Here is a 238,120-nt window from a genome sequence, read left to right on the forward strand (position 1 = left end):
ATGGCCCGACTGTCTTATGGCCCGACTGTCTTATGGCCCGACTGTCTCATGGCCCGACTGTCTTATGGCCCGACTATCTTATAGCCCGACACTCTCATGGCTCAACTGTCTTAAGGCCCGACTGTCTCATGGCCCGACTGTCCTATAGCTCAACTATCTTATAGCCCGACACTCTCATGGCTCAACTGTTTTAAGGCCCGAATGTCCTATAGCTCAACTATCTTACAGCCCGACACTCTCATGGCCCAACTGTCTTAAGGCCCGACTGTCCTATAGCTCAACTATCTTATAGCCCGACACTCTCATGGCCCAACTGTCTTAAGGCCCGAATGTCCTATAGCTCAACTATCTTATAGCCCGACACTCTCATGGCTCAACTGTCTTAAGGCCCGAATGTCCTATAGCTCAACTATCTTATAGCCCGACACTCTCATGGCTCAACTGTCTTAAGGCCCGACTGTCCTATAGCTCAACTATCTTATAGCCCGACATTCTCATGGCCCAACTGTCTTAAGGCCCGAATGTCCTATAGCTCAACTATCTTATAGCCCGACATTCTCATGGCTCAACTGTCTTATGGCCCAACTGTCTTATGGCCCGACTGTCTCATGGCCCGACTGTCTCATGGCCCGACTGTCTTATGGCCCGACTGTCTTCATGGCCCGAATGTCTCATGGCTCAACTGTCTTATGGCCCGAATGTCTCATAGCCCGACTGTCTCATGGCCCGACTGCCTCATGGCCCGACTGCCTTATGGCCCGACTGTCTTATGGCCCGACTGCATTGACTTTTGCCCGTCACCAGTTAGTTTCCTCACACAAAAGTTGATATCTGTAGAGAATATTTTAATTCTAAATGATATTTATTTCCTTTCCGTTAAGAACAAAGACGACCTAAATTGCAACCTTTTAATAATTGTGTCACCCGGCCGTCTAAAATAGAATGAATGATGTGTATAGGGCTAAACGCACTCAGAAGTATATATCTTGTGTCGATAAAGGTAGATATGTGTGTGTACATTGTTGATAAGTTATCTATTATATTTATATATGTATACATTTTCTCATACTTTATGATAACCGAAATGTGGAGGTAATCAGGGATGATTGATACCAGTTTATTTTAAGTCAAATTCTTATCATTTAATCTGTACAAGTATAAGTAGCGGTGGAGATGAAATATCTCAATTTCATTTGAAATCATGGTTAATTAAAACAAATATTAGCTTGTCAAAAAGCTAAGAGTGCTACCGACAGCATTATTAAGTAACCAATATAGTAAAGTTTGAGTTAGATACCACATAATATAGGCCTATCACTCTACGTTTGTGGATAAGAACAAGACCGTATGGTCTCAAGATCAGGTCCCGATACCTTACTGCTGTAAGATTACCGTCGATAACCACGAGAGGTGTTTTCACGCCGTGATATCCCTGCCCATACCATAACAGATCCTCCCCCAAATCAGTAGTCTGTGTGCCCATCCCTGGCATGAGTCGCTGTTTTTACTCTCCTTAACATTGACCCCATCAAGGTGTTTATTGACCTTTGAGGGATATTATTCCACTCCTGAATAATGATCTGCGTGAGTTGAGTGACGTTATACGAGACGTAGACGCGCTTTCTAGCCCTCCTGTCTAGCTAGTCCCACAAATGGTTGATTTGTGACATATCTGGACGGTATGGTGGCCAATCACTGGAATGTTGTTTTGAGCCAGAAAGTCATTGCCAACCTTAGCAACATAGGGCCTCGCGTTGTCCTGCTGCAACGTAATGTTAATGTATAATGGATAAGAGGAAGAACGCGTTGTCTCAAGACCTGATCCCGATATCTTACTGCTGTAATATTACCATTGATAACCACGAGAGGTGTTTTCACGCCGTGATGTCGATCCCTGCCCATACCATAACAGACCCTCCCCCGAATATGGAACACTAAAGCTGCCATATGATAAATGATCATTATATGATTTGATTTTACTATTATATGATATGATATCATCATTATTGCCATTATATGATAAATATAAATAGAACATGACGCTCAGCTGTTGTCTTGGAGGTGAACACATGGCCATCCTCACAAACATTGCATTTCAGAGCTGGCCCCAACAACAGATGAACGAATTACTAATAGAGGCTATTTGACGTAATCTTTCAGCTTAGTAGGAACTTTTATTAACCTAACAGGCACACTTGTCGCAGGACCTTATGGGATAGAGAAACTTGTGGTATCACCCTCTGTGAAGCTCTGCTCACGTTCAGATAGATTACTCGTTGTACTCTCGACATCAGAACTGTCAGACTCATCATACTTATAGCTCAGTTCATCATCTTCATCAGAGCATTGATCCGGAACTGTGTCAGAAATGGGACCATCAGGACACCGAGTACTTTGAACCTGGGCTTCCAGAGATCTTTCCAAGATGTCTGTTTTCAAGTAAAACGTTTCATTTAATGAAAGATCTGTTTTGTCACAAACATCCTATGATGTTTTGTTTTCGCCTACATAATGGTTTAAGCGATTGTAAAGTACTACTTTAGGCTTCGAACGTGGTGACTACTCAGAGAACTCCCTTTTTAGATCATAGTTCCTTTCATGGCTTAATCAGCTAAAATCAGTCTTCCTCCAGCAAAATTATCAACTTCTTCCATTCTTTCCGCATGGCTATATGCGTAATCGCTAAAAGGCTTGATCTTCCGGCTTCCAAACATGAGGTCTACTGACAATGTGATTTCCCTACCAAGCATCATGTTACATGGTGAAATCCCTGTGGAACTGTGAACTGCCATTCATCAGCAACGGAATGTGCAAGTCCCAGTCCCTCTGTGGAGTGTACATGAACTGAGATAACATTGCCTCCGGTCTGGTTAAACCTTTGCTTTGGGAAAAGCAGGAACTTTTGTATAATTATGATTGTGAAATTATATAGGAATTGGATCTGTTGTCCCAATCTATTGATTTTATTTATTGTAATAATCATATTTTCGAGTCCGGTATAGAGGATCAAATGGTCCTGCACTGTTAATAAAATTTATCTGTAAATTTTAGAGTGTGGGAGTAGTATGCAGCATACAAACTGCCGATCCTACTTCTAACTTCCTCGGTGTTGCTGGTAAGAGGATTAACTTTAGGGTACCTACTTTTTACAGTGGAGTAAGGGATTAGGAAAAGATGGTGGAAGTTGACGGATATACCTAGCTACTTCTGACTTCCTAGGTTTTTTTTGGTTTTTTTGTTTGTTTGTTTGTTGTTGTTTTTTTGCCTTAAGAGGATTAACTTTTCGGGTGCCTACTTTTGACGTTGAGGGTAGGTAAAGGATATATACCCGATTAATAAGATTTTCTTACAACTTAGAAGATGTTCTAAGCTCGATTGGACTTTCGGATGGTTAGTACGGTTTATATTTTTCAGGGTTAATTATTTCCCACAGAAGTATATAATCTATTATGTTATACAACATGTTCATCAACCACATTATGATTTTTATACAGGTTTAACGTTTCAGTGATACATTCTTTAAAAGACTCAACATATTTCGGCTCAGACAGTGTTATTGAATTTCCAGGTACCTGAGCCTCGTACTTGATGTGAAAACGTTAAATGAATAGATATTTGAGAACGATATATGAAAGATATTGTTGACACCCACAGAGTTTGGCAAAAGGGCCGATAAATAGCTGGGGGTAAAATTATGTTTCATTTTATATAAAACACTCAATTTTCGCCTTTTTCTTCTTTCTGATAGAGTTTCTAATCCCGTTTCAAAATATAATGAATCATTACATGCATACAAAGGTAGTCCAGTTATAACTCGAGCCGCCTCTCTTTGTCCTTTTTCTAATTACAGTGGCGTAGGAAGTCGTCAAAAAGTGGGGGGGCACAATTTTTTTTAACCTTAAATTTTACGCACTAAACAAATCGTATGCCATCTCCACAAAATTAGCCAATAATTATCATTTCAACATCCCATGATAATTTTGATAATTTATGTAATACAAAATAAGTTATTTACGCAAATCAGAATATATACATAAATATAGCAAAACATGAATCACCAGGCCCGGCCAGGATTTTCGAAAGGGCGGAGGGTTGGGGGGGGGGGGGGGGGGGGGGGGGTCAGTAATTTAGAGTGGGGGTACGTAATTTCGCACACTTTCGGTATGTATTTAAATACATTTCCATCAAATCAATTTCAAATCAAGAAAGAATACCTCACATTGTTAGATGTACAAATGCTTCGTAACATACAAGTGTGCAACCTGATACGCGCACACGTATCACTGCGCATGGGAGCTGTTGTTAACTTGTGTTTACTGCTGCGTTTGAAGACGATCGGGAACGTAATTTCGCACACCCATCTAACTTATTTAATTTTGTTGGTAAAAATAGTTTCCAGTCATCTTGTAGACAAACAACATCCTAAACTAAGATTAAGCCCAATGCCATGATTAAAAAAATCTTTAAAAACAAAATAAGGTGAAATTAGAAAGTATTAATTTACCGCCATTTTAGCTTTAAATAATGACCGCTCCCTACGGAGGTATTGTAAACAAGGCGGTGAAAATGACGGGGTGTCTACAGGTCAGCGCTGTTATAAGTTATACTTAAGTGGATTTGTATTCAGTTTTGTTTATAATCTGATCAAATAATATTTTCCCTAAATATTTGCAAATTCACATGCCAATCAACAACTGGGATTATTTTAAATAAAATATTTAATCATCCGGTATCAATTTTATCGGAAGAGAGTCGTATCAATTAAAATTTGTTTTCAAAACGAACTTCATCTGAAAAGATGTACTTAAAATGGCAAATGTTCCACTAAAGGTTGGCATTAGTCAACATATAAACAAAAAAGCACAGTCCTCGACCACTTGGAGGAAAAACGCAAAAAAATGTCAGGTGTGCGAATTTACGTACTGTGCGAAATTACGTACCCTTGCTCTAGTAATAATGCTCGCGCCGTAGGCGCGAGCCGATTTTTTTTGTGGGGTCCGAGGGGCCGCCCAGCGGGTCTAGGGCAGCGCCCTGATATGGGGTTCAAGGGGGTCTAAGCCTCCGCGGAAAATGAATATAGCACATTTCCAATAATTCGGGATCAGGCGCGGATCCAGGAGTTTTCGAAAGGGGGGTCCATTAATTAAGTGATCAAGCGAGCGCCTTAGGCGCGAGACGATTTTTTTTCCTTTTTGCGAGAGGTCTGGGGGCCGCCCAGCGGGTCCCAGGGTGGCGAAGCCCCCCTGTAGATCTGCAATCGAAAGGGGGGGGGGGGCAGTAATTTAGTGATAAAGCGAGCGGCGTAGGCGCGAGCCGATTTTTTTTTTGTATTTTCTCGTACCTGTCGGTAATTAGTATCACTCTATTCACGTTAAAACCGCGCATTCTTCTTCATGTTGTGTTTCTGTATTTTTCTCATTATGAACTCAATTAACTTCACAAATTATCATCAACTTATTGAATCTATGTGATGAAGTTAAGCAAAATTGCGTATTAAGATATAAATATTGACTTACCAGGCTATTGCAGACGACCGACACACAGGTCTGAGGATTGATATACTAGTATAAAAGTCGGAATGTTCCGGATGTACAAGATAAAGTTTTTATCGTTGCCTTCAAGAAAACATTATCGGTTCGGAAATATACAGATATTTATCGAAATGAATATATAAATTCGCGTTTTATCCCCTTTTTTAGATTTTGGATGTCAAAAAGTGGGGGGGCAAAAAGATATGTTTGCCCCCCCACTGAAAAAAGTGGGGGGGGGGGGGGGGGGGGGGGCAATTGCCCCCCCTGCCCCCCCGCTTCCTACGCCACTGAATTACCCAGATTCGTAAGCAGTGCAACCATCCCACAATTCACATGCATACTCAAAAACTGGTAAAATGAACGATTTATATATCTTTAAAAGTGTCTCTCTTTTCAACATGTATTTAAGTTTACGTAAGCCATTTATCTTTTTTCATAACTGAAATATACACTGTCTCAACATGACTTCCCCATTTTCCACATGAATTAAAGACAACTCCTAAATGCCTATGCATGTTTGTAAAATTTAAGTCTTTCCCATCAAATATCAAGTCCAAATCTTCATCAATACCGATAGAATTATAAATTAAGAGAACATCAGTTTTTTTTAGGATTAAAAGAAACAAACCAACGTTTAGCCAACTTATTTAAAGAGTCTAGGTCCTTGTTGAGAACAGTTTCTATTTCGTGGCATGAAAAAGCAGAAAAAAGTAAAGATGCATCATCTGCAAATAATCTAGAGGCGGAATCAAGTACATCAGTAACATCATTAAATATATCAAGAAGAGAAGCGGTCCGAGTATAGAACCTTGTGGTACACCAGCATCAATAATACCTAGTTCCGAATAAGAATTCCCAATGAAAACTTTTTGTTTACGCTGATGTAGATAATCATTAAACCAATTTAGTAATTCCCCTGAAATTCCATATGCTTCTAATTTTGCTATTAGACCCCTGTGCCAAATACAGTGTACGATCAAAAGCTTTAGATATATCACAAAAAATAATGCAAGAATGTTTTCTTTCTTCTAAGGCAATACATATTTTATGGTAAATTTCAATAAGTTGATAAACAGGAGAATGAGATGACATAAAACCTGACTGATACCGATAAAAGAAGCAATTTTCCAAAAAAATATTATATACGTGTTTATATATTACACGTTCGAACACTTTACCAACAGTAGATAGCAAGGATATAGGTCTGTAATTATGTAAAGCGACATTACAGTAGCAAGTTTCCACTTGACTGGATATATACATGAAGAGAGTGACATATTGGAAAGTATTTCCAGTGGTTTACAGATCGAATTAGCAGTATGCTTCAGCACATGACGACTGATCCCCTCCCCTCCTGGTGCTTTCCCAAGCCTTAAAACCTGTAAATTATCTTTAATTTCTGAATGATTTAACCGCAGAGATACCAAACATTTATCAGTTTTAGATTCAATTAACGGAACTGGTATATTAACATCATTAACACGGGTTATACTACAGAAATAATCATTGAATAAGCGGGTTTTATCGCCATCGATGTAATAAGTACTGTTAGTCGAAGGGTCCGTCATTGAAGGAATGTTATGGTAGTGTCCACCTGATTGCATAAGTCGTTTTAGAAGTTTCCAATAAGATTTAGGGTCAGAAGTAGCATATTCGTCTAAAAGTTCATGAGCGTTCTCGTAAAAAAGGAGTCGGGCATTTTTCTTCATATTGTTTACTTTATTTCGTCGAGATTTAAATCTGTTAATGTCTGAAGGTTGGAGTGTGGTCCTGGCAATTTTATGCAGTTTATCTCGGATTCTCAAATGTTTTCTAATGTCAGATGTCACCCAGGGCTTGTCGTTAGGTCGAACTGTAACTAATTTAGAAGGTATGCATCTATTAATGAATTCTAAAAGAATGTCCGTAAAACTGGCACACGCTGTATCAATCCAGTCATTTAGTATTTCAAAGTCGGCTCATTTATAAACCCACATCTTATGTCTGCAAATGGGTTTGGTGAAACAGGTAAATTCAATAACTACAATACGACCTTGATGATCGCTCATTACTCTATCAATAGGTAAAACTGAAGATTCGTTATAAGACAATGAGTCAGATATCAAAATTGGGTCAAGTAAACTGGATCTCACAGAAATTATTCTTGTAGGTTCATTTATAACGTTTTTCAAGGAAAATATATTAATAATATCAATAATAAGTCAACGTTCAAATCACCAACAATTACTACATTTTGAGATATTTCAAATGCCTTGTCGATAGAAGCTTTCAAATTATGCCAGAAAAGATTAATAGAGTACTCAGGCCTATAAACGGTACCAATTGTTAAATTTGAACTGGGCAGAGTAATCTGTATCCAAATAACTTCACCACCAGGGTGTTCTAAAGCTTGTAAGCGATATACTTTCAGAATATTATTGACATAGACTAATAAACCACCCCCAGCAGAGTTCCGGTCAGGTCTAAAGGGTTCGTGAAAACGGGCTATAAGTAGTTCGTCATTATCTATTTTATCGTCTCATGTCATACTCATTAGCTATATCCTCTATATAATCTAACTTATTTTGAAAACTTCTAATATTTACATGAAAAATCGAAAGTTCCCCAAGATTTGGACCCTGATTTGATTCAACATCCATGTGCTGAAGCAAAAGTAATAATAAAATAAGCATAAAATCATAGTTCCGAAAATTAAATGAAATAACGTAAGTTAATATTGCGAGCAATTTTAAGAAATAGCCATACAATAGGATCAAAAGACGAAAGATAGAGTTTATATGCAACGTATAATAAATAAAAGATTTCACAAAACATTTCCCATAGACCTTGGAATAAAATATACCCATTATTGAGAAACGAGTACACGTACATCGAGGTCACAGAATGGCGACAAAATTTAAATTCATCGTGCAATCCAGCAACACCTGGAGTTTATGAAAGGATTATATACAATAGATACAATACACAAACAACAAAGTAATAAACACATTGGATACATTTGAAAAAAGAGAACTAAAACTGAAAAAAATAACAGTGGATTCGAGTTTTAAATTATAATTTGGATGCAATATTTAACTTTCGGTGATAGTAAACACAAAAAAAGGATAATTAATTTGATAGCAGAACAGAGCAAAATTTCGAAAAGAAAATGAAAGAAAAAAAATCATGCAAATCACAAAATGCAAAAAGTATGTTAAATTAATAAGATGATGTCAAAAAGGTGACCGACTGTACCTGTTGATTAGAGCACAACCCATCATGACTGGAAATATTAGCTTTTTTAAAAGGATTTCTTTCAATAGAGTTGACATAGCATAATGCTAATGATTCAACTATAACTCCGACTATCGTAACACTTCGATATTTTGAGGTGAATTAGTACTATTGTAAGATATATCAAAACTTTTATATATACTTGGTAGGATAAGCATTTTCAAGTGTCGATGGGCAAATATCACTAATTGATAATATTACCATGTTTGATAACGGTATCATTTCATAATTTTGGAACACCACAACAAATTGATATTACGTAGTGCATAAAAATTTGACAAGTACAAAAGTACGGTACTACGCCACGGACATACACTTCTAAATCTAGAGAGTATACATAAACGTAATATACAGTATTTAGAGTTCTTAAATATGCAATGCTGAAATTCATAAAATAAATGTTGATGATAACGGCCACAAATTATATAACGTCAATATTTGGTAAGTGTATCAATACTTTGTGACGACATCAACAGTATACGATTAATATTTTTGACCAAAATTACACACATATCATTTGAAGTGTATCCGTAATTTACAGCAGTATCTTAATAAAGATTATGATTTATCATGATTAGAAATAGTTCATTTCATGTTTCTTTGAGATTGAATGGATAGAGCTGACATTTACTATACTACGATATAATGACTAAGAAAAAGAAAAGAAACCAACAAATAAACAAAACAACGATGATACTTGTAACATTGCAATATTTTTGCATATACATGTAATGTGTATAATAGTAACAATATGTTTGCATATACATGTAATGTGTATACTCGTAAATAACACTAACATATCACATGACCACATTATATATATGTTTTGTTGTATCATGATAGTGTAGATACTTACTTGTATATATGTCAAGTAGTTTTGACATTTCATAATTGTATGACGACATAATGAAAAAAACATTTAAATTGCTATATACACCAGAAAACTCACAAATCATAAATTAAGGAGTGTATCAGAACTTTACGACGTTGGAATGATTCCGTATTTATCTATCATACGGAGACGAGACAAAATATTCAAAAGACATATCAAACATTTTGTAGGTTACATATCATTGGTAATAAAACCGATATTTCGCATTACGTCAATATTTGAACATTGACTCAGTTATTAGCGACATCATGATAGAACTGGCTTCATAGCTTAGACAATTACACAAACATATCATGATTTGAGTCTTAGTATATTAGTGTTTTACCAGGCTAGAAACATTCAGATTTATTATTTGAAAACGAAACAAGGATATATAGACTGATGACATCACATAATTTTGCAGACATTTAGAAATGTTAAGATTTCTAGATATACATGTAGTTGTCAATACAGACGACCAAACGTATTATGTCACATATTCAGTAGATATTATCACAATACACTGTATTGGATAGTGGAAAACTATAAAGAGTTCATATCCTCCGAGACTATAGAAAACTACAGAAAAGACAGCGTTCATTCCTGGTTTATAATGTCCTTGTAGCCGGGAATGAGGCTTTCAATGTCAGAGGAGTTTTTTTTATAAGGATTCTTGAAGAGTCTGGTTTCAGCTGGATGAAAATACGGCCGTCACGTGTCCAGAAAGATCTAATGTGACGCTTATGTCTAAGTTTGTTCAGGTCATTTACCAGAAACTGGCGAAATTTAGTGAGAGCTTCAACGATCATCGTTCCATCCTTGTTACCCTTCAAAAGTTTTTTGCCTAACAGGACTGTTTGTCTATCAAAATAGCTGACAAAACGAATGATCAAGGTGGTTTTACTATGTTTGACTGGACCGAGCGGATGGCAGCGAGATATGTCCTTAGACGACAGCTGAACATTAAGTTTAGAGAGTCAAAGCTCAAGGACTGTTTCGAGAGGATCAAATTTCTCGGTGACAGGAACATTAACAAGAAATATCTTTAAAAAAAAAGATAAACGGCATAGTTTTAATGCTGGTGGTTATAACGTAAAAATACTGGTGAAATAAATTAACGAACTAATGCGTTTCAGCACGGATAACAAAATTATATCAGTTTGAATCATTTTTGGTGATAAGACTGCATTTGAATCGTGAATATAATTTTATTAATGTGTCATTTGAAGAGATACATTTGTACATCCACTTATTCAGCTTGCATTCAATCTTAACTTTGTTTCGTTTTTAACTGCATATCTGCATTTTGCATTTACCGCTACATTGACCAATCACATACTTCATCTTGACCAGTAACGCCACCTGTCGCGTCATATCCGGGGCCAAAAGAATATTATACGGCTATGCCGAAAAACTTTAGACAAGTCCGTCGCGAATATTGAGCGGCTTCCTCGAGCTCGGCTTCATGGTCATGCTGTACTCTGTCTAAACGTGCAATGGTCTCTTGCAGGGAAGCAATATGTCGCTCAAGTTTACTCACTGACGAGGCCACAGATTTCATATTTTCATTTGCTAAGTTATCAACACATTCGTTTACATATTTTCTTATTTCTACATTTTCTTCTATAAAATGCTTTATTTTGGAGTCTAATTGAGAGTTAATTTCATTTGAGACAGATTTGGAAATAACTGTAGAAAGAGCATCAGAGACCGGTTTGACCAGTAATTGGACCATGTGATTTACAAAGACGGTTTGGACATAGCTTCATAAATTGCGTCAGATAGCTCACAAAAACGTTCAGGGTCCTGATATAGTTGATGTTTGGACTGGTCATCAAGAGGGGAATCATAATGCAGTAATCGTTTGGGGTCCATTTGGACCGAGTTATCAGGCGATATTAAATCAAGTGTCCGTTTACCTGACACCACAGGTGTAGTGTATACAGTAGCCTGGTTGTGCGTGATTAACTCACCCGACACATATGTATTAACCTGGCCAGATGTCTCGCTTGACTGACCGCTCATAGTCTTTTATACAGGTATCGTTATCAAAGGCAAATGTCGAAAAACGGCTTAAATACAGAGAAAAGCACAACCAAGCTTGGATGATAGATCCTCAGAAAGTGTCCCCTCACACCGGTCTTGGAAATATTGAAAGTCATTGCATCAGAGAGCTGTACATGTCGTATAGACTCTACGTTTTATAACATCTGAAGAAGGTTTTATTCTCCATCCGACATTCTTCATTTCACAATAAAGGAGAAAAAATATAAAAATTATTGAAATAGTAAATACATCAAGAACAACGGCATATATGACTTGTTTGATAGTGTGATCTTTCCTTTTGAAAAAAAAACGTGTATAATCCCTCCCCCAACACAACTGTACTTCCAGCTGTTCTACAAATTCAAAGTTACAATGGCTAAAATATAGAATAAATCAGACCTCGAATTACAAAATCATTTTTATTCAAAATTGTAAAATCAAATAATAACTTCTTCTTCAAAAACCGCCCTGAAACAACAACACACATTTTATGGGACTGTGATAACGTATTTAATCTGATAGAAAACCTTAGAATAAATGTTATATAAAAAAAAACTTAGTTTAAGATTTGATAAACAAGAATTCTTATTTGGTAAACACATACATAAATACATGAAATTTAACATAGATAAATTGATATTACTGATTATTAAGCAATACATTTACAGAAATAAATGTTAAAGATTAGAACTAAATCTTTATAGTCTGAAAAATCGTATTGAATTTGAATCAAAAGCACATAAAATCATTAATTTAAAAGATGAAGACAAAAATAAAGTATACATAAACAGCTGCCTATATACAAGCCTTTTGTTTTCTTTTTATTTACACGTGCACCTTTTGTTTTCTTTTTATTTACACGTGCACCTTTTGTTTTCTTTTTATTTACACGTGCACTTTTTGTTTTCTTTTTATTTACACGTGTACCTGATGCTTTCTCATATCTTCCAAGTATTTTAAATAATTCAGGTAAAGATTTTTCTTCATCTAGAAACAGTTGAGAATCATCTTCAAACATGCTTATTTTTGTTTGAATTTTTAAATCATTTACTTCTGGAAGATCTATACCTAATATTTCTTTGTCTTTCCTCATGGAGCAAACTAGTGCCTCTGTCTGAATTATGTATACAATTGGTGCCAATGGGCACCCTTGTTTTACTGAACGTGATACATTGAAGAAGTTTGACATATGACCATTTGTTAGAATGCAACCTTTTGCATATCTATACGTCATGTTGATATACTCTATGAATGTTTTACCGAAGTTAAATTACTTTAAGCTACTCTCTAACCAACCCCATTCTACTCTATCAAACGCTTTCTGTTGGTCTAAGAATACTATTATTCCTCCATTATTTTCAATATCTGTATATTCAATTATGTCAGACAGTAATCTTATGGACTTAATATTCCTCCCCATAATGAAGCCCCTTTGGTCGCTATGAATGATATTAGGTAAAATAGGTTTTATTCTTTCTGCTATTACCTTTGCTATGCTTTTATAGTCTGTATTCAAAAGAGTAATTGGTCTCCAGTTGGCAATATCTTCCCTTTCCCCTTGCTTGTACATTAGCCTTACGACACCTGTATACTGAGATGATGATACAAATGTAGTTCCCTATCACTAAATATTTCTTTAATTACCTGTGTAAATTCCTTTTTTTTTACATGCCAATACATTTGATAAAACTCTGAAATAATACCATCACATCCAGGGGATTTATTATTTTTCAGAGTTTTGATGACTTTTTGGATCTCCTTTTCAGTTGGAATTTTATCACAATTATCATTTTCTAAGTCTGTTAATCTGGTTTCTATGTTTGATAAAAGGCCTTCAGCCTCTTGTTCATCCCAACCCTCTGATGTAAATAGATTTTGATAAGATTTTAATTGTTCTTTTAAAATGGTGTCTATATCTGAACTGTACTGTCCATTTTCATATTTTATTGAGGTTCATTGTTTGTTTTTTGCTCTTGATTTTTCTAGATTAAAAAAAATAACGAGAAGATTTCTCGCCTTCCTCATTCCATTGGACCCTTTATCTTACTCTTGCCGCTTCTGAAATATTGTTATAGTAGGTTTGTATTTCTGTTGTAATCTGTAAATATTCGGTTTCGCTATATACTAGACCCATATCCTTTTTTTGTTTCAGTTATTTTAATTTTGTTTCTATTGTTTTTATGTGTTCTCTTGATTTAATGATTACCTTACTGCATGTTATACATATCTGTTGTATCTTTATTTTTGTTAGTTCCCACCAGTTATTTATACCATACTCTTTAATTGATTTTGTCCAATTGTTCCATAACATTTGAAACATGTTTAAAACATTCTGATTTGATTGTTTCTAAAATCATTTTCCAGTAACCTTTTCCCTTTTCACTTTCACCTAAATTCAGAATAATAACAGGTGACCCATAGTGATCATTGCTTGTAAAGGGACACAACTCTATGCTAGAATTAGTTACCATATAATCAATAGATTTGCTTGTTAAAAATAATCTATCCTAGATTGTTTCCTCCCCCTTTTGAATGTAAAAGATTTTAAACAAGGGTGTCTGCGTCGCCAAATATCTTCAAATGACAGATCAGTTATTAGTTGTTTTGGTAGAAATTTAATATCCTGGATCAAAACTTTTTTATAATAATATCACCAATAACAGTCACATTTTAGATTTTTTTTTTAATTTAGAGAGAGGAGATCGCCAAGGCGACACTCTCTCGCCTTATATATCTATTCTTGTAGTAGAACTTTTAAGCGGGCTTTAAAAAATGAAGATGATGTTGTTGATATAAAGATAAAAGAGGAATATTTGATAAGTCAGTAGGCAGACGCCACTAGTTTAACTCTTACTCATGAACCTAAATCTTTAAAACACTGCTTTGGATATTTTAGATAAATTTGGAGATTGTTCTGGATTGGTAGCAAATTAAGACAAAACACAGGCTAATTAGCTAGGGGCAAAACGAGGTTGTGGTGAAGTACGAACTTTGGAATATATAATCAATACACAATTAACATGGAAGAAAACGAATTCCTACAAGTTAGTCCATTATCATATCATTTAATAAATCTTCCTTCTTACCGGCTCTAATTAAATTAGTATATACACGAAGAAATAACGATTTGGTCGTTCATACAACTGTATATTCTTTCTTGTCAGCGTTTTGTCGGTAATTTTAACTTCTTGTTGGTTCCCGTTCCCGTTAAAAACTAAGATAAAGAAACAATTTTATCAATCATTTTCTCTCTTGTCGGTAATGCAAACCTTGCCAACATATACATATATATTAAAACATGTAATTAAATTAGTGCAAATCAAGAAATAAAAAAAAAACATTGTATTGTTCATTTTCTTGTCGGTAATTCAAAGATCGTGTTGGGAACATTACAACCGACCACAAACAATCGAAATATAACAAATTAAACATTGTATTAAGGAATAAAAATGATTTTATTGTTCATTTTCTCTCTTGCCTGTAATTCAAACCTTGTCGACATATACATATAGAGTCTATTAATTAATACATATAATTAACTTAGTATACAGCCAATTCCAGAAAATAATCCAAAATTTAAAAAAATAATAATAATAAAACATCATATTTAGTTATATAAACGATTTTGTTGTTCATTTTCTTTCTTGTCGGCTTCGTGTCGGTATTTCTAACTTCTTGTCTGCTCTTGACGGTAAATCTAGTTTCTTTTCGGTTTTTGTTGGCTCTTGTCGGTAATTAGTGAGACCGAAGATGAAGAAGCCTCGTTGTAAAGCGAAAGTAAACAATATGCTATATGAAGAACATGCTTGGCGCGTTATGTGGACCTATTTTAAAACAAGCGCTAAACTGCGGTAAGAGTATTAGACCGCTTACACAAGTTCACGTGGGAAAACTGTGGAAGATGTCATATTCAGCTGAACACCCCGGTGAATTTACGTACATTGCGTTTCCTGACAAACCAGCTTACTTGTCGAAACTAAATCGAAACGGCACGAGACTCGATGAACTAGTGCCAAGCAATGCCAGTGAAATCGCAAGTGGTGTTCATGGGAATTACACACTACTTGTCATTCAACCCCAAGTTCCGAAAGAAAACAAGCTGACAAAATACATTCAGACTGGAACTATATCCCAAAGAATAATTCGAGATCTTCCCGATTTCCCTGGCGGTTTTTCTCTGTGTTATTCAACTGTATCCGGTGTTGTTGAACGAGGGGTATGTGTGTATTTCAAGGACGAGGACCGGAACGACACCATTCCAAAAATAAAACGTATTCTGAATGAGCATAACATCAGCAGCTACTTTAAATTGATTAATAACGGAAACGGAAAATTCATAAGAACTAAACATGATGTTACAAATGGAGATATTGTTGATGAAGCAGAGTATTGTCTGACTGAAAGCATAACTCAATCAGCCATCTTTACTGTACCGGATTTCACACCTGTCTTCCATGATTATGCAAGAACCAGATTGATTTTACAAAAGGTACAAACATGAACCGTACAGTATATATTATTGATAGAGTCCATCATACATGTATGTACAATGTAGGCAAAGGGAAATTCTACCCGAGGGTGCAGAATTTGTGACCTCATATTCTATACACCCTCGGGTTGAATTTCCTATCCCACATACCTAACATATGGTGGACTATTTTTCTCACACCTTTTCCGTGAGATGCATGGGTAAATTGATCCAACATGGCAAAAGTATGGTGGCTCGTTAGGGCCAAGTATAAAATCTCGCATTCTCGACCTTAGGTTGAAAACGCGACGATGAGGGAGCGAAAATGCAAGAATGCGAAAGAGTGAAAAATGCAAGAATGCGAAAACTTGACAGCGAGAATGTGAAAACGCGACGGCGAAAACGCGAGATTAATCTCGCACTCTCGCCATCGCGATTTCACATTCTCGCCGTCAAGTTTTTCGCATTCTCACGTTTTCTACCTAAGGTCGATAATGCGAGATTAGGCTTTAACGACTGCCCTCGCACTCTCGCTCCCTCGCATAACAATGTTTGCTTATTTTCTGGAGGAACATAATAAGGATATACATTACGTTGGATATATATATATGTGAGGAAGCAAGAGTGCGAGGACAGCCGTTAAGGCCTAATCTCGCATTCTCGCTCTCTCGACCTTAGGTCGCAAATGTGAGAATGCGGAAACTCGATGGCGAGAATGCAAAATCGCAATGGTGAGAGTTCGAGATTAATCTTGCCTTTTTGCATTCTGGCCGTCAAGTTTTCGCATTCTTGCGATTTCGTTCTTTTGCATTCTCGTGTTTTCGCTCCCTCGTTGTCGCGATTTCGCATTCTCGTGTTTTCCACCTTAGGTCGGGAATGCGAGATTTGATATTTGGCCCTAACGAGCCACCATACAAAACCATACAGCAACTTTGTGACCAACAATAAAACCGTTAAGATATTTGGAAAGATGAGAAAAAAGGATGTCATAGGATCTTATTTGCGTCAGAAAAAGTCTAATTTTCAGAAAAGGACCAGTTTCTGTCATTGGTATACCCATTATTCAAGTTCTGTTCAAGTTATATTTTTAACTTAGACTTTTTAGCTCACCTGGTCCGAAGGACCAAGGTGAGCTTATGCCATACCGTGGCGTCCGTCGTCCGTCCGTCCGTCCGTCCGTCTGTCCGTCAACAATTGACTTACTTGACTTCTTCTTCATAACCCCTGATCGGAATTTGAACAAATTTGATCAGAAGCATCCTTATGGGTAGGGGACTCAAAATTGTACAAATGGTGTGGCTGCCCCCCTGGGGGCCTCTGGGGCGGGGCCAAAAGGGATCAATTTGGCGCTATTGATATAAACGACTTCTTCTCTGAAACCAAGCAATGGCTATCGCTCATATTTGCCTGGTAGCATCACTATGGGGTGGGGATTCAAAATTGTACAAATGATGGGGCTGACCCCCCAGGGGCCAGAGGGGTGGGGCCAAATGTGGTCAATCTGGCTATATTGATATAAACGACTTCTTCTCTGAAACCGAACAATGGCTGTCGCTCATATTTGCCTGGTAGCATCACTATGGGGTGGGGATTCAAAAGTGTACAAATGATGGGGCTGCCCCCCTGGGGGCCTCTGGGGCGGGGCCAAAAGGGGTCAATTTGGCGCTATTGATATAAACGACTTCTTCTCTGAAACCAAGCAATGGCTATCGCTCATATTTGCCTGGTAGCATCACTATGGGGTGGGGATTCAAAATTGTACAAATGATGGGGCTGAGGGGCGGGGCTGAATGTGGTCAATCCGGCTATATTCATATAAACGACTTCTCTGAAACCAAGCAATGGCTATCGCTCATATTTGCCTAGTAGTATCACTATTGGGTGGGGATTCAAAATTGTACAAATAATGGGGCTAACCCCCCAGGGGCCTGAGGGGCGGGGCCGAATGTGGTCAATCCGGCTATATTCATATAAACGACTTCTCCTCTGAAACCAAGCAATGGCTATCGCTCATATTTGCCTGGTAGCATCATTATGGGGTGGGGATTCAAAATTGTACAAATGATGGGGCTGACCCCCCAGGGGCCTGAGGGGTGGGGCCGAATGTGGTCAATCTGGCTATATTGATATAAACGTCTTCTTCTCTGAAACCGAACAATGGCTGTCGCTCATATTTGCCTGGTAGCATCACTATGGGGTGGGGATTCAAAAGTGTACAAATGATGGGGCTGCCCCCCTAGGGGCCTCTGGGGCGGGGCCAAAAGGGGTCAATTTGGCGCTATTGATATAAACGTCTTCTTCTCTGAAACCATGCAATGGCTGTCTCTCATATTTGCCTGGTAGCATCACTGTGGGATGGGGATTCAAAATTGTACAAATGATGGGGCTGACCCCCCAGGGGCCTGAGGGGCGGGGCCAAATGTGGTCAATCGGGCTATATTCATATAATTGACTTCTTCTCCTGAACCAAGCAATGGATATCTCTCATATTTTACTGGTAGCATCACCTTGGGGTAGGTATTTGAAATTGTACAGATGTCGGGGCCGACCCCCCTGGGGCCAAAAAGGGTCAGTTTGCAGAATTGATATAAACGACTTCTGCTCTGAAACTAAGCAATGGATATTACTCGCATTTGTATGGTAGCATGGTTATGGGGTGGGGATTCAAAATTGTAAAAATGTTGGGGTTGATTCGGGCCACCAGGGGGCTAAGGGGTGGGACCAAAAAGGGTTCAATTTTCGCTAAATTGATTTAAACAACTTATTCTCTGAAACTTAGCAATGGTTTGACTGGTAGCATCCTATTGGGGTAGGGATTCAAAATTGCATAAAGGAAGGAGCTGACCCCCCAGGGGGCAGGGTCAAAAGGGGTCAATTGGTCTAAACAAGTTCTTCTCTGAAACTAAGCAATGGATATCACTCACATTTGTGTGGTAGCATCCCTATGGGGTCGTGCCAAAAGTCAATTTCATTTCATGGATTAATGCACTTTTTGACATTTTTAGTATTAAAATAAAACCAATGTACATGTACCCATATAAAATGCTTATGATATATATTGACATAGCAATACCAGCAACAAATATACTTAAGCATCATTCTTGTTTCATATCTCATGAAACCAGGTGAGCGATACAGGCCCTCTGGGCGTCTTGTTCACTTAGAGTAAAAGCAGTTCTCAGCATGCACTACTGGGTTTTTCATTTAGGGTAAAAACAGTTCTCAGCATGTATGCACTGTAGGGTTTTTCGCTTCGGGTAGAAGCAGTTCTCATTATACACTCCAGCATAATTTTGATCTCAGTTCTGCCTACATTGTAGTGCCAACTGGCAAAAGAACAATACTAATTACGCCTATCTAACACAATGTATAAACCACACTGATACACTGCTTTTACAATTGCAATATTTGTTTACATTCATTTTTAGAATAGAATAGAAATTAGATGTACATTCTTCATCAAATTTGTCTGTGTTAACTATCATTTACTAATGAAAAACACAATCTCCACCTTTATAACTGATGATACAATCATGAATGTATTAAAAACAAGTTTATTTTGAATGATTTATTTTGTAGACATTAGCTGTGCCAGAGGTGGCGGAGCTCCTGAATATTGCTGACTGTTTGTTACTACAAGACTTAAATGTCCAGCAGCTAGAGGAAAACATGAAATATCCATTTGTTGTGGTTGAAGGCATGGATGCCACAGGTACATGTATGGTGGTATTTATTTGCCTATACAACTTGGTGTTCTAAACAATCCAATTCCCAATGTGTTTCAGCCTTATTTTTTCCCCCAAAATGAACTTTAAAATTCCCAGTTGATCATGAGATGATTGTTTGAAATCCTGAAAAATCAAGAAATTATTTAAACATTTTATTCAAATTTTTATATTGGCCTGGCATTTATCAAGTTTCACCAGACTTATATAGAAAAATTAGTAAAATGTAAAAAAAAATCCAGAATTTGTTTTGGAATCCTAAAAAATCTAGAAATACGTAATATTTTTGGAGTTTTTTTTAAACGTTAAGATAAACCATAAAGAACAGAAAATAGAACATGAAAAGGATGAAAATTAAGGAGAGTCAAGGAACATAATCTGTGCATTCCACCATGTATTATGTAGAGCTTGAATTTACATTTTCACAATAAAACGGGATAAAATGCCACTCTTAGAAACAATGATTTTCCAAAATACCTAAGAAAAACACTGAGGTACATTGAAACAATGATTAACTACAGCCTTGGTTAGGACCAGAAATAAAAATGTGTGTATTAAACTATTCTCTTTATCTACCTATTTGGACAAATATTATTCTGACATATTAGCAGTCTGGTATTGATCAAATGATAATTGATTTTTTATCTGTCAGGGAAGACAACTCTCACAAAGATTCTGAAAGACAGACTTACAGCTGTGCGATTTTACACGCCTCCACCACCAATTGAACATCTGCGTAAAGTCTTCGACCGTTTACCAGAGCTAGTCCGTAGAGCTTACTACAGTATTGGTAACTACATCGTTGCTATGGAAATCTCCAAGGAGTGTAAGGAACGAGCAGTTGTTATGGACAGGTAACAGAATTGTTATGGACCAGTGAGCTTATGCCATGGTGCAGCGTCTGTCGTCCGTCTGTCGTCCGGCTTTCGTCCGGCTTTCGTCAACATTTCCTTTAAATACTTATTAGTCCTGAACGCCTGAATGGATTTTGATGAAATTTGGTCTGAAGCATTATTGGGCAAAGGGGATCAAACGTTGTATAAACAGAGGATGTGGCTCCCCTGGGGCCGGAGGAGCGGAGCCCAATAGAGGAAATTGAGTTAAGTTCTTTAAATCCCTACTAGTGCTGAATGCTTGAATGGATTTTGATGAAATTTATTCTGGAGCATTATTGGGCAAAGGGGATCAAACGTTGTATAAACAGAGGATGTGGCTCCCCTGGGGCCGGAGGAGCGGAGCCCAATAGAGGAAATTGAGTTAAGTTCTTTAAATCCCTACTAGTGCTGAATGCTTGAATGGATTTTGATGAAATTTATTCTGGAGCATTATTGGGCAAAGGGGATCAAACGTTGTATAAACAGAGGATGTGGCTCCCCTGGGGCCGGATGGGTTGGGCCCAGTAGGGAAAATTGAGATTAATCCTTTAAATCCCTACTAGTCCTGAACACTTGAATGGATTTTGATGAAAATTTGTCTGGAGCATTATTGGGCAAAGGGGATCAAACGTTGTATAAACAGAGGATGTGGCTCCCCTGGGGCCGGATGGGTTGGGCCCAGTAGGGAAAATTGAGATTAATCCTTTAAATCCCTACTAGTCCTGAACGCTTGAATGGATTTTGATGAAAATTTGTCTGGAGCATTATTGGGCAAAGGGGATCAAACGTATAAAGGAGGATGTGGCTCCCCTGGGGCCGGAGGGGCGGGGCCCAATAGGGGAAATTGAGTTAAGTCCTTTAAATCCCTACTTGTCCTGAACGCTTTAATGGATTTTGATGAAATTTAGTCTGGAGCATTATTGGGCAAAGGGGATCAAACATTGTATAAACAGAGGATGTTGCTTCCCTGGAGCCGGAGGGGCAGGTCTGAGTAGGGGAAATTTAGGTTAGTCCTTTAAATCCCTACTTGTGCTGAACGCTTGAATGGATTTTGATGATATTTAGTCTGGAGCATAATTGGGGAAAGGGAATCAAACATTATATTAATGGAGGATGTGGCTCCACTTGGGCCGGAGGGGTGGGGCCCAGTAGGGGAAATTGAGGTAAATCCTTTAAATTGCTACTAGTTTAAACCCTTGAGATCCCCACCCCATAACCATTTATAGCATTGCTGGATATCAAGAGATAAACACAATCCTGTTATAGATATAGGTCCTAGGGTCTTTCCTCACCCCTAGGGACTTAGTTTCTTTGATATATCTTTGAAATCATTGGGATCCCCACCCTATAACCATGTATAGCACTGTTGGTCATAAAGAGATAAACACAATCATGATAAAAACATAGGCCCTGGGATCTTTTCCCACTCCTAGGGACTTAGTTTCTTTGATATATCTTTGAAACCATTGAGATCCCCACTCTATAACCATATACATGTATAGCATTGTTGGGCATAAAGCAGATAAACACAATCATGATGTAAAAATAGGCCTTAGGGTATTTCCCCACCCCATAACCGTTTATAGCATTGTTTGACATCAACAAATATAGGTACAGTGTATTAACAAATAGAGCATGAACATTATTTTGATGTTTGGTCAAATCCACCTTATCACTATATTTGGATTATCACTATACAGTATTTGGATTATCGCTATATTAGAATTATCACCATATTAGAGTTATCACCATATTTGGATTATCACTATATTAGGATTATCACCATATTAGAATTATCACCATATTTGGATTATCACCATATTAGAATTATCACCATATTAGGATTATCACTATATTAGGATTATCACTAAATTAGGATTATCACTATATTTGGATTATCACTATATTAGGATTATCACTATATTTGGATTATCACTATTAGGATTATCACTATATATACAGTATTTGGATTATCACTATATTTGGATTATCTTTATATTTAACTTAGACTGAACATAGTACATACAATTGTATACACAAATGTATATATTTCATGGCTACGTAGCAGATAACTACTCACTGCAGATTCTTTTGTCTGGATATGTATCAATCTAATTCTGTTTGAATTATAAAAAGTATGCTTGACTATAATTTTCCCTTTAACAAAGAAAAATTCTTGCCCTTGGGATGGTTGTAGGCCAAGCAGTTATGGTTTTTTTTTCACGCCAAGTGCAATTTTAAACCTGAACAACGTTTTAGAAGGATCTCAAGAGCTTTGTAACCTTACATATGAATTGATACATCTTATGTAAGGTGTCAAGTAAAACTTTCTATATGTACTTTGTGTATAGGTACTGGCACAGTACAGCAGCCTACGGGATCGCTAACGAGAGTAGTGCAGGTGACCTACCTGGGAGAGGTCACTCGGTGTACCAGTGGCCGACGGATTTACTACGACCAACTGCTGTGCTGTTCCTGACAGTTGGAGAAGAGATACGGAAACAGAGGCTCCAAGGGCGTGGGATAGAGAAAACATTTGAGGAACGAAGCCTGGACAAGGACCAGCTGTTCAGGCAAAGGTAAAACTTCAGTTTGAGGTGAAATAAAACGCGTACATGTATGACAAGCGCCCCAAGGTGGGATATTAACTTCTGACTTAATGATAGAGATTTACCCTAGCTGTCTTTTTCTTCTGATCAACAAATCACCTCCTCATCACAGCTGGCATATTTGGGGTGCTAATTGAAAATCCTATCATGGTATAACAGGAAGGATTAATGAAAAAAACAGAGCTTCAACTGGTGACCTCAATGTATCTCTAGATTAAAGGAAAATTCCCAGGGGCCCGAGCTATAAGTATAACCTGTCATCCACTTTTATAATGATACTGTTTCCATTGTATTCAAAACACTTCATCTTCAGGATGTTATCAGGTTATTTCCGCACAAATTGAATTTATTGGAAAATAATAAGGTAGTCTGCCATGTGGTATTTTTGGGCGTCATTTTCAGTGTATGAAAGTATATATGAAAATTCAAATCCCATAGCCCAAGTCATATTTCGATAGACCAATTTTTTAAAACATTGTTGAAAGTAGCATAACTGTCACGCAAATGCTTGCATCATCCAGTAATAACACAGTGATGGGTAAAATAAACTCTATTGTAAGCTCTGATTTCATATGATCATTTGTCAGAAAATAATTGAATGTTGTTTTCATGAATTGTAATGTATGTCAGGGCTCAAACTTTCCTTAGCCAATGGGGCCAACACTTCGAAATTTTACATAGACCGACCAGGTTTTCTATAGCCTCGGACCATCGGTTCACCTTTACTTTCGAACACTGCATTTTCAAGATCAAATTCATGTATGTAAGTCAAATATCAAGTGTGTGTTCCTTTAAAGGGTTTTGACCGGTTTATTCTGTATTACCTGTGCTCGTACCGTATTCCAGTTCGTCTAATAGTGTGCCAGTTACGACATCCGCTGACAACTACCTTCGTATATTCGCACTTGGGGGGCATGACTAGTTTTGAAGTTACATTAGATAAGTTTGTGGTTTTTTAGCTCACCATCATCAGATTTGAAGGCTATTCAAATCGCCTTGCGTCCATGGTCTGTCCGTCCCTCAGCCCGTCCGTCCCTCCATCCGTAAACATTTCTTGATATCGCTATTTCTCAGAGAGTTTTGAAGGGATCTTTCTCAAATTTCATATGCATGTTCCCTTTGGTCTGTAGTTATGCAAATCATATTTTGGGACCAATCGGAAAACAATATGGCCGACAGGTACCCATCTTGAATTTTGACAACTGAAGTTTGTTATCGCTATTTCTCAGAAAGTACTGAAGGGATCTTTCTCAAATTTCATATATGCAGGTTCCCCTTGGTCTGTAGTTATGCATATATCATTTTAGTCCAATCAGAAAACAACATGGCCGACAGGCAGCCATCTTGAATTTTGACAATTGAAGTTTGATATCGCTATTTCTCAGAAAGAACTGATGGGATCTCTCTGAAATTTCATATGTTCCCCTTGGTCCGTAGTTATGCTTATTGCATCTTGGGACCAATATTTTTGCTGATATCGAAGCCTTTTGGTCCTTTGTGACCTGGGCCTCGATCGGTACATTTATGTGAAAAATTTCAATGCATGCATTTTGTATTATTTTGTTTAAATTATGTCATATGTTTTAAATATGCCTATTTACAATCAAAATACAAACATAACTAACATTTTAAGGGCCCAATCCTGTAGTAATCTTTTGTACCTGCACTAACTGCATTTAATTTGAATGTGAATTAAAAAAAAAATAAACACAAAAAAAAACTTGAATGATTCATATCATTTTGTTGAACTTAAAAATATGACCATTTACAATCAAAATAAATACATAACTGGGGCGTATTTGAAAGGCCTGATCCTGCCCATAAGATGCGCGATTTGGCCTGATCCTATCCTGCAAATCATTTTATGGTCCCCCACAACTCATGCGAAAATGTCAACACGTTTTATTATTATGTTAAAATTATGTGATGTTTTAAATACGCCCATTTATATTCAAAATGGATACATAAGCATTGCCAAACAGGTCAGTTTCTATTCTGATCCTTCCCGATTCTACCCAATCATGCCAATCGTCTCGGCCTTTCACTACATGTAAATTTGAATCATCCTCTGTATTGTTTAAATATGAATGAATAAATAAATACATACACTGCATTTCTGCCAATTTTTTTATTTAGTTAATATGTATGTCACTTAATTGAGACAAAGCCAGGGTCAGATTCATTGAAATTTCAAAAATCTTCTTCTCAAGACCCAAAGATATCAGAATCAAACACTCTTTATAGATGGAATTAAGGGTCTTCAGGTGCTTTACCAAAATTGTCAATTTCATGACCCTGGGGTCACAATGTTTGCCCCTGGGGAGGGAGTAAACTTTACTACAGTTTATATAAGGAAATCCTGTTTTTGAATATCATTTGATTATTATTGGAATTCAGTCTAACTTGATTCAACTAAGGAGTTTTGTCGACGACAGTTTGATGTTGGCGCTGCCTGACCTCAAGAGGTTGATGGGTGGGGCTAAAAATGGTCAAACTAACTGAAATATTTCCAAACTCATGTGACCATTAAGGCCCATGGGTCTCTTGTTTTAAAGTCGCTTACTATAATTAAGGAGACAAAAGTAATACATTCTTTTTGTTAATTTATTCAGATTGTGCGATTCCTATCGACAAATGGAGAACCCAAGCCTTGTAGAAGTTGATGCCAGTGGGACAGTGGAGGAGGTAGTCAAGAGTGCCATTGACAAACTGGCCAACTGTGGGGTTCATATCCCTAATGATACAATTGAGTAATGCAAGGAACTATGGGGTTCAACCATAAATTATTCCTCTAAACAGTATTTGTACAAACAACAATCACTAAAATATCAACAATAACAATTACCGACTAGAAATTGTCATGGGCAATTTGACGGGCTTTTCACACCTTTGACACCTTTAAGGGAGCATTTACCTTGAATGTAGGTCAAATCATTTTTTTAAACAAACTTGTTGAGCCGTCATTAAACATGCTACAAACCAAATATCAAGTCTCTGGGCCTCTTGGCTGTTCAGAAGTAATTCAAGATTTTAGCCTGTTTTACCCCTGTGGCCATGAATTTAGGTCAAGGTCATTTATTAGAACAAACTTGATAGCTCTCTATCCAAGCATGCTACAGGCCCAATATCAAGTCTCTAGGCCTCTTTGAGAAGATGTCGTTTAAAGAGTTATCAGTGATTGTGCAATCATGAATTTTTTTTAAATGGCGTACCACCTGAACAGGAAGTGCTATTGAAAGGTACTTAAATCATCAGAACGACATACATCATCGATCGTTCACTTGGTTGATTTAATCAATAGCTTTATTTGTTGATGTCTAACAATGCTTATGGGGTGGGGATCTCCATTTCTTCAAAGATATAACCCAGAAACGAAGTCCAGACTCAGCATGATTTTGGCCTATTTTTTGGGCCTTAGAGGAGTGGTCCAATACGGGAAATTGAGGTGATGAAATTTGGTCAAGAGCATTATTTGGCATGTTGTATGTTGTATAAGTGAAGGATGTGGCACTCTTTTGGTGGGAGAAATGAGGCCCAATAGGGGAAATATTCCAAAAAAAGATTTTTTAAATACTTTCAAGAATGACAGGATTTACTCCACCTGTAGTTTGAACCTTTGTTGGGAGAGGCAGTTCAAAAGTAGGAAAATATTTGAAATATAACTTAAATTACAGTATTTTGCCATAATTCTTAAATAACCAGGTGAGCGATGTAGACCCTCTAGGCCTCTTGTTTAAAAATGATGCACTATAAGATTACACTCGAGGAATTATTCCTTCAAAATATTCTCTCAATTTAACTAAATTTACCAATATGATAAATTAAATAGAACCATATGGACTATTGATAGACTATAAAAGCATTAGTATAAAAGACACAGAAAAAATTACAAAATATGAACGTCGGTTATATACTTGTCATCCCTAGGATGAACGTCAGTTGATATATTTGTCATCCCTAGGATGAACGTCAGTTGATATATTTGTCAACCATAAGGAATGGACGGCAGTTTATACACTTGTCAACCATGAGGAATGGACGACAGCTTATATACTTGTCAACCATAAGGAATGGACGGCAGTTTATATACTTGTCAACCATAAGGAATGGACGACAGTTTATATACTTGTCAACCATGAGGAATGGACGACAGTTTATATACTTGTCAACCATAAGGAATGGACGATAGTTTATACACTTGTCAACCATGAGGAATGGACGACAGTTTATATACTTGTCAACCATAAGGAATGGACGACAGTTTATATACTTGTCAACCATGAGGAATGGACGACAGTTTATATACTTGTCAACCATGAGGAACAGACGGCAGTTGATATACTTATCATAGTTTGTTCGGCTTATGCTTTAAACAGAATTGTTCATCTATATGCTTCTAGAAATTTTGCTATATTTAATCTTCCATTGTCAATAATTTGTCTTAATGAATATAATATCAATATTCCACAAAATATAAAAATATATGTAATAAAATGTACTAGTCCTGCAATTCTGAAAAAGATTGTAGACAAATTGAATAATGTGTACCAGTGAAAATGAATATTTGTCCATCGTCAGGTTTATTTTCTATGTCCATGTTTGTTTAACTTGTATAACTAGATTATCAGTTTTTGTGTTGCCTTAAAAAGGTGACATATAGGTATTACTATGTCGGCGGCGTTGTCGTCCGCAAAAGGGTTTCGGTCCAATAATTTGAGATCCCTTCGGCCAATCAAATTCAAACTTCATACAGTGCTTCCTTACCAAAAGTGCTTGCTTGGGATTGCTTTTCAAGTTCAAAGGTCAAAGGTCAAGGTCACTGTTTCTATTAATAGAAAATTAATTTCCATGCAATAACTAAAGTTACCTTCGGCCAATCAAACTCAAACTTCACACAGTCCTTCCTTACCAAAAGTGCTTACTTTGGATTGCTTTTCAGGTTCAAAGTTCAAAGGTCAAGGTCACTTATTGTTAATAGAAAATTGGTTTCCATGCAATAAATCAAGTTCCCTTCAGCCAATCAAACTCAAACTTCACACAGTCCTTCCTTACCAAAAGTGCTTGCTTGGGTTGCTTTTCAGGTTCAAAGGTCAAGGTCACTTAGTATTAATAGAAAATTGGTTTCCATGCAATAACTCGTTTTTAAAATTCAAATCCTAGATTGCTTTGCAGGTGACACATCCACGTCCATGGAATTCTTGTATTTTTGGATGTCCATGTTTGTAAACCTATATCATCAGTTTTATTTTTGGATGTTCATATTTGTATAACTAGGTCATCAGTTTTATTTTTGGATGTCCATATTTGTATAACTAGGTCATCAGTTTTATTTTTGGATGTCCATATTTGTATAACTAGGTCATCAGTTTTATTTTTGGATGTCCATATTTGTATAACTAGGTCATCAGTTTTATTTTTGGATGTCCATATTTGTATAACTAGATCATCAGTTTTATTTTTGGATGTCCATATTTGTATAACTAGGTCATCAGTTTTATTTTTGTATGTCCATGTTTTTATAACTAGGTCATCAGTTTTATTTTTGGATGTCCATATTTGTATAACTAGACAATCAGTTTTATTTTTGTATGTCCATATTTGTATAACTAGATTATAAGCTTTATTTTTGGATGTCCATATTTGTATAACTAGGTCATCAGTTTTATTTTTGTATGTCCATGTTTTTATAACTAGGTCATCAGTTTTATTTTTGTATGTCCATATTTGTATAACTAGATTATAAGCTTTATTTTTGGATGTCCATATTTGTATAACTAGATCATCAGTTTTATTTTTTGTTTTTTTTTATTGTATGTTTTTATGATTGTAGATAATCAGTTTTATTAAATATTTCAACACCAAATTCCTGCTTCGTGTGGTTGTTTTGTTGGTATACTTCATGGATCTTTTTATATTGGTTTATCTAAGAATCGTTAACCTTGCTGAAACAGAAATGTAACCCTGGTAAATATTAGCAGCTGTACAGTCTGAGAAACTAAATTCTCTTTAGGGCTTTACATTGGTGTCAATGTAACGGAGAGCATGATGGATATAATTTATTTCACTGCTTCCACAAGGAATCTAATCCAGGTGCTTCCACAAGGATTCCAATCAGGGTGCTTCCAAAAGGAATCTAATCAGGGTGCTTCCACAAGGAATCTAATCCGGGTGCTTCCACAAGGATTCCAATCGGGGTGCTTCCAAAAGGAATCTAATCAGGGTGCTTCCACAAGGAATCTAATCAGGGTGCTTCCACAAGGAATCTAATCAGGGAGCTTCCACAAGGAATCTAATCCGGGTGCTTCCACAAGGAATCTAATCCGGGTGCTTCCACAGGGAATCTAATCAGGGAGCTTCCACAAGGAATCTGATCCGGGTGCTTCCACAAGGAATCTAATCAGGGAGCTTCCACAAGGAATCTAATCAGGGAGCTTCCACAAGGAATCTAATCCGGGTGCTTCCACAAGGAATCTAATCAGGGTGCTTCCACAAGGAATCTAATCCGGGTCCCCTAGATTGCTTAGTTATATTCTCAAACAAACAAGCCAAAGAGAACTTCTCTCTAGCCAAGCAGAATATTGCGGCCAGTAAATGTATTACAATGGTTATAACAAAAAGGTGATTTATATTAACAGGTGTTTGGTAAAGACAAAACAATATATGATGCATTGTAGTACAGTTATGGATGTAGACTAGAGATATATTAATACAATCGCACAATTCAAGAGATTGATAGTCTATAGATAGGTGACTTTGATAGAGAGGTAGTCCGGACTTCTCTACAGGTGGAAACAAGAATAACAGGGAGTCGGGGAAACAATAATAACATCAGAGTCGGGGAAACAATAATAACATCAGAGTCGGGGAAACAATAATAACATCAGAGTCGGGGGAACAATAATAACATCAGAGTCAGGGAAACAATAATAACATCAGTCGGGGAAACAATAATAACATCAGAGTCAGGGAAACAATAATAACATCAGAGTCAGGGAAACAATAATAACATCAGAGTCAGGGAAACAATAATAACATCAGAGTCAGGGAAACAATAATAACATCAGAGTCAGGGAAACAATAATAACATCAGAGTCGGGGAAACAATAACATCAGAGTCGGGGAAACAATAATAACATCAGAGTCGGGGAAACAATAACATCAGAGTCGGGGAAACAATAATAACATCAGAGTCAGGGAAACAATAATAACATCAGTCGGGGAAACAATAATAACATCAGAGTCGGGGAAACAATAATAACATCAGAGTCAGGGAAACAATAATAACATCAGAGTCGGGAAACAATAATAACATCAGAGTCGGGGAAACAATAATAACATCAGAGTCGGGGAAACAATAATAACATCAGAGTCGGGGAAACAATAATAACATCAGAGTCGGGGGAACAATAATAACATCAGAGTCTATAGAGGCCTTTGTACTATATCTTAGTTAACATTTACGATCAATGTTCCTTCTGGTCAGATGACCTAAAAATAAAACGGCTCTTCATTGTTTTTAAAGACATTTATTTAATACACTTTGACATTTCAAACTGAAATTTTTTCACTGATTATAATTCAGTCTCCATAAAATCTTGATGACACTATTGGAGACTTTGTCTCCCTTTCAAGATGTTTACCAATAGGTATACTGTTTACTAACGGCTGTTTACCAATAGGTATACTGTTACCAATAGGTATACTGTTACCAATAGGTTTACTGTTTACTAACGGCTGTTTTATAGCTATCTGAGCAGGCGGGCTGGGAGGCATTTTTCAGAGACCACATCACCCATATAATATAAAACATCTTAATTAGGGAAATGGAGTTTTCCCCCATCCACCCATCAAACTTTGATAGAAGTGCCTTCCACCCCTACCACACAAATAATTATGGAATAGCTCAAAGAAAATATTGCTAATAGTAAGTGTTGAACATATTTTTCTTAGTTTGTAATGCTCAAATTTATACCATAAAATGTCATGAATGTCTAACAGAAATGATTCAGATGGCTGGCATTTCCTCACTGAAGTTTCTTGCACAATTCTAACTTATGTGAGAAATATGGTCTCGTCTTTACGTTTTTTCTGTACAACTGTGCCCGGTTTATGCTGGGCTTCGGAATGATTAGCTAGTTCTGGGGGACATGTTGAGATAGGACTAGCTAAGATAGTTTGTTTGAGGTCATAGAATACTGGCGAATCATCCTGAGTTAAGAAGGTCACAGCTATACCATTCTTGCCGGCACGTCCAGTTCTACCAATACGATGAGTGTAGTCTGGAAAACAAAACAAAACTCAATGTATCATACAGTGTAATGCAAAAGTGTGTATTCTTGTGGTCCAGATTCTTTCTATACTGCTAAATAATTTGTATGCTTAAGATCTTGAAGGAAATGCTCGTCTACAGGAAGGCCAAAAGGCTGTTATAGCTAAATGAATTAGTAATCATTGAAGGAACTTTGTTAAAATGTCTTCAATAACATACATTGTTTTACAGGAATAAGCCCAGGGGACCAGACTGACAATTTGCAAAATTAAGCGACTGGTCTTACTCTTAAATTAGATCTTGCCTCGAAATGTAAAAACAGTGCCATTTAGGTATTAGGTGGTTTTAATTAAAGTTAATTATTACACAGATCTTCATTTGAAATTTTACGTTATGGCACACGACAAACAAATATGTTTGATAACAGTTAGCAAAAAGCATGAAGTAAGTTATTTTAGACTAATAGAATCTATCATGGGTCTGTTCCGTGGACAGGGATATCTCAACCCGAGTGTAAGAGTTTGGCCAGTCAGCACGAGGCTTGCTGAGTGTTGGCCAGCCTAACTCTTACACGAGGGTTGATATATCCTTGTTCGCAGAAAAGACCCGTGATTGATTATTTTTCTCACATATTTGCAACCAAACGCAAGTTTTTAAGAAAAATTTTCATCGCACCATCTTCAATGCTCCTTGGAATGTGAGTCAAAATTTATGATGTCATCATTTATGACTTGGTTACTCAACGTAAAATGATGATGTTACGTTATTGTGAGCAGCATCATTTAGCACGTGCCGGCTGTCTTTACCCACCCTGTGTAAGATCGATTTATCTTTTCCCTAGCAACCGCCGGATAACCCTGTGAAGTATGGGAGAAAATGTACTCCCTTACGTTCTATACTCTCCCTTACCTTCTATACTCTTACAGACAATGTACTCCCTTACCTTCTATACTCGTGTAGACAATGTACTCCCTTACCTTCTATACTCGTGTAGACAATGTACTCCCTTACCTTCTATACTCGTGTAGACAATGTACTCCCTTACCTTCTATACTCTTACAGACAATGTACTCCCTTACCTTCTATACTCTCCCTTACCTTCTATACTCTTACAGACAATGTACTCCCTTACCTTCTATACTCTCCCTTACCTTCTATACTCGTGTAGACAATGTACTCCCTTACCTTCTATACTCGTGTAGACAATGTACTCCCTTACCTTCTATACTCGTGTAGACAATGTACTCCCTTACCTTCTATACTCGTGTAGACAATGTACTCCCTTACCTTCTATACTCTTACAGACAATGTACTCCCTTACGTTCTATACTCTCCCTTACCTTCTATACTCTTACAGACAATGTACTCCCTTACCTTCTATACTCGTGTAGACAATGTACTCCCTTACCTTCTATACTCTCCCTTACCTTCTATACTCGTGTAGACAATGTACTCCCTTACCTTCTATACTCTTACAGACAATGTACTCCCTTACCTTCTATACTCTCCCTTACCTTCTATACTCTCCCTTACCTTCTATACTCTTATAGACAATGTACTTCCCTACCTTCTACACTCGTGTAGACAATGTACTCCCTTACCTTCTATACTCTTACAGACAATGTACTCCCTTACCTTCTATACTCTTACAGACAATGTACTCCCTTACCTTCTATACTCTTACAGACAATGTACTCCCTTACCTTCTATACTCTTACAGACAATGTACTCCCTTACCTTCTATACTCTCCCTTACCTACAATGTACTCCCTTACCTTCTATACTCTTAGACAATGTACTCCCTTACCTTCTATACTCGTGTAGACAATGTACTCCCTTACCTTCTATACTCGTGTAGACAATGTACTCCCTTACCTTCTATACTCGTTTAGACAATGTACTCCCTTACCTTCTATACTCGTTTAGACAATGTACTCCCTTACCTTCTATACTCTTTTAGACAATGTACTCCCTTACCTTCTATACTCATGTAGACAATGTACTCCCTTACCTTCTATACTCGTTTAGACAATGTACTCCCTTACCTTCTATACTCGTTTAGACAATGTACTCCCTTACCTTCTATACTCGTGTAGACAATGTACTCCCTTACCTTCTATACTCGTGTAGACAATGTACTCCCTTACCTTCTATACTCGTTTAGACAATGTACTCCCTTACCTTCTATACTCGTTTAGACAATGTACTCCCTTACCTTCTATACTCGTTTAGACAATGTACTCCCTTACCTTCTATACTCGTTTAGACAATGTACTCCCTTACCTTCTATACTCTTACAGACAATGTACTCCCTTACCTTCTATACTCTCCCTTACCTTCTATACTCTCCCTTACCTTCTATACTCTTACAGACAATGTACTCCCTTACCTTCTATACTCTTATAGACAATGTACTCCCTTACCTTCTATACTCTCCCTTACCTTCTATACTCTTACAGACAATGTACTCCCTTACCTTCTATACTCTCCCTTACCTTCTATACTCTTACAGACAATGTACTCCCTTACCTTCTATACTCTTACAGACAATGTACTCCCTTACCTTCTATACTCTTTGTCATGTCATAGTTGATCACCATGGAGACATCCTTGATGTCGATACCACGTCCTGCCACATTTGTTGCGACCAGGATATCCTTTGTGCCGTTTTTCAAACTAGACAGAGCGAACTCTCTCTGCTCCTGTCCCTTCCCTCCGTGGAGTGTGATTGCACTGTACTGTTAAGTAGAAGAAATCATGTGGTGTTATTACACAAACACAAAAACTGTCAATTGGTCACAAGTTGTAGGTATTTTATAAACTTAACTCCTTCACTTTATTCACTCTGCTTTGTGCCGGCCTACAATTCATATTTATTTACTCCAAGATTTATAGTAAAAGACAATTTTATGTGATATCTCCATGGCAACCTGTCAGCAATATTTTCATGAGAACATGTCAACACATATCCATGCATATGGGAAACCTGTGAAATTCATCTACATGAGAATATTTCAATATAATTTCCATTAATAGAAAACCTGTGAAAATCATCTACATGGGAATATTTCAATATTATCTCCATAGAAAACCTGTCAACATCTCCATGGAATTACATCAACATACCATCCACAGAAACGTTACGTTGACATGTTCACAGAAAAATATGTCGTCAACATCTTCAGGTGTGTGCATGTCAACATCCATGGCAACATGACTCGAGTCAAATTTTCAATGGAAACATTTCAGTCACATGAAACAATAATGCAAGAAATAAATATCTTACTCCCATCTTCTCGAGTGACTTTGCCAGTACATCTGCACCCTTCTTCTGGTTGACAAAAATGATGATGGGTGGATCGATTCCCTGTTCCAGGATAGTGAGAAGCTTCTTTCTCTTCATGTTACTTGTGACAATGTGTACGATTTGTTCCGTCCTCTCCGTAGGACGACCAGCGGAACCAATATATACAACAGCTGGCCTCCGAAGGTAGGTACGTGCCAGACGCTCAACAGGGGGCGGCATGGTGGCGGTAAACATGACGGTCTGCAAAACCACAAAAGAAAGTAACTATATAAGTTATGTTACAAATATTTTCCTACTTTTTGATCTGGCCTCTCCCAACAATGGTTCAAACCCATATGTGGACAAAATTAAATCTTAAACAAGAAGCCGCAAACCTTGGCATTATTCCCCGCGCCCCGCAGTTGGTATGAAAACCCAAATACATGTATATATCAAGCTCAAAGTAACAGTTATTAAGGAAACAGTAATTTGGTATTTTTGATTAAGTTTCCATGGTGACAGAAAAAATACCGAAAATGGAAGGTCCTCAATAGCAAAAGGCACAACTAGGGCACTAGTCTGATATATACAGAAAGTTTCAAGGAGCTGGGTCGAACGGTTTTTGAGTTATAGCCCGGAAACAAAAGGAAACAGTAATTTGGTATTTTTGACTAAGTTTCCATGGTGACAGAAAAAATACCGAAAATGGAAGGTCTGCAACAGCAAAAGGCACAACTAGGGCACTAGTCTGATATATACAGAAAGTTTCAAGGAGCTGCGTTGAATGGTTATGGAGTTATAGGCCGGAAACAAAAGGAACAGTAATTTGGTATTTTTGATTAACTTTCCATGGTGACAGAAAAAATACCGAAAATGGAAGGTCCAAAATAGCAAAAGGCACAACTAGGACACTGGTCTGATATATACAGAAAGTTTCAAGGAGCTGAGTTGAACGGTTATGGAGTTATAGCCCGGAAACAAAAGGAAACAGTAATTTGGTATTTTTCATTGATTCCATGGTGACAGAAAAAATACCGAAAATGGAAGGTCACCAATAGCAAAAGGCACAACTAGGGCACTAGTCTGATATATACAGAAAGTTTCAAGGAGCTGAGTTGAACGGTTATGGAGTTATAGCCCGGAAACAAAAGGAAACAGTAATTTGGTATTTTGACTAAGTTTCCATGGTGACAGAAAAAATACCGAAAATGGAAGGTCCAAAATAGCAAAAGGCACAACTAGGGCACTAGTCTGATATATACAGAAAGTTTCAAGGAGCTGCGTTGAACGGTTTTGGAGTTATAGCCCGGAAAAGAATCTCGGACGGACACACGGAGCCCAATTTAATATCCCCCGCAAACGCGTTTCGCGGGATAAAAAGAAGGATTTAAAGTGTTTTGCTACAGTTCCCTTATTTGGCCCTGCCCACTGGCTTTACCCAAGGGTTCTTCAGCTTCAAATTTGCTCAGCATTTTATGACTGGTATGGATCTATATGAAAAGTTGAAGGATGACGGACGCGGCTCCATGATATACCCTGGGGGTAATAAGCTCTCATTGGTCCTACAAATATCTCTATACAGATTGACTGCCCAGAAAATGTCCATCATAAAATGGTATAAACTATATACCAGTAATTGACACCTTTTCTTGATCATTAAACCATAACAATTGATCTTTTACTATGTTGTTCGACATACCCCATAACCCATATGTATCAATTTTCCCCTTCATCGGATAATATTTAAATTTCAACCAATCAGTGGCTTCCAGTACGTTACCACGGCAACCAATATTTCTGAAAATGTTACCATGTTGTTCGGCATATCTCATAACCCATTTGTATGAATTTTCATCTTAATCTGACAATATCTAAATTTTGACCCCTATATACCCAATTGTTTTTACCAAAATTGGAAACAAAAATCCAAAAAATGGAAATTGGCTCTGGTGGCCATCTTTGATTTCCGATCACAAAAATGAAATCATGCGTGCACACCCCCTGCCTAAAATGAGTGGTGGAAGGTCAAGGGAGCACTGTATCTGTAGAAATGACCTAGATCAACTTCAGAGTTGCTGTAGAATCAGTTGAGCAATAAAGGCCCATTTGACCTCTTGTTTAAAATCATATTGTGTATCTCATAAAATAGAGCTTGAGACCCTTGAAAATAATATTAACAGCAGTGGTTATATATACAAGAGGATTGTTAATTCAGGCTAAATGTAAAAATAAATGAGGTACATTATACCCATTATACTGAGGTTATACTGTACACTAAGTTACATTATACTGAGGTTATACTGTACACTAAGTTACATTATACTGAGGTTATACTGTACACTAAGTTACATGATACCCATTATACTGAGGTTATACTGTACACTAAGTTACATTATACCCATTATACTGAGGTTATACTGTACACTAAGTTACATTATACCCATTATACTGAGGTTATACTGTACACTAAGTTACATTATACTGAGGTTATACTGTACACTAAGTTACATTATACCCATTATACTGAGGTTATACTGTACACTACGTTACATGATACCCATTATACTGAGGTTATACTGTACACTAAGTTACATTATACCCATTATACTGAGGTTATACTGTACACTAAGTTACATTATACCCATTATACTGAGGTTATACTGTACACTAAGTTACATTATACTGAGGTTATACTGTACACTAAGTTACATTATACTGAGGTTATACTGTACACTAAGTTACATTATACTGAGGTTATACTGTACACTAAGTTACATTATACTGAGGTTATACTGTACACTAAGTTACATGATACCCATTATACTGAGGTTATACTGTACACTAAGTTACATTATACTGAGGTTATACTGTACACTAAGTTACATTATACCCATTATACTGAGGTTATACTGTACACTAAGTTACATTATACTGAGGTTATACTGTACACTAAGTTACATTATACCCATTATACTGAGGTTATACTGTACACTACGTTACATTATACCCATTATACTGAGGTTATACTGTACACTAAGTTACATTATACCCATTATACTGAGGTTATACTGTACACTAAGTTACATTATACTGAGGTTATACTGTACACTAAGTTACATTATACCCATTATACTGAGGTTATACTGTACACTACGTTACATTATACCCATTATACTGAGGTTATACTGTACACTAAGTTACATTATACCCATTATACTGAGGTTATACTGTACACTAAGTTACATTATACCCATTATACTGAGGTTATACTGTACACTAAGTTACATTATACTGAGGTTATACTGTACACTAAGTTACATTATACTGAGGTTATACTGTACACTAAGTTACATTATACTGAGGTTATACTGTACACTAAGTTACATGATACCCATTATACTGAGGTTATACTGTACACTAAGTTACATTATACTGAGGTTATACTGTACACTAAGTTACATTATACCCATTATACTGAGGTTATACTGTACACTAAGTTACATTATACCCATTATACTGAGGTTATACTGTACACTAAGTTACATTATACCCATTATACTGAGGTTATACTGTACACTAAGTTACATTATACTGAGGTTATACTGTACACTAAGTTACATTATACCCATTATACTGAGGTTATACTGTACACTAAGTTACATTATACCCATTATACTGAGGTTATACTGTACACTACGTTACATTATACTCATTATACTGAGGTTATACTGTACACTAAGTTACATGATACCCATTATACTGAGGTTATACTGTACACTAAGTTACATTATACCCATTATACTGAGGTTATACTGTACACTAAGTTACATTATACTGAGGTTATACTGTACAGTATAATACAGGTATCTGTACACCGTACCTGTCTGTATTTTTTTGTAGTGTTAAAGTTTTCCAGCATCTTTTCATCATCTTCTGCGTCTTCCGTGTCAGGTTTCATGTTGGTAACAGGCAGGTACTCAAGGATATGCTGTACATCAGGCTCGAAACCCATGTCAATCATACGATCTGCCTCGTCCATAACCACATATGTACACTGATTCAGAACAAGGTAACGGTTCTCTAATACATCAATAAGACGTCCAGGGGTAGCAATCACAATCTACAAACATATATATGATATAAATCATGACAAGCAATCATGACCTAAAAACATACAAGTACAGTATGACACTCAGGGCTACAATTATGCTTTCAAAACATACAAGTATGATTTGACATTCTGGGCCAGCAATCACAACCTTATAACATACAAGTATGATTTGACACTAAGGGCCAGCAATCACAACCTTATAACATACAAGTATGATTTGACACTAAGGGCTAGCAATCACAACCTTATAACATACAAGTATGATCTGATGCTAAGGGCTAGCAATCACAACCTTATAACATACAAGTATGATCTGATGCTAAGGGCCAGCAATCACAACCTTATAACATACAAGTATGATCTGATGCTAAGGGCTAGCAATCACAACCTTATAACATACAAGTATGATCTGATGCTAAGGGCTAGCAATCACAACCTTATAACATACAAGTATGATATGATGCTCAGGGCTAGCAATCACAACCTTATAACATACAAGTATGATTTGACGCTAAGGGCTAGCAATCATAACCATTGGAGGTGGTAAGGATACAAGTTGGTGCTCCCATGTTGTTGTATGACATTGTGTTGTTGACCCACGATTGGAGGCGGTAAGGGTACAAGATGCTATTTAACACTGCCAGTGTCCACCATATTTCTTTACCTCACATCCTTGTCGTAGTTTGAATCCCTGTTCCTCCCTTGAGATACCACCTATTATGGCTACAGTACGAAAACCTAAGTTCACACTGAACTTCATGGTCTCGGCCTCGATCTGCTGGGCCAGTTCACGAGTCGGAGCTAAAATGATAGCGTAGGGTCCCTGATCGGCCTCCTCCATCCTACAAAAACATTGTGTGGAACAAGATAAGAGAGCTCAGCTGGTACATGTTTCAGCTTAAAAAAAAGTGTGGAGTAAATGCTTTGGTTGTTTGCAAAAAAATAAAGTAATCACCAAAGACAGTGGAAGCGGTGACCTGCTAGTACACATGCAATCACAAAATCTTTACCAGCCCCTGGACCGCAATGTTAAGTGGATCATGAAGTTTGCTAAGCATTATCTTAGTTGAGATTAAATTTATTAATAAGTCAATATGTGTTCACTATTATGGCAACATTCACAGTAATTTATTGGAACTCTTCAGTGTGGGACACCATGTTGTTACATGTAAACAAAACCATAAGAGATGGAGTGTGCATCTTGTATATAACTAATATTCCAATCTGGGTTTGATTTTTTTAGTTGTACAGCAGCATGACAAAACTGTCTTAGCCTTTCCTAACTATATTTTACCTGGCTTCAATTTACCAGACCATAATTTACCTGACTATCTTAGGAAGAGACTGAATCCACTTGAGTAGAGGGATGAGGAAAGCAGCCGTTTTACCACTGCCAGTTTCGGCGATGCCGATTATGTCACGATTCTGTAGACCAATGGGAATGGCTTGTCTCTGGATAGGGGTTGGTTCCTGTGCAAGAAAAATTTAAATATTGAAATAAGGAAAGTGATTGTACTGCTATACTAGCTAGTACATGGTATGTACAATTTATAGTCTTACATTCATGGGATTTACTTTACACACACATATATATAGAGTTGTACAAATACCTTCAGGTTGGTTGTTACATATTACATTCTTAATCATAATTTGGGTTTGATAAGGTGATGAATATGTAACTGAGCTGAGAAATAAGTAATGATTTAAATATATTAATTCTACCAATTGGAGTTAATCTACATCTTTTCCACATAGTTAGAAGTGACTTTAATTTTAAAATTATTTTATCAAAATTCAATCTTGGTATCTCACTTAAATTGATAGAGTAATCAATTCCCCAAAAAATTAAACTTATCCCTATTCCATAAAAGATTAGGTTCTGGAAGGAAAGTTTCCTCACTATAGTTCTTACTAACTATCCATACAACCTGTGTTTTACTGGTATTGACTGAATGTATATCTTGGAAAAACCATGAAGTTTATTAACCGACTCCCTTAAAGATCTTTCTGACCCATCTAGTATCAAACCTTTGCCTTCAGCATATTGTTAATATAATATATCTACATATTCAATCTGTATCCCTTTGATTTCATTATTGGCCCTTATTCTAGCAGCTAACACTTCAACACAAAGGATAAAAATATACGGGGAGACCGGATCCCCCTGACGACAACCACGTTGAATAATAACAGGTGTAGAGAGATTTCAACCCTGATTAACTAAAGAAGATACATTAGTGTGTAATGTCTTGACCCATTTTCTGATACCAACTCCAAAATTGAAATAATTTAAAATCTTATCAATAAACATCCACGAAACAGAATCGAAAGCTTTTTCCAAGTCTATCATGAGTATCATTCCTGGAATATTCAAATCTTATGCATAGCACATTACATCATATAGAGTCCGAATATTTTCCCCAATATATCATCCTACTGATCGATCTAATCCTATGAAAAATGACCCCAGAAGCAATTCTGTATACAATGTTTAAAAGAGTAATTGGTCTCCCGTTTTTTCAAAGCTTATCTCCCTTTGGTTACAAGCAAGTACATGTAATTATACCTTGTCTTTGAGTTACAGAAAGCTGGCCTATTGAGAAACTATTATAATTTGTTGATCACACGACAAAATCACCTAAATACTTTCACAAATTTTCTAAAAATTCTGCTTTGAAGAAATCAAAACCTGTTGCTCTTATTATTTTTTCATATTTTTTAGTGTCTTGCTTAAACCTTCTAAGTTTTCTGATTCTAGATTCATAATGGACAATTAACAAGGTAATTTGTTTTGATTTGTTTTTATTTAACGTCCTACTAACAGCCAGGGTCATTTAAGGACGTGCCAGGTTTTGAAGGTGAAGGAAAGCCGGAGTACCCGGAGAAAAGCCACCGGCCTACAGTCAGTACCTGGCAACTGCCCCACGTAGGTTTCGAACTCGTAACCCAGAGGTGGAGGGCTAGTGATAAAGTGTCGGGACACCTTAACCACTCGGCCACCGCGGCCCCATAATTAACAAGGTAACCTTCCGAAAGTGTACAGTAGAAGAGAAGAAAGAGAGAAAGAAGGCAGACATAAAACATATAACAGGTCAAACAAAAGAATCACTACTACCCAACACTCACATGATTCATAGTTCCACTACTACACATGGTCACTTACATGGACAGTCTACGATTTGTTGGACGTACAGTAGGACATACATGGTCATCGGAACATGAACGTCTAGCTCAAAATCGAGACATGTGATATCAACTGGAAATAATCACTAGAAGTTGCTTTGGTCAACTAAACTCTGGTACAAGGCTGGTAGAAATAGTATGACTATCCGGAATGAGTGGTCTGTTTTATCAACAGGGTTTTACGATGTTGCAAATGATCTTAAGACCGATTATTACATACACAGTATGTCTCTCAATTATCCTGTTCGTACCTTATAACCAATCTTATCGATAACATCAAGGAGCTCTGATGGGAGAGTCGATTCCTTCCAGTTCCTGATTGGGTTCGGGATGCGACCCCCCTTACAGGAAATGTTATAATCCTCTTTAAATATTCGCCAATCCCTCTCGGCCATTTCTGTTAATGACTTCTCCATCCAGTGTCTGTCGTCCCATTTCTGTTTCGCCTCTTTTTTGGCTACATTCTTTATTCTCTTCCTGAAATTAGATTTAAACAAATTAGCTCTATACATACATGTATTTAAAAGGTAACCAATTATTATCATACATCAACAGCCTATTGTCATAGTAAGGTCCTTAGGGCCTGTAGATGTTGGGTTAATTTTAGGTCACCTTTTGTTCGCCGTAGTGCGTCGTCTGTAAACATTTTACATTTTCAACTTCTTCTCCAAAACTGCTTAACCAAATTCAATGAAATTTTGCAAGATGCTTGCATGCGTGATGTAGTAGTGTAGTAAGTAAAATTAATTAATATACCCTTGTGTTTACCTGGCCAAAATGTATTGATTTACTTGTGTAAATACCAACCCTAAATAATATTGGATATTTCAGAGCATTTCATTTATCTATAACTCATAACAACAATGGCCCAATGGGCCCGAATCGCTCACCTTCTATCCATTGATCCGTTTAATGTACATAAACATAAGTACAAGTGTATTAGAGACCAGATATAAGATCTCAGGGCCTCACAGTTATTGGAAAATATGTCTTTTAAATATTTTGGCCAGTTTAACTCTTTCAAACTTAAATCATGGTCAAGATCATTCATTTGAACAAACTTTTTACAACCAAACGTATTGATAAATGGTCAAATGTACTCAATATTGTCATTATTGATGTGGTAGATTTAAAAATATTACAAAATGTGATTTTTTACACAACAAAAGATGTGACTCTTAGGTGGTTTGAGTATAGAATTACACATGGGATACTGGGCATGGCAACCAATACCTTTTTAACAAAAATCAATATTATAGATAATTGCCTCTGTATTTTGTGTAAACAGACAAAGGAAACTATCATACACATTTTTTGTGAATGTGAACATGTGGAAGGATTGTGAAACCTTATTGAGAACTGGATATTTTTGCAAACAGGTGTGCTTATTAATTTTATAAAACGAGATTATATTTGGTAAATATGGTGGTAAACAATATCAAATATAACATACAAAACCTAAATATGTTGATTGTAAAACATTACATTTATAAACAGCATGTGAAAGGTGGTATGTTATACATATAAAGGGTCAAGAAGATATTAGAAATTAATATAATCCTGATAAATACATAATTTTCATCATCTGCATATAATGACAAAACAGTAGCTTTTCATCAAAGATGGAGATTACCAGCATTTAATGACAGATATCAAGATTAGAAATCAATATACTTTATATAATTTATCAACATGCTAATATTTTTTAATACACCTGCATATTTATAATGTAAGTTTGTGAGGATCTGTGAGTGAGAGTTGTGTTATGGTACAATGAGTTTTGTGTATTGTGTATTATATACTTTGTGTTGAAAAAGCAAATAAAAAAAAAATCAAAGGAAAACAACTTTAGTCTTCAACCAGGCATGCTACATGACTAATATAAGGTCTCTGGACCATTGAAAAGAAGTCATGGAATGTTTTTAATTTTTTTTTACCCTGTGACCTTGAGTAAAGATCAAGGTCATTCACTTGAATAAATTTGGTAGGTCTTCACCCCAGCATGCTACAGACCCAATATCTAAAAGAAGTCATTTTTAAAGAGCAATGGTCATTCATCTGAACTAACATAAGTAGCACTTCAACCCAGCATGCTGCAGACCCAATATCAATTCCCTGGGCCTCTTGGTTAATGAGGAAAAGTTGTTAAAAGAATTAGCATATTAAAATATTGATCCCATTGACCTTGAATGTAGGTCAACTTCATTTATTTGAACAGACTTGGTAGCCCTTCATCTAAGCATGCTACAGCCCTAATATTAGGTCTCTGATAAGCCTCTTATTTTTTGAGAAGTGGTTTAAATGGAAAAGTTGACCCGGGACGGACGGACAAAGTGCCACGGCATAAGCTCACTTGCATTTTGGGCAGGGGTGCTAAAGCCAATTTGAATTTGCTATTTTGATAACCGAGAGTTTAAGTTAAAGTATATAATAACTGCGAAATGTCTGCTGTGATTTGACATTATCTGTGGAGTAATAATATAACCTACTTCTCTTGTTCTTTTTCAGCATCAGTTCTTCTTTTCTCTAACAAGTCTCCATAGAATTTGGACTGGTCTACTTTTTGTTGCTGTAATGAAAAAAAAATGTCTTGATTACAAGAGGATTTGTCGGAGTGTAAAGATTTCTGCTATAATATCAGCAAACAACTACAACAGTATTTCTCACATACTTCATAGGGTAATCCGACGTTTGCTAGGGAAATGATTAATAGAATCATTCACCCCCTTGGGGGTGAGACAGGGGAATCTCAACCCGAGGGGAAGATTCTTAAGTTGCGTAACACGAGGCTTGCCGAGTCTCACTGCCATGGGGTGAATGATTATTTTTCTCTTACCCTGTTTACCCTCTTATGTATCTAATATTAACGTTACATCAATGCAAGGAAATGTTGACGTGACATGATTGATTTGTCAACGGACGTCATTGTACTGTTGCCGTGACGTCATGGTATTGTTGACTTGACTAAATGCAATTGTTGAGAACGTGCAAAGAGCATGTGTAGCTTGTCTTTTCCCTAGGGTGAGATAAGAAAATCTCACCCCAGTAAAAACAGTGGATATCCCTGTCCAGGGTAAGAGAAAAATTGATCTCACACACGGGGGTAAAGACAGCTGGCACGTGCTATATGACGTTGCTCACAATAACGTAACGTAATCATTTTACGATGAATAACCATATCTTAAATGATGACGTCATTAATTTTGACACACATTCCAAAGAGTATTGCAGATGGCACGATGAAATACTTTCATAAAAACTTACGTCCGGTTGCAAGTATGTGAGAAAAATAATCAATCATTGGTCTGTTTGGCGAACAAGGATATCTCAACCCTCGGTAAGCCTCGTGCTGACGTGCAAACTCTAACACTCGGGTTGAGATGTTCCTGTCCACAGAACAGACCCATGTTAGATTCAATTAGTCTCACATTAAAGATTCCATCTGATGATGGTGAGCTAAAAATGATGAGGCCCTATCATAACATACCTTCATATCAATACCTCCCACCTGTCCACGACCAAAGAACTGTATAGAATGTTTCTCCTTGTAGATAGGGTTATAATCCTGGGATGTATCGTCTCCAGCATCCCAGTCAAACACAAACTTCCGGTCATTCAGACGACGTACACGACGCTTTTTCTTGATGATTCCCAAATAGCGTTCCTATTAGGAGGTAAAACAAATTCAGTCACCTACACTGACATCAGACAACAAGTGTCTGAAATTACAAACACTGGAAATGAAGTTTTAGCTTTAACAGACTAATTCTGTAAAGATTGATGCATAAAGGACGCATCTGTCACATATATCCTAAAACAGATTATACTTGCCCTATTGATTGTATTTTGATATTACTATTGTTTTGCTCTATATCAGAAAACAAACATTAGAAGCCCTTGATATTAACTTTTATACCTATTCAACCAGAAAAAATGTCCTGGGTTTCCGGAAATGGTAATAAGATATGTAAAGGCAAATCCAAGCGAGATGAACATTTGATCTTTCCTCTACTGCAATCCTCTGACAACATAAAAGACTTCCTGTTTTACTGTGAAATCCTGAATTGACACCTGTTTTACTGTGAAATCCTGAATTGACACCTGTTTTACTGTGAAATCCTGAATTGACACCTGTTTTACTGTGAAATCCTGAATTGACACCTGTTTTACTGTGAAATCCTGAATTGACACCGGTTTCACTGTGAAATCCTGAATTGACACCTGTTTTACTGTGAAATCCTGAATTGATACCTGTTTTACTGTGAAATCCTGAATTGACACCTGTTTTACTGTGAAATCCTGAATTGATACCTGTTTTACTGTGAAATCCTGAATTGATACCTGTTTTACTGTGAAATCCTGAATTGACAACTGTTTTACTGTGAAATCCTACCATGACACCTGCTTCCATGCTGTACCTACCTTTATCGCCTCGGACTCCTTCTCTTTATCCTTGCCCTCTAAGACTTTAACTCTGTCTCCTGTGTCCTCGCCTCGTCCTGATTCACCACGACGCTCACGTTCCCGCTCCTGTCTCTCCCTCTCACGCTGCCTTTCCCTTCTTTCACGTTCTCTTTCTCTCTCTCGATCATAACGGTCACCTAAAAGAAGAAAACCAGAATAAAACTGAAGCCAAGTCAATAATCAATCTGAGACACCAACAGACTAGCTCACTGCATTAACAAAACACCATCAAAATCCAATTAAAAAAACATTTATCTCACTAACACTCTCAAAACCATTAAACACACCATTAATTCTGGTAGGTTTGTAATGGCCATTACAAAGTTGCCATTAATTTCCAAAAAGCATTATCCCATAAAAAGGGCATGAAATGTCTCTAATGGGTATTAAATACCTTAGGAAAGTAAGTAATGGCTGTTATTTCTCATTTTAATGAAAATAGGAATTAAACTATCTATTACCTAAGAAAAGATACCATTATTGTTTAATGATATGGCATTGTAATGGTCATTATTTCTGTATCTGCGGGCCATCTACATGTATAGTGCACACAAAACAAAACTTGTGGACATAATCGTCACTAAATCTGAAAATGATGATGTTTACTTGTGATTAAATGAGCACGAGTGAGTAGAAAAGTTTCACATTTATGGCCATTTTTTACGAACTAATAAGTATTTTAATGGCCATTAAAAAATGGCTTGTGTTGTACATGTACATACACATATGGATGAATATTCATCAAAATCAATATATCTCTCATGATCATGAACTCTTAATGAACTTTTCTGAATAATTTACAAATTCATTAAAACATTTATGATTGTTCATGAGTCCTGTGATATGAATTTAAACTTTCAAACATATAGCTGATATTCATTAAAATCCATCGAAATGAATGAAATAATTTAGTACAGATGATAATCAATTTTGATGAATGAGATATCCTATAAAGAAAGCATGAATACCTGTATTGATATAGTGCACGTATCATCCATTTTCATGAAGGGACCTTTTATGGTCAATCTAAGACGATTTTACTTAAAAATTTGAACATTGATTTTAAGAAAATCCTCTTGTGTGAAGAAGAACAATTTTGTATAAATGGGTCTGACCTAGCTCCCAGGGCCAAGTAGGGGAAATATAGGAAATTCTTCAAAATCCTACTTGTGTTTGTTTCCCTTAGGCATATTTAGTGCCATTAGTCTAGTCAATCTACGGTTCGACCCTCAACTAATTGCAACAGAAACAATTCTTGCTGAAACACAATCAGAATATATGTAGTTAAAACATACTAAAAGTCTAGAAAAATCTAATTAGGGGAACATAGTGATTTTTGCAATTAAAATGTGCAAAAATGTGTCGATAACGTACGGCGCTTATGGGTAGCCGTACATGCAAAGGGAGATAAATCCTGGCGGCGAACGTGTTGTTTATATCTGCGATATCATTTAATTTAGGATGATCAAAACAGAAACTGATATCAATATGGTAAGTGGTGATACATACGATGATATATTGATCATTTAAAAATGTATATGACATATAATATTAATCAACAATGTGATTTTGTGTATTTTTTTCTTGATACGTTAGGCCTAGCGTTGTCTGCTCCGAGTAATGACACCGGCAAGTTTCTAACTACGTGTAGGCTATATAATATTGAATGAAAATAGGTGGGGTTCATATTAAATGCTAACGAATTGTTCAAGAAATAAATATAATAAACAGATAAGAGAAGTTGTTATTTTTATAAACACTATCAGTCTAGGTTTGAATCGCTTCATCGTTGTAGATATGTTGTTGGGGGAAAATCTATGGAAACCACTAAATGCCGTAAACACGTTATTTATGACATATATATGCCGACGGTAATTTAAATCAAATGAACATGTTTCTACAGCGGTACTTGATATGTAAATGGGAATCATATGTTGAATTCGCGAATCAAGCGGGGATTCAGACATCTGGAAAAGAGAAATATGGAAAAGGGCATTTGCTATGTGAACGGGGTGGGGGCAATTTCGGTTACAAGGTAACATATTTTTGGGTTTTCAATACATGTACACTATCCTGGTTTTAAAAGTTACTTGATTGGAGATATGCAGTATACTTCACATGATTAATAATTTGGATTAATATGGAAGATATTTTTGGGAAAGCAAAAATTTGGAACTAGTGCGCCTGCATCTCACAGAAACACATCATTCAATACATAGCGGATAACGTTGATCATAATTTGAGAACGTTAGATGGCCATAACACATTCCATGGAATGGAGATTATTGCCGGTGTCACACCAGCTGTGTTGCGCCAGCGACCAGTTCATAGGTTGTCTGTCACATTTGACGAGATAACTGCCTTGGCACGGATCAACATCGACTTTTTTAAACTACACACCAATCCACTTGAAACACTGATGTTTGAAAAGATACCTTCTTTTCCGAAACACGATCCTACCTGACTTGCTTTCCAAAATAGCATGGAATCTACGACCACATAATGGCTGGTCTGCTATGATGCAAACGGTTCAGGATGGCGAATTCCCCGGAAAATCATCAGTTGTCTTTCTACCAATGATCGACATGGATCCCAGTGACTTGTCATGCATTTACTCAACTCTGAAATTCGTAAGCAAGGAAGCTAGATCGCACAATGCATATCCCATCTTGACCTTTGACCAGGTTCTCTATTAGAAGGCCCTGATGATAATCACAAGCGAACCCCTTCCAGTATATTACGGTCAGTTGTTCTACGTCTCGGTGGTTTCCACATGGAGATGAGCTTTCTTGGGTGTGTTGGCCATCTGATGAGCGGTTCTGGTTTACAGGAACTGCTGGAAACTGTCTATGTACCAAACGCTGTGAGTCATATGTTGCGTGGTAAAGCTGTCGCTAGAGCCTTCAGGGGACATTTTCTAATCGATACTGCGTTGAATGCAATCATATTGTCCAATGTTTTCCAGTGTTGATATGGATTTAGATCCTAATGATTCGATTGATCCAACTTTAGACAATGAAAATGTTGAACATAATGATCTCACTGAGGCAGCAAGACTGTATGATATGCTTCTAAATGGAGAGATATCGGCAAGAGCGGTATGTGAAGAGGATGTACTTGACCGTATCAAAACACTACTGGACAGTCACAAATCATCAATGAAAAATCTTTGCACAGCTTCTTTGTGGATGCAGTACATGGAAATGATCGACATTCTACGACAATTCATCAAGGCAGAACGTACAGGGGATTGGGATCTTCACTTACAGACGGTCCAAGAAATGATGCCATTCTTTGCTGCATCTGGTCACAATCTATATACGAAGTCCGCACAGATGTACCTCCAAACCATGCATGTTCTTGAGCGTGAACACCCTCAGATTCACAAGGCATTTAAAGCAGGACACCACGTTATAAGCAGAAGTGACAGATATTGGGCTGGACTTTCCACCGATTTGGTGATTGAGCAAGTGTTGATGTGGAGTGTTAAGACCACTGGCGGCTTAACAAAGGGTCGTGGGATGAACGAGAGTCAACGAGCACAATGGTTACTTTCCATGCCATCATGTGCGGACATGAATAGTGCCGTGCAGGAGTTCACTAATGTTAATTACTACACCAGCGCGCAACACAAGGTGACCGGACGAACACGACAGGAAAGAGAAACAAAAGATATGTTGATATTTCTCAACTTCCTTGTTCACCGAAATCCGTTTCGAGATGATGCTCATTTGCGCAATGTTGAGACAGGGGAAGCTGCCAACGGAAAAGTGAACGCAGACAAGGCTCTTAACATCGGGAAAAAGATCCTACAATCTATGGAAGGTTGGAGTGTAGCCGGCCATGTATTCAAAAGAAGTGAGCAGGCAGTTACTCTAAGTAACAAATCCATAATCAAGGTAGACGGTGAGGCCATCCATGTTGACCCGCAGGTGCTCTTCCAAAGACTAATTGCTGCAGCATACGGACTTTGGGAGGATGCTGCCCATGTATTTGGATATGAACTGAGTAGTTACCCGTCATCTCTTTTTGATTCATCCGGTCTTCCAGCACTCGCCGATGCTATATGGGGATTGGGTGATTGTCATTCCATCCAACCACCCAGTAATCAAGTACATTTCGTACTCGATGGTCGATCGCTACTTCATCGTATTCCTTGGGCAAGAGGGTCACTATTCTCCCGGATTTGTCAGCAGTATGTTGAATACATAATCAGGAATTACAATCACCCCACAGTTGTGTTCGATGGGTACACAGCTGGTCCGTCTAAAAAGGACATAACTCACATGAGACAAACAAGAGGCGCCATTGGTGCAAAGGTTACCTTTACAGAGAACATGCCGTTCAGGTCAAAAAGGTTCTTTTCCTTGCCAATTCTGAAAACAAGCAAAATTTCTTGAATATGTTAAGCGAAAAGCTGGAGGAGAATGGATGCCGAACCGTTCATGCGATAGGAGATGCATATACATTAATTGTGCACACAGCTGTGGAAAGCGCCTGTGACAACGTTACAGTTTTGATAGGCGAGGACACGGATCTCCTTGTTCTGTTGCTGTTCCGTGTAGATCTGGAAGCCAATAATATCTTTTTCCAATCCATGCAATCAGGAACAAAGAAGATAAAGGTATGGGACATCATCAAAACGAAGAAAATCCTTGGACCTAGCATATGCTATCTCCTACCATTCGTGCATGCCATTACAGGATGTGACACCACATCACGAATGTTTGGTATCGGAAAAGGAGCTCCACTGAAGAAGGTGAAAAATGATGCTTATTTTCGAGAACTGGCTATTATAGTGTTTTGTAGAAAGGCTTCAAAAGGGGAGGTTGTAGCAGCAGGAGAAAGAGCTATTGTAGCGCTATACAACGACAAGAAATCCAAGGGCCTGGACACACTTCGATATAAGAAATGTTCTAGCAAAGTTATGTTGAGTACAACTTATATGCAGGTACACACATTGCCACCGACAGCTGCTGCTACTGCTTATGCATCAGTGGATGAGACCAGACGAGTATTTACCACCGAGTGAATGGGGATGGTATGTCGATAATGATAGTTTCCTGTGATAACCCACCTACCACCGGCACCAGAACCTCCCTTAAAAGTGATCCGATGTAACTGCAAAGTTAACTGTGATTCCAGACGATGCAGCTGTAGAAAACATGGCTTGGAATGTACTCCATGCTGTGGTGAATGCAGGGGCGTTAGTTGTTCTAATGGCCAAGGGCTTATTGTCGAAACTGACATAACCGACACTAACATAACTGATGGACAGTAGAAGCATTTCAAACAGAACGTTGTGCACTAAGAACATGTAGTTGTATAATTGTTACAAACATAACAATGCATTATGAATGCAGATCCTTATATTTGGAGAGAACAACTAAGCGTGTATAGTCTTTGATTTTGATTTTTTGAGGACGAGGGTTGAGAGTGGGGGAGGAGGGGGGCAGATGGGTTCAGGGGTATATGTTGGTATTTCAAAAATAATAAGCTATAGTATCAGGTGTACAATGTGATATATGTTTTCCATCAATGCTATATGGCAATGCTATATGTTTAAAAATATCAGACAAACAGAAAAAAACAAGTAAACAAAAAGTAAAACAAAAAAAAGCATGAAAATCTCGGCTTTGAGTTAGAATAAACTTTCTTATTCAGACATTTCTTAAATCAGATTGTCAATGGCTTTTGCTATATTGATACCTATATTTATCTCATGGTTTTGTAGCAGAAAATGCTTGTGTACAATATACCTTTGATAAAATCTCCAAAACAGAAATATTTTTTTCTCTTTTTGGGATATTTTTAAGGGGTAGGGGTAGTTTTTGTTGTTTTAGTATTATTCATCTTAAATAATACATGTTTAACATACATCCAAAATAACAGTCGGTGTCTAAGCTTTCCAACGATACTACATAACCATGTATTAACTATTTAAAATTAACTCCCACATCGTAAAATGCGTATGAACATGAACTATATTAAATGATAAGAAAAATGCGGCATGGTGTTAAAAAATCCTGATTTTGAAGACTTTGCCCATTTTAGATTTTTCTAGACTTTTGATATGTGACCTTCTGTATATGTACGTACAAGACAAATACAAAATAAATTCTGTTGCAATTAGTTGGAGGTTAGGCCTATTTTTGTCGTAGATTGACTAGTCTACATATCCAGGTGAATGATACAGGCCCTCTGGACCTCTTGTTTTGATATTTTATTACAAGTCCAGACGCTTAATATTCTACATCAGCATTACACAGATTCAAAATACAAACCTTGGACATTTCAAATACAATCAGTAGTCATTCATGAAATCTGCTTTAATATTGATTTAACCAATTTATGTTGACATTTTATAAATTTCAAAAACTTTGATATATCATCCGGCAGCTGATAATACACAAACTTCAAACAAAGGGCCGCGGTGGCCGAGTGGTTACGGTGTCCCGACACTTTATCACTAGCCCTCCACCTCTAGGTTGCAAATTCGAAACCTACGTGGGGCAGTTGCCAGGTACTGACTGTAGGCCGGTGGTTTTTCTCCGGGTACTCCGGCTTTCCTCCACCTCCAAAACCTGGCACGTCCTTAAATGACCCTGGCTGTTAATAGGACATTAAACATAAAAAAACAAACAAAACAAATTCAAACTTTATGCTGACTTTAAAGTAAGAGAAAATCAGGTAACAACAAAGGTTAGAATATAATTACCATAAGAATCTTTGCCCGCTAATAAAAACTCCTTCTGTTTTTGTCTTTCTTCGTCCAGTTTTTTCCTCTGTAGTTCCACTTGTTCTTGTCTTCTCTTCAGTGCTTCAGCAGCTCGCTCTTCCTTTGTTAAAAACTTTGGCTGAATTTTAAAATAAATATTCAAAGTTACTTGTAAATAAATCTCTGTAAAATGTAGTTAAAAGTTAAATTTTCTATTAATTAAAGAAGCCTGATGTAAAAACCTTCAGGGATTTGCTTTTTAATTGTTAAACACAAATATAGCCGTTGGGTTTCTTGGTTGGAAGAAGATACCTAAACTTTAAAACAGCTTTCTTACTACCATTCAAGTTTTCCTGCCAACTAGAGGCAATTGCCCATATACTGTTAAACATCAGCAAGAAAACCACGGGAATCACAGGGATATTTCCGTTATTTCCAAAGAGCACTTTTCCCATTTTGGGATCTCTCTCTCAGTACCATTTATTTTTATCAACTTTAACTAAATTTAGCGTTCAGTTCCCACCAACGACAACGACATAAATGACAACACAGACGAGAAAATATCTCGAAGATTTACTCTGCTAACATAAGATTAAATGAATATTTATTAAATACAATATGAAATGAATATCTATTACCTTGCTAAGTGCTTCCTCCTCTGCTTTCTTCTTGGCGAGAAGTTCTTCCAACGATAAAGGCACTACTTTCTTGGTTTCTTTATCTTTCTCTTTTTTCACAGAATCTCTACAATTATAAAAGAACTTTACATAAAAAAAGAAAGAGACTAAATGGGAAGTCAGCAAAGAGAATGTGATAATTAATTGTTATTTTTTCACAAAGATGCAACATCAATGAGTTTCTGATCCACTGAACTCAGCTGGAAATGTACACTGACAGTACTCAGATGATTAATAATGCAGGGAATTTAATTAAATACATATAATTATATTTTTAAAGAAATTCAATTATTCCTCAGTTTTGGTAATTTTAATTGAAAACAATAAAGTTTGCCTGGTATACATCACTCCCTTCTACATGCCATATTGAATGATTATTTTTTACATCCCCTCCAATATTTCTACTTGTTGCTTACTAAAGCTTTTAACAAACAGTCACACATATATATGGGCAGGGCTCAAAGTGTATATTTTACCAGGTGGCCTATTTGACTACCAAGTCATAAAATCTAGGCACAACAATTGAAAAAGTTAGACGCCTGGCTTAGTTGTCTTAAATCTAAAAAATTTTTTTTTAGATCAGTATAACATCTCTGTAACTTTTTTGATTGTGAATGTCATTCAAGCATTGACTGCAACTTTTGAAAGATTAACCAAATTGCAAATTTACAGTTTTTTTAGCTGCCATGCAGGCGCGTTATAGGTCAATAACTGGTCGCTGATGGTGAATTTAAGGAGCCATGGCCACTAAAATAGGTGACACTTTGAGCCCTGATGGGCAAGTGTTTTATTAAAAGATAAATTATAGAAAATGTAAAATTGTACTGAATGACACTCCGGTAATGTGAGAATACAGGCTAGCACTAGGATAATGTGAGAATACTGGCTAACACTCCAGTAATGTGAGAATACTGGCTAACACTAGGATTATGTGAGAATACTGGCTAACACTAGGATAATGTGAGAATACTGGCTAACACTAGGATAATGTGAGAATACTGGCTAACACTAGGATAATGTGAGAATACTGGCTAACACTAGGATAATGTGAGAATACTGGCTTACACTAGGATAATGTGAGAATACTGGCTAACAATAGGATAATGTGAGAATACTGGCTAACACTCCAGTAATGTGAGAATACTGGCTAACACTAGGATAATGTGAGAATACTGGCTAACACTAGGATAATGTGATAATACTGGCTTACACTAGGATAATGTGAGAATACTGGCTAACAATAGGATAATGTGAGAATACTGGCTAACACTAGGATAATGTGAGAATACTGGCTAACAATAGGATAATGTGAGAATACTGGCTAACACTAGGATAATGTGAGAATACTGGCTAACACTAGGATAATGTAAGAATACTGGCTAACAATAGGATAATGTGAGAATACTGGCTAACACTAGGATAATGTGAGAATACTGGCTAACACTAGGATAATGTGATAATACTGGCTTACACTAGGATAATGTGAGAATACTGGCTAACAATAGGATAATGTGAGAATACTGGCTAACACTAGGATAATGTGAGAATACTGGCTAACACTAGGATAATGTGAGAATACTGGCTAACACTAGGATAATGTGAGAATACTGGCTAACACTAGGATAATGTGAGAATACTGGCTAACACTAGGATAATGTGAGAATACTGGCTAACACTAGGATAATGTGAGAATACTGGCTAACACTAGGATAATGTGAGAATACTGGCTAACACTAGGATAATGTGAGAATACTGGCTAACACTAGGATAATGTGAGAATACTGGCTAACACTAGGATAATGTGAGAATACTGGCTAACACTAGGATAATGTGAGAATACTGGCTAACACTAGGATAATGTGAGAATACTGGCTAACACTAGGATAATGTGAGAATACTGGCTAACACTAGGATAATGTGAGAATACTGGCTAACACTAGGATAATGTGAGAATACTGGCTAACACTAGGATAATGTGAGAATACTGGCTAACACTAGGATAATGTGAGAATACTGGCTAACACTAGGATAATGTGAGAATACTGGCTAACACTAGGATAATGTGAGAATACTGGCTAACACTAGGATAATGTGAGAATACTGGCTAACACTAGGATAATGTGAGAATACTGGCTAACACTAGGATAATGTGAGAATACTGGCTAACACTAGGATAATGTGAGAATACTGGCTAACACTAGGATAATGTGAGAATACTGGCTAACACTAGGATAATGTGAGAATACTGGCTAACACTAGGATAATGTGAGAATACTGGCTAACACTAGGATAATGTGAGAATACTGGCTAACACTAGGATAATGTGAGAATACTGGCTAACACTAGGATAATGTGAGAATACTGGCTAACACTAGGATAATGTGAGAATACTGGCTAACACTAGGATAATGTGAGAATACTGGCTAACACTAGGATAATGTGAGAATACTGGCTAACACTAGGATAATGTGAGAATACTGGCTAACACTAGGATAATGTGAGAATACTGGCTAACACTAGGATAATGTGAGAATACTGGCTAACACTAGGATAATGTGAGAATACTGGCTAACACTAGGATAATGTGAGAATACTGGCTAAAACTCAAGTAATGTGAGAATACTGGCTAACACTAGGATAATGTGAGAATACTGGCTAACACTAGGATAATGTGAGAATACTGGCTAACACTAGGATAATGTGAGAATACTGGCTAACACTAGGATAATGTGAGAATACTGGCTAACACTAGGATAATGTGAGAATACTGGCTAACACTAGGATAATGTGAGAATACTGGCTAACACTAGGATAATGTGAGAATACTGGCTAACACTAGGATAATGTGAGAATACTGGCTAACACTAGGATAATGTGAGAATACTGGCTAACACTAGGATAATGTGAGAATACTGGCTAACACTAGGATAATGTGAGAATACTGGCTAACACTAGGATAATGTGAGAATACTGGCTAACACTAGGATAATGTGAGAATACTGGCTAACACTAGGATAATGTGAGAATACTGGCTAACACTAGGATAATGTGAGAATACTGGCTAACACTAGGATAATGTGAGAATACTGGCTAAAACTCAAGTAATGTGAGAATACTGGCTAACAGGAGGATAATGTGAGAATACTGGCTAACAGGAGGATAATGTGAGAATACTGGCTAACACTAGGATAATGTGAGAATACTGGCTAACACTAGGATAATGTGAGAATACTGGCTAACACTAGGATAATGTGAGAATACTGGCTAACACTAGGATAATGTGAGAATACTGGCTAACACTAGGATAATGTGAGAATACTGGCTAACACTAGGATAACGTGAGAATACTGGCTAACACTAGGATAACGTGAGAATACTGGCTAACACTAGGATAACGTGAGAATACTGGCTAACACTAGGATAATGTGAGAATACTGGCTAACACTAGGATAATGTGAGAATACTGGCTAACACTAGGATAATGTGAGAATACTGGCTAACACTAGGATAATGTGATAATACTGGCTTACACTAGGATAATGTGAGAATACTGGCTAACACTAGGATAATGTGAGAATACTGGCTTACACTCAGGTAAGGTGAGAATACAGAGTACATAGTAACACTAAGTTAATGTGAGAATACTGGCTAACACTCCAGTTATGTGAGAATACAGAGTAATAAAATCCTACTTTGAGTCTTTCTTGCTGTCTTTACTTTCCTTGCTGTCTTTGTGTTTGCGCCTATTGCGGTCACGACTCCTGCTTCTTCGTTCTCTGCTTCTGCTTCTGTTTCTTCCCCTTTCACGACTTCGAGATCGCTTTCTACAAAACCAAAATTCTTGAATTCAAAAGTATAAGATTCAAGTCTCATGTCATATGTATGTTATAATATGAATTCATTCTTCCCTCCAATTTTTGGCTACTGCAAATCTTTTCTTAGATTTGATTTAGAGAAATCGGTCAAAGTAAAGCATTGTCATGGCAGGATAAATGATAGAAATTTAAATACATTGTACAATAGCAATATCATTTATTTTTAGCATATAGATTTCAAGCGGGGGAATTCGAATTTCCATTAAGCTCAGTCGGTAGAGCGACGGACCAGTAAGCATAGGGTCGCAGGTTCAACCCCTTGTGGAGGCACTAAATTCGCTTTCCTGTTAGGCCAAATTAAATAATATGTGTGTTTCCTATTCCCTCGCAATTTGAATCCTGGTAGGTAGGTAGGAAAAACATTTTATTTCATCAAAACATTTTTATATCGCCTTTTCGAAACAGTAGAATCTACAACAGGGATATCAATGCCAATCATGTGATAAATGTATAATTAATATATAATTACTTTTAAAATTGGTTTGTTCGTATGTTTTTTACTGCTCATCGACAGCCAAGATCACTTTTGAGCCAAACAGATCTAGATTGTCGTAGTGATGACTTACTTGACCTGCTTGAAGCTTTATAATATGCTAGACATGTCTGTCTTCAAACTGTCCTTATTATTTATGAATTATAATACTAAAAATAGAAAATTGTCATTGTTTGTTGTTCTTCAATAATTTAACAAAAGATACACATGAAAATATTGATAACTTTGCTTTGGGGGGCCCAGGAAAAGCACTCGTCCGCTCGTCCTGACGAGTAGATTTTGCCGACGGACGAGTGCTTTTGATCGTCAACTAGTCCATCGGATGAGTAGAAATTGTCTGTTATTTGTAAGTGTTTATATTCATGCTAAAACCCCAATAAACGTGTGCCGAGTTGCTTGTTTTTAGATGCAAGATGGAGGTATTTGATGTCTTGATTACTGTGTTGCTAACCTGAACACGCAAACGTAATCATGTACAAAGGTGTAGTAATAATCAGCGGGATTTCCGAGTAAGCAGCGTAAATCATTTTGATTATTTGTACATCTTTCGGAATATATTGAAACGAAGCGAAGTGAAGCCAGTATCTCATGGTGGCGATCAACATTGCAACAATTTTATTTTATTTTAATTGCCATTCACTTTTTATGATAAGTAGACACTGTCAGAACATTATCTTTAATCAGCAAAAGAAAGAGTCGATAGCTTTTTAGCACTATTTTATTTCCGTGAGTTTCAAATCTTCCGAGTTTGTAAAATGTACTTATCAGGTACGATGAAATGTGTTTACAAATGGCACGAAGACGACTGTCAAATCGTAATAAAATAAGGAAGATCTACGATGCTCAGTTTATTAGGCATACTGTATGTAAAACAGATTAAGCCTATACAGTATACATTTAAGTGTGATGTATCTTTTAACTATTAAAGAAATCGGACGAATACCGGAAAATAGCGAAAAAATGTTTCAGGTCGGGCACATTTTTCCATGTAGGTCGGGGAACCGGAAACACACATATTATTTTATTTGGCCTTATATATATCATGAAAATATTGTTGTATCGTCTGCCCTTTTACGTTGTTAGTAGCATATGAAATATAGCAGTAGAATACTGATGCCATTATTCAGTACACATGTCATCATGGATATGATATGTACGATCATTTGGAATCCGACAATGCAAATTAAAGACAATGAAAGTCACAACAGAACAAACAATAAGAATTTCAGCTGATATATGTATAGATGTTTAGATGTACATGTAATACATAGTTTATGTTACAATGTGTCAATGTGTTTACATGTTTAGATATAGATTTTTTTTTAATGGGGTGGGGGGTATAATCACCTATTATACCTATTATTTTTTAGCCTAGTTTGTAGCATATTGTGTGTGTCATTCTTTTAAATTAACAAACCCCCCTAAAAATCTGAAAATGTGGTAGTAGACACAATGCGATATGTCCAAATATACATGTACATGTGTAGCGGAACTTGACCGGGTCGATAATCGACGACCAGGTAGCTCAATCAGTAGAGTATTCGGCTAGTGTTCGGAGGTCCCGCGTTCGAACCCCGGTCTGGCCGTGCATTTTTCCACTCCTATTACATTTGGTGCCGTGACCAAACCGTGTTTCAAGTGAGGTGAATACTTGACAAGGGATACCCAAACCTGGGTTGTGAGGGTGCAGAAGTCTTCGGGGTCGAAGACTTAAAAAAGGGAGGGAAGAGTGTAGCGGAACTGGACTGGTTCGATTATCGGCGACCAGGTAGCTCAATCGGTAGAGCATCCGGCTAGTGTTCGGAGGTCCCGCGTTCGAACCCCGGTCTGGCCGTGCATTTTTCCACTCCTATTACATTTGGTGCCTGTGACCAAACCTTGTTTCAAGTGAGGTGAATACTTGACAAGGGGATACCCGAACCTGAGTTGTGAAGTCTTCGGGGTCGAAGACTTAAAAAAAAGGGAGGGAAGAGTGTAGCGGAACTGGACCGGGTCGATCATCGGCGACCAGGTAGCTCAATCGGTAGAGCATCCGGCTAGTGTTCGGAGGTCCCGGGTTCGAGGTCCCGGGTTCGAACCCCCGTCTGGCTGTGCATTTTTCCACTCCTATTACACATGTTCATAAACTGTAATGATTAACGGTGAATGATTACTGTCATAGCTGCGCTCTTCTGAGGCTTTGCCTTCAATCATATTCATTTTAAGACACTGACCATATATTATCTATGTACATGCAGGGACATACCATACCTAGCAATAACAGGCTATTTTTTTTAAATTATAGGGAACATTTCATGTTATACATTGTTGGAAAGGTCTTTACAAATAGAGTTAAATGGTGAAAAAATGAAGACTCTACCTTCAAAATTGACAGAGTTATGGCACTTTGAAATGTAGGAAAAACAACTTGATTCTGCCATCAAAGGATACTTTCCTATTTCTTCAAAAAATAAGGCAACTATCTTCAGGAAGATGTGTTTATTGTTATATTTCAAGTCAATATAATTGTAACGAGAAATATCTTTAAACAAGAGGCCCAAAGGGCCTTAACGGTCACCTGAGATTTGAAATATTTCGGCCAACTAAATTGACCCTTTTTGGCCCCACCCATCAGTCCTAATGGGGTCAGTCTATGAAGAGTATTTGATTCTAACATATAGTAGATAAGAAGATTTTTGAAATTTCAGTCAATTTGACCCTTTTTGGCCCCGCCCACCAGCCCCTGAGGGTCAACTAGGGCCAACATGTACATAACATCAAACTGTAATCCCATGATGATAATTTGAACAAAGTTAGAATGAATTCCAATACAAATCCAACAAATAATAGTCAAAAATGTGATTTCCCTATATAAACTATAGTAAAGTTTACCCCCTCCCCAGGGGCAAACGTGAGACCCCAGGGTCATGAAATTCACAATTTTGGTAAAGCACCTTAAGACCCTTCCATCTATGAAGAGTATTTGATTCTACCATATCTGAGAGTAGAGAAGAAGATTTTTGAAGTTTTAGTCAATTTGACCCTTTTTGGCCCCACCCCTCAGGCCCCTGGGGGCTGGGGACCATATAATTCACAATTTTGGTTGACCTTCAGCCATAGAAACTTTCTGCCAAATTTCATTGAATTTTGTTAAGTGGTTTTCTGCCAAATTTCATTGAATTTTGTTAAGTGGTTTTGGAGAAGAAGTCGAAAATGTAAAAAGTTTACGGACGCACGACGGACGACGACGGACAAAAGGCGATTAGAATAGGTCACTTGAGACTTCGTCTCAGGTGACCTAAAAAGATAAACGACATAGTTTTAATGCTGGTGGTTATCATGTAAAACTGATGGTGAAATAAATTTACGAACTAAGTGTTTTAGCACGAATAACTAAATCATATCAGTTTGAATAATTTTTGGTAATAATAAGACTGCATTTGAATAAGGAATATAATTTATAATATCTATAATTTATAATTATGAAAATGGAAATATATTTGATTATTGAATTGATTTCTTTGTGAAAAAAATGAGTCAAGTGCAATCTGAATCTACATTTAATTTAAAGAACATACTTTTATATTATTACCATCCATTTAAACTAGAGATCACCACTCAAATTGACGACTTTTTCGTGTTAAAACGCTTGATTAATAGGCCTACTGTACGTTTTTATATTCCATAAGTAGTAAACTACGACTACTAGATTAGAGTTATCCCCTTCGAAAATCATGGCGCATTACATTTCAGTGTGGAATACTCATCTTCTTTGACCCTGCGCACGTTTGCGCTTCATTCTAAAGTTTTGACAGTTATGTTTTCTGAAAGAAAAGTGCCCTAGGTTTCATAATATCACTGTCAAGGGGGTGTCACAAAGGGTAAGTAAGGAAATATTAACGATTTTATCGGTACCTCGTCTCTCCGCTCCAGTTTCTGTTGCCAAACTATTTTCTGTTCTGGTTTACAACATGTTTAGATATTGCTTTGCATTCCTATTAGTCAAAACACACAATTGATTTCGATTCACACGTGTCTTTATATATATATTAGGCGTCGTTAGCTGTCACATCGCTACCAAAATGGCAGCGATGACGCCATTTTTACGCTGAGGGAGGGTATGAATAAAGGCGTTTTTGCTGAAGAAAACATCGATAAACGTAATAATCATATGAAAGACAAGTAGAACATACTTTATTGTGATTACTGTGTAGTGGAAATAGAAAGACCAGACAATTATAGCTGGTAAACATGGAATTCAACATTGACCTATTTAACACGGGGCAGAATGGGAAAGTGCCGTAACTTGCGTATGCCTGTCATTGCTACCATACCCCTACATTTGAGGAACCACGGACACGGCTTGAAAACGGTACCTGTCTCTGCTTCGGGATCTTGGGCGCTTAGATTTCCTCTCTCTGGATCTGGACCTTTCGCGTTTCCTGTCACGTCTGTCGTCCCCTACTTCCATTTTAAGTAACTGTAATTTACGATATCCAAGGAACCTAGACTGTCTCGGACAGTAATTTAAGTATCTACTTTTCAGTAACGCAACAAAACGTTTACATGGGGGCCGCCATATTGGGTTTTGTAAGTCTCGAAGCAACGTGGAAAGTTAAAATTAGAAAAATAGTATAAATTTACACAATTATATGGTTTTTATTTACATCTATTTAATCGAAGAAAATTGAGCACAATATTAACTTATTTTAGTTTTCAAAAATATAGTGAAAATTGGTCATAAGGACGCTTAAAACGTTCGGAAAGGTTAAAGCGTCTAAATGAGCCGTGCCCTTAGAAATTCTAAAGCATCAAGATGGAAGACTTGTGGGAAGACAGAGATGTCAGATTCGATGTGAACCCGTCGTATGTAACCGTTAATGCAGTTGTTTTTCATTTTCCCAATTTCGCAGAACAAGTGCTACATTTTCATTCTAAATATTATGTCAGTGCTTCATTAACGTAACCTAAAGGATTATATAGTCGTAGAATTTAAGAAATAGCTCTACAGAGATATGAAATAATGATAAGTTTTGGCAAATCATATACAGCTACTTCAGTATTTCAAGAATCTTGGTACTTTCACCCAAAGATAGATACAGGTCCATGGCCGTACCTGTATTAATATATATACGTCATAGCTTCTCAGATGGGCTATAATATGATGGAGATAAAATTGTGTTTTAATTTTAAAGGCAAATGAAGATGCGACCTGGGGAAAAGATGATTGACAGGTTAGATGCTGTGGAAGATACCAAAGGCAATAATGGAGATCGAGGTATATTATGATCATTGTACATTGGATATGTGTTTTAATTATGATAATGTGTCCTCTTATACTTCAAAGCATGATCCCATGGTTGCTATGAATGGGATTAATAGAGTCTTTCACCTTGGGGGGTTACTCCTATAACATAAGAGGCCGCTGGTCGGCTCTTTTTCTATCGGATATTATTTTGCTGACTGCGACCTCTTATTTCCGAAGCACTAATTCTTTGATGCAGTTTCCGCCCGAAATCCGGGCGCAACGAAATATGCTTGAAAAAAACACTTAAAAGGTTGACAGGTCATTACAACGATGTCTACGTATCATGTATGCAATATATGTCCCATATGTATGTCACAGACACAAATATATGTATAATACGGTGTAGAACACACAAAATACATGCCCATGTCGTTGTAGCACTTTTCTAGTCGTTTTTAAAAATGGCTGCCTAAAGGTTGATACAAAATAGTTGTGGTTATTTCAAACGGAACGAAATGATACAGACTTTGTTGTATTGCGCTTGTAGGACATAGGTTGTAATCTATTTTTGTATTAACTGGCAAATCACGTGGTATTTCTACTATCACTACCGGCAGTATTGTCTGCTTGAGCTCTGCTCCGCTTCGGAAGAAGAAAACTTCATAATTTGTGTTTGTTACGAAATTATTCTCATTTAATCATTGGATTATGGCAAGAAATATATATTGGACCCCGTTGATCATTTAAATGGAAGTTGACACGCTATATTTTTTCAATATACGAACTTTGAAAATGTCATCGTCAGCATCGGGAAAATCAGCTATGGGCAGTTAGAGGTTACACGGCGCCTGTCAAAAGTATCTCGCCGTGTAAAACCTCTAACATTGTTGGAGTACTTGGGGGTGAGACAGGGTAATCTCAACTCAAGGGGGAAAGCACGAGGCTTGCAGAGTGATTCATTCAATGGTGGGTGACAAGATCCCACTGGAAACTCTTGCTGGAGTATGAAGAAACTTAACTAAGCAAGGGCCTGTTCTGTGGACAGGAATAGTTCGACTCTCATATAGAGTATGGCAAGCGGTGTGCTAAACAGCCAAACTCTTACACTCTAGTTGAAAGTTTTCCTGTCCACCGGCAGTTCCATTTACCGTATTTGACCTAATAAGGGCGCAGGGCACGGGTAATTGACAGTGGGGGCGCCCTTATTAAGATTAGTTATTCTGAAGTTTTATGAAACAGACTATACCTTATAGCAGAATACCAAAGGCTGTGGAAACGGTAAAATATTCAGCCATAAAAATATTTCAGATGAAGATATCTATTCATTATCATATATTAAGCTTAAACATCACTTGAATATTCCTGTAAACTTGTAAACCATGCCAGCTGATCTTTAGACCAGAGAACGTGTGTTCTATTTTATGTTCAAATGGAACTCTTTTGTGTTCTATTTATAGACACAGGTGATTTCCCAAATCAAATCAGACATCGTTTTCTTTGACCTAATAATTGATTTACAATGTCTTTTACTAGCTTTTTGTTCTGAACAAAAGTTATTTATCAACAAGAATGAAGTCTTTTACTTTATCTTCAAATAAAGATGGTAATTTATAATTTGTATGTGTGTTTAGTTTCGGGTGCTCTCTGCACTGACATGTCATCTGTAGGAATAGACAAAATGTGGCGAAAACTTGTGTTCCAGTTACTGAATTTGCTGAAGAAAATTGAACAAACATTTCACATTAATTATTACTTTTGAACACCATTTTGACACTCAGTCAAAGATTTATTTTCTTGTAAAAAGGTAGGGGCGCCCTTTAGGGCAGGCGCCCTTATTAGGTCAAATACGGTAATCTATTATTCAGCTTTCCAGCTTTTGTATTAAAATGTATTGGCTTGGAAATAATAAAGGCCATGTAATCTCAATATTAGCTCATAATGAGTCATTTGATCAAAAAACAAACCTAATTCAAAAACTAATTCAAAAATCTTGTTTCTATAATTGTCGCTAAGTACTTGAATTTGAAAAAGATGTAATGGTAATAATTATAAATAGTTTTATTACCAAGTTCAATGATTAGGAGCAATATTAGTGTGGACATCCTGGGGGAAAACAAGATAAGACACTTTGTAAACACCTTAATAAACAGGATACATGTATGCTATACCTAATATTATACAGTGGACCCGCGATAATCCGGACGCCGATAGTCCGGAAAACTCGCAGTCCGGACGGAATAGCACGGGAACGGATTTCCGTAACGTTATTTGTACTCACCAGTCCGGAAATTCGGTTTCCGATTCCGGAAGCCCATTTTGGGAACGGAAAGTACTTTTCATTAGTAAATTTCCCCCGATAATCCGGACGATTTTTTCACCACGAGGAGAGAAAAATGTCTGGCAAGTCACCCGGGCAAGTCACCCGTGTCGACAGCTGTACAGACTATCGCTTGACACTGTGCGTAGTCATAGCGACCGCTGCCAGGTCATAGCCCCGGGTGTTTACCTGTGTTACAATGTAGCTCTGTTTTTATAACGGTACATTGCTTTTCTTTACGATCGACCTAAATGCTTCAGTATTAAAGGGTTTTATAGTGTAGACTGGTCTTGCTTTTATCAACTTGACGTACAATATCTATTATAGTTATTTTACATAGTGCTATTTCGTAGTTAGCAATAATTAATTCACTAACATACAGTATGTGATACGATACTTAATCAATCACAAATGCATGTAATAAATTTATTATCGGTAATTAACATCACTAACAATTGTATTGGGTAAACAAGGATATCGGCTTGTAACACCGTTACGTGTAATGACGACTCATTGAAAGATGCAGGTTATTAATTACACACATGGTACATTTACCGGGTCTTTCATTTCAGGTTCATAATTTACGTAAAAAAACGTACATTGTACATAGTGGGTCTTTCATTTCAGGTATTTAACGTATGTAATTTCTACTCGTTTGTGAACCTCTGGGACGTAACCCATGTGTGTTGTTTCTAGGTCACATATGTCCGCTATAAATAAAACAACTTTCACTTCACATGTTCTTTTAACAACATTGTTTATTTTTTAGTTTCTACAAAATAAAAGAAAACAAGAATCATATCAAGAACATAAGTATATTTATTTTTTAAAAAGACTGACAATTAGACGTGTTTATGAAACGTCATTAAAACGTCCCGTATTGTATAGAGTCAAGGGAGATAACTCTTACACAACAATTTTTTTTTGACCTGGTAGACGAAATTCGGTAGTCCGGAAAACTCGTAATCCGGACGGTTTGGGCTGGGAACGAAGGTGTTCGGATTATCGAGGGTCCACTGTATATAGTCTGTCCATGTAATTTTCTTATGTCTTATTTTCAGGCCGTATAATTGTCACAAATCTAAGGATCATTTGGCACTCGCTCAACATGCCTCGAGTCAATTTATGTAAGTATTGGTTTCAATATTCAGTCAGTTACTCTATCCAAATTTTTCTGAGGTCAGAGGGGACATCTGTTGCTAGGTTTTAGCTTGATTTGGATAATTTTGTGATATGCATCAGTATCTGTTATCATCCTTTTCAAATATTAGGATCCTAAACCTATTTATCATTTATCAATCAATGGTAACCTGTTTTGTTTACATGTAATTGTGATCTTTTTACATTAGTTAATGATGGAAATTTATATTTCATTTCTCAAAAGATTTTTTTAGCAAGTATTTTATACAGAATAATTAATACAGAGTACATGACTGTACATGTATACAATGAGTAACTGTATAACCATTATGCAAATACATGCATGTACATGCACTGTATGAATTGCCAATAATGATTAACTTTTTAAAAAAATTCATTGTCATCAGTCATCAAAACTGTTTATAGTTGATGCACAGGGCATGTCTAGTCTTATATTTCTTATATTTATATATATATATATATCTTTCTGTATCCCACTGTGTAAAAAACACCCACCAAAAATCAAAATCAGTGACATTTGTTTTTTTGCAGCTATTGGATTTAACTGTGTGATAAATATTTCAACAAAGACAGCCCAGTCAGTAAGTAATTAATCTGTTGGACATAAGACAATTATGGTATTCATCATGAAATCATTTTAGCCATCATTATCATACAGTTATATTATAAAGAGGTACATGTACTCTTCATGTACACTTGTTAGCTCACCTTTCCTTTAAACAACTTCTTCTCAATAACCAGGAGGCCCAAGGACTTGATATTAGGCCTGTAGCATACTGGGGTAAATGGGCTACCAAATTTGTTCAAATGAATGACCTTGACCTTCATTAAACATCACATGGGTCTAATAGGCTAAGATCTTCAAATGACTTTTTCTCAATAACCAAGAGGCCCATGGACTTGATATTAGGCCTGTAACATACTTGGGTGAATGGGTACCAAATTTGTTCAAATGAATAACCTTGACCTTCATTCAAGGTCACTTGGGTCAAATATAGGCTAAAATCTTTAAACAACTTCTACTCAATAACCAAGAGGCCCAGGGATTTGATATTGGGCCTGTAGCATGCTGGGGTGAAGGACTACCACGTTTGTTCAAATGAATGACCTTGATCTACATTCAAGGTCACTTAGGCCAAATGGGCTAAATTCTTCAAACAATGATTTCTGGATAGCAAAGAGACCTGATATTAGGCCAATTGTGTACTGGAATGAAGAACTAGAAAATTTATTAACATGAATCAACCTAGCCTCACTGATATTTGAATAAAGTGGTTATCAGCAGAGTACCTGCAGAAATAACCTAAATCAACTTCAAAGTTGAGTGATCCATTGGGCCTCTTGTTAAGAGTGAACATTCTTTAAATAAAGTAATTCGTATTTATAAGGAATTAAATCACCAGATCCATTTGTGAGATCAACCTCTAAGTTTTGTAATACTTGACAGATTTCTAATTTGTGTGTAGAGGTGAATTAACTGCCATTGCTGTATAAATTAATTGTACTGTCCTCTCTGTGCAGTTTAAATACTGTGTTAGCAATACATTTATTGAAACTTAAAACAGTTGTAACTTAGGACACATTTTGCTTAAACTGATTGTCTGTATGAAATTAATTGTTACATATTTTTATGAGAAATGTAAGAGAAGTTTTTGGATGTTCTGCTCTCCTGTAAAGAAATACATTTTGAAAATAAATGCTTTTAGAAAAGTTTAAATGTCCTGTGATTTTGATTCAATGATTTTGAGTTTGAAATAATTTCATAATTTCAATCTACCTTATTTTATATCTTGAATATTTTTGTTTTGTACAGAAATTAAGGGGTACTACTGAAGCTTTGTATGTTTTGACAAAGTGCAATACCACCAGATTTGAATTTATCTTCACAAATTTAGTAAGTATAGATGAACAGCAGCAAATGAAATGTGAGGGTTTGACTCTTAAACTTTGACCTTTAATTGTCTCTTTCTTGATACTCTAGCTTTTAAGTGATGCACATGGGAGAATATCTGAAGTCAGGTAACTGTGGTATTCTAAATATGTCGTAATGTTCTGTTTTGAACTGGCCGGGAGCTAAATTCTTCGAAACACTCAAAACATTGTTCAAACAACCATTATAATTTCCAAGCATATTAGATTTTTCCTCTGATATACAAGATACATTGTTTATATATATATACAGTTTAACCTTGTCATCTCGTTCGTAAGCAAACTTTGAGATATCTCAAAGATTCAAGGTAACTGAGTATACTCTGAGAACAGATTTTTTTCGCTCAAATAAATCAGGGCCTGTAATTATTAGATATTGACTGTATATGTATCAGAGGGTGATGTTGTATTCTCTGGCACATCTGGATACAAGGATGTTACTCTTATGAATGCTGACTTTGATATACATGTATGGATCTCTGAATCTAGTCGGGTCTTATCCCATATGGTTAAGGACATCTTAAAATATTTTTCTGATAAATCAACTACATTTCATATACAGTAAGGAAAAAATATCTCGAAACCTGATATATCAAAGAAAACTGTACTTACACATTCATCAACATATGTTGCAATTGATACATTTCATGTGCACTAACCAAATTGACTTAATTAATGCTGATGAACAAGGCATCAATATAAATTAGGTTTGCTATTAAAATATGTGCTGATTACATTATGTTCTATCTACAGATCCCAGGGTCACCTCGTCTGTTCACCACAGTCATAGCAGTACACAGGTATGTGTGTGTGATGTTTTACACTCTTTCTTGAAGTGTCAGAAAGATTTTACAAGTCAACCTGTCATGTGACCTTCCGAGGAGCCAATAAAAGGCTATTAAGGTCACATATGACAGGTGCATGGTCTCTTTATCATGCAGGTTCAAGGAAAATGATCCAAAAAAAAAGTTCTTAATTATTCACATTGTCACATAATTATCATATATAAAATTTATAGATAATTGAATATGAGAACTCAAACTCGACAGGACCGCAAGAAAAAATCAAGTTACCTGAGTGTTTGAATTTAGCGAGTTGTCATTTTTGGTGCAGAGTTTGGTCAATATTTGTCAACTTTACATCATCATTATAACGCCACTCTGTCACTTATATAAGTTTAGTGTAAAGACTGGTCAATACATGTACATTTGCAATATTTCGTTTTGTCACTCGTACTTTAATTTTAGTGTAGCTTTGCCAATATACAATCATGATAGAGTTTCTTTCACTTTGTCATTTCAATAACAATATGATGTGCATGTCATGTTTGCAAAAGGAATAATGATTAAACGGACAATCTATTAACGTTCAGGGACGTAACGTCATGTGTATTATACGAAGGAATAACGGGGAAACCATACAAGGTCAAACAAGGAGTGCATTGCCTGTTAGACGTGGTTTTTGATTTTTCACGAAAATGGCGCTTAAATTATAATCCCGCCAAGAGCTCACTTATGATGTTTTCTAATAGTATATAATGTAATATGATAAATGCAAAGCGCATACTGCTGATTGAATGTAGACTGGTAAAACAGCCTATACATTGGGTCACCTCCAAGGAATACACAGGAATTACACTTATGTAAAATCTGCACTGTGACGAAAACATCAAAACGTTGTGTACAGAAGGAAGGCAAACATTGAATTCATTAATGAGTGTTGGTATTCACAGTGGAGGAAGTAATCCACGAACCAGTTGAACACTGATAGAAAATATAGTGCCGTCATGCATACTCTATGGATCAGAACTTTAAGCTAACCAAACACAACATTCATGCCAAGATCTCGGATTTGTTCAAAGATGTGCCGCACAGAGGTGCCAAGGTTTCCAAAAGACATCCCCGACACTTGTTACAACACGGGCGATTGGATTATTGGATAGATACAGTAATGTTGACATAAGGAAACACGTATTTTGAAACAAGCTCTGCTAGGCAAGTAATAAGTATGTGTTGAAAACGCTTTTTATAATTTGGTTGTGCTCTTTCGTATTCAGTATCATATTCCTTAAAGCAGAAAGTTTCAATCATGACATATTTACAACTGCAGCAAAACTAGAGATTTCAAGCATGTTACTGGACTATGTATTTGACGGCTTCTGCCCTTCATGTACCTCATGAAGAAACTTCTGTAAGAGGACTATAGAATTCTACGAAAAAAGGTGGCAAGACAATATATAGTGTGTTCAAAAACATTACAAACATATTGCTCTATCCATACTTCGCATGGTCCTATTCCACTGTGGTTGATTAGTCTGGATTTCCCTAAATATATGTGGAAACTTACACAATTGTCCTACCGTGCTACACCGGTACGAAAGAGATACTGTGATATGTCAGAAACAATCTGATGATATTACTTTACATTTCCTTATCCAGTTTCCATTGCTGTTCAAAAGTGATGATAAGTTGTTAGACTTTTTAATTTCTTAGATGTATTAGATTATGTTCAATTTGATAACCTTCCAGACGATCGACGGTGTCAATTATACTCGGTAATTCAAACGATATTCAACTAAATCGAGACCAGTGATCCATATTGATGGTAAACATTGCCGACCTGATACCTGTAATGATCTCAGAGATGATTATGTATATTGCATATATTTTTCATTTGATGTAAACATATGTTAAGACTTTCATAATCTCTCAAACAAAGAGGATATAAAAAAAGTCAGTCAGCCAGTTACTAAAAATAGAAAATCTGTTTCCCTGCGATAACTCAAGTTCCCGTCAGCCAATCAATCTCAGACTTCATGCAATTTTTTCTTACCACAAGGGTTATATTTTTACTGGTCCAAACGTCAAAGGTCAAGAGTCTGTTACTATAAATAGAAAATATTTGTTCATGTAATAACTCTTGTAATCACCAAACTTTCTGCGCAGGTCAACAGTCAATACTGTCATCCACTTCAATGGAATTCTTGTTTCAGAAATAAAGTAGTTCTGTTCGTTCTTGGGTGTCATCATAGCGATCTGGGGTGTCATCATAGTGTTGTGCAAGATGACTGAATATATATATAATATACAACAATATATAATATGCCGACAATGGCAGGTGTAGTCTACAATCACGCGACTGAGGTACGTAAATATGTCCGTGTACAAGCTTGACCAATTGTTCAATCGGCCTGAGGATTGAGAACACAAGGATTGAGTGTGTTGAACGCGTCAACATCCAATCCACCTCATGCATAAGGGCGGCATAAAGCAGCGTGTTGACAGCTACTAAATGGACCTCCACACAGAAGGAACTTGCCCCCATTGCCTCTTCACAACATAAAGTCCCATCAAGAGTCCTGTCACCACAGGAATACCTCTCAATGGCCTCCTTGCAACTTAAACCTAAATCAAGGGCTTTCTTAGAACAGGAACCCCTACTCATGGCCTCCTCACAACAGGAACCCCCATCCAGGACCTCTTCACAACTGGTCCTCAAAGCCAGAGCCTCTGTAGCACCGACAACCATATCCTGAGTTACTTCCCCACATAAAACCCTAACCTAGGCCTCTGACCACGAGTCCTCCGAGTCATCATCACTTGCGAAGCCCGTCTCCGATGCCACTACAACAAAAGTCCCCTTCTCAGGCCTTTTTCAAACAGGGACTCCCTTCGGGGGCTTCATTTCGACAGGTAATCCTCTCCGGTGACTCTATACAACAGAAACTCCTTAAAACATTGAGCTCCTTCGGAGCCTTTTTCATGACGGGACTCTGCCACTGCGCTATCCCAATCTAAATTACAGGGCATTTGTTTCGGTGAGGTCAGAGAGCCGTCTGAATTAGGGGAGATGTCCGAAGAGGATTTCTGGTGCTTAATCAACACAATAAGGGCGTCAATCTCGGCTATGATGTTCTCAATTTCATCACCCGTGCGGGGAGCTATAAGAACAATTTTGGCATTCATTTTCATCCAATATGAACACAATGTACGAGCCCACGTTCAAAACAACACTTATGAACACAGCTAACCGTGTACTGACCTTGGACTATCACACAAACGTGCAGCTATATATAGCTATCACTAAGTGAATTGCTGTAAAGGCACTGCTTATACAATGAAAACTACTATTTTACTCTGACACCCGTAAATGTTGTGCAAGATAAGGTCGCATAAATACCTTCGCTTAGAGAAGTCAGCTCGTCACGTACATTCGCAACAATAGCGATGTACTAGGAAGGGAAGACATTTTTAGAGACTGAATCAGAAATTTCATGCAGTTCTGATGTATCTTTAAATCTTTAAAAGCAGCCCAGTAACATTGCTTCATGCAATTTCTTCTTGATTATGACTTCTGCTTTCATTTTAAATCTGAGGTCCCTGGTATAACATTGAGCGGAAACAATATGTCGCTTACAAGGGAGGGGGGGTCACTTAATACAGGTGGTAGTTAAGGCAGGTTTGAATGCATGTATTTCTTTTTCAGGTACCAGGTACCTTGTTCAATATCACTTCTTATTTGAAGAATATGTGATATTCAGAGAGATATCAAATTTAACAGTTCATTAAGAATTAAAATGCTGAAGTAAAATTTCAGAAACGCTAAGTGTTTGAATCCAATAGAACTGTTGCCTTTTGATATAAATATTTGTCTGAAACAGGGCTTACGATACATCCAAGTTATACCGTGATCTGAAGCTACGTGGTGCACTGGTTCATAACAAACAGCTGCGACTTCTGCCACAGGAACAGATCTACGACAACGTGAATGGAGTATGGAATTTATCTAGTGATCAGGTAAGCTGTTTATAGGGCAACTTGTGTAAACCCTGAAGACCTTTTCAAACCCAGACTTTCACTTGGCCCCACTTTACATAGATACATAATGATAGAACCGGTGTTATCTGGATACCTTTATAAACTAGATGTTCTGTTAGTTACCTTTTCCATAACTGTGTAAAATTTACTTGAATTTTCTGCATGTTTGCCCTGCAAGATGAGTTTTTGAAGGTATAGCTGTAAAGGATATTTTTTCATATTAACAAGATGAAATAAAATTGTGTAAAATAGATCTTGAAAATAAAACAAAAAATGAGTAAATTATTAATAGTTTCATAAATGGCTCCATAGAAAATACCTTCCTTTGGTAGCTTGATAATTTGTATTGCATTTTTGCCAGTGAAATATAGAAATTTATCAAACTACTAAAACTTTTATTTTAACTGCAGTGATAAGCAGTGAAAATATAAGATTTTGCAGTAAAAATATAAGTTTAACATTTTTGACCAATCAGAGCGAACCTTTGTATTCACCTCATTTCCAATCGAAGCAAAGATAGATATATTATATTGGCTATTTTGCTGTATTTCTGAAATATTACGACTAGTTTTTGACAAAATACTCACTTAACATCAGTTCTTTATGCACAAATTCTTCGATAACAGCAGAAAACGCTTAAATTACGTTGATCAGTCCTTTCAAAATGGCATCGTCAAGTTGTTACGGATTCCCGCACTTTTTGACACTGTTAATTTTTTCGATATTTTTAATTTTGTTTTTTAAATATATATTATTAAGTTTTTAAATATATGCAATATAAAGAAAATTGAATGGTTTCCTGTTTAATATAACATATATTTCACTTGTTCTTCGCACTCATGAAAATATTGATATTCTGTCATACTCGTGAAATATATACACTTCTGTATGTTATATTAAAGGGGAAACCATTCAATATCCTCTAAATATTAAACTGTTCATATATTTGTTGTCAGTGAGCGGTGATGAATATAAGGTTTAAGGATGATGATGATGATGATGATGATGGACAAGATAATGGTTGAAAGTGACTCATAAAAATGATTTATGATTATAAATGATGAAGTTAATGTAGATTGTGTTAATCAATGATGATGAAAAGATGATGAGGATGAATGATGAGGATAACGATAAATAATGATGAAGTACATTTACCGTACTGTATACAGCTTTTCATGTTTTAGCAAATATAACTCCCCTGAAATACATATGGTGTATGTAAATGTGAACGTACATGAGAGGCAGATTGAGGTCAGTCATTGTCCTGTCGGTCTGTAAGGCCAGAACTGCTCAACAAAAAATCATTATGTGATCAAAACTTGAGGGTTGTGTTTTGAATTTGCTTGCCTTTTTATTACAGGGTAATCTTGGGACATTCTTCATCACAAATGTACGTTTGGTGTGGCATGCAAACATCAACGAGTCTTTCAACGTCAGCATCCCATACCTACAGATGGTGTGTATTTCTGTATTACATTTGTATTAACATTTAATTATTAAATATGTTATGAAATATCAGAAAATCTGCAAAATAATAAAACCCATCATTAAACTGATCCCTATCCTAATAAGTCTGACCCCTATTATCATAACTAATCTGACCCCTAGTATCATAACTAATCTGACCCCTAGTATCATAACTAATCTGACCCCTAGTATCATAATTAATCTGACCCCTAGTATCATAATTAATCTGACCCCTATTATCATAATTCATTTGACCCCTATTATCATCACTAATCTGACCCCTAGTATCATAACTAATCTGACCCCTAGTATCATAATTCATTTGACCCCTAGTATCATAATTAATCTGACCCCTAGTATCATAACTAATCTGACCCCTAGTATAATAATTAATCTGAACCCTAGTATCATAACTAATCTGACCCCTAGTATCATAACTAATCTGACCCCTATTAATTCAATAATTAATCTGACCCCTAGTATCATAACTAACCTGCCCCCTAGCTAGTATCCTAATTAATCTGTCCCCTAGTATCATAATTCATTTGACCCCTATTATCATAATTCATTTGACCCCTATTATCATCATTAATCTGACCCCTAGTATCATAATTCATCTTGCCCCTTGCATCATACTTAATCTGAACCCTATTATAATTGATCTGAACCCTATCATTATAACTAGAAATTGTTGGCTTAAATTATTTTAAAGGCATCCATTCAAATTCTGATTTTGTTTGAAATCTGAAATTAAGCCAGCATTAGAGATATTATGAGTCAAAAAGTGTTTTTGATGGGTGATGACATTAGACAAAGGAAGGGAGCCCTTCAATATACAGTCCATCAAGTCAATATTTATTTGACACAAATCAGGCAGAGCGAGTGTAGGTTGTATTATGTGCAGAAAATAGTTTGGAATGCTCAGGGATAAAACAGTTTATTGTCTATTATTTTAATGTTTATTTTCCTCAGTTGATCTTTCTTAAATTTGTCTCTTGAACCATACAATAGTTAACGTCCATAGAATCTTTGACCCCTGTGACTACTTGTTCATGTAACGTAGTGAGAATGACCCATCTATATTTTAATTAGATTGACAACTTAAAATATCCCCAAAGCTTGATTTGATACTTGAAACTAATTTAGAATTTGTAGTTTGCCTTTAAACTATATTATTCTACACTAGTTTTTATGTTTGAAATCATAAAAAAGGAGAAAAATTTGTGACTGTCGTGGCTATCATAGCAGTATGAATGTTGGAAATTTTGAAATTATGCTAAAATTTGGAAGAAGTATAAAACATTCTTGCTAAAACACAACAATACTTTGACTTTTTTATTTATCTATTTTCAGAGATCTGTGAAAATCAGAGATTCCAAATTTGGATTAGCCCTTGTTGTGGAAAGCTCTCAACAGGTAAAATTAAATTTGTTTAAGTGGAGAAACTTTAATCTACCATGATAAAAAAGGAAAAGTATAATTTCTTGTTGATCGACACTTACATTCAAGTGAACAATTTATAGAAAAGATTATAGTTTAATCAGACTAGTGTTTGTTGTACATTTTCGGACTACTATTAGATATTACTCGATAGAAACTTCAATAGCTGGCTTTTGGTGAACTAATAAAGTAAGATTTATGCCAACCTATACAAACATACTTTTAAACAGATGTAAAAAGGTACGTCAGATTTATTTACCCGGTGCTACACGTCACTTTTAAGCATGGGATATTTTTTCACCCATACCTTCACAAAATGGAGGTTTTTAGGTCATCTTCACAAAAGGTCAGTATGACGTATAGGCATCATGTTTGTCTGTTATTTTGTACCGTGCTGACTTTTACTTTTAGATTGTTACTCTTCCTTTAGTGGATTTCAACCAAAATTTGGTCTGCAATATTATTTGGGGAGGGCAATACTTATTGATATAAATGAGGCTGGTCTGACCGTTTTGAACAGAGGGGCTGGATCCCAGATTGGGAAAATTTTGCATTTAAAATGCTACAGTACTCCTCCTTTGTAAATTGCGAAACAAGTTATGTAACTTATATCAAGGATGCTTGTTGGCCTGGGTGGAAGCGCGCAAGGGGTCTTGATGTGGGAGGAAACTGGAGAACCGCGGGAAAACCTACATGCATGGTCAGGCAGGTGACCTTATGTCTTTTCACATCCGATCGGGGCTCCTTGGTGTGTTACCACTATGCCACCCAACCACACCTGGCTACAGACGAATGGGGCACAAAAAGGGGAACTAAGCTGAAATTTGGCATTAAATTGCTACTCATCCTTTTTACCTTAATGGATTACAACCAAATTCGGTCTGAAACATTAAGGTACAAAGGATAAGTAGCAGTCATAAGTAGGTGATCTGACCTAAAGGGTCAGGATGACATATATAGCAGTCGTGCGTCTTCCTTCGTCATCTGCCATGTGCCGTTTGCTGTCCACAATCCAAAAACTTTTCACATTTCAAACTTCTCAAGTTCCACCGATTGGTTCTGACTGAAATCCAAGATAGCCGCCATCTTGAAAAACACATTTTTAGCTCGTCTCTTCGAAGAAGAGTGAGAGCTTATGTTGTCACTCCGGCGTCGGCGTTGGTTTTTCAAATGTTAAGTTTTTGGTGCAAGTGTTGAAAGGCATAGTAATTTATGGTAATATTGTCCTTGTGGGGGTTGAACTATCCCCTGCCGGAGTTAAACTAAAAGATTTTTTGGGAAAAAACCAGATTTTTGAAAATTTTTGGACTTAGAAAATGTTTGCGTTAAGAGGTATTAATACATCACTTTATAATTGTACTCGGGTGCTGATAGTTGGTAATAGACTCCCTCTGGAGTTAAACTATCCCCTGCCGGAGTTAAACTTCCAAGATTTTTTTGAAAAGAAACCCAGATTTTTCAATTTTTTGAACTTGGAATATTTCTGCGTTAAGTTTTTGGTGCAAGTGTACAAGAGGTTTTAATACATCACTTTATAATTGTACTAGGGTGCTGATATTTGGCAATAGAGTCCCTATGGAGTAAGACAATCCCTTCCTGGAATAAAACTTTAGAAAAATTGGATTTTTTCTTTTTACATCTGTGTTTTTTTTTTGTTTTTAGGTCACCTGAGACGAAGTCTCAAGTGACCTATTCTAATCGCCTTTTGTCCGTCGTCGTCCGTCGTCCGTCCGTAAACTTTTTACATTTTCGACTTCTTCTCCAAAACCACTTAACAAAATTCAATGAAATTTGGCAGAAAGTTTCTATGGCTGAAGGTCAACCAAAATTGTGAATTATATGGTCCCCACCCTCCAGGGGCCTGAGGGGTGGGGCCAAAAAGGGTCAAATTGACTGAAATTTCAAAAATCTTCTTATCTACTCTCAGATATGGTAGAATCAAATACTCTTCATAGATGGAAGGCTCTTCAGGTGCTTTACCAAAATTGTGAATTTCATGACCCTGGGGTCTCACGTTTGCCCCTGGGGAGGGGGTAAACTTTACTATAGTTTATATAGGGAAATCACATTTTTGACTATTATTTGTTGGATTTGTATTGGAATTCATTCTAACTTGGTTCAAATTATCAGCATGGGATGACAGTTTGATGGTATGTACATGTTGGCCCTGGTTGACCCCCAGGGGCTGGTGGGCGGGGCCAAAAAGGGTCAAATTGACTGAAATTTCAAAAATCTTCTTCTCTACTCTCAGATATGGTAGAATCAAATACTCTTCATAGATGGAAGGGTCTTCAGGTGCTTTACCAAAATTGTGAATTTCATGACCCTGGGGTCTCACATTTGCCCCTGGGGAGGGGGTAAACTTTACTATAGTTCATATAGGGAAATCACATTTTTGACTATTATTTGTTGGATTTGTATTGGAATTCATTCTAACTTGGTTCAAATTATCAGCATGGGATGACAGTTTGATGGTATGTACATGTTGGCCCTGGTTGACCCCCAGGGGCTGATGGGCGGGGCCAAAAAGGGTCAAATTGACTGAAATTTCAAAAATCTTCTTCTCTACTCTCAGATATGGTAGAATCAAATACTCTTCATAGATGGAAGGGTCTTAAGGTGCTTTACCAAAATTGAGAATTTCATGACCCTTGGGTCTCACGTTTGCCCCTGGGGAGGGGGTAAACTTTACTATAGTTTATATAGGGAAATCACATTTTTGACTATTATTTGTTGGATTTGTATTGGAATTCATTCTAACTTGGTTCAAATTATCAGCATGGGATGACAGTTTGATGGTATGTACATGTTGGCCCTGGTTGACCCCCAGGGGCTGATGGGCGGGGCCAAAAAGGGTCAAATTGACTGAAATTTCAAAAATCTTCTTCTCTACTCTCAGATATGGTAGAATCAAATACTCTTCATAGATGGAAGGGTCTTAAGGTGCTTTACCAAAATTGAGAATTTCATGACCCTGGGGTCTCACATTTGCCCCTGGGTAGGGAGTAAACTTTACTATAGTTTATATAGGGAAATCACATTTTTGACTATTATTTGTTGGATTTGTATTGGAATTCATTCTAACTTGGTTCAAATTATCAGCATTGGATTACAGTTTGATGGTATGTACATGTTGGCCCTGGTTGACCCCCAGGGGCTGGTGGGCGGGGCCAAAAAGGGTCAAATTGACTGAAATTTCAAAAATCTTCTTCTCTACTCTCAGATATGTTAGAATCAAATACTCTTCATAGATGGAACGCTCTTCAGGTGCTTTACCAAAATTGTGAATTTCATGACCCTGGGGTCTCACGTTTGCCCCTGGGGAGGGGGTAAACTTTACTATAGTTTATATAGGGAAATCACATTTTTGACTATTATTTGTTGGATTTGTATTGGAATTCATTCTAACTTGTATCAAATTATCAGCATGGGATGACAGTTTGATGGTATGTACATGTTGGCCCTAGTTGACCCCCAGGGGCTGGTGGGCGGGGCCAAAAAGGGTCAAATTGACTGAAATTTCAAAAATCTTCTTATCTACTATATGTTAGAATCAAATACTCTTCATAGACTGACCCCATTAGGACTGATGGGTGGGGCCAAAAAGGGTCAATTTAGTTGGCCGAAATATTTCAAATCTCAGGTGACCGTTAAGGCCCTTTGGGCCTCTTGGGTTTTTTTTAAAATCTTTGGACTTTGTGTTAAGTTTATGTTTTGAGTGTTGAAAGGCATAGTAATACATGGTATTAGGTTCCCTGTGGGGGTTAAACTATCCCTTGATTTTTGTGCAAATGTTGAAAGCTATTAACACATCACTTTATGATAGTACTTGGGTGCTGATACTTGTATTTGGTAAAAGAGTCCCTATGGAGTTACACTATCCCTTCTTGGAGTGAAACTGAAAAGAAAACAATGTGAAAATGCTCACATTAGACAATTTATACCGGTCCACATTTTTCAAGGGAGAGAACTCTCATTAGGATAATATTTTATCAAAAAATTGAAGAAATATGTCCAAAAGCAATTACCTTTGTATTTAACATATTCATTTAATCAACAGCATAGCTTGTCTCCCGAATGTTTGTCAATAAATAATTTATATATACATGTATATAAATTGGTATGGTTTTAAAAATTGCATGAATTCACAATTAAACACAATCTGATCAAGTAAACAATATAAATATTATTAATGCAATTTGCGAAACCATTCCATTTAATATATTTAATTATTTATTGACAAACATTTGCGAGACGAGCTATGCTGTTCTCCAACAGCTCTTGTAATTATCCTCTAGTTCCACTGGTGTCATATAATGCTGGAAATTGGTGGGGCTTGTAAGGTGCTGAGTAAACTTTATAATAGTTTATCATCCAGGGAAATCACATTAGCAAATTTGCTTTGAAGATTTAAAAAAAAATGCATTAGATCAATATTATCCCCGGATCCTGACTTGTAAATATGGTCCACTTTTCCAATCTGAACCCTCTCTAAACTGGCCAAATATCAATGTACTGTGTATGATCAGTAGAGAGAAGTTCCACTGTATGATTTTTATTTATTTATAATTTCTTTCCTATCATTGACAGAGTGGAGGCTTTGTGTTAGGGTTCAGAATCGACCCTGCCGAGAAACTACAGCAGGTTGTAAAGGAGATACAGAGCTTACATCGTGTCTACAGTGCTTGTCCTCTCTTTGGTGTTGAGTTCGAAACTGAAGAAAAGGTATGTCAAAATGAGTTGTTATCCTAGTGTGGCGGGATGGTTTCCTTGCGATCCAGTTAAATGGAAGCAACTCTATATATATATAGCTAATTGTTAAAACACGTCAGATTGATGACATTATTTTTTCTTGGAAAAAAAAAATACAGTCAAACCTGCTCTAACGGCCACCTTGAATAAGCGACCACCTCCGTTAAGCGGCCAGTCTGTGGTCCGCCCGATGGAAAACACTATATAATGAACCTGAAATTAGCGGTCACCTGTCTAACGTGGCCAACAGCCACAAAAATCTGCCCCGAGTCATTGTATCGTCCTGTATTAAGCGGCCATTTTGTCCGGAAGTAGCCATCCGCGATGATCACATGGCCAGGTATTTTATCAAATTCATCAAAACTTTGATCTTTGTTGGTTTTCATTTCAAAATACACTGTACACGGTATATTGTTATCAATATCAATAAGTGTATTATAATATGATAAATTCAATAAACTGTTGAAAAAAGAATTGGACAACAGGCCGTTTCTGGCCAACCTGGTTTAAGCAGTCACCTGTCTTAAGCAGCCAATATCTGTCGGTCCCTTGGGTGGCCGCTTAATACAGGTTTGACTGTACATCAATCATATTTTTTATTCCAGTGATATCAAACACACTAAATGAATGGTATCTTTAGGAAGTATTTTTGTGTTGCTCTGTAAGATGAAGTCAATGTTCTGAAAATGAATTGTAATCAGTGTCAATTTTGCATTTGAAAAGGCTGCCTGAGTGCTAGCATTTGGGAAGTTCTAATTTGTTAAACAAGATGGGTTTGACAGTGTTTGGTTTCTTCAAAACGAAATAGTTTAATTATTATGCAAGATTGTTGCTGAAAGTTTGGACTTTCAGACAAGTGGTTTTCAAAAGTTCTTGTCCGATAGGACAAGTGAGAAAAAAAGTTATTGTAGAGCCCTGCATACAGACCAATACTTCCACCAATCACTCAGACCAACCTTTCTACCAATCACTCAGACCAACCTTTCTACCATTCACTCAGACCCACCCCTCTACCAATCACTCAGACCCACCCCTCTACCAATCACTCAGACCCACCCCTCTACCAATCACTCAGACCACCCCCTCTACCAATCACTCAGACCACCCCCTCTACCAATCACTCAGACCCACCCCTCTACCAATCACTCAGACCCACCCCTCTACCAATCACTCAGACCACCCCCTCTACCAATCACTCAGACCCACCCCTCTACCAATCACTCAGACCCACCCCTCTACCAGTCACTCAGACCAACCCCTCTACCAATCACTCAGACCAACCTTTCTACCAATCACTCGGACCCACCCCTCTACCAATCACTCAGACCACCCCCTCTACCATTCACTCAGACCCACCCCTCTACCAATCACTCAGACCCACCCCTCTACCAGTCACTCGGACCCACCCCTCTACCAATCACTCAGACCACCCCCTCTACCAATCACTCAGACCCACCCCTCTACCAATCACTCAGACCCACCCCTCTACCAATCACTCAGACCAACCTTTCTACCAATCACTCAGACCAACACTTTCTCCAATCATTCAGACCAACCTTTCTACCAATCACTCAGACCAACACTTTCTCCAATCATTCAGACCAGCCCTTTCACCCATCACTCAGACCAACCCTTTCACCAATCACTCAGACCAACCCTTTCACCATTCACTCTTAACCCTCCCACCTACCACTCAGTTCAGTGATCTGGTCTGTTTGTATGATTTAAGAACTACTACATCTGTACATAGTCATATGCCATGTTTGTATATTTAACATTCTCTACTCTACCTGTTTATCTATGGCTCTATTGCTGATATTTTACCCCCTTGTCTCTATGTAAATCTATCTTTGTTTATATTTTTCCCATGTTTTATGTTTTACAATTAATATTTCTTTTACATTCCCTTATTTTCATATTTCTTGATGGTCAGTCTCCCTAATTATATTTTCCAGCTGGACGACAGTCAGGACCTGTCCGTGGAGCGTGTACAGGATGACGTGGAGATAGAAAATGAAGGATCATCTGATGCCTTTGCTGTGAGTTGTTACAAATGGGTGCCATACATTACAGAATGATTTATTTTACTTCCAGATTTTTATACCTCAGTCAAACTTCGATTGGAGTATAATGGCACAGTGTTGTCCACAATCAGAGGGTAGGCTATTCAAATCTCCCTGTGTCTGTCGTCCGTACATAAACAATCCTGAACTGAAGGGATATTTTTCAAACTTCATGTGTGGGTTTCCCTTGGTCCCTAGTTGTGCCAATTGAATTTAGATTTTTGATAAGAAAAACAATATGGCCGACAGGTAGCCATCTTTGATATCGAGAATTGAAGTTGGTTGTCACTCTTTCTCGAATAAAAACTGGAGGGATATTCCTCAAGCTTCATGTGTAGGTTCACCTTGGTCCCTAGATGTTCCATTTTAATTTAGATGATTGATCAGAAAAACAAAATTGCTGACAGGTGGCCATCTTGGATTTTTAGAATTGAAATTTATTGTCACTATTTCTTGGAAAAGTACTTGATGGATGTTTCTCAATTTCACATGCAGGTTCCATTTGTTCATGTTATCAGATGTATAAGCAAGAGGCAAAAAAGAAAGAAGGAAAATAATTAAACCGTAAATAATTTACACTTTCGACTTCTCAAAAATGCCAAACCAAATTCAATGAAATTTGGCAGAAAGCTTGCATGGCCAAAAGTCAACCAAAATTGTGAATTATATAATTATCATTCTAACTTGGTTATCATTATCAGCATGGGATGACAGCTTGATTGTATGCACATGTTGGCCCTGACTGACCCAAAGGGGCTGGTGGGCAGGTTTGCGAAGGAGCGGTCGGCTCTTTTTACCTAAATGTGACAATGATAATACACATAACACTTAGAAAAACAATTTGTGACAAGTAAATGTTGACCTCGTGTAATATAGTACATGGCAGGAACCCCCAAATTTGTGTACCCAGTTGCAGTAGATATTGGGGTTGAGAGACGATAAATACCACTCTAATGGGGTAATAAACCCGAAGGGGAGCCATGCAAATGATAAGTGCCACAGGCGTGAAGAATTAATTGCTTCACGGCTTAATGATCCCACCTGTCCCTCATCTAATTACCAACAGTCAACAGACATTAAAAATACATACGCTATTAAAATACATACAGTAATAATTGTTTAATAGAATAAAGAAGAATACTACAGTTATTGTCCTTTGCCTATTTAAGCATTACGACAGGCGTACATTGTATATCATCCTGTCTGGCAATACTTTTTCTGTGGATCACTTTTCACTGTTTTGATGCCTCCACAGGTCCTTGGGACCTTTGCAAACTACTCTGATACTTGGTGTTGTATTTCAGATAACAAGTAAATTCTGATTTTTAAAGCAAACATTTTTTCGTTATTTATTCAGGCCTACTTTGCGGATGGTAGTAAGGACAAGGATCGCGACCCTGTGTACTCGGAGGAGCTTGGGCTGGCAATAGAAAAATTACGAGATGGATTCACACTCCATGGTCTGTGGGATGTGCTTGGATAAGTCTTTAAACATGCTTGAATCAGAGAGATATCTACTTGGTTGACATCCTGGATGTTTGTAATGGTATGACACCTGGGAAGTGCTTGAATTACATCCAGAATGTGTTTAAATGACATCTGGGACATACATGTACTTTGATGCATGTAACTTGTAAGATCTAGTCACATTTTTTTGTGACATTTGTGATTGAATCTGTTGTCAAGGGTAGATTTGAATTAATTATATTTATTACTGAAAAATTGTCGAAATTTCCATTGCATTTGATTAAATGTATCTTTTGAGAATCATACATGAATACAAGAAATTAATGATTACGTAAATGTGTATTTTGTTTTGATTTGAAATGTCAGATTATATAAATTACAGTTATTATCCCCTTGCGACGAAAGTCGGGGAGGGGATATAGCGTTCCGTTCGTACGTACGTACGTACGTACGTATGTTCACTTTTTGTCAGCGCTCTTGCGACTTCATTTTTGAACGGATTCTGACCAAACTTCATATATATGGGTCCAGCATGGGAATACCTCGAACGAGTTCGTGTTTCAGGGTGCCAAGGTCAAGGTCAAGGTCACCGTTACTATTTATAGAAAATCTTTGTCAGCACTCTTGCAACTTCATTTCTGAACGGATCCTGACCAAACTTCATATATGGGTCCAGCATGGGAATACCTCAAACAAGTCCGTGTTTTAGGGCGCCAAGGTCAAGGCCAATGTCACCGTTACTATTTATAGAAAATCTTTGTCAGCGCTGTAATGCGACTTCATTTTTGAACAGGATCCTGACCAAACTTCATATATGGGTCCAGCATGGCAATACCTCAAACAAGTTCGTGTTTCAGGGCGCCAAGGTTAAGGTCAAGGTCACCGTTACTATTTATAGAAAATCTTTGTCAGCGTTGTTGCGACTTCATTTTTGAATGGATCCTGACCAGCGTAACCAGATACTGTTGAATGCATAACAGTATATACCATATTTATCTGGCAATGAGCCCATACCTGATAATAAGCCCATCCATGTCTATTGCAGTTCAGTGCAAATGACAACTGATGTTATTTCAATGTCCTGCAATAACCCCACCCCCCATTTTGCGTCAGAGTTCATGTGTTAGCACGCGAGGGGATTTGTATCGTTTGCGATGCCTTGTTTATATTCTCTATCATTTTGGATTAAAACATGAAAATTACTTTCAATTTTGAAAAGCAGCAAAGTAATCATATATACACTGTACTATCACTGTAAAAGTGTATCTATACATATCAACCTTTATTTTCAGCCTTTAAGCCCTAGAAAGAATGACTGAGTGAGTTTGAAAGAGTGCAGGTAGAATTTTTATACAAAGGAGTTTATTAAGTTTTAAAACGGTAGAAGAGCGAATTTATTATAATGCACTTACGGAATAAGTGTTGTATAAATGTAGTATAAGGGCATACGGGGACTATATTACAGTAACAAGTACCAACACTTGGTAAAATTAAGAAATCATTTTATGTATACCAAATTTATTTATTCTGTAGAACAATGGTATGTTATAAAGTTTCATATTGATCATCTTTTTTGTTGTTATGTTGTTATTTTTTCTGTTAGTCTTTTGTTTTGTTGCTTATATACCTGGACCCAGTTGTTCAAAAGGTAATTAGCTTAATCATTTAATTAGTGAAAATCTTATTTTTCCTTTACTTGTGTTTCCTTAAGAAATGCAGGAAGGAAGAATCTGACGAGTGTTATACAGTGTAACACTGGGACCAGAAAATTTGGCCGGTTTTCACAGGTAGAGGTTTAGGCACATTCTCGGTACTCCAGGGATTGTGATCAGTCAGGACATCGACAATGTTTTAGCCATCTTATGTCAATGAATAATCTTTCTTAACTGTGATTTGTTCCTCTCTTACTCTATGTGTTTTGTCATCTTTATTGAATATATTCGATGGTCAGTGTTCTACAATTTTACAATAATACATAATGACAGAAAATTGGCTTAATCTAATTTGGTAATATTTCTTAATGATCTGGTAATTTGTTCTGCTTCATTTTAAAGATCCACTCTCTTCTTGATTATGTATCTATTACAATTTAAGAATTACTAATACAATGTATATGAAAATATAATCAAATTGAAAAGTGTATGATACCGTAAAACATTTGTGCGTGAAGGTAAAATTAAAAATATCTAGATTACTGAAATGTCAGAGAGCCCCGCAATGTGTCTGTTTCAAAACCTGAGCTTAACCCTATGGGTTACGTTGTTACTGAATTACTTCTTATACCTAGTATAGTCCAAATGTTGCAACATATACATTTTATTGGACTTTTTTTTTTTTTCAAAATCGACAAGAGTGACCTTTTACCATTGATCAACCAAATTTTATTTTATTATTATTTTCTTTTTTTTATGATTTTTTTTTAAAGACATTTTAAATGCATAAATGCATAAGAACCACACACACAAACACACATCAATTCCAATATGAATGGTTTACAATTATTATCATCATCATAATATCATCTTCACCATCATCATCATGACCTAGATCTTTCATCATCATCATACTCATCATCATCATCATTAATATCATCATTATCATCATCAATTAAACAGAACGAGAAGTACATATAAAACCATAAATACTCAATAAATGCATGTGTAAATATTCCGATAAACATACATACACCCTCACACACACATACATATTCAGTTTCCTGGTAGCCTGATCAATCCTGTCGAGGGCTCAGTTTCTGTGTTGGTCATATCAACTCTTGCCACGTCAACTGAGCCATCGGCACGTTGATCAACCAAATTTAATAAAATTATCTTTACCTTTAATTAGGCAGTTTTAAAACTCCCATTGTACATCTGCATATCAAATTACAATCAGCATGTAAAGGCCTTACAATAAAGGATGCATTTTTGACAATTTACTCCTGATTCTATTTTTAATGAAAACAGTAGGAAAAACATTTAAGTGAAAAGTCTGGATGGGGGTCAAACTGGCAGATTACTGGAAAACCTGGAGTAAACTCTGACATTAACGCCAACAAAACACGGAATAAAAAATACATTTTTGACAGTAGAATGTGGTGCTAATACCCGTGAACTCTTGATTTCTACCTGAAGTAAATATGACCTTGACCTTTAACCTTCAAAGCTGAAAAGCAATCGCAAGCAAGCAAGCACTTTAAGAAAGAAGCATTGTATGAAGTAGTTTGATTGGCAAAAAAAATTCAAGTTATTGCATTGAAACTTATTTTCTATATTTATCAATAGTGACCTTGACCTTTGACTTTTAACACAGAAAAGCAATCCCAAGCATGTACAAGCTGAACATGCACAGAATAACCATTATGTTCAGGGCCCAGTTGTTCAAAAGGTGATTAGCTTAATCACTTGATTAGTGAAAATTTCATTTCTCATTTGTTAAAAAAACCTGTGAGTATATCGTCTTGAAATTATGGCAGTTGGAAGAGAACTATGAATTACAGAGTTTCATAAAGTTTTGTCAAGTAATTAAGTTCTACCAGAAATAATCATATTAGGATTTGAAAAATGTTGTTAAAATGTTATTAGCCTAATCACCTTTTGAACAACTGGGCCCAGATCTGTAACTGAGGCGAGAACATTTGCCAGAAGCTTAATGTTAAAATGAAAATGTGTTTTGTTGCTGCCTTTGAAATGGGATAATTGTAATGTACTATATCTGTTGATATATTAATGAAGAAATCACTTATAAAAATATGGAAAAAAAACATAATTTTGTAGAAAATATTAAAAAAAAATAACAAAACAAAAACAAAAAAGACAAAAAAAACACATGCACCTGTCAACATAGCAATAAATTCATCAAGACAACAATTATTCAGGTTAACGGGATTAAACAAAATACTGCAATAACCTATCTGTATTCATGACGTTGTTGGTCTGTATGTTCATGACGTTGTTCGTCTGTATGCACATGTTGTTGTTCGTCTGTATGTTCATGACGTTGTTCGTCTGTATGTTCATGTCGTTGTTCGTCTGTATGTTCATGTCGTTGTTCGTCTGTAAGTTCATATCGTTGTTCGTCTGAATGTTCATGTCGTTGTTCATCTGTATGTTCATGTTGTTCGTCTGTATGTTTATGACATTGTTCGTCTATATGTTCATGCTGTTGTTCATCTGTAAGTTCCTGATGTTGTTGGTCTGTATGTTCATGTCGTTGTTGGTCTGTATGTTCATGTCGTTGTTCGTCTGTAAGTTCATATCGTTGTTCGTCTGTATGTTCATGTCGTTGTTCATCTGTATGTTCATGTTGTTCGTCTGTATGTTTATGACATTGTTCGTCTATATATTCATGCTGTTGTTCATCTGTAAGTTCCTGATGTTGTTGGTCTGTATGTTCATGTTGTTGGTCTGTATGTTCATGTCGTTGTTGGTCTGTATGTTCATGTCGTTGTTGGTCTGTATGTTCATGTCGTTGTTGGTCTGTATGTTCATGTTGTTGTTCATCTGTATGTTCATGTTGTTCGTCTGTATGTTTATGACATTGTTCGTCTATATATTCATGCTGTTGTTCATCTAAGTTCCTGATGTTGTTGGTCTGTATGTTCATGTCGTTGTTGGTCTGTATGTTCATGTTGTTGTTCATCTGTAAGTTCATGTTGTTGTTCGTCTGTATGTTCATGTCGTTGTTCGTCTGTATGTTCATGTCGTTGTTGGTCTGTATGTTCATGTTGTTGTTCATCTGTAAGTTCATGTTGTTCATCTGTAAGTTCATGTTGTTGTTCGTCTGTATGTTCATGTCGTTGTTGGTCTGTATGTTCATGTTGTTCGTCTGTATGTTCATGTTGTTCGTCTGTATGTTCATGTCGTTGTTCGTCTGTAAGTTCATGTTGTTCATCTGTGTTCATGTTGTTGGTCGTCTGTATGTTCATGTCGTTGTTCGTCTGTATGTTCATGTTGTTCATCTGTAAGTTCATGTTGTTCGTCTGAATGTTCATGTCGTTGTTCGTCTATATGTTCATGTCGTTGGTCTGTATGTTCATGTTGTTGTTCGTCTGTTAGTTCATGTTGTTGTTCGTCTGTATGTTCATGTTGTTGTTCGTCTGTATGCTCGTATCGTTGTTCGTCTGTATGTTCATGTTGTTGTTCGTCTGTTAGTTCATGTTGTCGTTCGTCTGTATGTTCATGTTGTTGTTCGTCTGTATGTTCTTGTCGTTGTTTGTCTGTATGTTCATGACGTTGTTCGTCTGTATGTTCATGTTGTTCGTCTGTATGTTCATGTTGTTGTTCGTCTGTATGTTCATGACGTTGTTCGTCTGTATGTTCATGTTGTTGTTCGTCTGTTAGTTCATGTTGTTGTTCGTCTGTATGTTCATCAGTATGTTCTTGTCGTTGTTTGTCTGTATGTTCATGACGTTCGTCTATATGTTCATGTCGTTGTTCGTCTGTAAGTTCATATCGTTGTTCGTCTGTATGTTCATGACGTTGTTCGTCTGTAAGTTCATGACGTTGTTCGTCTGTATGTTCATGACGTTGTTCGTCTGTAAGTTCATGACGTTGTTGGTCTGTATGTTCATGTCGTTGTTGGTCTGTATGTTCATGACGTTGTTCGTCTGTATGTTCATGACGTTGTTCGTCTGTATGTTCATGACGTTGTTCGTCTGTATGTTCATGACGTTGTTCGTCTGTAAGTTCATGACGTTGTTCGTCTGTATGTTTATGACATTGTTCGTCTATATGTTCATGCTGTTGTTCATCTGTAAGTTCCTGATGTTGTTGGTCTGTATGTTCATGTCGTTGTTGGTCTATATGTTCATGTCGTTGTTCGTCTGTAAGTTCATATCGTTGTTCGTCTGTATGTTCATGTCGTTGTTCATCTGTATGTTCATGTTGTTCGTCTGTATGTTTATGACATTGTTCGTCTATATATTCATGCTGTTGTTCATCTGTAAGTTCCTGATGTTGTTGGTCTGTATGTTCATGTCGTTGTTGGTCTGTATGTTCATGTCGTTGTTGGTCTGTATGTTCATGTTGTTGTTCATCTGTAAGTTCATGTTGTTGTTCGTCTGTATGTTCATGTCGTTGTTCGTCTGTATGTTCATGTCGTTGTTGGTCTGTATGTTCATGTTGTTGTTCGTCTGTATGTTCATGTCGTTGTTGGTCTGTATGTTCATGTTGTTCGTCTGTATGTTCATGTTGTTCGTCTGTATGTTCATGTCGTTGTTCGTCTGTAAGTTCATGTTGTTCATCTGTGTTCATGTTGTTGGTCGTCTGTATGTTCATGTCGTTGTTCGTCTGTATGTTCATGTTGTTCATCTGTAAGTTCATGTTGTTCGTCTGAATGTTCATGTCGTTGTTCGTCTGTATGTTCATGTTGTTCATCTGTAAGTTCATGTTGTTCGTCTGAATGTTCATGTCGTTGTTCGTCTATATGTTCATGTCGTTGGTCTGTATGTTCATGTTGTTGTTCGTCTGTTAGTTCATGTCGTTGGTCTGTATGTTCATGTTGTTGTTCGTCTATATGTTCATGTTGTTGTTCGTCTGTATGTTCATGTTGTTGTTCGTCTGTATGTTCATGTTGTTGTTCGTCTGTTAGTTCATGTTGTTGTTCGTCTGTATGTTCATGTTGTTGTTCGTCTGTATGTTCATGTTGTTGTTCGTCTGTATGTTCATGTTGTTGTTCGTCTGTTAGTTCATGTTGTTGTTCGTCTGTATGTTCATGTTGTTGTTCGTCTGTATGTTCATGTTGTTCGTCTGTATGTTCTTGTCGTTGTTTGTCTGTATGTTCATGACGTTGTTCGTCTGTATGTTCATGTTGTTCGTCTGTATGTTCATGTTGTTGTTCGTCTGTATGTTCATGTCGTTGTTGGTCTGTATGTTCATGACGTTGTTCGTCTGTATGTTCATGACGTTGTTCGTCTGTATGTTCATGTTGTTGTTCGTCTGTTAGTTCATGTTGTTGTTCGTCTGTATGTTCATGTTGTTCGTCAGTATGTTCTTGTCGTTGTTTGTCTGTATGTTCATGACGTTCGTCTATATGTTCATGTCGTTGTTCGTCTGTAAGTTCATATCGTTGTTCGTCTGTATGTTCATGACATTGTTCGTCTGTAAGTTCATAACGTTGTTCGTCTGTATGTTCATGACGTTGTTCGTCTGTAAGTTCATGACGTTGTTGGTCTGTATGTTCATGTCGTTGTTGGTCTGTATGTTTATGACGTTGTTCGTCTGTTCGTTCATGACGTACGTCTGTATGTTCTTGACGTACGTCTGTAAGTTCATGACGTTGTTCGTCTGTATGTTCATGTCGCATTTCTTGTTGTTGTGCTCGCTCTCCTTCAATGTCATCATCTTGAAACACTCTTACGTAATGTGCCATACTTAATGTATAACATTCTGGCGGTGATATAAATCGGACAAGACGGCCGTCTGTAGTGTTATTGTAGAACCACCAGCGACCTTGTGGTATACCTTCAGCAGAAAACTCTCCATTTGGCAGAAATACACGAGAAGTGAGATGCTGAAGCTCGGTCGAGTTGGTCGGGACAATGTAGGTAACACTGGCAAGGTAATACCTATATGATAGACAAGAGGCCAATGAGCCTTAACAGTCACCCGAGTTTTAATATATTTTAGCATAGTTGACCCCTGAGACCTTGAATGAAGGTTAAGGTCATTCATTTGAACAATCATTATAGCCCTTTACCCATGAATGCTTAAAATCCAATATCAGGTCTCTGGGCCCCTTGGTTATCAAGAATGGGTTTTTTTTTTAAAGATTTTAGCATATTTGACCCATGTGACCTTGAATGAAGGTCAAGGACATCCGTTTGAACAAACTTGGTAGCTCTCATACCAGCATGCTACAGACCAAAGATTGTGTCTGGGCCTTTTGGTTATTAAGAAGAAGTCGTTTAAAGATTTTAGCATATTTGATCCCTGTGACCTTGAATAGAGATCAAGGTCATCCATTTGGCCCTTCATCCCAGCATGCTACAGACCAACTATTGAGTCTCTGGGCCATTTGGTTATTAAGAAGAAATAGTTGAAAATTTTAGCATATTTGATCCCTGTGACCTTGAATAGAGATCAATATCATCCATTTGAACAAACTTGGTAGCCCTTCATCACAGCATGCTACAGACCTAATATTTGGTATCTTGGCCTTTTGGTTATGAAGAAGAAGTCAGTTTGAAGATTTTAGCATATTTGACCCCTGTGACCTTGAATTAAGGCCAAGGTCCTCCATTTGAACAAACTTGGTAGCCCTTCATCCCAGAATGCTACAGACGCAATACTGAGAAGAATGTAAATTGTTTACGACGCAAGACGGACGACGCCGGACAAAAAGGCGATCGCAATAGGTCAACTGAGACTTCGTCTCGGGTGACCTAATAAATCGTAATATCAATCATTAAACCATGTTTTAATCCATATGAATAGTTGCACGGTTCAGAATATATACACTTTTTAACGTCCTTTAAAAACCTATTACGAGGGCTGCACCTCTCCAAATCCATATTTTGACATTTCTTTGACTGACTTTGTGTTACCTCCGTCGCCTCTTAGTTATCAGAACTTTGACCCTTAGCATCACTGACATGTCCTAGAAGGATGAAACAGCTGTTGGTATAGTTCAATCAATTCTGTGTTGTATATTTCGCCAGACAATGTATTTAATTAGATATCAGTTGGTTGTAATTATACTCTTTTTTACATAGTCAATACGCAATGTGCTGGCAAACATTTAACTTACCATACACCCGCATATTGAATCGTTGCGCTGATACGATCCGTATCCTCCCTAAAGCTATCAGAATCAGGCAACGGTAGTGAAAGGAAGACTGGTGGTCTATCGGTATTCATCAACTGCCTAGATCTAAAAATGGATGATATTCGTATACGTAACATCAACTACCTATACCTAGGTCACAGAAATGGATGATAGACGTAACATCAACTGCCAAGGTCACAGAAATGGATGATAGACGTAACATCAACTGCCAAGGTCACAGAAATGGATGATAGACGTAACATCAACTACCTATACCTAGGTCACAGAAATGGATGATAGACGTAACACCAACTACCTATACCTAGGTCACAGAAATGGATGACAGACGTAACATCAACTGCCAAGGTCACAGAAATGGATGATAGACGTAACAAAAGAATTCGATAAAGACACACATAGTAGTTGACGTTTTTATCATGATATATGTGCAAAATGAACGTAGAAGTGTTTCTTCTTACTATATCACTGTATAAATCTGTTTTGATCAGAGAAATCCTCTCGCGAAACTCCATTGATTATTACGATATACACGCTTGCTTTACTACAGTGGTTTTGTCTTCTCCAGGGATCTGATCCTTTAATACCTATCTCCAGGGATCTGATCCTTTAATACCTATCTCCAGGGATCTGATCCTTTAATACCTATCTCTCTCAATTTGCTATTCTATTTAAGTATTTTAGGCTTCTATTATATTTCATAGTAATGACTTTAATGTTGGTGATTTTTTCTAATCTATTGACTTTGTCTGGAAGTAAATAAACTCACCCTGTTGGCCGTCCGTATGCCGCCACTGGTTCCGCTATATCTTCCCATTGGCTGTGAGCAAAACATTTTGTTTGGTAGACAACATGTTTAGATAGTAAATAAAAGTATCAGCATATCCAGGCGACAATCTTTTTGACCACAGGACACGTCGCTAATCATTAGTTGGTGTGGAGTACTTTGTACATTATCCCGTGTGTAATCTATCACTAGATTGTGTTTATTATAAAGTTACCATTTAACAAATCATTTGTTATACTATTAAGTTTCCATATACCATATCATTTGTGATACATATTAAAAAGTTACCATTTCCCAAATAATGTGAAAAAATATTGTGCAAGATTTTTTTTCGACATTGTTTGTTCTTAGAACGTACGGTAGACCATTTTCCATATAAGTCTGGTAGAAAGATTGACCAACTTAGACAAGTAGATGGAATCTATGTTTTAGAACTCATTAAGAACATCAGCGTAGTCCAGTCATATTATCTTAATAGATACTCGTTATGTATACAAAATATTCAATAGTGGTTGTTTTGCAATGACAAACTCATGATAATAAGTTATTTTGTACAACCGATTGGTACACGAGTGTTAATGACAACTATGGGTTTTACTGCTATAAAGATTTGGTTTGCGTTGGTACCTTCCGTTTTCCCTTGCCCTGTTCAGGATAACCTGATCGAGAGTTTCACATTCTCCGTTCTCAGAGACGAACGTATGACGCAATTGAGTTTCCAGGATCCCCAAAATCCGAAAAGCTTCACTGCTACGCATGTCACGGTTTCTACATAGCCTCATCTTGGCTGCCGTGATTTTGCCGCTCTGCCTTAACAGATATGCCTTATAGAGATCCTGCAAAAATAGAATAGATATAAAGGGTGTTGCTAAATTGTCGTTAACAATTCCATCACAATCCGCATCAAATATGGTTCAGATAAGGATCTCTACCCCATATTGAATACATAATACTATCAATGTTAATTCCAAACCATGTGTGTCCGTGGGACCTGTTCTAGAAAGCAAAGTTGCAATGGATCTGTGCTCGTGTCATTCGACCGAGATTCCCATTGGTTTCGAGTGGCACTCGAGGGACGAATGTCTGTACGTGCGTCAATGATTACTTTATGTACCTTCAACTGCATCAAGAAGTACATAAAGGTCGTTCACTTGCTGCACATATGAATTAATCATTGCATCCATGTCAACCCATCTTTTTTATCTCGGTACTTTCATATTTAGATTCAGGTTATAGATTTCGCCTCGTGTGTTCGTATCGTGCATTTAAAATATATTATAATAATAATCTTTATTTAAGCTCGATTACGTATTGATACATTTGTATATTTTGTGAAATGAATCTTTGATTTTACAACTGTACCTTACCCGAGTTTTCTCTGGCCCTGTCACCATGTCGGGCCTAAACCAGACTTGGTGACAGGGCCAGAGAAACCTCGGGCTAAACTGTACCCTGAACGCTGTCGTACCAAATTGTATGTGTGTTGGGCCTTTCCTACGTCAAATGATGATATACTGAATAACGATAATAGGACAAGACAGACATATCTAACCAAACAATTCGTGTATGCAAATAGAAAAAAATAGTGTCAAGGCTGTACCTGAAATGGCTGAATACCATCATCAGCAAGACGTTTCACCTCGCGGAGTAATCGTGAGTTCTTATCTAGTTGTATACAAAACATACAAAACCAGTTGTCAAGTCCACATGTATTTATCAAGCCGTCACCTCCTGGACATATACCTGAAAAAAAATAGCGTTAACAATGATAAGCTACACTAAAACTTTGCTAAAAAGAGAGAGAGAGAGAGAGAGAGAGAGAGAGAGAGAGAGAGTGTACTGACATAAAGAGGGAAAATTCGAATACGAATACCATGAGGTCTGAGTGAATATTTCAGTAAGATATCAGTATTTTCTCCCATCACAGTATAATGGGGGACCTAGGAACCTCTTTTACAACGCCTTTAACGAGCCCGATGTCAGCATATTGTAACGTTAAATTATCTCCTATATTCTGCAATTTACGATGAGGAAATTACCGTTAATTCATAAAGGTGAGATTTTTGCTTTGTTTATTGGTACTGATTTTGCTGTTATTTTATTATTATCATAATCAATGTTTTCTCTCCAAACTAATTTTCATAAATCTTATTGATTGTTCAAAATGGAAGACATGTACATGAAAATCCCCATCATTGAATTTCATCCTTGAAAAGCAGGAATATGTCTTATTGAACTCTTTTCAGTATGGCCTTACCTTGGATGCTTTCTTCGTGCTCATCCATTCCACCAGTTGCTGCTTCGTTCTCTCGATTAGCATCAGCTGCTGGCCCCATTATACGATACCCGCCATCAATCATTGTTACCCGTATTCTGTGTGGTGTCTCTTCGGAAGAGGATGAACAAATCTGGCTCTCATTGCTTCTGTCTGGAACGTATTGAAACTCTTGATCACGTGTGCAAATGGCGAGAAAATCCTGGTCAGACTGATATTGTGTGTCTTCGCTTGCGTTCACATACCTTTGATTAGGTCGACCTATACTCGGCAGATCTCTCTCCTTTAACGGCAGAGTGTTGTTAGATGTGGCATTAATGTAAAGGACTAGAAAAAGTGTGCATAGTGCAAATACATGAATATTCATGGCGAGGACATAAACGTTAGTAACTAAAGTGTTTTGACGCTGTGTGTCATCTGTTTCATGTTGTGTGTCATCTGTTTCATGTTGTGTGTCCTCTGTTTCATGTTGTGTGTCACCTGTTTCATGTTGTGTGTCACCTGTTTCATGTTGTGTGTCATCCACTTCATGTTGTGTGTCCTCTGTTTCATGTTGTGTGCCATCTGTTACGTGCTGTGTGCCATTTTCAACTCGGAATTCTTCACCTTCTACTAGTAAAACAGTAGATTTCTCTTCTTTTCGTAGTACACTGACTTTTAAGAATCCGTCCATGCTATCGTCTGATGTGTCATCCGACCCGTCGTCGGCATTCGCTTGGACATCCGACCCGTCGTCGGCATTCACTTGGATACATTTCATGTCGTTTGATGTGTCATCCGACCCGCCGTCGGCATTCACTTGATTACATTTCTTGTCGTCTGAAATTGATTCAACCGCTGATGGTCCATTGCGGTTGCCTCCTTCAGCCATGGTATAATTCTAGAAAAGATGAAAGTACACTTTATAGAATCAGTTAGTACTGATCAAGTTCCCGGGTATTTGATGCATATTATTTAGAAATCATTCCTATTCAACCAAAATATAAAACTTCTCATGAGATATTCCTAGAAATCACAGGAACAGCCAGGCGCGTAGCTGGAAAGGTTTCAATGCTTAAGCACGGCGAGCACTGCAGGCGCGATCGCCCTTTCGAAGAAAACAATGAAATATGGACTTCAAATTGTGACATTTGGTCGTATTTGAATAAACCGTGTGATCTATCATTATACAAATAGTTAACGTCAAAATGGACCATTCTTATATGTTTTAATGCTTTGATGAAATATCCATACCTTTCGTTTAGTTTGAAACAGTATTTTATTTAATCCATAGCCATAGCACGCAAAACAAAATACAAAAATGTCATTTCTTAATTTGCAAAAGGATCTGGAACCAAGCTTAAAGCTTTTACAGTCCATCTCCCTCAGAAGTTCAACATAATGTTATCTAGAATATTGGTCAAATTACAACACTGCTTAATTATTTACAATTTATGTAGGTAGTGTATTAAAACATAAGATGTACATTCAAGGAATGAAATGTCAGTTAAAGAACATTGGTGAAACATATATAACGAAAATTAGTAGCGAGTTGTTTGAATATTATACATTGATATCTAATTATCACGTACATAGTGCATTGTCTTGATAGGAAATCTGAAAGTACCCTCAATTCGAACTGCAGTTTCTCCCTCGGTCTGTGTATGACGTGCTACCAACATCAGCAAATCTCCATAATTGGGACCTTGTAGAAACACCAGACTGCCCCCAGTGTGGACAGAGAGGAACCCTACAACACATACTTACCTCTTTTCGCGTGGCCTTACCACAGGGGAGATGCACATGGCGCCACAATCAAGTCAAAATGGAGCTGGCAGACATTATGGAATAAGAACGAAAGAGCAAGGTCAACCAACCAAGGTCCAAACATACACAATTCAGTTTCGTGAAGGAAGGTGCAACATCAACACAAAGCTCAGAGAAATATTCCGGAATCCTCATTCAGGCAATAGACAGAGACTAACTTTTCCGGACATCGTACGAATCAACCTCAGACCGGATATGGTTCTTTGGTCACCAACAACAAAGAAGATCATTGTCATAGAGCTAACAGTGCCATGGGAGGAAAGGTACAGTGAAGCCCGCGAAAGGAAGCGAGCAAAGTAAGAAGCATTGCTGGTGGGGTGCAGGGAGAGAGGGTGGCAGACGTGGAGCTACCCAGTGGAGGTTGGATGTGGAGGCTTCCCCGTACAGTCTGTGTGGAGAATGTTATCTGCATTGGTAGTACCTGGCAGGACTAAAAGATCAGCAGTGTAGAGGATGGCCAAGGCAGCAGAAAGATCTTCATGCTGGGTGTGGATGAAGAAGGACACTAGTAGCTGGACACTCACCATGCACCGACGCGCCCCCACCTTGAGAATGTACCGAGCTAGGGGTCGAAACACACGATGAGGAATGGCCTCGGCTGAGGACGTCGGCGGTTCAGCAGCATTGACATCATAGCTGTATATAGGTAAAAAATTTAGATTGGTTACTGGGGTTAACTATGCTATCTATTAAGATTGCTTTTAGCCAAACCTTTTAGAATACAGAATAAAATTCTGCACTGCAGCAATAATTATAATTTCTTCGTCAGATATGTCTTGGTGTCCTGCTAACAGTATATCGGTGCTCAAGTCCATATCCAGGGTGAAAATGAACTTTTCTCTTTGACTTTGATATTTTCCACACATGAAGAGGAAATCAAAGTTGTCTCCAATAAATCCACACGTACAAAACGGGCTCTCACATAAGTTTCTATTGAACAAATGTTCTTTTAATTTGCTGCAATGTAAGCGAAGGCTCGTGTGGAGAATTTGTTATTTATGTTTTCCAAAGTTTCTGCATGAAGGAGGGCGTGTATCTTTCATTTAATGGAATGCAGTACGTAGTTAGTAATCATAGGTATGGTTTGCTAACTTTCTGTGAATATCAGAATTTTGAAGATTTTTCAACAGTACAGAATACATTTACAACTCAATTTATCCATACATCATACATACAATCCTTCCATTCTTCATAATTAGTTAAAATTCAACAGTATATTGAAGATGATTTTTTTTTAAATTGTATGTACTGTAATTATGAAAGAAAGAACGAGGGATAGAAGAAATTAAAGAAAAGAAAAAAGAAAGTCAGTGTGGAGAAAGAATTGTTGAATAAGAGGGAGAAGGGTACATGAGGATTTGACAATGGGCTTGATGTATTAAATATGAAATAAGTGAATCTGATCATCATATTGCCAGCGACTTTGATAAGATAAGTCAACTATAGAAATACCAAAGGGCAATAACTCTTACTGAATATCAGAATATGGTATAAGGTATACATATAAGGTATTTTACCCGAGTTACAATTGAGAAAAGTCCTTGGACGGCAACAGCAGAGACTTCTATACAAAACGAGATCCACAACTATCCAGCAAAATTAGTAATTCAGGTAATTCCAATTACTTGGTTATGATTTTCAAAATTGACATTGTGATGATTTCAGTAATATGATATTTTTATATCTGGCACACCACAGGTAAACTACCGGCTAATTAGGTCAGTAAAAGAGGCCGTAACAGCATTAATATAAAGTCTCTAATTAAAGTCAATATCCAAAATTGGTCCTTTTTTGTTATCGGTAACGAACATGTACATTATACAATTATTGCCCTTGTTCCGGGTTGACATGAATATTTGACCACCCGAGAGGTGTCATGTCACCCGAGGGCGTAGCCCGAGGGTGACATGACACCTCAAGGGTGGGCAAATATTCATGTCAACCCGGAACAAGGGCAGTAATTGTTTTATTATACCGAAAAAACATAAGTGAATGAATTTTGGTATCAATAAGTTTAATATGTATTTCATCAAACCATATTTTAGACTGTTCAACGAAGATCGTTTAAGAGGTGCCCCATCGTCTTTCTGAACCCCGGCATAAAATTCTCCCAGTCGAAGGTTCAATGTATGGACGTCGAAGTTTTCAAAATCCTTTGGTCTACCTGTTGTAGATAGGAAATGTCTAAAGGAATCCACGGCCCCATTGATGACCCTTTTGGTGTTTTTAGAATCCTTTTCTTGCAATAATTTCGCCATTTCCTCCTCTGTTGGTAGAAGATAGCGTCCGCCGGCAGCCATTGTTGTTGTCAAGCAGAATACTCGGAACTCCTCTGATTCGACTACTTTTGAAGAAGTTACGGAAGAGAGTTCCGAGTTGGGGCTCACGAGAGGGTGACATTATGATATTCAGAGGGTGACATGATGTTTCGAAAGCGACAGCAAGTAAATAATGAATTATTTGGAAATTTGTGGTTGACATAACGAATGTTTTTAATCACGTGACATGGTTTTCACTAATCTTACTTTTTAAGAATTAAGAACAAACGTCGAATGTCAAAATTTCTCGACTGGCATTCTGTTTGTATTTTGATTTTATTGTAATATGTAAATATTTTTTTTATCAAACTTAAACAATGTCTGGGTTGTCACACGATAACAAACTTTAAAAAATGCCTGGGTTGGCATATGAACAAAGCTCCCTAGTATTTAAGCTTCTGAACTCTGACCCCTATATATCTGAGTATAATTATAATCGTTATAATGCCAATTTTTAACTCTAGAACACATGTCGTACTATATAATGACCACTAGTTGAAAGCATCATTTATATTAAATTCAATTCAACTTTACTGGAACTTTTATAACTACAACTGTACTTTGATGTCTAAATATATAAATATATTATCTACACATGTCGTCATGAAAACATCGTCCCTTGTCGCGATGATCATCCCTAAACGTCATGTCACGGTAACGCGACTTAAACACGGGGTTCTTTTTAACAGCCCTTCCCACATGATTGGTTTGTCCAATGGACCATGGTAATGTGCATATGATTATTGAACACATTGACATTATGTTCAAGTGTTCCAAGCGTGCAAAATAAGGTAAAGTCAACACAAATTATCATTCTAAATGCTGTACAAGGCTCGTCGTTTAAAACAGGTCAACTTAACTACCCGGACATCGTTAAATGACGGACTTAAATTGTCCAAACACTTAACTGTATCTCATAATACGGTACTCATCCACCCCTCATTGCATTTATCTGACGATCAAATATATCTTGGCATATTTTGAATTAATATTCCAGATATATATATTTCAGTGCCTGTAGTGCTGATGACCCATATATTGACAGTTGGGTATAAATTAGCATGTATATAATTAGATGTTTTTATGGTCTGTTACTTTATCATAAGATGTGGAAATGTATACTGTAAAAGTGATATGTGACCTTTATATGTAATCACGCATATACCCTAGGGTGGCAGGACCTGTTTTATAACCATAAATATGGTGGCTCGTTAGGGCCAAGTATCAAATCTCGCATTCTCGCAATCTCGACCTTAGGTCGAAAACGCGGGAATGCGAAAACGCGAGAATGCGAAAGAGCGAAAACGCGAGAATGCGAAAACACGACGGCGAGAATGCGAAATCGCTACGGCGAGAGTGCGAGATTAATGTCGCGTTTTCGCCGTCGCGTTTTCGCATTCTCGCATTTTCGATCTAAGGTCGATCGAGAGTGCAAGAATGCGAGATTTGATACTTGGCCCTAACGAGCCACCATACTAAACGCCTCTTTTTCTCTTTGTTATCGCATACACAAAGAAAGAATACAAAATTTCCAGATCCTAATTTTTAAACGGGCATTATTTACGGCATCCATAAATTTAACATGCATTCTACTTTCACTTTAGTTTTGTCATTCTTTATTTTTACTATTACAATCTTCTACTTAGAATCTAGTCTAAAAATATTATTTCTGGGTTTCTTCTAAATGAAATGGTCTCAAACAATCTGCATATATTTTATAGACTGGAGCAGTGATATATCAATGCAGTTTTTGTTTACTCGACCGTGTCTATTAAAAAAAACAAAGGATAAATATACAAGCTATTACAGCTTATAGACGTCCTTTCCTAAAACTATTTCATGTAGGCGTAGTTCTGACTGACTTGTAAATTGAATGCCGACGTGGATTGTTGCCGTTTATTTATAGCACAAGGAAATTCCATATCCGAGATCTGAATAATCATGAACCACAAAGTTGGACTGTGTGATACGTACTGTAAAAATTAAGATGAAGAATATATATATGGGCCGCGGATTATAGGAATTTTCCTTGAAGTCTCTTTGCGCTCCCAATTAAATGTAAAATTTGAGTATTAAGCTTAGTCATTATATCCTATACAAAAGGATTTAATTACTATATTATATTATTTATATATATATACTATATTTAATTACTATATTATATTATTTATATATATATACTATATCTAATTACTATATTATATTATTTATATATATATACTATATTTAATTACTATATGTGAGTGTATTTCATGAAGAGCAGAGTAACTTGTATACCCTGACCTAAGCCACGTACAGCGATAGTCTGTGCTAAAAATACAGGTAAAATATCACGTGACCCCAGTAATTCCCACTGTACCAAAATAGATCGCCATGGTCCATTGGCGCCGTTCTAAACGGATTATGTAGCCAATTAATACCATATGAAATAAAGTAAAATTGACATGTTAAATAGGAATTTTACACTACCCATCCATGTATATCTGTTGTCGACGTTGCAGTTCAATTACATTTTACTTTGAATGATACGGGGTAAATCGGTTATGATTTCACTTTTTTTTTCTTCATGTGAGAATTTTCTATCTAAACATTTTTATCTTTATACTAAATACTACTAAATACCCTATCGAAAAATGCGAATAGCCTGATGATGCAACTTTATACGGTCATTTAATGAAATATCCATTGCAATGAACACACACATTTTTCGCAAATAAAAATATTTATATGTTATAGATTTCAGGTTTGTATTCAAAAACTCAGTTTTTAACATTTATTTTTTTTATTTTGAAAACGGTCACCGTTAGGTCGAAACAGGCCAATATGCGCCATAATCATAAAACAAAATAGTACTCAGCTTATTGCTATTTTTACATATTTTTATAGAAGATTAACTGAGTAAAATTAACTCGCCAGATTGTTCCAGTCCCATATATTTGGAATTAGTTCTTTAATTTATTCCAATGCTGTGAAAAGTCTTACGATCATTTAGCATTTCAAAGCCGCTTGCAGTTATAACATCTTTTTCATAATTGCTACTAAATAATGTTTGCTAAGTCAAGATTTTTAACGACTAATAGTGATATAATTAACATACCTTTGTGACGGAATGAGAGCATTCACTATTGCAGTCTACTGTATGTCTGAATTAGTTTCACTTTTCATTTACTGATATGGAAAATATATTACTGCGACGTTCGTTGTGGGAAAAACATATGCTTAAAATAAAATTAATAAATTCCTGTTTATTTTAGTCAATCATACCTAAGAATAGACCTCACAAAGAGGACATAAAAACTCGCCCCATTTTATGCAACATATCGCATAGTATGATAAACTCGTCCCATCGTCGATCAAGCAGAAGCGGAAAGTGTAGTTGCGCACGCATAGCTTGTGTGTAAACTGAAGAACAAAAAGGAAAATGCAGTCTCAGAGATTCCCGGGCCAGGGCCCTCCGATGAGACCGTATCAACAGCAAGGATACCCACCTGTATGTATCGTAAATCTAGGTTTCAGGCCATCCTACATTATAGCTTATATTTTCGTTCAGTCCCTCATGTTTTACACCGACAGGGGCAGGCCGACCCTGTTGGTTCGTGATGGGGGTACCAAGTAAACAGCTCGGTAGAAGTCCTGATTTCACTATTATAGTATTACACTTTAATAGCTATATATAGTTATAAAAACAGTAGCAAATCGAAGCATTTCCGCCAGAAAAGATATATGTGACAAAAAGTGTTGACGATACAAGATTTTCATGATATAGGCCTATAAGCAGGAAAGTGAATATAAATTATAATTTGCCTCCACAGGGGATCGAACCATTAATCCAACAGAGTCTGTTTTCTCCTGGAAATTTTTGGTATACTTAATATCCTCACTGTATGCTTAGACAATGAGAACTATAATGTGGATGTTTGTAATAGTGTAGCGGAACTGGACTGGGTCCATCATCGGCATCCAGGTAGCTCAGTTGGTAGAGCATCCAGCTAGTGTTCGGAGGTCCCAGGTTCGAACCACGGTCTGGCAGTGCATATTTCCACTCCTACTACATTTGGTGCCATGACCAAACCTTGTTTCAAGTGAGGTGAATACTTGACAAGGTGATACCCGAACCTGGGTTGTGAGTTGTGAAGTCTTCGGGGACAAAGACGTAAAAAAAGGGAGGGAAGAGTGTAGCGGAACTGGACTGGGTCGATCATCGACGACCAGGTAGCTCAGTTGGTAGAGCATCCGGCTAGTGTTCGGAGGTCCCGAGTTCGATACCCGGTTTGGTCGTGCATTTTTTCACTCCTACTTCAATAGAACATCTCATAAATTTTGGAAAGTTAGACTGATACAAACAGAATGCCATGGGATCTCCTCATTCACATAAATGTTTTGATACACATTGCACAATGATAACTTAAACTATCTTTTTCATGGTGCCTTGTTAATCATAATATCCAGTAATTTAAGGTCAGGTTGAAAAGAGTCAACACAGTTAGATTTTTTAATTTAATATATGAAATTTTATTAATATAATACAATACAAGTTTTAATAAAATTGCAGCAACTATTACTGTTAAATTGTACACATATTTCGCAGACAAAAATTAGAACATATATATATATATTCAAGTACTTTTTTCATGTACTCCAAATTTATCTTTCATACACTGTAATAGAATGTTTAAATGCTACCTTTAAGCTCTCAAATTGTATAGATATTGATATATATATTACTAGTACTACTGGGTATTTTCAGGGTCCTAGACCAGGTGGATATCCAGGCCAGCAGATGGGACCTGGAGGGCCACAAAGAATGGGGGTTCCCCCACATGCGGGCATGCCACCACATCCATATGCAGGTAGCTATAGGTTTATATAATTTGAGAAACAAGCCGATTTCTACAGCACTCCAAATGTATACATATTTTTTAAATCACATTCAATCTGAAGACAATGTCTAAAATGTGTCTTAGATATATGCAAATGATATTTAGTAAACATCATTGTTTTATTGTTTGTTAAATTCAGGAGCAAAACAATTGATCAAAACTTCAGGTTGCTGCTTTTATTTGAGATAGAAATAACAAAGATGACTAAATACTAACCAGACAGATCAATTAATATTTAACTCGTGGAAATCACAACTACATAATAACTTCACTTCAAATTCAACTGTTGCGGTTATTGACAGGTATAATCATTTTTCTATGTTTATTATGAATCATCTTTATTTCAACCACGTGTAGTGCAAACGCATTGACATTTGTCTATTCCTTATATCTTTATTCCCATACGTTTTCTTACATAAACACCACACCTGTTGACCACCAAATTCCTTGTTTGAAAGATCATCTTAAAAAAATATTTAAAATTACATTTTAACATCAACATAAACACCAGACCTTTGCAATCTGATACAATGTTGATTGAACAAATAAACTTGTCTGCCATTTTGTATAACGCGTATGGGAAAGTCAGACACTTTAGTGCTACTACAACCAGTCAACCAAGCGCCTGCAGGACCCTGATGACTAATGAAGAAAACAATATCGGAGATGAATTTGGAAAACAGGAAACCACTACGGAAAATTCACTAATCAATTTTTGGATTTTATAATCAATGAAATGTTTCAAATCGATAAATTTTTTAATACTATCGATGATCGGCCCATCACTAATGTAACCTTTCCATGTTATATGTCTATATGTGATTGTTTGTAATTTACTGATGTCTTGATAACATCTTCTTATGAAAAAAAATTGTCATTATAAGTCTTTTTTTTTGTTGCTTTTTTTTGAGTGTTTTATAGATATTTTATAAGTATTCTTGTGTTATATAATTGTTATTTTTCCAATACATTTTACGGTAGATTTTTTTTCCAGGAAAATATAATTATTGCGTTTTTGGTTGTTGATTATTTTTTAGAAAAAAACTGTTAAGATATAAAGTCTCAGGTTTGTTTGCATATGTAATATATGTATGTGATGTTGACCTGTGCTTTCATCCCTCGTCTGAAACAGGACAAGCAGTGCCCCCTACCAGCAAAGCCAGTAAGTATATGCTTGCCTGATCGTGAGCAGCCTGTGCAGCTGATTTAGTCGAAAATTTGATTGAACATTCAGTAGAGCATATAGCCTTAATTGTTACAGCTTGTAATGGAAGATGCCATGCATTATATTTGGCTATTTGCAGTTGTTTGTAAACAAATTCATAAGAAAAAAAAGTTTGTTTTTTGTTTCTGATAACCTCACCATTTTATAGTTGTTACCCTTGGACATTATTCTGTCATAATTTAACTTTTTATTTCTGCTATTTACTCTTTAATGTAAAGATATAACTGTAATTCTTTTGTAATTATTGAATGATAATGTGAAGCTCCAGTGCTGATTTGGTAATAGGCCATTTCTATGTCGTCTTAATCGAAATTTTCACAAAAATAGTATGAATAAAAAAGTAAAGCCTTGACTAATTCCTTTGGGAGATTAAAACAAAAATTCCAGAAAAAAAAGTATATTGAAATTGAAGAATCTCTTGATTGAAGGAGCATTGTAAGAGATTGTTTGGGATACAGCTTTCAAACCTCTCTTTGGATGCTTCATTATTGGTGGGGTCATTCATGTCAGTCCGACACATCTATTTTATTCTAAATTAAACTAAGTTTTAAATGATGATTTTTTTTTTATCAAAATAGACCAGATATGATTCCTATCTAACTGAAATGCAAGCACTATTACTGAAATTGTAATCATGATCATTGATTGTGAAAAGATCATTTGGATTATTCAAAATTATTTTTTTTAAATCCATTCCACATTTCTATACAATGCATTTATTTCCGCTCACTGTAAATTTTAGGGAGCAAGGATGTACAATTTCATATTATTTCAAGTACTTGCCTGCAGACTAATTAAGTAATACTCTACTTATTATGATACGTGTATACAATTTATTTTCTCAGCAAATAGTAAAACAAAAAATATGTACCAATATAAAATATCTGCCAGACCTTGCGTATCAGACTTGTGGAATTGTACACCCCATAGTTCATTGCATGCTGATGTCGTTTGATATTAGCATTAGCGCCTAATCAAAGGCTGTTAGCTTACAAGCTAAATGCATGGCTAACATATAGTGATACTCTATAATTATATTGTTAATACTCAGCAAGTTACCAAATTTTGTATTGTAATGAATCAACATGCCGGCAACATTTTAGATTTTTACAGGTACAGAATTTGTACTTAGTCATTATTAAAATTTAGCTTAATAAGTGTGAAAATATTATTTCTGTTTATAGACGATGGTAAATTAAGATAGTGACATGTGAAAAAAATGTTGATTTACCATGGCCAGAAACATGTCCAGTAAATTGTTGATCTACCATGGCCAGAGACATGTCCAGTAAATTGTTGATCTACCATGGCCAGAGACATGTCCAGTAAATTGTTGATTTACCAGAGACATGTCCAGTAAATTGTTGATTTACCAGAGATGTGTCCAGTAAATTGTTGATTTACCAGAGACATGTCCAGTAAATTGTTGATTTACCAGAGACATGTCCAGTACATTGTGGATTTACCAGAGATATGTCCAGTAAATTGTTGATTTACCAGAGACATGTCCAGTAAATTGTTGATCTACCATGGCCAGAGACATGTCCAGTAAATTGTTGATTTACCAGAGACATGTCCAGTAAATTGTTGATTTACCAGAGATATGTCCAGTAAATTGTTGATTTACCAGAGACATGTCCAGTAAATTGTTGATTTACCAGACATGTCCAGTAAATTGTGGATTTACCAGAGACATGTCCAGTAAATTGTTGATTTACCAGAGACATGTCCAGTAAATTGTTGATTTACCAGACATGTCCAGTAAATTGTTGATTTACCAGAGACATGTCCAGTAAATTGTTGATTTACCAGAGACATGTCCAGTAAATTGTGGATTTACCAGAGACATGTCCAGTAAATTGTTGATTTACCAGAGACATGTCCAGTAAATTGTTGATTTACCAGAGACATGTCCAGTAAATTGTTGATTTACCAGAGACATGTCCAGTAAATTGTTGATTTACCAGAGACATGTCCAGTAAATTGTGGATTTACCAGAGACATGTCCAGTAAATTGTTGATTTACCAGACATGTCCAGTAAATTGTGGATTTACCAGAGACATGTCCAGTAAATTGTTGATTTACCAGAGACATGTCCAGTAAATTGTTGATTTACCAGAGACATGTCCAGTAAATTGTGGATTTACCAGAGACATGTCCAGTAAATTGTTGATTTACCAGAGACATGTCCAGTAAATTGTTGATTTACCAGAGATGTGTGTCCAGTAAATTGTTGATTTACCAGAGACATGTCCAGTAAATTGTTGATTTACCAGAGATGTGTGTCCAGTAAATTGTTGATTTACCAGAGACATGTCCAGTAAATTGTTTATTTACCAGAGATATGTCCAGTAAATTGTGGATTTACCAGAGATATGTCCAGTAAATTGTTGATTTACCAGAGACATGTCCAGTAAATTGTTGATTTACCAGAGATGTGTGTCCAGTAAATTGTTGATTTACCAGAGACATGTCCAGTAAATTGTTGATTTACCAGAGATGTGTGTCCAGTAAATTGTTGATTTACCAGAGACATGTCCAGTAAATTGTTGATTTACCAGAGATGTGTGTCCAGTAAATTGTTGATTTACCAGAGACATGTCCAGTAAATTGTTGATTTACCAGAGACATGTCCAGTACATTGTTGATTTACCAGAGATATGTCCAGTAAATTGTTGATTTACCAGAGATGTGTGTCCAGTAAATTGTTGATTTACCAGAGACATGTCCAGTAAATTGTGGATTTACCAGAGACATGTCCAGTAAATTGTTGATTTACCATGGCCAGAGACATGTCCAGTAAATTGTTGATTTACCAGAGACATGTCCAGTAAATTGTTGATTTACCAGAGATATGTCCAGTAAATTGTTGATTTACCAGAGACATGTCCAGTAAATTGTGGATTTACCAGACATGTCCAGTAAATTGTTGATTTACCAGAGACATGTCCAGTAAATTGTGGATTTACCAGAGACATGTCCAGTAAATTGTTGATTTACCAGAGATGTGTGTCCAGTAAATTGTTGATTTACCAGAGACATGTCCAGTAAATTGTTGATTTACCAGAGACATGTCCAGTAAATTGTTGATTTACCAGAGACATGTCCAGTAAATTGTGGATTTACCAGAGACATGTCCAGTAAATTGTTGATTTACCAGAGATATGTCCAGTAAATTGTTGATTTACCAGAGACATGTCCAGTAAATTGTTGATTTACCAGAGATGTGTGTCCAGTAAATTGTGGATTTACCAGACATGTCCAGTAAATTGTTGATTTACCAGAGACATGTCCAGTAAATTGTTGATTTACCAGAGACATGTCCAGTAAATTGTTGATTTACCAGAGACATGTCCAGTAAATTGTTGATTTACCAGAGACATGTCCAGTAAATTGTTGATTTACCAGAGATATGTCCAGTAAATTGTTGATTTACCAGAGACATGTCCAGTAAATTGTTGATTTACCAGAGATGTGTGTCCAGTAAATTGTGGATTTACCAGACATGTCCAGTAAATTGTTGATTTACCAGAGACATGTCCAGTAAATTGTTGATTTACCAGAGACATGTCCAGTAAATTGTTGATTTACCAGAGACATGTCCAGTAAATTGTTGATTTACCAGAGACATGTCCAGTAAATTGTTGATTTACCAGAGACATGTCCAGTAAATTGTTGATTTACCAGAGATATGTCCAGTAAATTGTTGATTTACCAGAGACATGTCCAGTAAATTGTGGATTTACCAGAGACATGTCCAGTAAATTGTTGATTTACCAGAGACATGTCCAGTAAATTGTTGATTTACCAGAGACATGTCCAGTAAATTGTTGATTTACCAGAGATATGTCCAGTAAATTGTTGATTTACCAGAGATATGTCCAGTAAATTGTTGATTTACCAGAGACATGTCCAGTAAATTGTTGATTTACCAGAGACATGTCCAGTAAATTGTGGATTTACCAGAGATGTGTGTCCAGTAAATTGTTGATTTACCAGAGACATGTCCAGTAAATTGTTGATTTACCAGAGATATGTCCAGTAAATTGTTGATTTACCAGAGACATGTCCAGTAAATTGTTGATTTACCAGAGATGTGTGTCCAGTAAATTGTGGATTTACCAGACATGTCCAGTACATTGTGGATTTACCAGAGATATGTCCAGTAAATTGTTGATTTACCAGAGATATGTCCAGTAAATTGTTGATTTACCAGAGATGTGTGTCCAGTAAATTGTGGATTTACCAGAGACATGTCCAGTAAATTGTTGATTTACCAGAGACATGTCCAGTAAATTGTTGATTTACCAGAGACATGTCCAGTAAATTGTTGATTTACCAGACATGTCCAGTAAATTGTTGATTTACCAGAGATGTGTGTCCAGTAAATTGTGGATTTACCAGACATGTCCAGTACATTGTGGATTTACCAGAGATATGTCCAGTAAATTGTTGATTTACCAGAGACATGTCCAGTAAATTGTTGATTTACCAGTGGGTGAAATGTGTTTTATTTCATCTTTTGCAGAATTACTAGTACATTGTACACTGTATATTCTTCTTGTTAAGTTTATAACTTTTGTAATAATAGTATTTTTGGGGTCTTTTTATACACTTTTCTTATAAGTGTTATTACTTCAAATTATTATATATTTTTTTTTCAAAATGTGTATTTGTATTTTGAATAAACTTTTCCAAAATGTAAAAAAAAAATGTATTTGAAACATTCAATATTTTGCTTACTGTGGTACATTGTACATGTGTATTAACAAAGTTTGCTAAATATTTTGTCATACAGCATATTATCTGTTAGTAAACATTGTCATATGACACATTGTGGTTTTTTAAACCTACAATTCCACTTTATAGACTGGTATATATATACAAGTATTTCTCTCGGTACAACTACGACAGGAAATTCAAATCTATATCTTCGGATCACCAACACATAGTGTATATGATACATTGTGCTAATAAATAGATATATAACTTAGCAACACAAATGACGAAGGAAGACAACTTTTTGAATTGTGCCCTGACCGGGCCTCGAACTCACGATCTACGGCACCCAATCGCCTAGCCAGAAATACCCGCAGCCTATACCGCTGCGCCACATCGGCGTTCTTAAAAAAAAACAACGTTTCAATGGCGCAGTGATGGTTGGCCCGATACCCTGACATGATCATTGTGGAAGTCGTCTATAAGATGATATGAATACCTGGATCGCAATGTATTTACATACATGGATACGTATTGTACATATATTATATATATTTCTCTCGGTACAACTACGACAGGAAATTCAAATCTATATCTTCGGATCACCAACACATAGTGTATATGTCTTATAATGATACATTGTGCTAATAAATAGATACATGAGATCCCCATCCACCTTATAATCGTACATATAGCATAGTTAGACATCAACAAATAAAGTTATTAACCAGTGGAACATGAACATATGTTGATGTTTGCTATAAACCAGGTGAGCGATACTGGTACTCTGGGCCTCTTTTGTTACAAATGGCTATGTATGCAATTTGAATATGCGTTTCATGCAGATGTTTGAACAATGAATTGTTAACTTTTTTTTTAATTTGAATTTGATTTATTGAAAATCTGATTTTTCAACAATGATATAAGTATCAGATTACTTACCACATGAAGTACATGCAGTCTAACAGTATTTCAGAAATGCTTGATTCTGACGAGCAGTTTTGATTATTAATGGTAAATCTTGGTCTTGGCCTTGTAATTTTACAGCCAGTGGAAAGGTGAAGGGTGACTCACAATGTGAGTATGGACAGTGATGATGATGATGCTGCCCGCTTCATTGGCTACATGTAGTTGTCCTCAATATAAATGCTGCATGTACATACCCAGTGATTATTTCATTTGTATAAGACTCTAAAGTTCAACCTTCATTATAACAGGTTCTTGTTAAAAATTACTCCAAATATGAAAAAGAAATCAGTTTAACAAGCTTACGATTTTATTTATTTTGCAACAGAGGGATCTTCCCACATTATTTAATTAGATAAAGTGTAAAAGATTTCAAAGTCTGTAATAGTATTTTTCAAATTCAAGGTACAGTGACATTTGATTTATCAAAATGTCCCAGCATTGATGTGCATGTGATCCCTATGATTTGTAGAACCGGCTGGATGTCAGATATATCGTATAGCTGTCTTCTGATCGCAATGTGTATGTACATAATTATGTACAATGTGAGTTTTGACATGGAACAGATTTGTGGCAGAGATGCGAGGATTTTAATACAACTTTTTTTAGAAAGCATGTTGTTAAAGCTGATTAATTATCTTTTTTTTTCTTTTTCTTTTTTACTTTTGCTTTAAAATCAATATTTTTTTTATTTTTTTTTTCAGATTTTGTTTTGTTTCAATAATTAGTTTGAATGACTGGCATTGCATTTGTATGAAAGATGTGTGATTTTCCATTAAAGATGTGTGTTTCTCCACTAAAGATATGTAACTCTCCATTAAAGATATGTGATTCTCCATTAAAAATATCTCAGACTTTGTCAACATTACATTATATAGCCATTGGACATCGTGCTAGCTAAGTACGTTTTGTTTAAGATACCACAAAACTGAAAATTGTATTGATGAAATTAAAAGAATCAACTTCTAAACATGCATTGCTTTTGGTTCATTTCCTTATAATATTTCTAAATTTTACTATGATATTGAAATTCAAATGAAATGTTTTATTTTATTGTGTGTGTTTCTGTGAGAAAACAACATGACAACCTTCATATGCATGTTGTATATTGATACGATCCTTATTATCCTGATTATGTTACAGGCATACTTTACACCTGGCTGACTTCATTTGCTTTTAATGCTGGCCTTAGATTTGTTGTTTCATCTGGCCTTAGATTTGTTGTTTCATCTGGCCTTAGATTTGTTGTTTCATCTGGCCTTAGATTTGTTGTTTCATCTGGCCTGAGATTTGTTGTTTCATCTGGCCTTAGATTTGTTGTTTCATTGATAACATGCATCTAGTTCTAGATAGACAGCTAGTCCTAATATGATTACTGCTGTTACAAATAAAATACCTATTGAATCCTTAATTATAGCAAAACATGACATATACCGTTACTGCATTTCATTAAGATTCATAATACATCTAAATGTAGTCCTAATATTTTACTGATGTTACAAATAAATCCCCAGTAGAATAACTTGTTAAATAGAATCAGTGGATTATATATATGTCCAGCCAGGATTTACTATTGCACTATAAGTGATGGGACTAGTATTTGAAAAGATAAACATAATTTAAAGATTGAAATGAAACCTGTTAAGTTGTTTTCAAATTGCAAAATTAAAAAAAAAAATGGTAGTATTTACAAATGGCATGGCAGGTTTGAGCAAACACATGTTTTATTATTTGCTAAAGCTACCAGTTGGTGAAACTCTTCTAAACTTTCATTAACTATGATATAATATATTTGTATAATAGTAGTGCTGCAGTAATTTTGTAGGATTTTTTTCAGACAAGTCCAGAGAACACCTTTTCCAAAACTTTGACGAATCACTGAATTGGTGTAAAATACATGAGGAACAGTAGAAAATTGACTGTATATTGGAGTTATTTGTTTTGCAGGTCACCTATTTATATGGCACTATGCATAATATATTGTTAATGTATAATTAACATCCCAGACAACTATCACTTACAGATATATCTAGGTATACAAGACTTTACAGCCATACTTACTGTTTTGTATAGGTATGCGACCAGGTATGTCTCCAGGTATGCCCCCACCCCCAGGACCACCAGGTATGCAGGGACCTATGGATAGGAAGCGACCCCCAGACCCTCGGGCGGCCCAGCATATGAAGACGTAAGAAACTTGTCAATGTGGCAGAGGGGTCCTCGATATAGAAATCCAGGACTCAACAGCTACGCTTTACTGTTGCGTTTTTGTTCTTGACGTGAAAAAGTACTCACTAATTAAATATTCAAAGATATTGATGCTGTCTGTAAAAAGAAGATCAGTGAAACATAGAACCAATAAAGATTATTCAATGTTGGGTACCAAGATCCACCTAGGATCTCTTTTTATTCCACATGTATGATCCTGGGATCACGCAGTGCACAAAACAACTTGATCAGATTGTAGTGAGTTTGAACCTCGATCAGATTGTAGTGAGTTTGAACCTCTTCATACAGAAGGGGGGGAAATCTGTATTTTATAACTCTGGTTAAGACAGGTTACTATAGTAGCATGAAGAAATCTAAAACATAATATCAAAATTACATCTGTACAAAAAGTATAAACTATCAAACAATGCTTTTGTCTCTTTGAACATAGGAAGAAAAAAAAGAAGGTTGCTGACAAGATCCTCCCTCAAAGAGTAAGTTATTAGCAATGACAATGCTCTCTGTATATCTGGATGTACCATCTACTCAAACTAGTCTATATATTAACGATAAATTAAACGGGGAGCTATATCAGTCAATGGCTGACAAATGTATCTCCCTTTGTTCTGTCAGTACAGACAGTGAAATAAATGGAAGTAAATATAAGATATTAGCATCATAGGGTGTGGCTACTCGAATTTCCTCACTTCATTCCTTCTGCACTTTATTCAAAGCATTTTCAGAAATTCTCACTAAATATCACCATCAGTTTGTCCTTTGCTATAAGGGTATATACCTGGTAATGACTTTTGGGCATTTACACAGTACAATTGATACATTAACCCATTCCATTCTAGATAAACCATAATATAAACTACTCTGGAATCTGACATTTGACTATTTTTTTTTAATGATCTAGGTAAGAGACTTGGTGCCCGAGTCTCAAGCCTATATGGATCTGCTGGCCTTTGAGAGAAAACTTGATACAACTATTATGAGAAAGAGACTGGACATTCAGGAAGCTCTCAAACGACCGATGAAGGTAAGTTTTCCTCAGATAAGACCGAAAGTTAATTACATATCATACCACAAATACAGAGGTGAATTCCAATATAGAGAATTTCTTTGGGATGCTGCTCGTATGAAGAAATTCAACATAATCACAATTTTTGTTTTTATGAGAACTCCACTTAATTGAACTATGCATCGAAGGTTTTATGCTGATGCAGTAATTGCTTTATGAAGTGGTAGTAGTTATTTTTTCCATAACAATTATATATGTATTTTTTCAGCAAAAAAGGAAGCTTCGCATTTTCATTTCCAACACATTTTACCCAGTCAAACCAGAAGGAGAGGTAAGTATTATGTAGATCTTTTACATGTTCGTCTTTAAGCAACAGTCTTATGGTCCATTAAAAGCTAGATAACACTGGCTCCCTTTGAATTCAGCAGCAAGTTTCTGCTGCTGTATATACAGGTGATAGGTAATTTTATAGTTTTTCTGCAACTTAATGTTGTCAAGTAATTAGAAGCTAATCACCTTTTGAACAACTGGGCCATGTTTTCTAATGGTCTGTTAATTGTACTTCTTCCATTGTGGCCAAATGTAAGGAGTGTGATTGTTGGTGAAATGACGTCCCATATATCATAGTCACTAGTACAATCAGAATCCTTAAACTGGAATGATTGTTGGTGAAATGACGTCCCATGTATCATAGTCGCGACCACAATCGGAATCCTTAAAATGGAATGATTGTTGGTAAAATGACGTCCCATGTATCATAGTCGCGACCACAATCGGAATCCTTAAACTGGAATGATTGTTGGTAAAATGACGTCCCATGTATCATAGTCACGATCACAATCAGAATCCTTAAACTGGAATGATTGTTGGTGAAATGACGTCCCATGTATCATAGTCACGATCACAATCAGAATCCTTAAACTGGAATGATTGTTGGTGAAATGACGTCCCATGTATCATAGTCACGATCACAATCAGAATCCTTAAACTGGAATGATTGTTGGTGAAATGACGTCCCATGTATCATAGTCACGATCACAATCAGAATCCTTAAACTGGAATGATTGTTGGTGAAATGACGTCCCGTGTATCATAGTCACGATCACAATCAGAATCCTTAAACTGGAATGATTCCCACACTAACAGAACAACAGTTTCTTCAGTATTTTCCATCAGTGTTATCTAATCAGTCAGAGATATTTGATAGATAACATCCTTTGTGTAGAATTAGAGAAGGTTGTGATTTTATTTATGGATGATAGAGCTTGATTGATTCTCACTGTATCTTTTCTCTATAGGATGGAGACGAATCCGTTGCCTCCTGGGAGCTAAGGGTGGAAGGGCGACTTCTTGAAGACGTAAGTCACAGTTGATCATCTCGTTTCATCTAATCGATTTAGATAATATGTAAATACTGCAGCTTCTAAAACCCTATTATACTTTAATACCAACTATGCTGTTATATAAAGCCAAAATTTTCTCTGATTATCTCTGATTGAGGTTGAAAATGTTATACCTACGAGAGGAAATACCTTATTTCTTATCTTTATTCTGTTAGTCCATGAGTGCAAAGCTTGGAAGTGACCCTGCTAAGGTGAAACGGAAGTTTTCTTCCTTCTTCAAAAGTCTTGTGATTGAGCTGGACAAGGATTTATATGGACCAGACAACCATCTGGTGGAGGTAATTAGGAAGACAATGTGATCTACAGGATTGTTTAGATTTCTTTATATACTTAAGGGGGCTCGTGCACTTAAAATGGGTTGAAGTGGGAGTGAGCGTATTTCAGGATAAGACTATATGCAAGAGCGAAAATGTTCGCTACCATGTTGGTTTATAAGATGGAAGAGGATAGTCCGATCTACATCAATAATCTATGACTGAAATTTATTTTGAAAATAAAGCAATACATCATTTATTCCATTCGGATCTTGTCAACAAATCGCAGATGACAGGTAGAATTGTAAATTACAAGGTTCGGAAAATGTGTTGCATTTTGTGAAGACAAAAAGAGATACATGAGCCATTTTCTCATTGTTTTATTTTCACACAAGTACACGATATATCCCATGAAATATTGCTCCAATATTTTCTTATAATTTCATCCTTGAAAATTTCAATATTTAGAATTCACCTTTGAATCATGTGAAGTAATTATGGTATATTATTAGTGGCACAGGACACCAACTACACAGGAAACAGACGGATTCCAGGTGAAACGCCCAGGTGACCAGAACGTGAAATGTACTGTTCTCTTAATGCTGGACTACCAGGTTAGACATTTAACATATAATGGGAAACAATTTGATAAAAATAGTGGTAAACTAAGTTTGTGTACTGTATATTTGTGTATGTTTCATGTAAATTGTTTTCATATTGGTTTGCAAGAAAAGTACAAAATGTATACAAAAATTTAAACATATGTTCAGAGCTACTAAGTGAAATTTCCTCTTAACAGAAGGAGTCTGGGTTTGTCAAACAGGAACCACCAAAAACAGTGAGAACAGTACCATAGAATTAGACTCATTCTCTCCGGCACCTACTAATATTATTTCTTTTTCTGGATCTTCCTAGAACAGCCCTCCGATAAATTGCTATAGAAATTAATGAGGTGAGGATATGCATATCAAAGTCAGATTTTGAATATGATCTTTGGATGGGCAGCTAGTTTTGATTGAATATGTATTGTATATTGTAGCCATCACAGTTTAAGTTGGACCAGCGACTGGCCAGGTTACTGGGTGTCCACACACAGACTCGACCGGTCATCATCAATGCTCTCTGGCAGTACATCAAAACACACAAGCTTCAGGATCCTCATGAACGAGAGTTCATCAACTGTGACAAATACCTTGAACAAGTTAGTTACTCTACATCCTTAACATGAAAGTGGCTGTGGTAGTTCAGTCAGTAGAACATTGAACTAACTCTGGTTAAGATATGTCAAATCCAGCCACCCATGCAATTAAATTTGTCACTTAAATCCAACCCCAAAAAATTTAATTTCCTAGTTTAATTTAGTTTCAAAATTAGAATTATTCGTCCAAATAAATAATGTTATTCAGCTATTTCATCCACACGTATTTTCACTGGGCGAGTTGTCTTGCTTAAAATTGTCCGACTGTGACGAGTTTATAAATAACTGGCTACACCTGTACCATCTGCTTGTTTGTAATGCTGACCATGTGTAAGGAATTGACATTTGTACTTTCTTCAGAGTATTTTTGACAAAAATTGTCAAGAAATAAAAACAATGATGTCCCTCAAATGAACTTTGCTTGTCGCCGATAAAACAAAACAAATTTTTATTAGTTTCATTGGACCAAGTACCCAAAAATGGAATTTACTTTTAAACCCCACCACCCTCCAAAAAAAAAAAAACACTGCCCTGCGTCCATGGTCCATTGTCTGACTGTTGTCTGTCTGTATGTCTGTCCATAAATAATCTTTCTTATCCTTATTTCTTGAAAAGTACTGGAAGGATATTCCTCAAACTTCATGTGTTGGACCCCGATGGTCCCTAGCTAGGTGTGCCTTTTGAATTCAGATTTTTGATCAGAAAAACAAAATGGCCGACAGGCATCCATCTTGGATTTTGATGATTGAAATTTGTTATCACTAATTTTTGAAATGTACTGAGGGATGTTTGTCAAACTTCACGTTTAGGTTTGACTTGTTCCTGTTATCAGTAAAAGTAAACAAAGAAAGGAGAGACACGTAGAGAGATCAGTAATAGACATACAGTTGTGTGATCGCACAACATTCCACGATGTGTGCACGCACGATGTGCGATACGGATCGTGCAGGAAAATGTGCACACGATGGGCGATTGGAACGGTACATGTGCGATATGTATCGTGGTCGATATAAAATGAGGAACGCGTCATCTAATTATTTAAACGTGTGGAATGATTGTAAAAGATATACAACGATTAACATTTTACGAGGCAGCTAATTACCATATTTTTGGTGAAATATATGCAATAATTATTAGGAATGAAACTAAAGTAAATACCGATGTATAGTTAAATAAGTTATCTAAATGATTATTAAAGGACTTTATATAATTTGCTCTGACGTCGTTGAGGACACCACTAGGCCTTGGCGAGTCGAAGGAATGTGTATTTAGCGAGATTTTTTCAGGCTATTTAATACATGTAGAACTAAACAACAGATAAAACGACTTGTTTTGAATAGAAACATTTCTGTTGTGTTTAAAAATACATAATAAATGTAATTTATGTATTAAGTAAGATAAATAATCGTAGTGATGTCCGTCTACCATTCTGGTACATGTATATGTAGATGTATCACCAGGCCGTCAAAAACATCACGAATACTTGCGAAACAAATTGACGGTACTTAAATGGCAAAAATGATCAGGTCATACATGTTCCATGCATGAAAACAATTGTTATGCAGCACGTATATATAAAAGCGACCATCTTATATCATAATTTTATTTTTTTCTTATATCTTTTCGTATAACTAGTTATTCCGTAATATTTATAACCCTATCTTTAGCTGTGCGGTTTACATCTCACAGTTGTGCGGTTTGTATCGCACATTTGTGCGCACAATGTTTTTGGAACGTTGTGCGATCACGCAACTGTAGAAACCAATACAGATCATTCAATTGTGGGTGCCAAGATCCTTCTGGGATCTCTTGTATGTTGTCTGCTAGGCATTGTTCAGGCGATGTGAATGGCTGGTGGCCAAGACCACCTTTTGGTTTGTTTTTGTTTAACGTCCTATTAACAGCCAGGGTCATTTAAGGACGTGCCAGGTTTTGGAGGTGGAGGAAAGCCGGAGTACCCGGAGAAAAACCACCGGCCTACGGTCAGTACCTGGCAACTGCCCCACGTAGGTTTCGAACTCACAACCCAGAGGTGGAGGGCTAGTGTTAAAGTGTCGGGACACCTTAACCACTCGGCCACCGTGGCCCCTGCCCAAGACCACCTGTGCCTTATCCCCCTCTGGTGAATTTTGTCTTGCCTTAGAACCTCCACAGAGCTGAACAGCTCCCTGGGACAGACATTGGTGCGGTGAGGAGGTCATTCTCCTGTACTGTGACAAACACCATATGTCAATACCATTTTCATAAATCTCCCAATTTCACAAATACTAATTGGAATTTAAAAATACAATATGTTGACTCCAATATAGAGCTGAAACGAATAGCAGATTTTGGCATTCGAATATTCGTTTGGTATAATAGTATTCGAATATTCTGTAGTGTACAGTCGATGCTTAAGACAATGTAATTATTTCTGATTTACTAAGCTTAATAGACGACTGAAAAGCTTTAAATAAGTAACAGTTATATATACAACTGAAGAATGGCCAGAACTAAGTCGGAATCTCACTTTAATAATCGTAAAAAAATCACCAAGTTCGCGAAAGTAAACATGGCTGGCCTACCTGATTGACGTGCTTGTGTCTGTCATATTGTCAATGTCAAGAGAAGGAATATTTGCATTATAAGACCAACAAATAATTAAAAAAATCAACGTTGGGTCCGTATGTAAAATTACATGAAATAAAAACGACCGCGAACTTTCCACATGGTAAATTTTCCTCTGTCGGATGAGCGCTTGTAACCGGGAATGTTGCTATTGTTTCAAAGCGTTTTATTGACACTGACGTAATGCATATGGCGCACCACATGGTTGACAGTACTGTACACAGTACGGATATGAAAGATAGCAGCACTGTACCTTATTTACGATGTCATGTCAGAAAAATGTTTATATCTTTTCATTCACGCGTTTTGGAACCTATTAATGTCAAAATAGTTGTATATACATATATTTTTATGTTAAACTGAATGCTGGATTGGAACGAAAATCTGACATTTGAACACGTTTTCAATGAGTTTGGCCAGGAGATGTTTTGCTATGTTGGATGTATAGTACCTTTGTACGTTAAAACCCCTAAACATAGCTTACATTCTGCTTAAGAATTATTGGAATTTAGCTGGAAATGCTCCCAAACTCAAATAGAACGTTTGTACATGTTTCAGATCAAAGGACGAAGGGAAGTAAATATTGTACCGAATATTCAAATACGATTCCACTATTCGAATATTCGGGGAATTGGTATTCATTCGCGAACGTTCGAACATTCGTTTCAGCTCTAATGTTATTACAATCAAATATTAATGTTAAATTAAAGTTATCTAGTTTAGAGATCTGTCTCATGTTTAGCCTGGACAATAACTGATGTTTATATATTTTAGATATTTGAGAGTCCTAGGATGAAGTTTGCAGAGATTCCAGGGAAGCTGCACAGCCTTCTGATGCCACCTGATCCTATTGTCATTAACCATGTCATTGTGTAAGTCACATCAGACCTAATCTTTACAACTTATAATTAAAATAATGGATAATAGTTCTTATCATTCAATGGTGGGCGCCAACACTGGTACCCAGAAAAGTACTAATTTCCTCGTGGAATGCCTAATAATTAGGCATTCCCGATTATATAAGGCATTCCACGAGGAGATTAGGTACAAAATGAGGAAATTAGAACTTCCACGAGGATTTTAGGCCTAACTGAGGAATTTAGGCATTTCGTGAGGAGATTAGGTATAAACCATGAGGAAATTAGGCATAACATTTTTAAACGTACCGGTGTGATCATGTCACGCACCAACGCCCACACAGCGTGGGGTAGCCTTAGGCGAGTGCCGATCAGCCAGTGTTTACCTGTGTTCTGGTCTGACATGGTCACTCTGTCAGTAGGCCTATTATACGTGTAGCTTGATGTTTAGTGTAAAGTCATCACATTTATGTCATCACATTTATGTAACAGTGTCTTATTTTATGTTTCAGGTATCAACAGCAGTCGGAAAGAAATTCAAGTGTATTATTAAACATTAAAATTCAATCTAAAAAACGAACGTGTTCAATTTTTTTCTAGTTTGTTTGCATGTTTCATCACCCGGCGGTCATTACGTAAAATTAAAGATTATAGCTTAAGTGGCTTCAACACGGCCCTGTATTTAATTGATTTTGTCATTGAAATATATCATAGCACTCGAAAATGATTCACCTTTGAAGCGATCATTTTGGCCATACGATACTGCGGTCGTAGATTTATGTTGTTTTAATGTTTACCGAAGGCCGCCCTAGAAAAAAAATGAGAATAATCATAGACATCAACTCCTTCCACATTGATTACTCCGTAAATAAGGTGTTGTTTAATCGTTTTGTTTCAATATTGCAGCGTTATGATACCGTATAGATTCCGAAGTAAATTGTTTGTTTACACGCATCAACTTCACGTTCCGAGTCTCAGAGAGCCATGCGGTAATCGATAGATCCCGATAGATGGCGCTTAACAAGAAAAGGTAACTCTAAAGTCATACTTCACGGAACATATGTTTTACTGTACTGTACATACTTCAGGAATTAGAATAAAAACAGAAAATTCAAATACAAATCGTTTGACTTTTTGTTATTGTGTCCGACCGGACATGTCAACGATCGCATCAAGCCTATACAGGTAAGTTATTGTGTATGTGATTGTATTATATTTGCTTTTCAGAAATTGGACGTATGTGGTACTGCACATACAGACATTCAGAAATTAGTGTCGTTTTATGACCGACACACTTCGATACATGTCCGGGTTATGTCATTGTGCTTGTGTATATGTTTATCACCGGATCGACAGATGGCGCTTAACAAGGAAAGTTAACTCTAATTTCATACTTCATACTTCAGGAATTAGATTTTCTAGAATAAAAACAAAATTCAAATGAATTTACTTGTTGTTATTTTGTCCGACCGGACATGTCAACGATCGCATCAAGCCTATAGAGGTAAGTTTTTGTGTATGCATGAATTATTGTATGCAGCATAGAGTTACATTTGCTTTTCAGAAAGGGAGATAGTTAACTAGTACCAATTCAAAGTCGTAACGTTACCCACAAACCCGTACCCAAATTTTGGCGAAGACGTACCCGCAAAAACTGGCGAACCCGTACCCTTCTTTTTCAATTAAAATAATAAAGAATATTAAAGTTAGTTTGATAGTAAAAATGTTTTTATCTATTCCAGCATGTATCTCGTTATTTTAGGTACATACAATCTATGTAGAAACATACACTACACGTATGTACATGAAACCAGCCAGCTATGATTTCAATCTGACAAAATGAACAACGACCAATTTTTTGTTTGTTTTTGTTGTTGTCCTTTTTAATAGAAACCGGCAAATAAAATGATGTGTGTGTAATGAAAACACGTGTCGTACATGCTATTGCAGTGTAAACTAAAACCGCGCACTAGCAAAACCATTTTCCGTAAAATGAACACGGATAACACTTATGTACGGCTATTTTTTTTTTCTTTGATGTACGGTACGGTAAAAAAAAACCATTTATGTAGCGTAAAAAAATGTACAGGGGAGTCCGCACGTTAAAAATGACGACTTCACAACTAATTCAATATATTATTTATTTCATAGACCCTTTTATGTCGAATACAAATATAGCCTGTCAAATTGTATTGCAGTATTTCAAAGTTAGAGCCTGTAAACAAATTGTGAATCATGACACGAGATCCGTATTAAATAATAAAAAAGGTCGATTAATATTTACTGAAATAAATGATGATATTTCGTGCCATTTGTACACGCAGGGACATACCATACTCCTACATTTGTGTAACCACGGACAGAGCAATTAAAAATCTTAAGTTCCTAATATCTAACATAAAAATGCCGCTGATTTTATTTTGTATCCGACCTTATTGGGCTGATACCAGTGTGATTAGAACCATCTTCTTGGGATCTAGATAAAATTTACCCTACCGCATTTTCCCGACAGTAAACGACCAGTACCTCTGAAAACGGCCCTTTTCAGGGCCGACCTCTCTTCACGAAATGTGAAAAAAATTGAAAATGCACAACCTAATATTTCAAAACGCCAATCGTACGTATTACGTAGTTTCACTCGGGCAACAAACGGTCATTTTTGTACACGTGTTGTTGCAGCAGTACAAGATGGAGAATATTACATTCGGTATTAAACTAACGTTATTTTTTATGTTTCTGGTATCAACAGGATATTCTTTTTATATTAGAAAAGACATAAGCAAACTGATGATGTGGGACAAACAGCACGACACCTAATTTGCTAGTTACGTGACTCCGCCTATTGACAGATTTCGTCACCTGTCACCGTCTTCCAATGAACACAAGTAGGCGGAGACGCGGGTTAGTTGACAGCTAGACAGGCGCCAAAGTTATATAAACTAATCCAATTAGACTACACCGCAGGTGGGCGGAGTCACGGATAGATGATCTGTCGTGTCAGATGATCACTTGTCTCAATGATTGTTATATTTAATATTAATGCATTTATTGATCACTTGGAAACTGTATGTATGTATTCATGGTCATGATGAAATAATAAGATTTTGTAAGTATTGTATTTCAGGTTTCAGATTTGAAATTCTGTAATTAACATATCCCACGGACAGTGAAGTGATCACCGAAGGCTTGATTCACAAAATACATCGATATACATTCGTCCGATTGCAATGAAATGTCGCACGATGTTAGATATAAGTACAATTTGTATGTTACAGAAAAAGAATACTCTAAACATATTAATTAACGAATTCCTGGGCGTGCAAAAGTCACTGGACACCGATATATGTATTTAATTCTATACAATTTTTCATTAAAAGGACGTCATTTTCATTTAAATTAATTTTGTAAGATGGGTACGACTTCGCCAATTTCCCTGGGTACGAGCCCGCCAATTTTAAGTACGATTCCGCCAACGTTGGGTGCGATTCCGCCAATTTTGGGTACGAGTTTGTTTGGGTACGGGTTGGAAAGGGTACGAGTTAGCCATAATTCGGTACTGAATTCGTACTCAGTAGGCATTGAGAAATTAGCGGTCCACCTAATGTCCTATGAGGTTTTTTGCACGCCCTGCAATTCGGTAAGTGATATTTTAAGATTATATTTTCTGTATCATGCAGATGAACATAGAACCTATAACATGCAAAATTTGATTTTGATTGTACAGGCGAAGTTAAATGCAAGGTGAGTGTCCCGCGAGGTGTTCGCACGCCACATGATTTTGAAATGTGCCGATCAATTACAGTATGTACCAGTACCACCTAGTGAGTGTCCTGTGGCGCCGTACCTTGACGTATCGGTTACTGTCACTGATTTGGTCACTGATGATTTAACTGCCAAAATTTAAAAACTACATGTTTGTCCGTTATATAAGAATTATAAATAATATTCACATTTCCCTCCACAAGTTCGTTTATAAGAATTATAAAAGAAATAACTTCAAACGTATTTCTCTCCTATATCCGTTTATAAGAATTATAAAAGAAATAACTTTATCACACTCAACATTAATATCGGGGCTGTATTGAAACCCCATACTTAACTGCTATACCCCGCCACACTTCCTACATATATGTGTCGAACAGACTTAGTCATATAGTAAATCCGATGTCCTTTCAATGGAACAGATATTATTTTGGAATTTGATGGTATTTTCTGAACTAGATTTTTTTTTTTTTATAATTATATTCTATATATCATGCATGTATTGTCACAGTAAAACTTATAGAGTTCGCACCATAGTGGAGCTCATGCTTGAATTTCTCTTCTGTGTCAATTGCACAATGTGTTTTTATATACATGTATATAAAATATAGATAAAATATTGTTTAAATATCCAACTGCATATACAAATAGATAAAATATTGTTTAAATATCCAACTGATTGTTCAATTTATCGTGATCTTTAGCCTGTAATTATATAAATATCATGGAAGCATCCAACTTATACCTGCAATTAATGCGAATTAGACAAAAAAAATCATGCAAGTGCTGATTAATTTTTTAGTTATATTTGCGAGTAATATATATATAAGTTAATAACAAGTGCTACCGAAACCAGAGACATAATTTTCTATTATAACGGGCCGTATATAACATTAACATCTTTCTAATTTTCTATTATAACGGTTCATATATAACATGTAAAATTTGAATAATTTCCCGTTTTAACGGGTTGTTTATAACTTGTAAAACATTTGAATAATGTTCTATTATAACGGGCCGTTTATAACATGTAATGACTTACATAATATCCTTCGGATGGTATATATAAAAATACATTGTTCAATTGACACAGAAGAGAAATTCAGAATGGCCATTTATGGTTCGAACTTTAGAAGTTTTACTGTGACAATACATTCATAATAGAAGTTTGAAATTAATTTCAAACATGATGTGAAAAAAATGTTGAAGAACTTAAATTCTTTCTTGCCAAAACAGCGAGAGTAATTTTTCAACATATCTACTTGACCTCCCTTCTAAGCTAGCCTATTCCTATTGTAAATTTCGAATTTGTAACATTTAATTACCAATCGAATACATAAGATGGAATAACATCCTAAGAGAAAATAGAATCTGTAGTCTTCGTAACCTGAATGAAATAGGAGACGAATTCCATTACCTATTAAATTGTATCATCAAATAGCATTAAACAGAAAAAAAATATGTATTTAGATACTATTATGAAAGACCTTGTCATTAAAATTTAATACACTTTTTAATTTTGTAGTAGACGATGAATTGAAATCGCTTGTGAAATCAATTAAAGAAATAAGTATACGACTCAACAATATTTAACATAATCTCTTGCTTAACAAATGTATCGATGTATTATATCATATGTCCTGTACAAATTTTGTATGTATATACAAATGTAATTCTCTAAACTTTATATGTTTATGAGAATAAAATATTGTCATTTCTCAGTTTTGGGTATATGAAGGAGCCAATTAAGGTTAATTATTCAATAGGCAAATCTTCGAAACTCACTTAATTAAAAAATATATATCTGTTTGATTTGAACAAAATATGCATTTCCGTCAAGCTCCGTGTACGTACTAACAAGCAATTATTAGCACGTGCCGATTAAACCGCCAAAAATCACGGACACCTGTGGTGCAGTGACAGGTGTGTGACGAGTTTGTGAGCCGTAATTTCACACCTGGTATTTACGTAATTCTCCGAACATGTTTGTATATCATTTTAGTCCTGTTTTAAGAGAAGACATCACTTACGACACATCAATGAAACGTAAAATCTCACGGATCCCAATCACTTCACGATATGTATACAATTAAAAAAAAAACACAAACACAAAAAAACATACACTTTAATTGTTGCGAGTTTAATAAGTTTTAGTTTTAATCTTAATTAGTCACGGTCAACTTAATTGTAGGCCTATACTTTTTCATCATAAAAACAACCAAGTTAAAACTATGGTTTTAATAAGGGACTTATGTACATACAGAATACATGGTCAGTGTCTTAAAATATAAGCTGTATTTTGGCGAGGGTAAATAAAGACCACTTTTGTCTTTCTGTCCCGAGCCAAAAATACAGCTGATATTTTAAGACACTGACCATGTATTCTATTTATCCTACAGCAGTCATCAAAATAATCATCAAAAGTCATCATTTTGAAGTGAAACGGTGTCAAAAATGATTGAAATATGTTCGCCTTTTAAACGTAGTTTCACTTTCAAGTAGCTCAGTCGAACTTACGCACGTGCTAAGATTCCAAAATACAACTGTTTCCGTCACTGCCGTATACAGCGAAAATATATATGGTGGGTGTATTCCGACATTGCGGTGGCATTTGCACGATAAACATCTATATATGTCTCTGTTTTAATAAGTAACTATGATATGTACCTGTACGCAAACTATCAATAATGTTATAATGTTTGGAAATCACCTTTACATGAATCTTTCTCAGACATTTAATCGTCGGCAATCCATGAGACCATGACATGTTAAAAACGGGATGAAAATATGTTTCTGTAGAAGTACATTGTAAGTTCCAACACCGATTTTTCATTCTGGAGATATTTAGTCTGTTGTACATCATAATTAATCTACAATATATTTTTTACCTTTTGAATGAATTAAGTGTCCTTCATGACTAAAAGCAGATAATGCGTTAGTTTACTGTACGTGTGTATCGTCTTTACTCGCAAACCAGAGTATCCAGACCTGATTCATTGTTGGTATGTTTATTTGAATACCAATTTGCGAATAAAATCGCAAATAATTTTAGAAAAAAAATGATGCCGCGTTCCTTTTTATAGTAATGATTTATAATAAGAAATGGTAAACACATAACTAATATACATTAATTGGTGATTGACAAAATATTGAATCGTGTATTACATATGTATGTCCTTTGAATAACACACACTTACCTGCGATAACGTAGCTCTGGACGACGGACGGACAATTTCTGACAGATGGTCGTCGTCAGCCTGCCGGAGAACAGTGATCATGAATTCTCTTACCTGTATACCTGACATGCCCAGTCGCTCATAATAACAATTTTTTTTTAAATTTCAAATTCATTTTATTCTCTTTTCACATATTGACATGATATATAGAGATAAACATATTTACAATATAATATATACAATTAAAGTAGTGTTCGTAGTTGATACATGGCACAGTTTCACTACAAAATATTTTCATTCTTATTTATCAAGGAGGACGAATCATGTTGTTAATTAATCTGATAAAAATACACATTTTCATTAGTTTTTTAACATCAGTCATATTCATTAATTTGTTAATTCAATAATATTTGGTCTCGACCAATAGTATTTGTCTATATATAAAACAACAAAAACAACGCACATTTTATTATTGTTTTTAAGCAATTAAATATAGATAAACATATACACAAGCACAATGACATAACCCGGACATGTATCGAAGTGTGTCGGTCATAAAACGACACTAATTTCTGAATGTCTGTATGTGCAGTACCGCATACGTCCAATTTCTGAAAAGCAAATATAATACAATCACATACACAATAACTTACCTGTATAGGCTTGATGCGATCGTTGACATGTCCGGTCGGACACAATAACAAAAAGTCAAACGATTTGTATTTGAATTTTCTGTTTTTATTCTAATTCCTGAAGTATGTACAGTACAGTAAAACATATGTTCCGTGAAGTATGACTTTAGAGTTACCTTTTCTTGTTAAGCGCCATCTATCGGGATCTATCGATTACCGCATGGCTCTCTGAGACTCGGAACGTGAAGTTGATGCGTGTAAACAAACAATTTACTTCGGAATCTATACGGTATCATAACGCTGCAATATTGAAACAAAACGATTAAACAACACCTTATTTACGGAGTAATCAATGTGGAAGGAGTTGATGTCTATGATTATTCTCATTTTTTTTCTTGGGCGGCCTTCGGTAAACATTAAAACAACATAAATCTACGACCGCAGCATCGTATGGCCAAAATGATCGCTTCAAAGGTGAATCATTTTCGAGTGCTATGATATATTTCAATGACAAAATCAATTAAATACAGGGTCGTGTTGAAGCCACTTAAGCTATAATCTTTAATTTTACGTAATGACCGCCGGGTGATGAAACATGCAAACAAACTAGAAAAAAATCGAACACGTTCGTTTTTTAGATTGAATTTTAATGTTTAATAATACACTTGAATTTCTTTCCGACTGCTGTTGATACCTGAAACATAAAATAAGACACTGTTACATAAATGTGATGACATAAATGTGATGACTTTACACTAAACATCAAGCTACACGTATAATAGGCCTACTGACAGAGTGACCATGTCAGACCAGAACACAGGTAAACACTGGCTGATCGGCACTCGCCTAAGGCTACCCCACGCTGTGTGGGCGTTGGTGCGTGACATGATCACACCGGTACGTTTAAAAATGTTATGCCTAATTTCCTCATGGTTTATACCTAATCTCCTCACGAAATGCCTAAATTCCTCAGTTAGGCCTAAAATCCTCGTGGAAGTTCTAATTTCCTCATTTTGTACCTAATCTCCTCGTGGAATGCCTAATATAATCGGGAATGCCTAATTATTAGGCATTCCACGAGGAAATTAGTACTTTTCTGGGTACCAGTGCAAGATCCCACTGGGATCTCTTGTTAATTTTGTCATGAATTTATACACCTGTGATATTACAGTCAAACCTGCTCTAACGACCGCCTGTCTATAACGACTGATTTTCAGATTCCCTCTGAGATTAATCTATATAACGGCCCTATGTATAGTGAACACCTGTCTAATGTGATTAACAACTGATGATTTTGGAACAGCGGTTGCTAGTTTATTTTTTATAAAGACCAATTTCTCAGCTCTCAGTAGTTATCCTCATAAATTCCTGGACATGCACTTTGACCCTGGTTTGATAATGTAATCAAAAGACCCGACCACCTATTATAATTAGTTTAACTGCCCTGGGGCTGGGTGAGAGGAATCAATTACCATGCAGTCAAAATGTATGTGTACAATAATAGAACATGCAAGTTTTGGGAAATTACGGGCATATTGCTGTTTGTGCACACTTTTATATATACAGCTGCATACATTAAAACATAAACACAAATGTAAGCACTATACACAAAAATTTACAGTAAACTGGTTGGTACAAAAATCTCAACTTATCTGTGAAGGCAACCTGTCTATTGTGACTGTTTTTCTGTCTCCCCTTGGGCGGTCTTTGTAGACAGATTTGACTGAACTTCATTTTTATTCGTCTTCCAGTTTTATATTGCATTTTGATAATACTTTTCAATACCAATTTGCGATTAAGATTATTTTAAAAGAGATGGTTTTCACCAAAAATAATAATGGTGTTTTTCTTGTTATGAGTGAGATCATCTACTCAGTATGTTAACTTTATATTGTAGTGTGGCCCCTACTCAGTATGTTAACTTTATATTGTAGTGTGGCCCCTACTCAGTATGTTAACTTTATATTGTAGTGTGGCCCCTACTCAGTATGTTAACTTTATATTGTAGTGTGGCCCCTACTCAGTATGTTAACTTTATATTGTAGTGTGGCCCCTACTCAGTATGTTAACTTTATATTGTAGTGTGGCCCCTACTCAGTATGTTAACTTTATATTGTAGTGTGGCCCCTACTCAGTATGTTAACTTTATATTGTAGTGTGGCCCCTACTCAGTATGTTAACTTTATATTGTAGTGTGGCCCCTACTCAGTATGTTAACTTTATATTGTAGTGTGGCCCCTACTCAGTATGTTAACTTTATATTGTAGTGTGGCCCCTACTCAGTATGTTAACTTGATATTGTAGTGTGGCCCCTACTCAGTATGTTAACTTTATATTGTAGCGTGGCCCCTACTCAGTATGTTAACTTTATATTGTAGTGTGGCCCCTACTCAGTATGTTAACTTTATATTGTAGTGTGGCCCCTACTCAGTATGTTAACTTTATATTGTAGTGTGGCCCCTACTCAGTATGTTAACTTGATATTGTAGTGTGGCCCCTACTCAGTATGTTAACTTGATATTGTAGTGTGGCCCCTACTCAGTATGTTAACTTTATATTGTAGTGTGGCCCCTACTCAGTATGTTAACTTTATATTGTAGTGTGGCCCCTACTCAGTATGTTAACTTTATATTGTAGTGTGGCCCCTACTCAGTATGTTAACTTTATATTGTAGTGTGGCCCCTACTCAGTATGTTAACTTTATATTGTAGTGTGGCCCCTACTCAGTATGTTAACTTTATATTGTAGTGTGGCCCCTACTCAGTATGTTAACTTTATATTGTAGTGTGGCCCCTACTCAGTATGTTAACTTGATATTGTAGTGTGGCCCCTACTCAGTATGTTAACTTGATATTGTAGTGTGGCCCCTACTCAGTATGTTAACTTTATATTGTAGCGTGGCCCCTACTCAGTATGTTAACTTTATATTGTAGTGTGGCCCCTACTCAGTATGTTAACTTTATATTGTAGTGTGGCCCCTACTCAGTATGTTAACTTTATATTGTAGTGTGGCCCCTACTCAGTATGTTAACTTTATATTGTAGTGTGGCCCCTACTCAGTATGTTAACTTTATATTGTAGTGTGGCCCCTACTCAGTATGTTAACTTGATATTGTAGTGTGGCCCCTACTCAGTATGTTAACTTTATATTGTAGTGTGGCCCCTACTCAGTATGTTAACTTTATATTGTAGTGTGGCCCCTACTCAGTATGTTAACTTTATATTGTAGTGTGGCCCCTACTCAGTATGTTAACTTTATATTGTAGTGTGGCCCCTACTCAGTATGTTAACTTTACGTTGTAGTGTGGCCCCTACTCAGTATGTTAACTTGATATTGTAGTGTGGCCCCTACTCAGTATGTTAACTTGATATTGTAGTGTGGCCCCTACTCAGTATGTTAACTTTATATTGTAGTGTGGCCCCTACTCAGTATGTTAACTTTATATTGTAGTGTGGCCCCTACTCAGTATGTTAACTTTATATTGTAGTGTGGCCCCTACTCAGTATGTTAACTTTATATTGTAGTGTGGCCCCTACTCAGTATGTTAACTTTATATTGTAGCGTGGCCCCTACTCAGTATGTTAACTTTATATTGTAGTGTGGCCCCTACTCAGTATGTTAACTTTATATTGTAGTGTGGCCCCTACTCAGTATGTTAACTTTATATTGTAGTGTGGCCCCTACTCAGTATGTTAACTTTATATTGTAGTGTGGCCCCTACTCAGTATGTTAACTTGATATTGTAGTGTGGCCCCTACTCAGTATGTTAACTTTATATTGTAGTGTGGAGGGACCTGATTCCAGGAAGACTGCCTGTTATGATATTGAAGTGGAAGTTGTAAGTCATCATTCTAACTATCAATCATTAAGTCACATATCTAAAAAAAAAATACATTAAAAAAAATGTTACTGGTGGTAAATATTTGAAAACACTTCAGGTTGTTCAATATTATATATTAAGTATGGATCCTTATGTTGTAAATATTTTGTTATTTAAACAGGACACATAAGTGTTTCATTTACTAAGTTAAATTAGCTTTTCAGTCAATATTTGAAAATGAAAAGTTCTGTATTGTGTTAATTTTCATGAATGACTTGAATGAAAAGTTATATCTGGATTGAAAATGAAAAGTGGCAGGCTTTGATATAACTACAGTCAAGAGTTTGTGTGACAAGAAAAAGTTTAAATTTCAGGATGACACCCTTAAACAGCAGATGAACTCCTTCCTGTTGTCAACACAGAGTCAACAGGAAATAGCAAGCCTTGATTCCAAGGTATGGGTAAGTCTGACGTCACCACGTCAGCATGCTTAGACTTCAACAACTGCTAGGTTAAATTTGTCCTATATTTGGTGTAAAATCTGCATGTCTTGCCCTTCTGATTGTCAAACTGGATAGTCTCTTAAAACTGCACTCAGATAATCATCAAGTTTGAATTTGTAAAATATTCTGGGACACCATTATGATAAGACAATGTTCATATTTCTTGAATCCACAAAAAAAGGGAAAAAGAGAAAAAAAGAGAGAAAAAATCTGAATATCACAGTTCATCATACCAGTAGCTTCGTTTTGTTTCCATACGTGCAAGTAAGGCTACTCAAAGAGATAATAACCATTTCAAGTTCACCTTGCAAGATTGTTGTGGTTTAATAGTTATGTCAAGATCAAATTGCATGGAACCTGAAATGCATGAACTTGTTAATAAGGTTATAATCAAACTTATGTGGACACTAACTGACATAAAGCCTTTTTAGTTGGTAAAGAAATTTTGAATTTTAAATGAACATTTCTGAGGAACATGGGATGATAAGGTAGTGGTTTATACTGTACACTCAACTTAATATAGTGTTGAACTTGCAGTTTTGCCTTTGTAAGTTTGGCTTATTTACTTGACTGAACTTAACCCCCTTTTACACTGGATAAGATACCTTTCTATAACTGGAAAGTCCTTGGTAAGATTAATGGAATAATTCACCCTATTAGGGGCAGAGGCATCTCAACCCACAGGATAATAACTAAGTTCCCAAACATGAGTTTTACCCCAAGGGTCGAGATCCCCTTTTCTCACATACTTCACAATTATCCGGCGGTTGCTAGGGAAAAGATGAATCGATCTCACACAGGTGATAAAGACAGCTGGCACGCGCTATATGATGCTGCTCACAATAACGTAACGTCATCATTTTACGTTGAGTAACTATGTCTTAAATGATGACGTCATTAATTTTGACACACATTCCAAGGAGCATTGCAAATGGCGCGATGAAAAACTTTCATAAGAGCTTACATTTGCTTGCAAGTATGTGAGAAAAATAATCAAACATGGGTCTGTTCGGTGAACAAGGATATCTCAACCGTCGTGTAAGAGTTAGGCTGGCCAGCACTCAGCAAGCCTCGTGCTGACTGGCCAAACCCCTACACTCAGGTTGAGATATCCCTGTCCACAGAACAGACCAATGTTAGATTCTGTTAGTCTCACTCCCGGCGTCCGTATCCAAGCAAAGAATTTAAAATACACACCTCACGTCCTTCTAATTTGGTTTATACATTCATTAGAGGTCTAGGTGTGATGTTATGGCTAAATAATGCAGAAAAAAATTATATTTTTTTTTCGCATTTTACCATTTTATGGACTTTTTTGGCACCAAGACCCACTTTAAAGTTTTTGGGGTCAGTTTTTGGAAATCTTGTAAGTCCACAGTATACACCTCACACCCTTCTAATTCGGTTTATACATCCATTAGAGGTCTAGGGATGATGTTATGTGACCAACAATTTCAAAATGACATGCTTATACATGCATAAAAAATGCTGCCGGTGAGCTTCGCAATCATTGATTGCGCTTATTTTCCTCCTCTTATGTATCTAATATTGACATTACATCAATTCAAGACAATATTGATATTTACCTATAGCTGATTAAAATAAAATTGTCAATGTGATGTCATGGTATTGTTTATAAAATCCTGATGTCATGGTATTGTTTATAAAATCCTGATGTCATGATATTGTTTATAAAATCCTGATGTCATGGTATTGTTTATAAAATCCTGATGTCATGGTATTGTTTATAAAATCCTGATGTCATGGTATTGTTTATAAAATCCTGATGTCATGGTATTGTTTATAAAATCCTGATGTCATGGTATTGTTTATAGAATCCTGATGTCATGGTATTGTTTATAGAATCCTGATGTCATGGTATTGTTAATAAAATCCTGATGTCATGGTATTGTTAATAAAATCCTGATGTCATGGTATTGTTTATAAAATCGTGATGTCATGGTATCGTTTACATGACATCATACAGTGGTTGAGAACATGCAAAGAACATGTGTAGCTTCTCATGAACCCAACCCTACGGTGAAATAAGAAAATTTCACACTGGTCCAGTAAAATTACTCATTTCATCTTACCATTATTGTTTAGATCCATGAGACAGTGGAGACTATTAACCAGCTGAAGACGAACCGGGAATTCTTCCTTAGCTTTGCCAAGGATCCACAGGAATTCATAAATAACTGGCTCATTTCCCAGACACGGGATCTCAAGGTATGTACATTAGGAACCCTCTCAAATCTGACGGGGTACATTTATAGATAGTTACAGAAAGAATCTTTATGTATAAACATTCATATAACTTTATATCAAATACATGAGTCATGCCAATTTAATGGAAGTTTTGTGTTGTGTCCATCACAATAAGTAATTGGCAGCAGTGTTCCAGCTAGGTCGGGTTAGCAGGGCGCGGCGCCCTGCCCCTAATTCAAAGTTAGAAATGCGCCCCGCCCCTTTTCCTGTAGTACTGCCCTTTTTCTAAGTGTCATTGATGCTCATTTTGCCTCGTATACTCTAAATCCGATTTGCTGAAGCCATGCAATATACAGTCAGTCAGTCACTAATTGGCCACATGTAACACTAGTCCCCTTACCTGTGTTTAGACCCTTATCCACGGTACTGATGTACGCTGCCCGAGGCAGTGATCGGTCAGCTGGGGATCGAGATGGTGTTTTAATAGATTCATTTAACCGTGACGAGTCGATACTGACGATGGGATCGGTTGGTAATCCAATTAAATCATAATCACGACGGCTTTTTGAAGATTAACAAAGTAATGATAATGGATGGAAATGTTGTTTTACTTATGTAAACAACTTTTGACAAGACCGAAAAGAGCCGCACGTTTGTCGTAAAGTTATCCCATGAGCACGTGTGCATTGGCGATCGATCTATATATCTTTGAAATTTTCTTCACGTGACAACACGAAATCCTTCTGGTTTTAACCAAGCAACTTTTAGGTAAATGATCATGAGATCACTTTCCAGTGATTTTCCAGTAATCAAAATGAGCTTTCGGTTGATTTTATTTGATGAAGTTTGGCGGGACGCCGGAAATGGTTCGTTGTAAATGCAGATGTCGCAAATTCCTTGTTGGATTGCGGATTTCTATACAAAATGTTTATTTTTCATAAATAAATAAAGGACATATAAAAATATCTTCTCATGTGAATAATGGTTGCAAAAGTTTAGTTTATATTGTGTTATTTTCGTATCAGAAATGCCGACTCTGCATTAACTGCGGGTCATGTGATAGCCAAGTGAATACATTTCTAACAACACGCGGGGACCGTTTGTTTACGAGAGCAACGGAACAAATGTTTGATCAGAAACTTGCGAATCATAACCGGCTCTAATTCGTTTACCATTTCTTATAAGTAATTCAAGAAAATGTTAACTTGCTATAATTTCCTGATTTTAGTTTACCGTTATTTCTAAAGAGTCTAAAGTGAAAGTAGAAATTTACCGCCGCTTACAAGATGCATCGTAGTTATTTGGACGAAGTTTATTCAGATATTAAATAATAGAATTTCTTTTACTTAATCATTTTTTCTCGTATATGCTTGACCACATTTTCTCCTTTGCTCCATAATATCTTCACTTACAATTAGTCGTCTTACAATCACAACGGACAGACCAGAGACCTATATTAATTAGTTAGTATATATATGTAGGTATATGGACAGACCAACTTCTTGTTGAAAATATCGCTCTGTTGACTATAATCTGATAGTAACTTTTTGATTGGACGTAATTATCGTATATGGATTCTATCAATACACCCTTAAATTGAAATAATGCTAATATCATTTTATTTTTGAATTACTCTAGGTCATTACTTTTACCATCAAAATTTAAAACAATATTTGAAGAATAAAGAGAAGAAAGAAGATATTTTTACACACAAACGAAATAATAAAAAAAAATCAACATATTTCTATTTGTCTCTATGAATCAGGTCATATGTAATGCATGAATGTACTCGAATTGTCCTGTAAAATAAGGTAGAAGATAGGTAGGCCTGGAAAAAAAGTCGCGCACAAAAATGCCCTTTTTTTTAGGCAGCGCCCTGCCCTTTTCAAATCCTAGCTGGAACACTGGGCAGTATTATGTTCATTTTGATGTACAAGTAACCATTTGTTTCAATGAATTTGTACAACTTCAGAGTAGTACACTTTAGATTGAATGAGATTGTTCACTTAAAATCATCCTCGAGGATGACTTTCAATAATCACTTATACCTGTGTTTGTCATTGAGACCATGCCTGATGATTATACCTGTGTTTGTCATTGAGACCTCCTTGAGAATGACTTTCAATAATCACTGATACCTGTGTTTGTCATTGAGACCATGCCTGATGATAATCCCACCCATATCCCAATGGGAGAAATTAAGGAGCTTCATGCATTTGAGATCACAGCGATAAAAAATAAAGGAGGTCTGGAGTTTGATACAGCTTCAGCGTTCGAATTTAACGCTCGCACACTCGCTAAATGCGAGCTGATTTTTCATTTTGCGAGTAGAAAATTGTGGTACTTGCATTTTTCTGCGAGTGCATATAAATCCTGGTAAAACCGACACACATAGTAAAACATCGACGAAAACTTGAAACAAAAACCGACACACAGACAATGCATTATCTTGGTGACGCTTGTACACAGCACTCGTTAGTTTCAAGCGTCTCAAAGACTACGATATACATGAATATATTGTAATGGAAAAGAAACGAGAGTTTCCGAGAAACAAAGCACGATTCGCTTTGAAAATACAACATCATCGGTAAATGTTTTGTTCTTACTTGAAATTCTATCAGTACTTACTGTTTTGTCCATTTTCTAATTTAACAAGTCAACTTCAGATATGACAAAAACAAAATGAAATTTTTAAATGAAAAATTCGTTTTTTTTCCGAATCAGGTGTAGACTATGTTGTAAAATCATGATGGACAGGGAATAGCATTTTAATTAGATAGAATTTTATTAATACTTATTTCATTATTAGTCAAAGATTTTATGAGAAATCATACATGATTAAATCAAATGAAATGACTGATTTTTTTTTCTTGAAAATAAATTATTAACATGTAATTAAAAAAATATATAGAATCAAAATCCTTTAATATTCATTGGAAACAAAAAACAAAAAGATTAATTGTATTTTGTCTCAAATAAAAACTTTATTTGAAGCAAGTAAAGATTATTTATCATAAAACATCTGTTATATTTAATGTTAACACATAATTTCAAAATTGCGAGTAAGCTTGTAATTTTGCGAGTTAAAATTTTATCCACTCGCAACAACGTGCGAGTTACTAAAAAAGTTAAATTCTACCCCTGCAGCTTACTATAGACAGATGGACTGATAACTATACAATCCCCTGAAAAGGCTACCAAGTACAATGTCATAATTCTGCCACAGTATTAAAAAGATTTCTTTAGTTTCTAAAGTCACGTTTTGTACTTTTTTGATGTGCTCAGCAAAGAATTTTGGTTATTTCAGACAATCACAGATGTTGCTGGTAACCCAGAGGAGGAAAGACGGGCCGATTATTACTACAAACCGTGGTCACAGGAGGCAGTATGTCGTTACTTCTACGGCAAGGTACGGCTATTTGTATTAATATAAAAACAAAGTTGTTGTGGTATTACGTCTAATGTATATTTTCACTAACAAACATTTTGTTAAGACATTATGAAGTTAGTCGGAATTAAGCAAGGAAAAGAATGTTTGGCTGAAAAGGTCAAGGACTACTATAAGTGGATTTCTGAAATGATCCTGGTTCTTATTGGGAGGTGTATTTAGGATTAGAATGATACAAATCAAATCTAACAAAAGAATATTTATATATTACACATATTTATATAGGTATTTCCATTTCTGTTAACCCAGCAGATATGGAGGATGGATGTGTATGATGTACATTTTATTCCCTTGCCACATGAATGAGTTCTATTTTCAATTTGTCATATCTGACCAGTGATTCCAATTAAATGTTGTTATGTAGCTTTGATAACTTACGGATTCCTATCCAGGTGTTAGGCTGTAAAATTCAGCTACCTTGTAGTTAAGCATCAAAATAAAAAGTGACTTTTTTTTTTTCATGTTTTTGAAAATGAACCTCAAAACATGCACGAGTGTGCACTATTCCCGAATATTTATGGTACATTCTAGTAACACATGTTAATTGTTAATTTTAGGTACAACAGCGACGGATGGAACTAGAACAGGCACTGGGAATACGCAATACATAGCATAAATATCATCAACCTGTGGTGACTCGAGAGAACAGGACATCAACAACTGTTGCTGGTGTGGGAGAATTCCAGCATCTTCTGATGTTGTTAGTGATTGAGAGACAAACTAGCTTATAAACACAAAAAGTCATCTGGGAATATGATTATTACACAGCTTGAAAATTTGTTAAAATCTGATACATGGCCATAAAATTGAAGATGAAAAGACTTTGTACAAGTGTATATACATCATACAAGATGCATCTAGTTATCAAAATCATCATTTTATCATTGCCCATTTCATAGATATGTTGTAATCATTTTTGTAAACTGGAAAGTGTTCAAATAAAGCTTGTATATTTAATGTACAAGTTACAAAATCTGTTGTAAATAAATTTTGTGACACTGTATCAATAACTTGGTATATTTTATAAGTTTTAAATATTCTTCAACAAGATAACTGATCAGTCTTATAACGTGTGCATTCGAAGGTCCATATTATCAGATATTTAATGTATTTGTTACTTGTGGAGTAAATGAAGTCTTGGAGGCATTATAGCAACGGTTTATAACAGATTAGTGCTTATACCAAGTGCTTAGTCTAAACATGGATGGGTTGCGAGTTCGAAACCTACGTTGGGCAGTTGCCAGGTACTGACAGTAGGCCGGTTGTTTCTCCGGGTACTCCGGCTTTCCTCCACCTCCAAAACCTGGCACGTCCTTAAATGACCCTGGCTGTTAATAGGACATTAAACAAAAACAAACCAAACCACCAAACATGGGTTTGTTTGGTTTGGTTTGTTTTTGTTTTTGTTTAACATGGATTTAAACCTGACATATTTTACTGGATGTTCAAAAAGCAGTTAGAATTGTTCACTGACATTATTGCATTTTGTAACAAGAGCAAATGTTGCAAAACTGTATTATCTAAAGTCCATTTATATATAGACTAAAAAAGATTTAGGTCTTAATGTTGGACATGAGACATAGGGACTTGACATGCTCCTATAATCCAGAATGAAAAAAAAACCAGGGTCCAACCCCTAGGTACGTGTCAAGTCTTCGAGGTGTGAGTCTCTATTCTACCGTACTCCCTGCCATCAGGATCTTGGGGAAGGTACTTGGATGTATACCCAAATTTAGTCAGATAGACAAAGGGCAATAACTGTATATAACAAGATAATTTGGCAAGATCTGAACAATGTAAGCTACAAATGGACCAACAACAGTGTCCTCTGTTAGTATGGACAGGAGACTGGTCACTTTACTGACCAATGAAAATAATTGAAGATTACTTGTAGTTGAAATATTGTCACATGATAAAAACAGAAATATGAAACCCAGCAGCTAAGTTCCAAACCCAATTTAGTGATATACGTATCCGAAACTAAGCAAGTTACAGATATAATGCTCAATTACAACTAAGTGGTGTACAACGTGGTGTTTTTTAATCAACACTGTTAATTACTTATCTTATAACAGCTGTCCTTGAGTAATCCTTTCCTGTCCGTTTCTCCAGAATTCCAAATGTTTATAAATCCAACAGTTCAAAGGCAATTAATAATTCAATAGAATTGTCATTTAGACAGCTATAAATTAGTTCTCAGTATCAGGCAATTAAGGATCCAACAGAATTCATATAGCTCTCAACAATTTTCAGTTCTGAATAACAATTTGTCTCTTGGTGTATTTATACTGTATTGTCAGATCTTCCAAGTACATTCTCCAATCATGTCTTTTTCTGAAAAAATTCTCTAGAATTCGTTAACACTTGTAAACAAAATATTATGACATCCCTCCTTCTGAACATTCCAGATGGAACTATTTACATATTATTTCATAAGAGTTATTTCCTATGAGTATTTATAACCATATCCATACATCTTACATTTTCTGTAAGGGTTTGTCTCCCTTTAATCAATGGCATATATATAACAACATATATACATTTTTTCCATAAATAAATAGTGACCATCTCAAAAACACGAATACTAGTGAACATGTCTCTGTTAATTAACATCAGATGGCTTTTGAAAAAGATAATATGAACTTCTCTTCCGTCGACAAGCACTTCTGTCAAAGGTCATTGTATGTATGGTACAGAGTTGTCACTAAATGGAACAATTGGTGGTAGTGCATTGTTAAAAAGGACCAATATATATATATATACACACAATTCTTTTTGTGCTGTTGACTGCTCTGGGTTGTAATTACCTTAAGGCAAATATAGTGCACCATGAGGTCGCCTATCTACCTGTTGTACATGTAGTTCAGGCAGATGGAAATTCCTCTTTAGTTTAGCCATTGTTAGCATATCTGATAAGATAATGAGTGGTCGATAGGTCAAGATAACAAAGGATCAACCCAAAACAATTGACAGTCAATAACACATTGTGTCATCATATGATGCAGTTAGAGGTCAAATGAATCTTGTATTTGAAATCATCGCTTGATTTTATATGAAGATTATTTTGATATGACAAAACCAGGCTCTGATATAATTCGCAGACAGAAAGCATCTGGTTAACAAATAGACTGAGAAGAATATACTTTTTGTTAATGACAAAGACACAACATTCAAGTTAAAGCATGATCAAAGTTAACAATTAAGCTCGCACACTCTTCGTTTTATGTGTGATTCTGTAGTTTTTAGATTGTCAATTTTTATCAACCGCAAGCAAACTGTTTTCATATTCCATGATAAATATAAAGAAAAGAGGATTTTTTTTATTAATACTGAAATCGATATAGACTTGACATGTTCTTAGGTAATCTGACTTTAAGGGTCAGGATAACCTATAGCTGTCCTGCTTTGTCTGTTGTTGTGTGCCGTGATGAAACTTTCCACATATCAAACTTCTCTAGTTAGCTCACCTGGTCCAAAGGACCAAGGTGAGCTTATGCCATACCGTTGCGTCCGTCGTCCGTCCGTCCGTCCGTCAACAATTGACTTCTTCTTCATAACCACACATCAGAATTTGACCAAATTTGGTCAGAAGCATCCCTATGGGTAGGGGACTCAAAATTGTACAAATGATGGGGCTGACCCCCTGGGGGCCTCTGGGGCGGGGCCAAAAGGGGTCAATTTTGCGCTATTGATATAAACGACTTCTTCTCTGAAACCAAGCAATGGCTATCACTCATATTTGCCTGGTAGCATCACTATGGGGTGGGGATTCAAAATTGTACAAATGATGGGGCTGACCCCCTAGGGGCCTGAGGGGCGGGGCCAAATGTGGTCAATCTGGCTATATTGGTATAAACGACTTCTTCTCTGAAACCGAGCAATGCCTGTCACTCATATTTGCCTTGTAGCATCAATATGGGGTTGGGATTCAAAATTGTACAAATGATGGGACTGACCCCCTGGGGGCCTCTGGGGCGGGGCCGAAAGGGGTCATTTTTGCACTATTGATATAATCGACTTCTTCTCTGAAACCTAGCAATAGCTATCACTCATATTTGCCTGGTGGCATCACTATGGGGTTGGGATTCAAAATTGTACAAATGATGGGACTGACCCCCCCAGGGGCCTGAGGGGCAGGGCCAAATGTGGTCAATCGGGCTATATTCATATAATTGACTTCTTCTCTGGAACCAAACAATGGATATCTCTCATATTTTACTGGTAGCATTACCTTGGGGTAGGAATTTGAAATTGTACAAATGAAGGTACTGACCCCCTGGGGTCTGAGGGGCGGGGCCAAAAAGGGTCAATTTTAAAGAATTGATATAAACGACTTCTGCTCTGAAACTAAGCAATGGATATCACTCATATTTGCCTGGTAGCATCCCTATGGGGTGGGGATTCAAAATTGTACAAATGATGGGACTGACCCCCCCAGGGGCCTGAGGGGCAGGGCCAAATGTGGTCAATCGGGCTATATTCATATAATTGACTTCTTCTCTGGAACCAAACAATGGATATCTCTCATATTTTACTGGTAGCATTACCTTGGGGTAGGAATTTGAAATTGTACAAATGAAGGTACTGACCCCCTGGGGTCTGAGGGGCGGGGCCAAAAAGGGTCAATTTTAAAGAATTGATATAAACGACTTCTGCTCTGAAACTAAGCAATGGATATCACTCATATTTGCCTGGTAGCATCCCTATGGGGTGGGGATTCAAAATTGTACAAAAGATGGGGCTGACACCCCAGGGGTCTGAGGGGCGGGGCCAAAAGGGGTCAATTTGGCTCTCTTAATATAAACGACTTCTTCTCTGAAACCAAGCGATGGATATTGCTCATATTTGCCTGGTAGCATCACTATGGGGTGGAGATTGAAAATTGTACAATTGATGGAGCTGACCCCCCAGGGGCCTGAGGGGCGGGGCCAAATGTGGTCAATTGGGCTATATTGATATTAGCGAGTGCTTCTCTGAAACCAAGCAATGGATATTGCTCATATTTGCCTGGTAGCATCACTATTGGGTGGGCATTCAAAATTGTGCAAATGGTGAGGCTGACCCCCCAGGGGCCTGAGGGGCGGGGCCAAGAGGGGTCAGTTTAGCTGAATTGATATGAACAACTTCTTGTCTGAAACTAAGCAAGGGATATTGCTCATATTTGCCTGGTAGCATCCTTTTGGGTAGGGATTCAAAATTTTATAAAGGAAGGAACTGACCCCCACTCCCCCCAGGGTGCAGAGGGCGGGGTCAAAGGGGTCAATTGGTTTAAACAACATCTTTTCTGAAACTAAGCAATGGATATCACTCACATTTGTGTGGTAGCATCCCTATGGGGTTTTGCCAAAAGTTAATTTTATTTCATGGATTAATGCATTTTTTGACATAAAATCCTCACGTACCCATATAAAATGCCTATGATATATTGACATAGCAATACCAGTGACAAATATACTTAATCATCATTCTTGTTTCATATGTCATGAAATCCAGGTGAGCGATACAGGCCCTCTGGGCCTCTTGTTCCACTGGTGGGATTGAGCTGGAACTTGGCAGGAATCACCATGAGATAGTCCTGACCAAGTGTTGTTATTTTTCGGGTCGGTCCTAAATCAAAGATGGCCGCTATGGCAGCCAATAGATTCGTCTAGTCCAATGGTCACAGCATACTGGATTCCCATCAATACATGTGTGTAACTAGAATTTCAGGAGGTTATTTGTGAGCATGCGGCTTTAATCCATTTGGGGTGTCATTCGTACTACGTCGGTGTATTTACTTATTTCGACGATTCCAATGTTAGTTATAATCGGGTTTGTGTATGAAATGAACATGGATATTTTTACCCATACGTGTATTCGTTTATTTATTGTTGGACGTGTCAATCAGAAAGACACGCTCTAATTGGTCAGACAATCCGACTGAAGAGCTTGATAAATTAGTCTGATTGGTGTTTACTAGACGCCTACATCCCGTACACTTCTTCTATAACCATTGTTTTGATGATGTCATCTTTACTATGTCGATGAAGTGACGTCACTGCACCGCTCAATTTTCGGTTTTACGACTTCCGGAGGCGCCAAAACCCTCACAATATACTACTTGTATTTCAATTGCCTGAAGTTTCTGTAATCTTCTTTCAATATATGAGAAATCTACTAATCAGAAGTTACGAAAATGCTGAATTGTAAGCAAGGAGTAAAAAAAATAATGACAAAATGACAAAAGAAGAAGAAACAACTGAATTGACAATATTCGTTGTCATTTGGAGACAGAGGACTGAATTCGGTACACACACCTGGATGGACTACAATTCACGGATATAAATTTAAGACACGCTTCTATGACATTGTCTCTACATAACCAACAGTAGTTGAGCATTACCATCTCATAAACTGACAACCGGCACTTTAATAATGTGCCAAGTAAGACACACCGCAGTTGCGGTAAAAATATTACATACATCGTCATGATTTTTCTTTTGAAAAAAAACTAGACGGAAAGTTTATATTTTGTATTTTCATAATGTCCATTCACATTGACAAAGGCAACATGAAGCGCTAGGATATCATTAAATTTGCCTTTGTCCAATTAGCATGATCAGGCCATAACTGCCAAATGAAAGCAGTTCAATGCTTCAACCTTTAATATTATGTCTCTGAAAATCGATAACAACTTTGTGCATCAATGGCATCGATAAAACAAGAGTCGAACTGCATGTTGCTCGCCGTGATTTTATAACATTACTATCTAAAAGTTCTCTACTCTATTTCTCAACTTGGACGTGACATGCCTTGATATGAAATTGTAACAGTCTTGTCATGGAGATGTAATGATGCTACTGCATTTTATAAAATATGTAATAAACATTGGAAAGATTAGAAGTACTTCTCTTATCGATTATTGTTAAAGTTTCATTCGTTACAGAAAGTTGAAATCTTGTAAATCCTTTTTAGGCAGGCAGACTGACTTTTAATTATATGATAAAGAAATGCATCCTAGCTGGTATTTTGTCTACACAGAAATGAAAAATGATTGCAGTGGGTGTTCAATTAATTGAAATGATATCAAATAAGCATTACAATTTTTGTAAACGCGCCTAAGTTTAGCTTACAGTACTCTCAGTAATTTGATTATATAGATAAAACACCGAAAGTATACAATGTATATTAACAACAATGTTTTCTCTGGGCCATGCGTACATTGTGAACGCGGAGGTAGAAATCGATCTCGTCTCAGATTAAAGCCGATGGTATTTAGGCCCCACAGCTGGTGTTGTCAATTTGTGTTGTCAATTCACACAGGTACGTCGGCGGTATCTGTTTAGCTAGTGGGACGACAGCCTGCTTTAATAACTGCATTGCGAGATCCTGATGACAGGCACTGTGTGCTTGGTATGTATTTTATAACCGTACTTTCTAACATCTCCTCAGCTTATTTCAGAAAACGTTAGCGTTGTTTTATTACTTATTACATTGTTTTCATTTAATAATACTTTATTTTTTATCAAGCACAATATGTCGGAACAAGTTTACATAAGCGTATCTGAGTCATGAAATTAATCTCTTATCGCGGTTAAAGCTGACTAATCTGTCAAAGTCTGTACGTAGTAGATGCCCTTCTGTAAACAGGCAAAGTTCACCACCGGCCAACGCGACACTGGATCGTAACTCTTATATGTAGCGGTGTTTATCCTGTGATTCAAGCTATGGATGATACTGGACGGGGAGAAACAGATCTGCACCTTCTCCCGGACGGGGAGGAGGAAGAACAGCCCGACCCCCGGGTTAAGGTATGAATACATTTGAAATTCGAAGAATGTAAACATGACATGATCTGACAAGCCAGTGTAGTTATAAATGTACCTCGCCCTCCCCCTCTGGCGAAATATTCACTATAGAAGAAAAAGTAGCGACATTCAATTCCCTTGTGTTTAGGTTTGAGCTCGATTTTAAATATCGTGCCTTTTAAATGTGCAACATAAATTTACTACATCCAGTCGTAATTGCCTTTGGCTATTGACGATCAGTTCCATAATTTTCATAAATGGAAGACATATATATATATATATCGAGTTGTTTTGGTTTCTATAATGATAAAACATGTGACACAGGGAGGAAAACGAAGGATGCATACATGTACGGTGTATTATAGGCAAAGGCTCCACCAGATCAGCCAACATTTCCTTTGTCGTTAACACGACACGTGCTCTTATTACTTACTATTCTCATTGTTAAACAAGATAGGTAAATTAACAGCAGCTATAAGGTATTCTGTCCTGTCATTTCAGTTGACATCTTGATTAATGTGTTTGCGATGTAGCATATCTTTATAGTATAGACATACACTGTACAATATGGACCCCTGTTTGTGGTCTAAGTGGCGGTGTGACATTTAAAGATAAAATTGTAGTGAAAGTTAGTAATGTTGTTATCCAAGGGTTTATATTATCACCGTGGCAAAACAATAGTAATTCATCGAATGATAATACCAGGCTATTCATTTTCCCATGAACGTCATGGTGGTGTTAGAATATTATATACACGGAATCAACCATATAGCCTAGTACATAATGTGTGTAATTATGTTTTAGTCATAAATGGAAGTTTGTTATTTACCTATAAACATGTCACGGACAATTTGATGTACATGTATTTTGTTTTCGTCACACCGTGATCAAATTATGTTACAATCTGTTATGATTTCTTCCGTGATGTTTAAATACAGGGATACAGTACAGAGGAATATCTACCTCCCTAACAAGATTAGTAACATCAGCTTTATTGAAAAACATGAATTTATAGAAAATCCTTATCTGCAGTGAAGGCAGCCAATGTTTTGCATATTCCTCCATTTTCCTGAGTTGTCTCCCTTTTTTACCCCATCCCCGGCCCTTAAGGACACTGCTATTATTATGTGGTAATGCTTACATTTTAATTCTCCTAAAAGGACTGTTTTATGTCCAAGAACTTTCTAAAATCAGCGACTTTTGCACATTCTAACAAATTCAATAGTCCACCATCTCATTAAAAACGTATCCAATGACATGTAGATGGCCACAGCAACCGTCAGCGATTCCTCGCTGTGTATAAGTTCATGCATGTTTTTACATTTATAAATATTTATCTTTGAGACAAACCAATCAAGATCAAAGACAACGAAGCAGGTTGATTGCTCACATATCAGAGAACGTATTCTGGATTCCGCACGTGCTCTACGGCAGCAATATCATCGAGTTAACATTCCAATAGGTGGCATGATACCTCATTTTGTACTTAAGTAGATTACAGACAATGAGTATCAACTGTATACCGAACAGAATGGAGTGTCTGGTAAGCTTATTACAAAGTGTTATCGATCTGGACCAAGCGGATATCACAATGTTATCGATATGATTAGTGTCCGCAATAAACCTATGGTAGCCGGTAAGGGTCAACTCTCAACCTCGCAATCTCGACCTCGACAGAGCAAGGGAGCAACAACGCGACACGAAGTAGCGAGAACGCGATGTCGACGTTCCTCTGTCGACCGACAGGTGCCTGGCTCGTTTTATAAAATAATAACATATAAGAGTACATATAAATGTGGTCGACCTAATGTCGAGGCAACGAAATTTTGTGGTTGCGAGGTTGCGAAATGGCCCGAACAGGGCACCATACAATCCGCAACGACACTCATCTGTTTCATTTCCTCTTTTTCTGTAGCCGTCATGCATAGACAGAACGGGTTGTGATATATTTCTCTATTACGTGAGCAATGATATTATCCCTCTAAATCATCAGGAAGATTCAGTTCTAGCAACATGTGTCCAATTTTGACACCAATTCCCAACCAAGGGTCCAGATTATGTTCACTTGGTAGATATAATATAATCACTGTATAAGGTCTATAATTTGGTAGATGTAATATAATCACTGTATAAGGTCTATAACTTGGTAGATATAATATAATCACTGTATAAGGTCTATAATTTGGTAGATATAATATAATCACTGTATAGGGTCTATAACTTGGTAGATGTAATATAATCACTGTATAAGGTCTATAACTTGGTAGATATAATATAATCACTGTATAAGGTCTATAATTTGGTAAATATAATATAATCACTGTATAGCGTCTATAATTTGGTAGATATAATATAATCACTGTATAAGGTCTATCATTTGGTAAATATAATATAATCACTGTATAGGGTCTATAACTTGGTAGATGTAATATAATCACTGTATAAGGTCTATAACTTGGTAGATGTAATATAATCACTGTATAAGGTCTATAATTTGGTAGATGTAATATAATCACTGTATAAGGTCTATAACTTGGTAGATGTAATATAATCACTGTATAAGGTCTATAACTTGGTAGATGTAATATAATCACTGTATAAGGTCTATAAGTTGGTAGATATAATATAATCACTGTATAAGGTCTATAACTTGGTAGATGTAATATAATCACTGTATAAGGTCTATAACTTGGTAGATGTAATATAATCACTGTATAAGGTCTATAACTTGGTAGATGTAATATAATCACTGTATAAGGTCTATAACTTGGTAGATGTAATATAATCACTGTATAAGGTCTATAACTTGGTAGATGTAATATAATCACTGTATAAGGTCTATAATTTGGTAGATGTAATATAATCACTGTATAAGGCCTATAACTTGGTAGATGTAATATAATCACTGTATAAGGTCTATAACTTGGTAGATGTAATATAATCACTGTATAAGGTCTATAACTTGGTAGATGTAATATAATCACTGTATAAGGTCTATAACTTGGTAGATGTAATATAATCACTGTATAAGGTCTATAAGTTAGTAGATGTAATATAATCACTGTATAAGGTCTATAATTTGTAGTTTGTCCACGTTTTATCGATTACGGCATTTTACAATCAGTTTTTACTTAAATTTGTGGATTTATTTACACTCCTCTTCATGGGATATATTATTATTCTGCATAATTATGTAGATCAAAGTAAGTAATCAATTGTAAGCGACCATGTTGTTATAAGGAGAGGCCGTAACTGGTACGTAAATGTAATAGCCTTCAGGCTTGGTCTCGCTGATACAGGGTGTAGTGTTGAAGAAAGTGACACATCCTGTTCCATTTCTCAAAATATTTATACATAAAGTGGTCTGATAAGTGGTCATGTGAGATGTCTACAGCTCAACATTCAGCGATAAACCTTCAGGGCAAAAACACAGAACTTAAATCCTGTTTTTATATTTGTGCATGTGTGTTATTTTTGATATGATTAATTGGTAAATATTCATCAATTATGTTGTAATGTCAAGGTAGAAAAGATGTTGATTTTTACAGAATGGCTGATATAGCATGTTGACAAATACATTAATTGCGAGGGTTGATATTAGGAAAGTTAATGATTTATCAGGCGTTTTTACTTCTGAACCAATTAATTTCTCGACACGTTAGCATCAATCTGTCAAAATATCTGTACACAATGGATTATGCTATTAATAACTATAGTAAAAGTGTTAAAATGAATTCAGTGAAAAACATTATTCTGAAAGGGAGAATTATTTTCACCGATTTTAATATACTCTATTAAAGTTAGGGAAATGTAGAAATTAGATATGTCGGAAGATGAAATGATCAGCAGTTTATGGATATCGTTGATATCAACGAAGTTTTAAGCAATCTTATTTTTAACAGAATATCCAGGATGTAAAATAAACTTTTGTTTTTACTTTAAATTACCATAGATATTGTTGTCACGATTTCTGTATCACGACTCGTCAAACCTGTTATGGGATTTCTTGTGTAAACAACTGTATGCTAAGTACATCGTTATGATGTATGACTTGGTGTATCGTATGGTCTTCAGTCACCGAAAAGGAAATATTAGGAGGCCTAAATGAAGTATGATCTAGTATCTAGTTCAAAGCAATGCTTCAGGGTTAGAATATTTTAAAATTTGCAACGTTATGTTAATCAGTGCCTTATATGGACATTATACCAGCATTTAATGAATCGATATTGTCCTTGTACTGCAATATTTCAAAGAGAATTGCAAATTGCTTGCTGATAAAGATTTGTTTTCTTTTCTTTGTTAAAGTTAGGTTTGTAATGATTCACAAGATTAAAGCTGGTCCAGTATTTCATTGAACACAACCACCTCTGAATATTAACGTCAGTGTAGGAATAATAAATAGGTCACAGTTACTCCGATCGAGTAAGTGTTTTGGTGACTGGTAATCTTTGTATCCGCTGACGACTCAAGTACACTCTTCAGACGGTAGTTTATTCGTCGTTGTCCACCGATAGATGTGTTGTATATATTATTATAAACATTTTAAGCAGACCTTCCTGGTACGAGAAATGTGATTATTTGCCCGTGTCAATCTTTGATGTAATGCATTTTATTTACACACTGCCTAGTTTCCTTCGTTCAGTTTTGTACATCCTAGTAACGGTTGAGGTCTGATGACAAAATCCGTTCATTATTTACAGTGATCCGTAACAGCTGCGTGAGATACTAGTTTCCATTGATCTCTACATTTTTGGATGGTGTGGATATCGTCTTAGATAACTATGTCTGTATAGAAGATAAGACTGTCTGACTGCCAGACAACACTATCTACTGTTTTCATATTGATTGTTGTGATATAACAATGTGAACCACAATCTCAAAAAATGTGTCTCCTAAGTGACTTGAGAAGGTCAGATGATTTGTCCCAGTAACTTTTTGAAAGACCAATTCAGAATTCAAAATACATGGCAAGTTATCAAAGTCAAACGAGCTATAAATAGTTTTATATGCCAATACATTTAATATGTTTATGTCGACATGAGGAGTAAAATATCTTCGCATGGGTCGTGGTAACAATGAATAAAGAGACTCGACCGGTTCTTCGATCTAGTTAGAATCGGGAATTTGACGTAACAGCATCAATAGACAATGTTTCCCCTACGTTAGTTTTGTCCGAGTTAATGCTCGCCTTTTCCTTGGTTTTATTTACATTTCCTGATACAATAGATTTGTTTTATGCTTTGAAAAAAATCCACGATAAAAAGTTATTCATTTCACAATGTTTATATACTGCCTAAAGGTTCTATATACTGTATAAATTATTTCCAGTAATCATGTATGAAATGGCAATTATAGTCGTTATAAATGACACGGCTTTGCAGCCAAATATCACATTGCGCGCTAACAGAATATGTTATGTGACTATATGGCCATCTGTCAATCATAACAGCTAATTGATATTACATTGTATAATATTATTTAAGCCACAAGCTTTTCATGATGATTTTTATAACGTGGCAACTTTTCAGGTATTTGAATATTGAAGTATGTTGCTTATATTTACATTTCCTACAGTTTTTGCTGTTTGACACAGATGCTAATTTGACTTAAAGCTTGTTAGTTATTTTTACTGACAATAATGTGACCTTCACTTGACGCCGAGATATTGCGGTCTCCTTTGCTGAAATTATGACATTATATTTACATGGCTTTGCCATGCGAATATTTTAAAGCATGGTATTGATGAAAAACCCATTCTAAATGTTTAAATCATTAACGATTGAACATACTTTTGTCAGTACGTTTAATATTTTTGTTTGTACAAAACACGAATTCACGACTTTATAACAATACATGTGTATAGTGAACGTCAAGTAGTTAAATCTTAGTAATATTCTGTGTAAAAAGTACATACACTTTTGATAAATAAAATGGTTACTGGATTGAGTATATGACATCTATCTTTATCTCTTTTCAAAGGATGAACTTGAAAACCTGAACCAGACAAGTGTTGAGGTGAACCGACTGGAGAATGAACTTGATGTAAGTAGTACTATACAAAACATGTTTACGGATGTTCACTGTGATTACGCATGCTCAGTGGCTATTGTGAGGTCATTGATATCAAGGTGAAGTGTTTATACGCCACGTGTTTTAATTGAGGTGTTAAGTACAGGTTAGGACGAGAGGGTATCTTCCGGTGCTGTGATACAGAAATGATTGCACTTGTTTACGTTTTATTCAAGAAAGAAACATGCTGTTGCTGTTGATTTAACAGCCTGCGATCTTTTTGCAACTTGTATTATTTTATTACTTATTACTAGCTAGAAGTCAAAAGAGGACGCCATCCAATAAATTAACGTCATCATTTTGAAAACAAATTAGGAAGTGTTTATAGCGATGATTGCTGGAGTCAAAGTTTAAACTGTCTTCGGGCTTTGCACACCTTATTTACCCACGACAGATGATATATATTTAGATGATTATTATATTAATATGTTATGTTTTGTGTTTGTTTCTGTTATTTACATTTATGCACACACCACAAACAGAAAAACAAAGAGTTATATAAATTGAAAATTGGCCACCAGAAAGTGACAAATTTATTACATTAGGATAAAACACAAATCAAATATTATAACAAAATTCTTGCAAAAATTTGACACATCAGTAAGTATGATAAGATCTTTGTGTTTGTTTCAGTAATTTACATTTATACGCATAGTTGTTATTCATATCACAACCATAAAGCGGTTTGGTCAAAAGTATATATATTCTCAATACCGCACAATAAAATAGCGCGCCTAATATGTTATAAACGAAATGAAACGAAAGTCTGATGGAGCGAGATCAGGTGAATAAGGCGGATGCTCAATCAATTTAAAGCCACAATCGTGAATGGCAGTCATGGGAATGACAGACTTGTAAACAGGAGCATTGTCCTGATGGAATAAGACACCTTTAGTGAGCTATCCGCGGCGCTTGAGTTTAATTGTTTATTTTGATCAAATGTCAGAAGTCTTGATACCCATTTGGCAGAAAACCTTCTTATTGCAAGATTCTCGGTCAGAATGGAATATACTCTTTCCTGTGAAATGTCAACTCTACTGGCTATATATCTTTCTGTGACTCGTCTGTCAGTCATAATAATATCATGGACTTTATTGACAGTTTCTTGGGTTGCAACATCGACAGGCCTTCCGGAACGGGGGTCATCCTCAAGGTTCTGTCGGCCACGCTTAAATTCCACCACCAACATTTTCACTGTAGCATATGAAGGGACATCTTTCCCTAGTGTTGCTACCATATCAGTATGGATATCCCTAGGTGTTAAACCTTTTTTATGCAAATGTTGGACCACTGCTCTTTCACCGATTTTGTACGTTTTGCAAAAGCCGCTTGTCTTGTTTACTTTAGAGTGCTACCTCGTCGATATAAACTAACCAAATGAGACCAGTCTTTGGGTACACTGTCCTATATAGTCAGAGCATAGTAGGACTTAAAAAGAACATCCTTGAGTACCTCCTTCAATACGAGGCTCACAACATATAAATCATTCCTCGTAATAGGGAAATATAACAAATCTTTAAAATCCTTCTTCTTGTACAGAAATAAAATAATTTGGTCTATATTTGGTCTGGAGCTTCCTTGGATAAATTGGCACCAATTTTGTATAAACGGTTGGTCTGGCCCCCAAGGCCCTAAGGGGCGGGACCTAAAAGTGGTACTACAGCATCTTTGAAATCCCTCTTTTTCTATAGGAATGTGAACGATATGCTATGTACGTCTCTTATTCAATAATCCCTGTGTTGTGTACTAGTAAACTTTGTGAACACACTGATTTCAAGACCATTTACTGAACCAATGTAGTTTTATCTTTGTACGCGGATTAAAATTGGAATTAGGCGCTCCTTGGTGACAATGTTATTTGCTTTATCACGGGTATATTAATCGACTCGATAACAATTGTCAATCACCCATCTGACCTCATTATAAACAAGTGTATAAACCATATGTCCTCAGGAATTCCATGTAATCGTCCTCTAAGGTTTATTGACCTGTACCTGTAGTGGCACATAGAGGTTTGCAGATTTACTGCATGTAATACCTAGAGAATGTGACGTGACCTGAAATGACCTAGATTTACATGGAATGTGTCGTCGACGGAGTAAGAAGTACTATTTCATGGCGTTACGGGTAAATCATGAACATTTCGATATCGTTATTTGCTGTGCCAATTTCAAAATGAATGGACTAAAACTCACATAAATATCGGATAGCCGGTAATGTTGTTCCATAAAATATGTTTGTTAAACAATAAAATCGTGGTAATAAAAATAGTCAATTTAATACAATATGTCAATCGTTTTGAGTTTGATAGTTTGATTGCGGCTCTCGCCTGCACATTTTTACGAATTACGTCTTAAAAGACAAGGTGAAGAGACTAGGTTTTATAAATGCACGAGCCTCATCGGCTATTGACCTTCGACGCAAGAAATCAGAGGCTCGTTATTTATGCTAATTAGCAATTAAGATAACCAATCACTAGGGCAAGGTCGAATTACGGATTACGTTACGGCCTTTAATTTCACAAAGATTAAGGTTTTAACCGACATTTGGTACCGGATGAGTCAACAGCAAGCCATTTGACATGAAGCATCTTTGTCAAAATAAACAAAAATATATGTACCAATGTATCTACTTTAAAATATAGATCATGTAAACATGAGGTTAAAGATATTTTTCAGTTGCTATGGCGATGTGTTGTGTTTCACTTAAGGAGTTTCTTTGGTCGATTTCATTGGGTAAGAATTTCTCTTGAGTCACATGTATTAAACTACGAAGCAGATACTTTTACTTTGTTGTATCTAAGAAGTCACATTAAGTCGAGAAGGCTTTAAAACACTGCTACTGCATTGATAAGAAAGTTTGATGTTGTGGAGTTTATCGATAATGTGCCATTTAACAAAGTCGTAGGTCATTTTTACGTTAAAACAGACTCGCTTATTCTCAATACCAGAGACCCTTACTCCATCAAAACTCATCTTTTTAATATCACAAGTATCTGATGGTCACAACGCTTTAACTAGCAAGGTGAAGTCACATTTCACATATCAAACAGTGGTTTATACGCCATGTGCTTTTGTCCAGCGATACTGATTTCATGATATTTTGACAAAAAAAACAAAACAAACAAACAAACAAACAAAACAAAAACAAACAAAACAAAAAACAAAAAACGGTTGGTTACGACCATTGTGTTTACTTCAATTGTCCTGTCAGATTCAATAAACATAATATTTACTGTTTTTGGGTTAAGCATTATAAACTTAACCATTTTTGCAATAGATTAAACAACAACGTAACATTTCAGGAAGCTAGGGCTAAATACAGGATGACGTTTACAGAAGCTTCTCACAAAATGGCACTGATTTCAAAAGACAAGAAGAAGAGCATTCAGAAGGCAAGGGAATATTACGAATTGCGCGAGGAAGCGAAAAAGGTAAGCGTTTTGTAGATGTGCTGATGAGCTTCATACTAGATCGGTCGTTTAAGGACTCCGTCGTGTGCGGTAAGCCTGCATGTGGTGTGTGTACATGTGTGTCACGTACGGTATCCTGGTGTTTCTCTCTTTGTGATAGCGCGGAATTGATGCCAACTTTATAGTGCTACCTAACTGAACCATACTGCCGAAGACATCCAGCAGGACACCCCACCCGGTCACATTATACTTTCAAAGGGCGAACCAGTCGTCTCTTTCGTCATGAGGAAAAGTAAATACAACTCAAAATCAAAGCAATTCAATCTCCCTCTACCAAAACTTTTTGATACACCCTGCGTAAGTACATTGATATATAATGCATACATATATGGCATTAGATGAGAGTCCTCATTTTAAGCACGTGTTGGTTGTGTATCCTGGAAACCATGATAAAATCTAATATCCATCATTACATCATAAGGAGTTATTACTTAAAATATATATTAGATAACTATAGATTCCCAATAGATTATCCTTTATGCCACTGTGTTATAGGTACAGAGCGAGTCTCTGAAGTCAGCGCGTCAGTACCAGTCCGCCATCGGGATTTACAGGGCCGCTAAGGAAACAGTGGCGTTGGCCGAGGAACGCCTATTACAGGGCGGTGAAGTTCAGTTGACGTCAGCATGGCAGGAAATGCTTAACCATGCCACCATAAGGGTACGTTTTATTTGTATGTATTAAATACACTTTGAAGTAACGTGAGTGAAACAAACAATATCCACCTTTGTCCCAATTCCTAGAAGTTCCGTTGTCACTAATTCTCGTGTTGAGGATGCGACTCAGATTTGACATGTTTGTATGGCGAGCATCGTAGGTGAAGCAGAAGACGTCTAACCTTATCTATACTTTGTGTGGATTTTGCACTCGTTATATCGATTTTAAGCCGATTTTCCATTTCGCTTGCTTCTCGGTTTTGTTTTGTATTGTTTCCCAGAACAAAATGCTTTGAACGTGACAATTATGCTAAGCTTATATCGGTCAAACGTTTATATGGTTCTTGACAGAGGTTATCAAATACACTGTTTATATGATAGTAGATATATTGAATCTTGATCTATATTGAATTGCTAAAATATTACTGTAACTCTGTACCTGATACATTCATCTGTCACCCGATAGCGGTCTATGTGTGATGGTTCATAGTCCAATAGCTAGCTTTTGTGGCTGTGCGGTTGAGTGCCGTGTCTGTGTCCATGACCACACTTCTGACATAAAATCTCCGTTCAAGTTTATTTTACCTGTAAACCCAGGGCTTCTTACGAAGCGACTACGGTAATCACCCCTGGCCGTATATGCCCAGGGCTATTGAGACAACACTCTCATTGAATCCTATTGTAACACCGTCATGCTTGACCGCAGACGCCTTACTGGCTTCCAAACAGGTTTTGCTGGTGAGGTACTGCATTTGGTATTTAACGAAACTGAAACGCATTGTTATGTAAGATTCAATTGAAAATGTATACTGTATCCGCAGTGGACCCCAGGTTACCTTGCACTTTTACAATCCAAGGACATACTATCTGTGTATTTCACCTATGCATTGCCCAATATTAGCAAATCCAATGGCAAACATTATTTCCTTTCAAAAAAATCCAGAGCCATTTCTGGAACTAGCTTCATTATAAAAATAAAACAAGTTGTTTATCCATTTGTCTGAAAGGTACTGCTATCAATATTTTACCTGAGTATTGATTATAAATACTTATGCTGATAAAAAAAATAACGCTCTTTGAGTAGGATTGCACTTCTGTTTGGATACTCTGCTGACAGCAATTATGCTTTTAATTCACTGTCGATGCCAAGGGAAGATAAGAAGAGAGGGACACTTATTGTTTGGTACATGCTTTTTACATTTTATATATTTATATTTTACATTGTTTCGTTTTCGTCGTGTTCCCGTTAAGGTAAAACAACCACTTATCAAAATGATGCAAATGAGAAGAGAAGGGAGTAGAAGCTGAATCTGTTAGAATCCTGGATACATATATTGCTGAGTATGCATGGAAATTAACTTTCCTGTTCAGACATATTAGAATCAAGAATCACAAAGAAGTAGGTTCTCGTTGAGAAGAATATATGAATTTCACGTAATTTTAAGGAAGAGCGTTATTTTTTATGAGCATAAGTATTGTGATGAAATTTACATTTCTGTTGGAGTTATCTCCCTTTTACATATCTTTATAAGCGTTGTTTTATCTCTGTGATTATCGGTTGATTACCAATTAAAGGTTCGTTTGTATCAATTGAAAATGATTCCTAATTATACTTTTATTGACAAGAAAGAGAACTTATCATTGTATATCAAGATTATTATTGATTTTAGAAAATAAGGCGTCTGATAGAATCAAACAGGTTTCAAACCCCGAAAAAGGTTCCATTTTTCACCGGACCGCCATTTTCTATCTAAGTTGTTACCGGAAGGAAACCTGGAAATATAAATAATCTTAGTTGGTAGTATTTGTGGGTGATTAATTTAGCAACATTTGAGGTCATTTAAAACGCAAAAAATATGTGTACAATTCGCATCCATGTATGTAAATACATTGCGATCCAGGTATTCATATCATCTAATAGACGACTTCCACAATGATCATGTCAGGGTACCGGGCCGACTATCACTTTGCCATTGAAACGTTCTTTTTAAGAACGCCGATGTGGCGTAGCGGTATAAGCTGCGGGTATTCTGGCTAGGCGATTGGTTCCCGTAGATCGTGAGTTCGAGGCCCGGTAAGGCACGAGTCAGAAAGTCAGTTCGTCAGTTGTGTTACTATGTTATATATATTAACAAATGTATACAGTATATAGGCCTAGATTACTGCAGAATGTTAACAAGGCGGTTTTGCACGAAATCTAATACCCGCGAATTAGGACCGAACGGAACAACCGCGAAATATTAGCCCTGTGAAATTTAACATCTATATGGTATTTTATCTTATTTTATTATTAATATTTCTGTGTTCTGTGGGATGTAATATTTTTCTGTTGAGAATATGTCCTTCTATATTATCGTTTTCTACAATCTAGACTTTGGACCTCGTTTATAAATTATATCCGGCACAAAGAGCACAAGCTAGAAGTATATAGATGTACATATGAAAATAGACTGCTTGAGAGTTCTAGAAAGACCTTACACACTTAACTACAGAAGAGATAAACTAGAAAACAAAAACAATTTATGGGATGGAAATGGCGTCCTGATCAATGGTGAATATCTCCTAGATGAGCCATTTCTATGTCTTAAAGCCGCGGTGTACTAATCATTTCCTTCGTAATCACTTGGTTTAAGTCAAAATTAGTCTCATTTATTGCGATTTGGACTTTCCTGTATAAATGGATTTTCTGTATAACAGTTTATATGCGACTGGCTTTCAAGTTTAACCCATGACAGGGTTTTGTTAAAACTCTGCTAGGAAAGTTTTCGTTGTGTTGAATTTAGATTATATACAGCTTGCTTCGGAAAAATGAATTAAAATACTGAGAATATTACAGAGAAGAAACCTGTGTTTTGCATAACTTCAGTATTTGAAATACCCTTAAACTAGCGAGTCCTTGACATTAAACGCAGAGTTTCTGTTGATTTATTGCTGGTGGTTCTGTAACTCTATACGCGCCCTGTGACATTAGGTAAACCACTAATTCGGAAAGTGAAACACAAAATACAGTCGAACCTGTCTATAAAGGACACCTAAGGGACAAGGCCAAAGTGTCCTTTATAGAGAGGTGTCCTTTATATAGAGGTTCAACGAGTTATGTCCCTTATAAAGGAAGAAACAAACCAAAGTCTGTTCATAGTACACTATATGTCTCCTGATTTATTATTTTTAAACACTTAAACAAATGAATAAAAGACAAATAATTAAAGATAAATGCTTAATTAATTAATTTTCAATCATCCATCTGACACAAAAATTAGAGCTGATATTTTTAATAATTAATATTAAGCCTATAGTTTCTAAAAAAATCTTCCCAATATCATACTATACTGAATATCTATTCAGACAAATACTCAACATTGTAAAAAAAGTAAAGATAATTCTTATCATAGTAAAACAATTTTCATTAATCCTCAATATTTTGGAAAATAAATATGCTTGAAATATCTTTTCTATTACAAAATTAACTCTTTATAAATGAAAGTGCATTTTCCTCTGATAATTATAATCCCTCAGCATTTATTTGAGACCTATTTTCTGAAATCCATGTAGGGATTTAATTTAATAAATACCGTTTTCTGGTTCAGTCAATTAGTATAGTGTATACAAAGACACTCGGAACTCTTCAGCTGTTCTTCATATGTTACGTAGTCATATTCCGAGGAGTTCCGAGTGTGAGAAAATGGCGGCTGACAACCATGTGCTGTCAGATTTGCGTACGGTTGATTTTGTAAGTAAAACAATTATGACAAACATAACTATTGCTTTGTCCCTCTTTTGTTGGTCTTGATAATGATTTAATTACCACCTGACCATTCTTGTTGTCTAGGCTATGGTTGAATGGCTAAGCTTAGCTGTCACCGGTGAGGTTGAGTAAACAAACACCTCTGCCGATGGCGATCGGTCACTCTGTAATTACTGCCCATTGTTACAGCAACTTACAGGTAACAGGACAATTAGTGACTGATGAAGTGGCTTCCTAGGTTAGCATTGCTGCCAGGGGAATTGAGTAATTAAGGCTCTGCTTGTTATTTAGAAACGTTTTACACACAAATATCAACACAGCTATGGTTTCACGTGTCCGTTATACGGAATTTTAAACAAATTTACAGACAAAAATAAGTGTCCGCTGTCCGCATTAGGAAGGTGTCCGCTATATACATGATATTTATATAGTGATTTTCATTGGGGATTCCTGGAAGTGTCCGTTATGGACAGGTGTCCGCTATATAAGGGTGTCCGCTATTACAAGTTTGACTGTAATGTCACAGTTCAACACATAGTTGAAACAAAGTTGTGCATCAGTCAAAAATTAAGGAGTAAGTCGAGTGCCAATAATCTGTTAAAAGATTCAAAATCATAGATTATAGATTGTTTTGTTGTAGTCCCTCCCACGACTTCGGTACAGCTTCATATTCATTTCATTGATGTGTTAATTGGATTCCATTTATATTTGTAAGTTACATCGAACTGTTTAGACGATTTAATGTCACTATTGACATTCCTGAACTAAATACAGGACCAATAAATGTTACTTAGGTGATGGAAGCTGAGCGGGAGAAAAGGATGAGCGAGGAAAAACATCAGAAAACCACGTCCCGTTGGAGGGACCTGGAAAACAGGATACAGGAATTGGAGCGGAAGTTTAAACGAGCTATTTCCAACGCAAGGTATGCGAGGTTATATCTAAAAGACGGAGACAAGTGATTGAGTTGTAGGGACGTTCTATAAAACAATGAATAAGGATTAATAATACAGGCAACTTCAGAGACTATTAATTTTATACTACATTTATGTATTTGTTTTAAGTTTATGAATGCGATACACAGCGAATCAGTATATTTTGAGATAAAAAAAACACTTCCTCGTTGTGCATGCGATCGTCAGAAATCGCCTTACAATATCAAGTTTCTTTAACAAGAATTACCCTGTAATATCATTGTTCATGCACTCGCCAAAGATCGTCTGATAATGTTATGTTTCTTTTTCAGAGGATACTTCGAGATGAAACAACAATTAGATTTACGACTACAGGTTTGTAAATTACGTATATTGTAAGTAGTGATATAAGTCTAAACATAAATTCTTGGTTGTTCAAATGTTATCAATATCTGTATTCAATTTACAAAAAACAAAACAAAAAACAAAACAAAAAACAACGAAAAACAACAGAAAAATAGTTTTATTCACCAGAATTCGGTCAATGCTTCCACATTTCTAAGTCATCAGTACAAGATAATCAAACAAAATTAAAATTACCATGTTGTTTTTATTTACACTAGCAACAAAAACAGAACGTCCTTGACCTTCAGCAAGCAATCAAGGGTTATAAAGTGAAGTATGCCGAGTCCCTCCGAACGTTGGAACAGATTTCAGAGTCAATTCATGAATCAAGACGTCAGAATTTGATACTCATGTTTCCAAGGCAGCCAGGCGTTGGAGCCGAATCTGCAAATGTTTCACCATGTATATCTGAATTGTCACTAGGTATTATTTTTTTGACCATTTGAACGAGGCGCATGCATATCAAACATGAATCTAGGCTTAACAGAATATATTCTGTCGATACAATATCTTCGCGGTAATCTTAATCTGCAATAGTTTAAATATATCAATGTACTAAAAGAAGTACGTTTACAGTATTAAGAATAATCCTTCTGAAATCTGGTTCTACTAAAAAAAATAGTTATAAATCATACAAAAAGCAGCACATTCTTCTATGCCGCTGCATTTTAAACATAAATCCATATTTCGACGTTCGTCAAACAAACTTATGAGAATTATTTTATCTTTCTGCAGAAAAATGTGAAGATAAGCAGATGTGGATGTCTGATGATGAAACATTTGACGATGATGATCTGGCCGATTCTTCCCATAAAACCTCAGTACATTCTGCAGATTATTTTGTCTCACCGGATGTTGTCTCAGAACTCAACACGGGTAGCAATGACGTCACAAAAACGGGATCAAAATTGAGACCAAGTGATGATGAAGTCAGGATTAACAATAGAATAGCAAATCCCCCTGACGGAACAAGGCAACTTGATGAAAAATCAATAAATGTTCAAGTTGAACCCGAATGTAAGAACAGACAGGCGAAACATGAAAGTGAAAGAGAATCAAGTGTAGACGAAGAGGCGCGGGACGTAGAAAGTTCTTCGGAAAATATAAGACGTCTGTCAGTGTGTGACGGTAATGATACAAACGAAACAACAAAAAATTCTAACGAGTCTCGTGATTACGACGATAAAGGACAAAAGGTGCTACAAGTGGACAACAGGACTGGCTATGACTCGCATGAACCATCTGGCAGTGGTACACCAATGTTGGAACTTAATACAAAATATTTGGAGACCAATTACTAAAACTTATGCAAGACTGAAACAAAAGGATAGTAGAAACGTTTGTGATATATATGTAAACTGTTTTTAGGATTAATTAGTTACTAGTAAGACAACATCAGCATAATTAAAAATGGAGGATGTGCTGGTGTGTTGCCGAAATACAGCTTGATAGACATTTGCATGAATTGTTCTCTCAGTGATCTTGTGGCGGATAAAATAATATGTTAAATATGAGTATGTGTCGTCTACAAAGAAGTAACACTATCAAAATTGAGAAAGAAATGGCATTATGTTTTTTTCTTTAATTTCAAAATGAAATGAATGCTCTAAATTTCTACATTATATGCTTGTTTGTGATGATTACAGACTTCTAATAGATGGAGACGAAGAACGTATTTTTATATATACTAAATGAACAGTTTCTGGTCACGGAAATATTACTTTGAAAAATACATTCCCTTTTCAAACAACACTTCGTTCTTCTTTAGTTACTACGCTGTGTGTTAACAGATGTAAGGGGATTTACTACCATATGATGAATTGCAACGCGCCAGGAACATCTCAAACGTGCCTGCAGACGATAGTCAATGTAAGAGCACTCAATATTCCGCAATAGATGCGTTTCGCTACGGAGAAAATCTCAACTAATATTAACAATACATGTACTACAGTCAATATCTTAGGGTAAACAAGATATTTGCTTTTTTCAGACAATTATGATATAATTTTGTAAACAAATGATGCACTTCCATCACTGGGCAGCATAAATATTAGATACTAATCACAATTAATATTGCTGTAAAAGCTACAGTAAGTGAGATCTGTAGTATATTGGTACAGAACATTATTATTGGACAATGATTTGGTATGAAACATAACACATCAATTTTTATTTTTCAATCAATCTTCTAATTGTATTAATTATACTAATATTTGTACTAATAGTCCCGACTTACTGCGGAATTACATGCACGTGTTAAAGACACATGTATAAAATGAAATCATGAAACACAAACAACCTGTTACCGCTATATGGAAAAGTCTAATTATATTTTCATAATTTAACACCTGGCGTTATAGGAGTGGAGATGCAGCACACGGCAACTGTTACGATCAACGTCTGTTTGGTGCATGAATTGAGTGCCAGATGTATCAAAACATCTACATGACCATGACTATGTTCTGTTTAAGTAAACTCCACATGTGAACACTTTGTTTTTAATCGTCCTGGATGTCTGTTATTGCTGAAAATTTGATAACCATAATACAGTAAAAGTAAAGCAGACACTTCAATTATCACATTTCTAGCCTGGTATTATGGTCAGAAGAATAATCAAAGCAGAGCATACAGATAAAGAAATATAAAATCATAGTACTCAGAAACAAACTGCATACATGGACATTGTTAAAATGTAGGCGGGAATAATTATTCAAACTAAGAATCAAGCTAAGAAGCTAGATATGTATTGCACATTCTTCAAATCTTTCTATCCTGATCCAGGTCTCGGGCCTTACATATGTGCAATTACAGTCGTATTACTCCATATTATTCCATCTTTTGATAAAATAACATGGCCATACGAGGGCGAAAACTGATGAGTGGGAAATAGATTCAGTCACACTCGCGCTGCTTTACATTAAGAACATTACATAACTGTTAAAATGATATATACGTATTTATCTTACAGTCTATGTGCTTAATGCATTAATATGAAATTGATTATCTAAACATGTGGAAAATTGATAAATTGTCAAACTTGTTCTGAAGACAACCTCTAAATAACAAACCTGTCTATAAATGCCACCGGTTTCTGCTCCAAAGTATCACACACAGTTCATTGTACTATAATTACTATAGGTACACAAGCCGCGTAACTATCAAGGCAATGTTCTCTTTGGTGACCTTTATAAACAGGTTTGACTGTGGGTGTTTCGATATAAGGACAGGGAATGCTCTTTCTGTCAAATGACTCGTGAAGAAACAAATAATTTCGTTGTTTTTGTTTTATATTTTATGCTAAAAGAATTTACATACTTTTACATTGATTACAATTGAAACAGTAGAAAGGAAAGGAATTAAACATGCACATCTCCGAGACAACGTACAAAACCGTCTTAAAACGTAATGAAAGCTTTAAACATGAATTATACAACATAAAGTAATCATCAGATGATGAGATGCAAAATCCGGCATCACAAGCCTTCCTGAAAACAATAAGCTTCTGACAACTTATCAAAAGTCATGACAATTTCGGGGAATTAGAAGATTTTTCGTTTCCGGTATCCGGTAGTATTTGTGTTCAGTAGAGAAGTGAGATCTATGTCTTTTTTTTTACAAATTAGTCCCCACTATCTGTCAGATAAGAATTAAATACAAAATGTACAGGGAAATAACGCGAAAGTAAAGGCAACAATTTGAGGTACCTATAAGTTGTACTTTTTAAATAGTCAGTATGATTTTCTCTTATTTTTCTCTTAAAAATATTATAACCATTTAAATGAAACTCTCAAGGCAAAATCCGCCCCGTCGTAAGCATTGCGATAATGAAAATTGCTACACAAAATATTCCAACGTTTACAAGAAATAATCCAATGTATTGGGAATATCAAATGGAAGAATAAATGAGCTTTTCACAGTGGTATGACCATATAGCACCAGAAATTAAAATGATAATGTAATTATAGGTCATGGTTTCAATAGAAGTAATTGTTTTATCTATAGTATCCTTATTAATGAATATTAACATAAACAATTCTATAATTGCGGATACCAGCACATTACCAGAATAAACGCGAGAACAATACTGGGAAATTAAAGCAGTAAACACAGCGCAGATACAAATGTTTGGTATGAGGGAATCCTTTTGGATATTTGAAGATATGCTGATAATGTGTATTGTATATATTCATCTGATTTTTTTCATACACAATCCATGAATGAAAAGCAGTGATATTCTAAATTTATTGAATACTGTAGTAAAATTCATTATTATTTATTCAAATATAGCAAAGTGTACGATTCATTTTGTACAATGTCACAAACAAGGCATACTATGATCAGATCCACCTTTGATATTCACAAGCTCATTTGAAAATAAATGGAAACATTCATGTTCCAGTTTTACGGTCATATTCTGGTCAGAAAACTATTTGTTCGTACCTTATTACTCTCCTTTGATGTAAAATGAAGTCCATGAAGTTTTATTTCTTCTGAAACCCGAAGCCATATTACCCTATACTTACAGAGATGTTTTCTTATAGCTACTGTACTTAATTCTTGGTACATGCCGTTGAAATGTTCCGTACCATGAGTATGGATTCCCAACAATACCCACATATACCAGTACGTGTGTAGTACATTAGTACCGATTCCAGACATTTAACACAAACCAGTACGTGTTTAGTACATTGGTACTGATTCCAGACATTTAACACATACCAGTACGTGTGTAGTGCATTGGTACTGATTCAAGACACTAAACACATACCAGTACAGTATCTGTTATTTCGTCACTCGATAACATAGGACAATTTTCCAATAACAGGTTATCTGTTCACATCTTCACGGTCATGTTTTGCTCCTTTGGACGATGAAACCAGTAATTAATTTCGCAGCAGAAGATAAAAGGCACATCATCCGTTTTGTGACGTGGCGAGGCGGTGAACTAAAAATCCTGCATATAACAAATGCTTAATTATAACTATAATTGTAACGTTACGTACATGATATACGTACAGGTAGGTTTGATTCACAGCCACGTGACCATATCACGTGGTCACATGCGTCCAATCGCATCTCACTTCCAGAACATGTGATGTTACGAAGCCACAAATTATTAACTTCAACTGTCTTTGGGTCAGTTACTGGCGGCGCTGCTTGTCCACTTTTGTGTCCGAGTTGCCGACAGGCTACGTTTGAGTTTTGTGAAGTCCAGTTATCTGCACAAACATTGAGCCAGTTACCGCGGTGATGGATGTTGAGATACCCGGCTGATCTTCTCTTTCTTTCATCCGCGTCCAGTCTCACCATATGGTCTGCCAGAAGATAAGCAATTTATGAAATAAAGCATAAGTAGGATTTGATTGAACGGTCATGCAAATAGGTAAGACTTTCCCTTTTACAAAATGAATAAGTGAAGACGTATGAGAGGGTGGTTACTACATAGTGATATAATTCACTCATCCAGTATAGCAGGGACAGCAATTATGTTCTGACTATAATACAAAATATACTTTTAACAGAATGCTCACTTATTTCCAATTTCTGATAAAGACCCTATTTTGTCTCGGTTTAAGAACGCTCTTTAATATTTGTAGTCAAAATTTTAGACCCAATGAAATCATGTCGAAATAAAAAAAAAAAACATCAAAATAAAACTAGCCATTTTTGCCATAGCGTGGCAGTTTCCTTTATACATTATATCTGTCAAAAGAAAGGCCGCAAATAAGTTTTGTAAGTAACAGAGGATCACACTGGCTCTTCAAAACGTTTACGTACATTTCGCTGTGGTGTTATTTTCTTTACCAAGGAAAACCACGAAGTATTTTACTAAGTTCATTGTTTCTTATATATACTACAAAAAACATTACAAATATTCAAACAATCTATCCTTAAACAATACCAAGACTCTTACTAGTACATAAAGTACATCTTCGAACACCTTTACAATAACATAGTTTACATTGAGACACTTGCTTCAAGCAGCAAATCAGTGCATGCTACTTGACATCCATAGTGTACATACCACATATAATAGCAGCGTCGTTGTTATGGCTACAGAGGCTTGCATCTACACCATTGGCCACCTCACATCGCCTGGTCAGCAAGCACGTCATATTGAGCTTCCAGAACACGCCGTCTCCGGCACCATAAAATCCACTTCCGGCGGATATACCACCCAGGTAACCTAGATGACGACAAATATAGCTAGCCTCTATATGGTCAATATCCTTACAAAGTGTACCCCAGCGACCATTTCGGTAGATCTCCACTCGTCCCTCGTTTTCATTCTTGCCATCAACAAGGGTGATAAAGGGTTCTGAAATAGGATGAAAGTAAGACTGAATCGTGGTAAAAATCAAAGCATACTATCATTTTCATTTTTTATGAAGAAGAATCCCTGCCAGAAAGATAAGACAGCTAATTGAAGAAAAACTGAATGCTGTTTGCTTTGCAATAAAATTGCTATTTCGATAAAAAAAAGAACATCAAAGTAATAGAGTCAACATTGTTATCTACGTTTCAAAAACATCTCTCACCTGGTTCTCCTAGTAACCTAGTTAAAGCTGGAATCAGCCGATGCATTTTAACATTTGTCCTGTAGATGATGTTCAGTTTATCAAGATAAGAAGTGTTCCCATCATTGCTTATAAACATATCTGTCTGGGTTGTAGGACGAGATTCTGAATTCCCAAACCCTCGCATTATAGCTGGTCGTCCAGTAAGCGCTTCAGTTCTGTCGTGAGATCGCAAAATATCAGATAATGTTTCTTGCTTTTGGAGAATATTTTTGTAATTCTTAACAGTTTCATTGACTTGACTTTCCACGAATTGTAAGTTATGGTATATGTACGGTATCCATCCAGTGTTTGCGGCAACAGCTTCTACAATCTGATAAACAGCTTTTGTGTTGTTTGAAATACTTTCAAGGTCAAACTCCATTAGTCCAGTGAAGAGATTCGGTGCAGTGGTTGTCGTCTGCTCAGAAAAGGTATTCTCCTTTTCATTAATGTCATGCAATTTTGCCACTTCTGCCATAAGATCCATAACGGTAGACCGCAGAGTAAACTGGTTCAACTGGGCCATTTCCGTCCACTGATCCGTCAAATGTGTGCTGTTTCGGAATATATCAGCCATTTCATTCAATTCCTGAAACGTCAATTCACATCTGTGTAAATTTCTATCTGCCACTATAACGTTAGGAAGCTCGTTCGAGTCCATTTTATCCTGCTGCCGATTACACATGGTGTTATTTGTCTGAACTTCCAAAAACAGTCTCAGGTCCGAGCGTATTGTATCTTGTTCATCTGCTACTGTTTCTGTAGCTCCCACAATCCTCTCCACCAGGTCCCCCGTATGTCGGTAAAAATCGATAGATCGAAGTACATTATCGTTGAGATCAATTAATGTCTCCAATAGTGAACGTTCCTCAGTTTTGTTATTGGTTGAATTAGCTATTTCCACCTCGACCCCCTCAAGTTTTGACATCGTTATGTTATGGTTAGTGTCTACCTTTTCTTCAAGACTTGTTAGTCTTTCGTTAGTTGACCTGTTGGAATCGTTTAGGACAGATACTAAACTTTCAATCAGCGGACCCAAGTTGATGTTTTTATCCTGGCTGATTTTCTCGGTGTTTTGTAATGCTGTGTTTAAAATGATGTCAGCCGATTCTTGCAGAGATGCAAACTTTTCACCTGTACTAAAATCGCTCTTCTCGAAATGTTTCTCCATGGAATCGAACATAGCGTTTTGTACCTTTTCCATATTCTTCAGTTCTTTCTTTAGCATGTCGATTGAAATTTTAGTCTCCTTGCTTTCGATATCTATCTCGCCCATCTGCGAATGCGTTGCCTGCATTATAGTATCCAGCGCTCTCAAATGAGTATTCACAACTCGGAACTGTCGCAAATTATAATACTGGAGACTGTTCATGGCTCTTTCCATCGACCCAATCCGGGTACTTATCGATTCAAACTTCACATCAACAATTTTCAAGATGGACGTTACAAGCGCCTCATCGAATGGACCTGCAACAGAGGGCGTAACGGCATCATTGTTTGTATCATTGTCTTCTGCTGGTAGACATTTGATGAAATGAAGAGTCAGGCAAATCACACAAAATTGGATTGGTGATATCATTTTGAATTAACTCTTATAAAAAGCACCGGTTATTTTTTACAGCTGTTTTCATTTCAAGAAAAAATTGTAATGAAAATATAATTTTCCAGTCACAAACCTTGTTACCTATTCAAATATAATCCACATCCAGGTTACAAACCACTGTTTTTCTGCTCCTAAAGTACAACAACACAATGCATGAGTTTTCCGTTGCCTCAAACAAAAACACTGTTACTATCTCTGGTAATTTTGAATCTGTAAACTTTAGTCACAAGTTTTTATTTACAATTTTCATTTGGCAAGAATTTCCTTTACACACGGAAAATATCACACTAAGATGCCAAATAGAGGTCAACGTATGACCAGGCCGAATTAGAATCCATATACCACACTGTTACTGCTACGTTTGCATCCTTTCCTTATCTCCTGGGTTTTCGGTACAGAACACGTCCTTAATTCTACTAGCTCGTGCAGATGATAATCCCGTCCGTCGGCCTTGACCTTTCTGCTTTTTCTATAAGAATTTTATCGCCATCTTCACTTCAGTGCCAAAACCTTCACAGTGTAAAGTTAGCATAAAGGAAGCGGTGGGATAACATCTCCTATGGAAGGAAAAAGTGGAATATTAGGTTACCAAACTGTTTATATTCGTGGAGATACAGCATTAGGTTAGAAAATAAGCTTAATATCACGTACAAACATTATATACTGCAAGATTGTGGGGTTTTTAACAACTCTTTAACAGACCTTTATTTTGTTTGATCACAGGCACGATGTCTATTAAAAACGACATTAATACAGCCCTATTATATATTTGACTTACTAGAGTTTTCCCATATAATGGTTTTAATTGATCTTATTTTTGTATAAAAAGAAATGATTTAACGATATGCGTCAGATGATAATATATAGGCTGTACAATTGTGAACGGCAGAGAAAAAAAATAACCTGCAGACAGCGATGCCATCGAAAATGTTTGAAATATGACTCGTGATACAGTCAGAGATGAACACACTACTGACAGTATCATTAGGGTCGATAACACATCATTGGCGTATTAGTAAGACGTAAATAATTAGCCACATCTGATCCTGTTTCACATTATTTTGTTTGTATAGGAACATCACGAACAGCAGGGCATGTTGTTGAACGATATAGATGTTATCAACGTGTATAGTAAAGGGGGTCTACTGGGTTTATCACATCAGAGAGGAGATAGTGGGTCTCCTTGTAGAATGGCTTGTTACCTTATTGTTATTTCTTACTTGAAGTTTTAAGAAACAAAAACAGTTTGAGGCTGCAAATGTTGCTTTTCTAGTTATAGACACTACACTAATTAGTTTTGCTTGAAGTTCAGTTCGTGCGTTATAACAGTTTATAAGATAAGGAATGGGTTTGCTCATGTTTTATTTAACTAACTGTAATCGTATTTAGTAAGAACAAAATTAATGTCAAATAGCTGGTTCAATTTATATGATTTGAGAACAATTTAAGATATCCTGGGTATTCAATTAAGGAAACAGAGAACCTTTTATATGGCATTTTCGCTTTCGGAACTGAATTTTGTAATTTATTAGAGTTTAAAGTTTGACGGCATTTTCTAGGATAAGGTTGCGCGCGCATTGAAATGGCTAATTCATGAATGTTCTGTTTGATAACAATGAGTTATCTCCAATCAGCACAAGAAATTATTATTAAAGGAGATACATCCATATTTGTTCAATGTACTTTAAAACTTAATATCCAACGTTTGTCGTCCAACTGCATAAAACTATGAAACTATTTCTTCACGGGAACCCAAACCGTGTTTTACCAGGAAATAACATGTTTAACACTTACGAATTAATCATATCAATGCACATGATCATCCCATCAAACTGACAACTTTTCCCATCAAAATCAAATAAAATATTGAACATTTATGTTCACAAACATAAGATAAAGTATTGAAAACCGTCCCATCAAAATAACCACTTTTCCATAAAGCCGGGTGAAAACCTTAGCCGATAATCCTCCCATAAAGTTATCTAAGTGAAAAAAAGAAGAAAGTGACGTTATAAAAGACTTATCCCAGCAAACTAACCAGCCATTTTCACACAAGTTATCAGACCGGTGTGTAATACGTACGGACCGATAACATACACAGCAGCAGGCCAGTTTATCGTGTTCGCCGGCCTACAACTGAATGTCTACAGGGAAATTAAACTTCCATTAAACTTTAAGAAATATATTTTCCAGCTTGTACCGGAAGAGAGAGTTTTATGTTCAACATAAACACTTTTACAACACACTCACACCATGAAATCAAAATGCATTTCTTTCAGTGTGAAGACAATAGACTCGATCAGGCGGGTTCTGAATTTTGCTTATATATCGTACGAAACTGTTTGAAATTAACACCAATTTAGATGGAGTTTAAAACTTTATTCTATATGGCACAAGAACAAATTAGACTTGACGGTCGTTCTATTAAGATTTTTCTTCTTGAGATTGTCAATGGATATCTCCCCAAAACATACTAATTTCAACATATCGACCGACGCTCTAGTAGATTTTTACTCATATCCTTAAATCTAAAACAAGAAGCGTTCCAATTACAGTTAACAGATTTGACAGTTCATAGATAACAACAAACCCATAATATTTACCTTACATGTCCAATGTGTTGATTCCAAAAGGTTCGTCAATATTGTCTGACCCTAAGTTGTCCTTTACATACTAGCGCCCGTAACGGTAAGGAATCTCTCCCGAGTGACCGCCAGCTCGACAATGGACCATGAAAGCATGAATTTTTTGTGGAAGGAGAAAAACATCCCCATTTTTCGTTTCGTCGGATGCTGTCGTGTCAGTGTTTACTCGCGCGCGTGTGTGGATAGTTTAGTTGGAGTTTGAGCAGACGTGCACTAAGATGGAGCGCGGGAAAAGATGGCCTAGACTGTATAGTCAGTAATTTACATACCATTAATTTCCGCAAGTGCGGTTTTTTCCAGAAATATGTTTTTTATATTTTATTATCAAACCCAGTGAATTTGGCAATAGTATGTCCATCTGCTTTATACAAGATGTTCACAATGTACAAAACCCGCGAGCTTAAAAAAGAACAAGGTTTTCTTTTAAAGTCATTATGCCAGAGTATATTCTGTTATTAGTGACACAGCGATAGACCAACTACCTCATATTCAACCTTCTCAGCCTTTATTTTCTCCCTGAATGGTGTTAAGGTAATTCGAACGAGTGAGATGCACAATAATCTTTGTTTTCAACTCATGACATTTCGCTCAGTGTGTTGGTCGATTTGGTCATTTGCTGACCCCTGGATAAAGGAGCGTCTTAGTGAGCCAGATTGTATGTTACAGCATCCCCAGGCGGGAAACACGACCCGAGGTAGGCCTAGTGATGAAGTGATGAGGGATACCATTACTACCGACGTAGGGATTATGTTACAGACCCCGGGGGAGTGAACTTTAACACGGCAATTCATTATCTTTATTTAAATGAATAATGCAGCTGATGACGATCCAACTGAATCTAAATATGTTACTCATAATTCAAAAGTATTATAACATCAGAATTACAGAAAGACATATTATCAACCTGCAATCATGTCCAGTTAAAAAGACAGATTAACCTGCCATCATGTCCAGTTAAAAAGACAGATTAACCTGCCATTACAGCCAGTTAAAAAGACAGATTAACCTGCCATCATATCCAGTTAAAAAGAAAAACAGAAGAGAAGGGTAATTACTACAAGATTTCCGTACAAGATATTCTGTCATCCATAGAGTTATTCAATAAAATTAAATTGACTTTTAATGGGCAAGCGCCTGTGCTCCAGTTCATAACTGGACAATGGTACGAGATAAAAAAAAAATGAATATACTCAGGGTGGAATATATTAAGTTAAATTGATGAGTTTGTGTTTATTTGCACCAACTATATTTTTTGTCGGGAATGGTTGCCTGTAGTCGTGACGTCACATGAACAGATCCCATTGAAAGGACGAATTTTGAATTTTGAATGAAATAAGTTTTACAAGCTGAATGTATGAGCAAAAGACGAATGGGCCTTAACGGTCAACTGAGTTTTTAACAGAGAAACTTCCTTTCTGAACTGTCTAATCAGTTCCTATATAAATAGTAGTATAGTTTCGTCCCTCCTCACAACTCTAACCAATTTTGTATCCTTTAAACATAAACTATAGCAAAGTTTAGCACCTCTTCAGGGAGAAACATGAAACCTATGGCCCATGAACTGGCCAATTGTGATAAATCACCTTAAGACCTTTCTATCCATGAAGATTATTTGTTTCTACCAAATCTGGGTCTCGAGATGAGGATTTTTGAAATTCCAGTTAATTTGACCCAAAACACGGGATTCATATCAAGGAAATGATATGCTATCAATCTGACGGTCGCTTTCAAACGATATACCTATGTTTTCTATTTGATTACTGTTACCTTGAACTTTGTTGGTCAAGGTCAACTATTTACATAACTAATGTAGCCAGCAATTCATGCTGTAGATGTGCTATTTTTTTAATTTTGGCGGGAAAACACTCTTCAAAGTACCACATTTGCGTAAATTTGAATTATTTGACCTTGAAACCTTGCACACACCTTCATAAGATCGGGTTCGTTAAAAAATGACCAAAATAAACCATTTTGTAAGAATTTTGAGGTTTTTTTTATCTATTTTTGTTTCATTTGACCCCTGTGACCTCGAATGAAGGTCAAGGTAAAAGATAAGCATAACATCTGTAGCCAGCCTTAGATGCTACCATTGCGTCAAACATCAAGCCTCTTGGTGTGTAGATAAATGAGCAGAAACCTTTTATGTGCAATTTTCGGTGATTTTTGAATATTCAATAAAAGCACTCAACTTGAGATATATTTGATCCCATAGTAAGGCCTTGACCTTGGCACATTCTCTGATAACATGTCATTGGAAAAAGTTAATGTGCTAAAATATTATGTGACTTTCCTATATAAACTATAATAAAATTGAGTCACTCCCCAGGGGGAAGGTGGGCCCGAGATGTCATGAAATTTACAATTTTGATAAAGCACCCTGGGAACCTTCTATCTATGAAGAGTATATCATTCTTCTATATCTGGGTCTTGAGAAGAATATTTATGAAATATCAGTCAATTTGACCCCTTTTAACCCAGTCCCTGAGGGGTAGGGATGGTATAATTTACAATTTTGGTAGATATTTAGCAAAGGAATGTTTCTTCGAAATTTCATCAAAATTAGTTCAGGAGTTTTTTTTTAGAAAAAGTCGAAAATTTAAAAATGTTTACTAAAAATGGCCGGCGCACGACGACGGACGAAGCCGGACTGGAAAAAGTCACCGAGTTTCGCTCAAGTGGCCCAAAAAATTATATTTAAAACGGAAATAGAAGTATTTATATGTCATATCGTTCTCACAGGATTGCAGGCAAGTTGGACGACGCACGTTATGGTTAATTTATCTGCAATCCTGTTAGAATGATCTGACAATCCTGTTAGAATGATCTGACAATAACATTCGAAGGACAGCAGTTTAATACTGTATCATTTGTCATTAAGAGATATATAATACTTTAATACTGGGGGTAAGTCCATACGTCATTAAGAGATATATAGACATCTTTAATACTCTAATACTGGGGGTAAGTCCATACGTGTAAGCATATTACTTCTGCACGAGAATAGATGTTATTAGATTCCAATCCTTAATAATAATGATGAGTCTAGCTTACTAAAAATGTGAACTTAACCCATTCATATTTCCCACTGGTTGTTCTCCATCAATAAGTTTATAAAGTTTCTTCATCGTGGACACCATTTCTTTGGACATCGGGCAATAAAACGTCAGAGGACAATCAAAAGTTGTAATTGAAACTAGTTTTCGGAGACAAATGAGTGGTTATATAAATGTATTAAGTGATTTTAGTAATCTGTAACTGTACCTCGGTCCATTATTGTTTAATGTATGACAGTTGACTACCGATATACATTGGGATTAAATACTAGCGGAAAAAAAGAAACGATTTTCGATACTTATTATTTGATATGGTTATTTGAAGATGTGTTCATGGTGTTGGTTTCTCGATTATTTCATTCTTACTGAAAACATTTTGATGATTTTTGTTGTCCTATCATGCACAGACGTTGTTTGCGTGAACACCAAGAGTACATGTTGTACTGTACCTACGCGGTTTCCAGATCCAAATCAGTAGTGTGTCTGCCCTCACCTGGCAGGAGTACCTGCGCATGCTCTTACTCACCTTAACATTGACCCCATGTAGGTGTTTCTTGTCCTTTGAGGGATATTATTTCACTCCTGAAGAAGGGACCAGTGTGAGCTGGGGGACGTTATATATGGGACATTGACTCCTTTCTAGCTCGTCCCACAAATGCTCGATTGGGGACATATCTGGGCTGTATGGTGGCCAATCAAGAACTGTAACATTGTTTTAAACCAGAAAGTCATGAAAAAAACCTTACAACATAGGGCCTCGCGTTGTCCTGTTACAACTTAAGGTTACGTTGATGGCTAAGAGGAAGAATGTGTGGTACGTAACTAGACTGACTACTCGGTACGTAACTAGACTAATGAAAATGCAGCTGATGACGATCTAACTGAATCTATAAATTTTAACTGAATTGGTCATTGTAGTTGTTACTCATAATACAGAAAGACATTATCAACCAGCAATCATGTCCAGTTAAAAAGATCATTAAACCTGTCATCATATCCAGTTAAAAAGATTGACAACCTGCAATCATATCCAGTTAAAACGACAGATTAACCTGCCATCATATCCAGTTTAAAAGATTATGAACCCGCCATCATATTCAGTTAAAAAGAGCATTAACCTGCAATCATATTCAGTTAAAAGATCATTAACCTGTCATCATATCCATTTAAAAAGATCATTAACCCGCCGTCATATCCAGTTTAAAAGATCATTAACCTGTCATCAGAATCCAGTTAAAAAGACAAATGATTAACCCGCCATAATATACATATATAACGATCATTGCCCCGCCATCATACCAGTTAAAAAGGTCATTAAACCTGTCAGCATGTCCAGTTAAAAAGACAGATTAACCAGCCATCATATCCAGTTTAAAAGATCATTAACCTGCGATCATTTCCAGTTAAAAAGACAATTTACTAATCCGCCATAATATCCATTTAAAAAGATCATTTACCGACCATCATATCTAGTTAAAAGATCATTAACCTGCCATCATATCCAGTTAAAAAGACAAATGATTAACCCGCCATAATATGCATCTATAACGATCATTGACCCGCCATCATATCAAGTTAAAAGGACAGATTATTACATCACAATATAAAATTAACTTTTTATAGGCATACGCCTGTGCTCCGGTTTATAACTGGACAATCGTATGAGATTTAAAAAAGGTGAATATACTCAGGGTGGAATATATTAAGTTAAATTGATGAGTTTGTGTTTATTTGCACCAACTATATTTTTTGTCGGGAATGGTTGCCTGTAGTCGTGACGTTACAAGAACAGATCCCATTGAAAGGACGAATTTTGAATTTTGAATGAAATAAGTTTTACAAGCTGAATGTATGAGCAAAAGACGAATGGGCCTTAACGGTCAACTGAGTTTTAAACAGAGAAACTTCCTTTCTGAACTGTCTAATCAGTTCCTATATAAATAGTAGCATAGTTTCGTCCCTCCTCACAACTCTAACCAATTTTGTATCCTTTAAACATAAACTATAGCAAAGTTTAGCACCTCTTCAGGGAGAAACATGAAACCTATGGCCCATGAACTGGCCAATTGTGATAAATCACCTTAAGACCTTTCTATCCATGAAGATTATTTGTTTCTACCAAATCTGGGTCTCGAGAAGAAGATTTTTGAAATTCCAGTAAATTTGACCCAAAACACGGGATTCATATCAAGGAAATGATATGCTATCAATCTGACGGTCGCTTTCAAACGATATACCTATGTTTTCTATTTGATTACTGTTACCTTGAACTTTGTTGGTCAAGGTCAAATATTTACATAACTAATGTAGCCAGCAATTCATGCTGTAGATGTGCTATTTTTTAATTTTGGCGGGAAAACCTCTTCAAAGTACCACATTTGCGTAAATTTGAATTATTTGTGAGCTCAGTGAGCTGGGGGGGGGGGGGGGGGGGGCGTTATATATGGGACATTGACTCCTTTCTAACTCGTCCCACAAATGCTCGATTGGGGACATATCTGGGCTGTATGATGGCCAATCAAGAACTGAAACACGAAAAAGCTTGCAACATAGGGCATCGCGTTATCCTGTTGTAACATATCAGGTTACGTTGATGGATAAGAGGAAGAATGTGTGGTCAAAAGGCCTGAACCCAGCAGCAAGATATCGGCATTTCTCGGTACTAGACTGGCCACTCGGTACGTAACTAGACGGGCCACTCGGTACTAGACTGACCACTCGGTACTAGACTGACCACTCGGTACTAGACTGGCCACTCGGTACATAACTAGACTGGCCACTCGGTACGTAACTAGACGGGCCACTCGGTACGTAATTAGACTGACCATTCGGTACTAGACTGACCACTCGGTATTAGACTGACCACTCGGTACTAGACTGGCCACTCGGTACGTAACTAGAGTGGCCACTCGGTACGTAACTAGACGGGCCACTCGGTGCATAACTAGACTGGCCACTCGGTACTAGACTGGCCACTCGGTACGTAACTAGACGGGTCACTCGGTACTCGGTACTAGACTGGCCACTCGGTACTAGACTGACCACTCGGTACTAGACTGACCACTAGGTACATAACTAGACTGGCCACTCGGTACGTAACTAGACGGGCCACTCGGTACTAGACTGACCACTCGGTACGTAACTAGACTGACCACTCGGTACGTAATTAGACTGGCCACTCGGTACTAGACTGACCACTCGGTACGTAACTAGAGTGGCCACTCGGTACGTAACTAGACTGGCCACTCGGTACTAGGGTAGCAGTGTACAGTAAAAATGCCAAATTCTGAAAAATATGGCACATGTTTTAGATATGTAAACATTGCCAGTTAACCTTACATATAACCTCTAATAAAGTATATATATTTGAAATCTGTACAACATTTGCAATTTTAATAGAGCTCTGAAGGATAAGTAAACTGATATTTTCTGTGACTTTTAGAGCTGTGAATACCATGGTAACAGCTTAAAAAATTCTCAAAAATTGCAAAATATTATGATATTTGACCCAAAATGGCACAATTCTCTACACAATTTTTTTTCTGAAACCTATTTAAAATTAAATATCTCTATCCCAAAGACAGAATTAATCTTGTTTGGACATATGTTGTAAATTAAGTTTTTCCGCTATCTTACCTTTTCTGTGGGCTTCCATTTTGCGCTGTAGGCAAAACTAAATTTCCTGTGTAAACACACGTTCGGAAAATCCGGATATTTAAAATCCGGAACCAATCTATTGATTTTTGTTTTAATAAATGTGGAGCCTGTATGTACTACTTCATACTGAATATACCAATTATAGTGTACATTTATTTTTTCATTTTTTATGCATATCATAATACAGGAGTTATTTGCTTAACAAAAAAATTGCCCATGGCCAGGCTGTCTTACTGTGGTGTGCTACCTAGGCTGACCACTCGGTACGTAACTAGACTGACCACTCGGTACGTAACTAGACTGACCACTCGGTACGTAACTAGACTGACCACTCGGTACGTAACTAGACTGACCACTCGGTACTAGACTGACCACTCGGTACGTAAATAGACTGGCAACTCGATACGTAACTAGACTGGACACTCGGTACGTAACTAGACTGGCCACTCGGTACTAGACTGACCACTCGGTACTACACTGGCCACTCGATACGTAACTAGACTGGCCACTCGGTACGTAACTAGACTGGCCACTCGGTACGTAACTAGACTGACCACTCGGTACGTAATTAGACTGGCCACTCGGTACTAGACTGACCACTCGGTACTAGACTGGCCATTCGGTACGTAACTAGACTGACCACTCGGTACGTAATTAGACTGGCCACTCGGTACTAGACTGGTCACTTGGTATATAACTAGACTGGCCACTCGGTACAAGACTGACCACTCGGTACGTAACTAGACTGGCCACTCTATACGTAACTAGACTGGCCACTCGGTACTAGGCTGACCACTCGGTACGTAACTAGACTGACCACTCGGTACGTAACTAGACTGACCACTCGGTACGTAAATAGACTGGCAACTCGATACGTAACTAGACTGGACACTCGGTACGTAACTAGACTGACCACTCGGTACGTAACTAGCTAGACTGGCCACTCGATACGTAACTAGACTGGCCACTCGGTACTAGACTGACCACTCGGGATATAACTAGACTGGCCACTCTGTACTAGACTGGCCACTCAGTACTAGACTGGCCACTCGGTACTAGACTGACCACTCGGTACTACATTGGCCACTCGGTACGTAACTAGACTGGCCACTCTGTACGTAACTAGACTGGCCACTCGGTACGTGACTGACCACTCGGTACTAGACTGGCCACTCGGTACTAGACTGACCACTCGGTACTACATTGGCCACTCGGTACGTAACTAGACTGGCCACTCGGTACGTAACTAGACTGGCCACTCGGTACGTGACTGACCACTCGGGATATAACTAGACTGGCCACTCTGTACTAGACTGGCCACTCAGTACTAGACTGGCCACTCGGTACTAGACTGACCACTCGGTACTACATTGGCCACTCGGTACGTAACTAGACTGGCCACTCTGTACGTAACTAGACTGGCCACTCGGTACTAGACTGACCACTCGGTACTAGACTGGCCACTCGGTACTAGACTGACCACTCGGTACTACATTGGCCACTCGGTACGTAACTAGACTGGCCACTCGGTACTAGACTGACCACTCGGTATATAACTAGACTGGCCACTCGGTACTATAGACTGCATGCCAGTATAAAGAACATCAAAATTATAAATACAACTGAGCTTTATAATGTAGAATTACAATTCAGGCGGACATTAATTTAGAAACAAAAACGTTGGGGATGGTGGCCAGTCTACCACTGTACCTATATGTTGTGTAACTTAGTGTATCAGTCTGCTGATGGCCATAGGTTACATATCTAAACCCTGTACCATGTCGAGACAAGATATGCAAATGTATATTTGGATTTTTTTTTTTTTTTTGAGATTCTTAACACCCTTGTAAAGAAATAACTGAAGGCCAGTATCGTTTTAATCAAGCCTTTGGAACTTCTACAATAAACAAGAGTTTATAGAAATACATACTTTCAAAATGTGTGTAGGATTTAATTTATTAACTCTAAACAAAAAAAAGGATAATCTAACATGAACTTTCAAAGACGCTTATCTTTATATATCTATGTAGACTTCAATACCCACATGTTGAGTCAGTTAGTACAGGGAACTGATAAGATCTATAATAAGCGTGGAATGTAAGGGGGTGTCTGTAATGACCGATTCATCACAGGCACTGGAGCCCTAGTCAATACACCAGAAGTACATTAACTAATTGCTTCGTGTAAAATGACCGAAAGGGATACTTTTCAGGAATGTCCGTCGGAGAGTTAAGCTATAAAGCGCTAACTTCGTAAATGTATTTTTAACATTGTGACCTAAAACAACATTTCCTTAATGTCGATGGAACCTCGTGTTTCCTGATGTCTTCAGACAATTTTAACACGACGCACTGCAGGACTTTCTTTAAATTTGCTGGACAGGCACTGGACTGTCAATTGCAGTATTGACCGGAAACTCAGATTTTAATCGGAGCCTCTTTGATAAATTTTCTTCTGTCAATGCCTTTAAAACGGACATTGTTTTCCCAATTAAGCCAACTTAACCGGAACTAACCCCCTTCCCAAGTATTTTGACAGCACGCAAAAATTTAGGAACATTATCTCAACTCTAGAGCTCTTATATTCAGATTTTGGGAAGATTTAATGTCCATCAAAGTGTTCGTTTCCGTACTCCAACATATTTTGAAATATAAAAATGTCTTTAGAATCTCGAATTATTTCTTTCTTTTTTTTAATATTGTTTAAACCAGATGCAGATCCCTGTGGTAACTTAAACACAACTTAGCATGAAGTGATCGTCTATTCCTGACCAAAACGTTCATTCCATAGAAGTATTGTTAGTATTAACAGAAACAGATACAAGGATACACGTCTGATTTTTATAACAAGAGGCCCAGAGGGCCTGCACTGCTCAGCCGGATATTTCAGTAATCATGACAAAATTCTCGAATATAAGTTATATGTATTCTCATGGTTTTTCATCTGCCTCTTCCAAACAATGGTTCAAACCAAATGTGGAACAAATCTGGACCAAAACCTGTTAGTCTAAAAAAGATGAATTTAAAACGTTTTAGCTGAATCCCTACACATTGGGCCCCACCCCTCCGACCCAAGGGGATTCACACCTTTCGTTTATACAACATTGTATCTCCTTTGCACAATGATGCTTCAGGCGAAATGTCAAAATCCTTTGTTGTTCAGGACTAGTAGCAATTTTAATCTAAAATTACCTCTGCTCGTTTTTTAAGCACAATTAACTAATTCAAAATTCATCACATGTAGCAATGGTCGTATGCTGTGAAGTATGTTGTTGATATTTAATAATGGTGACCTTGTACATAGGCTAAGGTTCTACTTCCATGCTGAACCTTTACAGAGTTCAATCCTTGTTACCTGCTGGAAAAATATGCATATGAATATTTTGGAACTTGCAGGCATTTATTGGCAAAAGATGAATAGTCTGCACCTTAGAGAACTTGAAAAAAAAAGATTTGCAAATTAATTTTTAAATATTTGGCCCCTGTGAGCTATTGTCTATGTATTGTAATAGTTGCCAAATATTTAATATGAGGAAACTTTATACCACTAGACCTAGGTACTTGCTGGCAAAATATGAGTCCTCCGGGACTTCTGGAACTTGAGAAAAATATTCTTGAAGTTTTTAACACATCCGAGCCCTATGACCTTAAAAATAGGTCAAGGTAATTCATATGAAGAAAATGGGTACCGCTGTTTTTTCTGGAACTTTTTGCTTACATATTTGAACCCTGTGACCTTGAAAATAGGTCAGGGTCATTGGTTTGAGGACATCATATAGCACACCATATCAGGAATCTACTGGCGTGATTTAGTGGCCTAGGTCTTTAAGAACTTGAGAAGATTTGCAAATTAATGTTTAACTTTTTTGCCCCTGTGACCTTGAAAATAGGTCAAGGTTATTTACATGAGGAAACTTTAACATACTCTTTCACATGTACCTCCTGGCCAAAATTCTCAGCTGCATATAGTTTTCTAGAAGAAGTTAAAAGTTGACGGATGGACAGACGCCAACTCATGCCGTAAGCCCATAGAAGCTCACTGGCACTTCATGAACATAATAGACAAATATTAAGGATTGAGAGGGTTAAGAACATATACATGTGACACAAATGGATAAACAGACAAATAAACTCCAGCATTTCTATGTTGTCCTTGAAATGTGTAGTGATGAGGAACAAAAACAACAAACAATCAAATTGATTTGTTTAATCACATATAATTTTGCATTGATTCAATATCTATACAACCTCTGCAATGAGTTTGTGTTTTCTTTCGAATATTAAATTGTCCAAGTTGTATAAAGGACACCCAAAGAACAAGGCAAACGTCCTTGATAGACAGGTGTTCTTATATAGAGGATTACTTTGTTTAATAAGTTATGTCCCTTATAAACAAGATGTTTGATTACACTAAATATCTCCTGATTTATTATATTTAAACACAAACAAACAAATAAAAACAAATAATTAATTTTCATGATTCATCTGACAGAAATTGAAAATTAATGTTTAATTTTGAAAGCAGTTTCAAAACGATTCCACACAATATCAAATAACAGCAGGACAAAATTCAGAAAAAATACTAAGCATAGTAATAAAAAAGTAACGGTATGTCCATTAGGCTGGACGTCTAAAATTTGGTGATGGGCCCTAATTTTCTGCAATCAGCGTTAGTTTAGTGCGACAAAGTCAACTGACATCAACAGACTGACCTGATAAATAACAACACTTGACCAGGACCATCTCACAATCATTTCAGTAATATTAAAACTGAACCCCACTAGTTGAACTTGACTGCTATAAGATTAGCCTACTTCCAGTCCATATTTGATGGACCACTATAGCACTATCGTTTTGGTCCATTTTCTCATCTTAAATCATTGTCGCACCATAAAAGGATAACATATATTGATATTTATGGATTCTAAATCAAGGTACAAAGTTTGATATTTCAGTCTTTAACTAAAATTCAATTAAATTAAGGCTCATTACCCATGCACTTCTGACTTTTCAAGTGTTATAACTTGTTGGTATGGTAGAGTAGGGGTTAATATTTTCTTTCTATAACCATTACTAAAGCGATCCAGATGCCTGTGGTTTGAGGCTAGACTGCCCACCAGACCCTAAGTTGTTTTAAGAATTTCCAAGCTAAATTCTAATACTAGATTATCTGCCCCTAGCTTGAAAATCAGACATATCCTAGGGATCAAAATCATAAAGCTCAATTTTATTTATAATTTTAATAATCTAGAGACAGGGGGCCAGTCTAGTTTGAGGTATAGATATGTCGTACATAACACTGCTCAAACAGCTGATGTTTATTTTACCAATTTAGCGATTTATCCTGAAAGCTGAAGAGTAAACAGTTATATTGAAGCACAGAGCTATGATTAACAGATAACGTGATTATGAAATAAACAAGAGGCCCATGGGCCTTAACGGTCACCTGATTTTAAAAATATTTCAGTAAATTTGAATGAAAGAATGAATTTCAAAACAAATAAAACAAATGATAGTCAAAAATGTGATTTCCCTATAACTATAGTAAAGTTTATCCCCTCCCATGGGGCAAACGCAAGACCCAAGGGCTAGGAAATTCACAATTATGGTAAAGCACCTTAAGACCCTTCGATCTGTGAAGAGTATTTAATTCTACCTTATTTGGGCTGTAAGAAGAAGATTTTTAAAATTTCTGTTAATTTGACCCTTTTTGGCCCCGCCCATCAGCCCCTGGGGGTCAGTCAGGGCCAACATGTACATACCATCAAACTGTCATCCCAAGCTGATAATGTTAACGAAGTTAGAATGAATTCCAATAAAAATTCAACAAATAATAGTCAAAAATGTGATTTCCCTATATAAACTATAGTAAAGTTTACCCCCTCCCCAGGGGCAAACATGAGACCCTAGGGTCATGAAATTCACAATTTTGGTAAAGCACCTTAAGATCCTTCCATCTATGTAGAGTATTTGATTCTACCATATCTGAGAGTAGAGAAGAAAATTTTTGAAATTTTTGTAAATTTTACCCTTTTTGGCCCCGCCCACCAGCCCCTGGGGATCAACTAGGGCCAACATGTACATACCATCAAAGTGTCATCCCATGCTGATAATTTGATACAAGTTAGAATGAATTCCAATACAAATCCAACAAATAATAGTCAAAAATGTGATTTCCCTATATAAACTATAGTAAAGTTTACTCCCTCCCCAGGGGCAAACGTGAGACCCCAGGGTCATGAAATTCACAATTTTGGTAAAGCACCTTAAGACCCTTCCATCTATGAAGAGTATTTGATTCTACCATATCTGAGAGTAGAGAAGAAGATTTTTGAAATTTTTGTCAATTTTACCCTTTTTGGCCCCGCCCACCAGCCCCTGGGGGTCAACTAGGGCCAACATGTACATACCATCAAACTGTCATCCCATGCTGATAATTTGATACAAGTTAGAATGAATTCCAATACAAATCCAACAAATAATAGTCAAAAATGTGATTTCCCTATATAAACTATAGTAAAGTTTGCCCCCTCCCCAGGGGCAAACATGAGACCCCAGGGTCATGAAATTCACAATTTTGGTAAAGCACCTTAAGACCCTTTCATCTATGAAGAGTGTTTGATTCCACCTTATCTGAGAGTAGAGAAGAAGATTTTTGAAGTTTTAGTCAATTTGACCCTTTTTGGCCCCGCCCCTCAGGCCCCTGGGGGGTGGGGACCATATAATTCACAATTTTGGTTCACCCTCAGCCATGGAAGCTTCCTGTAAAATTTCATTGAATTTAGTTCAGCAGTTTTTAAGAAGAAGTTGAAAATGTAAATTGTTTACGACGCACGACGGACGACACACGACGCACGACGCACGACGCCGGACAAAAGGCGATTGCAATAGGTCAACTGAGACTTCGTCTCAGGTGACCTAAAAAGCTGTAATAACATTTTTCGACATTCAGTCACTTAGAATTTACGCTGTGAACATGTCCATTGTCGTGACTGTAATACATCAATTATATCCAAAACTTTTGTGTTGTTTAATCCATGTTGAAGCTGATGAGGATTCACAATTGAGAAAAAAATCTTTTGCTGTTACAGATGGTGCTGTTTTATCCCCCCTGGGATATTTACGAGAAAAAATAGGAATATTATCTCAACGCTATATGCTCTTATATTCAGAATGATAATGTGCGTAACACGATATTTCACATGTTTTAGCTACTACATATTATGTTCCACTTCTGTTACATAACCTATTTTATGTAGCAGCTAACGACGATCAGGGATAATTATAGGTATATATTAACATAAGTAGTAATTGGTTAATAATCATTGTTTACATAATGCTATCTGGTTGCTGAAATGTCAAGACGTTTTTCAGTATCCTTATTGATTTCAGGTATATCTTATGGTTTTCTTATATTTTAGATATATTTGGTTTATTTGAGAACCTTTAAAACCCCCTTATCAGCGATAGGCTACTTTACTATAGATAGTAACAATTATAGCTATTGTATTCTGTGTATAGGTATTCAGGTTTTGATAAACATGGTAGGAGAAGTTGTACAAATTTTGGTCAATTTAGCGTTAGATAAGACATAGAAATAGACATATAAGATATGTTTTTTTCCCTAGATCATCAATAGAGACAAAGTGCATAAGCTCCCTCAGACCCAGTGAACTAAAAATATGGCAAGCAATTTGTTAAAAAACATATGGAAAACAATTATGAGAATTTCCTATGTGCAAAGGGCCCAAACTCCAGCAGAATAAAAAATACCAGTATTATTATTGGACTTGATCTGTAAACCATCATGAATGAAAGACACATACAAATTTTGAACTTGATGTGGCAAACAGTAGCGAAAATTCCTGAAGACGGGTAATTACAGAAATTTCTTATGTGAAAGGGGTCTAACTCCAGTGAGAAATGAAATATTGACACAGGATTTAGACTCGGGCTGTAATTCATTATGACAACGCCACCCTAAACTGAAGTAGCAAGTTGAAGCGAAAAAAAGTCCAGATAAGAATTCCACAGAGGTGGATGTGTTCCTCACGAAGCAAGCTGGGTGATAACCAGATACTAATTATTTGAAATAAATGTAATATGTAATCGAAGGAACTTTGATATAGGCTTAAGCCTGATGTTCAATCCAATTGTTTTCCAATAAAATATGTTGAAATGAAATGGGTGATTATGACCAAACCAACCGTCCAATTTGATTTCCAAGTGCAAAGACGGGCATTTCTCAAGTATGCTTGGAATTCAATAATACAGAATTCAATAATACAGACAGGAAATTTTGGTAAATGAGTTTGATAGGCTAAAGATAGCGATAAGAGATAGGATGGAGTTATAGCAAGGAAACAGATTTTCAATTTAAAGTACCAGTGGCCTTGACCTTTGACCCTTGAACCATTAAAAAAAACAATTCTATACAAGCACTTGTGGTAAGGAAAAACTGCATGAGTTTGATTGGCCCAAAGGGACTTGAGTTATCACAAGGAAACAAATTTTCTATTTTTAGTAATATTGACCTTGACCTTTGAACCAAAAACAGAATCCCAAGCAAGCACTTTGGTAAGGAAGATCTGCAAGAAGTCTGAGTTTGATCCATCCAAAGGAACTTGAGTTATCACATGGCAACTTTGTGCCGACACCTCTGCTGATATTTAGTGATACATGTACCTAAATATCGCCTGCTTTTTGCAGGTGACATAAAAACAGCTAGGTTATTATGAGAATCATGTTTGAATGAAGACTTATTTAAGTCAGAAATCAAATCTAGAATGCTATACTTTTAATTTTCATTTAAAAATGTAAGTTTATATATAGGGATCTGGGTGACCACCATTGAATGAACTTTATTGTTTTTTTGTCAGACAGATCTTCTTTGAGGAATATCTCTCCAGTACCTTTAAAGAAATAGCGATAACAAACTTCAATTCTCAAAATCCAAGATAGCCATGCACCTATATAGCTATCAGCCATTTTGTTTTTCTGATCAAAAATCTAAATTGAATCAGCATAACTAGAGACCAAGGGATTCTAACGCCTGAGGTTTGAGGAATATCACTCCAGTACTTTTCATGAAATAGCAATAACAAAGATTGTATATGGACATATGGACGACAGAAGAATTTTTCTAAAATGACATTGAAGATTTGAAAGAAAACACAAGCTAAGTATACAATACAATCATGGCAGATCATTATAATAGTTCAGTATAGCATCATTGACATTCATTTCATTCAATGTGATGTAGTATTTTGCCATTCCTACATCTTCTGTACTTGTCACTCCAAGAAATTCCTGTAAAAGTCCACTCATCACCTGGTCCACAGGATCTGGTTCCTGTTGATAGTTACCTCCCCCTGAAGTAGTTCTCCTGTGTGAAGGTAATTCCTCCCAAGATTCCATAGTTACTGCGTCAGGTATTTCAAAATTGTCCGTATTGTAAATTTTTGTATTGTCTGATTCACTCCTAATTGGTTCAGATGCTGAAGCTCCTGGTATTACCTGGAATTATGTAAAAGAATTATCAATGATGTGTGCTTCCCTTCATAAAATGCTTTTGATATGTGATTAATATTCCCAGTAACAGATATTTATCAAATGTGACAATTCAATAGTTCAGAAAACTTTCCTCTCATCTGTTGTTATAGACATCATTTATTTCCTGTCAGATCACAATTAAAAAATTATGTTGCAAACATAATTCCAGTTCCTTTGAATACACATGTAATGCCCACTTGAAGAAATTCTTGAAGATTAGAAGTATGCTGTCCTTAAGAATGGAATCAGAGCTAATCTGTGGTAATTATGATTGGTCAATCGGTTAACTTGAGTCCAAAAAGGTGATCACACTTTCCCTTTTAATAATCATTCTATTATCCATTTTAAATTATTACCATTAGTACCACATTGCTTTTTTCATCTTTATTCTATTGACTGGAAATCCCTAGACCTTTGGAACTACATTTGTGGCATTATCACAAACTCTGATAATTCTAAGATACTGTTTAATTTGAAGTAAAAATACAGTTCCAACAGCAAAATTTCTAAATGAAATGTACTTGGTTACCTCTAATACTCAGGGTTATCTCATAAATTTTTTCATGACCCGTTTTACTTCAAGATATTGAGGTCTTACTGTACACTGTGTATTATCTTGAGGTAATCAACATTCATTTCATGTACTGCTTTGTGGTTGAATCCGAAGATCAAGATCACCACCAGAAATACACTTAAATCCTTAAACATGAACAACTATATTAACTGACATTTTAGGTGTTGATCTCGGCTGGTTTAACTCCATGTAACATCTATATTAATGAACTGACATTTTAGGTGTTGACCTCGGCTGGTTTAACTCCATGTAACATCTATATTAATGAACTGACCATTTAGGTGTTGACATCGGCTGGTTTAACTCCATGTAACATCTTTATTAATTAACTGACTTTTCTGTGTTGACCTCGGCTGGTTTAACTCCATGTAACATCTATATTATTGAACTGACTTTTCTGTGTTGACCTCGGCTGGTTTAACTCCATGTAACATCTTTATTAATTAACTGACCATTTAGGTGTTGATCTCGGCTGGTTTAACTCCATGTAACTTCTCTATTAATTAACTGACATTTTAGGTGTTAATTGACCTCGGCTGGTTTAACTCCATGTAACATCTTTATTAATTAACTGACATTTTAGGTGTTGACCTCGGCTGGTTTAACTCCATGTAACATCTATATTATTGAACTGACTTTTCTGTGTTGACCTCGGCTGGTTTAACTCCATGTAACATCTTTATTAATTAACTGACCATTTAGGTGTTGACCTCGGCTGGTTTAACTCCATGTAACATCTGTGTTAATTAACTGACATTTTAGGTGTTAATTGACCTCGGCTGGTTTAACTCCATGTAACATCTTTATTAATTAACTGACATTTTAGGTGTTGACCTCGGCTGGTTTAACTCCATGTAACATCTTTATTATTGAACTGACTTTTCTGTGTTGACCTCGGCTGGTTTAACTCCATGTAACATCTGTGTTAATTAACTGACATTTTAGGTGTTGACCTCGGCTGGTTTAACTCCATGTAACATCTATATTAATTAACTGACATTTTAGGTGTTGATCTCGGCTGGTTTAACTCCATGTAACATCTTTATTAATTAACTGACATTTTAGGTGTTGATCTCGGCTGGTTTAACTCCATGTAACATCTTTATTAATTAACTGACATTTTAGGTGTTGACCTCGGCTGGTTTAACTCCATGTAACATCTTTATTATTGAACTGACTTTTCTGTGTTGACCTCGGCTGGTTTAACTCCATGTAACATCTGTGTTAATTAACTGACATTTTAGGTGTTGACCTCGGCTGGTTTAACTCCATGTAACATCTATATTAATTAACTGACATTTTAGGTGTTGATCTCGGCTGGTTTAACTCCATGTAACATCTTTATTAATTAACTGACATTTTAGGTGTTGATCTCGGCTGGTTTAACTCCATGTAACATCTTTATTAATTAACTGACATTTTAGGTGTTGACCTCGGCTGGTTTAACTCCATGTAACATCTATATTAATTAACTGACATTTTAGGTGTTGATCTCGGCTGGTTTAACTCCATGTAACATCTTTATTAATTAACTGACTTTTCTGTGTTGACCTCGGCTGGTTTAACTCCATGTAACATCTGTGTTAATTAACTGACATTTTAGGTGTTGACCTCAGGTGGTTTAACTCCATGTAACATCTATATTAATTAACTGACCTTTCAGGTGTTGACCTCAGGTGGTTTAACTCCATGTAACATCTATATTAATTAACTGACCTTTCAGGTGTTGACCTCAGGTGGTTTAACTCCATGTAACATCTATATTAATTAACTGACCTTTCAGGTGTTGACCTCAGGTGGTTTAACTCCATGTAACATCTATATTAATTAACTGACATTTTAGGTGTTGACCTCGGCTGGTTTAACTCCATGTAACATCTATATTATTGAACTGACTTTTCTGTGTTGATCTCGGCTGGTTTAACTCCATGTAACATCTATATTATTGAACTGACCTTTTCTGTGTTGATCTCGGCTGGTTTAACTCCATGTAACATCTGAAGTTTGTTCCACATGTGGTCATCTTGTTGCTTTTTTTGCTGGAGAAATGAAAAGGAGAGTTACATGACTGAAATATATAGTAGGTATATGCACCATATTAGGGCTTTTCACCAAATAATTGTTCTTCTTCTGCACACGATTTTGTGACAACTGGGCCAAACTGGTAAGAGTTATGTCAATGGCATTTCTCTAACATTACATGGCATATGTCAAAGGGGTGTGGTCATCTATTATTAAGTAGGTCAAAAAATCCAATATGGATGCTATGACGTCATATCTAAAAAGTTTAAAATGGCCATAACTCAAAAAGTATTCTTTATACAGACGTCATGTAATTATATTATTTGTAGATAATGTCTGGGCTATCTTTTAAGTTTTAAGTTTTAAGTTTAAGGTCAGAGGTCAAATAAAAAAGGTCGCCAAGGGGTCAAGTTCGTCTATTTTTTTTTTAAATCTTCATTTTTCAATCTTTTTCAAAAAAAAATTCTTAGTATGATGCAGTATGTCATTCTAATGATTTTTATGTCTTTAGTTTTACAGTTACGTTTGCCGTTAACGTGGTATGCCATTTTGAATATTTTTACTGTTAACTACTTTGTGAAATCATGTAATATTTAATATTGAATCATACACTTTATGATCTTATCAGCCATGACTCTATAGATATATATACCGTATATATGCTTTTGATTTTATTTTGTATCACATAATGTACCCTACACAATAAATCAGGAAAACATCCTTTCCTGCTCTGACAACTATTCTGTAAATTCTATTCTTATGAGGATGGATTAAGAGTCAGCCGTTGAGCATGTTTGTTTTGTACAGTGCACTCTGTCTAAACCGGACACCTTTGGGACCACAAAATAAAGCTGGTTTGTAGAGAGTTCCGGATTGTAGAGATTCTACTTGATATCGTTGTTGAATGCAAAAACAAAAATAATAATAAAAAGATATACATGTATTACAAAGAAGATGTAATTGTGCATTATTCATGTATATACATGTACAAACTTTGAATTGAATAACATAATTTAATTCAACACTGGCAATATGACACTATGTGTACGTTACATCGGTTGAAAACAATCACTGATTGTTGTTTGTTTTAAGAGGCCTTCCACTGAATCCGAACAATCAACCGATCTGACACTTTCTACAAGTGCAGATTCCCAATCTGAGGAATTAGCCTCAATTTCTAATTGGTCCTTAATGTTTGCGGCTGCCGTGAGATCCATGTTTGTTGATAATATCAACGGAGTAATACAAAAGGTATGTCGTCACCATCATCTCCGACTTCCTCATCCGGGTACGTTCGTGTAGTGAGATCCGCGAAGGGGAAGCCAGCCAGCATGAAACATTTCTTAATTACGATACATTTACAAACACGTAACATTATGGGTATAAATTGACAAAAATGCATTCTTTATTGTACGTAACAACTGTTTAGGTGTTTATCCAGCCCTAGCCACCTTTGGACAGTAACGTTTAATGGTCAATTGATAATATACCTGTGCGGCAATTACAACTGTATAAACACTCGTCGGGAGCCCCTGAAGCTACCGCTACCAGGGAAACATCAATGGGGCCGACGCCGGTTTATACAGAGTAGATTTACTAGTATACAGAAGGAATGGGGCCGGAATATATGGCCGGATTACAGAATAGACAGAGTCCGGTTTATGCAGAGTTTATTTACTATAAATAAAGAAGGGAATTTTCGGGACCAAATTATTTTGCCGGTTTTGGCAAATATCCGGATTGGACAGAGTCCGGTTTGGACAGAGTGCACTGTACTTTGTTTAATCAGTTTTGTTTTACAGCATACACTTATCCATTGAAGTATATATATATATATATAAACTGACTATCTGTTTCCAATTAAATTTCAAATAACAGTATTGACAGCTATGTCAATTAAGTGCATATGCATGTATAATGTATATACATGTATATGGACTTTTGGTCAATGTCTGTCAATATCTGAGTGACATATAGTCAATGTCTGTCAATATCTGAGTGACATATGGTCAATGTCTGTCAATATCTTAGTGACATAATATTTTCTTAATAATCAAATAATAGCTGTGATTGTATAATGTGTGTGACATGTAAACATCTTAATCTTAATCATGATATACGAATGAGCTATGTATCTCCCTCTGGCTGTTGTATTTTATAACATTCAATATCTGTAATTTACACAATGTCAATCTATTTCTATAGCCACCATCAGAGAGAATTTATATAGGCTTTGCCTGTTATTCCATCCTTCCTATTGACTTCAGTCATATTTGTCAATAAAATTTGTTGAAATGAAATGTACATTTGTATATATGGATTGTGGGTCAGAAATTTGCGCTAAGTCCCAGCTGTGGTTTGAAAGAGAGGACAAAACCACCCCAGTTAAAACTAACTGAGCCAATGGAGCAGAATCGGTCAGCTCCACAACAAAATATTCTGAAACTGAAGAGTTTATACTTGACATACGGTATGTCAAGTATAAACTCTTCAGTTTCAGAATATTTTAATAATATGATACCAGCTTACTCTGTGGGACAGCATGCACCTCTAAAGTTCAACGATACGTGACTTTTGTCAAGGTTTGATCCTAAAATATGATGACACTATATATAAATATATATATATGGGGCAAAGAAGTAATTAAAACAGTGTAAACAATAAGGTTTGTTAAATTTTCGAGGCAATCCGCCCCTTTATCAAAACACAAAAAATCACAAATACAATCACATAATATATATAAGAAGTACTGGAAATACAATAAAATACAATAAGAATAATGTTTTAGTAACTGGAGAAACCACAATGAACCCTTCGGCAAACGTGGGCCGAAGGCGGATACTAGCGTGACTGCATCATGTTCAAACACTAGAACGCTATGCGACCAACGGCAGAGATATTTTGAATTCCCCCGCACGTGAAAGTATTCCGAAGAGTTCAAAGACGATTCGTCCCTAAACACTGCTAGTGGACGACATTGCATTTATATAAAAAATGATGCATTATCGTCTCTACAGTGATTGATTAAATATCGTGTACAAAGTCTGAAAAACTTTAGAAAAATATGTGTTAGATCATAAGAATTATAGAGAGTGGTGTGAAAAACTGCTACAAATATTTATCAAGACTGAAAATATAAGAAATACGAATGCCGAAGTGTCCCTACAGGACGCTACGGGAAACAGACGATTCGGACCAACTCGGACCAAGATGCTGTTGCATGATGGCAGGAGGCGACTAAATGTGGGTCTCAAAGAGCAACAATGAATAGATGCCCCAAAAAGTACAGCAATTATGAAAAATTTAACAAATTGAATAATTAACTACATGAATAGTCAGATATAATGGTCAGATGGAGAGTATATCCAGAAGACGTCTTTAACGTTCGTTCATACCCCGAGGGTAGCAGGTTTCGAGATTGGTGATCCAGTATCTTTCTCTGGAACGACGTTTCGTTTCATTCCAGGTAGGACAGTGATCAATGGCGACCACCTGCATATCCTTCCAACTGTGACTAGGTAAATTGAAATGCCTTGCCACAGGAAAGTCTGGTCTGTTTTGCTTGATGGAGCAACGGTGATTGTTGATTCTGATGTTGAGCTTTGTGCTGGTTTCTCCAACATACTGCATTTTGCATTTTTTGCAGGAGAGGAGATATACAACATTGGCTGATGTGCATGTCAGTGTTTGTAAAATGTGATAAACACGGTTGTTTATTACACATTTAAACGTGTCTGTGGACTCGGTGTATGGGCACAATTTGCACGTTTTTTTGCTGCATGTGTTGAAGGAGCCTGTTGTAACGACAGAGGCAGATGAATGTAATTTGCTGCTCACCACCAGATCTCTTACATTTTTTGGTCTATATATAACTTAGCGACACAAATGACGAAGGAAGACAACTTGTTGACTTGTGCGCTGACCGGGCCTCGAACTCACGATCTACGGCACCCAATCGCCTAGCCAGAAATACCTGCAGCCTATACCGCTGCGCCACATCGGCGTCCTTAAACAAGAGGCCCAGGGGCCTAAACGGTCATCTGACTCTAAATTAAAACCCTTATATTATTGTAGTATGCATTCTCTGTAGCAAGTATATAGTGGCACTGTTAGCCATGGTGGCCATCTTGGATTTCTGACCGACCCAATAAATAACAACACTTGGTCTGGACCATCTAAGGATAATTTCTGGTAAGTTAGAGCTGAATCCCACCGGTGGAATTTGAGAAGAAGTTTGAAATAGGTGTTGTTCAGGAAAACCATGATTGCGCAATCATGTTACAAAAAGGCCGCCATTGCTGCTATGTCAAAGTTTTTACGAGGCTGAAAAAATAGCAACACTTTGTTGGCCCTCATTCCTTAACATCCTCACCCATTTCCAGCTCAATGGCACCAGTGGAACTGGAGAAGAAGTTTAAAATTTGTTTTTTAAGATGGCGGATATGGCGGCCATTTTGGATTTCAGACCAATCTAAACAAGAGGCCCAGGGGCCTTAACGGTCATCTGACTCTAAATTAAAACCCTTATATTATTGTAGTATGCATTCTCTGTAGCAAGTATATAGTGGCACTGTTGGCCATGGTGGCCATCTTGGATTTCTGACCGACCCAATAAATAATAACACTTGGTCTGGACCATCTAAGGATAATTTCTGGTAAGTTACAGCTGAATCCCACCGGTGGAATTTGAGAAGAAGTTTGAAATAGGTGTTGTTCAGGAAAACCATGATTGCGTAATCATGTTACAAAATGGCCGCCATTGCTGCCATGTCAAAGTTTTTACAAGGCCGAAAAATTAACAACACTTTGTTGGCCCTCCTTCCTTAACATCCTCACCAATTTCCACCTCAATGGCACCAGTGGAACTGGAGAAGAAGTTTAAATGTGTTTTTCAAGATGGCGGCTATGGAGGCCATCTTGGATTTCCGACCGACCCGAAAAATAACAACACTTGGTCGGGATCATATCAGATTCATTACAGGCAAGTTTCAGCTCAATAGCATTGGTGAATTTTGAGAAGAAGTTTAAAATGTGTTTTTCAAGATGGCGGCTATGGCGGCCATCTTGGATTTCGGACCGACCCGAAAAATAACAACACTAGGTCGGGATCATCTCAGGATCATTTCAGGCAAGTTTCAGCCCAACAGCTCTGGTGGAACTTGAGAGGAAGTTTAAAATGTGTTTTCAAAATGGCGGCTATGGCGGCCATCTTGGATTTCGGACTGACCCGAAAAATAACAACACTTAGTCAGGACCATCCCAGCATCATTTCAGGCAAGTTTCAACTCAATCCCACTGATGGAACTTGAGAAGAAGTTTGAAATGTGAAAAGTTTACGCACGGCGGACGGCGGACGGCGCACGGCGCACGACGACGGACGAAGCATGATGACTATAGGTCATCCTGACCCTTCGGGTCAGATGACCTAAAAATAACTACACTTGGTCGGGATCATCTCAGGCAAGTTTCAGCCCAACAGCACTGGTGGAACTTGAGAAGAAGTTTAAGATGTGTTTTTAAAGATGGTGGTTATGGTGGCCATCTTGGATTTCGGACCGACCCGAAAAATAACAACACTTGTTTGGGATAAAATCAGGATCATTTCAGGCAAGTTTCAGCTCAATAGCACTAGTGGAACTTGAGAAGAAGTTTAAAATGTGTTTTTCAGGATGGCGGCTATGGCGGCCATCTTGGATTTCAAATCGGCCCGAAAAATAAAACAACACTTGGTGGGGATCATCTCAGGATCATTTCTGGCAAGTTTCAGCCCAACAGCACTGTTGAAACTTGAGAAGAAGTTTAAAATGTTTTTTTCAAGATGGCGGCTATGGCGGCCATCTTGGATTTCGGACCGACCCCAAAAATAACTACACTTGGTCGGGATCATATCAGGATCATTTCAGGCAAGTTTCAGCTCAATAGCACTGGTGAAACTTGAGAAGTTTTAAATGTGTTTTTCAAGATGGCGGCTATGGTGGCCATCTTGGATTTCGGACCGACCCGAAAAATAACAACACTTGGTAGGGATCATATCAGGATCATTTCAGGCAAGTTTCAGCTCAATAGCACTGGTGCAACTTTAGAAGAAGTTTAAAATGTGTTTTTCAAGATGGCGGATATGGCGGCCATCTTGGATTTCGGACCGACCCGAAAAATAACAACACTTGGTCGGGATCATCTCATGATCATTTCTGGCAAGTTTCAGCCCAACAGCACTGGTGGAACTTGAGAAGAAGTTTAAAATGTGTTTTTCAAGATGGCGGCTATGGCGGCCATCTTGGATTTCGGACTGACCCGAAAAATAACATCACTTGGTCAGGACCATCTCAGTATCATTTCAGACAAGTTTCAGCTTAATCCCACTGGTGGAACTTGAGAAGAAGATTGAAATGTGAAAAGTTTACGCACGGCTGACGGCGCACGGCGCACGACGACGGATGAAGCATGATGACTATAGGTCATCCTGAGCCTTCGGGTCAGATGACCTAAAAAGACCATTTCAATGGCGCAGTGATGGTCGGCCCGATACCCTGACATGATCATTGTGGAAGTCGTATATATATATATATACAAACCTGATTTGGCTCCATGTAGGTAATCCCTCTGTTCTGACATCGTTTTCTACGAACTGCTTCTCTCACCTGTCTGATCCGATCAAGATGGTTGTCATCAAATGGTTCACCTTCCCCTCCTGAACAAATCAATAAAGGATGCATTGATAAAACTTGTTTCAATAACACTCTTTGTAGGGATCTTCTTTATACAAGAAGCCCATAGGCCCTAATGGTCATCTGACTTCAACAGACCGACACGAAAAATAACAACACTTGGTCAGGACCATTTCAGAATTATTTCAGAAAAGTTGGAGGTAAATCCTACTGGTGGAACTTGAGAAGAAGACCATGATTGCACAATCATGTTACAAAATGGCTGAAATGGTTGCCATGTAAAAATTTCTACAAGGCCAAAAAATAACAACACTTTACTGATTTCCCTTCCTTAACATGCCTACCAGTTTTCCTTTTTTTTCCTTTTTTTAGGTACAAATTATTTCATTTCCCAGAACAATCATATATGTGTAGACTTCTGCCAAGGTTTCAATATCAGTATACAAATATGTGTATGCGTCCTCTTGCAAGAGGGTTCTCATTCACCACACTTCATTCATTCTGTTAATTCATTCATTCTGTAAATCTGAAATTCATCAATTTCAAAATTCATTCATCCCACACTTCATTCATTCTGTAAATCTGTAATTCATTAAATTCATAATTCATTCATCCCACACTTCATTCATTCTGCAATTCATTCATTCTATAAATCTGTAATTCATTAAATTCATACCGGTAATTATTTCATTCATCCCACACTTTATTCATTCTGGTACCTACTTTTAAGATCCAATATTGCATTTATTCAGTTTGATAGATAATACTAGTATGTCTGAACACTAATGATACACCAGCTGCAGGTAAAGTAGGTGAGATCCTCCCAAATCCTAACCAACCATCAGACTACCCCCACAGTGGAGCCAAAGATGGTATACATAAAAATTACTTCCAAAAGGAAAATAAACATACTTTATACAAAAGATTTTACATTTTTTTCTCTGTTTTTTCTAAGTAGGAATCAATATTATTCGAAGACTGTTCAAAGATACCCCATTTATTCCAGGAGTGCTGTAGAGATTTGTTTTTGCTTTCTGATGTGTCTCTCCAATTTTATAGTTTTAGCAAAACTAGTCTTACATATTCTAATGTTTGGCATAGAGTCATTCAAGTGACAATAATATATAAAGGATATTGAATGGTTTCCCGTTTAATGACAGAATATTGATATTTTCACAAGTGCGAAGCACGAGTGAAAAATATCGAAATATTCTGTCATACGAGTGAAATATATGTTATATTACACGGGAAACCATTTAATTTTCTTTTTATTACATTTTATATACAATGTACTTAAATACAAAATTTAAAACATCGAATGTGTGAAAAAGTGCGGGAATCAGTAACATAATTAATCATCTCTTTGTGACGTTACTCCAAGTCAACTTGACGGTGCCATTTTGAAAGGACTGATAAGAACTGATAAACGCAATTTGGTAAGCGTTTTCTGCTGTTATCGCAGCAAGTTTCAATGAGGTGAATACAAAGGTTCGCTCTGATTGGTCAAAAACGAAAAACTTATATTTTTCACTGCAAAACTTATATTTTCACTGCTCATCGCTGCAATGAAAATATCAGTTTTATTTATATATATAGTTTGATAAATTTCTATATTTCACTGGCAAAAATGCAATAAATGTTATGTTTCGTTAATATTAAAAAATGGTTGAATAACTTTCCAAACTTTTGATTTCCATGGAATGATATCTACATCTTTCCAGTTATAACATGGATGTATATCATCATGTTCTATATACCAAACATGAACTGTTCAAATAATCTCTGTAAAAAATAGCAACGAACAAAAATAGTTCTAATTAAAAGTTTCTGATTACCTATTACAGAATGTACCAAGTCTACTGGTAGATGATTTCATTTTCACTAACAAAGCATTTACTGGAAGAATCTTATGATTAATTTCATATTGAAAAGTTTGTAATTTTGTTTCCATTGAACAGTTGATGTATTGGTATATATGTCATGCCAATCAAAATCATCAACTATTTCTATAACAGATTTCCATTTTTCTAGACTGTTTACGGGCTTTTTTACAACCTGTTGAACAAATTTCAAGTCGGTTTTACTTGACATAATCAATACAATATCTTCTTTTCTAGAGGGTAAAACAACTTCATTACGACCTATGAAATTTCGGTACATTTGTTTCCAATGTTTGTAAATTTTGTTTACTATAGAGTAATATTGAATGAACTTTAAAGGAGGTATAGTTTCTAAATCATTAGATTCTCTTATTATACCATTTACGAAAAGATACTCAACTGTACCTTACAACCATATTTTCAGCTGAATAACATCAATGAAACTGGAAAAGAAATTTTGAAAAAATGTTTTTCAAGATGGCAGCCATCTCAGGATCATTTCAGACAAGTTTGAGCTGAATTTCACTAGTGAACCTTGAGAAAATGTTTGAAACATGATGAGTTCATGAACAATGCATGGCGGAAGACAACAGAAGAAGCATGATGGATTTAGGTCATCCTGACCCTTCCGGTCAGATATAATTATTAATGGTACCTTGTTTCTTGCCTACAAATGCTGAAGCAGTGTTCAACTGTTGCATGACAGCTGCTACTTCCGGCCCAACTTTGAATGAGATGATGTACTCAATCATGGCACGTCTGTTTTCGTACACTACAAACTCATTGTAGTCCTTCGGACAGCCCTGTAGGTTTAATTATAGAGGTAGAAAGTTGATAGTTAATTAGCAGCAGGAATAATGTGGAAATAAAAGGCATCATTGAAGTATTGAAATATTTCATCTACATTGTGTGACCTTAAGGCTATATGTTACATTTTAATTACTGTGATATGAAACTTTTTTTCTAAAATGTTTAAAAAACATGTAAAAATCAAATAAAAAATTCAAACCTTATTTAATTAATCATTCATTAATAATGAAGTTTTGTTGAATTACTGACCACTACTGAGTCATAAAACCTCCACATCCCAGGTTGAACATTCTCTTTCTCAGGTTCTCGTTTCAGAGATGTGTCATACTGGCCTTCAGCGAAACACTGCCAAATTAAAGGATAATCACCATGCATGAATCATATATATACGCAAAATATACACTATATATAGTAACATGTACGTTAAGTGAACCATATACAGTATAATTATGTAAACTGTGTCATATTGTTTGACTGAAAGATCTTGTACCCAATTTTTACTTTTTAAAGTAAAGGTTCCCATAGCTTAATTAATACACTGATATCATATCACAAGGCCGACATTTATATCAGTATAATTGCAATGAAACGCATACCGTATTTGACCTAATAAGGGCGCCTGTCCTAATAAGGGCGCCCCTACCTTTTTTCAAGGAAATAAATCTTTGACTGAGTGTCAAAATGGTGTCAAAATGGTGTTCAAAAGTAATAATTCATGTGAAATATTTTGCTACTTTATGTGTTCAATTTTCTTCAGCAAATTAAGTAACTGGAACACATGTTTTCGCCAAATTTTGTGTATTCCTACAGGCTACAGATGACATATCAGTGCAAAGAGCACCCAAAACTAAACACACATACAAATAATAACTTACCATCTTTATTTGAAGATAAAGTAAAGACTTCATTCTTGTTGATAAATAACTTTTGTTCAGAACAGAAAGCTAGTAAAAGACATTGTAAATCAATTATTAGGTCAAAGAAAACGATGTCTGATATGATCTGGGAAATCACCTGTTTCTATAAATAGAACACAAAAGAGTTCCATTTGAACACACGTTCTCTGGTCTTAAGATCAGCTGGCATGGTTTACAAGTTTACAGGAGTATTCAAGTGATGTTTAAGCTTAATATTATTATAATGAATAGATATCTTCATCTGGAATATTTTTATGACTGAATATTTTACCGTTTCCACAACCTTGGGTATTCTGCTATAAGGTATAGTCTTTCATAAAACTTCAGAATAACTAATCTTAATAAGGGCGCCCCCCACTGTCAATTACCCTCGCCCTGCGCCCTTATTAGGTCAAATACGGTATCTGTATTTTGTGTTGTATATCTGACTTGATAATAGAATAGAGAAGTAAAAGAATACACTGTTTTTATAAATGTTAGTAGTCAAACAGAAATCTTTTCCTCAGCTAATTACTGCTACAGAAATCATTACCTTTGAGTCCCCCAGTATGACGCGGCACTTGAGGATGTATGCGTCTCCGAGACCGTCCATGTTCTCCGTGTAATACACACACTTTAGGGGGTTATCACTAGAAATGAAACATAGTTTAGTTAATCAATTCTAAATTTAAATATGTTTTAGTCCCACTTGTATATCTGGGATATATGGATATGTGTCATATTCAATATATTCAATCTAGCTATTCAACATAAACAGCTTAATGAATGCGTACTAAATGCGAAAAGAGTAAAAGAAAAGAAAATGTTTGCTTCACAATCTTCAATGGTTCCTTAATTCAGACATAGTTTGCTATTTGATTTAATCAAGAGATAAATTAAGAGATATGTGTTAAGGAAGAATGAAATATTAACAAGAGGCCCATGTGCCTTAACTTTCACCTGAGTTTTTATTTATTTCAGTCATTTTGAGCCATTTTGGTACTGCCTACCAGCCCCTAGGGGTCAGTCAGAGCTAATATGTGCATACAATCAATCTGCCATCCTATACTTATAATCATAACCCAGCTTTGATATTAACAAACGATGCTCAAAAATGTGATTAACTTAAAAAACTAAAGTAAATTTTAACCCTTTCCCAGGAGGAGACTCTAGGGTAACTAAATTCACAATTTTTGTAAAGCTCTTTAAAGACACTTAAATCTAGGAGTAAAATGAATTTGATTCTACCATATCTTGGCCTAGAGAAGCAGATTTTTGAAATATCAATCAATTTGACACTTTTTTGCCTAGCTGGCTCTTGATTTAAATTTTAAAGTTTAAAGCTTAAAGTAAAAGTTGAAAAACTTCCAAATGTGATTAAAAGACAAGAGGCTCATGAGCCTTCATGGTAAATACTTTCGGACAATTCCTCTCCAGCGGCAATATATATGGACACAAGCATGGAAGGGGCTGGTGGTCACTGGGAGAACTACTGGTTTTATTGTCATTGCAGACTTATAGATTTAGCCTGAGTCAGGGTTAATTGCAGGCTTATAGACTTAGCCTGAGTCAGGGTTTGTTAATGGGCTGGTTTTAGCAAAAGTCTGTAAACTGAAAAAGTTTTATTTCAATTTCGCTTGATATTATTTTTCATTGTCATTTACTTGAGAAATTCAAATTTATTTTAAAATAAATTTGAATTTTTCTAATGTAATTTTGATGATGATTTAGTAAGTTAATGAGTGATAATAGTGCCATGGGAAACGGTTTTTTATTTTTAGTACTTTTTATTTTTACCTACAATGAGGGAGTATGCATCAAAATTTTACACGAAAAAAAGTCTAGATCTTTCTTTTTCAACACACGATTTCAATAAAATACAAACCATGAATAAAAGCAGGGCAAGTGATTAAGAAAAGGTTGGAATACAAAGAAATTGTAGCAAAATTAGGTTGTGCGGAAAAACTTTTGACCCGAAAGTATACATAGATTGACAAACACTCGTTATCTAATTGATATAACTGGAAATGGACTATTTTTACACATTCTTGCTTACAAAGATATTCAACTAAAATGCAATACCGCAACACCCAAAATAGGACCTTGCAATTTTTTTTAATATTCAGATTTTTTTCTTTCATGGCAAGTTATTTAATACATGTATTTTCAAACAATGTAGTGTGGATTGTTAATGCTTATTTAAGAAGTCGGATAAAGTTATTTGCCTCCAAGTAGAGAAAAAACTAAAATGTCTGCACTTCTTTAGATACAAAGAACAGAACATATTGTCATCATAGGAGATATCTCAGAAACAAGAACAGAACATACTGTAATCATAGGGGGATATCTCAGAAACAAAAACAGAACACACTGTAATCATAGGGGATATCTCAGAAACAAGAACAGAACATACTGTAATCATAGGGGGATATCTCAGAAACAAGAACAGAACATACTGTAATCATAGGGGGATATCTCAGAAACAAGAACAGAACATATTGTCATCATAGGGGGATATCTCAGAAACAAGAACAGAACATACTGTAATCATAGGGGGATATCTAAGAAACAAGAACAGAACATACTGTAATCATAGGGATATCTCAGAAACAAGAACAGAACATACTGTAATCATAGGGGGATATCTCAGAAACAAGAACAGAACATACTGTAATCATAGGGGGATATCTCAGAAACAAGAACAGAACACACTGTAATCATAGGGGGGATATCTCAGAAACAAAAACAGAACATACTGTAATCATAGGGGGATATCTCAGAAACAAGAACAGAACATACTGTAATCATAGGGGGATATCTCAGAAACAAGATCAAAACATACTGTAATCATAGGGGGATATCTCAGAAACAAAAACAGAACACACTGTAATCATAAGGGGATATCTCAGAAACAAGAACAGAACATACTGTGATCATAGGGGGTTATCTCAGAAACAAAAACAGAACATACTGTAATCATAGAAGGATATCTCAGAAACAAGAACAGAACATACTGTAATCATAGGGATATCTCAGAAATAAGAACAGAACATACTGTAATCATAGGGGGATATCTCAGAAACAAGAACAGAACATACTGTAATCATAGGGGGATATCTCAGAAACAAGAACAGAACACACTGTAATCATAGGGGGGATATCTCAGAAACAAAAACAGAACATACTGTAATCATAGGGGGATATCTCAGAAACAAGAACAGAACATACTGAAATCATAGGGGGATATCTCAGAAACAAGATCAAAACATACTGTAATCATAGGGGGATATCTCAGAAACAAAAACAGAACACACTGTAATCATAAGGGGATATCTCAGAAACAAGAACAGAACATACTGTGATCATAGGGGGATATCTCAGAAACAAAAACAGAACATACTGTAATCATAGAAGGATATCTCAGAAACAAGAACAGAACATACTGTAATCATAGGGGGGATATCTCAGAAACAAAAACAGAACATATTGTAATCATAGAAGGATATCTCAGAAACAAGAACAGAACATACTGTAATCATAGGGGGATATCTCAGAAACAAAAACAGAACATATTGTAATCATAGGGGGATATCTCAGAAACAAGAACAGAACATACTGTAATCATAGGGGGATATCTCAGAAACAAGAACAGAACATACTGTAATCATAGGGATATCTCAGAAACAAAAACAGAACATATTGTAATCATAGGGGGATATCTCAGAAACAAGAACAGAACATACTGTAATCATAGGGGGATATCTCAGAAACAAGAACAGAACATAATGTAATCATAGGGGGATATCTCAGAAACAAGAACAGATCACACTGTAATCATAGGGGGGATATCTCAGAAACAAAAACAGAACATACTGTAATCATAGGGGGATATCTCAGAAACAAAAACAGAACACACTGTAATCATAGGGGATATCTCAGAAACAAGAACAGAACATACTGTAATCATAGGGGGTATCTCAGAAACAAGAACAGAACATACTGTACTCATAGGGGGATATCTCAGAAACAAGAACAGAACATACTGTAATCATAGGGGGATATCTCAGAAACAAGAACATAACATACTGTAATCATAGGGGGATATCTCAGAAACAAGAACAGAACATACTGTAATCATAGGGGGATATCTCAGAAACAAGAACAGAACATACTGTAATCATAGGGGGATATCTCAGAAACAAGAACAGAACATACTGTAATCATAGGGGGATATCTCAGAAACAAAAACAGAACACACTGTAATCATAGGGGGATATCTCAGAAACAAGAACAGAACATACTGTAATCATAGGGGGATATCTCAGAAACAAGAACAGAACACACTGTAATCATAGGGGGATATCTCAGAAACAAGAACAGAACATACTGTAATCATAGGGGGATATCTCAGAAACAAGAACAGAACATACTGTAATCATAGGGGGATATCTCAGAAACAAGAACAGAACACACTGTAATCATAGGGGGATATCTCAGACACAAAAACAGAACATACTGTAATCATAGGGGTATATCTCAGAAACAATTTCTGAAAACTGAATTTTCATGAATCTTTTTTTTAAATCTCAATTGAAAGCTTTTTAACTTGCACTGTCAGATTTGATATCTTAACAGTGCCAAGCATTTCTTTGTCCAAATCTCCAAATAAGAGTTTTGGTTTTGTTGTCTGAAACCTAACGTGACTTACCTAAAGTAGATACCTTTACCGAAATACCCCATTCGACTTAGTCTCTGATCCAATCCCTCCTCACCGATACGATCCTTGTCAGCCTTTGTACCATGGTATAGGTATCGTATGTTTAAATCAAATCCTAAACATGGTACAACAAATATTTTTCAGTGATTATTTTTGAAGCCTAGCTTTGAAAGCATTGCTATTTCATCAATGACAAGTGCAATTGTACTAATTCAAAACTTTGTGAAATAAATGTTTGAAAAATAAATTACTCAATCAAAAGTTTTTATGGGTATCATAATTCAAATAGTAAGCATGACCACAACATTTTATGAAAAGTAAAAGAAGAAAATAAACTCATTATTGGAAAGACATCATTCATTTTCATGATTTTTTCAATTCTCTAATAGCTGTTTTTCAGTTACAGTGTACAAAATGTATAAGCTACACTGGTATACTGCACAGTTACCCAGGGTTTGTCCAGTAAACATAAGTAATATATATGTAAGCATCTTAATTTATGTTGTCAATTATGTCCATTCACAAAAATAATCTGCGAAGTATTATTTCTCTTTTTATAAGTGAGGTACTCAATGACCAAGATAGCATACACTCTTATTACGGAGCAGAAAACACCGGTCTTACCTGAATGTCTTCGTCTTGCTGTGCTTTCCATCTCCGCCTTAAATCTATCTAATAAATATGTGTTTTGAATCCTTTCTATTTTTGTGATTTCTATACCAGTTTCCTTGAATTCATCATCAATTTTATCATATTCTATTTGACCTGGCTGCAACTCAACAAGTCTAACATCCATGGATTGTCCTTGTCTCTGATTGGTCAATTCTCCTTCATCTGTCCAGTTAATAGGAATTCCATCCGTATCAAAGACAAACGGTCTCATCTCCTCATCCTCATTATTCCTCTGCCATTTTGTCATATTATTTAACCTAAACTTTCGTTGTTGACTTTCCTGAATTGATTCTGCCTCTGACTTACTTATAGCACCTATATTCATTAACTCTTCAATTTCTCTAGAAATTTCATCTTCATCTTCATTCCCGAAACTTCTCCGTCGTTCTAAGTAATTTGAAGCACCTTGAATTTCTAAGTTTTGTTCATCACCAGCTGACAAAGTCCTTTCATTTTCATTGAAATTTGAGGGCACTGTATTTCTAATTTCATTGAAATGTTCATCTTCGTCACTTTGATCAGAGCTATCAGGATCCGACAAATAACTAGCAGTGCCATCTACAGGCGATGTTTGTCTCAATACTGTATGCTCATCTGATAACCCCATCACATGATTATCACAATGAGAACTATCCAACGGGTCAAAACGCCTTGCTCTTCTTGACGACATCAAGGGAACAGATTGACCTTTGACCTGAGGTAATGAGTTTGTTCCAGTTAATGGAAATGATGTCAGCAATGGATCTAGAGATGACCTTTGACCTGTAGATAGTCCATCAGTCTCTAAATCCTCTGACTGAGTGTTGCTGGAGGAGCTTAAAAGACTATTTCTGATGGCTGCATCAATGTGTTGATCTATATGATGACTTCCTGGTGATAAACAAGAAATAGTATATTTTAATCCCAAGTAATCATGTTTGTTTCTTATATCAGGATAAGTACAGTTGAGGTCGTTGAATTCGATGTCAAACAAAAATTTATCTCAAGACATATTTAATTGATATTACCGGTATGACATCATCAATATGACATCATTATTCTGGGATGAGATCAACTCAGAGTAAAAACAGGTCTGAAATAACACTTTTTCAAACATTTTGTAAAAGTCTGAAATAAAGAATTTCAACTGAAAATCCCCATGTCTCATCATTTGTGTTGTTCTGAACATTATGAATTATATTGACAACATACAAACAAGACGCCCAGTAGGACTGTTTTGCTCACCTGGCTGGATTTGATCAAACATCAAAATATGTTCATGTTCAATTTGTTAACAGCTTTAATTTATTTGTTGATGTCAAGCCATGCTATATATGGTTATGAGGAAGGGATCTCAACTGCTTCAAAGATAAAACTCAGAAATGAGGTTCAGACTCCCAAGGGGTTGTGAAAGGGAATGTTTTTACAGCATTATTGTGTTTATCACTTTATGTCTAGCAATGCTATATATGGTTATGGGTACCACAAAGGAACTTATTATAAATCTATAGGGGCGGGGAAAACCCCCAGGATATTTTTTTTATGTCTTGATGCCCAGATATAATATATATGGTTATAGGTTGGAAATCTAAACCATTTCAAAGATATTTAGGCAAGGAAACCAAGTCCCTGGGGTGTTGGGAAAGACCCCTGGGCCTATTTTTACATCAGGATTGTGTTTATCTCTTGCTGCCCAGCAATGTTATATATATATATGGTTATGGGGTGGAGATCTCAATGGTTTCAAGGTATAACCATATAACCAAGAAAGTAAGTCCCTAGGGGTGGGGAAAGACCCTGGGGCCTATTTTTACATCATGAGAGTGTTTATATCTTTATGCCCAACAATGCTCTAAATGGTTATAGGTTGGGATTGATCTAAATGGTTTCAAAGATATACCAAAGTAACTAAGTCCCTAGGTGTGGGGAAAGACCCCAGGGGCCTACTTTTACAAACTGATGGTATTATCTCTTTATGCCCAGCATGCTTTATATGGTTATGGGGTGGGAATATCAACGGTTTCAAAAACACAAAAAGTCATTTATAGCAATATTAGCCAAATTGCTCCCTTTTTGCCCCCCTCCTCAGACCCCAGGGGGTCAGCTTGACCATTTGTAGCTTTTTGAATCCCCACTCCCTAGGGTTTGTGTATCCATTGCTTACTTCCAAAGAATTAGTTGTTTATAGGAATATAGACAAATTGACCCCTTTTGGCCCTGCCCCTCAAGCCTCCGGGAGTGTCAGCCCCATCATTTGTAAAAAATTGAATCTCAGCCACCTAAGGATGTTACCACTGAAATATAAATGTCATACATTGCTTAGGTCCAGGGAAGTCGTTAATGTAAATATTGCCAAATGGCCATCTCTCTGGCCCCACCCCTCATGCCTCCAGGAAGGTCAATCCCACAATCTGTACAATTTTGAATACCAACAAGTACCCCATAGGGGTGCTTCTAGTAAAATATGAGCGACATCCATTGCTTAGTTTTCAGAGAAGAAGTCATTTAAATAAATGTATAGGCAAATTGGCCCCTTTTAGCCCTGCCCCTCAGACCCCCGGGAAGGTTAGCACCACCATTTGTACAATTATGAATACCTATCTGTGCCTCCAGTCAAATATGAGTGATGGATTGACCGATGGACGGATGGACGCTGGACTAAGCTAAAAACTCATTTCTCACAAGGTAAACGAAAGTTTCATCTGTTTTTTTCTCATTACACATTATATAGTGTTTTTTTCTTTACACATTATATAGTGTTTTTTTCTTTACACATTATATAGTGTTTTTTTCTTTACACATTATATAGTGTTTTTTTCTTTACACATTATATAGTGTTTTTTTCTTTACACATTATATAGTGTTTTTTTCTTTACACATTATATAGTGTTTTTTTCTTTACACATTATATAGTGTTTTTTTCTTTACACATTATATAGTGGTTTTTTCTTTACACATTATATAGTGGTTTTTTCTTTACACATTATATAGTGGTTTTTTCTTTACACATTATATAGTGTTTTTTTCTTTACACATTATATAGTGTTTTTTTCTTTACACATTATATAGTGTTTTTTTCTTTACACATTATATAGTGTTTTTTTCTTTACACATTATATAGTGTTTTTTTTCTTTACACATTATATAGTGTTTTTTTCTTTACACATTATATAGTGTTTTTTTCTTTACACATTATATAGTGTTTTTTTCTTTACACATTATATAGTGTTTTTTTCTTTACACATTATATAGTGTTTTTTTCTTTACACATTATATAGTGTTTTTTTCTTTACACATTATACAGTGTTTTTTTCTTTACACATTATACAGTGTTTTTTCTTTACACATTATACAGTGTTTTTTCTTTACACATTATACAGTGTTTTTTCTTTACACATTATACAGTGTTTTTTCTTTACACATTATACAGTGTTTTTTCTTTACACATTATACAGTGTTTTTTCTTTACACATTATACAGTGTTTTTTCTTTACACATTATACAGTGTTTTTTCTTTACACATTATATAGTGGTTTTTTCTTTACACATTATATAGTTACATCAATCAATATAAAAACAGACAATGTATTCGTGTTGAAATCTTGTTGATCATATGCATTTACCATGTGTGAATTACTGATAAAAAGTATGTACCAGGCTTTGTGCTCAGTTGACGTGCTACTAAAGTTTCCTGTTGCTGTATTAGGATGGCCAGTCTGTGATCCCTTTCCTCTTGTCGAGTGATGGCTGATTGATATTGGGAGGCCATACAGGTCACCGGGCCTGTAAACACAGATATAGCATCAACAGTGACCTCTCTGGCATTCAAAAGTTATATACATGTATAGTTAATCATAAGATAACAGAGTTAGTTTGCTAAAACTGCATATATATATATATATATGTAACATAGTAATTTAACTTGTTACGAACACATGTGGACTTGTCTGACTGGTTTAATTGATAAATTTTAATGTGATAAAATAATTTTGAATGCAATAAATATGATTTAAACATGTTAAAGTTACATTTGTACATAATGTTACATTTGACTGTTTGAAGTGATCACAGTGACATGTATTGTCATATATATGATAGAATTAGCCAGCAATACTTTTATTGTCCTCAAACATATCAGCTATCCTTGTGGTACAAGTTTATGGTTACATTATTGACACCAGACAGAACAGTGAAATATGCAGATGTAGAGTATCTTAATTAAATCAATCAAAACATATTTACCAACATTTACCTCTGTAGTTACATTGATTCAATTAGTTCCGTACTCGTGACGAAGAAGACTAAGGAAATTTCTAGTGGAGATCTATTTTAGTTTCTGTCAAAAACCAATCCTGACGATACGTCGCAAAAACGCTTAAATCGTATTTGGAAACACCCTTTCATTCAAACATATCTGTGACGCTGTCAGTTATTACTTTCGTTTTGCCTACTCTACAGTACCGTTTATTTATGTATAAAGTAAAACTCATTTGGTGACATTAATTTGAAAACATATTATATTGTACAAATTTACTTTACTAAGTTTTTAATACTATTTAGACCAAACCAGAAGTAAATGGTTTTTCGTAACGAAAAGTTTCAGAACGTCAAATCTCAGACGAAGAACTCTCCTGTGAAACTTCCCGAAGATGCTAGTTATGGCGGGATGATTTCCGTTTTTTAAACAAATAATGTCTTTGAGGAGCTTTCTGTTTGGTTCTGTAGCGTCATACGCGTCCGTCGTAGTCTATTACATGGTCACAGATAAAAAAGCATTACCAGGTAAGAATATTGTAAATGAATAATGGAGACTAAACCATTTTATAACAATCGTCCTATCGGATGGTTCATACAATAACAGTCCACGTGTAGTCACCTTTAATCTCGAATTAATGTCCACAAGTACCTGTGTAGGCCTAGCTACCGGAATTCATTCGCCTGTACTTGCCAAGAATGTATCAATAAGATTACGGTATGTTGATTTACCCAATACTACCATATTATGGTACAGTACTGTAGTATTGGGTAAATCAACATATGATATACTACCTCATACTGACCCCATACTGTCACAGACTGACCCCATACCGACCCCATACTGTCACAAACTGACCCCATACTGTCACAGACTGACCCCATACCGACCCCATACTGTCACAAACTGACCCCATACTGTCACAAACTGACCACATACTGACCCCATGCATACTGACCCCAAACTGCCACATACTACCCCATACTGCCACATACTACCCCATACTGTCACCTATAACTGACCACATACTGACCAAATACTGACCCCATACTGCCACATACTGACCCAATACTGCCACATACTACCCCATACTGCCACATACTGACCCCATACTGCCACATACTGACCCCATACTGACCCCAAACTGCCACATACTGACCCCATACTGCCACATACTACCCCATACTGCCACATACTACCCCATACTGTCACATACTGACCACATACTGACCCAATACTGCCACAAACTGACCCCATAATGTCACATACTGACCCCATACTGCCACCTACTGACCCCATACTGCCACCTACTGACCTCATACTACCCCATACTAACCCCATACTGACCCCATACTGCCACATACTGACCTCATAATACTGCCACATACTGACCCCATACTGACCCCATTCTGACCCCATACTACAGCATATACATATGTATAAGTTATAACTACCCAAATTGTCATGAAATATGACACAATGTGGAATAATATTTAGTAAAACTTGATTTTATGTTACATGTATAAGTGACTGTATGACTTAAATTATAAATTACATTGTACCAGACGGATACTAGTACCATAAGGAATGCAGGACCAGATCACGGACCATATTCTGTATACATACGATACATACTGCTATGTTTTAAGTCTGCCCTTTCAACTGGTACATACAGTAACATAATGCAGAATCTATCAACAACCATCTGAAACAGGTTGCTGATAATATATATGGAAGCAACATTTACATGTAGCCTGCCTGTTCTAGTTGACAAGGTTTCTTTAAATGTCTCAAAAATAAATAACGAAAATGGACTTGAGACAGGCTTTGCATGGCACAGGAACTTGAAACTCGATCATTTAAAATTTTCCAGAAATCAGACAAGAAGTATGGATATCAAAAGCACCATCAGTAAATTAAAGAAAGGCTAAAATTTCTGTAAATTCCTCTTAAAAAACAATTAAGAACTCTAGCTACAAATGTACATGCAGCCAATGACAAATTCTGTCATCCACAATAGACTAAGTTTGTCAAAAGCCCAAACAAACATGCATTGACAACCCATCTCTGGTCTATCGTATGTGTACACAGTTTTGGTCTGTTGTCCGGTTCATTCCTGAATTCGAACAGGTAACGCTAGTGTAGCAGAACTGGATTTTTTTGGGTCGATCATCAGCGACCAAGTAGCTCAATTGGTAGAGCATCTCGCTAGTGTTTGGAGTTCCCAAGTCCGAACACACTTGTCTGGCTCAGTGGCTGTGCATTTTTAGGTCACCTGAGACAAAGTCTCAAGTGACCTATTCTAGTCGCCTTTTGTCTGTCGTCTTGCATCATGCATCGTCTGTCTATAAGCAATTTACATTTCCGACTTCTTCTCAGAAACCCCTGAACCAGTTTTAATAAAACATTTTTAGAAACCTTCCATGGCAAAAAGGCAATCAAAATTGGAATTATAAGGGCCAAAAGGGTCAAAATCTGAAATTTCAAAAATCTTCTTCTCAAGACCCAAATAAGGTAGAAACAAATACTTTTCATAAATGAAAGTGTCTTAAAGTGTTTAAACAAAATTATGAATTTTATGACCCTGGGGTCTGATGTTTGCCTCTGGGGAGGGGGCAAACTTAACTATAGTTTACTGTATATAGGAAAATCGCATTTTTCACTATCATTTGTTTCTTTGGAAATTCATTGTAACTTGGTTAACATTATCAGCATTGGTTGACAGTTTGAAGGTAGTATCACTCATTATACATGTTGGACCTAGCTGACTGACCCCAGGGTAAAAACATGGTCAAATTAACGAGATATTTCATTACTCAGGTGAACATTTAGGCTCATGGGCCTCTTGTTTTACTTCTCTTACATTTTGTGCCTGTGACTAAACTTTGTTTCAAGTGAGGTGAAAACTTGACAAGGGGATACCCGAACCTGGGTTGTGAGTTGTGAAATCTTCGGGGTTGAAGACTTTAAAAGGGAGGAAAGAGTGTAGCGGAACTGGACCGGGTCGATCATCGGCGACCAGGTAGCTCAGTTGTTGGGGTATGACTCTAGAGTTCGGAGGGTCCCGGGTTCGAACCCCGGTCTGGCTGCTACATTTTCTCTTTCTCCTGCTACACTAGTATCTGTCTTGTACATGATCTATTATGATATGTCAACATCCATGAATGATGATTGTTTTCAAAACTAGAAGTGCAAGTTCTATACTTTCATTTTCACTAAAGAGAGAGCCGAAGTTCTATGTCATTTTACTCTTCACTACAACCTCTTACCAATCATGCTATTTAGCTATAATTAATTGCAAAAAAATAAATTAGTTTTTGTATATGATAACTGTTTAGCAATAAAGATTATAACATTGAAATGGTATAATAGAAAATAAAGATACGAAACTACATGGAGTAAAACTCAGTCAGTGATTTTGATATAGATACAGGTTCTTTAGCACAAACATATATTAATTAAGCCTAGCCTTTAAAATTTTGAATAAATGATATGTATGTATTGTACATGCCATAGTATATGTATTAAACTATACATGGACCAAGGGTTGGGAATTTGTGGCAATTAAGTCCCAATGATACATGCAGCTTTTTCTACAACTTCAAGTTGCTTATATTTGAAGTGCAGATCATCAACAGCCCCAAATCAATGTAAGAAAGCTGGAGCAGTGAAAATAACCTACTCACTCTGCTGTCTATCAGAAATATTAATATCTTTTTCTTACCTTTATAAAATTTCATAGCAAAATTAACCAAGATTTTGTTTTTGATGCAGAAAATTGTTATATTAACTGTACATGTTAGAGTCCCTTTACTTGTAGATCCAGCTATACAAAACCACTTATCAAAATATCAAACTAAAACTGTGATTGGTTTATTGCAGAGTCATCCTCCAAGTTAGAATCAGCCAGCAAATCTATCCTCACCCACGGCATCCCTGATAGGGGACCTAACATCCAAGTCTATGACAACCATGTTTTATCATATGACCAGGCAAAGAAAACCCCTATTTGGGTTGCAGAGAGAATCACACGAGAGCATGTTAATGGTAATTATATGTGTTTTATAAAATTTTGAGCTGTAAAAGTAACATTAATATCTTATGTCAAGTATATTTCCCTATATAACTCAGCCTAAACTTGTTTTTCTCATCAGATATGTAACTTTTATCTAGGAAAAAAACTATTTTTTGTTTGGCCTCATTTTGAAGATAACAGAAAATGATATAGCTGTGTATACTTCTTGTATATATGGTTACTGTAGTTAGAAAAGAAGAAGTCAAATAGTGTGTTGTCCCTTGTATATCACTGTTGATTTAATGATATGTAAAACACATGAATATCTTATCACAGTATGATCTATTTGTACAATCAATGTTGGGAGATATTCTAATTTCAAGACAGCTGGTTGTCATTGTTCTTCAGATAACAATAGGTTAAAAATTGATATCAAAATAAAAAAAAAAACCTAATTAATCATTATTTGTCTTTAATGAGCAGGACCTGCAGACAGAAAGAACATCAGATTCAAACCTGATCCAGACGTACCAACAAGATTTAGTGCAGATAACTCTGATTACTTGAGGAGCGGATGGTCTAGAGGTCACATGTCACCGGCTGGGGACAATAAGTACTCCCAGGTACAATTGATTGTGTATTTCATCACTGTAATTGTTTGTCATTCACTAATTATCAAGCGTATCTACCAATTAATAACAGATCTAGACCTTTAATTACAGGCATGAAATTAAACTTGATAATGAAATCTGTTCTTGATATCCATTCTTATTATCTAATCCACAATATCTCCATTAGATAAAGGTACCTTCACTACCTGCAATAAGTTAATTTACTGGTTTTTGGATAAAGGATAGTTTATATGTGTAACACTATTAAGAAAAAAATCATAGAAATACTTCTTTTTTTAAATATGATAGCTGTTTCCTTTTCAAAAAGATTCTGTAAAACTGAGAGTATTCAAATCGCAGCATTACTGAAGAAATTAGTTTTAGACAGATCATTTCTATCAGGATCATTTTGATTTTAAGTTTTTAGGTTAATTTTTTTCTTTTTTTTTTTCTTTTTCACCAAAAGTTAACATTACGCATATGTGTCGAGGGTATTTTGGAGGGGTGTAAGCAAGACTTCTCAGACCTGAGAAAAAGATAAAAAGTGGAGATTAGTCTTCTTCATGATTTTATGATGCTGTTATCTCATTCTGTAAAATGCAGTGTATTGGCATCTGTTAGAAGGTTCTCCCTATTAAGATGTTGTGATGTAACATATATCTGAATGACAGCTGGTGCTCTTTGAAAAATTCAGTATTGTTACATAAATATAGTCTTTGTCATTTTTTTCTCTTTTTCTGTCTGATAGGAGGCCATGTCTCAGTCTTTTTATCTGTCCAACATTGTACCTCAAAACTTGGATAATAACGCCGGATTTTGGAACCGGCTAGAGATTTACTGCCGTGACCTGACACAGCGATACAATGCTGTTACAATATTCAGTGGCCCACTCTCTCTTCCATCTCCAATAGAGGACGGCAAACTGGTCGTCACTTACCCTGTAAGTACTGTACAACTGTTTAACTTACCCAGTAAATATTGTACAACTGTAAAGGGGAAACTTACAGGAGCATTATTCATTAATGCCATTCTTGTATTCAACTGTTGAAATTTTGATTTATAAATGTACTTTTCCAAACTTGTTAAATACTCATATACTCTTGCTGAAATTAGACTTCAAAAGGAGTCTGACTTTGAAGAAAATATGACAAGTTATAAAATACATGTATCTGTTGCCGCATTTATTGATATCTGATTTGAGTAAGTTTTACTATTATTTCAAAACCTTGTATTTGTAGGTTATAGGAAAAAACCAAGTGGCTGTTCCAACTCATTTATATAAAATCATCATTGTGGAGGATAAGAATTCTAAACCAATTGGGATTGGTTCATTTATTGTGCCAAATAAGCCAATCGGATTTGAGCATGCATTGACTGAATATCAGGTACCCTTAGATGAAGTTGAAAGAAAAACTGGAGTCACATTCACACCAAAGCTTGACACTTCTGGCCTTCGTGATCTGTGTGAGATAGACTCTTGTAAACTCATGCAGAAAGGTGATTTTGATTCATATTTCATAGGTAGACGTTTGAAGAGTGCTAACAATAGACAAACTCTCGAAAAAGCTTGGAAAGAATTGGACGCCAAAAAAATAACTCCGACCCAATATCATATAGATGTATATAAACAAAAGATGGAGGAATTTAAGAATAATGAGAGAAACAAATCAGAGGAGTGAAAATGAGTGTTAAACATTCAGAGATACACAGATATTAAATTAGATGCTGAAAGTGTGTCTTGTGGATCTTGTACAAAGAATTTTTTGCTTTTGATCTTTCTTTTAACAATACATGTGTGTATTTCTTTTCTTATGAACCTTTGAATTCAGAAACAACTTTTACTGGTCATGTAAACATGTATTTCATCAGAATATATTAAATATATTATAAAATTAAAATATATTAAAATATATTAAATATTAAATATAAACAATATATTTAATGTTCAAAATCTGGGTTAAGTTATTTGGAAAAACAAAATACAAATTGTATTCTTTTACTGTTAAGCAGCTTGGTCAAAAAACATCACCTTTTATGTTCTCTTGACTTGTAATAAAGAATAAAACAAGGAGTTCCTTGTGCTTTATAACTCTACAAAACTGTTTTAGTTTTCATTGACCTAACTGTTAAGAATGCGTAACTAACATAATGGTACATGTACATGAAGTAAATGACGTATTGGGACAATACAGACAATTAATTAATTCTCAAATTTCCAGCCCCGAGTTCTGATTAAGGGGCAGGTTACATGTACCTGATAAGGAAGTGGATTACCTGTACCAAAAAAGGGGTGGATTACATGTACCTGATAGAGGGGTGGATTACATGTACCTGATAGAGGGGTGTATTACATGTACATGATGAAGGGGTGGATAACATGTACCTAATAAAGGGGTGGATTACATGTACCTGATAGAGGGGTGGATAACATATACCTGATAAAGGGGTGGATTACATGTACCTGATGAAGGGATGGATTACATGTACCTGATAGTGGGATGGATTACATGTACCTGATAGAGGAGTGGATTACATGTACCTGATAGAGTGGTGGATTACTTGTACCTGATAGAGGGGTGGATTACATGTACCTGATAGAGGGGTGGGTTACATGTACCTGATAAAGGGGTGGATTACATGTACCTGATAAAGGGGTGGATTACATGTAGCTGATAGAGGGGTGTATTACATGTACCTGATAAAGGGGTGGATTACATGTACCTGATAGAGGGGTGGATTACATGTACCTGATAAAGGGGTGGATAACATATACCTGATAAAGGGGTGGATTAAATGTACCTGATAAAGGGGTGGATTACATGTACATGATAGAGGGGTGTATTACATGTACATGATAGAGGGGTGGATTACCTGTACCTGATAAAGGGGTGGATTACATATACATGATAAAGGGGTGGATTAAATGTACCTGATAGAGGGGTGTATTACATGTACCTGATAGAGGGGTGTATTACATGTACATGATAGAGGGGTGTATTACATGTACATGATAGAGGGGTGTATTACATGTACCTGATAAAGGGATGGATTACATGTACCTGATAAAGAGGTGGATTACATGTACCTGATAAAGGGGTGGATTACATATACCTGATAAAGGGGTGGATTAAATGTACATGATAGAGGGGTGTATTACATGTACATGATAGAGGGGTGGATTACATGTACCTGATAAAGGGGTGGATTACATGAACCTGATAGAGGGGTGGATTACCTGTACCTGATAAAGGGGTGGATTACATGTACCTGATGAAGGGCTTGGATTACATGTACCTGATAGAGGGGTGTATTACATGTACATAATAGAGGGGTGTATTACATGTACATGATAGAGGGGTGGATTACATGTACCTGATAGAGGGGTGGATTACATGTACCTGATAAAGGGGTGGATTACATGAACCTGATAGAGGGGTGGATTACCTGTACCTGATAAAGGGGTGGATTACATGTACCTGATGAAGGGCTTGGATTACATGTACCTGATAAAGGGGTGTATTACATGTACCTGATAAAGGGGTGGATTACATATACCTGATAAAGGGGTGGATTAAATGTACCTGATAGAGGGGTGTATTACATGTACCTGATAGAGGGGTGTATTACATGTACATGATAGAGGGGTGTATTACATGTACATGATAGAGGGGTGTATTACATGTACCTGATAAAGGGATGGATTACATGTACCTGATAAAGAGGTGGATTACATGTACCTGATAAAGGGGTGGATTACATATACCTGATAAAGGGGTGGATTAAATGTACATGATAGAGGGGTGTATTACATGTACATGATAGAGGGGTGGATTACATGTACATGATAGAGGGGTGGATTACATGTACTTGATAAAGGGGTGGATTACATGAACCTGATAGAGGGGTGGATTACCTGTACCTGATAGAGGGATGGATTACATGTACCTGATAAAGGGATGGATTACATGTACCTGATAGAGGGGTTGATTACATGTACCTGATAAAGGGATGGATTACATGTACCTGATAGAGGGGTGGATTACATGTACCTGATAGAGGGATGGATTACATGTACCTGATAGAGGGATGGATTACATGTACCTGATAAAGGGGTGGTTTACATATACCTGATAAAGGGGTGGATTACATGTACCTGATATAGGAGTGGATTACATGTACCTGATAGAGGGGTGGATGATATGTACCTGATAGAGGGGTGGATTACATGTACCTGATATAGGAGTGGATTACATGTACCTGATAGAGGGGTGGATAATATGTACCTGATAGAGGGGTGGATTACATGTACCTGATAGAGGGATGGATTACATGTACCTGATAGAGGGATGGATTACATGTACCTGATATAGGAGTGGATTACATGTACCTGATAGAGGGGTGGATTATATGTACCTGATAAAGGGGTGGATTACATGTACCTGATGAAGGGGTGGATTACATGTACCTGATAAAGGGGTGGATTACATATACCTGATAAAGGGATGGATTACATATACCTGATAAAGGGGTGGATTAAATGTACCTGATAGAGGGGTGTATTACATGTACCTGATAGAGGGGTGTATTACATGTACATGATAGAGGGGTGTATTACATGTACATGATAGAGGGGTGTATTACATGTACCTGATAAAGGGATGGATTACATGTACCTGATAAAGAGGTGGATTACATGTACCTGATAAAGGGGTGGATTACATATACCTGATAAAGGGGTGGATTAAATGTACATGATAGAGGGGTGTATTACATGTACATGATAGAGGGGTGGATTACATGTACATGATAGAGGGGTGGATTACATGTACTTGATAAAGGGGTGGATTACATGAACCTGATAGAGGGGTGGATTACCTGTACCTGATAGAGGGATGGATTACATGTACCTGATAAAGGGATGGATTACATGTACCTGATAGAGGGGTTGATTACATGTACCTGATAAAGGGATGGATTACATGTACCTGATAGAGGGGTGGATTACATGTACCTGATAGAGGGATGGATTACATGTACCTGATAGAGGGATGGATTACATGTACCTGATAAAGGGGTGGTTTACATGTACCTGATAAAGGGGTGGATTACATGTACCTGATATAGGAGTGGATTACATGTACCTGATAGAGGGGTGGATGATATGTACCTGATAGAGGGGTGGATTACATGTACCTGATATAGGAGTGGATTACATGTACCTGATAGAGGGGTGGATAATATGTACCTGATAGAGGGGTGGATTACATGTACCTGATAGAGGGATGGATTACATGTACCTGATAGAGGGATGGATTACATGTACCTGATATAGGAGTGGATTACATGTACCTGATAGAGGGGTGGATTATATGTACCTGATAAAGGGGTGGATTACATGTACCTGATGAAGGGGTGGATTACATGTACCTGATAAAGGGGTGGATTACATATACCTGATAAAGGGGTGGATTACATATACCTGATAAAGGGGTGTATTACATGTACATGATAGAGGGGTGGATTACATGTACCTGATAGAGGGGTGGATTACATGAACCTGATAGAGGGATGGATTACATGTACCTGATAGAGGGATGGATTACATGTACCTGATAAAGGGATGGATTACATGTACCTGATAGAGGGGTGGATTACATGTACCTGATATAGGAGTGGATTACATGTACCTGATAGAGGGGTGGATAATATGTACCTGATAGAGGGGTGGATTACATGTACCTGATAGAGGGATGGATTACATGTACCTGATAGAGGGATGGATTACATGTACCTGATATAGGAATGGATTACATGTACCTGATAGAGGGGTGGATTATATGTACCTGATAAAGGGGTGGATTACATGTACCTGATGAAGGGGTGGATTACATGTACCTAATAAAGGGGTGGATTACATGTACCTAATAAAGGTGTGGATTACATGTACCTGATAGAGGGATGGATTACATGTACCTGATAGTGGGATGGATTACATGTACCTGATAGTGGGATGGATTACATGTACCTGATAGAGTGGTGGATTACATGTACCTGATAGTGGGATGGATTACATGTACCTGATAGAGGAGTGGATTACATGTACCTGATAGAGTGGTGGATTACTTGTACCTGATAAAGGGGTGGATTACATGTACCTGATAAAGGGGTGGATTACATGAACCTGATAGAGGGGTGGATTACCTGTACCTGATAAAGGGGTGGATTACATGTACCTGATGAAGGGCTTGGATTACATGTACATGATAGAGGGGTGTATTACATGTACCTGATAAAGGGGTGGATTACATGTACCTGATAGAGGGGTGGATTACATGTACCTGATAAAGGGATGGATTACATGTACCTGATAGAGGGGTGGATTACATGTACCTGATAGAGGGGTGGATTACATGTACCTGATAAAGGGATGGATTACATGTACCTGATAGAGGGGTGTATTACATGTACATGATAAAGGGATGGATTACATGTACATGATAGAGGGGTGTATTACATGTACATGATGAAGGGGTGGATTACATGTACCTGATAAAGGGGTGGAGTTTTAGCTGAGAAACATAAGAACCAGCAGGTGCTTTGAGTATAGTTTTGCACATGTGTGCAGTTGACAAGCAGACATGAGATGTGTATTTAGCCTTGGCCTGTACTGTACTGGTCAGCAAGGAGGAGCATAAATCTTCAAAAGCTTCAAGTGAAGCCCTGCAGTGTGTTAAATTGACTGTGCTGGGATGACAGGCAGGCCCCATATCTGCTGTGTAAACCTGCCTAATATTTCATATTAGACTATAATTTACACAACAAATAGCAAACAATATAAAATAGTTATACAGTTTGCAGATAAGGGGTGCCTGTCACCTAAGCAGTTACCTCCCTTGGATCAGATGGGGTATAGCCGTGGGCTATATAAACCCCGTAATGCTGAAGAGCATGGTGCTGTAAAGCTATGGCCAACAACTCTTTGAGAACATGAATTGGAGATATGGCTGGGTAGAGTTGATGTATGCAGTCCAGCTAACCCTAGGTTCTGGGGTGGGATTGACCGATTTGTGGTGTATAGCAGTAGTCTGGCACCATTAATAACCCATGTTGTATGTTATTACATGGTGTCAGTTTACTGCCATTACCTCTACCAGTGTTGGACGGGAGAAGGCTAGCTAGATTCTTGCGTCGTCTTAAATTATTTTTGGCAATAAAATATACATGCTCCAACTTTCACGGATGTTTCTAAGCCTAAATCAGAGACGTATACAATGCTCGTATTTAGTTCTTCGCCTACATGTATAAGAAATTTTTCTAGTGAAATTTTACAGAAGATTTACATTTATTAAGATTCTCTTTAACTCCAACAATGCGTGTGGATTAGCAATTGTAAGTTTAGGTACATTCATGAATGATAAGAGAAGTGTGTAAATATGTAGATTTTCACATCTGGTTAACCAACCATTCATTATGCTCAATAAAAATCGAGATACAATCTATGTACATGTACATGTTCAAAGCAATTTTTCAAAACGTTAAAACAGGTAATGAAAGATTGAATGTTGCTTTGGTTAATTAAAGTTGTCCTATGTCCAATCCCGTTCATAATTACATGCACATAAATTCGACCAAATTAATAATTCGTAGCATATAATAACACATGTATGTGTCTGGCAAAAAAATCTGGAAATGGTAGAATGCTCAAAAATAGAAACGTTCCGCAGTTATGATTGTTTTTAGTTCTGTAACTGTATGTCATAGATTCGTAGACTATATTATCGCGGTACTTCATGCATGGAACAACTCCATCAGTATAGACATATCTTTGGCGAATACTTTATCAACACAGGATACATACACGGTAATATGATTACAGAGACCTAGTTATGTTTCTATTGTTTAGATCGCTTTGTATGTATTGTACATACGAAACACAAAGGGAGAACGTTCTCCGTCCCTCTATATATTGTACTGATATTGATTGTCATTTTACGAAATACTAAGGTACAACTAACTTAACAAACTGGCTTTTCAAACAATCGATATTCGATATTCTTTCAATGAATTTAGACTTTAGATACTTTAATTTACCTCGGTCTATTTAGATTTATCATCTTAATGACAAAATACTAAACGATTAGTTTCACTGTATATTAAACACATTTGATATTTTTGAAGTTGTTTTTCTGATAATTACCCTTTCAATACTAATTAATAGCGTACACAGATTTTAAATTATAAAATGAAATATACAAGTATTGGATTAGAAGCTATATTGATTAAGTTGACAAATTAATCTCTGGAGTTTCGTATTAGAAAGGAAGTTACTGTAATGACAAATGGGCTAGTTTGACTTTTTGTTTCCATAACATGTATGATATCATTGACATTGAACCTTGTGTATAATAATTCCTGTCACGAAGGGGTTCGAGCAGATTAAGGATCATTCCCTGAACGTGATCAGCTGTCTGGTACTACGCTGTAGTGATGTGGAGGGTACGTCTCCGTGAGGCCATACTATGGTTCAGTACTGTTGTTACATGTGTGACGAGCACAAGTAAGTTACTATTATATTTTTATATCGTATGTTATTTTACCATTTCTCCTATTACATACGACGAAAAAATAAGTATCTTACTGTTTTTAAGCGCTATCTTATGTATTTGTTTCGATGTTTAAGGGTCGAATAAATCTCGACCTAGTCAAACTATTCTCTGACTATATATAGGGCCGTGTACCCAAGGACTGGTCTCATTTTGTAAGTTTATATCGATGAGGTATCACTCTAAAGTAAACAAGACAAGCGGCTTTTGCAAAATGGACAACATAGGTGAAAGAGCAGTGATCCAATATTTGCATAAAAAGGTTTAATACCTAAGGATGTCCATAATGATATGGTAGCAACACTAAGGAAAGATGCCCCTTCATATGCTACAGTGAAAAGGTGGATGGCGGAATTTAGGCGCGGCCGACAGAGCCTTGAGGATGACAATGTCGCAACCCCAGAAATGATCAACAAAGTTCATGATATTGTTATGACTGACAGACGAGTCACAGAAAGATATACAGGCAGTAGAGTTGGCAATTCACAGGAAAGAGTATATTCCATTCTGACTGAGGATCTTGCAATGAGAAAGCGTTCCCCCATGGGTACCAAGACTTCTGACAGTTGATCAGAAGTACACCAGGCGCAAAATTTCTTCGGCCTCGGTTTTCTGTGATGCAGATGGTATTTTGCTGATAGATTATCTCCAAAAGGGACAAACAATCAAGCACATACTATGCTTCACTTCTGAGGCAGCTAAGGGAAAACATTTAACTTAAGTGCCGCGGAAAGCTCACTACAAGTGTGTTATTCCATTGTCATTCACGATTGTGGCTTTAAATTGATTGACCATCCGTCTTATTCACCTGATCTCGCTCCATCAGACCTTCATTTACTTCCAAAACTGAAAACAGCTATTCCAGGCACCCACTTTCAATCCTGTGTTGACGTCATACATGCAGTGGATGACTTTCTGAACAGCCTAGAAAAGGAGTTCTATAAAAGTGTACAGACACTGAAGGGGATTATGTTGAAAAATAATACAATCTGTCCGGAAAAAGTCAAATCCCTTCAATATGAGGCTCACTAGACGAGGGTATGTTTTATTATTGATATTGTCGCCGTCATGTGAGTCACTAGACGAGGGTCATGTTTTATTATTGATATTGTCGCCGTCATGTGAGTCACTAGACGAGGGTCATGTTTTATTATTGATATTGTCGCCGTCATGTGAGTCACTAGACGAGAGTCATGTTTTATTATTGATATTGTCGCTGTCATGTGAGTCACTAGACGAGGGTATGTTTTATTATTGATATTGTCGCTGTCCCATGAGTCACTAGACGAGGGTATGTTTTATTATTGGTATTGTCGCTGTCCTGTGAGTCACTAGACGAGGGTTATGTTTTATTATTGATATTGTCGCTGTCATGTGAGTCACTAGACGAGGGTATGTTTTATTATTGATATTGTCGCCGTCATGTGAGTCACTAGACGAGAGTATGTTTTATTATTGGTATTGTCGCTGTCATGTGAGTCACTAGTCATGTTTTATTATTGATATTGTCGTTCTCATGTGAGTCACTAGACGAGAGTATGTTTTATTATTGATATTGTCGCTGTCATGTGAGTCACTAGACGAGGGTATGTTTTATTATTGACATTGTCGCTGTCATGTGAGTCACTAGTCATGTTTTATTATTGATATTGTCGTTCTCATGTGAGTCACTAGACGAGGGTATGTTTTATTATTGATATTGTCGCTGTCATGTGAGTCACTAGACGAGGGTATGTTTTATTATTGATATTGTCGCTGTCATGTGAGTCACTAGACGAGGGTATGTTTTATTATTGATATTGTCGCTGTCATGTGAGTCACTAGACGAGATTCATGTTTTATTATTGATATTGTCGCTGTCATGTGAGTCACTAGACGAGAGTCATGTTTTATTATTGATATTGTCGCTGTCATGTGAGTCACTAGACGAGAGTCATGTTTAATTATTGATATTGTCGCTGTCATGTGAGTCACTAGACGAGGGTATGTTTTATTATTGATATTGTCGCTGTCATGTGAGTCACTGGACGAGAGTATGTTTTATTATTGATATTGTCGCTGTCATGTGAGTCACTAGACGAGGGTATGTTTTATTATTGATATTGTCGCTTTATTGCAGCCTTTATATATATGCCGGATAACAAGATGGACTGGTCAGAAGCTCGAGACAGTTGTGTGTCGATGGGGGCGAGGCTCGCCATCCTGGACTCACAAGCCGTATACGATGAAGCCCAAGCTTATATGCTGACTGTTACGTAAGCATCTATATATCTATATATCTGTTCTAATTCATAAGAATATAATGCAAAGGATTTGTCCGTCATACCGGATAATCCATAATATTTGTCTTTTTGAATATAGATACAGAAATGAGAAAAACTTTCTATCGTTTCATGATGTGAATAAAACGGCATGGAAAAGACTTAGACCCCACACTGTATTCGTGGTATATTCATAGCTGGTTAATTTATATTTACATAAACACATTAGTATTACGTTTAAGCTTCCAAAAATACATATATGTATATGAATAATATGTTTTGGTTTGTACTGCTTAACGCCCTATCATCAGCTACGGTAATTCAAGGACGGCCTCCCCTGCTTGGGGATGAGTCGGTTTTTGAGACTGCGGTATGCTCTTTTTTGTCTCCTTGTGATAGCGCGAAGCTGATGTTGACTTTATAGTGCTATCTCACTGAAGCATACTGCCAAAGACATCCAGCAGGACACCTCATCCAGTCACATTGTGCTTACAACGCGCGAACCAGTCGTCTGATTCCCTGAAATGCTGAGCGTTAAGCAAGAGCAGCCACCCTTTTTATTGACTCTGGTATATATCTCGGTTAGGGGACAGAACGCAAAGCCGTCTTCACAGGGGCGAACGCTCAACTGAAGGGAGAAATTAGGAAGAAGGCAGTTGTTGAGAAAAAGAAAAGAAACGATGCCAGTCGACTCTTACGGTCATGCAATGGGGGACAACAGGCATAATTATTACGGCCTACCTACATGACAATATCAAAAATGTACGTGTTAAGCTTAGTGTAACAAACAATAATGAACGCAAATAATACAATAACTATTGGTAATTCCAGCCACCCAGTGTCATGTATACCAGGCTTGGTTTTGGTTTGTATTGTCATATCTACATTCTGTTATTTATAAGGACGGTGCCCTCTGTGTGTGGGATGTATGCGTATGAGAGTGGGAAGATGCGGCATGTCCATGTTTGTCTCCTTGTGACCTCTGTGTGTGGGATGTAGCGTATGAGAGTGGGAAGATGCGTCATGTTCATGTTTGTCTCCTTGTGACCTCTGTGTGTGGGATGTATGCGTATGAGAGTGGGAAGATGCGACATGTCCATGTTTGTCTCCTTGTGACCTCTGTGTGTGGGATGTATGCGTATGAGAGTGGGAAGATGCGTCATGTTCATGTTTGTCTCCTTGTGACCTCTGTGTGTGGGATGTATGCGTATGAGAGTGGGAAGATGCGACATGTCCATGTTTGTCTCCTTGTGACCTCTGTGTGTGGGATGTAGCGTATGAGAGTGGGAAGATGCGGCATGTCCATGTTTGTCTCCTTGTGACCTCTGTGTGTGGGATGTAGCGTATGAGAGTGGGAAGATGCGACATGTTTGTCTCCTTGTGACAGCGTGATCCTGATGTCGCCTCGATAGTGATACCCTACTGAGTAAACTACCGAAGACAACAAGCAGGAAGTCACAGCCGGGCACAATTATACTGACAACTGGCAAACCAGTCGTCCCAGTCCCAAAAATCCCTAGTGTTAAGCAGGAGCAGCAACTACATAGACTCTGGTATGACTCGGCTAGGGGACAGAACCCAAAGCCTCAACTAAAGGCCAAAAATGAGGCAGTGTGAAGGGGGACATTAGGCAGTTACGAGGCACAGCACTAAACATCAGTACACCATAGACAGACTGACAATCGTGATTCTAACACAAAGTAGGCGAAAAGGAGCACAGATTAATTGTAGACATCAAAACATTATAAAAGGTACCGGGGAGTACATATCTGCATGGAAGTAGGAATTGGGGTAGGAAACGAAAAGGTACACTAACCAACATCCAAAACACCATTCTTCATATCGTGTAATGGAACGGAGTACAAAGTGGTTTGGAGGGTTATTTCATTTTTAGATTCAGTCTCGTTTGGAGATCGTTTGATTAGTCATTGTAAAGAACTAGAATTATTATGGACAAAAACGTGGTTTGGTTTGGTTTGGTTTGTTTAACGTCCTATTAACAGCCAGAGTCATTCAAGGACATGTCAGGTTTTGGAGGTGGAGGAAAGCCGGAGTACCACCGGCCAGTACCAGACAACTGCCCCACGTAGGTTTCGAACTCGCTACCCAGAGGTGGAGGACTAGTGATAAAGTGTCGGGACATCTTAACCACTCTGACACCGCGGCCCCGGACAAAAATGTGGAATTATGCACAGTCAGAAAATGCCGGAAGAAATATAAACCTGAAAAGGCAATAAGTTTTTTTTTTCAAACAACAAGACTAAATTAGTCTAAGCGATGGTTTAGTTTACACATCATCTATTGAAAATCCGAGATTTTTGCCAGCCTCTCCCTCCTGACCGTGTGTGCCTATACCAGAACAGGAACAAGATAAAATGGCTTTCAATTTCACCATTTTCCCCTGGACTTGTGTGATCAGGACATCTCTGTTTCTGGACAGACATGTATTGTAGAAATGTTGCGTATTTCAATTCCCGTCCCCGAGGGCAACCACATGTACCGTCTCACATAACAGTCCCTAAGGGTAACCATAAGTGACTTCTCACATCTCAGTCCCCGAGGGTCATCACAGGTGGCGTCGTTTATATCTCAGTCCCCGAGGGTCATCACAGGTGGCGTCGTTTATATCTCAGTACACGGTATTTTTATCATTACTCCGTGATATGACTTTTATCTTATTTAGAATTAGTTTGTTGGGTTTTTTTCCCGTTTTTTTGGTAGTTTTTATTTAGATCACCACTAAATCATACACCTCTGGTTATATCTATATGGGTAGATATTTCTCTGTCCTATCCGATATTCTGTCTACGGGTTTTCATCTTGTTCGAATCTTGTTGTGGTTCCGTTCTCACCACCTTCGTTCTCATGTTGAGAGAATGGGATTTAGCTTGTGTTTGACAGAGATCTAGCGGTTATCATAGAGAAACAGGTGGAGCTTACTTTTCCAGATCACCTCCTATTCTTGTACTTTTAAAAATTTCTACATGCAATTATCTACAAAGAAGATGCTTGCGTTTTCGCAACATCTGGTATAATTCTCTATAATCCTTTAATACCATTTTTCGTTCAAATTTTGACCTCGGTAGTCAATGTTGAGTAGGAATTACGGTTTCATTATTATGGGGCGACAAAGAGCACTCTGAAAGATTTAAAGAAATTCATAGTCTGTAAGGAGAGGAGAGGTATAGACCATTGCTATATATTATTAACCATTAATCGACTATCTGGAATTAATCATTGTGTATGTTTGTATACATGTAGTGTACGTAATCAATAACCGAAAGTTATGTCCATGTTTACTTTGCGCGTGCTTGAACATTTTCTCGATTATACACTCTCAACCTCAAAGGATTGTATAAATAAAACAAATAATATATATATACGTATATACCAGTACATTTCAGTAACCTTTACAATAACCAATCCAATCTGTATCTATAGGGGAGGAGCTGAACCACCGCACGACTTCTGGATCGGCATTCGTCGATGGTGGGGAATTTATTATTGGGTTGACAGCACCAGGGTATCCTATGGGTTTTGGGACAATGACGAACCCAAGTACGACTACAACAAAAGGTGCATCAGAGCCCACAAATCACACTGGGGCTGGAAAACGACCAGTTGTAGTGATAACACGGACTACCTCTGTGAAGGTAAACAATAGATAGGAAATCATCTCGAACCCAGTTTGAAGATTCTTTCATTTTTTCAACATATGTGTATTCCATAATGCCTTCAGGTAATTTGACATTGTTTATCAAGGTTCACCTAAATATGATCTTAACAATTCCTTTTCAGGAATAAATTATCTCACTTCAAAGACTTTTGTGACTGGTAAATAAGTGTACACCGAAATTTGACTCATTCGTAAACGGGAAAATATATGGAAATAGTTAAATATAGTGGAACTTCGTTAACTCGAACTCGGAAAACTCGAATATCCCGCTTAACTCGAAGTACTTCGTCAGTCCCGGCCGAATTCTATCTTTATCTTAGTAAAGAAAACTCGAACTCGGAAAATTCGAAAAACTCTGATAATACGAAGTGAAAATTTGGTCCCAACAATAAAAATCCTACTTGAAAAGATCGAATAACTCGAAGTATAATTTTTGTGCGAACTTTTCTCGTGGTCCCGTCGACTTCGAGTTACGAAGTTCCACTGTAGGTCCCATTGCAGTTTTTGTAACTGATGCCATTTATAATTAAATCTATAATTTCACAGATTTCGATTCGATACAATATCATATCCGTGTGTTTTTTTTAGTTTTGTCCCTTTTTTTGTATATAATACATAGTACCTGCATAAGAATTTTAAATTAAGTTTTTAAAACTATCTAGGAATTTTATCACTCTTATCATTAGTTGTAAGCACAACGACAATTCCGACAACTACGACTACGCCCGCCACAACGACCACGCCTACCACAACCACGACCACGCCTACTACACTGACTACCACGCCTACCACAACCACAACCACGCCTACTACAACCACGACCACGCCTACCACAACTACAATTCCAACCTCAACAACCTTGAAAATGGTAATATGTTAGCAATGAATGCTACATTACACGTACTATCCGGATAGTATGATTGATGCTCGACAGCGGTTTGTTAGTCTGTCAGCTATAACAACATTTGTTAGGGAATCGCTACACATTTATTAAATTCATATTTTTAGTTTAGCGTATTATGTATATATTTTACATGTATGATTCACTCTCCTTTAATAGTTATACTGTTAGCGGAATAGAAAAAAAACAACCTTGTAGTAATGCGCCAAATAATTATGTCACATATCCTTATATTGGTATAAGTTTATATATATATATATATAATCCCCTGATCCCCTGAAGCGCGGCACGATGTAGCCGCGAAAGTACTAGGGAGACCGCAGATCTGTGTTTGACATTTTTTATTTTATTATTATTTACCGTCACATGGACACTTTAACTATCAATAAGCTGTGGGTATTTCTGGCTAGGCGATTGGGTGCCGTAGATCGTGAGTTCGAGGCCCGGTCAGGGCACGAGTCAAAACGTCTTCCTTCGTCATTTGTGTTACTATGTTATATATCTATTTATTAGCACAATGTATCATATACACTATCCGAAGATATAGATTTGAATTTCCTGTCGTAGTTGTATCGAGAGAAATATCTATCATATATGTACAATTCGTATCCATGTATGTAAATACATTGCAAGTATTCATATCATCTTATAGACGACTTCCACAATGATCATGTTAGGGTACCGGGCCGACCATCACTGCGCCATTGAAACGTTCTTTTTTAAGAACGCCGATGTGGCGCAGCGGTACAAGCTGCAGGTATTTCTGGCTAGGCGATTGGGTGCCGTAGATCGTGAGTTCGAGGCCCGGTCAGGGCACGAGTTAAAACGTTGTCTTCTTTAGTCATTTGTGTTACTATGTTATATATATATATATACCATACTTTTGGTTTTGTCAGTCGCTTGACGAGGTCTGGGCAGGAATACCGCCTTCTGGAGTTATCGGACTTGCGATTGGTTTTGGAACACTGGCCGCCATGTGCATCTGTTGTACAGTTTGTGTACAGGTAGCTATAAAACTCGTACTTATAAGTTGACCTATTGAGATATAACGATATGTACAGCGCAATGTGATTGGCTACTCCATGATCGACTCTGCAACCGTAGGCAACATATACCCAATTGCATCGTGTAAGGTAATTGGCTAATATACATGTACGAATAGATACTAATGAGTTATGTTATAGGATTCGGTTGTATTAAAGGCAGGATACAATCATCTGATTTGATAGTTTAAATGACAGACTATTTCTTTAACGACAGATTTTTATATTACATCGGTTATTTTTTTCTAATAAATAGGTTCTATTACGCCCGCTGTTATCGGAAAACATGCAGAAAGACATATCTGCATGAATTCAATCGGAAACGTTAATAAATAAAGGATATCCAACGCGAAATGAGAAATGATAACATTAGATAACAATTCACAGTCTTTATTATTGATGCTTTTCAAATCTTCAAATAACTCAAAAAACTAGACACATGTATTATTAGAAGTAACAAAAAGCGCATTATTGTTATGAGCTTATTATTACGATGGGTCAATATTAATTGATGTGTATTTAGTGGATTATTGCAAATAATATTGTGATACTAGATATAATTAATGTTTTACGAACAATAATGGCAAAACGTTAGAGATTATATGAGAACTAAGTTCTACATGGCCAGGCATAGATCTTACCGTTTCTTTATTTATTCTTTACCAGATAAATAATGACTGTAGTAAGCTATAGAGTGTATAGTTGGTACAATAAGGCTAGTTAATCTTTAATGACTGTAGTAAGCTATAGAGTGTATAGTTAGTACAATAAGGCTAGATAATCTTTAATGACTGTAGTAAGCTATAGAGTGTATAGTTAGTACAATAAGGCTAGATAATCTTTAATGACTGTAGTAAGCTATAGAGTGAATAGTTAGTACAATAAGGCTAGATAATCTTTAATGACTGTAGTAAGCTATAGAGTGTATAGTTAGTACAATAAGGCTAGATAATCTTTAATGACTGTAGTAAGCTATAGAGTGTATAGTAAGTACAATAAGGCTAGATAATCTTTAATTACTGTAGTAAGCTATAGAGTGTATAGTTAGTACAATAAGGCTACCTAATCTTTAATGACTGTAGTAAGCTATAGAGTGTATAGTTAGTACAATAAGGCTAGCTAATCTTTAATGACTGTAGTAAGCTATAGAGTGTATATTAAGTACAATAAGGCTAGCTAATCTTTAATGACTGTAGTAAGCTATAGAGTGTATAGTTAGTACAATAAGGCTAGATAATCTTTAATGATTTTAGTAAGCTATAGAGTGTATAGTTAGTACAATAAGGCTAGCTAATCTTTAATGACTGTAGTAAGCTATAGAGTGTATAGTTAGTACAATAAGGCTAGATAATCTTTAATGATTTTAGTAAGCTATAGAGTGTATAGTTAGTACAATAAGGCTAGATAATCTTTAATGAATGTAGTAAGCTATAGAGTGTATAGTTAGTACAATAAGGCTAGATAATCTTTAATGATTTTAGTAAGCTATAGAGTGTATAGTTAGTACAATAAGGCTAGATAATCTTTAATGACTGTAGTAAGCTATAGAGTGTATAGTTAGTACAATAAGGCTAGTTAATCTTTAATGACTGTAGTAAGCTATAGAGTGTATAGTTAGTACAATAAGGCTAGATAATCTTTAATGACTGTAGTAAGCTATAGAGTGTATAGTTAGTACAATAAGGCTAGCTAATCTTTAATGACTGTAGTAAGCTATAGAGTGTATAGTTAGTACAATAAGGCTAGATAATCTTTAATGACTGTAGTAAGCTATAGAGTGTATAGTTAGTACAATAAGGCTAGTTAATCTTTAATGACTTTAGTAAGCTATAGAGTGTATAGTTAGTACAATAAGGCTAGCTAATCTTTAATGACTGTAGTAAGCTCTAGAGTGTATAGTTAGTACAATAAGGCTAGCTAATCTTTAATGACTGTAGTAAGCTATAGAGTGTATAGTTAGTACAATAAGGCTAGTTAATCTTTAATGACTGTAGTAAGCTATAGAGTGTATAGTTAGTACAATAAGGCTAATTAATCTTTAATGACTGTAGTAAGCTATAGAGTGTATAGTTAGTACAATAAGGCTAGTTAATCTTTAATGACTGTAGTAAGCTATAGAGTGTATAGTTAGTACAATAAGGCTAGCTAATCTTTACAACGTTACATCTATCCAGGAATCATTTCGTGTTTTACCATTATTCTACTTTAAATTTTCACGGCATTTGCATTAGATTCTCTAATTTCTTTTATCTTCTTTTAGAGAGAAACTTTATTAAACGGCAAATTTCTTACAACCAAGGGAACAATTACTAAAAAATATAGACTAATATAACAATATGATTGATATTCGTAAAAAAAAAATATGTACACTATCCGTGAGTTCCTTTACCGGGTCATACCAGTTGGTGGAATTATAATTGAATCTCAAGTGAGTTTCCATAATGGCAACCGTCTCTACAAAATATAAAAATCGATTTCATTAAATTAATACGTGAATAATTTCTTCTTTTGTTTTTGTTTATACAATTGCAAAAGCTTATGATATCACCTGTCTCGGTTTTAATCAAAAGTGAATGAAGGGTCACAGTTCCGCCATTTTGGATCCAAATTGGTACGTTTCAAAAAGGAACCACGCGAACCGGTACGAACACGATAAAGGAACGCACTGTAGGTCGTGTGATGAAATCTTCTATTAATGATCAATAGTCTTTACCTGATACGTGTACGACTGCAAACCATGTCTCGGCTAACGTCAAGCGCAAATGACTTGCATTTTAATTGGTGTTTATCAATACACATATATTTTGCATGTAGTGTCTTTGTCGATACAAGAGGAAAATGGACGAAGAGAAGAGAAGGAAGAATGACAAGATTAACCTGACAAACAACGTGGTCGCTCCTATACCTCCACCAGAACCACTCACCCCAATTCAACTCAAATACATTGCTTAACATGCCATGCAGACGTGACGTCATTTCCCGCATTCAACGTAAAACCAGACTTTTGCGGGAAGGATTATCTGACATCAAAGCCTGTTAGTAGTTTGTATGACGGGATGTACTAACCTGAAATGTTGAGATAATTTAACAGAACTATGTTTTTCCGACATGGCGTGGTAACAATTTTAGTTTTAACAACCACTGGTTTTGGTTTTCAAGCATTTGTTCTAGATCCATTTCATATCATCTTTAATTACTTGTCAACCTCTTGGTGTTTCTATATGGTTTAGCAAATTCATACACATGATCAAATTTATCAAGCTATTATGAATGCATATTTGCAAAATGTAAGCAGATAGAATGAATGAAATGTCAAGGACGTAGCTCTAAGCTGAAACAACTACGTTTTTTATATCATGTCAGGGGAAGTAATTCTAAGTTGGAACAACTACAGTTTTTTTCTAGCCAATTGATTAAACTACCGACTTCCTTTGATTGATACTCTCTTGACCCGATCTATAGCTATACTCTGTTGAATCAAAGGACGACGAAACAACTGTATGATGCACTTCTTACATTCATTATAAGGCATTTACTGTATATTTCACTAAATGTACAATCTAGGTGAAAAAACGACCATTTGAAACAATGTCTGGCGTGCGGCATGAATTTCTGATTTCCGTTATTAGTTATAGATCCAAGTTACGACGGAACCATTACAATACACATTAGTAACACACCTGTCTCGTCTAAACCTCCGTGACTAATCGTCTTAAACTCGGACATTAATAAAGACATCATACTACCATGGATATAGTCTGATATTGTAAATGTATGGGTTAAAGATGTCATACTACCATGGATATAGCCTGACATTGTAAATGTATGGGTTAAAGACGTCTTATTACCATGGATATAGTCTGACATTGTAAATGTATGGGTTAAATACGTCATACTACCATGGATATAGTCTGACATTGCAAATGTATGGGTTAAAGACGTCATACTACCATGGATATAGTCTGACATTGTAAATGTATGGGTTAAAGATGTCATACTACCATGGATATAGTCTGACATTGTAAATGTATGGGTTAAAGACATCATACTACCATGGATATAGTCTGATATTGTAAATGTATGGGTTAAAGATGTCATACTACCATGGATATAGTCTGATATCGTAAATGTTTGGGTTAGAGACATCATACTACCATGGATATAGTCTGACATTGTAAATGTATGGGTTAAAGACATCATATTACCATGGATATAGCCTGACATTGTAAATGTATGGGTTAAATACGTCATACTACCATGGATATAGTCTGATATCGTAAATGTATGGGTTAAATACGTCATACTACCATGGATATAGTCTGACATTGTAAATGTATGGGTTAGAGACATCATACTACCATGGATATAGTCTGATATTGTAAATGTATGGGTTAAAGACGTCTTATTACCATGGGTTTGTCATGTAATTGTTCCCGACAATCTGAAT

At 36.5% G+C, this 238,120-nt stretch overlaps 12 protein-coding genes across 20 annotated transcripts; 6 read left to right on the top strand and 6 right to left on the bottom strand.

Annotated features, from left to right (window-relative positions):
- Nucleotides 1–15,522: 15,522 nt before the first annotated feature.
- On the top strand, nucleotides 15,523–27,029 carry LOC117344077 (UMP-CMP kinase 2, mitochondrial-like). Its single transcript, XM_033906728.1, has 5 exons — nucleotides 15,523–16,210; nucleotides 19,769–19,901; nucleotides 20,567–20,768; nucleotides 23,141–23,368; nucleotides 26,011–27,029. The coding sequence occupies exons 1-5, from the start codon at nucleotides 15,524–15,526 to the stop codon at nucleotides 26,150–26,152; spliced, it is 1,392 nt and encodes a 463-aa protein (XP_033762619.1). The 5' UTR covers nucleotide 15,523; the 3' UTR covers nucleotides 26,153–27,029.
- Nucleotides 27,030–30,908: 3,879 nt separating this feature from the next.
- On the bottom strand, nucleotides 30,909–63,039 carry LOC117343161 (probable ATP-dependent RNA helicase DDX23). The gene is made up of 14 exons (XM_033905487.1): nucleotides 62,830–63,039; nucleotides 57,799–57,930; nucleotides 54,068–54,173; nucleotides 53,430–53,568; nucleotides 46,670–46,848; nucleotides 45,735–45,911; nucleotides 44,737–44,816; nucleotides 42,499–42,724; nucleotides 40,389–40,534; nucleotides 39,729–39,906; nucleotides 38,834–39,073; nucleotides 34,954–35,214; nucleotides 34,231–34,405; nucleotides 30,909–31,677 (listed from the first exon to the last, which is right to left on the bottom strand). Exons 1-14 carry the CDS (start codon nucleotides 62,922–62,924, stop codon nucleotides 31,451–31,453), a joined length of 2,361 nt encoding a protein of 786 aa, XP_033761378.1. The 5' UTR covers nucleotides 62,925–63,039; the 3' UTR covers nucleotides 30,909–31,450.
- A 181-nt stretch (nucleotides 63,040–63,220) lies between these two features.
- Nucleotides 63,221–85,450, top strand: LOC117343162 (Bardet-Biedl syndrome 5 protein homolog). The gene is made up of 12 exons (XM_033905488.1): nucleotides 63,221–63,319; nucleotides 63,649–63,731; nucleotides 67,080–67,145; nucleotides 67,711–67,760; nucleotides 68,993–69,073; nucleotides 69,862–69,908; nucleotides 73,769–73,904; nucleotides 75,286–75,381; nucleotides 76,746–76,808; nucleotides 81,423–81,557; nucleotides 83,540–83,623; nucleotides 85,005–85,450. Exons 1-12 carry the CDS (start codon nucleotides 63,270–63,272, stop codon nucleotides 85,128–85,130), a joined length of 1,017 nt encoding a protein of 338 aa, XP_033761379.1. The 5' UTR covers nucleotides 63,221–63,269; the 3' UTR covers nucleotides 85,131–85,450.
- A 3,570-nt stretch (nucleotides 85,451–89,020) lies between these two features.
- LOC117343272 (sex-determining region Y protein-like) lies at nucleotides 89,021–89,995 on the bottom strand. Its single transcript, XM_033905616.1, has one exon. The coding sequence runs from the start codon at nucleotides 89,993–89,995 to the stop codon at nucleotides 89,021–89,023; it is 975 nt and encodes a 324-aa protein (XP_033761507.1).
- Nucleotides 89,996–90,000: 5 nt separating this feature from the next.
- Nucleotides 90,001–91,346, bottom strand: LOC117343273 (involucrin-like). The gene is made up of 2 exons (XM_033905617.1): nucleotides 91,043–91,346; nucleotides 90,001–90,935 (listed from the first exon to the last, which is right to left on the bottom strand). The coding sequence occupies exons 1-2, from the start codon at nucleotides 91,344–91,346 to the stop codon at nucleotides 90,001–90,003; spliced, it is 1,239 nt and encodes a 412-aa protein (XP_033761508.1).
- LOC117343163 lies at nucleotides 91,262–100,185 on the bottom strand. 4 transcript variants are annotated; one of them, XM_033905489.1, is made up of 7 exons: nucleotides 99,288–100,185; nucleotides 96,940–97,837; nucleotides 96,283–96,425; nucleotides 95,310–95,518; nucleotides 94,665–94,715; nucleotides 93,860–93,982; nucleotides 91,262–92,678 (listed from the first exon to the last, which is right to left on the bottom strand). In XM_033905489.1, exons 1-7 carry the CDS (start codon nucleotides 99,288–99,290, stop codon nucleotides 91,352–91,354), a joined length of 2,754 nt encoding a protein of 917 aa, XP_033761380.1. In that variant the 5' UTR covers nucleotides 99,291–100,185; the 3' UTR covers nucleotides 91,262–91,351. The 4 variants fall into 4 exon arrangements, with proteins under 4 accessions (XP_033761380.1, XP_033761382.1, XP_033761383.1 ...); XM_033905491.1 differs by having other exon boundaries at nucleotides 96,940–98,767; XM_033905492.1 differs by having other exon boundaries at nucleotides 99,185–100,185.
- Nucleotides 100,186–104,365: 4,180 nt separating this feature from the next.
- LOC117343470 (SWI/SNF-related matrix-associated actin-dependent regulator of chromatin subfamily D member 1-like) lies at nucleotides 104,366–140,976 on the top strand. Of its 4 annotated transcripts, none has more exons than XM_033905830.1 (18): nucleotides 104,366–104,571; nucleotides 105,829–105,931; nucleotides 107,094–107,123; nucleotides 112,954–112,983; nucleotides 114,946–115,060; nucleotides 115,532–115,574; nucleotides 116,000–116,122; nucleotides 116,373–116,435; nucleotides 117,403–117,462; nucleotides 117,663–117,785; nucleotides 118,274–118,375; nucleotides 118,801–118,962; nucleotides 122,341–122,438; nucleotides 133,778–133,832; nucleotides 134,189–134,275; nucleotides 136,424–136,546; nucleotides 139,833–139,934; nucleotides 140,531–140,976. In XM_033905830.1, the coding sequence occupies exons 1-18, from the start codon at nucleotides 104,503–104,505 to the stop codon at nucleotides 140,582–140,584; spliced, it is 1,542 nt and encodes a 513-aa protein (XP_033761721.1). In that variant the 5' UTR covers nucleotides 104,366–104,502; the 3' UTR covers nucleotides 140,585–140,976. The 4 variants fall into 4 exon arrangements, with proteins under 4 accessions (XP_033761721.1, XP_033761722.1, XP_033761723.1 ...); XM_033905831.1 differs by having other exon boundaries at nucleotides 134,189–134,269; nucleotides 140,531–140,974; XM_033905832.1 differs by lacking the exon at nucleotides 112,954–112,983.
- A 6,282-nt stretch (nucleotides 140,977–147,258) lies between these two features.
- Nucleotides 147,259–164,771, top strand: LOC117343223 (SH3 domain-binding protein 5-like). Its single transcript, XM_033905561.1, has 9 exons — nucleotides 147,259–147,365; nucleotides 147,603–147,763; nucleotides 153,740–153,802; nucleotides 157,134–157,262; nucleotides 157,797–157,961; nucleotides 162,497–162,627; nucleotides 162,949–162,991; nucleotides 163,240–163,444; nucleotides 163,757–164,771. The coding sequence occupies exons 2-9, from the start codon at nucleotides 147,680–147,682 to the stop codon at nucleotides 164,320–164,322; spliced, it is 1,386 nt and encodes a 461-aa protein (XP_033761452.1). The 5' UTR covers nucleotides 147,259–147,365; nucleotides 147,603–147,679; the 3' UTR covers nucleotides 164,323–164,771.
- Nucleotides 164,772–166,626: 1,855 nt separating this feature from the next.
- LOC117343222 lies at nucleotides 166,627–173,996 on the bottom strand. The gene is made up of 4 exons (XM_033905560.1): nucleotides 173,788–173,996; nucleotides 169,561–171,741; nucleotides 169,047–169,340; nucleotides 166,627–168,336 (listed from the first exon to the last, which is right to left on the bottom strand). The coding sequence occupies exons 2-4, from the start codon at nucleotides 171,158–171,160 to the stop codon at nucleotides 168,017–168,019; spliced, it is 2,214 nt and encodes a 737-aa protein (XP_033761451.1). The 5' UTR covers nucleotides 171,161–171,741; nucleotides 173,788–173,996; the 3' UTR covers nucleotides 166,627–168,016.
- A 13,368-nt stretch (nucleotides 173,997–187,364) lies between these two features.
- Nucleotides 187,365–212,650, bottom strand: LOC117343770. 3 transcript variants are annotated; one of them, XM_033906259.1, is made up of 10 exons: nucleotides 212,551–212,650; nucleotides 211,963–212,091; nucleotides 208,282–209,199; nucleotides 207,649–207,772; nucleotides 203,494–203,590; nucleotides 202,294–202,389; nucleotides 201,890–202,037; nucleotides 199,262–199,377; nucleotides 192,620–192,703; nucleotides 187,365–190,054 (listed from the first exon to the last, which is right to left on the bottom strand). In XM_033906259.1, the coding sequence occupies exons 2-10, from the start codon at nucleotides 212,075–212,077 to the stop codon at nucleotides 189,734–189,736; spliced, it is 2,019 nt and encodes a 672-aa protein (XP_033762150.1). In that variant the 5' UTR covers nucleotides 212,078–212,091; nucleotides 212,551–212,650; the 3' UTR covers nucleotides 187,365–189,733. The 3 variants fall into 3 exon arrangements, with proteins under 3 accessions (XP_033762150.1, XP_033762152.1, XP_033762151.1); XM_033906261.1 differs by having other exon boundaries at nucleotides 212,561–212,632; XM_033906260.1 differs by lacking the exon at nucleotides 212,551–212,650 and having other exon boundaries at nucleotides 211,963–212,188.
- Nucleotides 212,651–212,833: 183 nt separating this feature from the next.
- LOC117344272 (nuclease EXOG, mitochondrial-like) lies at nucleotides 212,834–219,283 on the top strand. The gene is made up of 5 exons (XM_033906959.1): nucleotides 212,834–213,090; nucleotides 216,446–216,610; nucleotides 217,062–217,201; nucleotides 217,938–218,129; nucleotides 218,428–219,283. The coding sequence occupies exons 1-5, from the start codon at nucleotides 213,000–213,002 to the stop codon at nucleotides 218,866–218,868; spliced, it is 1,029 nt and encodes a 342-aa protein (XP_033762850.1). The 5' UTR covers nucleotides 212,834–212,999; the 3' UTR covers nucleotides 218,869–219,283.
- Nucleotides 219,284–225,625: 6,342 nt separating this feature from the next.
- Nucleotides 225,626–236,812, top strand: LOC117343600. Its single transcript, XM_033906033.1, has 6 exons — nucleotides 225,626–225,746; nucleotides 227,912–228,047; nucleotides 231,495–231,706; nucleotides 232,416–232,597; nucleotides 233,527–233,634; nucleotides 236,488–236,812. Exons 1-6 carry the CDS (start codon nucleotides 225,677–225,679, stop codon nucleotides 236,623–236,625), a joined length of 846 nt encoding a protein of 281 aa, XP_033761924.1. The 5' UTR covers nucleotides 225,626–225,676; the 3' UTR covers nucleotides 236,626–236,812.
- Nucleotides 236,813–238,120: the final 1,308 nt, after the last annotated feature.

The sequence above is a fragment of the Pecten maximus genome, chromosome 15 (genome assembly GCF_902652985.1).
Source record: "Pecten maximus chromosome 15, xPecMax1.1, whole genome shotgun sequence".
NCBI classification, from domain to species: domain Eukaryota; kingdom Metazoa; phylum Mollusca; class Bivalvia; order Pectinida; family Pectinidae; genus Pecten; species Pecten maximus.

What these genes read in the sequence shown, in the direction of transcription:
- LOC117343222 (XM_033905560.1), bottom strand. Translation starts at nt 171,160, where the DNA reads ATGATATCACCAATCCAATTTTGTGTGATTTGCCTGACTCTTCATTTC. An exon ending in TAGGTTACTAGGAGAACCAG is followed by an intron (nt 169,341 to 169,560) that starts GTGAGAGATGTT and finishes ATCCTATTTCAG; the next exon opens with AACCCTTTATCACCCTTGTT. An exon ending in CGACGCTGCTATTATATGTG is followed by an intron (nt 168,337 to 169,046) that starts GTATGTACACTA and finishes ATCTTCTGGCAG; the next exon opens with ACCATATGGTGAGACTGGAC.
- LOC117343273 (XM_033905617.1), bottom strand. Translation starts at nt 91,346, where the DNA reads ATGAACTTACAGACGAACAACGACATGAACATACAGACGAACAACATG. An exon ending in GAACTTACAGATGAACAACA is followed by an intron (nt 90,936 to 91,042) that starts GCATGAATATAT and finishes ATGAACTTACAG; the next exon opens with ACGAACAACGACATGAACAT.
- LOC117343470 (XM_033905830.1), top strand. Translation starts at nt 104,503, where the DNA reads ATGCAGTCTCAGAGATTCCCGGGCCAGGGCCCTCCGATGAGACCGTAT. An exon ending in GTGACAAATACCTTGAACAA is followed by an intron (nt 118,963 to 122,340) that starts GTTAGTTACTCT and finishes TATATATTTTAG; the next exon opens with ATATTTGAGAGTCCTAGGAT. An exon ending in ATGATATTGAAGTGGAAGTT is followed by an intron (nt 133,833 to 134,188) that starts GTAAGTCATCAT and finishes TTTAAATTTCAG; the next exon opens with GATGACACCCTTAAACAGCA.
- LOC117343770 (XM_033906259.1), bottom strand. Translation starts at nt 212,077, where the DNA reads ATGGCCTCCCAATATCAATCAGCCATCACTCGACAAGAGGAAAGGGAT. An exon ending in TCATACTGGGGGACTCAAAG is followed by an intron (nt 202,390 to 203,493) that starts GTAATGATTTCT and finishes TTAATTTGGCAG; the next exon opens with TGTTTCGCTGAAGGCCAGTA. An exon ending in CCTACATGGAGCCAAATCAG is followed by an intron (nt 192,704 to 199,261) that starts GTTTGTATATAT and finishes TCATTTCTCCAG; the next exon opens with CAAAAAAAGCAACAAGATGA.
- LOC117344272 (XM_033906959.1), top strand. Translation starts at nt 213,000, where the DNA reads ATGTCTTTGAGGAGCTTTCTGTTTGGTTCTGTAGCGTCATACGCGTCC. An exon ending in GGGACAATAAGTACTCCCAG is followed by an intron (nt 217,202 to 217,937) that starts GTACAATTGATT and finishes TCTGTCTGATAG; the next exon opens with GAGGCCATGTCTCAGTCTTT. An exon ending in AACTGGTCGTCACTTACCCT is followed by an intron (nt 218,130 to 218,427) that starts GTAAGTACTGTA and finishes TTGTATTTGTAG; the next exon opens with GTTATAGGAAAAAACCAAGT.
- LOC117343162 (XM_033905488.1), top strand. Translation starts at nt 63,270, where the DNA reads ATGGAAGACTTGTGGGAAGACAGAGATGTCAGATTCGATGTGAACCCG. An exon ending in CAACAAAGACAGCCCAGTCA is followed by an intron (nt 67,761 to 68,992) that starts GTAAGTAATTAA and finishes TGTTTTGTACAG; the next exon opens with AAATTAAGGGGTACTACTGA. An exon ending in ACAGTCATAGCAGTACACAG is followed by an intron (nt 69,909 to 73,768) that starts GTATGTGTGTGT and finishes TGTCTGAAACAG; the next exon opens with GGCTTACGATACATCCAAGT.
- LOC117343272 (XM_033905616.1), bottom strand. Translation starts at nt 89,995, where the DNA reads ATGAACTTACAGACGAACAACGACATGAACATACAGACGAACAACATG.
- LOC117343223 (XM_033905561.1), top strand. Translation starts at nt 147,680, where the DNA reads ATGGATGATACTGGACGGGGAGAAACAGATCTGCACCTTCTCCCGGAC. An exon ending in TTAACCATGCCACCATAAGG is followed by an intron (nt 157,962 to 162,496) that starts GTACGTTTTATT and finishes AATGTTACTTAG; the next exon opens with GTGATGGAAGCTGAGCGGGA. An exon ending in CGAGCTATTTCCAACGCAAG is followed by an intron (nt 162,628 to 162,948) that starts GTATGCGAGGTT and finishes TTTCTTTTTCAG; the next exon opens with AGGATACTTCGAGATGAAAC.
- LOC117343161 (XM_033905487.1), bottom strand. Translation starts at nt 62,924, where the DNA reads ATGGAAGTAGGGGACGACAGACGTGACAGGAAACGCGAAAGGTCCAGA. An exon ending in AGATCCCGAAGCAGAGACAG is followed by an intron (nt 57,931 to 62,829) that starts GTACCGTTTTCA and finishes TTGGTTTTGTAG; the next exon opens with AAAGCGATCTCGAAGTCGTG. An exon ending in TGGGAGGTATTGATATGAAG is followed by an intron (nt 44,817 to 45,734) that starts GTATGTTATGAT and finishes TTTTCATTACAG; the next exon opens with CAACAAAAAGTAGACCAGTC.
- LOC117343163 (XM_033905489.1), bottom strand. An exon ending in ATGGTATTCAGCCATTTCAG is followed by an intron (nt 95,519 to 96,282) that starts GTACAGCCTTGA and finishes CTATTTTTGCAG; the next exon opens with GATCTCTATAAGGCATATCT. An exon ending in AGGGCAAGGGAAAACGGAAG is followed by an intron (nt 94,716 to 95,309) that starts GTACCAACGCAA and finishes TTTTGCTCACAG; the next exon opens with CCAATGGGAAGATATAGCGG.
- LOC117343600 (XM_033906033.1), top strand. Translation starts at nt 225,677, where the DNA reads ATGTGGAGGGTACGTCTCCGTGAGGCCATACTATGGTTCAGTACTGTT. An exon ending in CACGGACTACCTCTGTGAAG is followed by an intron (nt 231,707 to 232,415) that starts GTAAACAATAGA and finishes TCTTATCATTAG; the next exon opens with TTGTAAGCACAACGACAATT. An exon ending in GTTGTACAGTTTGTGTACAG is followed by an intron (nt 233,635 to 236,487) that starts GTAGCTATAAAA and finishes TTTTGCATGTAG; the next exon opens with TGTCTTTGTCGATACAAGAG.
- LOC117344077 (XM_033906728.1), top strand. Translation starts at nt 15,524, where the DNA reads ATGCTTGGCGCGTTATGTGGACCTATTTTAAAACAAGCGCTAAACTGC. An exon ending in CGAGCAGTTGTTATGGACAG is followed by an intron (nt 20,769 to 23,140) that starts GTAACAGAATTG and finishes CTTTGTGTATAG; the next exon opens with GTACTGGCACAGTACAGCAG. An exon ending in GACCAGCTGTTCAGGCAAAG is followed by an intron (nt 23,369 to 26,010) that starts GTAAAACTTCAG and finishes TAATTTATTCAG; the next exon opens with ATTGTGCGATTCCTATCGAC.